The 206,242-nt window shown below is 38.3% G+C and overlaps 1 protein-coding gene across 2 annotated transcripts; it reads left to right on the forward strand.

The window, feature by feature from the left end:
* Window positions 1-58,464: 58,464 nt before the first annotated feature.
* On the forward strand, window positions 58,465-200,134 carry PAH (phenylalanine hydroxylase). 2 transcript variants are annotated; one of them, XM_053716975.1, is made up of 14 exons: window positions 58,465-58,585; window positions 82,025-82,129; window positions 88,361-88,544; window positions 115,937-116,005; window positions 117,825-117,913; window positions 130,852-130,919; window positions 145,097-145,293; window positions 146,338-146,473; window positions 148,413-148,482; window positions 148,565-148,621; window positions 148,834-148,929; window positions 158,173-158,306; window positions 169,315-169,430; window positions 198,467-200,134. In XM_053716975.1, exons 1-14 carry the CDS (start codon window positions 58,544-58,546, stop codon window positions 198,508-198,510), a joined length of 1,407 nt encoding a protein of 468 aa, XP_053572950.1. In that variant the 5' UTR covers window positions 58,465-58,543; the 3' UTR covers window positions 198,511-200,134. The 2 variants fall into 2 exon arrangements, with proteins under 2 accessions (XP_053572950.1, XP_053572951.1); XM_053716976.1 differs by lacking the exon at window positions 115,937-116,005.
* The last annotated feature ends 6,108 nt before the right edge of the window (window positions 200,135-206,242 follow it).

Consider the following 206,242-nt stretch of genomic DNA (forward strand, 5'->3'; position numbering starts at 1 on the left):
TTACACAAGATTATCAGATTGATAAAAACAAGAAAAAAAGAGGTTCTCATTTGGAGATCCAAAAGTGATCTCTTCACTAGAAATAGCCCCTTACCTATGGTTATGAGTTTATAACTGGGGTCCAAGAGTGGCCTCTCTTGTCATCTAGGGAGCACACAGAGTAAAGGGCAATATACTTGTATATTATGCATCTGAATCTTCTTATTAGAAATGCACTGTGTTGTTATATGGACTTGTACTGTATGATCCCCTAGTTACATTATCATTGTGTTCTGTTTTTTTCATATCTCATGTATGCCTTCTTCAGAACCTCAATAAAGAAAATTTAAAAAAAAATAAAAAAATAATAGCCATTAGAAGGGAAGTACATGCAAGGTCTTAGAGTGTCCCTTTTTTTCCTTTTCCCTCTGCCTCCTCTCTTGGCCTTTTCCCTTCCCCCACTATGTCCAGGCCTAATTAGGAAATTGTTTTCTCTATTTCCATCTTTTTCTCCTTTCTGTCCCCCTCCTCTAAATTCCCAGGAAAATGAATGTCAGCAGCAAGTCTCTTTTAAGAGTAGAGCTCCTTTTGTGCCAAGTTTATATTGTTTTATTAAATGCAGTCACTATGGCAAAGCGTTAGTAGCAAGGTTTGCAAGCATTTAAATTACAGAAGATCATAGCAAGCAAGCGTGTGCAAGCAGGCACAACAGCATTCAGCAGCACCCTGGAAAGAAAAAGTCACTTTTAATTAAGTACTTGCTATTAGGAGGTGTAACGTGATCCAGCCCGGTCTCTGCCTAGATCTTCCACTCGTTGAATGCGGTGCCCCAGCTCCTCTCAGAATTCCAGATAGTATGCTCAGTATACTCCTCTATAGGGAGGATTTATTGTGCCTCGGACAGGTCTTACCGGCTTACTTCTTTCCTAACCCCTTTAGCTTGCTCGATCTCTGCTTCCCTCTCACAGCACCGGTGGGAGGGAGGCCCACACAGCTGTTCGCCTAGATGCCTTGATGGTGACATGCTTCCTGCTGACCGGTAGATGCCGTCTCCGTCATCCAACGAGCCTCTTCTCCCCGGTCTGTCCACACACTGAACACGGCGTCTCAGCTCCCCTCCACTCGCCAACAAAGTGAGGTCACTATCGATCCTCAGGAGGGGGGGCTGCCTTTGTCCTCCGGCTGCTGCCTTTGTTTCTGCCAGGTAACGTGTAGCGTCTAGCCTTGTGACCTGTCTCTGTCTCCCTCACGCAGCATCAGTGGGAGGGAGAGTTTGTGCGACAGTTCACCTGAGTGTTGCCTAAGGTCGTGGCGTAGACTGAGATATTTTTATGCCTCCTCCTCGTTAACCTTCTGTTGTGAAGAAGGAGCAGCGTCTTTACCCCTCTCTTCCAGGGTCAACTTTTTCCTTAATCGCACTCTCACCCTAGTCACAGGGCTCCAGGCACAATCCCCTTGCCTTAGGAGCTGGTGCGGGAGTATCAGAGAGAAGCGCTCCGTGACTTGCGCTTAGCTCCACCTCCGGATGTCAGGGCCTGTGCCAGGAGGATGGTCTCTGATGTACAGTATGGGTAAAGTACAAGAGCTAGGCGGAGGTAAGACAAGTACCAGTTTGTAAGCTCTTGTAATGCCTATGTGTTGGAGTTCCTCCATATAGAAGGGTAGGATAACAGAGATGGGTGAATGAGCTCAGGGAGAGTAAGATATGTACCCATGTGTAAGCTCTCGTCCGTATTATATGACACTGATTCGATCAGCCGAGTGATGTTGGGATGTGTTCCTGACTATAGAGCACCAGACTAATTTATTCTTGTCTTTTCGATTGTTGTTCAGCAGAAGAAGAATGTAGGTTCCAGTCTGGAGCTGAAGCGTTGAGAGATTCAGAAGTGTCTTTAGACTTGCGGTTTGGCTCCTGAGGGGAAGAGAGACTTAAGGTATGAAGGAGTTTCATACCTTGTTCAGAAGAAGAGATTACATAGGAACGGTCCTGATGTTGTAGGAATATTTTCACAGGGAATCCCCATCTGTATTTGATGCTGTTATGGTGAAGGACTCGGGTAAATTGTTGGAAAGTTCTTCTCTTGGCAGGAGTATGTTGAGAGAGGTCCGGAAATATCTGTATATTTTGGTATGGGTCTTTAAGAGATTTATTAGCAAAGGATGCTCTGAGTACTTTCTCCCTGGTTGCATAGTAGTGCAGTCTCAGAATAACATCTCTCAGAGTTTTGAGGGCGCAGGGCTCTGTGGGCTCTATCAATCAGAAAATCTTTTGACTGAGACGTACCCAGTAGCTCTTTAAACAACCCATTGAGATGGTCCGTGAGCTCTGTTGTATTAACGGACTCCAGAATTGTTGTGGCGTGACCTATCTTCTAGGTCCACCAATTTGCCCTCCAAATGTGTAATCTGTTCTGCAAGGTTTTGGAAGTAGGAGAGGAGGTTGGAGTGATCCACAGAGAAATCTTCGTGTTTCCTCTCTAAAGTTTCGGTGCGCTCTCCTACAGATGAGATGTCTCGCTTCAATTCAGTAGCTGACTGTCAAAACTCCTGATGGAGGGAAGTATAGTGAGTGTCCATCTTATCAGATAGGACTTGGATCGTATCCAAAAACGTTGACTGAGACAGGGCAGAACGGTCCTTGCGTGGAATATCTGTCTTAGTGTTTCTACTGAAGGATGTGGTTAAATCTCTGGAGTCGTCCTCTGAAAGCTCCTGGTCTGGTGATGTATGTTTACTATGAAAGTGGTCCGTTAAGGTTCTCTTGGGGTTCTCCTGAAGTTTTTGTTTTCTCCTCATTGCATTTGCCATTGCAACATAGTTGTTGGGAGATTTCAGCATCAGGTAACACAATGTAGGATAGGTATGAAGATAGCTTAGAGTGGTTTCCTTAATTAGAATAGAACCTGGAGGCGGCACCCCTACACCTCTATTTACTGGTCTTCAGCCCTGCATTATTTCTTAATCTATGCTAGACTAGAGCGGATACTAGAGTAGTTGGTGTTGAGGAGGTGTGATGTGCTCCTAGAGATGTATGATGAATTGCTGGGAAGTAGTAGGGATGCCTCTGCGTTAAGACTTCTCAGAGAGACCACCCTCCTAGAGAAGTGCCCCCTATTGGGCGAGGTGGGAAAAAGGGAATCGTTATGACCCGCTGACCACACGGGGCAGCAGGAAAGGGAGTAGGGGGTCAGTACTTCCAAAGTATAAACAGACTATGAGCCTGGTGAGTAAAGTTGAAGTGAGGTTCCTTGGGACGTAATAGGTTGGAATGGATGCTCTATTTCCTCCAATTGGGTTTGGCCAGTTAAAATCTGGTATCTGTGTAGGTCTTATTCCCCAATTTTGGGAGGATCAAACAGTAAAGATGGACAAGTGCCCTGGTTTTAAGGGAGTCCAAGGTTTCCCCCTGAATTGTAGGCATATATATTGGGTTCAGTCGATAAGGGCAAATAGGGATGTCAGGCCCAAAAATTGGGGGGAAATTAGTTGCGTTCTTGTCCCTCTCTGAGTATGCAGATTATAGGCGATAGTAAGCCTTGTGTTGTAGCCTTTAAAATGTTAAACAGCAGTTCTGGTGAATTGCTGAGTCTGCAGCCCTTTGTGTATTTCCACTGGTAGGAGGATAAAAGCTTGAAGAGGAGTTAATTAACCTAGCTAAATGCAGGTATACGATAACAATTATATTCTCTACATAATGTTGTTATTAGTGTGCCGAGCACCCTCTAGTACCAGGAACTGTAGGCACCTATAGGGAAAGTCAGGGGTTAAATGTCAATAAAATTCTCTTTGTCGTAAAGTGCGGGATCTTTCTAGCAGGAGAAGTTCTTTGTAAATCCCAGGCAGTCTCCCAACTCCCTTATTTCAGTAAGTCCCAGGGGCCCAGAGGAGTGTGGGGCAGTTAGTGCTCAGTGCGGGTGTGTGTCAAGTATATTGCGCACTTACTTTTAGCTGGTAAAATGGCGGTTCGCGCCAAAAGTGCAGAGACCTCTTCTGTCGGTGTCCAAGGAACACAGATCCCTCAATGAGGGCCACAGAAACTCCCCATGTAGCAGGATGCTGGAGCGCAAGTGGCCGAGTCAAATCAACTGAGGTAGGGGCGATCGGCTGTTATGTCTGTGATGGCCTCCAGGATTCGTGCCGCCCTGTGCACTCCCTTCCGTGTTAGACTCTGGGATGTTCTGATAGGGTCACAGTCAGGTAAACCAGTTTAGCGGAGTTCTTAGATACCTCTGTTCCTTAGAGCAATCAGCTTTAACTCCATTGTCCCGGCGGTGCAGAGTGGCCTGTTAGTTTTGGGCTGCCACAGGAGGGTGTTTGAAGTGTTTCCTCATCTAACGACCAGTGTCTGGGTGAAGTCGCTGGGATCGTATACTTTGGTCTTCCTCCAGGCACTGTAGGTATAGGATATACCTTCTTAATTGGAGAATGGGTATTTATATTACTTTCAAACGTTATATTGGTAGTAGAGCTACAGACAAACACGTTTGCTCACTCTGCTAGTTAGCTCTGACCCCCCTCCTTTTTCTCACTTTTTATTACTATCAGGTAATAGGTATATAGCGATCCTATTCTCCTAGATAGACACTCCAGGGCAGCACATTATATTCTGTATTAGTGTTCTAGGACACCTCAGCACCACTATCACACACCTCTTGCACATATATATATATATATATATATATATATATATATATATATATATATATATATATTTAAGTAGACAACCCAAGGTATTGATTTAGGCCCATTTTGGTATATTTTATTGCACCATTTCACCGCCAAATGCGATCATGTAAAAAAAAATGTTAACTTTTTACAATGTTTGGGTTTCTCACTGAAATTATATACATACCGGATATGCAGTTATAACTCAAATCATTGTAATAGCTTCCCTGGGATCCCCTTTGTTCATAAATAGCAGTCATACATGGCTTTGCAATTGTTTTTTGGTTATTAGAATGCCGCTAATCGCAGCTGCACACCACACTTCTATCATCATCGGTAGGGAAGGAGTTAATCAGGTGGCTTGTAAGGTTAATTTAGCTGTAGTGTAGAGATTACACTCACACCTGGCACCTCCCACCACCTGATCCCTCCCAAACAGCTCTCTCCCCCCCCCCAGCCAAACTCATCTCCACCATCTTAGGTACTGGCAGAAGGCTGTCAGTGTGTAGTTAAGTTTTTATTTATTATTATTATTATTACTATTTGTTGATACCCCCATATAGCTCTCTAACCCTTCCACTAATGGTGGCCACCCTTGGTACTGGCAGCTGTCTGCCAGTGCCTAATATATACTGTTCATATTTTTTTATTTATTTAATTTTTTATCATTTTGTTTTTTAATTCTCTGTAGTGCAGTGGTCCCCACACCTCCCCTCTCCAGTGATTGTTATTTAGGGCACCCACACCCAAAATTCCACAACTTTTCTGTAGTTAGCTCCCCATACCTGCCTCTCCCATAAATATTTTTTCTGCAGTGTAGGGACCCTCCCACTCCCTCCCCACCCGCCTCCCACAAGCACCAGTAGACTGTTGTTACAGACGGTCACAATTAGTTCATTCTAAAGTGTTCTGTTTATTACAAAATCAGTTCTTAAAGGAATAGTCTAGTCAAAATGAAACTTTCATGATTCAGATAGAGCGGGCAATGTTAAGCAACTTTCTAATTTACTCTCATTATACATTTTTCTTCGTTCTCTTCGTATATTTATTTGAAAAAGCCAGAATGAAAGCAAAGGGGCTGGCCCATTTTTGGTTCAGCACCTGGGTAGAACTTTCTGACTGTCTAAATGCAGGCACCAATCAGCAAGTGCTACCCAGGTACTGAACCAAAAACGGGCCGGCTCATGAGCTTACATTCAAATAAAGATACCAAGAGAACAAAGAAATATTGATAATAGGAGTAAATTAAAAAGTTGCTTAAAATTGCATGCTCTAACCAAATCATGGAAGTTTCATTTTTACTTTACTGTCGCTTTAATACAGACATTGTTACTGTATATGGGATATTTTTCAGAAACTCTCTGATTTCATAAGACTATTATTTTTTTTGTCCTCATATTGCAGAGCAGTGTTGATAATTATAGAATTGAAAGGTTGGTTACTAATCTTTCTTCACTTTTATTTCAGATCTATATTACAGTTCTCATGTAAAATAGTAAGAACAGAAGTGGCTTACATTTTAATCAGAGATAATCAGGAAATGTAGACAAAAAATATGAACAGAAACATCTCAGAATATAAGTATAAGCATTGCAAGAAATACTGTTTCATATTAAGCTTGGTTCTTTGATGTCAGCTACAAGAACTTAGACAATAAATAATTGAAGATGTTTTATTGCACTTTTAAATATTTGAGGAAGTAAAATTAAAACAAGGGAAAACATATAATGCAGGAGCGAAACTACAGGGGGTGCAGAAGTTCGCAATTGCGACTGGGCCCCCAACGGTGGGGGCCCAGCTTAAAAAAAAAAATTGTTTTTTTTTGTTTTTAATGAAAAACGTTGACCTGCCTGCACTGATATCATGTGAGTGTGACGTGATGCTTCACTAGTGTCTCTGACTACAACGGTTAGTCTTTCTGTTTTACCCATTGTTGTTTGTGTGTGTATGTATTTATGCATGTATGTGTGTGTGTGTATGTTTGTGGAACCAGCAAATTACAGACCTTGTTACTACAGCATGGGGGGAGGGGGTAAACAGTGGCACTATACAGTACCACTATATACAGTATGGGGGGCTGGACTATGTCACAGACTACTGTGGTCACTTTATAAAGTACTGGGGCAGGTAGGGGCAGGCCAGCCATCTCACCGGCAGATTACAGACTGTGTCACTGACTCACTATATACAGTACTGGTGGGTTAAACAGTGTCACTATACACAGTAATAGGGGGTCAGACCATCTCAGAGACTGTGGGCACAGGGTACCTCCTTTTGCAGACATGTAATCTGATTCACATTTTTTTCTGTGTTAAATGTTAAAAATAAAATAAAGGATATGTATCAAATTCACTTTTTTTTTGGGGGGGGGGGGGGCGGGGGGCCATTCTTAGATTCTTGCACCTGGGCCCTGTGGTTTCTAGTTATGCCTCTGATATAATGCATGAGATGTCATTTTGGTCAAAAAAGTTAAATAAGTTTTAAAGAGCATAACACTTTATTATGCTGAAATGATCAAAATGATTAGAGTAGCTATATCTCTTTCATGTTGTAACAACCTAAAAATTGTCAAAGAATGTATAATTGTGTGATTCCTAGTATTCCAGCATTACAATTTCTCCTGTATTGTTCGAAAATAATTTCTAAATTTTAGATGAAGTTATAACTTTGAAAGCAACAGAGATTGTGCTTAGGTTTTAGACACCCAGTTCCTTAAAACCCTGAAAACTTAAAGCACAGTATAGACCAAGTTTAATCTAATTGCATGTAATAGACACTACTATAAAGAATAATATGCACAGATACTGATATAAAAATCCAGTATAAAACCGTTTAAAAACTTACTTAGAAGCTTCCAGTTTAGCTCTGTTTAAAAGGTTACTAGAACACCCACTGCAGTGGGAAATATCCGAAACTCCCCCCTCCCACTTCCTTTGCATATGAAAAGACCCTTTACACAAACAAAAGCAAGCTAAAGTAGGTATACGTCGCTATTCTCCTAAAACTGTGGGGCTTGGTTAGGAGGAAAATCAGAGCATTGTTATTTAAAAGTAAGCAAAACTATCATTTTTTTTAAAAAAATACAACAAACAACTTTATGGGCTATATAAATAGATCATATTCAAAATGTATGCAACGAAAAAAATGAGTGTATAATGTCCCTTTGAAGGAAACTTGTTAGTAGTTATTGAGGTACCAAAATACGTTACAGACAATGGCCAACTTTACCCCATTTTATGTCGCAACCTACAACATAAGACCATGGCCTCTACTTATCAAGCCGTCTACTTTCCTGCATTCGCCGGCACCAATACGCTCGCCTAAGATCGCCTAACATCACTGCCGCGGACCTGAATACGTTCTCCAAAATTATCAAGAAAGCTGTCAAAAAGCTGCGCACCAAGTACGGAGCGATGAGCAGCGAACTGTTGTTAACTAACAGTCATCGATCTCGCTGCTCTTCTGCTTATTTGCAGCTTTCTTGGTACCCTGCTGTCACTAAGCACCCACACTATTTTACCCCTATACCGCCGCTCTTGGAGCCCACTGCACCTAAATAAAGTTATTAACTCCTAAACCGCCGCTCCAGGTGCCCACCGCAACTCTAATAAAGTGTTTAACCCCTAAACCGCCGCTACCTGAGCCCACCGCCACCTACATTATACATATTAACCCCTAATCTGCCCCCCCTACACCTTCGCCACCTACATTACACTTATTAACCCCTAAACCGCCGCTCCTGGACCCCGCCACAACAAAATAAAATGTTTAACCCATAAACCGCCGCTTACTGACCCAGCCGCCACCTACATTAAATTTATTAACCCCTAATCTGCCCCCCCTACACCGCCACCACCTGCATTAAATTTATTAACCCCTAATCTCCCGCCCCCAACGTCGCCGCCACTATATTAAATTTATTAACCCCTAAACCTAATTCTAACCCTAACCCTGACACCCCCTAACTTAAATATAATTTAAATTAATCTAAATAAATATTACTATCATTAAATAAATTATTCCTATTTAAAACTAAATACTTACCTGTAAAATTAACCCTAAGATAGCTACAATATAACTAATAGTTACAGTGTAGCTAGCTTAGGATTTATTTTTATTTTACAGGCAACTTTGCATTTATTTAAACTAGGTACAATAGTTATTAAATAGTTATTTAATAACTACCTAGCTAAAATAAATACAAATTTACCTATAAAATAAAACCTAACCTAAGTTACAATTACACCTAACACTACACTATCATTAGATTAATTCTCTAAATTAAAATAAATTAATTACAATTAAATAAAATTAAATAAAATTAACTAAAGTACAAAAAACAAACAAACACTAAATTACAGAAAATAATAAAATAATTACAAGAATTTTAAACTGATTACACCTACTCTAATCCCGCTAATAAAATAAAAAAGCCCCCCAAAATAATAAAAATCCCTACCCTATACTAAATTACAAATAGCCCTTAAAAGGGCTTTTTGCGGGGCATTGCCCCAAAGTAATCAGCTCTTTTACCTGTAAAAAAAAAATACAATACCCCCTCAATAGTAAAAACCACCACCCACACACCCAACCCTATTCTAAAACCCACCCAATCCCCCCTTAATAAAACCTAACACTACCCCCTTGAAGATCCCCTACCTTGAGACGTCTTCACCCAACCGGGCAGAAGTTGTCCTCCAGACGGTCCGAAGTCTTCATCCTATCCGGGCAGAAGAGGTCCTCCAGGCGGACAGAAGTCTTCATCAAGGCGGCATCTTCTATCTTCATCCATCCGGAGCAGAGCGGGTCCATCTTCAAGCCAGCCATCGCGGAGCATCCTTCCAGGCTGATGACTACCCGACGAATGGATTTTCCTTTAAATGACGTCATCCAAGATGGCGTCCCTTGAATTCCGATTGGCTGATAGAATTCTATCAGCCAATCGGAATTAAGGTAGGAAAAATCCTATTGACTGATGCAATCAGCCAATAGGATTGAGCTCACATTCTATTGGCTGTTCCAATCAGCCAATAGAATGCAAGCTCAATCCTATTGGCTGATTGGATCAGCCAATAGGATTAAACTTGAATCCTATTGGCTGATTGCATATTAAGTTTTAAACGATTATTATTTACCAAAAGATTCTAAAAATAGAGGTGCATCTGTAACTATCTAATTCGCTACTTAGAGTGCCAGCAGTCCCAACAAATCATATTAAACATAGTAGAATAGAAAGGGCAAAAACTATAATAAGTTTATGTCAAAGAAGGACAACTGTAGATAAAAGTGTGCTTTATTACAAAAACAAATGAAGTAGGTTGAACACAAGTGGGATATCAATCCTCCATCTGTTATGACACAAGAACAAAAACACTTACACACAAATATCATATAAAAAAGTGATCATAGCAAGCTGAGTGGGTACGCTAAGATTTCATTCACAAATCCAAAAATAGATGTACCAAGTTATAGCACAACGTAATACTTTATAGTGCAGCCGGCTGGCTGATGATATCAACCCTACTAAGTATAACAAGTCCTGTGCAAAGGTATGCGTAGCTGTGGGGCCCCAAAAATGTCCAAAAATAGACAAAGGCTTCTATTTAACAAAGTCTGGTGGACCTGATCCGACAGTGCGGATCAGGTCCACCAGACCTCGCTGAATACCGAGAGCAAAACGCTCTCCGCATTTAGCATTGCACCAGCAGCTCACAAGAGGTGCTGGTGCAACGCCGCCCCCTGCAGACTCGCGGCCAATGGGCCGCCAGCAGGGAGGTGTCAATTAACCCGATCGTACTCGATCGGGTTGAATTCCGGCGATGTCTGTCCGCCTGCTCAGAGCAGGTGAACAGGGTTATGGAGCAGCAGTCTTTGTGACCGCTGCTTCATAACTGCTGTTTCTGGCGAGCCTGCAGGCTTTCCAGAAACACGGGGCATCAAGCTCCATTCGGAGCTTGATAGATAGGCCCCAAAGACTGTAGTTGTAGAGAGTCCGTGACCATAACCAAAAACCAGGCACTCTAGTGTTAAGAAACACGCACTAGTATATGTATGTATTCTGCCTTTATTTGCAGTCTGTGTGACAACTAGATTTTACAATGGAAATCACTTTAACAAACTTCTTGGGTATCCACTTTAAGCTCCATTAACATCTATGGATATGTGGAGATAATGTACAATTCCATGTTACATCCATTAATTGTGAGCGTGCTCCGGGGGTGCAATACTTGAAACTGCCGTACCTAATCTCACCTCAAACATGCTTGATCCGCCGATGTAGAAGGAAACTTTTGGTACCTTATAATTTCTGCGGTCACTCAGTGTGGGTTGGTCGGTGTCTTCACTTGCGGTTAGAAAAAAACCTTGCTTCTCGGATGCAGCGTTGATTCACACACAGCTAGTATCTGACGTAGCGGTTATGTCGTCAGCGATTATTCAAACATGACACGTTTCACTCCCCCCCACTAGGGGCTGGAATAGGGGCCTCATCAGAAGTGATGTTAATGGGCATGATTACTATTTGTAGATTTTTTTGAAACACAATTCTCTGCCCTATTCTTACTGTATCATCACCAATGTAGCCCAATTTTCTCCTATAAATTGTTGTAAAGTTAATTGCTCCTGTTTTGTTTGCAAAACGGCCGCCTGCCCCCTCCCGTCAGCAGTACGTCATCTGCAAGTGATCGCAATAAACTTTTCTATCCTACACGTTCCTGTGTTTGGCGCATGCGCAACGTGCCGATTGTAGTCAATAGTAAACAGCTAGGATATTGAGTGGTTACATGAAGTTCCGGATTCAAAAGTACCCCTTGACTAAAATCGAAATACTGTTTCATATTAAGCTTGGTTCTTTGATGTCAGCTACATGAAGTTACACAATAAATAATTGAAGATGTTTTATTGCACTTTTAAATATTTGAGGAAGTAAAATTAAAACAAGGGAAAACATATAATGCAGGAGTGAAACTACAGGGGGTGCAGAGGTTCGCAATTGCGACTGGGCCCCCGGTGGGGGCTAGTGATGTCGTGAATAGTTCGCTGGCGAATAGTTCCTGGCGAACATAGCATGTTCGCGTTCGCCTTGGCGGGCGAACATATGCGAAGTTCGATCCGCCCCCTATTCGTCATCATTGAGTAAACTTTGACCCTGTACCTCACAGTCAGAAGACACATTACAGCCAATCAGCAGCAGACCCTCCCTCCCAGACCCTCCCACCTCCTGGACAGCATCCATTTTGATTCCTTTGGAAGCTGCATTCTTAGTGAGAGGAGGGACAGTGTAGCTGCTGCTGATTTAATAGGGAAATCGATAGCTAGGCTAGTGTATTCAGTGTCCACTACAGTCCTGAAGGACTCATCTGATCTCTGCTGTAAGGACAGCACCCCAAAAAGCCCTTTTAGGGCTAGAACATCAGTCTGCTTTTTTTTTTCTTCCTGTGTAATCTAATTGCAGTTGCCTGCCTGCCAGCGTGTGTGTCAGGCTCACAGCGTATACTGTGCCCACTTGCCCAGTGATACCACTCATATCTGGTGTAACAGTAGTGTACATTTAAAAAAAACAACACTTTTTTGACTGTGAAATAATAGCAGACAGCTGCCAGTACCCAAGATGGCCGCCAATAAGGCAGATGGGGAGGGTTAGAGAGCTGTTTTGGGGGGGATCAGGGAGGTTGGGGGCTAAGGGGGGATGCTACACCACAGCATATGTAAATATGCTAAAAAAAAAATTTAAAAACCTTTTATTTTAGTACTGGCAGACTTTCTGCCAGTACTTAAGATGGCAGGGACAATTGTGGGGTGGGGGAGGGAAGGGAGCTGTTTGGGAGGGATCAGGGGGTCTGATGTGAGGCTGATCTCTACACTAAAGCTAAAATTAACCCTGCAAGCTCCCTACAAACTACCTAATTAACCCCTTCACTGCTAGCCATAATACACGTGTGATGCGCAGCAGCATTTAGCGGCCTTCTAATTACCAGAAAGCAACGCCAAAGTCATATATGTCTGCTATTTCTGAACAAAGGGGATCCCAGAGAAGCATTTACAACCATTTGTGCCATAATTGCACAAGCTGTTTGTAAATAATTTCAGTGACAAACCTAAAATTGCAAAAAAAATTTTTTTTTTTTTAAATTTGATCGCATTTGGCGGTGAAATGGTGGCATTAAATATACCAAAATGCGCCTAGATCAATATTTTGGGTTGTCTACTACATTACACGTAAGCTAAAATTAACTCTACAAGCTGCCTACATGCTCCCTAATTAACCCCTTCACTGCTGGGCATAAAACACGTGTGGTGCGCAGTGGCATTTAGCAGCCTTCTAATTACCAAAAAGCAACGCCAAAGCCATATAAGTCTGCTATTTCTTAATAAAGGGGATCCCAGAGAAGCATTTACAACCATTTATGCCATAATTGCACAAGCTGTTTGTAAATAATTTCAGTGACAAACCTAAAATTGCAAAAAAAAATTTTTTTTTTTTAAATTTGATCGCATTTGGCGGTGAAATGGTGGCATTAAATATACCAAAATGCGCCTAGATCAATATTTTGGGTTGTCTACTACATTACACGTAAGCTAAAATTAACTCTACAAGCTGCCTACATGCTCCCTAATTAACCCCTTCACTGCTGGGCATAAAACACGTGTGGTGCGCAGTGGCATTTAGCAGCCTTCTAATTACCAAAAAGCAACGCCAAAGCCATATAAGTCTGCTATTTCTTAATAAAGGGGATCCCAGAGAAGCATTTACAACCATTTATGCCATAATTGCATAAGTTATTTGTAAATAATTTCTGTGAGAAACCTAAAGTTTGTGAAAAAGTGAACAATTTTTTTTTATTTGATCGCATTTGGCGGTGAAATGGTGGCATGAAATATACCAAAATGGGCCTAGATCAATACTTTGGGTTGTCTACTACACTACACTTAAGCTAAAATTAACTCTACAAGCTGCCTACATGCTCCCTAATTAACCCCTTCACTGCTGGGCATAAAACACGTGTGGTGCGCAGTGGCATTTAGCAGCCTTCTAATTACCAAAAAGCAACGCCAAAGCCATATAAGTCTGCTATAATGGCATGTCTGGCACACAGTGTTGGGGCAAGGGTCCATCTGACCACTGATACCTGGTCTGCAAAGCATGGTCAGGGCAGGTATATCACCTACACTGCGCACTGTGAAGCGGGCGTAACCCTTACACTACCTGATCGATACAACATCATACCTGATGTTTTAAAGCACGTTATTCCAAACAATTTAGGAATGTTAGGTGATTTATGCCCTTTATGGATTAAAACCAGACTCTGCATCAACTATGTAATTTTCCATGGGAGTTTTGCCATGGATCCCCCTCCAGCATGCCACAGTCCAGGTGTTAGTCCCCTTGAAACAACTTTTCCATCACTATTGTGTCCAGAAAGAGTCCCTGTGGGTTTTAAAATTCGCCTGCCTATTTAAGTCTATGGCGGTTCGCCCGGTTCGCCTGTTCGCAAACTTTTGCGGAAATTCGCGTTCGCCGTTTGCGAACCCAAATTTTTAGGTTCGCAACATTACTAGTGGGGGCCCAGCTTCAAAAAAAAAATATATAGTTTTTTTTGTTTTTAATGAAAAACGTTGACCTGCCACTGCCTGCACTGATAACATGTGAGTGTGACATGATGCTTCACTAGTGTCTCTGACTACAACGGTTAGTCTTTCTGTTTTACCCATTTGTGTTTGTTTGTGTGTGTGTGTATTATGCATGTATGTGTGTGTATGTGTGTGTGTATGTATGTGACTGTGTGTGTATTTATGCATGTATGTGTGTGTGTGTATGTTTGTGGAACCAGCAAATTACAGACCTTGTTACTACAGCATGGGGGAGGGGGTAAACAGTGGCACTATACAGTACCACTATATACAGTATGGGGGCTGGACTATGTCACAGACTACTGTAGTCACTTTATAAAGTACTGGGGCAGGTAGGGGCAGGCCAGCCATCTCACCGGCAGATTACAGACTGTGTCACTGACTCACTATATATAGTACTGGTGGGTTAAACAGTGTCACTATATACAGTAATAGGGGGTCAGACCATCTCACAGACTGTGGGCACAGGGTACCTCCTTTTGCAGACATGTAATCTGATTCACATTTTTTTCTGTGTTAAATGTTAAAAAAATAAAATAAAGGATATGTATCAAATTCACTTTTTTTTGGGGGGGCGGGGGGCCCTTCTTAGATTCTTGCACCTAGGCCCTGTGGTTTCTAGTTATGCCTCTGATATAATGCATGAGATGTCAATTTGGTCAAAAAAGTTATATAAGTTTTACAGAGCATAAAACTTTATTATGCTGAAATGATCAAAATGATTAGAGTAGCTATATCTCTTTCATGTTGTGACAACCTAAAAATTGTCAAAGAATGTATAATTGTATGATTCCTAGTATTCCAGTATTACAATTTCTCCTGTATTGTTCGAAAATAATTTCTAAATTTTAGATGAAGTTATAACTTTGAAAGCAACAGAGATTGTGCTTGGGTTGTAGACACCCAGTTCCTTAAAACCCTGAAAACTTAAAGGGACAGTATACACCAAGTTTCATCTAATTGCATGTAATAGACACTACTATAAAGAATAATATGCACAGATACTGATATAAAAATCCAGTATAAAACCATTTAAAAACTTACTTAGAAGCTTCCAGTTTAGCTCTGTTTAAAAGGTTACTAGAACATCCACTGCAGTGGGAAATATCAAAACTCCCCCCTCCCACTTCCTTTGCATATGAAAGGACCCTTTACACAAACAAAAGCTAGCTAAAGTAGGTATACATCGGTATTCTCCTAAAACTGTGGGGCTTGGCTAGGAGTCTGAAAATCAGAGCTTTGTTATTTAAAAATAAGCAAAACTATCCATTTAAAAAAAAAAAAAACAACAAACAACTTTATGGGATATATAAATAGATCATATTCAAAATGTATGCAAAGAAAAAAATGAGTGTATAATGTCCCTTTGAAGGAAACATTTTACTAGTCATTGAGGTACCAAAATACGTTACAGACAATGGCCAGCCTTACCCCCTGTTATGTTACAACCTACAACATAAGACCATGGCCTCTACTTATCAAGCCGTCTACTTTCCTGCATTCGCCGGCACCAATACGCTCGCCTAAGATCGCCTAACATCGCTGCCGTGGACCTGAATACGTTCTCCAAAATTATCAAGAAAGCTGTCAAAAAGCCGCGCACCAAGTACGGAGCGATGAGCAGCGGACTGTTGCTAACTAACAGTCATCGATCTTGCTGCTCTTCGGCTTATTCGCAGCTTTCTTGGTACCCTGCTGTCACTAAGCACCCACACTATATTATACTGTTTTATCCCTATACCGTCGCTCTCGGAGCCCACCGCACCTAAATAAAGTAATTAACCCCTAAACCGCCGCTCCCTGAGCCCACCGCAACTCTAATAAAGTGTTTAACCCCTAAATCGCCACTACCTGAGCCCAGCGCCACCTACATTATACATATTAACCCCTAATCTGCCCCCCTACACCTCCGCCACCTACATTATACTTATTAACCCCTAAACCGCCGCTCCTGGACCCCGCCGCAACTAAATAAAATGTTTAACCCCTAAACCGCCGCTCACGGACCCCGCCGCCACCTACATTAAATTTATTAACCCCTAATCTACCCCCTACACCGCCGCCACCTACATTAAACTTATTAACCCCTAATCTACCGCCCCAAACGTCGCCGCCACTATATTAAATTTATTAACCCCTAAACCTAAGTCTAACCCTAACCCTATCACCCCCTAACTTAAATATAATTTAAATTAATCTAAATAAATATTACTATCATTAAATAAATTATTCCTATTTAAAACTAATTACCTGTAAAATAAACCCTAAGATAGCAACAATATAACTAATACTTAGATTGTAGCTAGCTTAGGATTTATTTTTATTTTACAGGCAACTTTGTATTTATTTTAACTAGGTACAATAATTATTAAATAGTTATTTAATAACTACCTAGCTAAAATAAATACAAATTTACCTGTAAAATAAAACCTAACTTAAGTTACAATTACATCTAACACTACACTATCATTAAATTAATTCCCTAAATTAAAATAAATTAATTACAATTAAATAAAATTAAATAAAATGAACTAAAGTACAAAAAAACCCCCACTAAATTACAGAAAATAATTACAAGAATTTTAAACTAATTACACCTACTCTAATCCCCCTAATAAAATAAAAAAGCCCCCCAAAATGATAAAAATCCCTACCCTATACTAAATTACAAATAGCCCCTTAAAGGGCTTTTTTTCTGGGCATTGCCCCAAAGTAATCAGCTCTTTTACCTGTAAAAATTAATACAATACCCCCCAACAGTAAAAACCACCACCCACACACCCAACCCTATTCTAAAACCCACCCAATCCTCCCTTAATAAAACCTAACACTACCCCCTTGAAGATCCCCCTACCTTGAGACGTCTTCACCCAACCGTGCAGAAGTGGTCCTCCAGATGGTCCGAAGTCTTCATCCTATCCGGGCAGAAGAGGTCCTCCAGACGGGCAGAAGTCTTCATCCAGGTGGCATCTTCTATCTTCATCCATCTGGAGCGGGTCCATCTCAAGCCAGCCGACGCGGAGCATCCTTCCAGGCCGACGACTACCCGACGAATGGGTTTTCCTTTAAATGACGTCATCCAAGATGGCGTCCCTTGAATTCCGATTGGCTGAAAGAATTCTATCAGCCAATCAGAATTAAGGTAGGAAAAATACTCATATTAAACATAGTAGGATAGAAAGGGCAAAAACTATAATAAGTTTATATCAAAGAAGGACAACTGTAGATAAAAGTGTGCTTTATAACAAAAACAAATGAAGTAGTTTGAACACAAGTGGGATATCAATCCTCCATCTGTTATGTCACAAGACGAAACACACTTACACACAAATATCACGTAAAAAAGTGATCATAGAAAGCTGAGTGGGTACGCTAAGATTTCATTCACAAATCCAAAAAATAGATGTACCAAGTTATAGCACAACGTAATACTTTATAGTGCAGCCGGCCGGCTGATGATATCAACCCTACTAAGTATAACAAGTCCTGTGCAAAGGTATGGGTAGCTGTGGGGCCCCAAAAAAGTACAAAAATAGAAAAAGGCCTCTATTTAACAGTCTGGCGGACCTGATCCGACAGTGCGGATCAGGTCCGCCAGACCTCGCTGAATACCGTGAGCAATACGCTCTCCGTATTTAGCATTGCACCAGCAGCTCACAAGAGCTGCTGGTGCAACACCGCCCCCTGCAGACTCGCGGCCAATGGGCCGCCAGCAGGGAGGTGTCAATCAACCCGATCATACTCGATCGGATTGAATTCCGGCGATGTCTGTCCGCCTGCTCAGAGCAGGCGGACAGGGTTATTGAGCAGCGGTCTTTGTGACCGCTGCTTCATAACTGCTGTTTCTGGCGAGCCTGCAGGCTCGCCAGAAACACGGGGCATCAAGCTCCGTTCGGAGCTTGATAGATAGGCCCCAAAGACTGTAATTGTAGAGAGTCCATGACCATAACCAAAAACCAGGCACTCTAGTGTTAAGAAACACGCACTAGTATATTTATGTATTCTCCCTTTATTTGCAGTCTGTGTGACAACTAGATTTTACAATGGAAATCACTTTAACAAACTTCTTGGGTATCCACTTTAAGCTCCTTTAAAGGGACAGTATACACTCATTTTCATATAACTGCATGTAATAGACACTACTATAAAGAATAAGATGCACAGATACTGATATAAAAATCCAGTATAAAACTGTTTAAAAACTTACTTAGAAGCTCTCAGTTTAGCTCTGTTGAAAAGGCAGCTGGAAAGCCCACTGCAAGTGGGAAATAAGACACTCCCCCCCTCCCCCTTCTTTTGCATATGAATAGACCCTTTACACAAACAGGAGCAAGCTGGAGAAGGTAGCTGACGGTATTCTCATAAAACTTTGGGGCTTGGCTAGGAGTCTGAAAATCAGAGCAATGTTATTTAAAAATAAGCAAAATTATAGATTTTTAAAAAAAAAAAAAAACTTTATGGGCTATATAAATAGATCATCAACAAAACATTTCTGCAAAGAAAAAATGAGTGTATAATGTCCCTTTAACATCTATGGATATGTGGAGATAATGTACAATTCCATATTACATCCATTAATTATGAGCGTGTTCCACGGGTGCAAGACTTGAAACTGCCGTTCCTAATCTCACGTCAAACATGCTTGATCTGCCGCTGTAGAAGGAAACCTTTGGTACTTTATTATTTCTGTGGTCACTCAGCGTGAGTTGGTCGGCGTCTTCACTTGCGGTTATAAAAAAACCTTGCTTCTTGGGTGCAGCGTTGATTCACACAACTAGCATCTGACGTAGCGGTTACGTCGTCAGCGATTATTCAAACATGACACGTTTCACTCCCCCCCCCACTAGGGGCTGAAATAGGGGCCTCATCAGAAGTGATGTTAATGGGCGTGATTACTATTTGTAGATTTTTTTTAAACACAATTCTCCGCCCTATTCTTGCTGTATCATCACCAATGTAGCCCAATTTTATCCTATAAATTTTTGTAAAGTTAATTGCTCCTGTGTTGTCAGCAGCACGTCATCTGCAAGTGATCGCAATAAACTTTTCTATCCTACACGTTCCTATGTTTGGCGCATGCGCAATGTGCCGATTGTAGTCAATAGTAAACAGCGAGGATATTGAGTGGTTACATGAAGTTCCGGATTCAAAAGTACCCCTTGACTACAATCGGCGCATTGCGCATGCGCCAAGAACTCAGGAAAGTGTAGGATAGAAAAGTTGCACTTGCAGATGACGTGCTGCTGATGAAATAGGGGAGGGGGCAGGCGGACATTTGCAAACAACACAGGAGCAAATCGTAAGTCATTTTATTTTACAACGATTTATAGGAGAAAATTGGGCTACATTGGTAAATAATAATCGTTTGAAACTCAATATGTATCACTCAGAAGCTTTTCAAACTCTTAGATGCTCTGCTTTTATTTAAAGTGATACTGTACATACAGAAACTGTTTAATTCATATGAAAGAACAGCATTTCAAGGGATAGGAAAGTCAAAATTAAACTTGCATGAGTCAGATAGAGCATGTCCTTGACACTTTTAAATTAACTTCTATTTTCAAATGTGCTCCATTCTCTTGGTATTCTTTGTTGAAAATGAATACGCACATATCATACACTAGTGGGAGCTAGCTGCTGATTGGTGCCTGCACACATTCTTTTCTTGTGATTGGCTAACTAGATGTTTTCAGCTAGCTTCCAGTAGTGCAATACTGTTCCTTTAGCAAAGGATAACAAGAGAATGAAGCAAATTTGATAATAGAAGTACATTAGAAAGTTGTTTAAAATGTTCTATCCAAAATCATGAAATAAAATTTTGGGGTTTCTTATACCTTTAAGCAATCTGACGATTTAATTTTATACCTTAAAATGTAAAAGCTATTTAAATTTAAACTAATGTACCAGTATCAGCTGGGCCCTTCCTACAAATGTTCCTTGGATTATAGATACTTCCTTTTATGGCTCAGGGAGCAATAGCAGGAAATACCTACTGACAAATGATCATTAAAGGGACAGCCTAGTCAAAAATAAACTTTCATGATTCAGATAGGGCATGCAATGATAAACACCTTTTCATTTTACTTTTATCATCAATTTTGCTTTGTTCTCTTGGTATTCTTAGTTGAAAGCTAAACTTAGGAGTCTCAAATGCTAATTTCTTAGCCCTTGAAGGCCGCCTCTTATATGAATGCATTTTGACATGTTTTCACAACTAGAGAGCATTAGCCCATGTGTGCAATATTGATAACATTGTTCTCACGCCCATGGAGGTACCTAGGAGTCAACACTGATTGGCTAAAATGCAAGTCTGTCAAAAGAACTGAAATGAGGGGGCATTCTGCTGAGGCTTAGATACAAGGTAATCACAGAGGTAAAAAGTGTATTAATATAACTGTGTTGGTTATGGAAAACTAGGGAATGGGTAATATAGATATTATCTATCTTTTTAAACAATAAAAAATCTGGTGTAGATTGTTCCTTAAACAAGAAGTACCTAAATCAGCCAGTGTGAAATAACAGGGAATTTCTATCAGCCAATGAGAATTTGTATGAAGTACACAACTTTTACAGCTATATTAGTTTCAGATTTCAGTACATTTACTTCAAGGGCAGCCAGTGTCCTCCACAAGAAGCTAGCATGCCCACCGTCCAATCATAGGTCGTATGCAAATCCAGAGTACGCGCACACTAGCTTCATGAACTCGCACCGTAAAAAAAAAAAAATCCTAACAGCTGAAATCTTGATTTCCTGCTACAGAGCTCAAGGAAAAGGCATGTATTTCATGTTGACTAGCGACCATCATCTCCGTAGCAGGCTGTGAGGATTTCAGCTGTTATGATTTCAGTTGTTATGTCATAACAACCTTCCAGTCCTCATGAATGATGCTTCAATGCTCATATTCACCAGGGGCCTTGCAGCTTAAAATGGCTGCTCTGTATTTAGCTGCTCCCTACACTTCAGGCCGCTAAGCCAATATATATATATATTTGAGATTAAACAGTTTAAAATCATAGCAGGCTGTATACAGGCTTCTGCTCAGTGGCTCATTATCTCTAACCCCTCTTCACTAGGGTTGCCACCTCAGCCATGTTTTCCTGAACACTTATGAGTTACACATGCTGTGTGTGCAGGGTGGAACATGTATTGTGTTTCTGGACAGCACTATTCATATTCCTGCCTGCACACCCTGCAGCATGTGTAACTTATAAGTGTTCTGTATTTTAAGGGACGGGTGGCAACCCTACTCTTCCCCCTTGCAGTCTGGGTGTCAGTGAGAGGAGCCAACGGGATATTATAAAACGACTAGGAGAAGGCATGTAATGCCATGTTGACTAGCAGCCATCTTCTCTGTAACAAGCTGTGATGATTTCAGCTGTTTGGTTAGCTGTTATAAGCCCCTAGTATATTATATGCTTTTAGAATGTAAATATGGAAAAGAGAATCTAGGAACCGCATAAGAAAGAGTTGTGTATGCTCAAAACTTGTGAACCACAACAGCGTGACTTGAAAAAGCTAATAAAGTAGGTCTCCTACATCTAGAGGAACTTCTAAGAAAATTTCAGATGGTGTTATTTTATTTACTTCTTAGCCCTTTGTTTAGAAATACCCACTAGGGGTGTACCATTTAATAACATCATGAAGAAAACAGAGCCTAACAATAATCACATTTACTGCTGTTAAATCATATTACAGTGTGACGTAGTATTCCCCCATTATGCTTTATTCATAAAATTGATTGTATTACGAATATATTATACTAGATAAATAAAAATTAGACCAAATTGGGTTCACAATGAAAGTTTTCATGTTTATTAGTGTCATTAGTTTTGTTTCCGTTCATAGCTTTTGGTGCTAAAAAAAGGGGAAGGAGCCGAGAACTTTTGTCAAATGAGCTCCTTTGTTTGCAGTGATGTAAAGGGTACCATTCATGTATACAACCTCCCCTGTCCAATCCTGACAGAGCATCACTAAATGATTGATGTGAGGGCCAGCAAGTCAGTTTGTAAATCCCAAACAGACTTGTCCAATCCAAAGTTAACCTAGCATAGGGAGGTGATAGTCTAATAAACATCAGCCATCTTCTAGTCAATTTTTTTCAGCTCTTGACCAATGCAGTGATGTGTGCCTGTGTCAGCTTGCTGTGCTATTTTTTACTGAAAAAAATGTGCAGAATCAGACTTTTTCTTGCAGTGCAGGGTAACTGCACACATACTGCATCATTTACTCTGGGGACCAGAGAATTATATTTTTTCATTATTTTAGTGTTAAAACATTGTAGCTATTTTGGAAAAAGAAAACTTAAACATTTAATTCAAGTTTTCCTCTTTCTGTGAAGAAAAACAGTTCTATTTTATTGCAGTCAGTAAAACTTTAATTTAAGAGCTGTGCGTATACTTTTGCTGTGTGGCCATAGCCTGTTACTGTACTGGGCTCCTTGATTTTTTATGGGTGCAAAAATTGTTAGAATTAAACTAAAACCCTTTTTTTGCAGAAAACCAGTTCTATTTTATTACAGCCAGTTAAACTTTAATTTAAAAGCAGCACATATACTTTTGCTGTGGGGCCATAGCCTGCAACTGTACTGGAGCCTTTTTTTTTGGGGGGGGGGTGCAAACAAATTTGAATTTAACTTTAGCCCTTTGTGTTCAGAAAATCAGTTCTATTTTATTGCAGTCAGTTTAACAATAAATGAAAAGCTGCACATATACTTTTGTTGTGGGGCCCGAGCCTGTGACTGTACTGGGCTCCTTGCTTTTTGGGGTGTGCAAACATTTTTAGAATTCAAATTTAACCATTTGTGTGCAGAAAACCAGTTCTATTTTATTATACTCAGTTAAACTTTAATTTAAAAGCTGTATATATATATATATATATATATATATATATATATATATATATATATATATATATATAGAGAGAGAGAGAGAGAGAGAGAGAGAGAGAGAGAGAGAGAGAGAGAGAGAGAGAGAGAGAGAGAAAATACCTAATTGTGTAGTTCATTAACAAATCTAGACAGGCCAGAAGGCTTGTTTTTCTCACAGAAAGAAAACCTCTGAATTACATTGTTTTCAATGCAGCAAAGGATTCTGGGTAAGATCTGCAAATTAGGTTCACAATGACACCTTTTTACTTTAAGTCTGCTTTTCAGCAGATTCCCTTTACGCCAAAGCATCACTGTTCACACAACTAGCTTAGCTAGGGTTAGTGCAGTGGTTCATAACCATCCCAGGACAGACTTTCGTGGTTTTTGCCACTCATCAGCTGGGAGGAGGCTAATTTGCATATCTTACAGAGAATCCTTTGCTGCATTGGAAACAATGTAATTCTGAGATTTTCTGTGTGGAAAAACAAGCCTTCTGGCCTGTCTAGATTTGTTAATGAACTACACAATAAGTTATTTTCTCTATATTTTGTGCGTAGTTGAGGATTTTAAACTCACCTTTTACCTCCCCCTAATTTTAAATGTTGATATATATATATATATATATATATATATATATATATATATATATATATATATAAATAGTGATGTCGCAAACTTAAAATTTTTGGTTCGCGAACGGCGGACTCGAACTTCCATTGAATTCAATAGGCAGGCGAATTTTAAAACCTACAAGGACTCTTTATGGCCACAATAGTGATGTAAAAGTTGTTTCAAGGTTACTAACACTTGGACTGTGGCATGCTGGAGGGGGATCCCTGGCAAAACTCCCATAAAGGGCCTAAATCACCTAACATTCCCAAATTGTTTGCAATAACGTGCTTTAAAACATCAGTAATGATGTCGTATCTATCAGGTAGTGTAAGGGTTACGGCCGCATCACAGTGACAGAGCAAACTCCAAGTGTAACACACCGCAATCAACCGCAAACAGTCCACTTGCAGAACCACGAGATAGGTAGATTTTATAGATAGATAGATACATAGATTACATAGCTCAATCGATGCAATATACATACGATCAATACACTGTACATAGCTCAATAGATGCAATATACATTTGATAGATACGAATTACATTGATCAATAGATGCAATATACATTTGATAGATACAAATGTTATTGAATCAAAGATGCAATATACATTTTATAGATACGAATGACATCAACCAAAATATGTAATATACATTTTATAGATACGAATTACATCGATCAAAAGATGCAATCTACATTTGATCGATACGTTTGATAGTTCGATCGATTTGATATTTAAATAAATCGATTTGAAATATATATAATTTCCCTGACAGAGTATAACAATAAGACATGTGGTCTGTGACCCATGGTGTGTAAAGTAGTACTATTCTTAACATTTTACTACAACCTGTTACTCCCCCTATCGGTTGAGGTCTATATGGCCTTCATTTTTGGAACCGGGAGATGGAAGAACATGATTGTTCTGTCCTCCTACTTCAAATTTGTCAGAAACACAAGTGGCTGTCTCAAAACAGTCCGGACAGAAGATAGATCGATCGATAGGATAGATAGATATACATAGATTGATAGTTAGATAGAATCGATAGAAGAAAAATAGATAGATTTTTAAGATATATAATTACCCTGATAAAGTCTAATAATTAAACATGCGGTCTTGGACCCAACTAGGTTGTGTTAAGTAGTACTATTCTTCGCACTTTCAGCCCTGTAACTCCTCCTATTGGTGGAGGTCCATATGGCGGTTATGATTACCCTGACAAAGTATAACAACAAGACACGCGTTCTGGGACCCATGGTAATTTTGTTGTGTTAAGTAAAACTTTTCTTATCACTTGAATCCCTCTTACCCACCCTTTTGTTGGAGTTCTATATGGCCTGCATGATTAGCCTGACAAAGTATAATAAGAAAACATCTGGTCTGGGACCCATGGTAACTAGGTTGTGTTTAAGTAGTACTATTCCTAGAACTGTAATCCCTGTTACTCCCCCTATCAAGGGCGGTCTATATGGCCTGCATGATTACCCTGACAAAGTATAACAACAAGACACACAGTGTTGGACCCATGGTAACTAGCTTGTGTTAATTAGTACTTTTCTTAGCACTTTAATCCCTGTTACCCCCCTATCTGGGGAAGGTCTATATGGCCTGCCTGATTACCCTGAAAAAATATAATAATAAGACATGTGGTCTGGGACCCATGTTAACTAGGGTGTGTTTTAAGTAGTACCATTCTTAGCACTTTAATCTCGGTAACTCCCCCTATTTGGGGAGGTCTATACGGCCTGGATGATTACCCATACAAAATATACTAATAAGACATCTGCTCTGGGTCTTGGACCCATGGTAACTATGTTGTGTTAAGTAGTAATGTCCTTAGCATTTTAATAGCTGTTACTCACCCTATCGGTGGCGGTCTATATGGCATGCATGATTACCCTTACAAAATATAATTAAAAAACATGCGGTCTGGGACTCATGGTAACTAGTTTGTGTTAAGTAGTAATTTCCTTTGCATTTTAATACCTGTTAGGGGAGGTCTATATGGCCTGCATGATTACCCTTACAAAATATAATAACAAAAGTACTGTTCTTAGCATTTTAATACCTGTTACTCACCCTATCTGGGGAGGTCTATATGGCCTGCATGATTACCCTTACAAAATAGAATAACAAGACATGCGGTCTGGCACCCATGGTAACTAGGTTGTGTAAAGTAGTACTCTTCTTAGCATTTTAATACCTGTTACTCACCCTATCGGGGGAGGTCTATATGGCCTGCATGATTACCCTAACAAAATATAATAATAAGATATATGCTCTAGGACCCATGTTAACTTTGTGTTAAGTAGTACTGTTCTTAGCATTTCAATACCTGTTACTCACCCTATTGGTGGAGTTCTATATGGCCTGCATGATTACCCTTACAAAATATAATAACAAAACATATGCTCTGGGACCCATGGTAACTAACTAGGTTGTGTTCAGTTGTACTGTTCTTAGCAGTTTAATACCTGTTACAACACCGAATGGTGGCAGGTCTATCTGGCCTTCATGATTAGCCACACCCAAACCCAAAAAAAAGCCAAGCGGTCTTAGACTAACACCCATGGCTAACTCTGTTGTTTCAATTAGTACTATTCTTAAAACTTTCATCCCTGTTACTTTCAGGCCTCTTGGGGGTGGTCTACATGGCCATCATGATTAGCCTAACAAAATACTACAATCCAACCTTTGCTCAGTCTTCATAGGCCCTTCATTGGCTGTATTTTGGTAGTACTGTTCTTATTATTTTAATACCTGATACAACACCGAATGGTGGCAGCTCTATATGGCCTGCATGATTAGCCGCACCCAAACCAAAAAAAAGCCAAGCAGTCTTGGATTAACACCCATGGCTAACTCGGTTGTTTCAAGTAGTACTATTCTTAGCACTTTCATCTCATCATCCCTGTTACTTCCAGGACTCTCGGTGGTGGCCTACATGGCCATCATGATTAGCCAAACCAAATACTACAATGCAACCTTGGCTCAGTCTTCATAAGGCCCTTCATTGGCTGTATTTTGGTAGTTCTGTTCTTATTAGTTTAATAGATGATACAACACCGAATGGTGGCAGCTCTATATGGCCTGCATGATTAGCCGCACCCAAAAGAAAAATAAAGCCAAGCGGTCTTGGTTTAACACCCATGGCTAACTCGGTTGTTTCAAGTAGTATTATTCTTCGCACTTTCATCTCATCATCCCTGTTACTTCCAGGACTCTCGGTGGTGGTCTACATGGCCATCATGATTAGCCTAACCAAATACTACAATCCAACCTTGGCTCAGTCTTCATAAGGCCCTTCATTGGCTGTATTTTGGTAGTACTATTCTTATTAGTTTAATAGCTGATACAACACCGAATGGTGGCAGCTCTATATGGCCTGCATGATTAGCCGCACCCAAAACAAAAATAAAGCCAAGAGGTCTTGGATTAACACCCATGGCTAACTCGGTTGTTTCAAGTAGTATTATTCTTCGCACTTTCATCTCATCATCCCTGTTACTTCCAGGACTCTCGGTGGTGGTCTACATGGCCATCATGATTAGCCTAACCAAATACTACAATCCAACCTTGGCTCAGTCTTCATAAGGCCCTTCATTGGCTGTATTTCGGTAGTACTGTTCTTATTAGTTTAATAGCTGATACAACACCGAATGGTGGCAGCTCTTTATGGCCTGCATGATTAGCCGCACCCAAAACAAAAATAAAGCCAAGAGGTCTTGGATTAACACCCATGGCTAACTCGGTTGTTTCAAGTAGTACTATTCTTAGCACTTTCATGTCATCCCTGTTACTTCCAGGACTCTCGGTGGTGGTCTACATGGCCATCATGATTAGCCAAACCAAATACTACAATACAACCTTGGCTCAGTCTTCATAAGGCCCTTCATTGGCTGTATTTTTGTAGTACTGTTCTTATTAGTTTAATAGCTGAAACAAAACCGAATGGTGGCAGCTCTATATGACCTGCATGATTAGCCGCACCCAAAACAAAAATAAAGCCAAGAAGTCTTGGATTAACACCCATGGATAACTCGGTTGTTTAAAGTAGTACTATTCTTAGCACTTTCATGTCATCCCTGTTACTTCCAGGACTCTCGGTGGTGGTCTACATGGCCATCATGATTAGCCAAACCAAATACTACAATACAACCTTGGCTCAGTCTTCATAAGGCCCTTCATTAGCTGTATTTTGGTAGTACTGTTCTTATTAGTTTAATAGATGATACAACACCGAATGGTGGCAGCTCTATATGGCCTGCATGATTAGCAGCACCCAAAGTCCAAAAAAAGACAAGCGGTCTTGCACAAACACCCATGACTAACTCTTTGTTTTCAAGCTGTACTATTCTTAGCACTTTCATCTCATCCCTTACTTCCATGCCTCTCGGGGGTGGTCTACATGGCCATCATGATTACCCTCACCAAAATATAACAACAATACGTGCGTGCAGGGAACCATGGTAAGGTTACTTCCTTTTGCAAAATCAAGTATAACAGTTGCAGGCAGAGGTTCTGACCCTGCATTATGGCTGCACCTCTCCCTAAAAGAGGCATGCATTACAGAGTCTGTGGGCATGTATGCAAAGAGCTGGCCTGCCTAAAAGGAGCAGCAAGGCAGTACAGGTCGTTCTCCTTCAGTCGTTTTATATGCTGTCCCACGGCCACGACCCTCAACAGCCACAACAGAATGAAACACCACATATGCCATCCTTTTGAACAATAGAGTACAGGTATGGCATTGATTTTAGTTACATGGCGATATTTATTATGAACCGTGAAATTGAAAACAAAAACAGGATTGGACACCCAGTACAGTACAGGTTTTTCTCCTTCGGCCTTTTTAGAAGAGTGTTCCTGACCCTCAACAAAAACAACAGCAGGAAAGAGGACATATGGCATCCTTTTGAACAATAGAGTACAGGTACATCATTGATTTTAGAAACCCAGAGATAATTTTTGGCAAATGGGAAATAGAAAAAAACATTCATTGGACACCCAGTACACTTCTTTATCCTTAGGCCTTTTTATAAGAGTGTCCCGGACCCTCAACAGAAACGACAGCAGTAAAGAGGACATATGGCATCCTTTTGAACAATAGATGACAGGTAAGGCATTTGATTTTATAAACCCATAGATAATTTTGGTCAAATGGGAAATAGAAAAATACATTGAGTGGACACCCAGTACACTTCTTTCTCCTTAGGCCTTTTTATAAGAGGGTCCCGGAGCCTCAACAGAAACAACAGCATGAAAGAGGACAGAGGACATATGGCATCCTTTTGAACAATTGATTACAGTTAAGGCATTGATTTTAGAATCCCTGAGATAATTTATATGAACAGGGAAATAGAAAAAAAAATGATTGGACACCCAGTACACTTCTTTATCCTTAGGCCTTTTTATAAGAGGGTCCCGGACCCTCAACAGAAACGACAGCAGGAAAGAGGACATATGGCATCCTTTTGAACAATTGATTACAGTTAAGGCATTGATTTTAGAATCCCTGAGATAATAATTTATATGAACAGGGAAATAGAAAAAAAACATTGATTGGACACCCAGTACACTTCTTTATCCTTAGGCCTTTTTATAAGAGGGTCCCAGAGCCTCAACAGAAACAACAGCATGAAAGAGGACATATGGCATCCTTTTGAACAATTAATTACAGGTAAGGCATTGATTTAAGAATCCCTGAGATAATTTATATGAACCGGGAAATAGAAAAAAACATTGATTGGACACCCAGTACACTTCTTTATCCTTGGGAATTTTTAGCAGAGGGTCCAGGACCATCAACAGAAACAACTGCAGGGAAGAGGACATATGGCATCCTTTTGAACAATAGATGACAGGTAAGGCATTGATTTTAGAAACCCAGAGATAATTTGTTGCAACTGGCAAATAAAAAAAAACATTGATTGGACACCCAGTACACTTCTTTATCCTTTTGCCTTGTTATAAGAGGGTCCCGGACCCTCAACAAAAACAAGAGCAGGGAGCTGGGCATAGGAGTACAAGGGAGTGTGACAATAATAATGTGAAGGGGAAGATTGCGGAGTTGTGGCATTTTGAATTTGTTATCGTGGGAAGTACTTGCAATGACCATGCTCTGGTGAATCCATATCGCAAATGTCTTTATTAAGGCACTGTTTGTCTATTTTTTGAATATCAGCATTTGGTAAATGAAGCGTGACTTAAGGCTGGTGAGAACCGACCTTTCTTCTGGCTGTTTGAAAATGTTGTGGCTCTGGACAAACATGTGAATAAGGGTCCATCTGCCATATTCTGCACGCAGCCCTTTGATGATTGACGCTAAAAATGTGTCACCTGCAAACAGAGATCGTTACTTCTGTCTAAATCTTCCTGGTATGGACAGGCCACTGTTTCCCACAGCAAGTCATAAGCTTGAACTACAAGATTGTCTTGAGTATGGTAGGAAATCATAGTTTATTAAAGTCTGTACTATCACCACAAAAGCTGAACTTCTTGAAGCAATGAAAATGCCAGCAATTTCTTGTGCTTATGGATGACAAGGAGGATGTCCTGTCGTGCACAGAGATGGAGAGGATTTTTTGTTTCCCTGTACACAACACAGAGATGTCTCCAACATCACCATAAACACAAGACAGCGACTCTTGGGAAGTTCCTGGAGTGTTCCGGTAGCCATCTCTTTGCGTCCCGAAAGGAATACTTTATCAGTCTTTTTGTATACATTTGACATCAGATTTGGAGACTGTGGTGACGCACATTTTATTTACTGTTGTGCAAGCTGTGGCAATTTCAATTGGCATTAAAAAGTAAGCTTTGGAGAGGTGACGCACATTTTATGCACGCTGTGGCAATTGCAATTTGCAGTGAAAAGAATCTGCTAACAACCACTACCTAGGACCACGCCTGACTCCTGAAGTCATGCTTCAGTTAGTAACTCAAGTTAAATTAAATTATTTTTTTTTTTATTTTTTTTTTAGAATCAAAGATTTTTATTGAGGCAATACGAGAAAAGGAAAGAACATATACAGAATATACTTTTTGCATTACTTTGGTAAATTTTGCATACAAGACATTGTTTATCCATTGAACAATGAAACCTTTTCATATAAAAGAATAAAGAAATCTTAATTCAGATATCATACATGTATCTCACCAAAAGAACGTAATGAAAATGAAGAGCATTGTATGCGAATACAAAATCAAATACATATAATCAAGCATTACCTCTTTTTTCTTTTTGTTTCTTATATAAACGCATAACCAAGTGATAGAATTTAAACAGCCTGAAAATCTTATACTTCTTATAGGATGGTTGATTAATTATAATATGGATGTATTAATTATCTGGAAATGGACAAATTATAGGGTGTCACAACAAGTTGCTCCTACTAACTGCACGTTATTGGAGGGCAAATTGCCTCATTTTCTTTGTAGACAAAAGCATAAGAGCAACTTATAACAGTACAATATCAATAGCGGGTAAATACCGATTGTTTGTCCACCTAAAATAAGGGTGGACGGTAGCTAAATATATGGGAGATGCGAAGGGACGGAGCTATGTGAGAGGACGACAGGGAAGATGCAATGGTATCTCTTAAGATAGTTACTGAAGAATTAGGAGTGGATCAAAGAGTTAACATAGCACAAGTGTTATTGGGCGTCCGGAAATACAAGGGCACATTAAAGAAAATATGCAGTCAGGGGGTTATTGCTATACATGCTAGCTGATGGCTGGGGAGATCATGAATTATACTACTGAGGGAGATCCATAACTTATGCTGATATAGAGAATATGGGATAAGGTGAGCATCATACTAGCTTCTAAGTGGATAGTAGTTGCAGAATGGCTGTGACATTAGTACGGCTAGATGAGTAGTGGTTTCTATTTGGGAGAGGGATTGGTCTATATGAGAAATAGAGGTCTGTTACATGAGCCCCTCTCCTGGGGAGATGCCAACTATAGGCAATGTAGGTAAAAGGAGTAGGGGTATGACCCGCCGGTAACAGATGCCGGCGGGAAAGGGAGGAGAGGGGTCTGATGTAGATGATAAATAGAAATAACATAACTCTCAAGAAACAATACGGCCTGTCTCTATACAACCATGGAGAGGATAATGTTCATTAACCCATGTGATATACACTACTTATACCCCTACCCTTGCGGATAAAATGGGCACAGTATGTATGGGCGGGAAACAAATTATAGAAATACCTTGACTCATCGTACGAAAGTTTTGTATAAACTTAAGCTCATAGTGATATTTATGTTAAAGTATTGTATTATCAACCCCCTGTGGAAGATTAAAGTTGTCTCACCTGAGTGAGATGAAGATAAAACACATAATGAAAATACGTTAACAAGGTATACATAGAATACATATTATATCCATAAGCAATCGTATCTATGCTGCTGATCTCTTTTCACAACATATATATATATATAGCGAGAGCAAGTAGTGGTAGGTAAATGGCCTGATTATAACTACATATGATGGCAAATAAACTGTCCTATGTAGAAACTGGATAGCTACCTACCTATATATATCAGCATAAACAAGTGATGAGAACACCTAGCATATAGGGTAGTGGTAGGTATAATATAGAGATATTTGTAGTAGCGATGTAGGATCACAGAAGCCTTAGCATTAGTCTAACTTGTAGGCCTATGTCCTAGTAACTGAGTAAACATAAAAGTTAATAAACAAGTGGCATGCATCCTTTTTGTGATGACATATAGAAGTTTAGAAAGAGCCTATACCAATAGTGTATAAGAATACTGGGATGTATATAATACTGACCCTTATATAAGCTACATAGTGATATGCTGCTGGCGGTGAGATATACATGAGAAACATTTATTATAGAAAAAAGAACTTGCATATCTAGGCAGGAAGCTGAACTTTTCTTCTAAACATAAAGCGGGGGTTTGGGGCAGAACCAGAGTGGTATATAAAATTATTGTGTGAGTGTCTCTCACCACACATGGAAGGGGGTCTAGAAGCATAAATAAGCTGTAGTAGGGGATATTAGTGAGGCCCTGTAGATGTTCAAACTGAGGGAAGCTCAAATAAATGTTCATGGTGTGAACACCATCTCTGATGACAAAGCATATTAAAGGTGAGAAGCAGTCTAGGCAACTCATCATAGGGGTACGTTACAAGAAGAGGATGTGCAAGAAAGCTATATAAACGTCTAGAGTGTGTTTGCAGTAGTATGGTCTCTTTACCATTTCAATACCCCTAGATACAATACTAGATCATTTATGCGCCTATAAATAAATAACCTCTATGTCTTATGAGCTGAATGAGATGATAATATACATGGTAAAACAAGTAATAGTTAAATTATAGTAAGAGTAACAAAGACCACGTCTAACATATGTAACCTAGAAAACTAATAAGCCTAACAGTGATAAAGTAAAACAGTTATGGTAGACTAATTCCAGTTTCTTAACTGAAGTAACTGTGAGATGGGGTAATATATAGGATAGAGTTATAAGACTCTCTTCAATGTACAATAGTGCAATAGAAAAGACACCCCAGTTCAAGATCTCTCTAGGCAATTATGTAGCATAGGTAGAGTAAATAATTAGCAACCTCAAAGAAATGTTCAGACATTCTAGGCAAAGTCTCAATATTAAGGGGGGGACAGTGGTCTGTAGTAAATTGCGTGTAGGTAGACAAGTCACTGCCCAGAGTTTGTAAGGCAATCATCCGACTCCAGATCTTAACCTGCAAAATAAAAGTAGCAGAACCTGTGTAAGTTTGGAGTCAAGGTTCCACAGAGAGTAGCCGGAATACAAGGCCCATAGTGTCAATCGTGATCGGGTACTAGTCCACAGAGCTCTATTCGCTTCCATATGACCTGTCAGAAGATCTACCTTCCCATCCGAGATCTCAGGCACGGAGAGCTTCACAAATCCAGCCAGATCAGACTGACACGCTGAGTTGTACTTCACTTCCACTGCGCTAACCTGGATCGCTGTACTCTGGGTAAGTGGCGCGCCACGCCGAGAATTCTCTGCTTCAATTAAGCTGGGCTGTGAGGGGTTCAGCCCCTCGCTGAGATCCGTTGCAAATAGCACAGTAGGCTTAGGTATCTGTCTAATTATAACGCGCACCTCTCCCAGATCACGGATCTTGTCTGCTCCCCATGAAGAAATGTCCGATCCACGATGCTTAGTCTGTCTCTCAGAGCCACGTGTTGTCAACATGTTCCCTTCAAGACCCATGGCATCTCTTAACTCCACAATGAGTGCATGGTGATATGTGTCTAAAGAGAGCAACAAGCCTCGCAGCGAAGACATAATTTGTCTTTCCATGCGGGAGTCCAGGGCTGAGGCAAGGTATAATAGAAGTTTCGCTAGCACCAGCTTCAATGCGTTTTCCAAGATGGCGACTGACCCCTGGCATAAAGATTACATCAGGCCAAAGAATCTTTGTGTTGCAATGGTATCAAAGACGTCGTCTTAATGGACTATAACTTTTGCTCAGTGTCCTAGGATTCAATAAAAAAAGAAATAAAAGTATAGAGAAACCTTAGTTAGCTTATAATGATGAATTATTTGAATAAGTAGCAGGAGCTCTGCACAGACACGTCCTGCTGCTTAGGCTGTTAGCTCCGCCCCCCTACCCTACAATTTTTTATCATTATTTTTTTTATTTTTTTATTATTATGCTCAGCAGATTCAAAACAAACCATTCTTCTAGTCATATCACACGACATGTCAAAATGCTGCATGGAAAATGGCAGTGTGCAAAGTCATAATCTTAGTGAACCCGGAGATAATTTGTTGCAACCGGGAAATAAAAAAAAACATTGATTAGACAATAAGAGGGTCCCGGAGCCTCAACAAAAACAGCAGCAGGAAAGAGGACATATGGCATCCTTTTGAACAATAGATTACATTTAAGGCATTGATTTTAGAAACCCAGAGATAATTTGTTGCAACCGGGAAATCTAAAAAAACATTGATTAGACACCCAGTACACTTATTTATCCTTAGGCCTTTTTAGCAGAGGCTCCAGGACTCTCAACAAAACCAGCAGCAGGAAAGAGGACATATGGCATCCTTTTGAAAATTAGATTACAGGAAAGGCATTGATTTTAGAAACCCGGAGATAATTTGTTGCAACCGGGAATTTGAATCAAACAAATGATTCAATGGACACCCAGTACACTTCTTTCTCCTTAGGCCTTTTTATAAGAGGGTCCAGGACCCTCAAACAAAACACCAGCAGGAAAGAGGACATATGGCATCCTTTTAAACAATAGAGTACAGGTACAGCATTGATTTTACAAACCCAGAGATAATTTTGGGCAAATGGGAAATAGAAAAATACATTGAGTGGACACCCAGTACACTTCTTTCTCCTTAGGCCTTTTTATAAGAGGGTCCAGGGCCCTCAAAAAAAAACACCAGCAGGAAAGAGAACATATGGCATCCTTTTGAACAATAGAGTACAGGTATAGCATTGATTTTACAAACCCAGAAATAATTTTGGGCAAATGGGAAATAGAAAAAAACATTGAGTGGACACCCAGTACACTTCTTTCTCCTTAGGCCTTTTTATAAGAGGGTCCAGGACCCTGAAACAAAACACCAGCAGGAAAGAGAACATATGGCATCCTTTTGAACAATAGAGTCCTGGTTAGGCATTGATTTTAGAAACCCACAGATAATTGTTTGGAAATGTGAAATTGCCCAAAAAACCATGCTTGGACACCCACTCCAGGTCGTTCTCCTTCAGCCTTTTTATAAGAGGGTCCAGCACCCTCAACAGAAACAACTGCAGGAAACACCACCACATATGCCATCCTTTTGCACAAGCGAGTACAGGTATGGCATCCATTTTAGAAACCCGGAGATAATTGAGAGGAACCGGGAACATTTTTCTAAAAATTTGCTGGGGCACCCATTACAGGTCGTTCTCCTTCAGCCTTTTTATACCATGGGCCACGACCCGCAACAGGCACAACAGCATGAAACACCACATATGCCACCCTTTTGCACAATAGAGTACAGTTATGGCATAGATGGAACACAGAGATAATTTAGAGCAACCAAGAGACGGATAAAAATGCTCGGTCGGTCCTCCTCCTTCAAATTTGTGGCAATGTGCGTTCAATTTAATGGTCCACCAGATATGAGTGGTGTGCTAAGTTGTACTATTCGTAACAGTTTAATCACTGTTATGTGCCTTATTTTTTTTATTTGAGTTTTGTACCCACAGAGCAGCAGCAGAGGCCAGAAAAATTAGGAATGTACAAATGACTGAAAAATGTGGGTATTGTTGTAGCAACTGCTGTAGCAGCGGCCAGGAAAATTGATGTTTGTAAAACATTTATAAAGTGCCCTAAAATCTTGTGGCTTAAACACTAGTTGTTGGCGGATAAGTCAAGCAAGTCCTCCGGCTTTATAACAAAAAAAAAAGGCCAGCCTGTGTACCAGTTGTAGCCCAAGCCAGCTCATCTCATCATCAGGCCTTTTTTAATCAAATGTATCGCCCAATGTCAGTCCCTTCGGGATCCAGCCCTCATTCATTTTTATAAAAGTGAGATAGTCAAGGCTTTTTTGACCTAGGCGACTTCTCTTCTCAGTGACAAAACTTCCTGCTGCACTGAAAGTCCTTTCGGACAGGACACTTGAAGCGGGGCAGGCCAGAAGTTCCATTGCAAATTGGGATAGCTCAGGCCACAAGTCAAACCTGCACACCCAGTAGTCAAGGGGTCCATCGCTCCTGAGAGTGTCGAGAACCGCAGTTAAAGCTAGGTAGTCTGCTACCTGTCGGTTGAGTCTTTCTCTATGGCTGGATCCCGAAAGGCTCTGATGATGCATGGGAGTTAAAAAGGTACGCATGTCCCCCATCAACAAGACGTCAGGAAAGCATCCTGTCCTTGCCGCCGTGGACGTGGGAGGAGGAGGATTAATTTCCTCTCTTCCCCTGTTACATTCCCGTGGTGCTGTGACATCACCCTTATATGCTGTGTAAAGCATAGTTTTTAATTTATTTTTAAAATGCTCAATCCTTTCCGACTTGCGGGAATTTGGTAACATTTCAGGCACTTATACCGGGGGTCGAGGAGCGTGGACACCCAGTACAGTTCGTTCTCCTTCAGCTTTTTTATACGAGGGTCCCTCAACAGGCACGACAGCATGAAAGAACCCATTTGAACAAGGTTGGATGCCGAGCTAATCATGTTCCGTTCCTTGTCCTCACTGATCTCACTGAGGGTATCTTCTTCCCCCCAGCCACATACAACACCACGGGTACCAGAGAGGTGACAACAACGAGCACCCTGGGATGCCTGTTGTGCTCTGTCTTCCTCCTCCTCCTCCTCCTCCTCCTCCTCAAAGCCACATTCCTCCTCTGACTCCTCTTCCTCACAATCCTCTTCCTGCGTTGCCACCGGTCCAACAAGCGATGCTGATAAGGCTGTTTGTGGGGGTGATGGACACCACAACTCTTCCTCTTCACGCTCATCTACGGCCTGTTCCAGCATTCTTCGCAGGGCACGCTCCAGGAAGAAAACAAATGGTATGATGTTGCTGATGGTGCCTTCGGTGCGACTGACAAGGTTTGTCACCTCCTCAAAAGGACGCATGAGCCTACAGGCATTGCGCATGAGCGTCCAGTAATTTGGCAAAAATATCCCCAGCTCCCCAGAGGCTGTCCTAGCACCCCGGTCATACAAATACTCATTAACAGCTTTTTCTTGTTGGAGCAGGCGGTCAAACATTAGGAGTGTTGAATTCCACCGTGTCGGGCTGTCGCAAATCAAGCGCCTCACTGGCAGGTTGTTTCGACGCTGGATATCGGACAAGTGGGCCATGGCCGTGTAGGAACGCCTGAAATGGCAACACACCTACCGGGCCTGCTTCAGGACGTCCTGTAAGCCTGGGTACTTACGGACAAATCGTTGTATAATTAGATTACACACATGTGCCATGCACGGCACATGTGTCAACTTGCCCAATTTCAATGCCGCCACTAAATTACTTCCATTGTCAGAAACAACCTTGCCAATCTCCAGTTGGTGCGGAGTCAGCCACTGATCCACCTGTGCGTTCAGGGCGGTCAGGAGTGCTGGTGCGGTGTGACTCTCCGCTTTCACGCAAGTTAACCCCAAGGCGGCGTGACACTGCCGTACCCAGGATGTAGCATAGTACCTGGGGAGCTGGGGGGGTGCCATAGATGTGGAGCAAGACGCAGAAGTTGAAGAGGACTCAGCCGAGGAAGAGGTTATGGAAGAGGATAGAGTAGGAGGAGTAGAGGAGGTAGCAGCAGGCCTGCCTGCAAGTCGTGGTGGTGTCACCAACTCTTCTGCAGAGCCACGCATTCCATGCTTGTCAGAAGTCAGCAGGTTTACCCAATGCGCAGTGTAGGTGATATACCTGCCCTGACCATGCTTTGCAGACCAGCTATCCGTGGTCATATGGACCCTTGCCCCAACGCTGTGTGCCAGACATGCCATAACTTCCTTTCTCACAACAGAGTACAGGTTTTGGATTGTCTTTTGTGAAAAGAAATTTCTGCCAGGTACCTTCCACTGCGGTGTCCCAATAGATACAAATTTTTTGAAAGCATCAGACTCTACCAGCTTGTATGGTAAAAGCTGGCGGGCTAAGAGTTCAGACCAGCCAGCTGTCAGACACCGGGCAAGGGGGTGACTTTGAGAAATTGGCTTCTTACGCTCAAACATGTTCTTGACAGACAGCTGACTGTGGGCAGATGACCAGGAACTGCTACGTAAGAGAGACTGGAGGATGGTTGAGAGGGGGCAAGGAGGACAGCACTGGTTGACGTGGCTGAAGATGCTGGAGCAGGAGGAGGAGGGCTTTCACTTTTTGTGCTGCTTCTACTCATGTGTTCTTCCCATCGGCCTTTGTGATGGGAGACCATGTGCCTTTGCAAAGCAGCTGTACCTAGGTGGGTGTTGGACTTCCCACGACTCAGTTTCTTTTGGCACAGGTTGCAAATGGCATCGCTGTTGTCAGAGGCAGACACACAAAAAAAATGCCACACTGCTGAGCTCTGCGATGACGGCATTCTGGTGGTGGCAACAGCATGCGTTGATGGGCATCGGCGTGCTGTCTGGCTGACCCCGGGTGCCGATGCATGCTGTCTGACTGTGCCACTAGCTCCTTGAGATGACCTCCCCATGCTTCCAAATTGTCTCCTCCTCCTCTCTGTCTCCCCATCTGAACTTTCCCCCTCTTCTTCTTCTCTTCTAGCAGGCACCCACGTGACATCCACCGACACATCATCATCAACCGCTTCACTTGTATCTGACACATCAAGAAAGGAAGCAGCAGCGGGTACAACATCATCAGCATCACACCGTACCTCCATGTCGGTAATGCTGCCTGACTGAGACTGATCACTATTATCTACATCCTCTGTCAATGATGGTTGCGCATCACTCATTTCTTCCAACTGATGTGTCAATAACTCCTGTGACAGATCAAGTGAAGCGGCTGTGGTGCTAGTGTTGGTGGTGGCGACAGGCGGGGGAGTGGCACTGGTCACTTGAGACCTGCCCAAAGCACAGCTGGACGTAGATGATGCGTCAAGGTTAGGAGGACTAGCAGCGGAAGCTGAAGAAGATTGGGTGTCCTGTGTTAGTTGGTGGCACTAATTGGCTAGTTGGGACTGGCACACAGGCAGACAGGAGGAAAATGCAATTCAAGGGCACTAGTAGACTGCAGATTGACAGTCAAAACAGTGATGATTGACAAATTCTGCAATACTGTTAAAAGAAATATGATTGCTGGCACTAATTGGATAGTTGGGCCTGGCACAGAGGCTGGCAGGCAGGATAAAAGTGCAATTCAATGGCACAAGCAAACTGAGAATTAAGAACAACAATCAAAATTTTTTTAATTTTAATTAGTAACAATACTGTGACAACAATTATGATGGGTGTAAATAGTTGGCAAGACGGCCTGGCACACAGGCTGGCAGGCAGGAGGTAAATGCAATTCAAGGACACTAGGAGACTGACTACTGACAGTCAAAACAGTGATGATTGACAATTTTTGCAATACTGTTAAAAGAAATATGATTGCTGGGAATAATTGGCTAGGTGGGCCTGGCACACAGGCTACAAGGCAGGAGGAAAGTGCAATTCAATGGCACAAGCAAACTGAGGATTCAGAACAACTATTACCAAAAATTTTAATTTTTAATTATTAAGAATACTGTGACAACAAATATGATTGGTGTAAATATTTTGAAAGTAGGCCTGGCACACAGGCTGGCAGGCAGGAGAAAAGTGCAATTTAATGGCACGAGCAAACTGAGGATTAAGAACAAGGATCAAAAAATGTTTAATTTTAATTAGTAACAATACTGTGACAACAATTATGATTGGTGTAAATAGTTGGCAAGACGGCCTGACACAAAAGGCTGGCAGGCAGGAGGTAAAGGCAATTCAAGGACACTAGGAGACTGAATACTGACAGTCAAAACAGTGATGATTGACAATTTTTTCAATACTGTTAAAAGAAATATGATTGCTGGGAATAATTGGCAAGGTGGGCCTGGCACACAGGCTGCAAGGCAGGAGGAAAGTGCAATTCAATGGCACGAGTAAACTGAGGATTCAGAACAACAATTACCAAAAATTTTAATTTTTAATTATTAAGAATACTGTGACAACAAATATGATTGGTGTAAATATTTTGAAAGTAGGCCTGGCACACAGGCTGGCAGGCAGGAGAAAAGTGCAATTCAATGGCACGAGCAAACTGAGGATTAAGATCAACAATCAAATTTTTTTTAATTTTAATTAGTAACAATACTGTGACAACAATTATGATTGGTGTAAATAGTTGGCAAGACGGCCTGGCACACAGGCTGGCAGGCAGGAGGTAAATGCAATTCAAGGACACTAGGAGACTGAATACTGACAGTCAAAAAAGTGATGATTGACAATTTTTGCAATACTGTTAAAAGAAATATGATTGCTGGGAATAATTGGCTAGGTGGGCCTGGCACACAGGCTGCAAGGCAGGAGGAAAGTGCAATTCAATGGCACGAGCAAACTGAGGATTCAGAACAACAATTACCAAAAATTTTAATTTTTAATTATTAAGAATACTGTGACAACATATATGATTGGTGTAAATATTTTGTAAGTCGGCCTGGCACACAGGCTGGCAGGCAGGAGAAAAGTGCAATTCAATGGCACGAGCAAACTGAGGATTTAGAACAAGAATCAAATTTTTTTAAATTTTAATTAGTAACAATACTGTGACAACAATTATGATTGGTGTAAATAGTTGGCAAGACGGCCTGGCACACAGGCTGGCAGGCAGGAGGTAAATGCAATTCAAGAACACTAGGAGACTGAATACTGACAGTCAAAACAGTGATGATTGACAATTTTTGCAATACTGTTAAAGGAAATATGATTGCTGGGAATAATTGGCTAGGTGGGCCTGGCACACAGGCTGCAAGGCAGGAGGAAAGTGCAATTCAATGGCACAAGCAAACTGAGGATTCAGAACAATTACCAAAAATTTTAATTTTTAATTATTAAGAATACTGTGACAACAAATATGATTGGTGTAAATATTTTGAAAGTCGGCCTGGCACACAGGCTGGCAGGTAGGAGGAAAATGCAATTCAATGGCACTAGGAGACTGAATATTTGCAGTCCAAAAAATGATGATTTTAATTTTTTTATATACTGTTACAAGAATTATGATTGGTTCCACTAATTGGCTAGTTGGGCCTGAAAAACACGCTGGCAGGCAGGAGGAAAGTGCAATTCAATGGCACGAGCAAACTGATGAATCACAAGCGATCAATTTGGAATTTTAAAGATTAACAATACTTTTACAACAACTAGGATTGGTGGCACTAATTGGCTAGTTTGTGCCTGGCACACAGGCTGCCAGGCAGGAGGAAACTGCAATTCAATGGCACTAGTAGACTGAATATTTGCAGTCCAAAAAATTATGATTTTTAATTTTAATTTTTTTGATACTGTTACAAGAATTATGATTGGTGCCACTAATTGGCTAGTTGGGCCTGGCACACAGGCTGGCAGATATGAGTTGTGGATGGTAGGTAGGGCAGCAATTTAACACAGTATGCTGTGTAAGTGACAAAAACACAGGCCTGATAGAAAATTAAGTTAGATTACACTAGCAAAATATTTTAAAATTTTAGATTTTAATATTAAAATTATGTTAAGAAGTGCAATGCACATATGAGTGGTCGCACTGGCTGGCTGCTACGTAGGGCAGCAATTAACAACAGTATGCTGTGTAAGTCAGATAGACAGTTAGACACACAGGCCTGATAGAAAATAAAATTAGATTACACTAGCATAATGATTTAAAGACTTTTTTGGGGAATTTAAAGAAAAAGGTTAAGCACATACATATGAGTCGTGGCTGATAGCCTTGGAAGGGCAGCTATTAAAAACAGTAGGCTCTGTAAGTCAGATACACACGCCTGATAGAAAATACTATTAGATTACACTAGAAAAATTATTTAAACTATTTTTTTGGGGGGGAAATTAAAAAAAGGTTAAACACATATGAGTCGTGGCTCATAGACTAGGGAGGGCAGCAAGTAAACACAGTAGGCTCTGTATGTCAGCAAAACACACAGGCCTGATAGAAAATGATATTAGATTACACTATCAAAAAAACTTTTTTTTTTTATATTTAAATTGGCACAGACCAATTAACCAAAAGACTGAAAAAAAGGAGGTATATTAATGCTGAGTGAGCCTGACAGACACAGGCCTGATAGAAAATGTAATTAGATTACACTAGAAATTTTTTTTTTTTTTTAAATTTAAAATAATGTTATAAACGGATATTAACACTGGTGGCTGGCACAGAGCAATGAACCAGAGTATATGCTGTGTGACACAGGCCTGATAGAAAATGAAAAAAAATTACACTAGCAAAATAATTAAAATTTTTGGTTAGTTAAATTTAAACTAATGTTGTTAGGGAGATATCAGTGGTGGCAGTAATCACAGCATATGCTGTGAGCCTTAAACACACAGCCTGAAAGCCAGGCAAATGCTAATAAAAATATGGAGAAAAAAAAACGGCACGAAATATAGCCCTAAAAAGGGCTTTTTGGGGTGCTGTCCTTGCAGCAGAGATGAGTGGAGTCCTTCTGCACTGTAGTGGACACTAAATACACTAGGCTAGCTATGTATTTCCCTATAATGTCAGGAGCACAAACACAACACGTCCTCTCACTAAGAAAGCAAGGTCGTTATGAGTCTAAAATGGCGGCTTCCGAGTAGCTGGGAGGGTCTGTGAGGGAGTGTCTGATGTTGATTGGCTCTAATGTGTCAGACGGCTGTGACATACAGGGTCAAAGTTTCCTCAATGATGACACATAGGGGGCGGATCGAACATTGCCATGTGTTCGCCCGCAGCAGCGAATGCGAACAAGCTATGTTCGCTGGGAACCGTTCGCGGGCGAACAGTTCGAGACATCACTATATATAAATACATAAATATGAACACACATATAAACATACATCATATATATATATTTATACAGTATATATACATATTTAGACGTATATGTATGTATCTCGAATGTTAAAGCCTTTTTTTCTAACACCTGAGGCCTCATATCTTTGAGCCCTTATAACTTTTTAATGCACTTTTTATTTTGAATATTTTGTTATCAGACAGTATTATTAAGAGTATAACTATACTTTTACATGTATTTTTGATATGTTTTCTGTAACTTTTTGACTTTCACAACAATTAACCAGAGCTCTAAAGTCACGCTATCCCGAAGCGCATTACATTCAATTGCACTCAAGCGTACACGTTTATTTTCAACTCATAAGGCCATGCTACTTCCATCTCATAAACGGCGGCGATAATCCTTTTCGCTTGCTCACAAACATTTTGTACAAAATATTGATGTTATAAAGTGGACATATATAAGGTGTATATTATATTATATTACTACTCAAGGGATAACTTGAATATTGCAGTTTAGCTAAAGACTGTAAAAATATATTGAGATGGTATTTTATTTTAATTTCCCTTTTTATTTATTTTTTCCTGAGATTTATTATATTTTTTTCAGACTATAATTCTTTAGAAACCAAACTAAGCAATTACGTATATGTATAATGCATAACTAATCTTGTGGGTTTTTTTTACATTTCCTCTCTTATTTCTCTGTCTGGGATATACAGGCGACATGGTAACAAGACTTACCATGTCTTGTTTATGCTATACATTTAACTGTTAACTATTTAGATACTGCAGATGTGTACTCACAAGTCTTTATCACAGGGCTATAGCTGTATGCAAATGTATGTGACCTGCTGGTTTAAGTTACTGAGAAGTCTTTGGTAGTTGTAGTTGAGACTTCACAGGTGAAACTCAAATATGAGGTCCTTAGTAGCCAAGAAAATATTATATAATTTTTAAGTTTAATTGGTTTATTTAGTATAACATTTTTTAATGATCGGAAATTAATTAAAATCTCAGAGCTTCTCAATTTTGATTAAATTATATGAGCTTGGTCAAACCTGAGCCAAACCTGATAATTTGTCATGGTGTGGTGTGGTTCTGCAAATATATTTAATGAAAAAATTTAAATTTGTATTAAAATTGTGCACAATAGAAATTGTGATAAAGGTACACTGTACATGCAAAACCCCCCTGTAATATTTATATTTATAATACAAAATTTAAAGCATATTGTTTTCCTTATTGGTAAATAATTTCCTCTCCTCTTCTAATGGGCTGAACAGTGGCGTTCCATGGTCTGACGTAATTCTCTAAACATTTTCCCCCTGCAAATGTTACTCTATTTTTCTCATAAACTATTGTGTCAAAATACACAAAACACTTATAACACAGGTGAGCAAATAAAAATAGTGAAAAATCCCCTGACACGGTTGTGTTTCACATAAGCTTCCTCAGAGGAAGCGTATGTGAAACACGACCGCTTCAGGGGATTTTTCGTTATTTTAATTTGCTCATCTGTTGTTAAACTAATAATGGAAGTGTAAAATAATTCTTAACTTAATAATAGCTTCTGTTATTTTCTTTAAACCGCTTGGGGCTGCTTTGCCCTGCGCTTATTTAAGTGCCGACAATACAGGCAAAATAAAACTTTGCTCTTTTTGTAAATAAGTATATTACATCCTACTCAGGAGCTTTGGTTGATCTATATAAATATCTTATTATAGAAAAATCATATAATATAAGCAACATACGCTCCCCTTTCCCTGCATCCCAGGGGCGATACATTGCAATTTATACAGTAAATAAAGATAACATGAGAACCAAGAACAACTGATAATAGAAGTAAATTAAAAAGCTGCTTAAAATTTTATGCTCTATCTGAATCATGAAAGAAAGAAATTGGGTCCCTTTAATGTTAAGCAACACAGGGCAGCTAATGTAGACCAAATGGTAGAGCATTAGAAATATCAGCTAAAGTACAGGACTCCATGGCCTCTATTTAACAAAGTCTGGCTGACCTGATCCGGCAGTGCGGATCAGGTCCGCCAGACCTCGCTGAATACGGAGAGCAATACGCTCTCCGTATTCAGCATTGCACCAGCAGCTCACAAGAGCTGCTGGTGCAACGTCGCCCCCTGCAGACTCGCGGCCAAAGGGCCACCAACAGCGTACTCGATCGGGTTGAATTGTTGCGATTCCTGTCGGAGCTTGATAGATAGGCTCCCATATGTAAGGCTGTCCTGTGTTAACAGGGCATGCACAAGGACTGAATACATTTTAATGTTTTAAAATGGAGGACATAGACAGCCATAGTGGGCTCAGTAGTTTCTTTCATACAAATCTCTCTCTCTCTCTCTCTCTCTCTCTCTCTCTCTTTCTTTCTCTCTCTCTATCTCTCTCTCTCTCTCTCGCTTTCTTTCTTTCTCTCTCTCTTTCTCTCTCTCTCTCTCTTTTTCTATTTCTCTCTCTTTCATTTTTCTATTTCTCTCTCTTTCATTTTTCTATTTCTCTCTCTCTCTCTTTCTCTGTCTTTCTCTCTTTCTCTATCTTTTTCTTTCTCTCTCTTTTATATATTTATATATATATATATATATATATATATATATATATATATATATATATATATCATACCATTAGAAGTAAATATAGGTATTGTTTGTCATAATGCAAGATACTTAAAAAATATTAAAGGAATAAAAAATAATAAAGAAATTAAGTGTCAATGGTAAAATATTAATGCACAGTTTTATGCCCAAAAACATAAAAATGCCTTCTCTCTAAATGTAATTACAATGCAATTTATTTAATTTTTGAGTACAAAATATGGCTTTAATTTTCATAGAATTGTTTACTTAACTGGATAAATAGAAACCAACATGTAAATGTAATTAAAAATGTGAATATTATGAAACAATTTTTTTTTGTTTTGTTATAATAGGAAGCAAAGAAGTCAGAAAATGTAACAGCCTTTCATCTTATTTGTAACTATTAACATACACATGACTTGAAAACAGGCAGTTATAGAATCTCAGTAAGATTCTAAAATGTTTACAACTAGAGTACATAGTACATAGAGCATATTTTGTCACAAAACCCATTCATACCGGTCAAACCAAATGTCCTGTCTTTTACCTATTCAAAAAGAAATTCATCAAATGTGATGTCAATGTGACCCATCTCAATATGTATTGTAGAAATTAGGACTATGTGTAAAAACCCCACACAAGTTGTTATGATGATAGCTGAGTATCCCCTAAGCCAGCACTCCTGTCTACCTTCCTTGCTCTGCTATTTATATCATGACTTCTCTACAGAAAGAATTAGACATGTGCAATTCGTTTTGGATCGATTCGTAAATTCGGAAAATTCTGCAAATTCAGAGATTCGGATCGATCCAAATTTCCGAATTAAAATACTTCCGAAATTACCGAATAAATCTGAATTAGTTCGGATTTATTCGGTAAATTCGGATGGCCATGGATTACACAAGTATTGTACAGTATATTAGGTTATATCACTCTGCTATGGGTTACACCTAATATACAGTACATAATACTAGTCTAATACACAGCACACATACCGAAATTCCGAATTTCCTAAACAAATCGAACCAAATCCAGCTGAATTTTTTAGAATTCGAATGAATCCGAAACAAATTAATTCAAAGTTTTTCAAATTCGAATCGATCCGAAACGAAATTCGAAAAACTCAGAATCGATCTGAACCGAACCGAAACAAATTTTTCGATCATGCACATATCTAGAAAGAATAATATAAAATATAACTCTGTGCTCCTAATGACAAAAGATGCAGCTAATTCTTTTAGCACAAGCCAACCCACCCACAAATGTAAAAGTTACAAAACCAGCTTTTACAAGACTAGAACACTTTGTCCATCTATTACCTACTAGACTAAAATACTTTGTTCCAGTAGCATATAATGACTTAAAATGTTCATACTATTAGTGACCCAATTAATATACACGTTAACTCTTTTATTCACACTGTATTCTGCTCTGCATATACGCAACCTCACCTGTTGAATAGTCCACCCTCTGCGTAGTTCATGAATCTATTACCTCTATGATTCTGGGGGAAAACTAGTTAAAATACTGTTGTCACTGCAATGATTTATGAAGTACAACTTGTCTGATAATATACACCTACTTTATTGTGATAAGAGTAAGCAGTATAAACTAAATATGAGCTATTAACAGTAGTAATGACCAAGCTATGAATTCCCAGTGATTCCCTCAGATGTAGCATTGATTGATTCCAACGCGCTTCTTGCATTATAACAGTATAACCATTTTTTAATCATAATAATAAATATTTGCTAATACTTTATATTTAATATTTCAATAACGTGCTTAAGATGACTTATTCTTCATTTGTGCCAACCTGACATCACGTTAGTACTAAAGCACAAAACACGAAGCGCGGTACACATATTTTACATTCCTATGTTCTCACATAGAATTTTTTTTCTTTTTCTTATTAAATGTGTATAAATATAAATATATATATATATATTTATATATATATATGAGAATATTAATGTAAAATATATACCTTTACCTATATACTGTATCTATAGGAATATCCTCCATGATCTGTCTGCAGCCTTTGATACTGTCAACCACCCTCTTTTGCTCCAAACCCTCCAATCCTTCGGCATTTGCGACACAGCTCTCTTGTGGTTCTCTTTCTATCTGTCTAACCGTACCTTTTGTATAGCCTTGATTCACTTATTCTCTCCCCTCTCTATACGTGTTGTAGTCATATATCGCCCCCTTGGCTCCTCAACTCTATTTCTAGATCACTTTGCCGCCTGGGTACCTTATTTCCTTTCCTCATATACTCCTGCACTCATTCTTGGCAACTTCAACCTCTCTGTTGATAATCCCACTGCCTCCTCTGCAAAACAACTTCTGCAATTTACTTAGAATCAGTCATTAGATCAGCAACAGCTCGTTAGCTCTCTCAAACCTCTCCTCTCTTTCATCCCCTCCTTTTCCTGCCCTGAGGAATCTGCTACTATAACTCCACCCTAACATCAGTCCTTGACAATCTGGCCCCACCTACCATAGCTCGGAAATCATATACTCATCCTCAGCCCTGGCATATTCCTCTGACATGGTACCTACGCAGATGTTCCCGTAGTGCTGAGCGACACTGGAGGAAATCTCGGAGTTCAGCTGACTTTCTTCACTATAAGTTCAGCTTGAACTCTTACTATTCTGCCCTTAATCTATATAAGCAACATTACTCCTCTACTCTTATCTCTACTCTTTCTTCAAACCCAAAACGTTTGTTCTCCACATTCAATACTCTTCTCCGCCCACCCCCACCTCCCACTACAATTTCTCTCTCGGGCTTCAACAACAAAATCGACTCCATCAGAAATTAAATTGACACTCAACATACTACCGGTCTCCCCCCCCCCCCCCAAAAGCTCACAATTATCCAAAACCCACATATCCAAAAATTTAGCTCTTTTACCCCGTTACAAAGGAAGAAGTTTCTACCCTTATACTATCCTCTCACCTCACTACCTGTCCCCTCGACCCCATCCCCTCACAGCTACTCCCCTCCCTCTCTTCTACCCTTATCCATTTAATCACACACATCTTCAACCTCTCCCTCAGCACTGGTATATTTCCCTCTTCTCTTAAACATGCACTGGTCACACCTATCCTCAAAAAACCTTCTCTCGATACAACCTCCCCATCCAACTACCGCCCTATTTCCCAACTCCCTCTTGCCTCAAAGCTTCTTGAAAAGCTAGTATATGCACGTCTATCTCATTTCCTTACATTAAACTCCTTCCGCTAAACTCCACAGAGACAGCAATTGTTATGGTTACCAACGACCTACTTACAGCAATATCCAAAGACCACTTCTCTCTGCTTATCCTCCTTGATCTGTCTGCAGCCTTTGATACTGTTAACCACCCTCTTTTGCTCCAAACCCTATATTTATTTATTTATTTATTTATTTATAAAATATTTTACCAGGAAGGATACATTGAGATTTCTCTCGTTTTCAAGTATGTCCTGGGATCACAAAACATTGCATTGATACAATAGGGTACAATAAAATACAAAAACAATAATAAAAATACACATTATATGCAAACATTTAACATAGAGCAGGTATGAAATATTTAATCAACCATGACAGGAGCATTCTGTTTTGAGATATGTATAGAGGGATCTCTTAAAGGATTTTAGGCTTGGGGAAGTTTTTAAAGTGTGAGGGAGGTCATTCCATAATTGTGGCGCTCTGTAGGAAAAGGAGGATCGAGCTGCTTTTTTTTTGTATTGAGGCAAGCTAAATAATGTGCTGTTATTGGATCGGAGGTTATAGGAGGTGGGAATAGCAGGGGAGAGCATTCTGCTCAGGTAGGGTGGGAGCTTCCCAGAAAGGCTCTTAAAGACAAGGCAGGAAAGATGGAGGGTGCGTCTGGATTCTAGCGACAGCCAGTTTAGTTCTTTTAGCATGTCACAATGGTGGGTCCTGTAGTTACATTGTAGCACAAAGCGGCAGAGCGAGTTATATAACGTATTTAGTTTATTAAGGTGAGTTTGCGGAGCAGGTGCATATACTATGTCCCCATAATCCAAGATAGGCATCAGCATTTGCTGTACAATCTTTTCCTTTACTGTAGGGCTGAGGCAAGATTTGTTTCTGTACAGGGCACCTAGTTTTGGATAAAGTTTAGAGGCAATTTTTTCTATGTGGAGTCCAAAAGATAGATTGGGGTCTAACAACATACCTAAGTATTTAAAAGAGTGGACTGCGGTCAGTGTGCAATTGGATTTTGTTTTGATGCGAAGATGGGAATTTTGTAATTTATGTATTTTAGGTCCCATTCCAAAGATCATTGTGACCGTTTTGTCAGTGTTTAGGAAGAGTTTGTTTTTCGAGATCCACTTTTCTACCTCTGTGAACTGGTCTTGGAGCACTGTTTCAAGCTGCAGCAGATCAGATTTGTTTGCATAGATTACCGTGTCGTCTGCGTACATGTGTACAGTTGAGGATTTGCAGACATTAGGCAAATCATTTATAAATAATGTGAATAGTAGGGGGCCGAGAATGGAACCTTGGGGAACACCACACGTGACTGGGAGAGGGAGGGAGTCAATGTTAGAGACAGAGACATATTGTGATCGATCCGATACATATGATTTAAACCAGGTTAACGGGTGATCAGCAATACCAGAGTTTTTTAGTTTGAGAAGTAGTAGGTCATGGTCCACTGTGTCAAAAGCCTTTGCAAAATCAAGGAAAATAGCTCCAGTTAGGTCTCCTTGTTCCATGGCAGTTTGGATGTCGTTGCAAACTTTTAGGAGGGCAGTTGTAGTGGAGTGATTCGGTCTGAAACCTGATTGATCAGGGGTCAGATAGTTAGAAAGTTGGTAATACTCGCATAATTGCGTATGGACGCATTTTTCTAGGATTTTTGACAATACAGGGAGCAGTGATATAGGACGATAGTTAGAAACCAAGGTTAACTCCCCACTTTTATGAATAGGCACTACTCTTGCAGTTTTCCAGAGTTTGGGTATGTATCCAGACACCAAGGATTCGTTAATTAGGGTTGCAACAGGCTTAGCAATTGCCGGCGCACTGAGCTTCAACAGCATTGCTGGGATTTGATCAAGTCCTGACTGGTTTTTCATTTTTAGATTATCGAGGTGTTTCTTAATGACATTGAAGGGTACAGGTCTAAAATTGAACTTTTCTATATTGGGTCTTTGCTGTTTTAGTGGGGCCTGATCCACATTTGTAGCTTCAGGATGCGTGCCATTTATTAGTTTGTCAATCAGGGTGGTGGAGCATCCTACAAAATAATTGTTAAAGGCATTTGCTACTTCTAAGGGGAGTTGCAGGTTTTGGTTATCCACATTGACAGTGGAGGGTTGGGAGTGGATTGGTGGATTTTGTAAGTTATTTATGAGTTTCCAAAACTTTCTAGGGTTACATATATTATTGTTCAGATTTTCACAGAAATATTGCGCCTTAGCCAATTTTGTTTGTTTAGTACATATATTTCGCCATTTTCTATATACACAGTGATCATTCATAGAGCCAGTATGCTTGAACTTTGACCACAATGAATCCCGAAATTGGTACATTTGAATGAGGTCAGCTGTGATCCAATTCAAGTGTGCTCCTTTTACTCTCACCTTACGCAGCGGTGCATGTAAATTCCAAACTTGTAGGAGTTCAGACTGAAAGAATTCAACTGCAGAGTCTAGATCTGGGATTAGGTTTAATCTGTGCCAGGGGAGGTTCTTGATGTCATTTAGAAATGATTGAAGATTAAATTTTTTGAAGGACCTGGTGATTGTAACCTTGGGAGAGGATTTAGTTGCCTTTATTTTGCGCACGCAGTACACTAAGCAGTGGTCACTGAAATTGTTAGGGAGAACACCTGCCTCCTGGATTCGGTCGGGAGAAGTGGAGAGAATCCAGTCGAGCAGGGTATGATTATGGCTTTTGATGTTTATGCGAGTTGGGGAGGAGATTAATTGCGTTAGATGCAAAGATTTAAACAGCGAGCGACAACTGTTATTTTTTGGATTCAGCCAATCGATGTTAAAATCTCCAAAAACCAAAATTTCACTTTTTGGGTTTTGAGTTATGGATTCACTAAGGAGCTGTGCTATGTCCGAAATGGAATGCACAGGGGAGCTTGGTGGGCGGTAGATTCCTGCAACAATGATTGATTTACTGCACGGGATCTCAATTTTGCCAGAAAGGAAATCAAAGGTGGCAGGAGAGCTAGATTTTTGTAAGGGGGTGAACTTTGTGGAATTGTCAACATAAATTACAATGCCACCTCCTCTCTTTGCTCTATCATTTCTATGGCATGAATATCCATGTATTGCAATGGCAGAGTCAGGTATTTTGCGGGTTAGCCACGATTCAGAGATCACAATGATTTTGGGTTTGTATTGTAAACACCAAGCTTGCAGTGCATCAATTTTCGGTAGTAAGCTGCGGATATTACAGTGCACAAAGGAGAGGCCTTTCTTAGCTGGAAGGCTAGGAATGGAATTTGTTAGGGGACCAGGGTTAGACTCTACGTCATTTGCAAGGGCAAGTAACATAAGGAATAGGAATTTGGAAATCATTTTTGATTGGCCATATAGTGAATGTGATACTTTATAATATTGTGAGGTGGGGGTAGGAGGGTTATTTTTTATAACCCTCCACCAGCACTCAGCAGATAAGTTACAGCAACAGAGCAGGCCATGATGTATGATAATTTGTTTTCCAGTTTGAGGTGTGTGCTTATGGCGGTTATTATGTGAACCAAATTGGAGTGAGAAAAGGGTTATCATGAATAACAGTAAGGATATATTTGGATTCATGTTAGTGGTATGAGGTGTGTAGATAAAAAATAAAAATGAACAGTATATACACTATTGATGTGTGATATATAGCTATATGTAGGAAGAGAGGGTATTTATTCTATAGGGTTAAGTAGAAGGAAGGATGTGCTGATCAGTGGTTGCAGCTGTCATTTAAGGAGAATGAAATAAGTGTGGGAGACTATCTATAAAGGAAGAAATGAGCCTGGGGTGGGTGGGGTGAGGGGCAGGGTGGGAGGGAAACTATCTTGCAGGATCTACCTTTTTGCAAAGCAGGGGCACAGCTGAGATAAGTTCTGTATTTTCTTGCAAGGCTTGGGTAGATATGTTTAAAAATCAGGCTAAAGGAGAGAGATAAATTAGCGTCAGATTGGGCTGCAAACATTTAGAGGAATGGGGAGGGAATATCTATGAACATTTGAGCTAAGGGTCATAAAAGCAAAAACACAGGGAAAGTTAAAATTACAGAGATAACACATTCCTTCGGCATCTGCGACACAGCTCTCTCATGGTTTTCATCCTATCTGTCTAACCCTACCTTTAGTGTAGCCTTCTCTGGGGCATCCTCTGCACTGTTACCTCTTTCTGTTGGAGTAACGCAAGGCTCTGTCATTGGTCCCCTTCTCTTCTCAATCTTCACGTCATCATTAGGTTCCCTATTAAAGTCCCACGGGTTTCATTATCATTTGTTTGCCGACGACACACAAATCTACCTCTCGTCATGAGACCTATCTTCTTCCTTGCAAACCCGTGTCGCTAACTGTCTTTCTCATATCTCATCTTGGATGCCTTCTCACTACCTTAAGCTAAATCTCTCCAAAACTGAGCTCCTTATTTCCCACCTTCTTCCAAAATCTCCATCCCCATTTCTCTATAACTGTTGATAACTCCATCATTACCCCAACTGCACAAGCCCGATGTTTTGGGGTCACACTTGACTCTCTCTTTCACTCCTCACATTCAGTCCTTGGGGCCTATTTATCATATGTCTGTCGCCGCCTATTGAGGGAACATGATTTAAACCTACAAGTAGCAATTGAGATATGTCGCACTGCAGAACTTACTGACAAACATATGAGAGCTATGGAGCAGGAGCTTGAAGAACCACCAGCAAAAGTTTCAGCACACAAATTACCTACGCAACTCACCTATGAGCAAGCCTGCATCCTGCAAGTACTGTGGCAGTGTGCATGTACGAGAGAAAGAACAGTGCCCTGCTTATGGGAAAATCTGTAGAGCATGTAGTAGACTAAATCATTTTGCTGGAGTATGTCTGTCAAGTAGAATGGAAGCAAGAAAGCTGCACACAATTGAGCAAACGTCAGATTCTGAGGATGCACATTTACATAGCACTGAGGTGGTTTACTCAAAAGAATGCATTGGTGCTGTAAAATCTAAGGGCCAAAAATGGTTTGTAAATCTCAGACTAAATAATATATGCCAACCCTGTCAGCTGGACTCAGGTGCAACATGTGATATCATGAGTTTAAAAGACAAGATGAAACTGGCACCTAGGGTACCTCTTCAGCCAAGTAGCACTAAATTTAAGTTATATTCAGGGGAACTAATGGATTCATTGGGACTTTTCTAAACAGAATGCAGCATACGTGAACGTATTCACAAACTTGAATTTGAGATAGTTGAGGCCAATCAGAAAATGCTATTGTCTGGTTCAACATGTGAGCACCTGGGTCTGATGCAGTTCACCATTCCTGCTGAACTACACAATGTCGATAATCAGCCTGCAAAATCCGTGACTAGGCCACTGACAAAACAGCAAATACTAAGTGTCTATAGTGATGTGTTTGATGGCCCAGTAGTATCTGTTCCAGGAGAGGTACATTTTAAACTTGATCCTAGCATTCCACCAGTACAATGTGCCCCAAACAATGTGCCAGTAGCCATAAAGCCGCAGGTCAAAGCACAACTGGATAAGTATGAAGCTGAAGGACATCTTACTTCAGTATCAGAGCCTACAGATTGGATAAGCAACATGGTAGTTATTAGGAAGCCTGAGATTGATCCCAAGTTTCTGAACATGGCCCTGAAACGGTCACACTACTTAATGCCAACACTTGACGATGTTTTGCACAAACTACCCAAAGCACGAGTTTTTACGCTTGTTGATGCAAGAGATGCCTTTTTACAGTGTAAACTGGATTAAAAGAGTAGCTACATGACCACCTTCTGTACTCCTTGGGGCAGAAAGAGATGGCTGACACTGCCATTTGGAGTCTCTGTAGCACCGGAGGTGTATCAGCGAAAGCAGCATGAACTATTATGTGGGCTCCACGGAATTGAGCCAATAGCCGATGACATTCTTATAGTTGGCTGTGGTAATACAGATGAAGAAGCTGAGCATGACCATGATGAGAATCTAACAGCTCTACTGGATTGTTGCAGGCAGGTGATGCTGAGACTCAGCGTAAAGAAATTGCAGTTCAAGGTGCAAGAAGTTCCTTTCCATGGACATATGCTGTCCTCACAAGGCTTAAAAGCTGACCCAGATAAGATTAGAGCAATTGTGGACATGTCACAGCCTGGTGACGCCAAAGCGGTACAGTGTTTTATTGGCTTTGTCACATACCTAGCAAAATTCATGCCACACTTGTCTGTGGTTTGTCAGCCATTGAGAAGACTTCTGGACAAAGATGCAGTTTTGCACTGGCTTCCCAAGCATGACCAGGCAGTGGATGAGATAAAACGCTTGGTCACTGCTGCCCCAGTGTTGAAATATTATGATGTCACAAAGCCTGTCACAATACAAAGTGACTCAAGCAAAAATGGCCTAGGATGATGTCTATTGCAAGAAGGTCAGCCAGTTGCATTTGCGTCCAGAGCAGAATTATGCTCAAATTGAAAAGGAATGTTTAAGCATTGTGTTTGCTTGCCAGCATTTTCATCATTATCTTTATGGCCGGGAAACAATCAGAGCTGAAACTGATCACAAATCACTAATAGCCATATTCAAAAAGCCTCTTTTAAGTGCTCCCAAGCGTTTGCAGAGCATGATGCTTACATTGCAGCATTACAACCTCAATGTTGTCTACAAGCAAGGATGTGAAATGTATATCAGTGATACCCTGAGCAGAGCTACAACGGATCATGTGGCACCCGGAGGTGAGCATGAGCATCATACAGTTTGTTTGCTGCAACAGGAACAAACTTTCTTTGCTGAAGTCAATCAAGTGGACTATCTAAATGTCATGGATCAGTGGCTACATCAGCTCATACAGCACACAGACAGAGATGCAACTTTACAAGCACTGAAGTCTATTGTTCTGAGTGGATGGCCAGATGAAAAGGATGCAGCACCTGCAATTGTGAAGGAATATTGGTATCTTATACAAAGGTCCAAGAGTCATAATACCAAAGTCACTTAGAGTAGAGATGTTATTATGCATACACTCAAGTCACATTGGGGGTGAGGCATGCTACAGACAAGCTTTTGATACTCTTTACTGGCCCAACATGCAAGGTAAAATCAAAGACTTTGTCAGCAATTGTCCCACTTGCAATGAATATGCACATTTGCAACAAAAAGAAACCATTATGTCACATGAGATACCTACACGTCCTTGGCAGATTGTCAGTATAGACTTATTCAACTACGCAGGAAAAGAATATCTGATATTAGTTGATCATTACTCAGACTTCTGGGAAATAGAACTTCTTCCTGACTTATCCACTGAAACTACAGTTAAGAGGTGCAAGGCTCAGTTTTCACGTCATGGACAACCAGATAAAGTGATCTCTGATAACGGCCCTCAGTTTGCAAGCTTACAATTCAGGAAATTTGCCACTGAATGGGAGTTTGAGCATGTGACTTCTTCACCACGTCATCCACAGGCTAACGGCAAAGCTGAATCTGCTGTGAAGATTGTTAAAAATGTATGCAAGAAAGCACAAAGTGATGGTAAAGACCCGTGGAAGGCCATCTTACATTGGAGAAACACTCCAACTGAGGGCATGGATAGTAGTCCAGCACAGAGACTGATGTCAAGGAGATTAAAGACCTCCTTACCAGTTGCCAACAAGCTACTTGAACCCTCTGTGATACATGGTATAGCAGAAAAGTTACAACTTAAGAGGCAAGTGTTCAAGGCACGATATGACACATCTGCCAGAGATTTGCCTGAATTGAATATTGAGGAACAAATCCGTATGAAACCCCTGCCTGGAGATCGAACAAGTCGTTGGAGAATGGGTACCTGTCTGCAAAAAGTTGCACCACGCTCCTATCTTGTGGACATTGAAGGAACCCTCTATCGCCGCAATCGTGTGGATCTGCGAGTGGCTGAGCAGCCTGATTCTCAATATCCAGTTGACAGGCCACGCTCAAACATTGGCAGTAAGGAATGTACAGAGGTGATGCCACAGACTAATATTAATGACAGTCCTGAGCAAGCAGGTATACCTCATGGCAGTCAAGCACAGAGCATGCCAGCAAGTATTGAGAAGAGCCCGTTAACCTCAGAGAGGGCTAAGAAACTCTTTGTACAAGGAGGGCCATTCTTCACCTGTAGTGGCAGACATTCACAACTGCCCAAGAGACTTAACCTGTAGAATGTGTTATTACAAGGACTCATCCAAATTTCACAATGTTGATTTATTAACACTAAAAGAGGGAGATGTTATGGGTGTTATGTTTAGCTTATATGCAACTCTATCATTTATTTCTATTGCACTTGTTTCCTGTTTGACATTTCCTGTTCCTGTTAATTCTCTGCTAAGATCATGGCTTCTGTACACTAATGCTTGTACTGTCATTATTTACACCACATGAAACAATTACCTCTTTTTTTTACAGTAGAGTTCCTAAAAAAACAACACATCATTGTTTACAGTATAATTTATTATATACATAATATAAATAAAGGTATTGTTTGAATCTGAGGTTCTGCTGGAAACCCCCCAATATTTAATAAGTGTGAGTTTTCATTGAAAATGGCCTACAGCAGGAGTTAAAGGGACAGTAAAGTCATAATTAGACATTAATGATTTAGATAGAGCATACAATTTCAAACAACTTTCCAATTCACTTCTATTATTTAATTAGCTTCCTTCTCTTGTTATCCTTTACTGAAAGGTTTATCTAGGTAAGCTCAGGAGCAGCAAAGAACGTAGGTTCTAGTTGCTGATTGGTGGCTGCATAAATACACCAATTGTCATTGGCTCACCCATGTGTTCAGTTAGAAACCAGTAGTGCATTGTTGCTCCTTCATCAAATGATACCAAGAGAATGAAGTAAATTTGAAGTAAACTAGAAAGTTGTTTAAAATGTTATGTTCTACCTAAGCCATGAAAGAAAAATATTGGATTTCATGTCCCTTTAAATGTGTGCAGCATATAGAAACACTAGAACAGCTCAGCACAGGGTTGAAATAGCTCAGTAGGTAAGTGGTTAATATTAGCATAAAGACTAAAATGTTACCCTTTAGAGAAAAAACTTACGTTCTTACTGTATAACAAAACCATATCTGTCCCATCTCTGAATATAACACTGAACAGGCTCAGGCTCTGCCTACATGTTCCCAAAAATTAGGATTTTTCATTAGCTACAGTAAACAATGGGATGTGTTCCATATGTTTTGCGAAATACTATTGCGGTGCAGGAAGATCAAAAGCAGCCTGTGACCCAGCCCCTCTGGAGACAGTGGTTTGTCAAGTTGATGGAAACCACGTGTATTTATCTTCCGTGACTGTGCTTGATAACAGCAAGTTAGTAGGGTGGTGCCCAGGTCACATGACGACAGCGCCCCCTGATACTGGTCAGTGATTGCTGGGAGGCAGACTGGGGGCGGTGAAATAATAGGAGCTATGAGGCTTTAAAACTGCACTGTATTCACACTAACACCTCATCCCATAAGGTGCACTGAGCTCCAGGGTATTCACTTGTAGAGCAGCTCACAGACCAAGCAGGGAGGATGAACAGTGTGACCTACAAAATGAATGGGAATCACAATCATGTAAGTTGGTTACTAGTGTCAGGATCAATTCAGGTTATTGCACAGGTAGACAAATCTTAATCCCCCTCTCTCTCTCTTCCTCTCTCTCTCTCTCTCTCTCTCTCTCTTCCTCTCTCTCTCTCTTCTCCTCTCTCTCTCTTCTCTTCTCTCTCTCTCTCTCTCTCTCTCTCTCTTCTCTCTCTTCTCTTCTCCCTCTCTTCTCTCTCTCTCTTCTCTCCCTCTCTCTCTCTCTCTTCTCCTCTCTCTCTCTCTCTTCTCTCTCTCTCTTCTCTTCTCCCTCTCTTCTCTCTCTCTTCTCTTCTCCCTCTCTTCTCTCTCTCTCTCTCTCTCTCTCTCTCTCTCTCTCTCTCTCTCTCTTTAAACAAGGAAATAAATGTGAATATAGGAAAAACCTTGTGTGTTAATTGCAGTTATTTAGTTTATAGTTTATGCATTAAAGGGACATGAAACCCAAAAATTTTCTTTCAGAATTCAGATAGAGAACATACAATTTTAAACAACTTTCCAATTTACTTCTATTATTTAATTTGCTTCCTTCTCTTGTTATCATTTGCTGAAAGTTGGATATAGGCAAGCTCAGGAACAGCAGAGAACCTAGATTCTAGCTGTTGATTGGTGGCTGCATATATATACTGATTGTCATTGGCTCACCCATGTGTTTAGTTAGAAACCATTAGTGCATTGCTGCTCCTTCAACAAAAAATACCAAGAGAATGAAACAAATTAGATAGAAGTAAATTAGAAAGTGTTTTTAAAATTGTGTTCTCTATCTGAATCATGAAATAAAATATTTGGGTTTCATGTCCCTTTAAGTTCCTACATGTATTGATATGTTTCCTGTAATGTATATACCTTTTATATATTTACTGAATGTGTAAAATACATTTTATGTATAATGAACCATGTAGGAATTAACTATAGACACATAATACTGCATAATTCATTGCATTTATTAATTCATTCTGCTAGTTGTGCATAACTGTTATGTATAGACATTTTAATAACTATACCTTGATAGAATGTGACCAGCGTTAATATTACAGATGTTGCTGGTCTTCTATACATTGGTGCAAAGATTCAGGGTTGCATTGAGTGAGCCAATACTAGCTCCTCTTTCTGTTCTGGTGTGGTGTTTGTTACAGGGTGACCTGCTTTTTTTCTATTGTTAATATTAAGGTTAAAGGGACAGTCTACACTAGAATATTTATTGTTTTAAAACATAGATAATCCCTTTATTACCCATTCCCTAGTTTTGCATAACCAACACAGTTATATTAATACACTTTTTACCTCTGTGATTATCTTGTATCTAAGCCTCTGCAAACTGCCCCTTATTTCAGTTCTTTTGACAGACTTGCATTTTAGCCAATCAGTGCTGGCTCCTATGAACGCCAAATGCATTATCCGTGTTTAAGCTATATGAAACACATGAACTAACACCCTCTACTGTTGAAAAACTGTCAAAATGCCCTGAGCTAAGAGGTGGCCTTCAAGGGCTTAGAAATTAGCATATGAACCTCCTAGATTTAACTTTCAACTAAGAATACCAAGAGAACAAAGCAAAATTGGTGATAGAAGTAAATTGGAAAATTGTTTAAAATTACATGCCCTATCTGAATAATGAAAGTTTGTTTTGGACTAGACTGTCCCTTTAACTATTTTCTATTACTTCTAATAAGGTTATGTTTTAACCAGAATTAATCCTGATAAGAGAAAGAGTGCTATAAGCCCTTATCTGTTCCATTATTCTTTATAGGGTTTTTTGTATTAGCGCTACTGAGCATGTTGCAGGGTCATGGGATGTGTACCCAGTCCATTACGAGAGTGCAGTCCCCTTCCATGTTTTATATATATATATATATATATATATATATATATATATATATATTCTAGCATTATTTGGGCTTTTACTCTACTGCAACCCATAACTTTCAACTGGTAATGTCAGTGATATTAGTGCGGTCGTGATATCCATTTAAAGTAAAGGGTGTGCTAGAGCTATGTCGGCTGCACTAAACCTTCTCTGGTAAATCTGACTTACCATGGAATTGTAATATAAAATTGCGTGCTAATGTTAGCGCCGTCCAGCGATACTGCTTATCGCATCCTATCATTGGCGCGCCACTTGTAATCTAGTCCTATGTTATCAGTGTTTGCATAATTTTGGAGCAATGTTATACATTGTTGCAAACACTGCTGCCATGGAGTTCTAAGACAAATGTGCATGCTCCTGAGCCCATGTAGGTTTACTTCTCAACATACGATAAAAAAACAAGAGAGCGAGAATGAAGCACATTTTAAAAAGTAGTAAACTGTGAAGTTTTTCAAAATTGCATACTCTATCCTAATCATAACAGTTTTCACTGCACCATTAAAAACACACTGCACTACTAAATGCTATAGCATCTATATGAAACTGCATCATCTTGAATTTTTTTATGCTGTGGAAAGATGCAGTAAAACCTTTTTTACATTAAAAAAGAAACTAATACAATGTCCATTGTCCTGCTAGTTCTTAAAGGGACAGTCTAGGCCAAAATAAACTTTCATGATTCAGATAGAGCATGTAATTTTAAACAATTTTCCAATTTACTTTTATCACCAATTTTGCTTTGTTTTCTTGGTATTCTTAGTTGAAAGCTTAACCTAGGAGTTTCATATGAATTTCTTAGACCTTGAAGCCCACCTCTTTCAGATTGCATTTTAACAGTGTGTCACCACTAGAGGGTGTTAGTTCACGTATTTCATATAGATAACACTGTGCTCGTGCATGAGAAGTTATCTTGGAGCAGGCACTGATTGGCTAGACTGCAAGTCTATCAAAAGAACTGAAAAAAGGGACAGTTTGCAGAGGCTTAGATACAAGATAATCACAGAGGATAAAAAGGATATTATTATAACTGTGTTGGTTATGCAAAACTGGGAAATGGGTAATAAAGGGATTATCTATCTTTTAAAACATAAAAATTCTGGTGTAGACTGTCCCTCTAACGGCTGATTCATGAGCCCATAAGTAGTACAAAATGCACAACTGATACTACTGTATGAATTTATCTCTATATTTAAACAGCTTTATTTCTGCTCTTTCAAATAGATGGCACAAAAAAAAAAAATACTTAAAAAGTATATAAATGTCAAAATAAAATGCTCTATTGCAAAAAGGGGTTTAACACATAGAAAAAGTCAGCGTCACTACTGTAGCCTAGCTGACCACATCTAGTCAGCTAATCAAAAGAGGAATATGTGAGCAGCCACCAGCTAGCACCTAGTAATGCATTGCTGCTCCTTCCCCCTACTTAAAGGGACAGTTTAGTCCAAAATAAACTTTCATGATTCAGATAGGGCATGTAATTTTAAACAACTTTCCAATTCACTTTTATCACCAATTTTGCTTTGTTCTCTTGGTGTTCTTAGTTGAAAGCTAAACCTAGGAAGCTCATATGCTAATTTCATACGCCTAGATTTAGAGTTCTGCGGCCAAAGGGGTGCGTTAGCTACACGTGTTTTTTTTCTCCCGCACCTTTTAAATACCGCTGGTATTTAGAGTTCACAGAATGGCTGGGTTTTCAGGGCGTTAGGCTCCAAAAAGGGAGCGTAGAGCATAATTTAACGCCACTGCAACTCTCGATACCAGCGGTGCTTACGGACGCGGCCAGCTTAAAAAATGTGCTCGTGCACGATTCCCCCATAGAAAACAATGGGGCTGTTTGAGCTGAAAAAAACCTAACACCTGCAAAAAAGCTGCGTTCAGCTCCTAACGCAACCCCATTGTTTTCTATGGGGAAACACTTCCTACGTCTGCACCTAACACCCTAACATGTACCCAGAGTCTACACACCCCTAGCCTTACACTTATTAACCTCTAATCTGCCGCCCCCGCTATCGCTGACACCTGCATATTTTTTTAACCTCTAATATACCGCTCCGTAAACCGCCGATACTTACATTATCCCTATGTACCCCTAATCTGCTGCCCCTAACACCACCGACCCCTATATTATATTAATTAACCCCTAATCTGCCCCCCACAACGTCGCCTCCACCTGCCTACACTTATTAACCCCTAATCTGCCGACCGGACCGCGCCGCTATTATAATAAAGTTATTAACCCCTAATCCGCCTCACTCCCGCCTCAATAACCCTATAATAAATAGTATTAACCCCTAATCTGCCCTCCCTAACATCGCCGACACCTAACTTCAAACATTAACCCCTAATCTGCCGACTGGAGCTCACCGCTATTCTAATAAATGTATTAACCCCTAAAGCTAATTCTAACCCTAACCCTAACACCCCCCTAAATTAAATATAATTTTTCTCTAACGAAATAAATTAACTATTATTAAATAACTTATTCCTATTTAAAGCTAAATACTTACCTGTAAAATAAACCCTAATATAGCTACAATATAAATTATAATTATATTGTAGCTATTTTAGGATTAATATTTATTTTACAGGCAACTTTGTAATTATATTAACCAGGTACAATAGCTATTAAATAGTTAATAACTATTTAATAGTTACCTAGTTAAAATAATTACAAAATTACCTGTAAAATAAATCCTAACCTAAGTTACAATTAAACCTAACACTACAGATCAATAAAATAATTAAATAAAATACCTACAATTATCTACAATTAAACCTAACACTACACTATCAATAAATTAGTTAAATACAATATCTACAAATAAATACAATGAAATAAACTAACTAAAGTACAAAAAATAAAAAAGAACTAAGTTACAAAAAATTAAACAATATTTACAAATATTAGAAAAATATTACAACAATTTTAAACTAATTACACCTACTCTAAGCCCCCTAATAAAATAACAAAGCCCCCCAAAATAAAAAAATGCCCTACCCTATTCTAAATTAAAAAAGTTCAAAGCTCTTTTACCTTACCAGCCCTGAACACGGCCCTTTGCGGGGCATGCCCCAAAGAATTCAGCTCTTTAGCCTGTAAAAAAACCACATACAATACCCCCCCCAGCATTACAACCCACCACCCACATACCCCTAATTTAACCCAAACCCCCCTTAAATAAGCCTAACACTAAGCCCCTGAAGATCTTCCTACCTTATCTTCACCATACCAGGTTCACCGATCCGTCCTCGGAAGTCTTGATCCAAACCTCGGAAGTGTTGATCCAAGCCCAAGCGGGGGGCTGAAGAGTGACGTCCATCCTCGGGCTGAAGTCTGGATCCAAGCGGCGGCTGAAGAACTCCATCATCGGGCTGAAGTCGGAAGTCCATCATCGGGATGAAGTCTTTTATCAAGCCGCATCTTCAATCTTCTTTCTTCTGGAGCGGAGCGGAGCGGAGCCATCTTCTTTCCAACCGACGCGGATCCAACCTCTTCAACCGACGCCTACTCGCCGAATGACAGTTCCTTTGAATTACGTCATCCAAGATGGCGTCCCTCGAATTCCGATTGGCTGATAGAATCCTATCAGCCAATCGGAATTCGAGGGACGCCATCTTGGATGACGTCATTTAAAGGAACCGTCATTCAGCGAGTAGGCGTCGGTTAAAGAGGTTGGATCCGCGTAGGTTGGAAAGAAGATGGCTCCGCTCCGCTCCAGAAGAAAGAAGATTGAAGATGCGGCTTGATAGAAGACTTCATCCCGATTATGGACTTCCAACTTCAGCCCGATGATGGAGTTCTTTAGCCGCCGCTTGGATCCAGACTTCAGCCCGAGGATGGACGTCACTCTTCAGCCCCCCGCTTGGGCTTGGATCAAGACTTCCAAGGACGGATCGGTGAACCTGGTATGGTGAAGATAAGGTAGGAAGATCTTCAGGGGCTTAGTGTTAGGTTTATTTAAGGGGGGTTTGGGTTAGATTAGGGGTATGTGGGTGGTGGGTTGTAATGTTGGGGGGGGTATTGTATGTGTTTTTTTTACAGGCAAAAGAGCTGAATTCTTTGGGGCATGCCCCGCAAAGGGCCCTGTTCAGGGCTGGTAAGGTAAAAGAGCTTTGAACTTTTTTAATTTAGAATAGGGTAGGGCATTTTTTTATTTTGGGGGGCTTTGTTATTTTATTAGGGGGCTTAGAGTAGGTGTAATTAGTTTAAAATTGTTGTAATATTTTTCTAATGTTTGTAAATATTTTTTTATTTTTTGTAACTTAGTTCTTTTTTATTTTTTGTACTTTAGTTAGTTTATTTCATTGTATTTATTTGTAGATATTGTATTTAATTAATTTATTGATAGTGTAGTGTTTGGTTTAATTGTAGATAATTGTAGGTATTTTATTTAATTAATTTATTGATCGTGTAGTGTTAGGTTTAATTGTAACTTAGGTTAGGATTTATTTTACAGGTAATTTTGTTATTATTTTAACTATTTTAGCTATTAAATAGTTATTAACTATTTAATAGCTATTGTACCTGTTTAAAATAAATACAAAGTTACCTGTAAAATAAATATAAATCCTAAAATAGCTATAATATAATTATAATTTATATTGTAGCTATATTAGGGTTTATTTTACAGGTAAGTATTTAGCTTTAAATAGGAATAATTTATTTAATAAGAGTTAATTTATTTCGTTAGATTTAAATTATATTTAACTTAGGGGGGTGTTAGTGTTAGGGTTAGACTTAGCTTTAGGGGTTAATCCATTTATTACAGTAGCGGCGAGATTCGGTCGGCAGATTAGGGGTTAATAATTGAAGTTAGGTGTCGGCGATGTTAGGGAGGGCAGATTAGGGGTTAATACTATTTATTATAGGGTTATTGAGGCGGGAGTGAGGCGGATTAGGGGTTAATAACTTTATTATAGTAGCGGTGCGGTCCGCTCAGCAGATTTGGGGTTAATAAGTGTAGGCAGGTGGAGGCGACGTTGAGGGGGGCAGATTAGGGGTTAATAAATATAATATAGGGGTCAGCGGTGTTAGGGGCAGCAGATTAGGGGTACATAAGGATAACGTAGGTGGCGGCGCTTTGCGGTCGGCATATTAGTGGTTAATTATTGTAGATAGCTGGCGGCGACGTTGTGGGGGGCAGGTTAGGGGTTAATAAATATAATATAGGGGTCGGCGGTGTTAGGGGCAGCAGATTAGGGGTACATAAGTATAATGTAGGTGGTGGTCGGCAGATTAGTGGTTAAAAAAAATTAATGGATTGGCGGCGATGTGGAGGGACCTCGGTTTAGGGGTACATAGGTAGTTTATGGGTGTTAGTGTACTTTAGAGCACAGTAGTTAAGAGCTCTATGAACCGGCGTTAGCCCAGAAAGCTCTTAACTACTGACTTTTTTCTGCGGCTGGAGTTTTGTCGTTAGAGTTCTAACGCTCACTTCAGCCACGACTCTAAATACCGGCGTTAGAAAGATCCCATTGAAAAGATAGGATACGCAAATGACGTAAGGGGATCTGCGGTATGGAAAAGTCGCGGCTGGAAAGTGAGCGTTAGACCCTTTAATGACTGACTCTAAATACCAGCGGTAGCCCAAAACCACCGTTAGGAGCCTCTAACGCTGGTTTTGACGGCTACCGCCCAACTCTAAATCTACGCCTAAGACTTTGAAGGCCGCCTCTTATCTAAATGCATTTTGACAGTTTTTCACCACTAGTGGGTGTTAGTTCATGTGTGTCATATAGATAACACTGTGCTCACGCACGTGGTGTTACCTAGGAGTCAGCACTGATTGGCTAAAATGCAAGTCTGTCAAAAGAACTGAAATAAGGGGGCAGTTTGCAGAGGCTTAGATAGAAGATAATCACAGAGGTAAAATATGTATTAATATAACTGTTATGATTATGCAAAACTAGGGAATGGGTAATAAAGGGATTATCTACCTTTTAAAACAATAAAAATTCTGATGTATAGACTGTCCCTTTAAATGGACAGTCTACTTTAAAACTTTAATTGTTTAAAAAGATAGATAATTCCTTAATTACCCATTCCCCAGTTTTGCATAACCAACACTGGGATATTAATACACTTTTTACCGCTGTGATTACCTTTCATCTAAACCTCTGCAGACTGCCCCTTTATCTCAGCTTTTTTGACAGACTTGCATTTTAGCCAGTGTTGACTCATAAATAACTCCACAGAATTTAGCGCAATCTGTATGACACACATAAACTAGCAGTGTCTAACTGTAAAAAACTGTCAAAATGCTCTAAGATATGAGGCGGCATTCAATAGCTTAGAAATCAGTTTGAGCCTACCTAAGTTTAGCATTCAACAAAGTATGCCAAGACAACAAAGCAAATTTGATAATAAAAGTAAATTGTAAAGTTGTTTAAAGTTGCATACCCTATCTGAATCATGAAAGTTTAATTTTGACTAGACTGTCCTTTTAAGTATGTTCTTCAGGAAATGATAGTAACACGACAAAGTAAACTTGATAACAGAAGTAAATTATTAATTTTTTTTGTATGTTCTAAATGAACCATGAACGTTTTATTGCAATTTGATAGGGACATTAAACACTAAGGGGCATATTTATCAATGTGCGAGTGGACATGTTACGAAGTAGAGTATCATATCTGCCGCACATTGATAAATGCTGACAGCATACGCTGTCGGCATTTATCATTGCATCAGCAGTTCTTGTAAACTGCTGGTGCAATGCCGATCCCTGCAGATTTGCGGCCAATCGGTGTCAATCAACCCGATGGTATTCGATTGGGTCGATTTCTGTCCGCGGCTTCAGAGCAGGCGGACAAGTTATGGAGCAGCGGTCTTCGGAGCTTGATAAATATGCCCCTAAATATGTTTCATGCACCTCCTTCCTTTTACAGGTGCCGCCATTTTGGAACCTAGGTTATACTGCACTGGTGTCTGAAGGAGAGTTACTGCACATGTGCAAATTAATTAGCACTGGGAAGCATTGAAAACCAGATTACATCATGGTGGCACACAAGATTAAAGGGAGGCGGGGAATAACCTCAATACTATTCTTATCAAATTTATTTGGTGTTTAATGTCCCTTTAAAAGGATATAAAACCCCACATTTTTATTTTATGATTCCGATAGATCATACAATTTTAACCCATCAATGATCATGATGTTCCCTGTTGGCCTTAGTCGTTTAGGGTTTTTCTGCCTATAATAGTGTGGGCCTCACCAACAGTGGCAAGACCTAGCTATTATACCCTCCCTACCTCCTGCAGGCTTCCTGAAATAGCGTGGTCTCGTTGGTCATTAAGGGGTTAAAAACTTTAAAATTTGCTTAAATTTCTTTTTATCTCTTGTTGACAAGATGAATCCACCAATCAGTAGCTTCAGAGCCTACCTAAGTATACTTTTCAGCAAAGGATACAAAGAGAATGAAACAAAAAATGTAATAAGATATAATTCCATTATAATAATTATTTCCATTTCCGGGATATGAAACCCAATGTTTTTCTTTCATGATTCAGATAGAGCATGCAATTTTAAGCGACTTTCTAATTAACTCCTATTATCAAATTCTGTTCATTCTCTTGATATTGGTGTACTTGAGGACCTTGGTTGAGAAATACTGCAGTACAGGACATTTTACTCTGGTACTAACTTTTACCGAGGAGATTTGTCTGTTTTAATCCCTCTAAAATGTATTCACAACAGTAACAAAATTGTTAACAGTCTCAGAATTTAAATTAAACTATACATCCATTTGTGCTGTACATTTGTGGTTACACCAGTGGGGCCGTGAATTACTGTACTCTAAAATGGGGCCAGATCTATGATCTAAAATAGCGCTGTGCTGCAGTGTTGATGAATGGTGTGTACCACATAAGATATGAGGTTTTTACAGTAATCTTGAGGATACACAATTTGTGCAGCTGTGGAGATTGAAGCTACCGTAAGTTTGCCTCCCAGCAAATATGTTACTGGCATGGCCTGTATATGTAAAGGGACACCAATTTGCTTGGTCACAGAATATAAGTATATGCATTTTTTAAATGGCTGATGGCTGTCACATGACACAGGGGGCAGAAACAATGGAAAAAAACTTTCAAGTTTGTAAGAAAAAAATTCTATGTTAAAATTCCGATTTAATGCCTGATTCTCTAAAACTCACTGATTTGGGGCTAGATTTTGAGTGCCGCTCTAACTGTTGCGCACAAACCATAAGGGGTATATCGCGGGTGTTTGTGTTCATAGGAAGTAGCGTGTATTACGAGTTGAAAGTAAACATGTTTGCTTGAACGCAATTTAAGTTAATGAGCGCCGGAATATCTCGTTCTGGTTAACAGTTACACACATAATAACACTGTCTAATATTTTTTTTAAATTGCATTCAAAAGTTATAAGGGCTCAAAGACAGAAGGTATTAAGTGTTAGGGAAAAAAAAGCCTGCAAAGGCTTTAATATAGAGATATATACATACATACACATGTCTAAATGTGTATGTGTGCATATATGTGTATATGTGTATAGATATACAGTATATATATATATATATATATATATATATATATATATGTATAGTTCTGGGTTCCCAGCACTCACTGTTATGGTGAAATACCTGGGTTCTCTCTATGGTAGATAGATAGAAACTTCAAAGTAAGAAGAAGCACTAATAGGTCTTAAAGGGACAGTCAAGTCCCAAAAAAATTTTCATGTTTCAAATAGGGCATGCAATTTTAAACAACGTTCCAATTTACTTTTATCACCAATTTTGCATTGTTCTCTTGGTATTCTTAGTTGAAAGCTAAACCTAGAAGGTTCATATGTTAATTTCTAAGCCCTTGAAGGCCGCCTCTTGTCACATGCTTTTTTATTTGCTTTTCACAACAGGGGAGAGCTAGTTCATGTAAACCATATAGATAACATTGTGATCACACCTGTGGATTGTGGCAGACACTGCACTAATTGGCTAAAATGAAAGTCAATAGATAATAAATAAAATGTCATGTGATCAGGGGGCTGTCAGAAGATGCTTAGATACAAGGTAATCACAGAGGTAAAAAGTATATTATTATAACTGTGTTGGTTATGCAAAACTGGTGTTTGGGTAATTAAGGGATTATCTATCTTTTAAAACAACAAAAATTCTGGTGTTGACTGTCCCTTTAATGAACATAAAAGGGACAGTCTATCTATCTTTTAAAACAACAAAAATTCTGGTGTTGACTGTCCCTTTAATGGACATAATTTATTTATTTTTTAAAAAAAAACAAGTTTTATTGTTGAAAAGAGTGACAACGTGACACATATATCAATATAACAAAGATGAGAAATTAATCATGGGCTTGAATAGATCAATATGTCCTTGAGTATGTGCAATCCTCTGTTGGCTAATTTGCTCAAGCCATGGAGTTACGTCTTCCTCTCATCATACGTAGATTGTAACTGGTCCATAAATTTTGAGCTTGCTTCAACAAGCTGAATTGCTCGTTGCCGTATATAGTCCATATCGTTAAACAATCTTATTCTTACAAACTTTACATCAGGTTTCTAGTTACAATAATAGTGTAAGTACTCAACCTACTTACTTCATACAGCTGAAGTTGTCTTATTACCTGATGTTTCCACCCAGACAGGTGTAGGATTAGGAAGACAGAGTAAATGGTAATATAGGAAGTGAAGGAAGAGGTGGAAGAGCAGAGAAGGAGGGAGGAGGAGAAGAGAGAGAAGAAAAAAAAGGGTGGGGGAGGGACAATGGTAGCATCCCTGGTGGTTGTGATAGAGTCCCTTCTGTTAGAGTTAAATCCCCCTGCCCTCCCAAGTTAGTGTCATCATTTCATGTGTAACTAGTTTGCCAATTTTTAGATAATGGTACCTTTCTAGTATAGGTGTGATATCAGATGAGTTGGTGTCTGAGGCATTGTACAAAGCACCTAAAAAAATGTTCTACATCTCGTAAGCGCCGGTTTTTCCTTATGAGTATCGAAATAGTGAGTGATCTGTGCAACTCTATACCAAGATGCAAAGATACTCAGGTCCCAATCAGCTAGCTCTGCCTGAGTTTTAATTTTATCTTGCTGTAATATGTTACAAATGGAAGTCTCAGCTAGAATGTAATACTCTCCCGGGGCATGTGGCCCATACTCCATACCCAAGTCCGGGTTCTCCTGAATGGGGGTGGTCGGTGAGGTAAAAGTAGAAACATGTTAATCCTCACAAATTAGTTTGTCGCACCTCTTAAAGACTTCTACTATCATAGGGTAAAGTGTAATAGTTTCTGGGTGATTTTTTGCAGAGATCCAGGCCAGTGTCCCAATATTACCTTGTCGCATAATTTCGTTATCAATTTGTATCCACGCTTTGTTACGTAAACCCTGGCTCCATTCCACCAGTCTCTAGAGAGATATAGCCCTCTGGTACTCCCTCAAAAGAGGGACTCCCAGTCCTCCCCTATCTCTGGGCATGTAAATGGTATGTTTTCTAATTCTGGACCTTAGCCCATTCCAAATATAAGCTTCTATAGCTGATTGGATGTGCTGTATGTACTGTGAGGCCGGTGATAGCAGAACCGTCTGGATCACATACAACACTCTCGGTAGAACATTCATCTTAATGATCCCGACTTGGCCCATCCATGAGATTTTTTTTCCAATTAGATAGATCCCTAAGGATATCGTCCCGAATACTTTTGTAGTTGAGGTCAGTGATCTCAGCTATGTTAGGTTAAATAGTTATCCCCAGGTATTTTATAGTGTGGTGAGCTATTTTTATTGGGCAGTTAGAACCAAGGGCGTTAAACAGGTCAGGTGGCTCTGTGATGTTCAGGATCTTGGACTTCAGGGGGTTGAGGAGAAAGTTCGACACCCTCCCGAAGAGCGAGAACTCTGAAAGGGCCTCACGTAATGAATTAGCTGAGTCTGAGATAGTCAGTAGGACATCATCAGCATACATTGACAGTTTGTGTTCGGTGTTACCGATGGGAAATCCCCTGATCCGTGGGTTAGCTCTGATTTTACTTGCCAGAACCTCAATAGTGAGGGCAAATAGGAGTGGCGAGAGGGGGCACCACTCGGTTTATAAAGTTGGGCCCAAAGCTGAATTTCTTCAGCGTAGACCGGATGAATGACCAGCTATCCTGGTCAAACACCTTTTCAACATCTGTTGTGACCAGGAGAGTGGCATTTTGTTTATCTGGGCATGAGTTATCATTTGCAAGATCTTAAGGGTATTATCCCTGGCCTTGCGTGCGGGTATAAAACCCACCTTGTTAGTGGAGATTAAACCAGGTAGATATCTGTTCAGGCGATTGGCCAACACCTTGGCGAGGATCTTCACATCCGAATTGAGCAAAGATATGGGCCTGAAGTTCTCAGGTTTATCCTGTGGTTTCCCAGGCTTAGGAAAAACCGTGATATAAGCCTCCAGCATAGATCCTGGAAGACTGGTTATTATTTTTTCTTCAGTAAAGTTTCAGTCAACATTTCGGTCCTCACAGGGACCTTTTTCAAGACTGTTTTCGTGTAGTAGTACAAAAGACACGCCGCTGAACATATCTTTTGTACTTCTACACGAAAACAGTCTTAAAAAAGGTCCCTGTGAGGACCGAAGCGTTGACTGAAACTTTACTGAAGAAAAAATTATAAAATGATGTTCATTAAGACCTGTGAGTGCCTCTTCTTACTTTGACGTTTATATATACAGTACTGTGTATGTATATATATATATATATATATATATATATATGTGTGTGTGTTTATAAGTGTGTACATGTGTATTTATATGTGTATATATGTATTTATATAAGTGCATCAGAGCCCTAAACAGTAGCTGAAAACATGGAAAATCATATTTATGCTATATTCATCCTATATAATAAAAGGCCAGGTATGTTTGTCAGATGCAGTCATGCGCAGTAGAGACTGCAGAGGACAAACATACCTGGCCTTGAGCAGCAGAGTAGTGCGCACTACGGAAGCTGCCTGGTGGGGGCGTGGCCGGACGTGCCATGATGGGGGCATGGCCGGCGGGGTTGACAAGGGGTGTGGCCTCACGGGAGTGCACGGGAGGGGCGTGGCCGGCGGGAGAGTTGTGGGAGAGACCAAAACATAGGAGGGAAAGAGAGAAAGTGAGCAAAAGAGGGGGGAAGAGAGAGAGAGAGAGAGAGAGAGAGCAAAATAGAGGGGAAGAGGGAGAGAGCAAAAGAGGGAGAGAGAGAGTGCAAAAGATGGGGAGAGAGAGAGCGCAAAAGAGGGGAGAGAGAGAGCACAAAAGAGGGGGAGAGAGAGCGCAAAAGAGAGGGAGAGAGCTCAAAAGAGAGGGGGGAGAGAGTTTAAAAGAGAGGGGGGAGAGAAAGATCGCAAAAGAGGGGGGAGAGAGAGCGCAAAAGAGAAGGGGGAGAGTGCAAAAGAGGGAGAGAGAGAGCGAAAAAAAGGAGAGAGAGAGCGCAAAAGAGAGGGGGAGAGAGAGCGCAAAAGAGAGGGGGAGAGAGCGCAAAAGAGAGGGGGAGAGAGAGCAAAAGAGAGGGGGAGAGAGAGAGCAAAAGAGAGGGGGAAAGAGAGCAAAAGAGAGGGGGAAAGAGAGCAAAAGAGAGGGGGAAAGAGAGCAAAAGAGAGGGGGTAGAGAGAGAGAGAGCAAAAGAGAGGGGGGAGAGAAAGATCGCAAAAGAGGGGGGAGAGAGAGCGCAAAAGAGAAGGGGGAGAGTGCAAAAGAGGGAGAGCGCAAAAGAGAGGGGGAGAGAGAGCGCAAAAGAGAGGGGGAGAGAGAGCGCAAAAGAGAGGGGGAGAGAGAGCAAAAGAGAGGGGGAGAGAGAGCAAAAGAGAGGGGGAGAGAGAGAGCAAAAGAGAGGGGGAAAGAGAGCAAAAGAGAGGGGGAAAGAGAGCAAAAGAGAGGGGGTAGAGAGAGAGAGAGCAAAAGAGAGGGGGGAGAGAGAGCGCAAAAGAGGGGAGAGAGAGAGAGCAAAAGAGGGGGAGAGAGAGCAAAAGAGGGGGGAGAGAAAAGAAGAGGGAGGCAAGAGAGAGCAAGCAAAAGAGGGGGAGAGAGCAAAAGAGGGGGAGAGAGAGAGCACAAGAGGGGAGAGAGAGAGCAAAAGAAAGTGGAGAGAGAGCGCAAAATAAGGGGGAGAGAGCTCAAAAGAGAGGGGGGAGAGAGAGTGCTCAATATAGAGGGGAGAGAGAGAGGGAGCAAGGGTTGGAACCGCAGTACCTAAAAAATTGGCCCGTGTACACAGGCTTTAGGACTAGTGTTTAATAAAGTGTTTAACTATGTATTTACTGTAAATATTTCACATTCCAATGTTCCTCACATAGGGAAATATATTCTGAGTATTTTGAAATAGATATTCCTGTATATATCTATATCAAAATATAAACAAACACCCATATATATATATATATATATATATATATATATATATATATATATATGTGTGTGTGTGTTTGTGTGTGTGTGTATATAGATATGTTACCAAAAAATCATCAGATATATAAAGAAATATTTATTTAAGATTAAATAGATAGACATATTATTACCACTTGTAATCTAGCCCTTGGTGAGATTCTATAAGATGCCTTGGAACTAATATGAGTTCCATTAGGGATATTTTGTAGGTAATTTTTACCTTGGGTACTGTATCACATTCAAGGGTGTTCGCTAATATACTTTATGATAATAGAGAGATTTCCTTTGCATAAAGCTCACTAAAATAAGCTAATGATTTCTTTCCATGGTGGTGAGTTTTTGAGAATAGAGCTCTAAGTGTTATTGCATTCTGTTTTTATTATGGCACTGTAGATTGTACAATTATACTATATTACATTGTCCCTTAAGGTGTGAGTCGATAACGCTAATAAAGAGTAAATATAAAAATAAAAGTTGTTTTATGATGAAGCTTCTAAGTGTGATGAAGTCTAATTATAAACAGATGATCATGTACTAAATCAATCAAAATCAAAATCAATACTAGCAGCTTCAGTTTCTAAGTTAAGATGTCTAATTATTTATGCAAATATATGTCACAAATGTCCTGGTCTGTATTTTTTCTAAGATAGGGGGCAAACCTACAGGTCCCCCAAATGTAATGCATTATGTACATTTTCTGGTGTTGTTCATGTAACCAGTTTGACCATATAGCACTAGCCTTTATTATGAATGTTATTGGCAAGGGATGCAACTAAAGTATACTTGTGTCCCTCTCACCCACTATCTACTGCTTCATAGACTCTCTCTCTTCTGATGTGCTTGCTTGACACTGCTCACTTTTATTCTGGTTTCTTTCTTTATTAACACAGAGAATACTTTGCTGTCTTTAAAGGGACACTCATTATAACATTTTACACAGTCTTTTTATATTCACACTTTCTGGGGAACAAGATGCTACTTAGCATGTGCACAAGCTCACAGGGTATACGTATACTAGTCTGTGATTGGTCTAAAATACAAAAGATAGAGGGCGCCACATGGTGCAAATCAGGCAGGTAACCAAATGATATAGGTACAGGTGAAATCCTACCCACGTGCTGGAAAGCACAGTTATGCAATATGGGCAAGCCGGAACCAATAAGTCGCCCGGCAGACACCTAGGCATACTTGAAATTGAAGGTATCCTCGTCCCACCCAGGGAGTTCAGAGATATTCCTTACTGCCACAGGGAATGTCAGACAACTGTATTATGTAATTCTACTGCACTGAGTGGTCCTTTAATGAGTCTCTGTGGCTGGACTCCTACAACAGCCATACTCTTCATATTGAGGATAAGTGTGATGTTATGACTGAATCACTAATAAGATATTATTTTGGAGTGTGCAACTAATTTTCTTATTACTTGAGAGGACATCAGCAGCACCTTTGCATATGGACTGTAGTTAGGGTTGCCACCTCAGCCATGTTTTCCTGGACAGTTATGAGTTACACATGCTACAGGGTGTGCAGGGATTAAAGGGACACTGAACCCAAATGTTTTCTTTAATGATTTAGATAGAGCCTGCAATTTTAAGCAACTTTCTAATTTACTCCTATTATCAATGTTTCTTCATTCTCTTGCTATCTTTATTTGAAAAAGAAGGAATATAAGCTAAAGAGCCAGCAAATATTTGGTTTAGAACCATGGACAGCACTTGTTTATTGGTGTTGTCCAATCAGCCAGGACAACCCAGTTTGTTCACCAAAAATGGGCCGGCATCTAAACTTACATTCTTGCTTTTCAAATAAACATACCAAGAGAATGAAGAAAATTTGATAATAGGAGTAAATTAGAAAGTTGCCTAAAATTGCATGCTCTATCTGATTCACGAAAGAAAAAATCTGGGTTCAGTGTCCCTTTAACATGCATTGTGCCCCTGGACAACACTATTCATGTTCTTCCCTGCACACCCTGCAGCATGTGCAACACATAACTGTCTGCAATCACATGGCTGATGTGGCAGCCCTAGATGTAGTATTTATGCCATAATGTTCTAAGGGATTTTCATCATGGTGCAGCAGTAATTATTTTAATGTAATGATAATTATACCTTCTACCCCAACATTTTACTTTATTAGTTGTTCCTTCATACTCACAGCATGAATCTAAATTTTTAATCATCCAGATACTTTACTCAAATTAATTTATAGAAAGTAAGTAGAGGGTCACAGTGTTGCAGGTCAGATTCAACATTTAGGGCAAGATTACAAGTCGCGCAGTATGTCTTTTCATTGTCCTAATATTACAAGTTTCAAAAAATCGCAATTGTGCTTGCAGAATAGCCTTTTACGCACCAATCCTTTCCGCGCTCGAAGAGCTGTAGTTTACAGTTTTTCGCAAACAAAAAATACATTACAACGTACAGTTACACTCAACACTGTCTAATAAAAATTATTTTAAAAATATATTTCACACAAAAGTTATAAGGGCTCAAAGATAGGAGATCTCAGGTGTTAGAAAAAAAAGCAGACGCAGGCATTTTACATTGACATACATACACATACATAGAGAAACATAGATTTATATGTATAAAGATATGTTTAACTAGGGAGATAAGGAAACAATTTCACATTAAACAATATCTCTGATGGATTTTCAATGCCATATTTGCATATAGATCTCAAGATATCTAGACATATATATATATATATATTCATATACATATCTCGCTATAAATAGATATACTGTATCTGTCCAAAAATCATCACATATATAGAGAAATATTTATTTACAAATAAACGGAACATATTCCGTTAACAAGACATTCTTACAATATGAAATATTCACATTTTTATGTACACTTCTCGGGAAGGAGAATACGTCATGGGCTTTGCGCTACAGATCAGGGTGCTAGTTGTTGTTTTTTCTATTTGTCTTCTCCATTGACTTCTATGGGGGTATACGTAAATGCCCACGCAATATGGCTTTTTGGACTACTCGGCTTAGCTCGCGTGCAAAATGAGTTACTTTGCAACTTGTAATACCTGCACAACCCCTAAATGCACAAAAGCCTTACCTCGCGCGGTGTTTCCGCAATTGTGAAAAACATATTTGCCGTGCGACTTGTAATCTTGCTTCTTTTAATGTATTAATAATAAAAACTCCCTACTTAGCTAGATCTGGCTGTTGGGCATGTCTGTGTAAATGATTTATGGATGGTTGGGACATAAGACAACAGGGCTCCACAGTTGGAGGGGTATGAAAATGTAGCAGAGGATATACATGCAACATGATCTGCCTTATAGCCAGATGTAGACTTCTAGAGACTACTGCCACAGTACAATATCCCCTGATCTAATCACAAGCTTTAGCTAAGGCTGCTGACACAGGACAATGTATGAGAGGACAGGTTATGCCCCAGTCATGTAGTGTGCTGCGTTATGGTCAGCATATATAACAGTGTAATTAGGTGCCAATGGTGACATTAAAAAAAAAATTATCACTTAAGTGACTTTCTTAAAAGCAATATATTTTAGTTGCCATTTTACTATAATTTCTACACAAAGGAGAGGAGAAAACCTCACCAAGCCTGAAATGAAAAAAAAAAATCAGGTTTATTCAGCCCACAAGAAACAGTTCTTCATACAATTTGGTTTCCTATTCTGGATATTTGTATTACATAATAAAGCTTGTGGAAGTAGATTTCCCTCCAAGCAACAGATCTGTGGCAGTTACTTATCATACACATAGTGGACATCAAACCAGCAGCATACAGTAATTTAAGTACTTGTTGTAATACTGACGTATTGCCAGAGGCATTCCGCTTTGAGAATGCAGTCCATTTTCATGTCTTAGGTATATGTGTGTGTTTAAAGGCATGCCTCATAGCAAATCTTTGAATAAATATCACTATTTATACTTTTGAACAGCATTAGAATATATTTCTTCACCAAAACTTTGCAGTGGGCTGTTGATTTAAAAGTGCTGCAAAAGTTTTGTTGAAGGAAAATATAGCATGTTCACAATTTGGCAACGATTGCTGCCAAAAGAAAGTGTACAAATTCAATATGTGTAAGGTTTGTGGCTAGAAAACGGAAATGATTGTTTTAATTAGAAGTAGAAACAGATTATTTCTTGGAAGCCCAATATGTTTTTAAAGGGATAGAAAAGTCAAAATTGAAATGTGCATAGGTGCATTTAAATTTTACACTTAAGCAAAAATTATTTAAGTAAACATTATTACTGTTTTTAAGCGGCATACACGCGTATGCTGTGCGTACCACATCCAACTCACCTTCCCAGAGAGTCAAGAGTATCTTGCTTGACACAAATGAAGTCTTAACTGAAGTAATACACCCATTGCTAGCTCTCTGAGCAAGCATGGGGTTTACATTCATCTAGTCACAGAAAGCATATGTGCATATGCTGTTGTACCAATAACTTTTACTAGAAGCATTTTTGCTAAATGAAGTATATTCATGGACATTTAAATTTTAACCTTTCTGTTCCTTTAACCTTAAGCTGCATATGCACACAGTTAGGTCCTATACTGCTCTCTACATGGTCCACAATTTTCCAAAGTTTTTTTTTTTTTTTTTTTAAAGGATGTCCCCTTATCTTTTATGCTTTGAGATACCCTTGGCATACGTCTGCATATTTTTACATACAAAATGTAGAACCTTACATTTACCAGTATTAAATCTCATTTGCCGTTTACCAGCCAATTCCTTTGCCTGCTGCACTGATTTAATCACCTTTGTAGTATCTGCAAAAATAGAGATCTTGCTATGTAATCCTTCCTCCAAGTAATTTATAAAAATATTAAAAAGAGCAGGGCCCTGCACCAGCACCAGAATTTGATTTAGCAAAATCACTTCAATGTGTGTTGTACAGCTTAGAAACATTAAAATTATATAATGTCATAAAAGTAATAAAAATGTATAGGCACATTGTGGCAAGATCCGCGCTATTGCACCCAGACAATCCCTTAACAGCTAGCAACATACTTGGTATGTTGTGGTTGTTAAGTGGTTAAAAAGATAGATAATGCCTTTATTAACTATTACCCAGTTTTGAATAACCAACACTGTTATATATATTACTAATATACCTTTTACCTTTATTATTACCTGTATCTAAGTCCTTGCAGACTGCCCCTTATCTCAGTACTTTTTACAATCTTGCATTTTTGCCAATTAGTGCTGGTTCTTGTTAATTTAATATCTTTCTCCACAGAAGTGAGCACAATGTTATCTATATGGTAATTATGAACTAGCACTGTCTGGCTGTAGTGCAACATTGTTAAAAGCTAATAAAAAGCACTGAGATAAAGGGTGGCCTGCAGGGGCTTAGAAACAGGCAAACCTATAGGTTTAAAATTATATCGATATAACAATGTTGTTTATGCAAAGCTGGGGTTAAGGCACTATCTATCGTTTTAAACAATATAAAATATCAAGTAGACTATTCCTTTAAAGGGACAGTCAAGTCAAAATTAAACTTTCATGATTTAGATAGCGCATGCAATTTTTAACCCCTTAGTGACCAGAGCACTTTTCCATTTTCTGTCTGTTTGGGACCAAGGCTATTTTTACATTTCTGCGGTGTTTGTGTTTAGCTGAAATTTTCCTCTTACTCATTTACTGTACCCACACATATTATATACCGTTTTTCTCGCCATTAAATGGACTTTCTAAAAATACCATTATTTTCATCATATCTTATCATTTACTATAAAAAAAATTATAAAATATGAGGAAAAATGGAAAAAAACACACTTTTTCTAACTTTGAACCCCAAAATCTGTTACATATCTACAACCACCAAAAAACACCCATGCTAAATTGTTTCTAAATTTTGTCCTGAGTTTAGAAATACCCAATGTTTACATCTTCTTTGCTTTTTTTGTAACTTATAGGGCCATAAATACAAGTAGCACTTTGCTATTTTCAAACCATTTTTTTTCAAAATTAACGCTAGTTACATTAGAACACTAATATCTTTCAGGAATCCCTGAATATCCATTGACATGTATATATTTTTTTTTAGAAGACATCCCAAATTATTGATCTAGGCCCATTTTGGTATATTTCATGCCACCATTTCACCGCCAAATGCGATCAAATACAAAAAATTGTTCACTTTTTCACAAATTTTTTCACAAACTTTCAGTTTCTCACTGAAATTATTTACAAACTGCTTGTGCAATTATGGCACAAATGGTTGTAAATTCTTCTCTGGGATCCCCTTTGTTCAGAAATAGCAGACATATATGGCTTTGGCATTGCTTTTTGGTAATTAGAAGGCCGCTAAATGCCACTGCGCACCACACGTGTATTATGCCCAGCAGTGAAGGGGTTAATTAGGGAGCATGTAAGGAGCTTTTTGGGGTAATTTTAGCTTTAGTGTAGTGTAGTAGACAACCCCAAGTATTGATCTAGGCCCATTTTGGTATATTTCATGCCACCATTTCACCGCCAAATGCGATCAAATTAAAAAAAACGTAAAATTTTTCACAATTTTAGGTTTCTCACTGAAATAATTTACAAACAGCTTGTGCAATTATGGCACAAATGGTTGTAAATGCTTCTCTGGGATCCCCTTTGTTCAGAAATAGCAGACATATATGACTTTGGAGTTGCTTTTTGGTAATTAGAATGCTGCTAAATGGCGCTGCGCATCACACGTGTATTATGGCTAGCAGTGAAGGGGTTAATTAGGTAGCTTGTAGGGAGCTTGCAGGGTTAATTTTAGCTTTAGTGTAAAGATCAGCCTCCCACCTGAAACATCAGACCCCCTGATCCCTCCCAAACATCTCTCTTCCCTCCCCTACCCCACAAATGTCCCCGCCATCTTAAGTACTGGCAGAAACTCTGCCAGTACTAAAATAAAAGGTATATTTGGGCTTTTTTGTGCATTTTTTGTTAGCATATTTACATATGCTTCTGTGTAGGGATCCCCCTTAGCCCCCAACCTCACTGATCCCCCACTAAACAGCTCTCTAACCCTCCCCCTCTGACTTAATGTGCGCCATCTTTGGTACTGGCAGCTGTCTGCCAGTACCCAGTTTAGTGAAAAAAATGCTTTTTTTAAATAAAAAATGTCCCTTTTCTGTAGTGTAGCTTTCCCCCCCCCCCCCAAGACCAACCCCCCACCCCTTCAAGATCCCTTAGATGGTTAAAAAAAAACGTTTATTTAATTTTTTTTTTACTTTTCTTTAACTTTTTTTCTGTAGTGTAGCGGTTCCCACCCGCTCCCGCCCCGTGCACGCGCCCGCCCGCCACCCCCCGTGCACGCGCGCGCGCCCGTGCGCACCCCCGTCGGCTCCGCTTCCGATCCCGCCCCCCTCCACCTTACGCAACTCACCGATGGCCGCCCACCCGCCTCCCAAGTCGGCTCCCACCCACCAACGATACCGGCCATCGATGTCCGGTGCAGAGAGGGCCACAGAGTGGCTCTCTCTGCATCGGATGGCCAGACAGTGTTATTGCAGGATGCCTCGATATCGAGGCATCGCTGCAATAACCGGAAAGCAGCTGGAAGCGAGCAGGATCACTTCCAGCTGCTTTCCACACCGAGGACGTGCAGGGTACGTCCTTGGTCGTTAACTGACATCCTTTAGAGGACGTACCCTGCACGTCCTCGGGCGTTAAGGGGTTAAAAAACTTTCCAATTTACTTTTATCATCAAAATGTTGAAAGCTGTGCTTGTCATTGGAACTTTATAACAAATAAAAAAGAATTAAAACAAAAAATTGAAAGCTAAAACTAGGTAGGCTCATATGCTAATTTCTAAGCACTCTTATCTCAGTGCATTTGCACAGTTTTTCACAGTTAGACACTGCTAGTTCATGTGTGTCAAATAGATAACATTGTGGTCACTCCTGTGGAGTCAGTACTGATTGGATGAAATGCAAGTCTGTCAAAACAACTGAGAGAAGGGGGCAGCCTGCAGAGGCTTAGATACAAGGTAATCGCAGAGGCAAAAAGTGTATTAATGTACACTGTTGGTTTTGCAAAACTGGGTAATGAGTAATAAACGGATTATCTATCTTTTTAAAAAATAAAATATTTGATTTAGACTGTCCCTTTAAGTTATATTTTGTTACTATTTCATAACTTGAACTCCAAAACAACTGATTCAGATAATTAATATAAATATACACACTTATTGTATTTAATTTGCAGGAGTCAAATTACATTGAAGAAAGCACTAAAGACAACAGAATTTCTTTGATCTTTTCACTGAAAGAAGAAGTTGGGGCTTTGGCCAGAGTATTACGCATATTTGAGGTAAGATTACATGTGTTTTATTCAAGCACTCTTTAACCTTTTTTTCTGTGTTATGTTAGGAGTGATTTGTGAGTGTTGTATTCAAAATGCATTCATTCCAGCATTTAAGTTCGCATTTAGATTTTCAAAAGGCTAGAAATTCTAAACTTAAAATCTTCAATCAGATCCTATATTCTACTAGTTCTAACATGAAACATGACATATTTTCCAAATAATGCTCAATAACATATCATATTACAACACTCATAACATCATCAATTATATAATTACTTAATTCAACGGGCAACAGTAAATATTAACACAGGTACAAATCCCCAAATCAGGAATTCCAAAATCCAAACATTCTGAAATCCAAACTTTTTAATTTTGTTTTATTTTTTTATTTTTTTAACTAAAATTATCAAAAATTACTATTGTCCCTGCCTGTAAGTCACAATCTTCTCTGCCTGTGTCTTTGTTGTTTTTTTGTTGTTGTTTGTTTTTTTGTGTTTTAAGATAATAGTCTATATATTTTTTTTAAAACAACACATATTACCTTTCTGATTTCAGTACTGTACTTTCGTCCTGATGGTACTATGTATAGAAAAGTATTATAAAATTATATATATAAAACAACCTTTAGCTTATATGTATAAGCTGTATTACAACATGTAAATATTGCCTAAATGACATAAGATTTTGTTTACATTTGGTTCTATCCCATCTCCAAACTGTCCCATTTTAAAGATGCAAATATTCCAAAATCCAAACTGTTGTGAAATCCAAACCTTTTCTGGCCCCAAGCAGTTTGGATAAAGGGTTTTCTTCCTGTAGTACCAGCTGCAAAAATTCCTTTTTTGTGTTTTTTTTTTACTGGCATCTCATGTCTGTGTTACCCACATTTCTGTTCTTGGCTAATTGTTAGGTTTCCTAAATGCTAACTGTTTTCTACTGTCCGCTCTTGCATGCTTTCTCTTTCACACTAATCATTTTCATGTGTGATGCTGCCATTCCTAGTGAAGGCCGGATCAGTGTTGCTAAGATGTCTGGGCCTGCCTTACAGTTTGTCTTGTCAAGATTTTGTCTTCTGATTTGGCCCATACACCTGTCATTGGCCTTGACATCTTTAAAATCAAGAACATTTCTTTTTCCAATAAAATGAGGGGAGAAAAATCTAGTCTTTTGTTACAGACTGATTGTTTTCATGGCCTGTTCATAAGTTCTGAACCTGAGAGTTAATTAAACACCTGCCTAATATAAAATAACTCTTCACTCATTTTCTTCTGCCTGACTGACATGTAATGCATGTAACCCCACAACACAAATGTTAACAGCTATAAACTGCACTACTATGTTTATAGCGTCATATTTTAAGTTTGTATGTGGTTGACAAAGGAGTGCATGCAAGGTTACACCTGACCCTAAATAGGGTATTTAGATGTTCCCTGTTTAATCTCACATATGTACCATCTTCAAGCAATGATGAACAAAAGGCTACACATGTCCAATCATGGCTTCTGATTGGCTGTACACAAATAATTTTGCAGAATTCATATTACAAGAAGAACAAGGTAAAATGAATGATAAAGATATATCCTTGTGTTTTCACTATGACATATCTAGCTTTAAACATTAAAGAAGATAATCATAGCATCTTTGTTCTGTGGCATAGTGAATGGAAGGTACTGTATCTAATGTAACTGCACACCTGTATGAAAGTCCTCCATCTTTGTTATCAGTATAGAACAGTATTTGCTTCTGATGGGCAATTACATAATACAATCTTTACTTTACAAATAATGTTCCACAGCACACAAATGGGTCATGACAACCTTTCTTGTTTGTTTCCAGTCCATTTTCTAAATAGATACCCATATATAGCTACATAGCTTACACTTATACATGCAGATACACACACACTTATACATACAGATACATACACACAAACACACACTACATAGCTTACACTTATACATGCAGATAAACACACACTACATAGTATACACTTATACATGCAGATACACACACACTTATACATACAGATACACACATACTACATAGCTTACACTTATACATGCAGATACACCCACTACATATACACTTATACATGCAGATACACACACACACTTATGCATACAGATACACACACTACATCATATATGGGTATCTGTAATTCATTTTATGGGGTCCTGGGGTTGGCAAGCACATTAGCTGGCAATCTCAGGCTTCCACTGTTCGTTACCCTGGTGTTAGCAGTGCTCAACTTGTAAAACTGAAGGCATGCTAGTATTATCACAATGGGTTAGACGTTATCACTACCAGAGGTTAGAGGTCACCATTATCAGAGGGTATAAAGCCTTCTTACTCCTGCTTAACCCACACACTATTCCTTTTCCACAGGGAATATAACACGTATCTAACCCTGGGAGAAAAAAGTCACCTGCTTCTGAGAATGGGCCTAAAATATGTATATTTTTTTTAAATGCTTGGGGCAATGCGGGACAGAAAACAAGCATCCCAGGACATTCAGGACAAACCCCTAAAATTGGAACTGTCCCATGAAAATCGGGACAGTTGGGGGGTATGCGAAATGTAGAAGTTAATTTCTTTTTTCCAGTCTACTAGTCTTTCCTCTCTATTTGATTTTTAGCTTGTACAAAAAACAATAGCTTTTTTTGTTTTGCTTTGAATCACTGAATTTAAAGGGACATGAAACCCAGAATTTTTCTTTCATGATTTCAGAAACTCATCCTCAATTCATATGATGAAAATGGCAATATACTTTGCAAAGGGATCTAGACTAATAGTAGCATTTTTACATACAAAGCATAATTCACTATTTGCTCACAAACAATGAGAATATTTTAACATTTATACTTTCAGATTTAGATGATCGATGAATCTAAAGTTAATTTGTAACAGCTAGTTTAAATGTTGCTGAGATCAGTTTTGCTACAACTTTTATATAATAAACTATATGGAAATAAATAGTAAATAATAGTTAAAGTTACTTTCAATTGTAACCCATTCAGTGCCAAGTCCTATGAATGACCTAGTAAAGGGCACCTTATGGGAAAAAAAGAACTGCACATGATCTGCTGAAAGAGCGGCCTCCTCTTCATCAAGAACATCTGTTGTCTAGTGGTACGTGATCACTATTACCATGGTGATCACCTGCTAGTTAGAGGGGCATGCAAACCCTCATTTAAAAAAGATAATTTTCTCCTTTTAAATAAGGGGTTCTTAAATAACCTCCTACCCCGCCATATAAGTATCAGTAAAGTCCAGTGGTGCAGATGACCACCGTTTATCAGGGTGATAACTGTGATGTGCCGGTTGTTGTATAGCCAGAATGTTTACAAACATATTGCAGGCAAACAGTTAGCAATCCAGGATGTAAAAGAACAGGCATGTAATCAGTAATACCAAATATAGTGAGATATAACCAGTAGTCCCACATTCAGAATGCCGGTATATACTCATTAATCCATCATCCATCAGAGATTTGCAGCCAAGAATCCATTGTTCAACAGGCAGATAGTATATAGCTATAACTTTAATGGTTACATATGCGTGTAACGTCTAACCATTGACAAACTATTGCTGCTCCTAAACTGCTTTTCACTATGTTTTTAACCCTCATCCAGGGGTTAAACACATAGTACTGTTCAAGAAATAGTTCAATAAAAAAGTGCTGCTGCACATTAGAACAATTAACAGTTGATCCCTTTTGTCCCTTTAAAGTTACTCGTTATGGGCTAAATATATTGCCATTATTTGCAACAGCATCACAGACAGGTGCAACATGCGCCAGATGAGAATCTTGCTGAAAAATACCGTCCTCCATTGCTACCGGTTACATGTAACTGTCCTTTCCATTACTTTCAATGTGAAATGGAAAAAGCTTTTTGCTGCATCATTTGTGACCTGTACAAAGCCCTTTATCATAACAGCTACGTGTTTCTGCTGTAGTATGATTCCAATGGTATAGGAATCAGTGTTGTAGCCTCTTAAGGGGCTTGACATTATGACCATAGCAAAGGGATTCACTATTATTTAGCAACTCTTTCACTAATATCAGTTCAGTTAGGTTTAATTGTCATTCTGACACACTTACAATAATAGGAAATTAATAATTAATATGTGTTGCAAATGTTTTTCCTGTATTGGCTCCGGCTCTGTTACAGGATTGAAATAAGCCCTGTGTATTTTTTTTTTTTTTTTTTAAATGTCACAAAAATATGTTATTCAAAATAATACCAAGTTTTACACCTTGTCTTGTGTTTTAATAACACCAAAACATTTCTTGATAATAGCTTATGTTTTATATAGGATGTTGCAACAGCATTTCTCATTTATATTTTTTAGCACTAATAATTGGCAATAAATTGTGAAATGGATTTAGCTAATAAACTGCAGATGTCATCAGTGAAAAAGTCTCCCATATCTCCCAAACATGCTTATTTACAATCTGCAACAGTAGTGCAAACTTATTCTGACCTATAGGTTTGCAGAACTGGGCATCCTCCCCTTTTGTCATGTGGTTTGATTGCATCACTTTTTTTGAAATGTAACAAAATATTGACTATAGTTTGTTGTCCTATCCCATCTAGCTCTTGCCTTACTTTGGTCAGCAATTACTTCCAAACCCTGAGCATTATACGCAATGTTTTTAGAACCAAATCAATATCCACAAACTCTAGTAAACAATAATGTTTTAGAGTCATTCACAATAAGCTTCCAAAATAAGTCTGATTAGAAAATAATAGGCTTCCAAAAATTAATTGTAGATTGGAACTTTTACATATACTTTATGAAAATTGGAAAATTAAACTACAAAATAGCATGTCTTACTTGTTCAATTTTCTGCAGCGTTATAACTTTCAGTAAAAACCAAGATGCCACTTTCCTTATTTTTATTATAAAATAGCATAAGGAATTGTTTTCATGTTCCAAGAAAGACTTCAAATTGGTTTAATTAAGACCATGTTTGCTTTCATATGGGGACTGCATGTTATTTGCTTCATTTGCTGTAGCTATGTACAGCACTGGAAGAGTGTGCTAAATAAGTTGTGCACAATAGCATCAGTATATATTATTATAGATTTGTATAGACTATAAAAACTTGTTTGGTTAAATTTAGCTTTATTTATGCTTGCAATTGTGTCTGGATAACTGTTTTAATATAGTAAATTGTGTGTGTATGTATATATATACACACAAACACACATTTCACTATGACAAAAAAGAAATATTGTCTCAAATGCTTGCTACATAATTTTTGTACATAAAGCTTTATTTCACATTTCTACACTACAGGATTTGTGTGTGTGTGTGTGAGCATATGTGCATATATCTATCTATCTATCTATCTATATATATATATATGTGTGTGTGTGTATACAGTAACGTACGGTGAGGTCTGAGGTCAGAGGCTGGTGAGACACTGGCTATGGTACACCCAAGAAACACACACACACATATATATATTGTTTTTGCAAACTTTAAACAGCCCTGTTTAAATAGTGTAGAGCAGAATCTATTATTCGGCCCCCAGCAGATGGTGGAACCTTGTCTAAAAAACAGGATTAAGACGAGAACACTTTACAGCAGAGAGGGCAACTGGCGCCTTCTAGGAAAAAGAACTTTGGGGTCATTTAGTAGGTGGGCAAAAAAGGTTGTCACAACTTAAGAGTACTCTAGAGGAGAGAATGGCAGATAGATGGTACCCTGCACCCTGCTCTAAATCTGGCCCTGTGCCACTGCACATTTTAGTAACTATTACTTGTGAATTTAGTAGCCATAAAATTATAAACTTTTTTAAGGCTTCTAAAATATTGATCTGTGGCCTTTATTTGCTAGTGAATTTATTTTTAAAGAACAAAAATACCATGATTTGTTAGCTTTCTACTGAATATATGCACAAGTCGGTTGTCAAAGAGTGTTGCTATGTAATTTTAAACATTGTGTAAAATCTATCAATAAAATAGTAAATTTTAGAATATCACTTAAACCAAATTGTTTAAATCATGAACAGACGGTAACCCTTTGAAAAATCTGTTTTGATCAGAAATTAAATGAAATTACTCATATCTTGAATGTCCACTAGAGGGAGTAAGTATTATACAAATAAGTTATTTATTTCCTTCTGTGTTGCTTTCTTATATTAGTATGTTGTAATCTCATCTAACAATTACAGTACAATTTAGAGCACCTGGAATTCATATTTTTTTTTATTTGTTTTTTTTTCAGGAAAAGGGGGTTAGTTTGACCCACATAGAGTCCAGGCCTTCCCGTCTCATTAAAGATGAGTACCAGTTCTTCATAAATTTGGATAACAAAAGTATTCCTGATTTGGATGATATTGTTCACTCTTTGAGACATGACATTGGGGCAACAGTGCATGAACTTTCTCGTGATAAAAAAAAGGATGCTGGTAAGATTTATTTTATGTCTAATCACTAATTTATATACTGTGCAAAAGCCCATAAATATGTTATTGAGAACATGAGACGCATGTATCAAAGATATAAAATCTAACGTATATGTTGCTTATCATACTTGCACAATAAACATGGCCTAAGTTCTATAAGGCTGGACCAGTGTTATAAGCAACATATACTTTAGATTTTATAACTTTATCCATCTAAACAACTCTAGATGGATGAATCTACTTATTCACTAAGTACATTAACTTGATAATACCAATGAAATGCAAAATGCTTACACATTTAAATTGATGAACTTGCTTGATATTGTATATTCCAGACTGACTATAAAAAAAAAAAAAAACTTTAACATGTATTTCTATTCTATATCAGTATTTTCAGATAGACTGACAGGTTTTACCTCACCACTCCCTATATATTCTCTTTTGTGTATTTTTAAATATTGCTAAGACAATTGAATGTTAATGTTGATGCACAAACTATATTTATAATTGAATGGACATAAAGTGGTATTTTAAATGTAAAAAGAATTGCATTTCAGAAATGATTAGAAGTATTTGTGCAATGTAAATGCATTTGAAGAGATGCTTTTGTTTAATTATGCTAGAGTGATACATTTTCATATGCATGTGAGCAGCTTCCAATAAGGCGGTAGGTTAAGTGCATACACACCTGCCGCCTGGTGACATCATCTAACAGAGACACTCAGAGCATCTGTTTACCTAAAGGGAAATAAAACTCAAAATTCAAGTGCACATGAGTGAATTTAAGTTTTGAAAAGAAGCATTTTTTTTTTATCATAAACGTATATAGAAACTCCACATGCTTAAAGAGCATATATTGGGCTACATTACTAATGGACTGATTTAATTTGCCCGCAAGCGATATCAGATTTTCACTATTGCTTGAGCGCAATTGAAGTTAACGCTTGTCGAGTTAGCTCATCCTCAGAGCTGTGGTCAACTGTTTAGCAAAACAGAAAAAGTGTCACAAAACACATAAATTATACGTTACACCATACAGTTACAATCATAATAACAATATCTAATAAAAATTATTTTAAAAAAAATAGACATACCTACATATACATGGCTAAAGATGTCTATGTATGTATATATGTGTATATATACATATGTATACATATGTATTTATATGTGTATACATGTATTTAGATATATAAACATATAAATACATATGTACACATATATAGACATATAAATATATATATTATAAAATATTATGAAATATTTAAAGGGACAGTCTACACCAGAATTTTTTATTGTTTTAAAAGATAGATAATCCCTTTATTACCCATTCCCCAGTTTTGCATAACCAACACAGTTATATTAATATACTTTTAACCTCTGTGATTATCTTGTATCTAAGCCTCTGCAAACTGCCCCTTTATTTCAGTTCTTTTGACAGACTTGCAGTTTAGCCAATCAGTGCCTGCTCCCAGATAACTTCACGTTGCATGAGCACAGTGTTATCTATATGAAATACATGAACTAACACCCTCTAGTGGTGAAAAACTGTTAAAATGCATTCTGAAAAGAGGTGGCCAATTAAGAATACCAAGAGAACAAAGCAAAATTGGTGATAAAAGTAAATTGGAAAATTGTTTAAAATTACATGCTCTATCTCAATCATGAAAGTTTATTTTGGCCTAGACTGTCCCTTTAATAAAGGGTTTATATATTTCACATTCCAATTTTCTGCACATAGCAGAATATGTTCTATGTATTTATAAATAAATATTCATATATATATATATCTGTATATATTTATACCAAGATATAATCATATATATATATATAGGTATAGATAAATATTGTACAAATTAGCACATATATATATATATATATATATATATATATATATATATATATATATATATATATATATATAAATATGTATTATGAAGAAGTAGAACATATTATTGAATGTGAAGAACATTGAAATGTGAAATATTCATATTTTCATGTCGGATTAGTGCACATGAGAATATGCGATTGAGTTAGCGCGCAAATGGGGTGTGTTTTTACACTTTTTTTTCTCTTTTGGTTTCTGTGGGTGAATAGGTTATCACATGCGCGCTATTCTAGGTTCAGCTTTAACTGCTTACTTTCAACTTGTAACACTAGCAAAGTTAGGGCAAGCTAGTGAAATTGTGTCAGAAATTACTCAGCTTGCATAACAAATGGTAAATGCATGCCCCCTCTGACTGTCTGAGGAATAATGCAAATGTACTATTTAAAGAGATATGAAACTCACATTTTTTTCTTTCATGATTCAGATAGAGAATACAATTTAAACAACTTTCCAATTTACTTCTATATTCTAATTTGTTTCATTTGTTAAATATCCATTGTTGAATAAATAGCAATGCACATGGGTGAGCATGAGGCATCTATTTGCAACCACCAATCAGCAGCTACTGAGCCTATCTAGATATGCATTTCAAAAGAGGATGCCAAGAGAATGAAGCAAATTAGATCATTAAAGTAAATTGGAAAGTTGTTTAAAATGGCATGCTCTTTGTTAATCATGAAAGAAAAAAAATGTGTTTCATGTCCCTTTAAAACTTAAAGGGACATGAAACCCAACATTTTTCTTTCATGATTCACACAGAGCTTACAATTCTAAACAAATTTCCATTTTACTTCTATTATAATATTTGCTTCACTCTCTTGGTATCTTTGGTTGAATGAGGAGCGGTGGACTACTGGGAGCTAGCTAATCATATCACAACCATCAATCAGCAGCTATCTCCCAGTAGTGCACTGCTACTCCACAGCCTACCTATGTATGCTTTTCAATAAAGGATATAAAAGAGAACAAAGCACATTAGATAATATATGTGATTGGAAACTTGTTTAAGAAAGCATGCTTGAATCATAAAAGATGAATCATGAATTACTGTGCTTTAAAGGGACATTCCGGTCAAAATTTAAATGTACTTAAATGAATTATGTCTTTGAATAGAAACATATTTGCAATCTACATGTATGGGCAAAAATGCTTCTAGTAAAAGTTATCATGGTTTTAGTGTTTAGCTCTGTTGGAGACCTGAAGTAAACCAATAACTATCAGTAGACGTACATGAAAAACTCCAGTACTTGCATACCATTAGCTTAGCGCTTGTTATACTGGGCGCCTCCATAGAAGTCTAATATATGAGCGATTTAGCACATGCTCTATCGCTCTAGAGATAAAAATAACTTGGAACCTGTAATATGAGTACAAAAATAGAAGTTTTGTTGATTGACCTTGAGCAATGTTAGCACACAATAGTGCTAATAATTTTGCACTCCATGTGTAATCTAGACCTTAAAGGGACACTGTATTATAAAAGTTGTTTCCCATTATTGTGTTCTAAATGTCTTGTTATACCTAATGCAGAGTATTAATTGTAGGGGGAAATAATTCCTTTATCTTTATTTTTAAATTTGAAATAGCTGGATTTGCTAATAAAAACCTTCACCTGTTATTCTCAAAGACATGTGCATAAAATGGGCTGAGCCTGCAGGTAAAGCAGCTCTGCTAATGTTATCTATGTGTAAAAATCCCCACCCTGATAGTTAGGCATTGAAATGATAAATATAGCTGGGGAATTCAATACGCACAGCTAGTTATTTTAGATACAAAAACTATATCACTCTCCTTTCCTCACTGGTATAATAATTAGTGCTATTGTCTCCTGATTACATAGTTTCTCTACAGAGAATATATTTGCTATTCATATTTTCAATATATGTGTCACTTTAGGCAAAACAGCAATATTAAATAACAAAGTAAAGTAAAGAACCTGGTAAGAAGCTCACTAGAGAAAGCTGGAGCCAGTCACTCCATGCCAGAGTCTCTTCTAATTTGATTTAGTAATTAACTGACATAATTTGGTTTCTGGTAACATTGACTGCTACAGCTCTTTAAAACAACATGGAAGGCAGAAATATATTCTGCTTTGATCATAGAGAGTGTTTTCAACATGAAGAAAAACACCATTTAATTTGTTTCTATAATTTAAATGTTTAAACTTTATTATAAATGTTCACCATTTGAAGCAGACAATGTAATTATGATAAGTTACGTTGCATGTGGCTCTGTGCTGTTACATCTTGATGCTGGAAAATACAGTTTCCAACATTGCCTTTATATTATAGAAAATGTGTAAGCTTTAGGTTCTTATGATCAGGGTTGGTATCACACTGCCTGTTCCCCTAGGTATAAGTTATTTATGTGCACCTTGACATTTCAAACTTTCTGTCAAGGGTCATGTGGCCTCAAACAGGTGCATTCGTCATTGTTACTAGTCCAATAAACTAATAATGGAGATGAAACAATATTGCAATATATGATAATTATGTATCTTGTATGTTTTTTTATGTTTCCTATACAGGCCAAACACCAATTGTGTAATTTAAGTATGCTCTGAAATGTTGCAAGTTGCCTGAATGAGCTTCATATCATCCCTGTTTATAGAAAAAAAAAGGGAAAAAAATAAGTAATTGGTTTATATTTCAATAATGTTTCATTTTCATTAATTAATTATATATCATGTCAATAAAAAAAAATCACATCTACATGCCCTGGTACAGTTTTCAGAGGTACAGAACAAATATTGCAATGTTATATCACTTGGCCAGTCAGAAAAGTGCCCTTTTAATATTTGGAACCACAGGAAGTTGTCTAGTGCAAAATCTGACCCTGAGTTTACTGTGGGGTTACTGTTTTTACAGCTGATATATAAAAAAAAATAAAAAAAATATCTAAATCTTTCCAAGATTATTTTCAATATAATAATAAAGCTAGGCAATAGTATAGCTTACAACTAATATGTGAATTTCTTTCTAAGAAGCTCTCAGTTAAGTAATGGATTTTATTAGATAATATTGAGATTTAACAAGACTTTAGTCTATAAATCCTCTTCCCTCCATGCAGCCCAGCCTTAGAGTTTTAAGTAAGTTTTCACTAATTCCAAATGGCCTGCATATGGGTAATCTGGTTGTGTATGCGCATTCTCTGCCTCCCTCCTATGGTGCAAACCGTAAGTCATGATTAAAGCAACTGACAAGGATGGCAGGAAGTACAGACTTATGTCTGCGCTTTAGAGATCTGTGACTAAACACCTTATAGTAGAGCACTGTTTTAATTAAGAACAAAGAACTAATACTTAGTTAAATGTATATATTACAGAACATATATCATACAATAGTGTTAGATTAGCTGAAGTTAGAAAGAAGCATTTCTACTTTATTTTTTAACTCTTTATTATAGTAAAGAAGCAAGTTGAACCTTTAAGAGGAAATTACACAACACAAATCCCTTCATAAAATGTCATAGTGCACAGAAGTTTAAAATAGCAATTTTATAATACAAATGTACTTTGTGCATTATTTTTCTATTAATATTTGCTTACTGCACATTAAACAATTAAAAGAACAGTGGCTAATTATGTAAATATCTTTATGACATAATGAGGCTTTTCTCATTTTGACAAAATGCAGGCATCTTCCTGTTTATATTTTACTCGAACAGATAGTCTATTCATTTTACGTTTCCTCAAGTAATCTTCCAAACATACAAGAGGAAAGCCATGTTAGTGCATTCTATTTACTATATAGCTTCTTGTGCATAAATACTTTAAGCATTTTAAAATGGAAGTCACGTTTTGTAATTAGATAACAGAAAAGGTGAGGTATCTATCTATCTATCTATCTATCTATATCTATCTATATCTATCTATCTATCTATCTATCTATCTATCTATCTATCTATCTATCTATCTATCTATCTATCTATTATCTGTTTATCAAAAAGGTGCAGAAAAGTAGCCACAAAGTTAGAGAATAATATAACATGCTATGACGTTCACCTTCATATGCGGAATTAGAATATACTGAAACAGTTTTCAGACTGCCTTTAACAATTATTACAGATGAATGTAATATTTTTGACTAAAGAAGTATTGAGAAATAATGAATCGTGTTTATAAGCTTTTTTCTTATCTTATTTATCAGCATGTCTTCCGTTATACTCACGTTTCAAATATCATGCACAAAAGTTAATCAATTTACTTTTACTAATTCCTTCAATCAATATATTTATAATCCCTAACGTGTGTCTATAGACAGTGACATGCTGCTGTCACATTCGTCCCTGGTATGCATTTTTTGCAATAAATAGGGATTTTTATTACTGAGCAGCAGATGTCTTGGTCAAGGCAATTTGCAAAAGACACATGTTCTCAGTATTTATTCCATGATAAAAGTACTTTTTTTTCTAAAAGAAATTAACCACATATGAATTCTTGTGCATCCCTGGTTTTGTAGTTTAAAATCCATCTTTTGTGTCTTCTCTCCAGTTTAAAACCTTATTAAGGAACAGGATCAAAGTGAACTTGACAAATCCTGTTATGTATTTAGCACCTTCACTTTGAACCAAACATATATAGCACTGATTATTCTTTTTTTTTTAAAAAAATGTCTAATTTTGATTTTAGCATAGTATGTTTTATTTATAGCACTGATTTTTAACCATTGTTTTATAGGCCATAGCTGAGAGTGCTAACAGATCTTAAAGGGTTAGACAGTTCAAAATTGAAATGTGCATTTTTGTGTGAAATAGAAGAATATTTGCAATATACTTGAATTAGCTAAATTGATTCTAGTAAAAGTTGTTACTGCTTTATTATGGCAAACGTACATATCCTGTGAGGGTCATGCACCAGTATTCAAACACCACACCTTCTTAGAGAGTCAGTGGTGGCTTGTGTGACCCAGAAACAATACATACCATCTTTAGCTCTCTGTGCTTGAATAAAGGTGCACAGGCCCTCACAGGTAGGGATGGGCGAATGTGTTTATATCCGAATTCGAATGTTAGAACGAATGTTATTGTAGAAATTCGATTTACATAATAGAATGTTGATAAGAACGAATATTCTTAAAAATTCAATTTTCGAATGTTATTTACAGTTTTCGAATGTCACATTCGAAATTCGAATGTTACATTTTTAAAACACAGTATTAGACTAGAAATACTATTTCGAATTTGAATGTCACATTCAAATTCGAATGTAGCATTCAAATTCGAATATTACATTTATTAAACACAGTTGTAGACTAGAAATACTATTTCAAATTCGAATGTCACATTCGAATATTACATTTCGAAATTGAATGAATACATAGCTAAACATTCTATTATTCGAAGAAATATTTTCGAATTTTATTGAAAAATTCGAAAATGAGAATTCGAAAATAGAATGTTAGAATGTTATATAAACATTCAAAATTCGATTCGAACGAACAAATGTATCAAAATTTGTTTTAAATTTCAAATTTTTAGAAACATTCGCCCATCCCTACTCACAGGATATGTGTCTATGACGCAGAAAAACAGTAATCATTTTACTAGAAGCATTTTTGCTAATGGAAGTATATTGCAAAAATGCTTCTATTTCAAATTGAAACGCATTTATGCACATTTTAATTTTGACCTTTCTATCCTTTAAAATTGTTTCTAATATAATGCAATCCTGGGTTTTTAATGACAAAATTTGTGTAAACAATTCCTGCATGTTTATCATAATTCAAAGTAACTTTTGAACAACCATCAAGCCTTCTTATCGCAAACATATTACCATCCCTTCCCCATCCTAAACAAAAGTCATAATACTTAAAGGGACACTTTACGCAATAAAAGAAGAGTGGTAGAGATACTTCAATGCCTTCTCTAAAAGTGAAAATAATATATATTTTTTAACCTTAAATACCTCTCCCAGGAATAGGAGGAAAAAGAAGAGAGGCCTCTTGTTCCTCTGGTAAAGGGACATTCCATCTACACGTCACTTCACACCTGAGTGCCCTCCATTTTATATAATTGTATTACATTAATCTATTTGGTTGTTCCAAAACAAACAAGTGTTTCAAAGGAAAAAATAAAGTTTAGAATTTATAATTTATATTAACCATTGTCTGCCAGAGAGTATGAGACCTTTGTGTTCTATTCCTACATGATTATAAATCATCTATACAGGTCTCCTCCATGGAACTAAGGAGTCAGAATTCAGCCACTGTAGTTGTACTAACGTGGGTGAGAGTTTGGGCTACAGGGGATGAATTGTGGGGTTCTGGGGAACAATTATGAATATTTAATTTTTACTAAGAGGGTATTTTCATGATTGCATTGGTGTATCAATTATGGAGTTCTATCATTACTTTAAATAACCTACATATTTTTTGGTAACACAACTATGAAAGGACTGGCAATCCCATTATACTTTTTCATTGATTATGCTACATACAATCCTTCAAAATAGCTTCATATAGTGATACAGGACAACCTATCGCCTAGATTTAGAGTTCTGCGTTAGCCGTCAAAACCAGAGTTAAGGGGTCCTAACGCTGCTTTTTACCGCCCGCTGGTATTTAGAGTCAGCCAGGAAAGGGTCTAACACTCACTTTCCAGCCGTGACTTTTCCATACCGCAGATCCCCTTACGCCAATTGCGTATCCTATCTTTTCAATGGGATCTTCCTAATGCCGGTATTTAGAGTCTTGGCTGAAGTGAGCGGTAGACCCTCTGCCGACAAGACTCCAGCTGCAGAAAAAAGTCAGGAGTTAAGAGCTTTATGGGCTAACGCTGGTTTATAAAGCTCTTAACTACTGTGCTCTAAAGTACACTAACACCCATAAACTACCTATGTACCCCTAAACCGAGCCCCCCCCCACATCGCCGCCACAATAATACATTTTTTTAACTCCTAATCTGCCGACCGGACACTGCCGCCACCTACATTATCCCTATGTACCCCTAATCTGCTGCCCCTAACATCGCCGACACCTACATAATATTTATTAACCCCTAATCTGCCCCCCAACGTCGCCACTACCTTACCTACACTTATTAACCCCTAATCTGCCACCACTATAATAAATGTATTAACCCCTAAACCACCGCACTCCCGCCTCGCAAACCCTATAATAAATTTTATTAACCCCTAATCTGCCCTCCCTAACATCTGCGACACCTAACTTCAAGTATTAACCCCTAATCTGCTGACCGGACCTCGCCGCTACTCTAATAAATGTATTAACCCCTAAAGCTAAGTCTAACCCTAACCCTAACACCCCCTAAATTAAATATAATTTTATTCTAACAAAATAAATTAAATCTTATTAAAAAAAAATGTATTTTATTTAAAACTAAATACTTACCTGTAAAATAATCCCTAATATAGCTACAATATAAGTAATAATTACATTGTAGCTATTTTAGGATTTATATTTATTTTACAGGCAACTTTGTATTTATTTTAAGCAGGTACAATAGCTATTAAATAGTTATTTACTATTTAATAGCTACCTAGTTAAAATAATTACAAAATTACCTGTAAAATAAATCCTAACCTAAGTTACAATTAAACCTAACACTACACTATCAATAAATTAATTAACTAAACTACCTACAATTACCTACAATTAAATCAACTAAACTAAATTACAAAAAAAACCCCCACTAAATTACAGAAAATAAAAAAAGATTACAAGAATTTTAAACTAATTACACCTACTCTAAGCCCCCTAAAAAAATAACAAAGTCCCCAAATAAAAAAATGCCCTACCCTAATCTAAAATAAAAAGTTAACAGCTCTATTACCTTACCAGCCCTTTAAAGGGCTTTTTGCGGGGCATGCCCCAAAGAAATCAGCTCTTTTGCCTGTAAATAAAAACATACAAATTTCCCCCCCAACATTACAACCCACCACCCACATACCCCTAATCTAACCCACCCAAACCCCCCTTAAAAAACCTAACACTAAGCCCCTGAAGATCTTCCTACCTTGTCTTCACGCAGCCGGGTACCATCCTATCCGGCCAGAAGAGGTCCTCCAGAGGGTCGGAAGTCTTCATCCAGGCGGCATCTTCTATCTTCTTCCATCCGGAGCAGAGCGGGTCCATCTTGAAGCAGCCAGCGCGGATCCATCCTCTTCTAATGACGTCCTAACACTGAGTGAAGGTTCCTTTAAGGGATGTCATCCAAGATGGCGTTCCTCGAATTCCGATTGGCTGATAGGATTCTATCAGCCAATCAGAATTAAGGTAGGAAAAATCTGATTGCCTGATTGAATCAGCCAATCAGATTCAAGTTCAATCGGATTGGCTGATCCAATCAGCCAATCAGATTGAGCTCGCATTCTATTGGCTGTTCCGATCAGCCAATAGAATGCGAGCTCAATCTGATTGGCTGATTGGATCAGCCAATCCGATTGAACTTTAATCTTATTGGCTGATTCAATCAGCCAATCAGATTTTTCCTACCTTAATTCCGATTGGCTGATAGAATCCTATCAGCCAATCGGAATTTGAGGGACGCCATCTTGGATGACGTCCCTTAAAGGAACCTTCATTCGGTGTTAGGACGTCGTTAGAAGAGGATGGATCCGCGCCGGCTGCTTCAAGATGGACCCGCTCCACTCCGGATGGAAGAAGATAGAAGATGCCGCCTGGATGAAGACTTCCGACCCTCTGGAGGACATCTTCTGGCCGGATAGGATGAAGATTTCGGACCCTCTTCTGGACAGATCGGATGGTACCCGGCTGGGTGAAGACAAGGTAGGAAGATCTTCAGGGGCTTAGTGTTAGTTTTTTTAAGGGGGGTTTGCGTGGGTTAGATTAGGGGTATGTGGATGGTGGGTTTTAATGTTGGGGGGGGTATTATATGTTTTTTTTATAGGCAAAAGAGCTGATTTCTTTGGGGCATGCCCCGCAAAAAGCCCTTTTAAGGGCTCGTAAGGTAATAGAGCTGTTAACTTTTTATTTTAGATTAGGGTAGGTAATTTTTTTATTTTGGAGGGCTTTGTTATTTTTTTAGGGGGCTTAGAGTAGGTGAAATTAGTTTAAAATTCTTGTAATCTTTTTTTATTTTCTGTAATTTAGTGAGTTTTTTTGTAATTTAGTTTAGTTGATTTAATTGTAGGTAATTGTAGGTAGTTTAGTTAATTAATTTATTGATAGTGTAGTGTTAGGTTTAATTGTAACTTAGGTTAGGATTTATTTTACAGGTAATTTTGTAATTATTTTAACTAGGTAGCTATTAAATAGTAAATAACTATTTAATAGCTATTGTACCTGGTTAAAATAAATACAAAGTTGCCTGTAAAATAAATATAAATCCTAAAATAGCTACAATGTAATTATTACTTATATTGTATCTATATTAGGGTTTATTTTACAGGTATTTAGCTTTAAATAGGATTAATTTTTTTAATAAGATTTAATTTATTTTGTTAGAATAAAATTATATTTAATTTAGGGGGGTGTTAGGGTTAGGGTTAGACTTAGCTTTAGGGGTTAATACATTTATTAGAGTAGCGGCGAGGTCCGGTCGGCAGATTAGGGGTTAATACTTGAAGTTAGGTGTCGCAGATGTTAGGGAGGGCATATTAGGGGTTAATAAAATTTATTATAGGGTTTGCGAGGCGGGAGTGCAGCGGTTTAGGGGTTAATACATTTATTATAGTGGCGGCGAGGTCCGGTCGGCAGATTAGGGGTTAATAAGTGTAGGTAAGGTAGTGGCGACGTGGGGGGGAGATTAGGGGTTAAGAAATATAATATAGGGGTCGGCGATGTTGTGGGCAGCAGATTAGGGGTACATAGGGATAATGTAGGTTGCGGCGGTGTACGGAGCGGCAGATTAGGGGTTAATATTAATATGCAGGGGTCAGCGATAGCGGGGGTGGCAGATTAGGGGTTAATAAGTGTAAGGTTAGGGGTGTTTAGACTTGGGGTACATGTTAGAGTTTTAGGTGCAGACTTAGAAACTGTTTCCCCATAGGAAACAATGGGGCTGCGTTAGGAGCTGAACGCTGCTTTTTGGCAGGTGTTAGGTTTTTTTTCCGCCCAAACTGCCCCATTGTTTCCTATAGGGGAATCGTGCACAAGCATGTTTTTCAAGCTAGCCGCTACCGTAAGCAACGCTGGTATTGAGAGTTGCAGTGGCGGTAAATATGCCTGTACGCTCTCTTTTTGGAGCCTAACGCAGCCCTTCAGAGAACTCTCAATACCAGTGTTATTTAAAAGGTGCGGGGGAAAAAAAATAGCTAATGCACCCCTTTGGCCGCAAAACTCTAAATCTTGGCCTAAGTTAGCAATTCTCTATGGTCCAGCATGACCCTGAATACATGGCAAAAAGAGGGTTACGTTTTCAGCTCACATGGGTTTCACTTGTCTAATATTGAGTTGCAGGACACAGGGATTTACCATTTTAAAAAATATATACTTGTATTCACACAATTATGGGTGTTGTGGTTGCTAAATAAAAAAAAACTAGAATCATAAAGTATTTTTTCTCTTGCACTTAGTCATAACTTGTTATATAGATTTTAAACAATATTTAGGAAGCTATGAATTGGCAAACTGTAGCAGCATCATGTGACCTGTAACAGATAACAGATAACTGCCAACTTCCTCTTCTTGTGGCCTATACCCTGTACCCTTTCCTCATGTATATTGCTGAAGGAACTGAAGGAAAAATAGAACATGCCAATTTGAACAACTTTCATAAACTGAAAATCTACTCAAGCAAGAGGCTGATTAGCATTCATTGTATTCAAATGGCTTGAAGGAAAACCCCTTCAGGTGGTGATGCCTTTGCTTACTTAGTGATAGATTACACTAAATAGATTTTCTTGCTTGCACGCAAACACTGCTAAAAGTAAACTTTTAAGCAGGCAGGTTATCTCTTGTGTTACAAGTTGAAAGTAAGTTGTTTGCACTTGAGTGAAACCTTATGCATGCTGGACATTAAAAACACATTATTAAATTTTTCAAGTTAAGTTATTTAAGTGGAAAGGGTTTCAAAGTGTGTGTATATGTATATGTATGTGTGTATGTGTATATATATATATATATATATATATATATATATATATATATATTTCCTAAGATATGGTGAGTCCACAATGTCATCAATTACAAGTGGGAATATCTCTCCCGTCCAGCAGGAGGTGGCAAAGAGCACCACAGCAAAACTGTTAAATACCATTCCCCTTCCCATAATCCCCAGTCATTCTCTTTGCCTCTGTCAATGGAGGAGGTGAAGTTTGGTGTCTGAAGAAATTAAATCCTTTATGGGGATAGTTTTCCCTGCAAACAAGAATTTGGATATAGCTGTAGTCCATGTCAATCTCTGCCGCAGAGTAGTGGAGGCTTTTAAGCAGTTAGTAAGTTGTAAGGTGGTGCTTACTTTGTTTCCTAACATTTTGCGGTCCTAAATATAGAAAGCCAGAGTGAGTTACTCTGTTCTTTCTTTTTTCCAGAGGTCTCTTTTAGGAGTTTGTGTCCGTTCACGCCTTGTGAGCTGTCTTCCTGCCGGACAGCTAGACTGCAGGTAAGTGCTTTTTTGGAGACTTTGCACTTTTAAAAGATTCATTATTTATGTTCTGCAGTTTTTCATGCTGTGATTTAGTAATCCTTTTAATAGGATTCAATAGGCAGTATGCAGGCACTATGTGATTTGAGATTTGCATGTTAGGACCGGGTTTTGCAATTTTTTTTATGTTTGGCAAATGTTTGTTTTTGTTGTGTAGTAACGGTTGTTGCTATGTCTATTTTGCACCTTTTTTCTTGTTTGGGCTCTTTCGGTTGTGCTGGTCATGTGATCCTTGTGTTTCAGTTATATGGAACGGATTGGTCTGTCTCAGTGTATGTGCAGTTGCCTGTCATTCCCTGCGTCCTCTTCAAGTCTCCTGGAGTTGCGGAAGGTACCTCAGTACTGCTGAAGTGTAGCGGTTGTTAAACTTTAGTTTTTTCGATAACTTTTTTTGTTTTTTACGTTTTTCTTAAAGTGACAGTTGTCGTTTATTCAAATTTATTTCCTGGGGCTGATTTTTCTTAGCTATGGACATGGATAAGGATGATATTGTTTCTAATAAATGTTTATTATGTTTAGAGGCGCAAATTGTTTCTCCTTTGCAATTTTGTAGTACTTGTTTACTAGAACGCTACAATGTAAAGAAAAATTATTGCCTTATGAGCCTAATGCCTCTCAGGATGATGCTGTTCAGGCAGTGCTGCAGCCTTCTCCTCATCCTCAAATGTCCCAAGCCTCTATGGCGTCACATGCAGTGCCTTGCAGTTCCTCTCAACCTCCTGGTGGGGTATATTTGCCTGCAGATTTTGCTGCTCAGATTTTTTCTGCGGTATCTGAAGCTTTATCTGCCTTTCCTGTTTTAGGAAAACGCAAGAGGAAAACTAAACACTTAATAGATTGTAATGTTCCTGTTTAAGCAGTTTCTATACAGGTTGATCCTCCTCTTAATTCTACGGAGGATGTTACCTCTATTCCTTCTGTGGGGGAAATTTCTGATTCTGACAGTGTTAATCTTTTGTCTGAGGTGGAAGAAGTAAGCTTTAGGTTTAAGATTGAACACCTTCATGTTTTATTAAAAGAGGTTTTGGCTACTTTGAATGATTCTGACTCTCTTGTTGTAGTTAATCCTAAGAAATCTAGCAAGCTTAATAGATTCTATAATGTCTCTTCCTCTTCGGAAGTGTTTCCTGTTCCAGATCGTGTGATGGAGATTATTGTGCAGGAATGGGAAAAAACAGGGATTCTGTTTTCCCCACCTTCAGTTTTTAAGAAAATGTTTCCTATTGCTGAATCCATTAAGGATTCTTGGCGCACGGTGCCTAAAGTAAAAGGGGCTGTCTCGTCTCTGGCTAAGAGAACTACGATCCCTATAGAGGATAGTTGCTCTTTTAAGGATCTGATGGATAAGAAGCTGGAGGTATATTTGAAGAAGATGTGCATCAGGGTCTTCAATAGCAACCTGCAGTGTGTATTGCCACAGTGACAAGTGCAGCATCTTATTGGCGCAATGCTTTATAGAAATGTGCATTTCGTTTTGTCAGAATTAATTTTTTCGCAAATTTTGGCAAATTCGGAGATTCAGATGCATCCGAATTTCTAAATTGGCACATCCCAAAAAATTCCAAAAATGAATAAATTAGTTTACAAATTTTAAGAACCATTATTCATATTCAGAATTTTTCATTGTTCCTAATGTAAACAGCACATCGCCGACACTAACTATAAGTCTAAATGATTAAATAAAGCTATAAACCCCTAAACCGCTGTTCCCCGATATCACCGACACTAATTCTATTAACCCCAAAACCGCAGTTCTGCAACATCGCTGATGTGAACTAAACCTATTAACCCCTAAACCGCACCCCTCACACCGCCAACACTAACTAAACCTACTAACCCCTAAACCGCAGTTCCCCGACATCGCCGACACTAACTAAATCACTAAATAAAGCTATTAACCTCTAAACCACCATTCCCCGACATCGCCAACACTAACAATACCTATAAACCCCTAAAACGCTGTTACAAAACATCGCAGACACTAACTAAAACTATTAACCCCAAAACCGCCGTTCCGAAACATCACCCACATGAACTAAACCTATTAACCCCTAAACCGCACACCCCCACATCGCCAACACTAACTAAACCTATTAACCCCTAAACCGCCATTCTCCGACATCGCCGACACTAACTAAACCTATTAACCCCTAAACCGCAACCCCCCACATCGCCCACACTACCTAAGCCTATTAACCCATAAATTCCGCCGACCCCCACATCACAACAACCTAAATTAATCTATATTAACCCCTAAACCTAACCCTAAACCTAACACCCCCTATCTTTAACATAATTAAAATAGACCTAAATTAAAGTTACAATTATTAACTAAATAATACCTATTTAAAACTAAAAACAAACTTACCTGTGAAATAAAAATAAAACCTAATCTAGCTACAATATAACTAATAGTTATATTGTAGCTAGGTAACGGCTAGATTTAGAGTTGGGCAGTAGCCGTCAAAACCAGCGTTAGAGGCTCCTAACGCTGGTTTTGGCCGCCCGCTGGTATTTGGAGTCAGTCAGGAAAGGGTCTAACGCTCACTTTCCAGCCGCGACTTTTCCATACCGCAGATCCCTCTACGCCATTTGCGTATCCTATCTTTTCAATGGGATCTTTCTAACGCCGGTATTTAGAGTCTTGGCTGAAGTGAGCAGTAGACCCTCTACCGACAAGACTCCAGCCGCAGAAAAAAGTCAGTAGTTAAGAGCTTTCTGGGCTAACGCCGGTTTATAAAGCTCTTAACTACTGTGATCTAAAGTACACTAACACCCATAAACTACCTATGTACCCCTAAACCGAGCCCCCCCACATCACCGCCACTCTATTAAAATTTTTAACCCCTAATCTGCCGACCGCACACCGCCGCCACCTACGTTACCCCTATGTACCCCTAATATGCTGCCCCTAACATCGCCGACACCTACATAATATTTATTAACCCCTAATCTGCCGCCCCCTACCTACACTTATTAACCCCTAATCTGCCGACTGGACCGCACCGCTACTATAATAAATGTATTAACCCCTAATCCGCCTCACTCCCGCCTCAATAACCCTATAATAAATAGTATTAACCCCTAATCTGCCCTCCCTAACATCACCGACACCTAACTTCAAGCATTAACCCCTTATCTGCCGACCGGAGCTCACCGCTACTCTAATAAATTTTTTAACCCCTAAAGCTAATTCTAGCCCTAACCCTAACACCCCCCTAAGTTAAATATAATTTTTATCTAACTAAATAAATTAACTCTTATTAAATAAATTATTCCTATTTAAAGCTAAATACTTACCTGTAAAATAAACCCTAATATAGCTACAATATAAATTATAATTATATTGTAGCTATTTTAGGATTAATATTTATTTTACAGGCAACTTTGTAATTATTTTAACCAGGTACAATAGCTATTAAATAGTTAATAACTATTTAATAGCTACCTAGTTAAAATAATTACAAAATTACCTGTAAAATAAATCCTAACCTAAGTTACAATTAAACCTAACACTACACTATCAATAAATAAATTTAATAAAATACCTACAATTACCTACAATTAAACCTAACACTACACTATCAATAAATTAATTAAATACAATACCTACAAATAAATACAATTAAATAAACTAACTAAAGTACAAAAAATAAAAAAGAACTAAGTTACAAAAAATAAAAAAATATTTACAAACATTAGAAAAATATTACAACAATTTTAAACTAATTACACCTACTCTAAGCCCCCTAATAAAATAACAAAGACCCCCAAAATAAAAAAAAATTCCCTACCCTATTCTAAAATTAAAATAGAAAAGCTCTTTTACCTTACCAGCCCTAAAAAGGGCCCTTTGCGGGGCATGCCCGAAAGAATTCAGCTCTTTTGCCTGTAAAAAAAAAAAACATACAATACCCCCCCCAACATTACAACCCACCACCCACATACCCCTAATCTAACCCAAACCCCCCTTAAATAAACTAAGCCCCTGAAGATCTCCCTACCTTGTCTTCACCACAGTGTAGTGTTAGGTTTAATTGTAACTTAGGTTAGGATTTATTTTACAGGTAATTTTGTAATTATTTTAACTAGGTAACTATTAAATAGTTATTAACTATTTAATAGCTATTGTACCTGGTTAAAATAATTACAAAGTTGCCTGTAAAATAAATATTAATCCTAAAATAGCTACAATATAATTATAATTTATATTGTAGCTATATTAGGGTTTATTTTACAGGTAAGTATTTAGATTTAAATAGGAATAATTAATTTAATAAGAGTTAATTTATTTCGTTAGAATAAAATTATATTTAACTTAGGGGAGTGTTAGTGTTAGGGTTAGACTTAGCTTTAGGGGTTAATACATTTATTAGAGTAGCGGTGAGATCCGGTCGGCAGATTAGGGGTTAATAATTGTAGGTAGCTGGCGGCGACGTTGGGGGCAGCAGATTAGGGGTTAATACTATTTATTATAGGGTTAGTGAGGCGGATTAGGGGTTAATAACTTTACTATAGTAGCGGTGAGATCCGGTCGGCAGATTAGGGGTTAATAATTGTAGGTAGGTGGAGGCGACGTTGGGGGCGGCAGATTAGGGGTTAATAAATATAATATAGGGGTCGGCGGTGTTAGGGGCAGCAGATTAGGGGTACATAGGGATAACGTAGGTTGCGGCGGTGTACGGAGCGGCAGATTAGGGGTTAATAATAATATGCAGGGGTCAGCGATAGTGGGGGCGGCAGATTAGGGGTTAATAAGTGTAAGGTTAGGGGTGTTTAGACTCGGGGTACATGTTAGGGTGTTAGGTGCAGACTTAGGAAGTGTTTCCCCATAGAAAACAATGGGGCTGCGTTAGGAGCTGAACGCTGCTTTTTTGCAGGTGTTAGGTTTTTTTTCAGCTCAAACTGCCCCATTGTTTCCTATGGGGGAATCGTTTTTGAAGCTGGCCGCGTCCGTAAGCACCGCTGGAATTTAGAGTTGCAGTGGCTGTAAATATGCTCTACGCTCCCTTTTTGGAGACTAACGCAGCCCTTCTGTGAACTCTAAATACCAGCTGTATTTAAAAGGTGCGGGCGAAAAAAAGGACGCGTAGCTAACGCACCCCTTTGGCCGCAGAACTCTAAATCACAGGTAAGTTTGTATTTAGGTAGACTAAATAGTTATTAACTATTTATTAACTACCTAGTTAAAATAAATACAAACTTACCTGTGAAATAAAAGTGAAACCTAAGCTGCCTTACACTAAAACCTAACATTACAAAAAAACTAACATTACAAGAATAAAGAAACCTACCATTACAAAAAAACCTCACTAAAATTACAAAAAATAAAAAAACTACCATTACAAAAAATAACAAACGAAATTATCCAAAACAATAAAAAATATTCCTATTCTAATACGCCGTTAAAAAAAACACCCCAAAATAAATAACTCAAATCTATAATAAACTAACAAGGGCCCTCTTTTGCTAAAAAGGAAAAACAAACACCCCTTAACAGTATACAAACCCCCACCCCCAAACCCACAAAATAAAAATAAAGTTAAACCTAATCTACCCATTGCCCTGAGAAGGGAATTTGTATGGGCATTGCCATTAAAAGGGCATTCTGCTCTTTTGCTGCCCATTAAAAAAAAAACAACACCACAAAAAGGAAAAAAAAAATTACACAAAATAACAAATTAATTATACAAAATAATAAAAATTATTCCTATTCTAATACCCTGTTTTTTTTAAAAAAAGAAAAACAAAATAAAAGAACCCTAATCAATAATAAACTACCAATAGGACTTAAAAGGGCCTTTTGTAGGGCATTGCTCTAAAGAAATCAGCTCTTTTTTTTTTACAAAATAAAAACAAACACCCCATAACATTATTCTATAATAATGCATATGAAATAAAAATGGATCTGAAAAAACGAACGGATCCAAAACTGATTTAATGTAACGTAACTAATTTGCCGAAACAATTTAAAAAAAAAAAAACTTAACTAAACTAATTTGACGAAGCAAAATATTTTTTTAACGAATTTAAAACAAAACGAAATGAACCAAAATGCTTTATCTGAATCTATTTTAGAGGAGACTTTGTTGGAGGAAACTCAGGATAGGATTAAGGCTCTTAAGCTAGCCATTTCTTTTATTTCTGATGCTAATATGCAAGTTATTAAACTGGGGGCCAAGCTGTCTGGTTTCTCTGCTTTGGCACATAGGGCTTTGAGGCTTAAGTCTTGGTCAGCTGATATTTTCTCCAAGTCTAAGCTTTTGGCGCTTCCTTACAAGGGTAAGGCTTTGTTTAGGCCTGGATTGGAAGAAATAATATCTGATGTTACAGGTGGAAAATGATCTTTTCTACCACAAGACAAGAAGATTAGATTTAAGGGACGTCAAAGTAATTTTCGTTACTTTTGTAATTTCAAAGGTCTAAACCCTTCCTCCTCTGCTTCCAAATAAGAAGAATCCATGTCATCTTGAAGACCCAGTCAGTCCTGTAGCAAGGTGAAACAATCTTAGAAACCTCAGCTGAGTCTGAATCAGCATGATGGGTTGGCCCTTGGTCTGGAGTCGGATCACGTGGGGGGCAGACTTTCCCTGTTTTTCTGGGGGTGGTTATGAGATGTCCCAAATCCTTGGGCTGTGTGCATTGTTTCTCAGGGTTACAAGATAGAATTCAATTTTCTCCCTCCCAGGGGCAGGTTTCACCTCTCAAGGTTATCTGCAGATCAGGTAAAAAGAGAGGCATTCTTTATCTGTTTTCAGGACCTTTTCTCTCTGGGAGTGATTGTTCCAGTTCCAGTAAAGGAACGGGGTCTAGGATTCTATTCAAATCTGTTTGTAGTTCCCAAGAAAGAGGGAACTTTCATTCCATTTTAGACCTATAGTGTCTCAACAGGTTTCTCAGGGTGCCGTCCTTTAATATGGAGACCATTCGATCCATTCTTCCTTTGGTTCAGGAAGGTCAGTTCATGACGACCATCAATCTAAAGGACGCTTAACTTCATGTTCCTATTTACAGGGATCCTCACAAGTTTCTGAGATTCGCTTTTCTAGACAACCATTTTCATTTTGTGGCTCTTCAGTTTGGCCTTGCCACAGCTCCCAGAATTTTCTTAAAAATTCTGGGGGCTCTCTTGGCAGTGATCAGGTCTCGGGGAATTGCAGTGGCACCTTACTTAGATGACATTCTGGTTCCATTTTTCTGATGAAGGTCAGGAAATCCAAAATTCTCTCTGCTTGCCTCTCACTTCAGTCTACTGTTTGGCCATCTGTAGCCCAATGTATGGGAGTAATTGGCTTGATAGTCGCTCCCATGGACATCATTCCCTTTGCTCGATTCCATTTGAGAGTTCTGCAATTGTGCATGCTCAAGCAATGGAACAGAAATCATTTGGATCTGTCCCAGAGGATAGATCTAGACGTTTTAACAAGAGACCTTCTTCCGTGTTGGTTTTCTCAGGAACATCTGTCTCAGGACACATGCTTCTGGAGACCTTCTTGGGTGATCATGACCATGGATGCCAGCCTGTTAGGTTGGGGAGCAGTCTGGGATTTGTTTAAGGCGCAGGGATTATGGACTTGGGAGGAGTCTGCTCTCCCCATAAACATCTTGGAGTTGAGAGTGATTTACAATTCTCTGATCACATGGCCCCAGTTGGCTTTAGCCCGATTTATCAGATTTCAGTCAGACAATATCACCTCTGTGGCTTACATCAACCACCAGGGAGGAACTCGGAAAGTCCTTAGCCATGAGGGAGGTGGCTCGTATTATTTAGTGGGCGGAAGTTCACGATTGTTGTCTATCTGCAGGTCACATTCCAGGAGTGGACAATTGGGAAGCGGATTTTCTGAGCAAACAGACTTTTCATCCCGGGGAGTGGGCTCTCCATCCGGAGGTGTTTTCCAGGTTAACCCTCAAGTGGGGGGTGCCGGAATTGGATCTGATGGCGTCTCGGCTGAACGCCAAGCTTCAAAGTTATGGTTCAAGGTCAAGAGATCCGCAGGCAGCTCTGATAGATGCTCTAGCGGTGCCTTTGAGGTGCGGTTTGGTTTATCTGTTTCCGCCGTTTGCTCTCCTTCCACGAGTCATTGCTCATATCAAACAGGAGAGAGCGTCTGTAATCCTAATAGCTCCTGCATAGCCTCACAGGATCTGGTATGCAGACCTAGTGAACATGTCATCTTGGCCTCCTTGGAGGCTGCCTCTGAGGAAGGATCTTCTAACACAGAGTCTTTTCTTCCATCCAAATCTAGTTTCTCTGAAACTGACTGCTTGGAGATTAAACACTTAATTTTGTCTAAGCGTGGTTTTTCTGAATCGGTGATTGAGACCATGATTTAAGCTCATAAGCCTGTTACTCAGAATATTTACCATAAGGTATGGCGTAAATACCTTTATGTGGATGGTGTGGAGAAGGGGTTGTCAGCCAGTACTCTGAAAGGTCAGATTTCTGCTTTATCTATTCTGTTGCATAAGCATTTGGCGGTTGTGCCAGATGTTCAATCTTTTTGTCAGTCCTTGGTCAGAATCAAGCCTGTGTTTAAGTCGATTACTCCTCCTTGGAGTCTTAACCTTGTTCTTAAGGTTTTGCAGCAGGCTCCGTTTGAGCCAATGCATTCCATAGATATTAAATTGTTATCTTGGAAGGTTTTGTTTCTTGTTGCCATTTCTTATGCAAGGAGAGTTTCAGAGCTCTCGGCTTTGCAGTATGATTCCCCTTACCTTATCTTTCATGCGGATAAGGTGGTCCTATGTACTAGGTTGGGTTTTCTTCCTAAAGTGGTTTCGGTTTGGAATATTAATTAGGAAATTGTTGTTCCTTCTCTCTCCCCAATCCTTCTTCTCATAAGGAGCATCTGTTGCACAATGTGGATGTTGTGCGTGCTTTAAAATTCTATTCACAGGCGACTAAAGTTTTTTGCCACTCTTCTGCCCTTTTTTGTTTGTTTCTCTGGAAAGCATAGGGGTCAAAAGGCTACTGCTACTTCTCTTTCCTTTTGGTTGAGAAGTATGATTTGTTTTGCTTATGAGACTGCTGGACAGCAGCCTCCTAAGAGAATTACAGCTCATTCCACTAGAGCTGTCTCGTCTTCTTGGGCTTTCAAGAATGAAGCTTCCGTGGAACAGATTTGCCAAGCTGCAACTTGGTCCTCTCTGCACACTTTATCAAAATGTTATAAAAATGATACTTTTGCCTCGACTGAGGCTTTTTTGGGAGGAAGGTTCTTCAAGCGGTGGTGCCTTCTGTTTAGGTCCACCTGTCTTTTCCCTCCCTAGTCATCTGTGTACTCTAGCTTGGGTATTGGTTCCCATTAGTAATTGATGACGTTGTGGACTCACCATATCTTAGGAAAGAAAACATAATTTAAGCTTACCTGATAAATTTCTTTCTTTCCGGATATGGTGAGTCCACGACCGCACCCTTATATTTAAGTCAGTTAATTTTTAGTAAACCTCAGGAACCTCTACACCTTTGTATTATTCCTTTTTCCATTTCCCTTTGGTTGAATGACTGGGGATTATGGGAAGGGGAATGGCATTTAACAGCTTTGCTGTGGTGCTTTTTGCCAGGAGAGATATTCCCACTAGTAATTGATGAGGTTGTGGACTCACCATATTCAGATATAAATACATTTATCAGGTAAGCATAAATTATGTTATATATGTGTATATATGTGTGTGTGTGTATATATAATATATATATATATATATATATATATAAATGTATATATATATATATATATATACATATATATATATATATATATATATATATATATATACACACACACATATATACACATATATAACATAATTTATGCTTACCTGATAAATGTATTTATTTCCGGATATGGTGAGTCCACAACCTCATCAATTACTAGTGGGAATATCTCTCTTGGCAAAGAGCACCACAGCAAAGCTGTTAATATATATATATATATATATATATATATATATATATATATATATATATAAGATATTAGCAACAGGAGAGCACTCTCACTTACAAAAAACACATGCCAGGGTGCAAGCAAAAAAATGAATAATATTAATGAACAGATGGCTGCACTCACTGGTCCTTTTCAAACATATTTATTTCTGTGACGTTTCGGGGACCGTATCCCCTTCCTCAGACAGAGGACACATACAAAATGCATCCCTTTATACCCACTAATACAAACAAATAAAGACCCCACCCCCCACAAAGTGGAAAAAACCGCCAAAGGTTGTCATAGCAACCACCCAAACACAGTGAACACAATACATCAACAGTGATATATACAGAACATAAAAATAACCATCACATCAGTAATAACAACAGCAGAAAATCATATATAACTGACAAAATGATATAGCATTCCTATTATATGTTTATAGTATCAAACCTATAATCTTAATATGTTGCGGACATATATATATATACACACACAAATTGACATATATACTGTACCATACCATAAACATATTTAGACATATATGTATACAACATAGTCCTCTCCATTCAAAAATTCCTTGTCATGTGCCCTATACCTTTTAACCCTTATTAAAAAATATTTGAATCATTTGAACAGAAACTGTATAAATGGGTGTAACTTTATTTTAATGTATTTATGTTTGCTTGTTGCACTTTTTTTTTACCCCTGCCCTTTAAACAAGGTCTTCAGTTGCGCTACAAGTGGGCATATATTACAAGTTAAAATTAAACACTGTTGTGCTTTAGCGCCTATTGGTAATCTAGCATAGTTTTCTATAGCCTGTACTACAGAACTAAAATTTTCAAAACATGTCATTATATATGTTGGTTTAATTAGGAAAAAGCAGATATTTAAAAGAGAGAGAGAGATAATTCAGTCATTTGTACACAATTTAATACATTTCAGCAGGTATAGTGGATAATTTGGAACATTAAAGGGTGAAGATGTTGCTCTACAACGTGTAAATAACCAATATGACTGTTTCGCATTGCATCCTGATTCCAATTCTACTTTTCTATCCATTGAACAGATATTTTCCAACATATATTTTTATGGCAAAACCTTTAAATACAAACCTTTTTGTACATCATAGAATTCCGTCTTTTTTATTACGATTTCAACCGCCGATGATTCAATGATATAACTTATTATTATATAATGGTGTTTGCTTAGATGTTCCTGTGTTGATAGCAGGCAATTTTTATAGAGATAATTCTAAAAAACGGTCTTCATTTCAGTGTGTATATTTCTAAATGATGTCCCCCAGATGCTTCATTTAAGGAAACCCTGAGGCTTGAAAATGTTTCTGAAATTTGTTAATGGTGACTAACCAGGCTATAAATTAATTAGAGAAACATGACCTCTATGGTAGCAATCACTATACAATATTTGTACATACTGTAAACGCTTTTGTCATGCTACTTCACATTCAAATAACTAATTAGCTAGCGTTTAAATATTTGACCTCTGTTCTTAACTCTGTGACTACTTGGGTGTTCAGGGAAAATACAAAAAATGCTTCTTTTATACTCAAAAATCAAATCAATATTTATTGGTAAAGAGACAACCGGTTGCCTTCAGTTGTCACTAAGGGTCAGTGTTAAACCAGCTAGCCTTAATGGTATATTTTTACCCAGAAAGACAGTCTGTCTATCACTCTGTATTTGCCAGGAATATCCATGACAGGGAAACAATGTTTTTTAAAAGTAATCAATTACTGAGTAACATAGTTCATTTAGATTTAAAGATAGCATTGGTCAATAAAGGAAATTGAGTTGTATATGTCTGAAACCACACAAACAAAAGAAGTCTGTTACACAGACAATTGTGAATGGTTTCATTATATGAGTATTTAAATAAAGATTGCTTTATATTATGCAAATAAAAAAAACACATTGATGGAATATGAAAATATTCACAATTTCATCTTTAGCATAATGTAAAATAATTCTGCTGATACCGTTTATATGTAATTAGAATATTCACAAGTATTAAATTTTCATGTAGTTTTAAATATTAATCAAACTGAATAAGGAGATAAGTGATAGGAAATAGGTAAATAGGTCTTAAATTTAACAGGATCATTAGAACTCCACTATATACATTGGATATGATATATATAACTTCATTTATATATATTAATTTTAAAGGGAAACTAAATACTATATGCATTTTATGCCCCTCCCTCTAATTATGGATTTTTAAGCCCCTCCCTCTAATCATGGGTACTGCCATTATAGAACATAGGCTACACACTGGGGTGTATAAAAATTTAGATTTCAACATGGCGGAACCCATGACTAAGGGCTAGATTTATCAAAGCCATTCTCCTTTAATCCTGTCCAAAATAGTGCATACGACCTGATCATCATATTCATCACAGCACTCTGCGCCTATAATTGCGCAAATCTGAAAGAAACTTCTTCGCATCTCTGCTTGCATTCGCCTAGGCGCACAGGCGCGCTCCCGAGTGCAACAATATACATTAGTAATAGGGGTAATTTAACAGCCTGACCTACAAATACGCCCAGTTTCTTATTTATCATTGCTTTGCACCGATAGGGAACTGCAATTTCGGCTTAAATCTCGTGTTGTATATTTCGCCATACAGACTGAGGCGAACACCATTATAACACATGCTTTTACTTGTGATGCAGTACTTTCTTCTTTTAACTAATTTTTCAAAGGCTCAGCGCCAAGAAGATACTGTTATTGTCAGAAATTTGCGCTTCCACTGGCGCATATGGGTACCAACAGTTTTATATATATATCGATATATATTGATGTATTTATTTTTGCAATCTTAAATTATCAACATATGGCGAAAACAGCACAGAAACATTATATAATATAAATATAAGCTAAATATTAACTTAAAAAACGTTTTTTTAATAACCAAAACATGGCAGGCGTAAATATTTATAGGGATGTACTGTGATAAATAGGGAGTAAATGCTGTTTGCGACACAGTTACTTCTATTTTTTGATAAATTCAGATCAGATGCACATGTGCACTTCTCCGGAGGCGAGCTTGGGCGCACATACAGAGTTTGCCTAGCCTTTGATGAATCTAGCCCTAAAGGGATGCGGGGAATAACCTCAATACTATGCTTATAAAATGTAATTCGTTTTTTAATGTTCCTTTAATTATAGATTCATTTGATTCATATGTTAATTAAAATACTTTGTCATTTTTTAGAGAAATTATTTTATTTTTTTCTTCACATTAATCAGATAAGCAAACCTGCACGCCTGACAGGATTCCCATACCATTTAGACAATCATGGGCCATGTGGTGGATTTAGGGAAATGCATATGCAATAAAATAAAAACATTAATGTATAGGGATATGTATATACACACCCCAAAAATCACTAGGATTGAAATGGTCTGTCTGGTTTTGCTTAATTCTATTATTCCAGAGAATCACAGTAAAGAGGACATTTTGGATATAATATAATATCTTTATTTATACCATGAATGCAAAAGCAGAAAAGCAGACTACAGCTCCTTAAATACAGTGCAGAGACACTATACAAGGAGCTGTAGTACTGTCTGATCTTTATCCACACACACAAATACTTCTACATTAACATTACTTCTAAATTTCTAGTGTGATCTTCAATTGGTCTTTGGAAAATGAACTAATACTAATGTATGCTTTTTTGTTTCTTTTTTAGTTGACTTTGATTGGTAACCATGCTAAATTGTAAAGATTGCTGTTATATAGCATATGTGGCTTCCTGCAGTAAATGTAACTATATATATATACTGTATATATACTGTATATATATATTTGACACGCTGTTATCTTGCTCTTTGTTACATGTATTAATTACGGTGTGATAATGACACCAATGCTTTTGTGCTTACTTTTTACTCTTTTGTTCTCTACCTTTCTTCCTGTCTGTAAACTCTTTCTACCTCTGCATTTACTACTCTCCTGCATTTCATTCTACATATATCTTTAGGTTCCAGCTCTGCGTTTTTGCTTCATGCATCCCCAGCATCCATGCTACATCCGAACAATGTGATCCCAAGTGAGTGAGCCTATGGTCGATGTTTTCACCATAGCAGGGGATGTATCACACTGTGGTATATTGTCATTTACTTACACTCTTTGCAGGTTGCTGAGCTTGCCACTAACACTTTAAACAATGCATGTTTATATTGAAGATTTTGCTCTTTGGTCTTATTCTGAATTCTGTGAGGTTTACTTTACAATTTTACTTAATAAATATTATTTGCAGTATATCAACAACATTAAAATGTTATAGATAGCACTGACTTGCTTAAAGGGACAGTACACTGTAAAATTGTTTTTATATGAATGTATTTTCAATGACTTGTTATACCAGCTGCAGAGTATAAAAATTATGAGAATTTGCATTTTCAGGCTTATTTGTGTATATGAAGTAGCTGGTTTTGTGCTTTTAAACCACAGCCTATTACAATGGGTTGAGCTTCAGGTAATATGAGATCTCATTATGTTATCACTTTTTGTACACACACTTGCTTATCTTATATTTGTCTAGAAAACTAAAGCTCAATACTTAGAGAGAACAATAAAAACATTATAATTTTATTACTTAACTATCATGCCCTCCACTGAGAGTGTAATCTCTTCTGCTGGCTGTGTTTACTATTCAATAGAATATACTCTAGTATAGAAACTTTCAGTATAGGTTGGGATACCACAGGCTAAATCAGCTATTTCAAATGCCAAAATAAGGGTAAAGGAGCTACTTGTAAATAATTTAAAACACTCCAGCAGGTAAAATTAATCATTGGGAACAATTTAAAGGGGAGAATTTTTTTTGGGTGAACTGTCCCTTTAAGTTTTGGCTAATAGCGCTGTCTGGCATCTCAGGGGTTAACATTATACATAACTCTATTCCTAACACCATATCTAACTCTATCCCATCCTATAAACTTAGCTATACTCACTATAGCTGCTGCCAGTCATGGCACACATTGTAAATGTACCATATTGACACATACTGGGCTAGATTACACGTGACGCACTAACTGTTGTGTGCAAGCAATATCGTTGTGCACAACAGAAAGAGTGATTGTATTACAAGTTAAAAGTAAGCTCGAGCGGAAGTGCTAAATAGTGCAACACATCTAATCTAGCCCACTGTTTTGTGACACCATTAGAGCATGCAAATAATGTAAGCCGGAAAACTGTCTTAATAATTTCTTATTTTTACACTGGTTTACATTCCAGTTTTCAACAAAAAAAAAAAAATATTTCTACATTTGAAGCCTAAGGAATGTTTGATGTTATTACTAAAATTTAACAAGTGGATTGTAAGCTAGCTTTAAATTTCTCCTATATTTGTGCACAATTTTTTGTGCAATGCCACATTGTTTTATAAATGTTTTTATTTGGTATTGAAAGATAAAGTAATAGTGTAACTCCCAATGTTCACAGGGTTGACAATCATGATGCTGTGATAAATAGAAAAGGACTTATTGGTATTATATATATTCCAAAATCTAGATTTTTTTTTTTTTACGTGGTAATTGTAAAACTTTCAGAAGTAGTATTTTGAAAATCAAATTCCAGTTTGCTTTTAATATAATTTGAAAAAGATTAATTTGACCTTATGACTACAAAGATAAGTGTCTAGAATAATACATTATCGTCCAATACCAAATATGTTTTTATAATGTGAGTGTGTATATATAATGCATATGTATGTGTGAGTGTGTTTGCGTGTATGTATGTATGTTTATATATATTGTCATCAAGAAAAGATGATGAAAAATGATTTGCTACTGTCATCTTATCAACATGTTACATACATTATGTTTTCTGATTTATTTATTGGTTGATTTAATTATATTTTGCAGTCCCATGGTTTCCAAGGACCATTCAGGATTTGGATAAGTTTGCCAATCAGATATTAAGCTATGGAGCTGAGCTAGATTCTGATCATCCTGTAAGTAACATCACATCTACCCTGTATACTATACATGGGAATCATGCGCCCAAATCTCCCTAAGGACAGAAAGCTTTAGTTGCCAAGGAAATGGAAAAATAACTACATTTTCTTGCTTAAATTTACCCAAGTGCACAAATATAGTTTACTGCAACTTTTTCAAATAATAATCTTTCAATCCTGTTTGCTATCGTTCATTGATGCATTTTAGAAGTCATTTGGGATTGAAACAGGTGTAGAATGAAAAATTTAAGCTTCTTGGACCTCTGGAAGGAAAATTATTTTTAATATCCGTAATCTGCTCCTCCTATTGTATGTTCCAGCCTCCACTGTGTCTAAGAATAGAGAGTGATTGAAAATGCCAGTTGGTTTCTAGTACAACAAAGCAACAGGCTATCCCTAAAACGTCATGGGCTTGATGTATAGATGCGTGTGAGTTTGTCAAGGGGGCTTGTTGTAAAGGTGAAATCATGCTCAATATTCATTGAGCATCAGTTCACTTATATTTTCTACAGATTTGTCAGTGGCTGTTCCTGCCAGCAACATCCATAGTTGCATAAATACCATTGCAAATGCATAAAAATGACAACTTATTGCTAAACAAAACAATTACAACCTCAACAAGCTTGAAACACGGTAAATGCTTGTAAGAGTAAAAAAATGTACATTTCTTTTTTTGTCAAAAAACTTAGTCTCACTGAATAGAACAGACAGTCTCTTGGGGACATTGCAGGCACAGACCTTTGCATTCCAGGGGCGTGGTCAGGATTTTTCACCTAAACTAATGACAAGCATGCAGAATTCATAATGACTCTATTACATGGTACCTCTCACTATCATGGTCCTGTCTCACTATCTCAAAACTGATGAGATTGTCTTGATTTTTTTTCTTTCCTTTTTTTTCAATTTTTTTTTTGTGTATATCTTAGAGTGGACTGTAATTGTTTTCCATGGTTTAAATCTATCCCCCACTTTCCTTATTTGTAGTTACCGATCTGATCTTGATTTTAATTGAATGTAATAAAACTGCTTCCAGATATAAACCTAAAAAAAATATGTTTGACAACGTTGTTTCACAACAAAATATTGTAAAACATATTTTGGAAAATACACAGAAGCTTTGCTTGTGATCTCATTCATCTGCCATCTGCGAGCACATATTAATTGTAAATTTAAATATACACAAATCATTTATTGCACAGATCTGATGAGTTGCTCAGGTGTTTTTTTTATACACAATATTGATTGCTTTGAAAAACAAAGTACTAAGTAATAATGTGTAAAGATAGAAGGATAAATTCAGATCTCAAAAATGTGCTATTAGTTTCATTTAGATGCTGTAATTATAGATAATTGGCCACTCGTACTGTGGGCTAATCCAATATGCATTAGGCATTGTATGGCATGATTCATAGTTCTTTTAGAGGGATATTTCAAAAGGAATTTAAAAGGGGTACAAAAATAAACAAATGTTGCTATTCAGTCCCATGGAGTTTATTCGCTATCATATATAGATAATTCTATTTTGCTGAATATGATGTCTAATAACTTGTGTTTCCATGTAAAACCTTTATTCTCAAGCTAAGACTTTAATTTAAAGCTTCTTTTATTTGACATTTTTTAGTGCTGTATGGCAGGGTACTTAGTGCAAAAAAAGGTTAGATTACAAGTGTGGTGCAATTGAAAGTGCAGGGTGCATTGTCTTTTTTGACCTTGCACAAAGAATAACCCACAATTTAGTATTTTTTAAGACCAATATTATTAATAGTATAGCACATAAATACACAAATAACTCTATGGGGCCCATTTATCAAGTTTCGTATGGAGCTTGAGGGCCCGTGTTTCTGGCGAGCCTGCAGGCTCACCAGAAACACCAGTTATGAAGCAGCGGTCTAAAGACCGCTGCTCCATAACCTATCCGCCTGCTCTGAGCAGGTGGACAGACATCGCCGATTGGCCGCAAATCTGCAGAGGTTGGGGTTGCACCAGCAGTTTACAAGAGCTGCTGGTGCAATGCTGAATACGGAGAGCGTATTGCTCTCCGCATTTAGCGAGGTCTGTCAGACCCGATCCACACTGTCGGATCAGGTCTGACAGACCTTTGTTAAATAGGGGCCTATGTGCGCTCAATCATCTTAGTGCTTGATTGATATCCAACAGGAATTTTCCTGTAGCCACATAGACATATGCTATGTGAGGGATTAATTTTAGACTTGTAATATCAGAGCAAATATAAAAGCACTATTAAATGAGCGATGCTAACTAAGAATGTAAACAAGAGAGCTTACATTTTTGCACTTTACTTGTAATCTATGCCTTTATTAAGAAATACATAAAACCCCCCAGATCAAATTAACGTTTATACCCATTTCAGTAGCTAGATCAATCAGTATCTATGCTCATAATATTGATTAATGCTATTTTATTCATGATCAAGCAACCTTGAAATATAACCACTTTTAAATATTATGGAGTCTAGTAACTAGTCCATTATATAGCAGCTCAGTGTTTTTTTCCCACCAGATAATGATCTAAAAGCAATATAATAAAACACATGAAAACTATAACTGGGGGCTCACTAACAAGATACATAAAGGATTATGACTCCTTGATATGTTTTAAAACATTTTTTTTTCTATTAATACTGTATCAGTCGAGTAAACTTCCAAACACATCATAAATGAATGCTTAGTAGACATGTGCACTTCTGAAAGATTTTGTTCAGATTTTTCTGCCAATTCGGATTGTCAGAATTTCGGATAAGAATTTAGTCCAAAATGAAATTAGTTCAATTGCATCAACGCCAATGGAAACCCCACAAAACAGTCCTTTTACCAACAAAATTACACTGCTAGGAAATACCAACAATTGAAAGATTCATTGCTAACTGGGTCACGAGAATATACAGGAACTAGAACAATTTTTACAAAGAGAATTCAAACAATAAATTTAAATAAATAGCATTTGATAATTACAGTAACATCAATTATTTATTGAAACTAAATTTTCCAACTAATCTATTGCCCCCCCTTTCTAATCTTTCACTTCCCATCACTAAAATTGTTCTGTACATTCTTTTTTTTCTTCAACACTCTGTCTTTTTCAAATCCCTCATGCTAAAGGACCCAAATTCCTCATTTTCTCACACACCTACTCCATAACAAGTTTGCAGTTAGTTGGAGACACAATTTAGAGAAGGGCACCAGCAGGCAGCAGAGTTACTGAACTAGGTAGGCCTCTGATTACAGTACATAAAAAATACACCTCCAAGGGAAGAGAACAAACATGTGTCTGTCTAGCGTCCTTTAGACATAGCAGTTTGCTGCAGATTTAGCATTGACAGATGATCCCCACCTAAAAGCAGGAAGGACAGGAGCAAGAGAGGCAGCAGCAGGCAGCATAGCTGCTGAACTAGGTAGGCCTCCAGTACACTAATCCCAAAAATACACAAACAGAAACCCTTGGACACAGTGGCCAGCAGTTTGCTTCGATTTTTTACTGATGATGACTACCACAGAGTAGGAAGGGCAGGAGCAGGAGAGCCAGCAGCAGAGTTACTGAACTAGGTTTGTCTCCAGTACACAAACACTAAAAATACACCTCCAAAGGAGGAGGACCAACACGTGCCTAGAGTCTTTTGTACACAGCAGTTAATAGTCCACTATGATTTTTTACTTTAACTGATGATGACCAACACAGAGCAGGGAGGGCAGGTGCAGGAGATGCAGCAGAGTTACTGAACTAGTTAGGCATCCCAGTACATAAACCTAAAAAATACAACTTTAAGGGAGGAGAAGGACAACACATGCCTAGAGTCTCTTGGACACAGTGGCCATCAGTTCCCTGAGGATTTTGCATTGAGGGATGATGACTGCTACAGAGCATGAAGGGTAGGAGTAGGAGTTGCAGTAGCAGCAGCAGGCAGTTCACTATGATTTTTTACTTTGACTGATGATGACCAACACAGAGCAGGAAGGGCAGGTGCAGGAGAGGCAGCAGAGTTACTGAACTAGGTAGGCCTCACAGTACATAAATCTCATAAATACACTTCCAATGAAAGAGGAGGAATAACATTTGTCTAGAGCCCATTGGATACAATGGACAGCAGTTCCCTAAAGATTTGGCATTGATGGATGATGACCACTATGGAGCAGGAAGGGCAGGAGCTGGAGTGGAAAACTTTTTAAAAATCAATTGGTGTCAATGCTTATAGCATAACCTAGCTTTGGAATGTTAAATTTGTGAAATCCCATTTTCTCCAAGAGCTATAGTGACATTTGCGAGTGCGGAGGGTTCAGTATATTGAAAACACTTGCTCACTTTACATGGTTTTTGTGGAACAAGAAAGGAGCTCCTGAGTCACCATCATAGATATTCGCAATAATGGTTGCTCCGTCAGTGACAACAAATCCCATTTCCACATTGGTGCCTGCTCACTCTCCTGCTAACTGTGCCACCATCCTCCTAAGGACGTGCAATATATTGTCAGTAGTATGGTGCTCATCCAATGCCTCTGCATGGAGGAAAAATGATTAGTAGCCCTGCTGATCTACCGACCCACTCCTGCCCTTCCCGGAGCTGCCTGACACTGCACCACCCCTAGCAATAGCACTACCCTCATCCTCATCACACATCCTGGGCTGCCACTAGTCTGCTGTCAGGTAGAGGAAGGCTTGATAGACCCTAAGAGCACTCCATAAGTCAGTAGTAAAGTGCACCAACTGTCCAGCAGCCTTTGGCAACTCCTCCTTCAACACTGCAACGAAGGAACGGTAGAGTGAGCGGATTAACTTCTTTGCCACACAGTTTGCACTTAGCAAGGCAGCCATCTTTGATGCTAACAAAGTGGTCCCACATCTTTGAGTGACGTGAAGCAGTTGCTGCCTCTTCTTACCTCTTCTTGCCCTTCTACCACTGCTTTGGTCTCCTTGCCGATGGTTTGAGATGTGGCACTGCTAATTCTCTTTGCCCTCCCTGAAACACTTTTTTCTCTCCTAGTGGTGGAACTGCCAGTAATTCTAGTATTGACAGAGATTGCACTACTAGTGGAACTGGATACATGTAGTGGAAGAGGATTTTCTAGGAACTGACTGCTGACCTTAAAGTGGGGAAGAAGTTGTGCTGCTGGTGCCTGTTATGCACAGACACTGTGGTGAAATCTCTTCCTCCTCCACCATCTCCTCCGGCTTGTAATCAATTTCCTCCTGGTCCAGAGTAAAGGCTATAACAGACATGCTGGAAATCACAGTAATATCCTCATCAAAACGTTTGAACAGTACCTTTCTCGGTTTATTCAACCTGCATTGTATTGCTGGCCTGGCGCTACCCTATTCTTTGTGACCACGTTGCAATAAATATAATTTACAATATCAAGAAGCTGATTCTACTGAATATCCTGCCCTTAAAATGGCACTGTGCAGAACTACAAAGTCTGAAAAGTATCCAAACCTAATAGTTCTACAGGCACAGTAAATACTTTCTTCAAAAATGTGGACAGGAAAAAATCAGCTGATATAACCACAATAAACAGCGAGGACGACAACATGTCTGACACGCCTGATACATCTCATCCCTCACTCTCACCTAGCTCTTCATTACAGCTTAAAGATGGCCCTGTGACTCTAAAGGCAATGGAAACACCATAAACAAAGTTAAATTGTGCATTAAATCTGAGTGTGCAGAACTAAAGGACATAAATGAACTTAGCTTTAGAGTGGAAATGCTAAAAGATGATCGTGAAGAGCTAGTTAAAGAAATGACCGCAATGTCTCACACAATTGATAACCAACAATCACAGATCTTGAAAACAAGATTGACGATATAGAGAATAGGACCCAGAATAGGATACCAGAATCTGTCTCAGGCGAATATATTCCAGAACACCTCCAAAGCCTATTCCAATCCCTGGCTATAGCAAACTCGGTGGTGATCCAAGAAATACAGATGGAGAGAGTTCACCGCTCTTTATGCCCAAAACCTACTGAAAACCAACCACCTATAGACATCATTGTCTGTTTCCAGAGCTTCAGGGATAGGGAAAAAATCCTGCACTTTGCTAGATCTCAACAATCATTCACATACTTAGGTGCAACAATACAGATTTTTCAAGACCTCTCTGCCAAAATGCTAAACAACAGAGAAAGGACTTTGCTAACCTCACATCACACCTCCGTGCCCTCAAGATCCCTTACAGATGGGGCTCCACAGTCTCTCTGCTCATCTTTAAAGACGGACGTCACATTGAATGCAAAGACCCGACTAAAATAGTTGAATTCTGCAAACAGCTCGATATACCCACCCCAGAATCTCCAACTATGGAACCTGCCTCAGATACAGCTCATCCACCATCTCACTAAGTAGTGTGAAAATAAAACTAAAATGAACCTCGCATTGTAAACAATATCTCTGAATCGGAAATTACATTAGCCTCAAAACGAAACTAAAACGACAGAATCGAGCAAATCGGTCAATAATATTATTTCACATGTAACACATTTGTTAACAATGACAGTGTGCCAACAGGTGCATAGTGCCAGATGGAATCAGAGCCATGAAGAATTAGGACACTCAATAAGCATCTATAAACATCATATTAAAAAATGAAAACGGAAGTGACACCAAGGTGCAAACGTCACTTCCTGTGAGATATGCGATTTCCGGTCTAATGGTTGGTCACCGCAATGATGACAAACAGGAAATGTGCAGAGCTTAAACAAGTTTGCCTCCCAAACAATACATTTACATCAATTTAGAAAATTCTTCTCTCTCTATATAAGGCTACAAGAAACAACCAGTTTTCAGGCTTGATAAAGGCCCACTTCTGGGGGCCAAAACGTGTTGACAGTTACTGGTAAGCCTACGTCTAATATCCTATTAAGGTGAGTTAGCGGTTTTGCAATATTTTTTGTACATTTTTCACAGGTACATTTAGAATACCAAAATTCACCACCCAGGAGTCTTAGGAGAATCACATTCCACACCCACAGAGGGACCATACTTTGGATTGCAACTACACATTGGCAACAACTTTCACATCATCCACCATAGTAACTTTTTACACATTTTTTTCTTCTCTTTTCTTTTTTAAGAATGGTTTATTTTGGAAGACACAGTTCAGACTATTTTTTCAAACTTTTAACTTCACCATATTTTTTACTTCACAACATTTTTTCTCTTCTTTTCTTTTGCACACTTATGGATATATCCCCACGATAATAGTACCTACTGATTTTTTTTAGTATTTTTTCACCTGAAACCAAACTAGGCGCACCTTATTGAACAGAGACCACGCTACAAGTCAGATATATCGTACTTTCTACAGATACATTTTATTGTTGTATTTTATTGTTCTTAAATAGATCCATGTTTTTAATGTATATGTATATGTATTTGTGTGTTTAAAAATTCACTATTTTTTGCTATAAAATTAAAATTAGCTAAATATGGCCACCCTAGCCTTATGCTTTAGACGCTCCTTACATTATCTATCTATTTACTCTTATTTCCTAGGTTGGCTAGGCAACCTTCTGTAAAGAGAATATTAAGGGGCCATCTTTCAGCGCTTAGTCTTACACACTTTTTTGACACAGACATAGCAAAAGGCCCAATAATACATGGTGGAGACCTCAACTTCCCAATCTGTCCAATACTTGATACATCCTCCGGGAAATCCTACATCTGATCTTACCAAATAAGATCTAACTATCAGGCATTGCAGACATTAGCCCTATTTGATACTTGGATAATAAGAAATCGAACAATAAAAGATTACACCTTCTCAAATCCGCAGCGCTCCTACACCTGACTTGATTACATTTTTTTATGACCAAAACACACTATCTACCCTAGTTGACTCCAGAATACAGCACACAGCCTGGTCTGACCACAGCATGGGGGTCACCACCCTCCTGTGGTCCTCTAAACCAAATCCTCAACAAAACTGGAGACTAAATTACCATATTTTTACAGACCCACTTATACTTGAGGATATCATGAAAAAGACTGAGGAGTTTGTTTTATTTAATAACCCCACAGACACCTCTGTGGTAAATAATTGGGAAACCTACAAATGCTACATTAGGGGAGAACTCATGAAACACACCCATAAGTTACAGAAAACAAGAGCTACCCAACACACTACCCTTTCACTCAAGTGCCTCGCCACTGAGACATCCCTTAAGCGCAACGCAAAATCCCAGCAACTCTTTGCGGAAATGCAACAGGCTAGAGAAGCACTAAACCATTATCTAATCAAAAGTGCCCACATGAGGTCCCTAACAACTAAGTCTAAATTTTTTATAGAAAGCAATAAAGCTGGTCGACTCATGGCTAGATCCCTTAAAAAACGACAATATAGAACTTTCATATCAAATATCAAAGACCCCCAAGGGACGACCCACTTTAACAGCAAAGATATAGTTAATAAATTTGCATATTATTATACCTCGTTATATAATCTCCCAACAGAGGCCCCCACCACCAAACTTAAGCTTATAGAGGACTACCTTAGACAAACTCCTTTGCCAACTACTACCAATGATGACTGCTCCATGCTAGATGCACCATCAACCCTACAGGAGGTCTGCGAGACTATTAAAGCCCTACCACATGGATAAGTCCCTGGCCCCGATAGGTTCACTCCCAAATTCTATCATCTCATAAAATCACAGATTAGCACTCACCTCCTAGATATGTATCACTCCCTGGATCATGATGGCCAATTATCCCCTTCCCTCCTGGAAGCCACAATCTCGGTGATCCCAAAGCCAGGCAAACCTACAGACCTGGTTACAAACTACTGCCCTATCTCCCTTATAAATTTTGACATCAAACTATACGACAAATTATTAGCCCCCGAATAAAGAAAATTCTTCCTACCCTTATACACACTGATCAAGTTAGTTTTGTCCCGGGTAGGGAGGCCAAAGGTAATACTATTCACGTTCTGCAGACCCTATCAATAGCCTCCTCCAAAAAATCCTCACTTATTCTTTTGTACACCGATGCAGAAAAAGCTTTTGACAGGGTGGACTGGGATTTTCTCTGGTCCATCCTGTCTAAATTCGGATTCACGGATACTTTGATTAATCACATTCAGGCGTCACATTCAGAGAAAATTACCATTAATAATGGCACAAGACAGGGTTGCCCCCTCTCACCCCTACTCTTTACAAATACTGTAGAAGCTCTAGCAGCATGGGTCAGGAACAATCATTTAATCCAAGGAGTAACTTTTGGCCCTATACATCAAAAATGTTTATTATATGCAGACGATATTATATTTACACTAAGCTCCCCAATTACCTCTATACCCCTGCTCCTCAAAGAACTCGCAGACTATAAAAGGCCCTCTAACTTTTTTATAAATATGGATAAATCTGTCCTGATGCCTTCTGTCACCTCAGACGCAGAGCAGCAATACCTATCATCAAATACTCCCTTTCAAATTCGAAACAAACTACACTACCTGGGAACTGACATAACCCCAAATCATGCCCAACTATTCAACCTAAATTACATACCCTTACAAAACAAAACACAAACCAAATTGAATAGCTGGCATAAACAGGGACATCTCTCTTGGATGGGGCGCATAAATGTGATTAAAATGGTCTTACTCCCTACGTTCTTATATGTCTTCCAGGTTCTTCCCCTCACATACCTTGTAAAACAGCAAAAAAGCATTTTAATTATTTATCTGGTCCCACAAAAGACCAAGAGTCTCCAAGCACTTGTTGTATCTCAGTAGAGATGATGGTGGCCTTGGAGTACCGAACCTCCTTGACTATTACAAATCATCTCACCTAGCAAGAATAGTAGCTTAAAAGCACTCTCATACCAACAAGCCATGGGTCCAAATAGAATTCTTCTTAGCAGGAGGTATACACTTAGGAGACACCTGCTGGATCCTGGAAAAACACAGGCCGTTAGAGTTTTCCACCAACCCCTATATTGCGGCAACCCTTAATACATGGGACAAATCGTTGTCCTCTCTCACAACACTATCAGGCATGATATCACCCCTTACACCCCTGTTAGACAACCCTATACTCCTACACCCTGGCACCCTACAGATCCCAAATACTGAGGGCAAACCATCCAACCTGCCAATCTATCTATTACTGAACAATGGTCTATTTCGACCACAAATTGAGATAGCCCAACTAGCTGCCCCCCCTTTCACAAATGGTTTCCATACCTCCAGGCAAGACATGCCATTCTACACAGCCCCCACATAACCAAATTGACTAGACCACGCACAACCTTTGAATTATTGTGTACTACTCCCGCAATGTCTAAATCCCATATATCAATTATTTACAAACTCTTACGAGGTTCCTTTCCCACTAATAGACCAGCTTATATTGTAAAATGGCAAAAAGAACTTAATATCTCACTAACAGATACCCAATTGAATCACATCTTTAGTGTAACCAAAAAATCATCCATCTCCCTAATAATAGCTGAATCTAACTACAAACTCCTTTCCAGGTGATATCTTACTCCCCATCGCCTACACAGCATATTCCCCAACTCATCCTCACTTTGCTGGAGACATTGTGGCGGGACAGGTACGCTATCACACATCTGGTGATCCTGTCCCCTTTTAAAGACTACTGGGAAAAAATTAGCAACTGTAGAAAGACAACTTTAGGATCCTCTATTAACCTCTCCCCTACTATAGTATTTTTGAATGACACTCCCCCCCATCCCCTGTCTATATTGTAAAAAACTGCTCTATTGTATGCTGAATTGTGCAAGACGACTTATACCCAGACTGTGGACAAAAATCTGATCCCCCTACTTATACCATGTGATTAAAAGAAATGGACCATATTCTAGAGTTAGAAACACTACATTACACCTTTTGTAGGTAAACAAGACTTTATTTCAGATTTACAATACGACACTATACAATAACACAAATAAAGAGGATACATCAACTGCACTAAATGGATAATGGTTACCCTACATTTCTGTAATAGAAAGTACACTATGATAATTTATTGTATTTTTTCCCCTTGTTTAAAAATTTAGTTTGAAGTAAATATACTCTGCTTATAAGGAAAAGACCGCTCCTAACTGGATTTACACCTGGGAACAATCTGGCATGTTACAAACACTGATTCAAACTTTAGGCCTATTGAGACTTATCAAGACTGATCGGATCATTTTACTTACTGTTGTTTTTTGTATTGTTATTTCCTTGCTGAAAATGTTATGCATTTGATAATGTATCTATGACATTTAAATCAATAAAACATTTAACTGAAAAAAAGACATGGAGGGAATCAGGATAGGAGAGGAACTTTCATTGGTAGAACTGATGGTGACACTGGGGCAAACACTGGTGCAGGTTATTTTGGGTGTGGACTGTCTAAAGATCTGACATGTACTTGGAGGCCGCTTGGTAACTTCGGCCCCCCTCCAAATTCTACTACTAGGCTTGGAGCCAAACAATGTCAATTCTCCTTCAGTTCCCCTCACTTTCTGTACTGTATGGAACACTAATAATATACTAGTGACAGTATAGGCAACAGTCCTGCAGTGTGTGCAATATAGCCAGCCACTGAGAAATTATTGTTGTTACATATTGTACACCCAAAGGAAAAGGTATGCTACGTAACTTCAATAGTACTGTAGAAAGCCTGTAGAAAATTGCCATGTACCCATGTTTACCTCACTGCATTAACAAATATGGATGAAATTAGATGAGGGGGTACACCATACTATAATGTATGTAATACTGATAGTACACTAGTGATAGTATAGGCAACAGATGTGCACTGTGTGCAATATAGCCAGCCACAGAGAATGATTATTATTTATTATTGTTGTTGTTATATATTTAACACCCAAAGGAAAAGTTATGCTACATAACTACTATGGTGCTGTAGAAAGCCGGTATCAAACTCCCAGGTACCCATGGTGCCCCCACTGCAATTACAAAAAATATTGTTTTTTCAATTAGATGAGGGGTACTGGTAATATTTAGAATATATATATATATATATATATATATATATATATATATATATATATATATATATATATATATATATATATATAAAAGAACTGTTTTAATTACTCTGCATTTTTAAATCTTTACAGGATGATGGTGCACAGGGATATCCAGCACTCCAAACATTATACATCAAATTGAATCTTTTTTTGAAATTATATATAAATACTGTATATATATATATATATATATATATATATATATATATATATATATATACTGTATATATATACTGTATATATATATATATATATATATAGCTTACTATAGAAAACATTTATTTTTTTTATTTTTTTTTAAAAAGTGCAATATAGAACTGTTTTAATTACTCTGCATTTTTAAATCTTTACAGGATGATGGTGCACAGGGATATCCAGCACTCCAAACATTATACATCAAATTGAATCTTTTTTTGAAATTATATATAAATACTGTGTATATATATATATATATATATATATATATATATATATATATACTGTGTATATATATATATATATATATAGCTTACTATAGAAAACATTTTTTATTTTTTATTTTTAAAAAGTGCAATATTGTAATGTGCAAGAAAAAAACTGATTCTGCACGCAAAGGGTTAAATTTAAACTCCACCCCAACAAAGGGAGGAAACCAGCAATGCCACCACTGCAATATAAATATGTAGCCAGTGTGACGCATTCACTGCAAAAAGAAAACAACTAATTGTGCAAACAAAGGGTTCAATTATATTTATTTGGCAGGAGGCTTACATCCCCAGTCCCAGCTATGCCCCCACTGCAATGTATATTAAGCGATAACTCTTTAACACTAAACTAATAAATATATATATATATATATATATATATATATATACATTTCAGCAAGTTTTTTTTTATAAAGAATGCTGTACTTGTTAAAATATTGTTTTTATTTTTAGGGATTCACTGATCCTGCATACCGTGCTCGCCGCAAAGTGTTTGCTGATATTGCATTCAATTACAAACAGTGAGTTATTTAAATATTTGCTTTATATTCTTTATATTACAAACAAAGGTAGAGTGATTCATACTATTTACTAACATTTTTAAAGGCTTTTTATGCCTAATTCATTTTCTTAACATTTATTTGTATATTATGTTACTTGGCAGCTTCTTTAGTGTAAATCAGGTAGTCTCTGTATAGGCTGAACTCGATGGACTTCTGTCTTCTTTCAACCTCATCTACTATGTTGCTATGTTATGAGTAGCAGGTACTGTAGATTGTAAGAAGGCTAAGCATGAAAGATTGCTGCAAGCTCCAAGTACATTTGGCTGTGGTCCTAATTTATATCTGAAAGTGACATGAAAAATTACTGATCCTGAATGTAAGAGAATATCCAACAGAGCAGAAGAGGATGTTGGAAGCAGAGACGACGTATCTGTGGGATAGCTTGGAAGGACAATGATAATTATGTAAGAGAATCTTTGTTGGTAACAAGTAAAGTTAGCCTGCCAAGGGGGAGCTTTACAGAGCTTTGGGTGGTATAAGATGGTAATGAATAGACTAAGGAGACTTTTTGTACAATGCATTAGCATTGGTAGAATAGGATTTAGAAAATACTTTAATGGTGAAACTTATGTAGGGAATGGAGCATGGGTATTTCTGTGAAATTGTTGGGAAGAAAGGGTTTAAGGTGGTATAGTGTGGATACATGTCCAATGGCTGCCTTCAAAAAGAGGTAGAGACTGAGTTTGGAAAGTTCTCTGTGAATTCAAGTTCAGAGAAGCGGCCATCATGTGGAAAGGCTAATGGAATTTAAAGAAGAAAATTTAGAGACAGAAGAAGAAGGGTTGTAAGTAAAAATGTTAAAATCACTCAGGATAAAGTATAAAATGATAAAACCAGTGAGGAAATAAAGCAGCAATGCAGTTAAAGGTAAAGTAAACCGTTTAACAATGCATTGTTAAAAGGTTTACTTTACCTTTAACTGCAAAGTTGCGCTGCTATCCTAAACCTGCCTGCCTATCTGTGCTCACTGCTCAGTGACATGTGGAGCAGTGGAGTCACTCACTGCTGTGCTGTCTCTCTAAACGGGAACTGGCAAATCATGAGGGGATGCCTGGCACCTGACCGCATGACTGTTTGACACTGTCTTTAAAGTGAAGGAGCCACGTATGATGCCCACCAGACCATTACGGTTACGGTACACTAAGTGCACACTGAACAGGTAGGAGGGCGGGCAGGGGTCTGGGGGTGGGCAGAGTGCAGAGGTGATTGGCCATAAGAAGCGGTAGGCACGCGGCCCGGGGCTGTGCACTGACAGACTTGGAACAGAGTCAGAGAGCAGAATTTTCATAGTTTGCACCTAAAACTTTTCTTTAGTGATTTATTTTTAGAGTGCTCGGTTTATCTTTCATTTGATGCTCTGCTGAGCCAGGGAGCAGCTCTAGGCATGAGCTTTATAATTAATGCAGTGCAGTTTACATATTTTGTATGTGTGTGTCTGAGTTTTTGTGTGTGTGTGTGTGTGTGTCTCAGTGTTTTTGTGTGTGTGTTTTTGTGTGTGTGTCTGAGTGTGTTTCCGAGTGTTTGTGTGTGCATCTGGGTATGTTTTAAGTGTGTCTGAGTGTTTGTATGTGTGTTTGCCTGTGTTTTTGTGTGTGTCTGCTTTCTGGGGGGGGGTGACACCATAACTTACCGCACCGGGTGACACCAACCCTAGTGACGCCACTGCTAGGGAGTTTCTAACCCTAACTATTTGTATGGACATTTTAAGAGACTTCAATAAACTGCTGATTGGTTGCTACACAATATGCCTATGCATTGGCTCACAAGATGTGTTCAGCTAGCGCTCAGAAGTGTATTACTATCATGGATATTACTTTTACTATGTGTTTTACCACTTTGAAAGGGTTTAAACACATAGTTATATTGTCACTCAATAAATAATAATAATGTTATACACTAAATAATATTGTCACTCACTAAAAAATTTGACACTCACTAAATAATATTGTCACTCACGAATTAATATTGTCACTCACTAATTAATTTTGTCATTTACTAAATAATAATGTCATTCACTAATTAAATTTGTCACTCACTAATTAATAATGTCACTCACTAATTAATATTGTCACTTACTAAATAATATTGTCACTTACTAAATAATAATGTTACTCACTAATTAATATTGTCACTCACTAATTAATATTGGTCACTGATAGCTGGCAAATTTAACTGGCCACTAGGGAATTTCTAACCCTAACTACTACTGTCACGTATATGTATGGACATTTTAAGAGACTTTTTAACGTGTATTCATTTTTGATTGGCTAATGGCTGTCACATGGTACAGCGGGAGTGGAAATAGACATAACTTTTAAAATTTGCAGAAAAAAATCTACTGCTCATTTGAACGTCCAGACTAAGGGGCCGATTTATTAAGGGCGGTTTGGCCCTGAATGCCCCTGTTCAGGCTAGCTGGAAACAGGAGTTAAGAAGCAGCGGTCTTAAGAGCACTGCTCCTTAACACGTACGCCTCCTCTGAGGCTGCGGACATCAATCAGCCCAATCTCATACTGCCGGGTTGATTGACACCCCCTGCAAACGGCGATTCTGCAGGGGGCGGCATTGCACAAGCAGTTCACCAGAACTGCTTGTGCAATATTAAATGATGACAGCGTATGCTAATAACTAATAACCAGCGCAATAAATAACCAGCTCTAGTTAATTTTATAAATGCTCCCCAAATACAGTGTAGTGTATTTTGTTAAAAAATAAAAATTGTAGCATTTTTATTTTTTAATAAAATAACTGCACTAGGCAGTATTTTGGGGGTAAAATTGGCGAGAGTGGGGTGTTAGAAAAAAAAGCATCACTGAAAAGTGCCTTTACATTGTGGTCTATGGGAACTGTGTGTTTCCTGTAAATATATATGTGTTCGAGTTGCTGTGCGCTGGTATTATTCAGTGGAGCATAAATATCACTTTCACGAAAGTGATATTTTGGGCTCTACTTGTAATCTGGCCCTTAGAGTTTCTGTTTACGTTTTTACTGTGTTTGATTTAACCTAAACCTGTGAGTTTGGAGTTTTATACGACAATTTAAGCCTGTGCTATCTGCTTTAGGTGTGCACTCTGCCATTTTCATTTATTTGCCCTTGACAACTTACTGTTCACTGTAATCTTGTATGCAGAGACCTATTTAGAATTGGAGCATGTGATGAGAGCAGGATGTGATGTCACTAGTATGTGGGCGGGGCTTAGGTCAGGTGTCTGTGTGGCAGTTAGTTTAGTACAATCAACCTGTCTAGATGTGTATTGCTATGCTCTGTAATAAAATAGAGTTGTACCATCATTGCTGTGTCCTGCATATGTCCTGCATCTCATGACATGGTGTCAGAAGTTCTGGACTGCGCTTCTGTTCCTGATCGATTGCAATGTCAAAGTTTACCCCACCTGAGCCTTTTGACTTTTCTCAGCCTGCAGCTTGGCCCACATGGCGTCAGCGGTTTCAGCGCTTCAGGATTGCATCCAAACTGAACAAGGAGAGTGGTGAAGTACAAGTTAATTCTCTTTTATACTCTATGGGGAAAGATGTGGAGCCAGTGTTCAATGCTTTTACTTTCCAAGAAGGGGAGGAAGTTAACTTTGATATAGTTATGGATAAACTCAGTGCCCACTTTGTGCCCAAAAGAAATGCGATTCACGAGAGAGCTTGTTTTCACAAACGTAATCAGCGTGTGGGAGAATCTGTGGAGTCATTTGTGCGCAGCCTGTATGAATTAGCTGAATTCTGTGAGTTTGGTGTTGCTAAAGAAGAGCAAATCAGAGACAGATAGTTATTGGAATTGCAGATGCTGAAGTCTCCCTGAAGCTGCAGCGAGAGCCTGATTTAACGTTAGAAGGGGCTATTAGGATGGCCCGCCAGAGTGAACTGGTGAAAAAGCAAAGTGCTGATCTGAGGTCTGAGAGTATTGTGGATGAAGTGCAACAGTCTAGGAAAACTACTAGTGAAAGGCACAGTGTGAGCGGTAGATCTAAAGTACTGGAAAGGCCTAGAAGTGGATGGGCGCAACATGGCCGATGCCCACGGTGCTACCGGGCTCATGATCAGAGTGCTATATGCCCGGCCAGAGATAAAAGATGCAGAAAATGTAACAGAATAGGCCATTTTGAAGTGGTGTGTAAAACTGAATACATTAAGGAGATGCAGGTGGACAGTGACCAGGAGGGTCAGGAAGTGTCTTTTGTGGGGTCTGTTGTGGAACGGACAAGCTCAGAGGAAGATTGGAAAGTTACTTTTACTGTAATGGGAGCCAAAGTTGATTTTAAGATTGACACAGGAGCAGATATCACTGTAATGTCTTTTGCCGAATTTATGAAACTGCCTCGACAGCCCCAGCTGGCGAAGGTTACTACAAATGTCCATAGTCTTGGTGGCTGCATTGATTGTGTGGGGAAATTTCTTGCCAGTTGTGAATACAAGCAGAGGAAGTTCACTATGTGGGTGCATGTGATCCGAGGCCGGTGTGTCAACAGTTTATTGAGCAGAAAAGCAGCCTGTGACTTGGGCCTCGTGGCCAGAGTGAATGAGATTTCCGAAGATATGTTTGGCGAGTTGGGCCTACTGAACTGCAAACCTGTCCGTATAGCACTTAAATGTGACGCAGTTCCATACAGTATTTCTACCCCTCGTAGAATTCCGTTCCCGCTCATGCCTCAAGTGGAGAAAGAGCTTATGCGCATGAAGTCTATGGGGGTTATTGAAGAGGTTGTTGAAGCAACTGATTGGTGTGCCCCCATTGTTCCAGTTGCAAAGAAAAACGGAAAGGTGCGCATCTGTGTGGACCTGAAAAGGTTGAATGAAGCAGTGAAGAGAGAGAGATTTGTGCTGCCGACATTGGAAGATATAGCTCCAAAGTTGGCTGGGGCGAAGTTCTTTTCCACATTAGGCGCTTCTAGCGGCTTTTGGCAGACCCCCCTGGATCCAAAGTACCGCAAACTGACTACCTTTATCACACCGGTAGGTCGGTTCTGCTTCTGCAGACTCCCCTTTGGGATATCCTCCGCTCCTGAAATTTTTCAAAGGGAAATGAGTTCTCTCCTGAGTGACCACGTGGGCACAGTGGTCGTCATGGACGACATTCTAGTGTATGGGTCTACAGCGGAGGAGCATGATCAGCGTTTAAGTTGTGTGCTACAGGCTATCAAAGAGTCTGGGCTGAAGCTGAATAAAGAAAAGTGTCATTTTAGGAAATCTGAATTATGCTACTTTGGGCATATCATCAACGGGGATGGCATCAAGCCAGACCCCGAGAAAATTTGTGCTATTGAACAGATGAAGAGCCCTTCTGATGTACATGAGCTGAGACAGATATTGGGCCTTGTAAATTATGTGGGCAAGTTTCTTCCAGATTTATCAACAGTTTTACACCCTGTCACAGAGTTGCTTAAGAAAGACGTTGCCTGGGTCTGGGGACCTTCACAAGAAAAAGCTTTTCTGCATGCCAAGTCCCTGCTGGGGTCTGCCCCAGTGCTGGGGTTCTACGACCCTTCGAAAAAGACTGTGGTTAGTGCTGATGCAAGCAGTTATGGGTTGGGGGCTGCACTCCTGCAGCTGAATGACAACAAACTACAGCCCATTGCTTACTGTTCCCGCACACTGACGGCTGCGGAGTCAAAATACGCTCAAATTGAGAAAGAGTGCCTGACTGCAGTTTGGGCCTGTGAGCGCTTTCAGAGCTACCTAGTGGGTTTGGAGAAATTTAGTCTGGAAACTGACCACAAACCGCTAGTCCCTCTGATCAACTCTTATGACATTGACAAAACTCCCTTGAGATGCCAGAGACTATTAATGAGACTGCTCAGGTTCAATGTTCAGGCAGTGCATGTGCCGGGGAAACAACTGGTTGTGGCAGATACACTATCCAGGCTCCCGCTGGCTGCTGCGGAAGAATCCTCCACGGAATCGGATGTGAAAGTGTATGTTGATTCAGTTCTGGCCTCTAAGTCCATTTCTTCAAGGAAACTGGAAGAGATAAAGAAAGAGACATATTTGGACACAGATCTGCAAGAAGTTATAAGGTACATAAGAGAAGGCTGGCCCGAGAGCCGGGCAGCCTGGATGTCTTTAAATGCTTACCAGCCAGATAGGTCGCAGCTCACGGAGCTGGAGGGGTTGGTGCTGTTCCAAGACCGCATTGTAATTCCTGTCAGTATGAGGAAGGAGATGTTAAATAGGATTCACGATGGCCACTTAAGCATTACAAAGTGCAGAGAAAGGGCAGCTACAGCTGTGTGGTGGCCTGGGATCAGCTCCGACATTGCAAATCACGTGTCTAAATGTGCCTTTTGCCGGGAACGCCGGCCTACTCAGAGAAGGGAGCCCTTGATGTCTACTCCGCTGCCTGCGGGGCCGTGGCAGAAAATAGCTGCTGATTTGTGTGAACTGCACGGGAAAAAGTTTCTTGTTGTGATCGACTACTATTCCAGGTATTTGGAAATTGCACCCCTGAATGATATCACAAGTCAGGCTGTTATCATTCGCCTGAAGAGCTTGTTCGCACACTGGGGCATCCCAATGGAGCTGGTGAGTGATAATGGTATGCAGTTCGCTTCTACAGAGTTCAGTGCTTTCAGCAGGGAATATAATTTTGTACATTCCACGTCAAGTCCACATTATCCGCAGGCCAACGGAATGGCTGAAAGGGCAGTTCAAACAACAAAATTCATTCTAAAGCAATCTGAGCCGTACCTAGCCCTCTTGTCATACAGGGCGACGCCCATTCAAGCCACTGGGTTTAGCCCGGCACAGCTGATGCTAGGACGCCAGATTCGCACCACTTTACCCTCAGTGGGTGTCTTCAAGCCGCCTGGCCCTGTTCCTCAGGACGAAGTCCTTAGGAGGGATGAAGAGGCCAAAAAGGGTTATCGTTTCTTCTACGACAGGAGACATTCTGTCAGGCCGTTACAGGAACTGAAAGTGGGCCAAAGTGTCAGAATTAAACTGGATGATGAGAAGAAATGGAAGACGCCTGCTACGGTAGTGGGCCGCTCTCCAGAACCAAGGTCTTACACAGTCCTTACAAAGGGAGGGACGGTTACATGCCGTAACCGAAGACATCTTCAGCCTGTACCTGAGAGTCTGGAGCCGGATACCTCAGTATCACCGCCGGTGGGATCCCCTGTTCTAAGAGAGGTGCCTTCCCCTCAGCAAGATCACAGCGGGGATATACCTTTGCCTCCAGCAGACTCTTGTTCACCATCTTCTGTATCAGAGGACAGTTCATGCAAAGTTACATCAAGCAGAAGAGTGGTGAAACTTCCGGCCCTATACAGGGACTGACTTTAGCTAGAACAGTGACCGGAAGTAATAATCCCATGGTCATTGTGGACTAGGGTCCAAGTCAGGATGTAATTTATTTGTTCATGTTTTCTAATCTATCTGTTTTTATAATGTTCAAAAACAAAATGTTGTTGTATACCCTGTTGGTGTACCCTGTTATTTATTATATGCAAATGTATGCTTTTGCCTTTGAAAAAGGGGAAGATGTGATGAGAGCAGGATGTGATGTCACTAGTATGTGGGCGGGGCTTAGATCCGGTGTCTGTGTGGCAGTTAGTTTAGTACAATCAACCTGTCTAGATGTTTATTGCTATGCTCTGTAATAAAATAGAGTTGTACCATCATTGCTGTGTCCTGCATATGCCCTGCATCTCATGACAGAGCATTTAGATCATAGTCAAAACAGCTATGTATCACATTCAAATGAGTTCATTTGTCTTTGTTGTCTAATTGTACTAAATTATCAGATATTGACTAAGCTTTTAAATCCTGAATAAATCAGCTCCTGGTACACTGAATAGAACAATAAGCATACATGACATTCAAGTTAATGCTATAGACATGTCTGCCTAATATAACCCTTTTATCATTTCATATTCAGCAGGATGTAATCATTTATTTTAGTATAGTTTAACCACTGTTGTTGTATTAATGTAATAGCAAGCCTACTTCTTACACGTTATAATAAAAACATATTTACTAATGTTGTAGGGATTTTTGTCATACCGACTGCAATGCTGAAAAGTCATTTTAACCCTTTAAATGCCAGAAAGAGTAAGATGCTGCAGCACCCTGTTGCATCAATGGAATTAACTCTATGAGGCCAATTTATCAAAGTTCTTGCTGAATGCGGAGACGCCGGAGAGTAATATGCGCTCCGCATTCAGCATTGCACCAGCAACTCACAAGAGCTGCTGGTGCAACGCCGCCCCCTGCAGACTCGCGGCCAATGAGCTGCCAGCAGGGGGTGTCAATCAACCCAATCGTACTCAATCGAGTTGAATTGCGATGATTCCTGTCCGCCTCATCAGAGCAGGCGGACAGGGTTATGGAGAAGTGGTTTTTAGACTGCTGCTTTATAACTGCTGTTTCTGGCGAGCCTAAAAGACTCGCCAGAAACACGGCCCTTCAAGCTGCATTCGGAATTTGATAAATGGGCCTCTGTAGCTGTTTCTTATTGTAACCCCTCCTTGGCTGAAGGATAGTGACAGCCAACTCACAGCATTGCTCTGAAATTGAGGGCTCTGGTGCCTCTAAAGCATGGCTGGACTGTTATCCGATGGACATTTGTCCAACTGACATTTGTGTGATGGATAATATTTTCCGACAGACAAATAGCCATTGGATAACAGTCCAGACACGCAATAGATGCATTAGATAGATAGAATAGATAGATTAGACAGATAGATTATATAGATGCACAGACAGAGAACCACAAGACGTGAGGGGTGGGATCCATGGTTAGGTTCCCAGAAGCGGTTGCGGTGCCCAAGACTCTAAATAGAACAAAGCACTCTGGACCATATCTACCCTCGGCTGAACTGGGAACATAGTCTCTCGGACATATGTCTGATGGATAAATGTCCTTCGGCATTCTGTCATCAGCATTATGTCCGAGAACCCCACTAAAGAAAGCCTTAAAATCCTTCTAATCATATATAAGACTCCATATAGGGCTAGATTTCTGCTAGAAGTAAACTTTTTGTGTGCTTTAGGTAAAATGCGTATTACGAGTTCAAAGTAGAAGATTTGGCACAAGTAATAACCCAACACTCGCAAAAAGACAAACTGTGCTAACGTATCCCACATAGACTTCGATGAAGCGTGAAAAGATGAAAAAACCTAACATCCTTACTCGTGCGCAAACCCGATTGTGCTTAACCAAGTGCGCTAACCTGACATGAAATATGAATATTTTACTTTCCAATGTTCTTCACATAGCAGAATATATTTATTCTTAAATACATAATTTTATATATATATATATATATATATATATATATATATATATATAGAAAGGCCGTTATGTATGGTTTATTTATTTCACTATTAACTTTACATAAGTATGAAGCATTTGTTGGCTGGATTTTACATGCCAATTACCTATGTTAATCCCATACAGGCTAGTAGCAATTATTTGTATATGCAACAGTTGTGTTAGATAGGTTCTCCACAGTGTTTAAACAAATTAACACATGTTACTTGTTTGTAATTAATGACAACCAATAGATACTCATTACTGCTTTTAAATATTGGCGGTTTTCATCAGAAAATTATGTCTATGAGTAACGCCATGGGCCGAAACATGTCAGACTTTTCTCTTTGAGTACTGTCAATACTTTTAAATTGACCAATAAATTGGACTTTTTGTTTTTAAGACCACATTTGGCTTTTTCATTCTTATATTCTTATATATATATATATATATATATATGCATTTTTGGTAATATATACTGTATAATATATATATATATATATATATATATATATATATATATATATATATATAGATAAAAATAATTATGACTAACAGTGCTTTGAAGATATTATAAGGACTCTAAGTGTATTATTACTAAGTCCTATTAAGTCCCCACCGCCAAAACTACAGAGTCTGTAAGCTAAAATGAATTAAAAGATTGATTATGAGCGCAAGAACAGGGCTTAAAACTGAAAGTTATTCAGTTTGTATCAACAATACAATACAATAATAATGATAAAACACAATTAAATATTGTATAATAAACTCTTAAAATATGTGAATATATATGCATAAAAGTTGATACAACAACAACAAGTGAAAAATTCCTTCATGCAGAAAAAAACTTAAAGAATGGTTATTAAGAAGACCACATTTTAATTATCTCAAGTTGTTCTGGAAAAATTAAATTGACAGTTAGTGGAGAATTCTAAAAATCAAAATAAGTCCATATATATCAATTCTGAATGGGATTGCGACTACTCTGAGAGAATAAATAAAGAGGAAATCTTTCTACAAGGGGCATTGAAGAAAGCAGATCTACCCGTGGGGAGGAGCCAATGACTAGAGAGCCAACTACTTGTCAATCTGTGCGGCACTTACCTCATTTTGATTGAGGTATTTTTTTGTAAGTAGGAAGTTCATCTATCCTTATTGGTTATTTTGGGCACACCAACTTACCTGGAGCTTGTTTTTAGAAGAATTTCTTTCACGTGGGAACTTTTCTAGATTGTTTCTGAGACTATTATCACTGGACTTGTTATTGTATCAACTTTTAAGCATATATATATACACATATTTTAAGAGATTATTATATAATATTTTATTGAATTTTATCATTTTTATTGTATTTCAGTTTTAGGCCCTGTTCTTGCGCACATAACCAATCTTTTAATTTATATATATATATATATATATATATATACATATTCCCCTATGTGAAGAACATTGGAATGTGAAATATTTACAGTAAATACATAGTTAAACACTTTATTAAAATGAATATTGCATTAATATGATTGTACATGTTTTCAACTACTTGACTGCAAAGTGCTTTAATAATAATGTCTATATATGTATACATATGTTTTTATGTGTTTGTGTATATACAGTGGGAAAAAAAAGTATTTAGTCAGCCACCAATTGTGCAAGTTCTCCCGCTTATGAAGAGGAGAGAGGCCTGTAATTTTCATCATAGGTATACCTCAACTATGAGAGACAAAATGTGGAAACAAATCCAGACATTGTCTGATTTGGAAATAATTTATTTGCAAATTATGGTGGAAAATATGTATTTGGTCACCTTCAAACAAGCAATATTTCTGGCTCTCACAGACCTGTATCTTCTTCTTTAAGAGGCTCCTCTGTCCTCCACTCATTACCTGTATTAATGGCACCTGTTTGAACTTGTTATCAGTATAAAAGACACCTGTCCACAACCTCAAACAGTCACACTCCAAACTCCACTATGGTGAAGACCAAAGAGCTGTCGAAGGACACCAGAAACAAAATTGTAGACCTGCACCAGGCTGGGAAGACTGAATCTGCAATAGGCAAGCAGCTTGGTGTAAAGAAATCAACTGTGGGAGCAATAATTAGAAAATGGAAGACATACAAGACCACTGATAATCTCCCTCGATCGGGGCTCCACGCAAGATCTCACCCCGTGGGGTCAAAATGATCACAAGAACGGTGAGCAAACATCCCAGAACCACACGGGGGGACCTAGTGAATGACCTGCAGAGAGCTGGAGCAACGTAACAAAGGCTACCATCAGTAACACACTACGCTGCCAGGGACTCAGATCCTGCAGTGCCAGACGTGTCCCCCTGCTTAAGCCAGTACATGTCTGGGCCCGTTTGAAGTATGCTAGAGAGCATTTGGATGATCCAGAAGTGGATTGGGAGAATATCATATGGTCAGATGAAACCAAAGTAGAACTGTTTGGTAGAAACACAACTTGTCGTGTTTGGAGGAGAGAGAACACCATACCTACTGTGAAGCATGGGGGTGGCAACATCATGCTTTGGGGCTGTTTCTCTGCAAAGGGAACAGGATGACTGATCCGTGTACATGAAAGAATGAATGGGGCCATGTATCATGAGATTTTGAGTGCAAACCTCCTTCCATCAGCAAGGGCATTGAAGATGAAATGCGGCTGGTCTTTCAGCATGACAATGATCCCAAACACACCGCCCGGGCAACGAAGGAGTGGCTTCGTAAGAAGCATTTCAAGGGCCTGGAGTGGCCTAGCCAGTCTCCAGATCTCAACCCCATAGAAAACCTTTGGAGGGAGTTGAAAGTCTGTGTTGCCCAGCGACAGCCCCAAAACATCACTGCTCTAGAGGAGATCTGCATGCAGGAATGGGCCAACATACCAGCAACAGTGTGTGACAACCTTGTGAAGACTTACAGAAAACGTTTGACCTCTGTCATTGCCAACAAAGGATATATAACAAAGTATTGAGATGAACGTTTGATATTTACCAAATACTTATTTTCCACTATAATTTGCAAATAAATTCTTTCCAAATGAGACAGTGTGATTGTATGAATTTGTTTCCACATTTTGTCTCTCATAGTTGAGGTATACCTATGATGAAAATGACAGGCCTCTCTCATCTTCTTAAGTGGGAGAACTTGCACAATTGATGGCTGACTAAATACTTTTTTTCCCCACTGTATGTCTGTAAATACATATATACGGTTGTAATCAAAATTATTCAACCCCCATTGCAAATCAGGTTTATTGTCAAAATTTACAGACTTCCATCCGTTTGCAATGAACAAATCAAACAAAATCAATGAATGTTTCAAGTGTTTTCCCCAAATTAACTGAAAATACAACTTTTAATGAATTCTACAGTTTCAAAATTATTCAACCCCTTCATGGCAAGCATCTTTAGTACTAAGTAGAGCACCCTTTTTCTTTTATGACCTGCTTGCAAACAAGATTCATAGCCAGACACCAGCTTCTGACAGTGTTCCTGAGGAATCTTAGGCTATTCCTCATGAGCAATGACCTTCAGTTCAGTAATATTCTTGGGCTTGCGTGCTGAAACCGCCTTCTTCAAATCCCACCAGAAATGTTCTATGGGGTTCAAGTCAGGTGACTGTGATGGCCACTGTAGGATCTTCAAGGACTTCTTCTGCAACCAAGCCTTTATGGAATTTGAGTTATGCTTGGGATCATTGTTCTGTTGGAAGGTCCAATGACGCCCAAGCTTCAGCCTCCTCACAGATGGCATCTCCTAGGATTTCCTGATACTTTAATGTATCTATCTTGCCTTTCACATGCTGCAGGTTTCCTGCAGAGGATGCAAAGCAGCCCCAGAGCATCACTGAGCCACCATCATGCTTAACTGTAGGCAGAATGTTCTTTTCAGTGTATGCTTCATTCTTCTTCCTCCAGACATACCGGGCGATCCATCGGACCGAAAAGTTCCACTTTTGTTTCATCGCTCCATAGAACAAAATCCCAAAACTTCTGTGGCTTATTTATATTATTTGAGTATATTGCTGTAGGTCTTTTACAGTCACTCAAGGGTTTTTCTCAACGTGCTGTCTCAGAAATCTGATTGCAGCCATTCATAGTTTCCCTTTTCTGCCCCATCCAGGTAGTGTAACCACTGTTCCTTTAACTTTTAACTTGCTAAATATGCCTCCAACGGTGTCACTAGGAACATTCAGTGCCTTCGCTAGCTTTTTACATCCTGCTCCTCGTTTGTGCGGGGCGATGATCTCTTCTTTTTGGACTATTCTTTTGACTTAGCCATATTTCTAACATGCAGTCAAACGTGACACTCAACAAACCCGTAGCCAGTTCAAGTATTTCATGTGTTCTAGCTTAAGCACACCTGCTGCATCTAATAAAGCCCTTGATTAGTTGCATCAGGTGTGCTTGAGACAATATTGCATATTTGTGCTGTTGTGAGGCATTCTATTCAGGGGGCTGAATAATTTTGAGACTGCAGAATTCATTAAAAGTTGCACTTTCAGTTGAATTTGGGGAAACCACATGAAGCAGTCTGTAAATATTAACAATAAACTTGATTTGCAAAGTGGGTTGAATAATTTTGATTACAACTTTACACATAGAAATACATATGTACTGATATATATATATATATATATATATATATATATATACATGTATATACATATTTAGACATGTAGCTTTTGCAGCCTTTTTTTAATCTTTTTCTTTATAGTAGTCTATTACATGCAGTTATAACAATTGGTGTATATTGTCCCTTTAAGTATATTTCTACAAACTTTTGGCTTGGATAATTATATTGCAGACTGCCTGTACAATAAAAAAGGGATGTTTGGCGATATGCATCTTTAAAATTAACTGAACCATACTTTTTTCTTTCAGTGGACAACCAATCCCTCAAGTGACTTACACAGAAGAGGAAAGGAAAACATGGGGTACAGTTTTTAAAGAGCTGAAGACTCTGTATCCAACCCATGCATGCTATGAACATAACCACGTGTTTCCTCTATTGGAAGAGTATTGTGGATATAATGAAAACAATATTCCACAGCTTGAAGATGTTTCCAATTTTCTGCAAAGTAAGCAGTATATATCTATATTACTATTCAGTGTATGAATATTAACATTTTGTCATTTCTGTGTGTCACGTAATGGCCCGTACCAAGTGGGGTAAAAGATTGTAAAAATATATAACATGTATGAGAACTGCATACTTACTGTATACACATTCTGAATATTTTATTTGTAGTTTGCATAGCAATAATGTCTTGCTGTTTCTACTTCTAATATGTCTCATCTGCCTCCGTTTACAAGTGTTTGTGTGTGTATGTATATATATTGATAGATATGCAAAGTGTGTGTATATGTGTGTGTGTATATGTATGTATGTATGTATGTATGTATGTGTGTGTGTACGTCTGTGTGTGTATATGTCTGTGTGTATATGTATGTATGTATGTGTGTGAATATGTGTGTGTGTATATGTATGTATGTATGTATGTGTGTGTATATGTGTGTGTGTATATGTATGTATGTATGTGTGTGTATATGTGTGTGTGTATATGTATGTATGTATGTATGTGTGTGTATATGTGTGTGTGTATATGTATGTATGTATGTGTGTGTATATGTGTGTGTGTATATGTATGTATGTATGTATGTATGTATGTGTGTGTATATGTATGTATGTATGTATGTGTGTGTATATGTGTGTGTATATGTATGTATGTATGTATGTATGTGTGTGTTTATTTGCACTTTAACAAGGCCAGCAAGTACAGATTGTTTTCATTAAATTTTATTGTAAGCTTGTAGCCTGACACCCTGGCAATTGTTACAAAGCTGATGAAAGTACAAATCCTATGGACTTTATTATATACACAGTCTTATTTATGTAAGTTGCTTCACTGGCCTCTATTTATAAACTGCAATAATTACTCCACTGTATATGCATGATTTTATAATATAGACAGCAGATTCCCATGTAAATAAATTTTCATAATTAAACATACAAAAACTAGAGTGAATTTTTGTGTGGTTACATTTTAAATGCCTGTTTATATGTGTGTCTGTTTTACAAATGTCACACCACTTAATGAAGATCTTTTTTGCTTTTTATACAGAATGCACTGGCTTCAGATTGCGGCCTGTTGCTGGCTTGCTGTCTTCAAGAGACTTTTTGGCAGGATTGGCATTCCGCGTTTTCCATTCTACTCAGTATATTCGTCATGGCTCCAAGCCAATGTACACACCTGAACCGTAAGTACATGTTTTTGTAACTGGTCTTTTAGCTGAAAATGAAATGTATAGGAAATAATAATCAATACATAACTTGCAAAATTTAAACTTCACATACTTTTAAAACATATAAAAGGTTATCTATTTAAAGGGACACTGCCCCCTGTTTTTCTTCAATACCTTACATACCTCCTGAATACTTAGGGCTCCATGTACTAAGCAGTCAGCGAGCTACCCGCAACAAATCTCGCGTCAAAACTCGCAAACTGATATGTACAAAGTCGTCAACTATGTTCAAACTCGCATCTTTAAAATTGCGAGCGTACTTATCCGCCAAACCTCGCTACCTCTCCATTTTTCACTGTAATTAGACACATTTGACCACCAACTCGCCAAAAACGAATGTACTAAAAAATCTATTTGTCCGCTCGCTACAATTTCCGCTCCCACCTCGTTATTTTTGCCTCGCCACCTTTTAGGTGGCGGGCAAGGTACAAAACAATAGGAAAGTCAATCTAGACGCCAGTCTAGACATATATAAAAGGCAGTAATATCAGCATTGTACAGCATAACTGGCGTCTAATTTGTCTCTCATTTCCATGTACATAAATTGAGCCAAATTTGTCGACTGTAATTAAAGAGTAATCTATATTTTAAATTTGTATTGTATAGTTGTCAATCTTTATAATTATTTTTATATTAATATTTATATATTATCAGATCCAGATGAAGCCATATCCAAATTGTAAATAAATATTACAAAAATAACGCTCTGTTATCACTCTTCAAAAAATTTTGAACAATAATAAAGTTGTTTAGATAAGTTGAACTTTTATAGGAGCAAAATTCTATTCCCGCGACTACTATGATGTTCGTGACACCTTGCATGTCACGTGTTAATAATTGGCCAGACAATTCAACTGAAAGTTAAGTACATCAGCTTAGTCGCGGCGAGCGAGGCGTCAAATTTATCAATAATCCGCCACTGCTCGCGGCGGGCTAGACTTGTCTATTTATTGGGGGATTATTAGTACATAGTGACAGCGGACACCATTTCGCCCGCGGCGAGTAACGGCGAGTTTATCCGCGTCTAAAATGACGGATGAATTGACGGCTTAGTACATGGAGCCCTTACTTCCAGCAGTGTTGAGCTGGCTCCTAAAGGCTACCTTTGCAGCCTGATGGGTGCTTGGTGCTAGCCAACGCTGCAAGACCACCATCATTTAATTTCATTTTTTTTTTTTTTAAGTGACGTGATACAGCTAATCTTCTGCAATGCAACCTGCATTATATAGGCCACACAGTGTGCACACTCACAGCCTTGCAGAGCTAGACTGCTTGCACAGAGCACCCAACAGGGTGCAAAAGTAGCCTTAACCCACATTCAAGTCACTTTTTTGCATTTTTTTTTAAAGGGACACTGAACCCAAATTTTTTCTTTTGTGATTCAGATAGAACATGCCATTTTTAAGCAACTTTCTAATTTACTCCTATTATCAATTTTTCTTTGTTCTCTTGCTATCTTTATTTGAAAAAGAAGGCATCTAAGCTTCAGTACTCTAGACAGCACTTTTTTATTGGTGGATGAATTTATCCACCAATCAGCAAGGACAACCCAGGTTGTTTACCAAAAATGGGCCGGCATCTAAACTTACATTCTTGCATTTCAAATAAAGATACCATGAGAATGAAGAAAATTTGATAATAGGAGTAAATTAGAAAGTTGCTGAAAATTCCATGCACTATCTGAATCACAAAAGAAATAATTTGGGTTCAGTGTCCCTTTAAGCATTGAAGAAAAACAGTGTGTAGTGTCCCTTTAAATAGATAACCTTTTAGTGTCCCTTTAAGTATAATTTGTGATAATATTACTGGGGTGAGACTCTTGAACACTTTTATTTTTATTTCTAATAAGCCAACATGTGTTTTGTTTATGTAATGAAAATACTTATTTTACCAGTGATGTTTGCCATGAACTGCTAGGACATGCCCCTCTCTTTGCTGATCCAAGATTTGCTCAGTTTTCACAAGTAAGATATTTTTTAGAACTCTAATAAACTTTTTTTTGTGAAATAACTCTTCTCAAATTGATCAAATATTATATATTTTTAGGAAATTGGATTGGCATCTCTCGGCGCCCCTGATCAGTACATTGAAATGCTTGCTACGGTAAATTTAGCTTGTATTATGCTAATAATTTAATCTTTAAATAGACAATCTATTGCACAAATATGTAAGCTGCTCCTATCATCTATCAATCTGTCTGTCTATCTTTCTATATTTTTAATATCATTGTATCCAATTGCCACTTCATGCAAGTTTAGTCTTCTTGCTTATTGTCTAATATCTCTTTACTACCCCTTTATTGTTTTGACTACTAGGTATACTGGTTCACTGCAGAATTTGGAATTTGCAGACAGAAGGATAAATTAAAGGCATATGGAGCAGGTCTTCTGTCATCATTTGGGGAACTAAAGGTTTGCATCACTTGTTTCATAAATATGTGATTTGTTTAAATAAATACCTTGATATTCATAGTATTACAGAATTTTTAAAAAATCACATGAACCATCTAATGGTAGTGATATATGTCAAATAAGTATTTTTGGTATTGAAAATCGATGCATAAACAAGGCAAAAATGAAAAAGTCCCTTTAATAATAGGTATAATAAAACAAGATACAACAGAATGCTTACATATTGTACATGAATAGCACTCTCTCTGAAACTGCCAGCCTCTTTTACAAAGAAACAATACAAAGTAGCATTCATTTTGCAAAATTTTCAGTGAAATATAAAAAAAACAACCATCAATTTGTACAAATCACCACCTAAATACATTGCAAAATAAAAAATAGAAAAAGTCAAGAATTTAAATATAACAAAACTTTGAGAACAAAGGGCCTGATAATTGCTGGGCCAGATATGAAAAACCTTGTAGAGATTAACAAGGGCCTCAGGGAATTAGCTAAACAAGGGGTCGATCCGATAAAAATCGTCGCCCGCAAAAGCCGGCGACGCCAATAATTGCGCGGATTTGGTATCCTATATACGGCGTAAGCTAGAAGTTACGCGCGTATATTTCTGCCGTCGCCCGCAGTTTTTTGGGCCATAGGCAGGTATACCAAACCCGCGCAGTTTGGTATCCAATATGCAGCGTAAGGACTTACGTGGCGAAAATGGAGAAAACTTACTCCATTTTCACCTCGCCACAAAAAGCAGCCGTAAGAAGCCTTACGCTGACTATTGGAGCCCCGTAACTCCCTAAACTATCTAGAAAATAAACCTAACACCTAACGCATGCGAAATGTCTATCTCCCTGTCAACCGCAATCTGCTAAAATAAACCTAACACCTAACGCATGCGCAATGTCTATCTCCCTGTCAACCGCGATCCCCCCCCCCCCCCGAAATCCCTAATAAAGTTATTACCCCCTAAACCGCCGCTCCCGGACCCCGCCGCCATCTACATAAACTAACCCCCTACTGTGAGCCTCTAAAACCGCCGCCATCTACCTTATCTATCCCCTAATCTGACCCCTTACACCGCCGCCACCTATATAAAAATTATTAACCCCTAATCTAATCCCCCTATACCGCCGCCAGCTATATTAATATTATTAACCCCTAATGTAAGCCCCTTACACCGCCGCCATCTCTATTAAAATGATTAACCCCTAATTTAATCTACCTACCCCGCCGCCAGCTATATTATCTATATTAACCCTAAGTATATTATAGTTAATATAGGTATTACATTATATATATTAACTATATTAACCCTAATTATATTAGGGTTAATATAGTTAATATAGTTACTATAGTATTTATATTAACTATATTAACTCTATCTAACCCTAACACCCCTAACTAAATTTATATTAAATTAATCTAATTAATTTATAAACTAAAATATTCCTATTTAAATCTAAATACTTACCTATAAAATAAACCCTAAGATAGCTACAATATAATTAATAATTACATTATAGCTATGTTAGGGTTAATATTTATTTTACAGGTAAATTGTTAATTATTTTAACTAGGTATAATAGATATTAAATAGTTATTAACTATTTAATATCTACCTAGTTAAAATAATTACCCAATTACCTGTAAAATAAATCCTAACCTAAGTTACAAATACACCTACACTATCAATAAATTTAATAAACTACAAACATCTATCTAAAAATACAATTAAATTAACTAAACTAAATTACAAAAACAAACAAACACTAAATTACAAAAAATAAAAAAAAGATTACAAGATTTTTAAGCTAATTACACCTATTCTAAGCCCCCTAATAAAATAATAAACCCCCAAAATAACAAAAATTCCCTGCCCTATTCTAAATTAAACAAATTTCAAAGCTCTTTACCTTACCAGCCCTTAAAAGGGCCTTTTGTGGGGCATGCCCCAAATAATTCAGCTCTTTTGCATTCAACAAATACAATCCCCCCCCCCATTACAACCCACCACCCACATACCCCTATTCTAAACCCACCCAAACCCCCCTTAAAAAATCCTAACACTACCCCCCTGAAGATCTCCCTACCTTGTCTTCACCACACCGGGCCGAACTCCTGATCCGATCCGGGCGATGTCGTCCTCCAAGCGGCAAAGAAGAAATCTTCCTCCGGCGATGTCATCCTCCAAGCGGCAAAGAAGAATTCTTCCTCCGGCGACGTCTTCCTCCAAGCGGCAGCAAAGTCTTCATTCTTCCGGCGGCATCTTCAATCTTCTTTCTTCGCTCCGCCGCCGCGGAGCATCCATCCCGGCCGACTGCTAAACTTGGAATGAGGTACCTTTAAATGACGTCATCCAAGATGGCGTCCGCCGAATTCCGATTGGCTGATAGGATTCTATCAGCCAATCGGAATTAAGTTAAAAAAATCTGATTGGCTGATTGAATCAGCCAATCAGATTCAAGTTCAATCCGATTGGCTGATCCAATCAGCCAATCAGATTGAGCTCGCATTCTATTGGCTGATCGGAACAGCCAATAGAATGCGAGCTCAATCTGATTGGCTGATTGGATCAGCCAATCGGATTGAACTTGAATCTGATTGGCTGATTCAATCAGCCAATCAGATTTTTTTAACTTAATTCCGATTGGCTGATAGAATCCTATCAGCCAATCGGAATTCGGCGGACGCCATCTTGGATGACGTCATTTAAAGGTACCTCATTCCAAGTTTAGCAGTCGGCCGGGATGGATGCTCCGCGGCGGCGGAGCGAAGAAAGAAGATTGAAGATGCCGCCGGAAGAATGAAGACTTTGCTGCCGCTTGGAGGAAGACGTCGCCGGAGGAAGAATTCTTCTTTGCCGCTTGGAGGATGACATCGCCGGAGGAAGATTTCTTCTTTGCCGCTTGGAGGACGACATCGCCCGGATCGGATCAGGAGTTCGGCCCGGTGTGGTGAAGACAAGGTAGGGAGATCTTCAGGGGGGTAGTGTTAGGATTTTTTAAGGGGGGTTTGGGTGGGTTTAGAATAGGGGTATGTGGGTGGTGGGTTGTAATGGGGGGGGGGGGATTGTATTTGTTGAATGCAAAAGAGCTGAATTATTTGGGGCATGCCCCACAAAAGGCCCTTTTAAGGGCTGGTAAGGTAAAGAGCTTTGAAATTTGTTTAATTTAGAATAGGGCAGGGAATTTTTGTTATTTTGGGGGTTTATTATTTTATTAGGGGGCTTAGAATAGGTGTAATTAGCTTAAAAATCTTGTAATCTTTTTTTTATTTTTTGTAATTTAGTGTTTGTTTGTTTTTTGTAATTTAGTTTAGTTAATTTAATTGTATTTTTAGATAGATGTTTGTAGTTTATTAAATTTATTGATAGTGTAGGTGTATTTGTAACTTAGGTTAGGATTTATTTTACAGGTAATTGGGTAATTATTTTAACTAGGTAGATATTAAATAGTTAATAACTATTTAATATCTATTATACCTAGTTAAAATAATTAACAATTTACCTGTAAAATAAATATTAACCCTAACATAGCTATAATGTAATTATTAATTATATTGTAGCTATCTTAGGGTTTATTTTATAGGTAAGTATTTAGATTTAAATAGGAATATTTTAGTTTATAAATTAATTAGATTAATTTAATATAAATTTAGTTAGGGGTGTTAGGGTTAGATAGAGTTAATATAGTTACTATAGTAACTATATTAACTATATTAACCCTAATATAATTAGGGTTAATATAGTTAATATATATAATGTAATACCTATATTAACTATAATATACTTAGGGTTAATATAGATAATATAGCTGGCGGCGGGGTAGGTAGATTAAATTAGGGGTTAATCATTTTAATAGAGATGGCGGCGGTGTTAGGGGCTTACATTAGGGGTTAATAATTTTAATATAGATGGCGGCGGTGTTAGGGGCTCACTTTAGGGGGTTATAGATATAATATAGCTGGCGGCGGGGTACGGGAGCGGCGGTTTAGGGGTTAATAATTTTATTAGGTTGCGGCGGGGTAAAGGAGCGGCGGTTTAGGGGTTAATAGCATTTTTATTGTTAGGCTAGTGAGGGGGGATAGCGGATAGAGGGTTAGACAGTGCGGGCTATGTTAGGGAGGCGTGTTAGACAGTGCGGGCTATGTTAGGGAGGCGTGTTAGACAGTGCGGGTGTTTTAGACTTTAGTCAGGTTTTATAGGCGCCGGCAGATTCTAACGTGGCGCAAGTCACTGGCGACGCCAGAAATTTGTACTTACGCAGATTTCTGGACATCGCTGGTTTGTGAGACTTACGGCACGTTAGCATCTGACGGCGACCTATATGGGATGGCTCGAGTTGCGAGCTGAAACTGCGGGCGACGCCGGTTCCCTCGCTTGCGCCGCAAACTGCGATCGATATCGGATCGCGCCCCAAGTGTCTGTCCCTGCGAATTGTGAGATGTCTCTTATACATGATGCTTGAAAAATATTTAAGACGCACATGCAAAAAATGTTATATACAGTATATATATATATAGGGGCAGATTTATAATCGGTCTGTCTGACATTATCCGCTCAGCAGATTTGCGGCCAATCGGCGCTAGCAGGGGGTGTCAATCAGCCCAATCGTATGAGATTGGGCGGATTGATGTCTGCAGCCTCAGAGCAGGCGGGCCACTTAAAGAGCAGAGGTCTTAAGACCGCTGCTTCATAACTGCTGTTTCCGGAGAGCCTGAAGGCTCGCACGGAAACAGGGGCATCAGGGGCCCTTGATAAATTGGCCCCTTAGAATACGAAAATCCAAGCACATTGTTTTCTTATTGTAAAATGAGTTTCACCATCTCTGCTAGTGGGAGGAACAGGGGTATTCCTGAAATTTTTCTGCAAAGTCTGGTGTATTCACAAAATATTTACCTCCTGCGGAATTTGCAGTTTATCTTAAAAAACTGAAAGATATGGAGCTTGTGTCAAAATTCACCTATTTCTAATATAATAAGCCAACGCTAAAATAAAAACACACATGTACAAAATGACAGTCAATTTTAACATGTTATATGCTGAAAGCGAGATTATCTGATTTCTATTTGCTGCATTATTTAATTTAATTTTTAAAGTGCCCCCCTGCTCCCTGTAAAACTTCACCTCAGCAAAGTTTCCATTTCCAGCTCCATTACTTTGTATGGGAGACATCTCGCAACGGGTAGGGACAGCCCCTTTTATTTATTTAGATAATTCTATAAGGGCAGCCAATGTGAGTGTCAACAAGTCTTTTTCACATCTGATAATCTAGATGTTGTACTACTGATGTATCCTTTTAGAGAATCTTACTTGAGCATTGAGCATTAGATAATCATGCAAGTAATGTGCCAAGAGTTTTTAAATCCTTCTACTTACAGTTCTACTATTTATTTTTCACTATGATCTAAAATATTATCGCCTAGATTTAGAGTTTTGTCGGTAAAGACCCGCATAGCTAACGCAGCTTTTTCTCCTACTGCTGCTCCCAAACAACGCTGATATTTAGAGTTGTCTGAATGGCTGCGTTAGGCTCCAAAAAGGGTGCGTTGAGCCGAATTTACCACCACTTCAACCCTCAATACCAGCGTTGCTTACGGTAGCGGTAAGCTGCCAAAACGTGCTCATCCACGATTCCCCCATAGGAAACAATGGGGCAGTTTGCGATGAAAAAACCTAACACCTGCAAAAAAGCAGCGTTAAGCTCCCAATGCAGCCCCATTGTTTCCTATGGGGAAACACTTTCTAAGTCTGCACCTAACACCCTAACATGAACCCCGAGTCTAAACATCCCTAACCTTACACTTATTAAGCCCTAATCTGCCGCCCCTGCTATCGCTGACCCCTGCATTATATTATTAACCCCTAATCTGCCGCTCCGTACACCGCCGCAACCTACATTATACCTATGAACCCCTAATCTGCTGCCCCTAACACCGCCGACCCCTATATTATATTTATTACCCCCTAATCTGCTCCCCCTAACATCGCCGCTACCTTACCTACACTTATTAACCCCCAATCTGCCGAATGGACCTCACCGCCACCATAATAAATGTATTAACCCCTAAACCGCTGCACTCCCGCCTCGCAAACCCTATAATAAATTGCATTAACCCCTAACCTGCCGTCACTAATATCGCCGCCAACTAACTTCAAGTATTAACCCCTAATCTGCCGACCGGACCTCGCCGCTACTATATAAATAAATGTATTAACCCCTAAATCTAAGTCTAACCCTAACCCTAACACCCCCCCTAAATTAAATATAGTTTTAATCTAACGAAATAAAATAAATCTTATTAAATAAAGTATTCCTATTTAAAGCTAAATACTTACCTGTAAAATAAACCCTAATATAGCTACAATATAACAAATAATTATATTGTAGCTATTTTAGGATTTATATTTATTTTACAGGCAACTTTGTATTTATTTTAACTAGGTACAATAGCTATTAAATAGTTATTTACTATTTAATAGCTATCTAGTTAAAATAATTACAAAATTACCTGTAAAATAAATCCTAACCTAAGTTACAATTAAACACTACACTATCAATAAATTAATTAAATAAATTACCTACAATTACATACAATTAAATAAACTAAACTAAATTGCAAAAACAAACAAACACTAAATTACAAAAAAAAAAATTACAAGAATATTAGGCTAATTACACCTACTCTAAGCCCCCTAATAAAATAAAAAAGCCCCCCAAAATAATAAAGGTCCCTACCCTATTCTAAATTAAAAAGTAACCAGCTCTTTTACCAGCCCTTAAAAAGGCTTTTTGCGGGGCATGCCCCAAAGTCATCAGCTCTTTTGCCTGTAAAAAAAAATACAACCCCCCCCCACAACATTAAAACCCACCACCCACATACCCCTACTCTAACCCAAACCCCCCTTAAATAAACCTAACACTACCCCCCTGAAGATCTCCCTACCTTGAGTCATGTTCACCCAGCCGGGCCGAAGTCTTCATCCGATGGGGCAGAAGAGGACATCCAGACCGGCAGAAGTCTTCATCCTATCCGGGCAGAAGAGGACATCCGGACCGGCAGACATCTTCATCCAAGCGGCATCTTCTATCTTCATCCATCCAACGAGTAGCGGCTCCATCTTCTAGACCTCCGGCGAGGAACATCCTCCTTCCCCGACGACTACCCGACGAATGAAGGTTCCTTTAAGTGACGTCATCCAAGATGGCGTCCCTCGAATTCCGATTGGCTGATAGGATTCTATCAGCCAATCGGAATTAAGGTAGGAAAAATCTGATTGGCTGATTCAATCAGCCAATCAGATTCAAGTTCAATCCGATTGGCTGATCCAATCAGCCAATCAGTCTGAGCTTGTATTCTATTAGCTGTTCTATCAACCAATCGGAATTCGAGGGACACCATCTTGGATGATGTCACTTAAAGGAACCTTCATTCGTCGGGTAGTCGTCGGGGAAGGAGGATGTTCCGTGCCGGAGGTCTTGAAGATGGAGCCGCTCCTCGTCGGATGGATGAAGATAGAAGATGCCGCTTGGATGAAGATGTTTGCCGGTCCAGATGTCCTCTTCTGCCCGGATAGCATGAAGACTTCTGCCGGTCTGGATGTCCTCTTCTGCCCCATCAGATGAAGACTTTGGCCCGGCTGGGTGAACACGACTCAAGGTAGGGAGATCTTCAGGGGGTAGTGTTAGGTTTATTTAAGGGGGGTTTGGGTTAGAGTAGGGGTATGTGGGTGGTGGGTTTTAATGTTGGGGGGGTTGTATTTTATTTTACAGGCAAAAGAGTTGATTACTTTGGGGCATGCCCCGCAAAAAGCCCTTTTAAGGGCTGGTATAAGAGCTGGTTACTTTTTAATTTAGAATAGGGTAGGGACCTTTATTATTTTGGGGGGCTTTTTTATTTTATTAGGGGGCTTAGAGTAGGTGTAATTAGCCTAATATTCTTGTAATCTTTTTTTATTTTTTGTAATTTAGTGTTTTTTGTTTTTTTTTGTAATTTAGTTTAGTTTATTTAATTGTATGTAATTGTAGGTAATTTATTTAATTAATTTATTGATAGTGTAGTGTTAGGTTTAATTGTAACTTAGGTTAGGATTTATTTTACAGGTAATTTTGTAATTATTTTAACTAGGTAGCTATTAAATAGTAAATAACTATTTAATAGCTATTGTACCTAGTTAAAATAAATACAAAGTTGCCTTTAAAATAAATATAAATGCTAAAATAGCTACAATATAATTATTTGTTATATTGTAGCTATATTAGGGTTTATTTTACAGGTAAGTATGTAGTTTTAAATAGGAATACTTTAGTTAATAAGATTTAATTTATTTTGTTAGATTAAAATTATATTTAATTTTGGGGGGTGTTAGGGTTAGGGTTAGACTTAGCTTTAGGGGTTAATACATTTATTAGAGTAGCGGCGAGGTCCGGTCGGCAGATTAGGGGTTAATACTTGAAGTTAGGTGGCGGCGACGTTGGGGGGGGGGCAGATTAGGGGTTAATACAATTTATTATAGGGTTTGAGAGGCGGGAGTGTGGCGGTTTAGGGGTTAATACATTTATTATAGTGGCAGCGATTAGGGGTTAATAAGTGTAGTTAGGTAGCGGCGCCGTTGGGGGGGGGGCGATTAGGGATTAATAAATATTATGTAGGTGTCGGCGATGTTAGGGGCAGCAGATTAGGGGTTCATAGGGATAATGTAGGTGGCGGCGGTGTCCGGTCGGCAGATTAGGGGTTAAAAATATTTATTATAGTGGCGGCGATGTGGGGGGACCTCGGTTTAGGGGTACATAGGTAGTTTATGGGTGTTAGTGTACTTAGAGCACAGTAGTTAAGAGCTTTATAAACCGGCATTAGCCCATAAACCTCTTAACTACTGACTTTTTTCTGGCGTTAGGAGTCTTGTCGGTAGAGGGTCTACTGCTCACTTCAGCCAAGACTCTAAATACCAGCGTTAGGAAGATCCCATTGAAAGATAGGATACGCAATTGGCGTAAAGGGATCTGCGGTATGGAAAAGTCGCGGCTTGAAAGTGAGCGGTACACCTTTACCTGTCCGACTCTAAATACCAGCGGGCGGCCAAAAGCAGTGTTAGGAGCCCTTAACGCTGCTTTTGACGGCTAACGCAGAACTCTAAATCTAGGTGTATGTATTGTTTCTGTATATAGGTGAATAATTAAAATGTATTGTTAAATTGTTTACTTCTATTTAAAATAACACACATAATTGTTTTGTTTTTACATTTGCTTGCAGTATTGTTTGACGGATAAACCTGAGTTTAAACCATTTGAGCCTGAAAAGACAGCATTGCAAAAATATCCTATTACAGAATTCCAGCCTGTATATTTTATTGCTGACAGTTTTGAAGATGCAAAGGAGAAAGTAAGGTGAGGTCCTCATTAACCAGTAAGTTTCAGTTAAAGATTGGAGCTTCTACATAGTGAAAGAGAGAAATATTTTATTTTGAAAGACAAACAAACTATAAAACAGCTTTATCTACACTTAGTTTGATAATCCGGCAGCACATGCAGAGAACACATTTTAAAAAAAAAATCCATTCTTCAACTTGGAGAGAAGTTATAGTTCAGACTTCAAAAAGGCTGAACTCACAGAATTTTCAAAAGAAGGAACTCTCTAGCACAGCAAGATCTCTCTCATTTATGTATGTGAAGCAGAGACAAGCGCAGTGCAATATAGCACTGCATGATATGAGAGTTTTGTTACACTTTCCAGTTTCTCATTTATATTTTAATACATTTAAATTTTGATCTAGCAGTAATTTTACACATTCTGATTGTGCTTTGAAAGTTTCTCTGTTACTTTAATAACTTAGGATCATACTTTGCATATTTCTGTGTATTGTTTACAAACTAAATTGCACTTTGTATTTTCTCCATTGTAAACTGAGAGTTTTAGAAAGTGGGAGGGACAGGGCAGTTCCCTTGTTATATCTCACTGGTTTTCAAACCTGTCCTCAGACCTCCCTAACAGGCGACATTTTGAGGATATCTGAACTGGAGCACAGGTGAAACAATCAGCTGATTAGTAAACATGGTTATTTTACCTGCTCTCATCCAAGGTAATCCAAAAAACTTGGCCTTTTGGGGAGGCCTGGGAACAGGTTTGAAAACCAGGGGTATATCTGAAGCTCTGACACAAGTCTTGTGAAATTTTGTAAGCAACAGAAAAGTATTATATACTAAAATAAACAAAACAAGTTAAATTGTAGTAAAAACATTTCAGTTTATTTTGGAATTGAGGCAAACAGAGCCTTTATATCATCCCAGGGGTTCTACAGTTACATTCTCTCTCCAATGTCTTGTATCCAAGACAGCTTCATTACTTTCTATGGACGGCATCTCTCATCTCTCTGGGATTTCCAGGTTCCTCCCCTTTTTGTAGAAGATTCAGTTACTTCTTCCCCATTGAAGTCTTCACTATAATTTCTCTATAAACTAGAGAATGTTTCACTAAAAGGCTCCCTGGGAAACTGACGCTGACAGTTTTTCAGTTTTAACTTAATTAAAAAACATGCAAAGTGCAATTTAATTTGTAAAAAATATACATAAATATACAAAGTATGAGCCTAATTTGTTACATTGTACTATAATTCTATTATTTTGATGTTTTTTTTTAACATTTAAATAAATATAGTTACTATTTTCAAATTGCTGACTGTTTCAATATTCCTTATAGTTAATCTTTTGTGCTCCAGACACAGCATATCATCGTAAAAATGTTTCTAATTTACATCTATTATCAAATTTGCTTTGTTCCCATTATATTTTGTGTTGAAGAGATACCTCGGTTGGGATCTGGAGCACTACATAACAGGAACTAGTGCTGCTATCTAGTGGTCTTGTAAATGGATAACATTCTTGCAAAACTGCTGCTATATAGTGTTCCAGAAAAAGTAAATTAGAAAGTTCTGGAGGAATGGAAGAAACAAGAGAGGTGTCTGTGTGCACCATTAATGAAACAAGATAATCACTGTAAAAAAAAACATAATCAGGGTACTCACATATGTAAAGAACACTCAGACAGTGCTATTAGACACAAGCTGGATATTTGTCAGCAACCCAGCTTACTGATCAGCCCGAGTACAGGAACACAGGAGCACTGGAATCCCAGTAACTCAAAAGTTCTACAATTTCTGCAGCTTGGTGCTTCCAGTGGAAGTGATTGGTATGCAATAGGCAGGTAAAGCAAGGTTCCAATAAAAATTTAAAAACAAATTTATTTAAAAAGTCAACAAATAAAAACAGAAACCATAAGGTAGGGTAAGCTAGCAACCCTCCTTAACAACTTGCAACGCGCTTTTCAACGCTTTAACATGCTGTTTCATCAGGCATACAATCCAGGCTGTATATGGCCTTTAAATATACAAGCCTTACCAATCATAGTACAAACACCTGGGAACCTCCCCCACTGGAAAGAGTTCCCAGCAACTTATCCCTTTGTTGGAAATGTATATTTCAATGATTTGTAAACCTCAGTAGTTGGTAAAATAGTAAGAATCGTATAAAATATACAATATCAAAATAAATATAAATACACACAAAAAAGGAATAAAAAAATAAAAAAATAAACTATATATACGTACAAACAACACTGTTTGTCAAGAATTGTACAAATACTCATTGGCCCCTGTAATACAGAAAGGGAAGCGATGCCATCTCCCTCAAATAGCTCTGTTTAGCATTAGAAGTAGTTTAGGGACAGATCTTTTTTACTCTTTCTTACCTCTTTACCTTGATCGCATCTGGTGTGTTTTTAACATAACAGACTTTCTGCCCGTGGATACATGTTGTTAGTTTACTTTAATGTGGGTGTGTTTAAGGGAAGTATCACTGACGATTTAGAACCAATAGCGATGTGTGTATAATTGTTATAGAGAAGCCCCATAGGCTGCTGACAGAGATGCTGTCATGTTTATGCTGAACAAAACTGTGGCGCAAAAGGGGACGGGATAGGTGGCGTGGCTAAAGTACAAAACCAATACAATCAATGGGAGAGAGATTAAGTAAAACCCAAATACAATTAAGCCGTGTATAAGTGTTATATGTGAAAGACAATTAGATTATGTTAACAACCAAAAAGGATAACTATACTAATATGATATATTACTGTGACCAATAACTAAATGAACTAGACATAACAGAACAGGTACCAGTGTAAACCTCTTTTATTCTGGTGACTATAAATAAGTGAGTGTGACTGTGGGCATGCTTAAAAAAGGTGTTTATTTAACATAGCGGGCATCTGGTGTTTGACTAACATAGCGTGCTTAGCGCCCATGGATACATGTTGTTAGTTTACGTTGCCAAGGATATGTTTTCTGGAGGTGATTGGTATCACTGACAATTTGAAACCATATCACATATCATATATTATTTATGTTATTCATCGCCTCCCTTTAGCACGCCCATAGTCACTCCCTTTTAAATATAGTCACCTCTATATAAGATTTTATATAAGAGGTTTACACTGCTACCTGTTATTACCTGTTATATAGTTTATATAGTTATTGGTGACAATCCTATATCACATTAGTATAGTTTTCCCTTCCGATTACCAACATAATCCATTGTCTTTCATAGATGGAGCGGTTAACATCACTGTATTTGGTTGTTACTGAATCTTTCCCCCATTGATTGTATTGGCCCCCGCACGGTAGCCATGCCACCTAGCCTGCCCACTTTTGCATCACAGTTACGTTTATCATATACTTGATAGTATCTCTGTCAGGAGCCTATGGGGCTTCTCTATAAAAACTACACATATATTGCTATTGGTTTCAAATTGTCAGTGATACCAATCATCTCCAAAAAACATACCCTTGGCAATGTAAACTAACAACATGTATCCACCGGCGCTAAGAACCCTATGTTAGTCAACATATGCCCGCTATGTTAAATAAACACCTCTTTTCAGCACGCCCACAGTCACACTCACTTATTTATAGTCACCAGAATAAAAGAGGTTTACACTGGTACCTGTTCTGTTATGTCTAGTTCATTTAGTTATTGGTCACACTAATATATCATATTAGTATTGTTATCCTTTTTGGTTGTTAACATAATCTAATTGTCTTTCACATATACACTTATACACGGCTTAATTGTATTTGGGTTTTACTTAATCTCTCTCCCATTGATTGTATGGGTTTTGTACTTTAGCCATGCCCCCTATCCCGCCCCCTTTTGCTCCACAGTTTTGTTCAGTATAAACATGACAGCATCTCTGTCAGCAGCCTATGGGGCTTCTCTATAACAATTATACACACATCGCTATTGTCAGTGATACTAATCACTTCCCTTAAACACTCACATTAAAGTAAACTAACAACATGTATCCACTTGCGGAAAGTCCGTTATGTTAAAAACACACCAGATGCGATTACGGTAAAGAGGTAAGAAAGAGTAAAAAAGTAAAAAAGATCTGTCCCTAAACTACTTCTAATGCTAAACAGAGCTATTTGAGGGAGATGGCATTGCTTCCCTTTCAGTATTACAGGGGCCAACGAGTATTTGTACAATTCTTGACAAACAGTGTTGTTTGTATATATAGTTTATTTATTTTTTAATTCCTATTTTGTGTGTATATATATTTATTTTTAAAATTATATATTTTATATGATTCTTACTATTTTACCAACTATTGGGGTTTACAAATCAATGAAATATACATTTCCAACAAAGGGTTAAGTTGCTGGGAACTCTTTCCAGCGGGGGAGGTTCCCAGGTGTTTGTACTATGATTGGTAAGGCTTGTATTTTCAAAGGCCATATACAGCCTGGATTGTATGCCTGATGAAACAGCGTTTTGAAGCACTGAGAAATGCGTTACAAGTTGTTAATTAGGGTTGCTAGCTTACCCTACCTTATGGTTCCTGTTTTTATTTGTTGACTTTTTAAATAAATTTGTTTTTAATTTGTAATTGGAACCTTGCTTTACCTGCCTATTGTATAACAATCACTCCCACTGGGAGCATCAAGCTGCAGAAATTGTAGCACTTTTGAGTTCCTGGGATTCCAGTGTTCCTATGTTCCTGTACTCGGGCTGATCAGTGAGCTGGGTTGCTGCCAAATATCCAGCCTGTGTCTAATAGCACTGTCTAAGTGCTCTTTACAAATGTGAGCACCCTGATTAGGTTTTTTCTTTCATGTAATTAGCAAGAGTCCATGAGCTAGAGTCCTGTGGAGGTGGTGAAGTAAGTTTGTGCTAGATTCTACGTTGATATGCGCTCTGCAGCAGGTTGGAGCCCGGTTTTCCTCTCAGTGTGCAGTGAATGTCAGAGGGATGTGAAGAGAGTATTGCCTATTTGAATTCAATGATCTCCTTCTACGGGGTCTATTTCATAGGTTCTCTGTTATCGGTCGTAGAGATTCATCTCTTACCTCCCTTTTCAGATCGACGATATACTCTTATATATACCATTACCTCTACTGATTCTCGTTTCAGTACTGGTTTGGCTTTCTACTACATGTAGATGAGTGTCCTGGGGTAAGTAAGTCTTATTTTCTGTGACACTCTAAGCTATGGTTGGGCACTTTTATATAAAGTTCTAAATATATGTGTTTAAACATTTATTTGCCTTGATTCAGGATGTTCAACGTTCCTTATTTTCAGACAGCCAGTTTCATATTTGGGATAATGCATATGAATATTTCAATTTTTTCTTACCTTAAAATTTGACTTTTTTTCCTGTGGGCTGTTAGGCTCGCGGGGGCTGAAAATGCTTCATTTTATTGCGTCATTCTTGGCGCGGACTTTCTTGGCGCAAAAATTTTCTTGTCATTTCCGGCGTCATACGTGTCGCCGGAAGTTGCGTCATTTTTTTGACGTTTTGCGTCAAAAAATGTCGGTGTTACCGGATGTGGCACCATTTTTGGCGCCAAAAGCATTTAGGCGCCAAATAATGTGGGCGGCTTTTTTGGCGCTAAAAAATTTGAGCGTCATTGTTGTCTCCACAATATTTAAGTCTCATTATTTATTGCTTCTGGTTGCTAGAAGCTTGTTCATTGGCATTTTTTTCCCATTCCTGAAACTGTCATTTAAGGAATTTGATCAATTTTGCTTTATATGTTGTTTTTTCTATTACATATTGCAAGATGTCTCAGATTGACTCTGAATCAGAAGCCACTTCTGGAAAAACGCTTAACTGAGTTTCAGTTCTACCAAAGCTAAGTTCATTTATTTTAAATGTTATAAATGTTTATCTTTAGCTATGGTTTGTAATAAGTTATTATGTTATACTTTTACATGCGGAATCCATTAGTATTTATGCTTTATATATTTCCTTTCTTACAAGAAATATTTAGAAGATTTATAAGAAATATTTTTCTGATTCTATTTTAAAGGCTTTGTCTGACTTCGTGCCTTCTAATAAAATTTTTAGGTCTTTTTTCACTTCTTTTTTAATTATTGAAGTTTCAAATGACCAACAACATACTGATTTATCCTTCTCTGATGATGTTTTTTTCTCTTTCAGAAATTTTTCTTCATCAGATATTGACACCAACAAATCTACTTTTTTATTATTTTTCTATTATTAAAGTACATTTGTTCTTTGTTGAAAAGGTGTTGATTATTTTGGATATTAAGGTAACTAGTTCTTTAAGACTAGCTGACATTATTTCTGCCTATTTATTTCTTCTGTGTTTTCAGAGGTTTTCTTTCCAATTCCCCATACTAGGGAATGGAATAGGCTGAGAATTTTCTTTTATTTCCTCTTCAAAGGTTTTAAACTATATTCTTTGCCAGCAGTTAAACTCAATTTGGAGGGTTCTCCAATTTATTGGGGCTATCTCTAATTCTACTAATTATGCTATTGTTTCTATAGCAAAATAGTCTTTATTTTCCTTTAGATAGTTGTATCTTATTTATGGAAAATTATTTAGTTTCAGGTACTTTTCTTGGTCCTGTGATTTATTTGGATATTGCAATTGCTTTATTTTCTCTGTTTACTTTAAGATCAAGTATCAGATTATGATTTATTTTAGCATTGTTAAAGGGACAACATTTACTAGACTAGGTGCTGTTGCATTTGTCTTGTTGTTTTGCATTTATTGATTATGCAAGTCCACTGTATTGGCTGGTCCTTTAAACTGGACTATCATGCTAATAATTTCATTTGTGTCTTCATTTTATTGAATATTTTCGCAAATGAGGGTTAATCTATGTCTTTAGCTTTTTTAGCTTGAAGAATTTTGTGATTTAAAAAAAAAATAAAAAAAATCCATATTTCTTTTGTTCTAAGATAATCAATTATTTGTTTTATAATTGGATTCAATTGTTAACTGTTACTCGGGTCTTCAAGATTGAGTTCTAAGATTAAAACTTTAAGCTTATACTGGTTTGGTTGTTCTTATTAAGGAACGAATTCCTGAGTTCTTTCCCAAGTAACATGTCTATAATTGGAGTTCGAAATCAGCTCCCTAATATTGCGATGAGCGTGCCGTATTCCAGCTTGGCTGGTAAGGGGCAGGTTAAGGCTTCTTTGAAATTTATTTTGTCCAAATTTCTTTGATTTTATTCCAGTAAGGTTAACACTTTCTTTAACTGTGTTTCTGTCCTATATATTTTGGGTACTGTTGAAGCATGGCTGGGCACCCATGGGGTTCAAGCGCTGCTCAGACCTGGAATCTTCTGGGGTATTTCTTCCAGTTCCTTTTGAGGAACCGGGTTTTGGAGTTTTATTCAAACTATTTTGCCTTTTTATGGTCATTGATAGCATTATTTGTTTTCATTAGATACAATAAATGCATATTTTCATTTTTCTGTTTTCATTCAGATTATTTTCTGAGGATGCGGAATCTCATATGATTTACTTGCTCTTCAGGACATAGTTAGAGGATCTTTTTTTCAAAAGCTCTTGATTCCTCACACAAGTGTCACCTTTTTTAGGTTTCCAGATAGTTTGTGTCACTGTCCTTGTCTCTATCAGACAAGGGATAATTTTATTGGGTTCCGTCTATCGGTTCCTTTAGTCTCTATTATTTCCTTCAGTTGCTATATATGCATAGAAGTTTTAGGTCTTATGGCCACAGCATTGGATTCAATTCCCTTTGCTCATTTTCACTAGAAAGAACCTTTCTAGTCTTTTATAAGTGTTGTTTCTACAAGAACATGGTTGGAGGATCAATTTACCAAAAAGTTTGTTTGATTCCTCAGACAAGGGTAACCTTTTTAGGTTTCCTGATAGATTCAGTGTCCTTGATTCTGTCTCTGATGGACAAGAGGCGTCTGAAATTGGTTTCAGCTTGTCGAAACCTTCAGTCTCAATCTTTCCCTTCGGTAGCCTTATGCATGGAAATTCTAGGTCTTATGACTGCTGCATTGGACGCGATCCCCTTTGCTCGTTTTCACATGCGACCTCTTCAGCTCTGTATGCTGAACCAGTGGTGCAGGGATTATACAAAGATATCTCAATTAATATCTTTAAAACCGATTGTTCGACAATCTCTGACGTGGTGGACAGACCACCATTGTTTAGTTCAGGGGGCTTCTTTTGTTCTTCCAACCTAGACTGTGATCTCAACAGATGCAAGTCTGACAGGTTGGGGAGCTGTATGGGGGTTTCTGACAGCACAAGGGGTTTGGGAATCTCAGGAAGCGAGATTACCAATCAACATTTTGGAACTCCGTGCAATTTTCAGAGCTCTTCAGTCGTGGCCTCTTCTAAAGAGAGAGTCGTTCATTTGTTTCCAGACGGACATTGTCACATCCGTGGCATATGTCAATCATCAAGGAGGAACTCACAGTCCTCTGACTATGAAAGAAGTCTCTCGAATACTTGTATGGGCGGAATCCAGCTCCTGTCTAATTTCTGCGGTTCATATCCCAGGTATAGATAATTGGGAAGCGCTACATCCGGGCAAATGGATTCTTCACCCAGAGGTATTTCTTCAGATTGTTCAAATATGGGGACTTCCAAAAATAGATCTGATGGCTTCTCATCTAAACAAGAAGCTTCCCAGGTATCTGTCCAGATCCAGGGATCCTCAGGCAGAAGCAGTGGATGCATTGTCACTTCCTTGGAAGTATCATCCTGCTTATATCTTTCCGCCTCTAGTTCTTTTTCCAAGATTCTAAAGGAGCGTTTGTTTATTCTGCTGGTGGCTCCAGCATGGCCTCTCAGGTTTTGGTATGCGGATCTTGTCCGGATGGCCACTTGCCAACCGTGGACTCTTCCGTTAAGACCAGACCTTCTATCGCAAGGTCCTTTTTTCCATCAGGTTTCTCAAATCCTTAAATTTGAAGGTATGGAGATTGAACGCTTGATTCTCAGTCATAGAGGTTTCTCTGACTCTGTGATTAATACTATGTTACAGGCTCGTAAAACTGTATCTAGGAAGATATATTATTGAGTCTGGAAGATTTACATTTCTTGGTGTTTTTCTCATCATTTTTTCTTGGCATTCTTTTAGAATACCTAGAATTTTACAGTTTCTTCAGGATGGTTTGGATAAGGTTTGTCTGTAAGTTCCTTGAAAGGTCAAATCTCTGCTCTTTCTGTTCTTTTTCACAGAAAGATTGCTAGTCTTCCTGATATTCATTGTTTTGTACAAGCTTTGGCTCGTATAAAACCTGTTATTAAGTCAATTTCTCCTCCTTGGAGTTTGAATTTGGTTCTGGGGGCTCTTCAAGCTCCTCCGTTTGAACCTATGCATTCGTTGGACATTAAATTACTTTCTTGGAAAGTTTTGTTTCTTTTGGCCATCTCTTATGCTAGAAGAGTTTCTGAATTATCTGCTCTTTCTTGTGAGTCTCCTTTTCTGATTTTTCATCAGGATAAGGCGGTGTTACGAACTTCTTTTACATTTTTACCTAAGGTTGTGAATTCTAACAACATTAGTAGAGAAATTGTGGTTCCTTCATTGTGTCCTAATCCTAAGAATTCTAAGGAAAAGTCGTTGCATTCTTTGGATGTAGTTAGAGCTTTGAAATATTATGTTGAAGCTACTAAGGATTTCCGAAAGACTTCTAGTCTATTTGCTATCTTTTCCGGTTCTAGGAAAGGTCAGAAGGCTTCTGCCATTTCTTTGGCATCTTGGTTAAAATCTTTGTTTCATCATGCCTATGTCGAGTCGGGTAAAACTCCGCCTCAAAGGATTACAGCTCATTCTACTAGGTCAGTTTCTACTTCCTGGGCGTATAGGAATGAAGCTTCAGTTGATCAGATTTGCAAAGCAGCCACTTGGTCTTCTTTGCATACTTTTAGTAAATTCTACCATTTTGATGTGTTTTCTTCTTCTGAAGCAGTTTTTGGTAGAAAAGTACTTCAGGCAGCTGTTTCAGTTTGATTCTTCTGCTTATAATTTCAGTTTTTTTCATTATAAGATTTAAACTTTATTTTGGGTGTGGATTATTTTCAGCGGATTTGGCTGTCTTTATTTTATCCCTCCCTCTCTAGTGACTCTTGCGTGGAAGATCCACATCTTGGGTAGTCATTAACCCATACGTCACTAGCTCATGGACTCTTGCTAATTACATGAAAGAAAACATAATTTATGTAAGAACTTACCTGATAAATTCATTTCTTTCATATTAGCAAGAGTCCATGAGGCCCACCCTTTTTTGTGGTGGTTATGATTTTTTTGTATAAAGCACAATTATTCCAATTCCTTATTTTTTATGCTTTCGCACTTTTTTCTTATCACCCCACTTCTTGGCTATACGTTAAACTGATTTGTGGGTGTGGTGAGGGGTGTATTTATAGGCATTTTGAGGTTTGGGAAACTTTGCCCCTCCTGGTAGGAATGTATATCCCATACGTCACTAGCTCATGGACTCTTGCTAATATGAAAGAAATGAATTTATCAGGTAAGTTCTTACATAAATTATGTTTTTTCCTTGATTATCTCGTTCCATTACTGGTACACACAGGCACCTCTCTTGTTTCTTCCATTCCTCTAGATATTGTGACATCTCGATGTGAGAAGAGTGCAGCCTTTTTTCCAACTTCTGCCACCTACACCTCTGAGCCACAGATTTATTCTTCTACTACCAACTGGGTTATTTGATATGAGTGGATACTTATACTCAGAGACATATTAATGTACTTTGGTAATATTTTCAAAGTTTTGTAACCACAGGTTATTTCTATTACATGTTTGTATTTTGTTTATACTAACTGACCTATTACCTTCATAATTGACTGCTATCTCTGTTTAGCAAGTCAGGTCATATTGTTTAGATCACCTATAGCGCCCCCTAGTAGGAGCCAGTTCTCACTGACTCTTTATTTTCTAAATTAGAAAGTTGTTTAAAATTGCATGATCTATCTGAATCATGAAAGAAAAACATTGTTTTATACCCCTTTAAAGTATAATGCTATGTTTATAGATATTTTCACTTGAAAATAACAGTGTAATATAAAATATTTACATAGGAAATTTGCAGCTACAATTCCTCGGCCTTTCTCAGTTCGCTACAACCCATACACGCAAAGTATTGAGGTTCTGGACAATGTGCAACAGCTTAAGAACCTTGCTGACAACATTAGTGGTAAGTTACCAAACTTTACCATGCATCATACCACCACTTTGTATATATTTTTTTTAAAAACTCTGAGATATACTCCCAAATTATGTTTGTCCTACTTCATATTTTCCTTCTTAATATGAGGAGAGTCCATGGCTTCATTCCTTACTTGTGGGAAATACTGAACCTGGCCACCAGGAGGATGCAAAGACACCCCAGCCAAAGGCTTAAATACCTCCCCACTTCCCTCATCCCCCAGTCATTCTTTGCCTTTCATCACAGGAGGTTGGCAGAGAAGTGTCAGAAGATACGGAGTAGTTTCTTATGGCGGGTAGTACTCTTCGGAATGGGACTGGAGTTTTAAAGGGACACTGAACCCAAATGTTTTCACTTGTGATGCAATTTTAAGCAACTTTCTAATTTGCTCCTATTATCACATTTTCTTCATTCTCTTGGTATCTTTATTTGAAAAGCAAGAGTGTAAGTTTAGATGCCAGCCCATGTTTGCATGGGTTGTTCTTGCTGATTGGTGGATAAATTCACCCACCGATAAACAAGTGCTGTCCAGGGTTCTGAACAAACAAATAGCTTAGATGCCTTCTTTTTCAAATAAAGATAGCAAGAGAACGAAGACAAATTGATAATAGGAGTAAATTAGAAAGTTGCTTAAAATTGCTCTATCTGAATCACTAAAGAAAAATTTTGGTTCAGTGTCCCTTTAAGTAATCTTGTCAGCAGTGAGAGCATTGACAAATGTTAGAGTCTGGAGATGCAGGGAGAGTCTTTCTGCGAACCCATCCAGACTCGTATTAACAGCTCCTAAGCAATCAGTGTTGACGAGTTCCACTGCCTGCTTCTATCACTCAATTCCATGCCAGGAGCGATGCTACAAGACTGTCAAACTTGAGAGGCTGTGTTTCTGTTCCACGGCATAGATTCCGGTAAGATCGTTTAATTTTTTATACACATTTGATAACGCAAGAAGACAGGGTCACAGTGTGACTTCTTTTATCTGAATGGAATCAAGGGTTAATGTCTCAGGAAGGGGATTATGGGACAGGGGGGATTAATCACATATTTTAAATGTTGTGTTTATGCTGTGACATGTGTGAGATGAGGCTCAGGCAGATGTGGGAACGTACAGGTTTTACTTTCATTTTGGAGAGCTATGAAGCCTGTTAGGCTGATGTGACGAGACCAATCTCGCCACTGTGCATTGGAGGGCCTGTTATGGAACATTCTTTGGGCTGGAGGTACATGGGCTTAAGGATACCCAGAGACTGCATGGAAATGTGGAATTTTATATGCTGAACACCCCATGTACTTTCATAACTCTGTCTTATGTCCATGTCACTCTGTATCCATAAATACAGGATGGGTACAGGGTGTGAATGCCCTTTGTGGGAGCAATTGTGACTCTATAAACCAAGGGGGCATAAAGGACTTCATAGTTAATAATAAGAGCTGTTCTTGTGTTCTGTAATAAGATGTCTTTTTTATGTTTCTGATCTGATTGTGTCTCAGGAGTCTGTCTGGGTAAACTGATTGTGTCCCTGTGTGATTATGTTAACTAGACTGCCCAACATCAGATTGTCTGAGTAAATTTTCTTCCACAGTTAATTAACTTGATATGTTAATCTGTTTTACCTGTGAATAGACAATTTTTTTCTTGTGTTTGATTGTTTAATTGTTTATGCAATGTATCTTTATTGTATCCTGTAAAAGGGTGTTTTCCTCTAGCCATGGAGATAGTTGGATTTCTTCCCAATTATCTCCAGGATAGGGAGAAGTGGTTCACTGGTACCAAGGGGAGCATTTATGCCTGAGCCACTGCGATTGGCTAATGTACTATACTTGTCAACCAGGTGGGAGACCTGCATAAATACTGGGCATATAGCCCTCAATAAAACACTTTCTGTTTTACCCTCAAGATGGAGCTTGGTCTCATGTATGGGGGGAATTAACTGGGTTCGTGTGTTGCTGATCCCGTATTCAGGGCATCTTTCATCTGGTATTAACCCTTGGTATCCGGGTTATATCATAACAGCTTGGCATGCTTTTTAGTGGTGGAGGGGCGGTCCTGCATGGCTCACCACGTGACCGGGTGTAGTCACATTGATTCTCTTCTTCCTGACTGCGCGGTTGTCTGGAAACAAAGCAGTTTCTCTCTTGGGCCTGGGTCATAGGAGGTGGTGAGTGTCCCAGCCATTGGGGGTATAAAGGTGCCATTTATTTATTTTTTTTATTTTTTTTTTTTTTTTTTAGTTTTATAAATCTTTATTAACACAAAAAATATGAATATGACAGACTTGGCTCTGGTTACAATGTGAGCCCGCTACTGTTCGTACAGCAGCAAAAATTAACATATTATTGTATGTTTGCCAAGATAAATTCCAAGTCTATTACAAAACAGTGTCAATAAGAACAAAAATTAGTTTTCTTCAAGTTGTTGGTGTAATAGTGCACACCTAAAGATGTGAAAAAATAGATGTATAAGTCAGTTTAAAAGAGAGATGGAGGGAAGGGGAATTGGAAGAAGAAGAGAGAGAAAGAGAAAAGAGAGAAAAAAAAAAAAAAAAAAAAAAAAAGGGGGGATAGTAGGGGAAGGAAGGGGAGCAGTAGGAGGGTAGGTGGTAAGTGGTAGATTTCACTAATAGACCACATATTCTATGCCTGTATGTTTAGGTGTTCATGGACTTCCAAAGTTCCAGCATGTATTCATGTATTTCTATTCTATCCTCTCTCCAGTACCTGTAACGTTCCAGCTGTAGATTCCTGCTAACCCAAGTCGACCAATCTGAAATAGAGGGGACGTTTGTGGTTTTCCAATTTTTTGGAATTAGGGCCTTGGCGCTATTGAGCAGTATATATAAGAGTTGCCTCTTGGGTTTTTCAGCAATTTTGGGGAGGTTATGGAATAATAAAGTGTTGGGGCTCCTGTTTAGTTTGATCTGTAAAGTATTATCTATCATATCTAGAATATTCCTCCAAAAAGCCTCTACTAATGGGCAGCTCCACCATATGTGCGAAAGAGTCCCCTGTTCCCCACAACCTCTCCAGCACTTCCCATCAGTTTGTCTGTAGATCTTTTGTAGCCTAGCGGGGGTGAGGTACCACCGCGACAGGTACTTGTAGTTGGACTCGATTGTTTTAGCAGACACTGAGGCCTTTGTGTGAGTGATAAAGATTTTTTTCCATTCATTGTCCGTGGGGCACGAGCACAGCTCTTTGCCCCAATGACCTGCAAAAGTTGGTAGGGGGGACCTTTCAGGTGACATTAATGTTCGGTACATTATGGTGATCAAGTGTCCCGGGTTATCAGGGAGTAAGCTAAGTTTTTCTAGCATCGTCAATTGCCTAGTTAAGAGTTTTGCCTGTTTGTATGTCCCCAGGAAATGGCGGAGTTGCATATAAAAATACCAGGATATATCTAGGCCCGAGTCATTTAGTTCCTCCCAACTCTTAAGTTTGTGGTTTGTGAGAAGTCTGTGAAACATTGTCATGTCCAGTCGCGTCCCATTCAGTTGGGGTCTCTGTGTGATCGTGAAGGGAAAGTCTGGGTTTTGTGTGTATGTGGTCAGTGGTGAGGGATTCGTGGAAACGTGGGGGAATTCCAGCAGGGTCTTATCCCATTGTGTAAAGAACTCTTTTGTGATAGTGTAGGATAGAATCGCCTCAGGTCTAGCTTTGGGAGAAATCCACCCCAAGGAGCCCACGTTATCGACACCCAGTATCACCCTTCCAATCTGTACCCATGTTTTCTGCTCTTGATTAATGCTCCATTCTATTTGGTGTTGTAGGGCTATTGCTCTTCTATATTGTAGTAAATTGGGAATTCCCAACCCACCCCTTTCTTTTTCTTGATATAGTGTGTTTCTTGCTACCCTTGGTCTGCCTCCCCCCCATATATAGACCTCTAGAGTGTTCTGCAACTTCTGTAAGTAATTCTTTTGAAGAGGGATTGGGAGCGTCTGCAGATAATACAGGATTCGCGGGAGCACGTTCATTTTGATTACGCCAATACGGCCTAACCAAGAAATTTTTTTGCTTTTCCAAGAGGATAAGTCGCAAGTGATTGAGTGTAGTAGGTGAGTGTAATTGGCCTCGAATAGAGATTCTGGAGATGCTGTAATATTGATTCCCAGATATTTAAGTGTTCTGGTTTGTAACCTTAATGGGCATGTGTCTGTAAGTTGGCGCAAATCTTTCTGTGTTAAATTTATGTTTAAGATTTCTGATTTGTTTTGGTTTAGCTGGAAGTTGGACACTTTACCGTATTCCTCAAATTCCCGTAGGGCTTCTGGAAGGGACACAACTGGGTTAGACAATGATAGTAAAACATCGTCTGCATATAACGATAGTACATGGTCCTTTTGACCTATCTTTATCCCTGATATTTTCTGATTTTCCCTAATTTTCTGCGCCAATACCTCAATTGTTAAGGCAAAAAGTAGAGGAGACAACGGGCATCCCTGTCGGGTGCCGTTGTTGATATGGAAGGATTCAGATAGAATATTATTTACCTTAATTTGTGCCGTGGGCACAGTGTATAGTGATAGAACTTTGCTCATGAAATGGGGTCCGAAATTCATCTTCGACAGGGTGGCCTTAATGAAAGGCCAACTCACCCTGTCGAAGGCCTTCTCGGCGTCGGTTGACACCAAAATTGATGGGATATTTTTGTTTTGGGCATAATTCACTAGGAGGCAGGCTTTTATGGTATTGTCCCTAGCCTCACGGCCCGGGACAAAACCGACTTGATCCGGTGATACCAGTTTTGGTAGGAATCTGTTCAACCTGTTGGACAGGACTTTGGCAAATATTTTTAAGTCCACATTTAGCAGCGAGATAGGTCTAAAGTTCTCAGGACGGTTTGCTGGTTTCCCTGGTTTTGGGATTGTGGTGATGTGGGCTAATAACATGGTTGGTGGGAATTCTTGTGTCGATCCTATCTCATTGAACAGAGTTGTCAGTTGTGGAACAAGGATGTGTTTATACAGTTTATAGTACTTGGCACTAAACCCATCGGGGCCCGGGCTCTTGCCTGATGGTAAGTCATCTATGGTTCTGGCCACTTCCTCAGTGGTAATAGGTGCTTCTAGGTCTCCTGCTTCTTCATTTGTGAGGGAGGGTAACTTGACCGAGTTAAGATAAGTGTCTATTTCTAATGAATTGGTTTTATTGTTCCCACCCCCCTGGGATTCTCCCTTATTTTGAATATTATATAATTGGTTGTAATAGGTTTTTAGGACCTCTGCTATTGCAGGACTGTTTGTGCATGGTTTCCCTTTTCTGTCTAGTATGGTGTGTACGTGTGCTTTTAGCTGCCCTCTTTTTAACGCTCTTGCCAAAAGTTTTCCGGGTTTATCCCCGTATTCATAGAACCTCTGTTGAAGCTTTAAAGCAGCCTTTTGGTGTTCTATGGAGTGTAAGTTTTGCAATTCTTCTCTAGCTTGAAAAAGTTCTGTTTTAAGAAAGCTATTAGCTGGGGATTTTTTATGGTGTTTTTCCAGATCTTGTATTTTAGACAGAAGGAGGCTATATTTTATTCTGGCTTGTTTAGCCAGTTGGGATTTTTGTTTCATGAGTTCGCCTCTAAGAACGCATTTATGCGCTTCCCAGATAGTGCTAGTTTGCAGATCTGGTGTCAAGTTGTGTTGGAAGTACTCTTTCAGTATGTTATCTATATGTGTTTTAAGAACCTGGTTACTGAGCATAAAATCATCAAATCTCCATATGTATGGCTGTGTGGGTATCGTGGGCCAATTTAATTTGCATATTACCGGTGCGTGGTCAGACCATGTCATTGGGAGTATCTGTGCATCAGTCACTAGGGCCAGCGTGTTTTGGTCTGTAAGTATGTAATCTATTCTTGTAAAGAGGTTATGGGGGTGTGAAAAAAAGGTGAAGTCTTGTTTCATGGGATGTAAAACTCGCCACACATCATGTACCGCTAACCCCTCTAACCGATTATTGCACTGTCTGATCACTCTCTTGGTGACAGAGATAGTAGACCTTGATGTGTCTAATTGGGGGTCTAGTGGTATATTGAGGTCTCCTGCTATAATTAGAGCTCCTTTACTTATCTCTAAAATTTTATTGGTAAGGGTCTTCAGAAATTTGTTTTGATGAAGATTTGGTGAGTATACATTGACCAAGGTTACTGTTCTATTGTGTAACTTGCCTATGAGAATCAAAAATCTGCCCTCTGGATCTTTCTCCACATGGATAGTAACCCATGGGGAAGTGTGTTTAATCATTATCCCTACTCCATTCTTTTTCTGGTTCCCTGAGGCAAAAAAGGTGGTGGGAAATTTAGGGCAATGCCATCTCGGCTCTCTATTTCGCTTAAAGTGGGTTTCCTGCAAAAATAGTATGTCACATTTCAGTCTTTGAGCATCTTTCATTAGGTGTGATCTTTTTCTGGAATGTTCAGTCCTTTTGTGTTAAGCGTCAGAATTGACAGGTTATGTGTCACGTGGGGAGGCATGATAGAGGGAAGAGTTAGGAAGGATGAGTTGGGATGAGGGAGAAGGGGAAAAAAAAAAAAAAAAAAAAAAAAAAAAAAGGCAAAAGAGGGGGGAAAGTTAAAAAAGAAAGAAAGAAAGAGTGGAGAAGTTTAGATTAAGAGGAGTACAAGGACCTGAGATCTATAATAAAATTAGTTGCGCCTTGTGGAGCACTTATCAGTAGTCTGGATCAGGAAATTGTGTATCCTCCGGTGTGTAATAAGTAAAGGGAGAAATAAGGCTAGAAATACCCTAGAGCGGGTAAATTTACCTGACAAGTCAGTTAAGGGTAAAGTAAAGTGTCAGGTAACAGAAAGTGGGGTCAGTATCCCCACATCCAAACTACTTAGTGGAAAAAGAAAAAGTGTAAGATAATTAGGGTCATAGATGCCCAGTTTCATCTGGGCTCAGATAGATAATTTAGGATTGCTATTCTATTTTAGTCCCATAAACATATACATACAAGATTGAATTAAGGTACAACATAATATAGTAATATAATGGTATACAAACAATAATAACTTTATGTCTCAACATCAACATTAACTCTTATTTAAAAGTAGATATAAGTCCCAACATTTCTTAAGTCTTTGAGGTATAGGTTCCAAGGAATGAGATTAAACAATATACAATACTTTCCCTCTAGAATTCTTGTTACATCTATCTACCATATTGGCTAAATGTTCATTTTTTATAATTCTATAATGTTACAGATCCAAGCAGAGGGCTGTCTCTGTGTATTCAGATTGGGGTCACAACTATCTCACTATGCTGATTCTAGTGTGAGTTTGCTTGGGACTGTTAGGGTCACGTAACTATGTGCAAGGGATGGGCAGTTCGTAGCTTACTACTATGTAGATTGTTATATTAATAATCTGTTTCTAAGTGTTATGATCTATTAGTTGTACACATGCTAATAAAGAGTCAGTATATGCCGCTATATCTAAGCCTTAGGTATCCTTATACATTCTAATATACAGCAACTCTAACCCAGAAATGCAGACATTCAAAGTTTCAACACAATCTACACCATATTATATGCATAGTTACTTTCTCCTGTGTTTTATTCATCATGTGGTGCGGGTCCCAGGTCTGGAGGTGGAATGTCCAGATTCAAGACCTCACAAAAGGTCGGTAGGTCAGAAGATATTCTGTATGTGGCTTGTTTTCCATTCCTGGTGGCAATAATGCTCACCGGGAAACCCCATTTATATGGGACACCCTGTCTTTGGAGGACGCTAGTGATGAACTTTAAGTCCCTCCGTTTCTGGAGCGTTATTTGGCTCAGGTCCGAGAAGATTTGGAGTGGAATACCTGCGTGGGTGACAGTTCTCAAGGCCCTTGCCCTTTGTGAAATCAGTTCCTTGTCTTTGTAGTTCATAAATTTGACAATAATGTCCCGTGGTGGCGCCTTAGAAGAAGGTTTTGGGCGAAGCGCCCTGTGTGCTCTTTCCATAACCACATCTGGGGAGCTAGGTGTTCCTTTTATAGTCCTAAATAAGTCCTGGAGGTAGCCTTCTATGGCATTATTGCTAACTGATTCAGGCACTCCTCTGATCCTCATGTTGTTACGCCTTCCCCTGTTGTCCAGATCCTCTATCTTGGACAACAGGAATTGTAAATCCCCTTCATGGCTCTGTATATGTTGTGAATTTGCATCCACCTGTTTCTGCAGTGTCTCATGTTTGGTCTGGAGAGTATGCACTCTTTGGCTAACGCTGTTCAGATCTTTTTTCAAGTCCCCAAACAATGATCTCATTTCTGTTAGTACTATGTTAATGTCTGCTTTTGATGAAATTGTGTTCAAGTCTTCCCTTGTAAGGGGTTCTTGTGGCAGCAGATCTGTCGTGAGCTTTTCACTAGTTGCTGAGGATGTTGAACTTGATGTTTCAGTGTCTTCCTTATCAGCAGGAATAGGTGCCATTTTTAAGTAGCTTGTTAGACTGTTGGTTTTATTTCCCTTGTCGGGTCTGCTACCTTTTTTAGTAGACATACTGCCTAGTGTCCTGTGTTTAAGGTTGTGGACACCTTTGAAGTGTATGACGTGGGGCTGCTGCAGATACTGTGATATATATAGATTAAGTCAGATGTACATAGGTGACTGAGTTAGAGAGTACTTTAGCACCATCCAGGTCACAAAGTTCGTTATGGTCCCTTTTATTTCAGGGATTGCTAAATTGTGTTAATGCCCAGTGTTATGTTGTTTGTGCCCCCAGACACCCTTTTCCCGCTGCGGTCCCTGAGGACCAGATGTTTTCTGCGTGTCAGCGTTTATGGCGGTGTTGTTTATTTGGTGGGCCTCAGATTAATAGCACAGTGCTCCAGTAAATGTTTAACGTAGGATGGCAGGTCCCAAACCCCCCAGGCAATAAACTGTTTGTGCGCCCCACAACTTATTCAGTGTCTCACCCAAGTTCGCGGTGCAGTAGTCGAGGCCTGTTTATCTTTCCTCCAGCGTCAGCTAGCCGGATCTGAAACGCGGTCACTTTCACGCCAAGAAAGTGCCGCGGTTGTTATCTCCCAGGTCTGTAAGCGGTGGTGTCTGCTTGTTATATATTTATGAGTCTTTGTGGGGCCGGGGCACGTCTCTTATCTCCCGGTATGAGTTGATCGTCACCTGGGGTTGTTAGTTCAGGACCGGCGGGTGCCGCGATGTTAAAAATGCCGAAGCTCCTCCGGGTCTAGAATCTCCTATGTGCTATACACCTCCAAGCCACTTAGAAAAGCTGTTTTAAAGTTAAATATTAGGCATCCATTATCCCTGTTTTTGCTTAGTTTGGATGTGGGGCTTAAGAGCCAGGATTTAGGCAGCCATTTCCCTGCACGGCCAGGCTCCGCCCCCAGGTGCCATTTATTTTTATCTATAGTCCTATTTATAAGCGCAAGCTATGGAGGACTCTGATACGTTAGCGGGTACTCCCTCTTTACCTAAATCTAATGCCTGTCTATATTGTGAAGAGGCCACGGTATACCTGCCTGCTCAATTATGTTCCACATGCCTTGATAAAGTAATTATATCAAAGAAAGCTAATAGGTTTAGTACTACTGAGCCTTCTACCTCTGAGGAGTCTTTGTCTCGTGAGGTGCGCACCCTACAGTCATCTCCTAATACACATGAAGCTTCCCGTAGCACTCCTATTCCTCCATCTGGAAGGGCACTTTTACCGCCAGACTTTACTAAACAGTTGCAGACGGCAGTGTCTGCAGCCTTTAGTGCTTTAACTCGCCCTGCTAAACACAAATGAAAGATTAAATATTGCTATCCTTCCCAGGGGTCATCTACTAGCTTATTGGATTTATCTGATACAAGATTATCTGATGATGAAGACACATCTCATACTTCAGAGGATGCTCTTTCTGGGTCAGAATCTGCTGCCTCTAAGCCTCCAGCTGCGGAGAAACCAGACTTTAGATTTAGGATTGAACCCCTACCTTCACTTCCCTATACACAAGGAACACTTCAAGATCCTAAGATTTGCGTTCCTGGACCAGCACTTCCAGTTTATTGCACTTCTGTTTGGTCTAGCTACTGCTCCAAGAGTTTTTAGAAAGGTTCTAGGGGCTCTGCTCGCATGTGGCCGGAACCAGAGGGATAGCAATGGCGCCATACTTAGACAATATTCTGGTCCAGGCACCATCCTGTTGTCTGGCAGAAGATCTTTCGAAAGCCCTTCTTACTCTTCTTCGATCTCATGGATGGAAGATAAACTTAGAAAAGTTCTCTTATTTCCAGTACCAGGGTAGAATTCCTGGGTACAATAAAAGACTCCATATCCATGAGGATATTTCTTACAGACCAGAGATGTTGCAAACTATTTTCCAATTGTCTTGCCCTCCAGACCTCCTTAAGGCTCGGTGTATGGAGGTAGTTGGTCTCATGGTGTCCTGCATGGACATCATTCCTTTTGCCAGATTCCATCCCATGCCTTTTCAGCTATGCATGCTGAGACAGTGGAACGGCGATCATTCAGAACTGTCTCAACAGATTTATCTAGACAACTGGTCAAGAGAATCGCTCTCCTGGTGGCTCTGTCCAGATCATCTGTCCCAAGGGACATCCTTCTTGAGACCATCCTGGGAGATGGTGACTACAGACTCAAGTCTCACAGGATAAAGAGCTGTTTGGGGTGCCAGGAAGGTACACGGCCTGTGGACTCGAGAGAAATCCCTCCTCTTGATCAACATCTTGGAACTTCGAGCGATCTTCAATGCTCTGAAGGCTTGGCCTCTTCTGGGTTCGGCCTGGTTTATCAGATTCCAATCGGACGACATAACCTTGGTGGCTTACAGCAACCATCAGGGGGGAATGAGGAGCTCCCTAGCAATGAGGGAAGTATCTCGGATTGTGGAATGGGTGGAGGCCCACAACTGCTCACTGTCAGCGATCCACATTCCGGGTGTGGACAACTGGGAAGCAGATTTCCTCAGCAGACAATCCTGTCACCCGGGGGAATGGTCTCTCCATCCTGAGGTGTTTGCGGAGATTTGTAACAGATGGAGGACATTGGAGATAGATCTTATGGTGTCCTTGCTCAATTCCAAGCTACCCAGATATGTGTCGCAGTCCAGGGATCTTCAGGTGGAGCTAATAGATGCATTAGCAGTGCCTTGGAAGTTGAGCCTGATCTACATTTTTCTACCATTACCACTTCTCCCTTGTGTAGTGGCCCGCATCAAGCAGGAGCAAGCATCAGTGATTCTAATAGCTCCATCGTGGCCACGGAGGATGTAGTTCGCGGACCTGGTGGGTATGTCCTCATCTCCTCCATGGATGTTACCTTGTCGCAGGGAAAAGGGGTCCTTTTGTTCATCAAAATCTAGATTCTCTGAGGCTGACTGCATGGAGATTGAATGCTTAGTCCTAGCCAAGAGAGGTTTCTCTTAAAGAGGTATTGATACTCTCATTCAAGCGCGTAAGCCGGTTACTTGTCACATCTATCATAAGGTGTGGAGGACCTACTTATTTTGGTGTGAAAAGTGGGGATTCCCCTGGCATAAGGTCAGGGTTGCCAGTATTCTTCCTTTCTCCAGGATGGTCTGGAGAAGGGCCTTTCTGCTAGCTCCCTTAAGGGACAGATTTTGGACCTATCTGTTTTACTACACAAGAGGCTCACTGAGCTTCCAGATGTCCAGTCTTTTGTTCAGGCTCTGACTAGAATCAGGCATGTGTTTAGATCTAGTGCTCCTCCTTGGAGTTTAAATCTTGTTCTTAAAGTTTTGCAAAAGAGTCCGTTTGAGCCTATGCATGGAGTTGACATTAAATTACTGTCTTGGAAGGTTCTTTTTCTAATGGCTATTGCCTCGGCATGCAGAGTATCTGAGATAGCTGCCTTGCTATGTGAGCCCCCTTACCTAGTATTCCATGCTGATAAGGCTGTTCTTCATACTGGGTTAGGTTTTCTTTCTAAGGTTGTTTTAGATAGCAATATCAATCAGGAGATTGTAGTTCCTTCCCTGTGTCCTAATCCTTCTTCTTCAAAGGAGTGGTCACTTCATAATTTGGATGTGGTTCGGGCCTTGAAGTTCTATCTTCAGGCTACAAAGAAGTTTAGACAAACTTCTTCCTTGTTTGTTGTCTATTCTGGAAAGCATAGGGGGCAGAAAGCCTTGTCTACTTCCTTGTCCTTTTGGTTGAGGAGCATTATTCGCTTAGCTTATGAGACAGTGGAACACAAGTCTCCTCAGATGATTAAGGATCATTAAACTAGAGCTGTGGCTTCCTCTTGGGCCTTCAAGAATGAGGCCTCTATGGATCAGATTTGTAGAGCGGCTACCTGGTCTTTCTTACATACCTTTTCAAAATTTTACAAGTTTGACATTTTTGCTTCGGCTGAAGCAGCTTTTAGAAGAAAGGTTTTGCAGGCTGTGGTGCCCTCAGAATAGGGTCTGCCTTTCTTTTTACTCTCCTGTTTCATTCAGTGTCCTCTAAAACTTGGGTATATGTTTCCCACAAGTAAGGAATGAAGCCGTGGACTCTCCTCATATTAAGAAGGAAAACATAAATTATGCTTACCAGATAATTTCCTTTCCTTCTGTATGAGGAGAGTCCACGGCTCCCGCCCGTATTCTCCGTTGGGCGGACCTTAATTTTTGTTTTGTTTTGTATACCATTTATACCCTGATATTTCTCCTACTTTTCCTTGTTCCTCGGTAGAATGACTGGGGGATGAGGGAAGTTAGGGAGGTATTTAAGCCTTTGGCTAGGGTGTCTTTGTCTCCTCCTGGTGGCCAGGTTCAGTATTTCCCACAAGTAAGGAATGAAGCCGTGGACTCTCCTCATACAGAAGGAAAGGAAATTATCTGGTAAGCATAATTTATGATTTTATGTTATTTGTTCAACTACCTGAATGCAGCGAAAACACTGTCACCTAGATTACGAGTTTTGCATTAGAGGCTATGCGGTGCTAACGAGCAGTTTTGTCTCACCGCTCACTTACATGCAGCACTGGTATTACGAGTTTTTACAAACCCGTCGTTAAAAGACAAGAAGTGAGCATTGAGCAAAATTTTGCTCATTACCGCACACCAATACCAGCGCTGCTTAAGTCAGCGGTGAGCTGGTGTAACGTGCTTGTGCACGATTTCCCCATAAGAATCAACGGGGAGAGCCGGCTGAAAAAAGTCTAACACCTGCAAAAAAGCAGCGTAAAACTCCTTAACGCAGCCCCATTGATTCCTATGGGGAAATAAAATGTATGTTTACACCTAACACCCTAACATGAACCCCGAGTCTAAACACCCCTAATATTACACTTATTAACCCCTAATCTGCCACCCCCAACATCGCCGACACCTACATTATATAATTAACCCCTAATCTGCCGCCCCCAATGTCGCCGCCACCTACCTACACTTATTAACCCCTAATCTGCCGGCCCTAACATCGCCGACACCTAACTACATTTATTAACCCCTAATCTGCCGCCCCAACGTCGCCGCCACTATATTAAAGTTATTAACCCCTAAACCTAAGTCTAACCCTAAACCTAACACCCCCTAACTTAAATATAATTTAAATAAATCTATATAAATATTACTATCATTAACTAAATTATTCCTATTTAAAACTAAATACTTACCTGTAAAATAAACCCTAAAATAGCTACAATATAACTAATAATTACATTGTAGCCAGCTTAGGATTTATTTTTATTTTACAGGCAAGTTTGTATTTATTTTAACTAGGTAGAATAGTTATTAACTATTTAATAACTACCTAGTTAAAATAAAGACATATTTACCTGTAAAATAAAACCTAACCTAAGTTACACTAACACCTAACACTACACTATAATTAAATACATTTACTAAATTAAATACAATTACCTACAATAAATTAAATTAGCTAAAGTACAAAAAAACAAACACTAAATTACAGAAAATAATAAACAAATTACAGAAATTTAAACTAATTACACCTAATCTAATAGCCCTATTAAAATAAAAAAGCCCCCCCAAAATATAAAAAAAACCCTAGCCTAAACTAAACTACCAATAGCCCTTAAAAGGGCCTTTTGCGGGGCATTGCCCCAAAGTAATCAGCTCTTTTACCTGTAAAAAAATACAAACAACCGCCCCCAACAGTAAAACCCACCACCCACACAACCAACCCCCCAAATAAAATACTAGCTAAAAAACCTAAGCTCCCCATTGCCATGAAAAGGGCTTTTGTATGGGCATTGCCCTTAAAAGGGCAGTTAGCTCTATTGCAAGCCCAAACCCTAACCTAAAAATAAAACCCACCCAATGCACCCTTAAAAAAACCTAACACTATCCCCCTTAATATCGAATTACCAGGAGACGTCTTCATCCAAGCCGGGCGAAGTGGTCCTCCAGACGGGCATAAGTTTTCATCCAAGCCGGGCAGAAGTGATCCTCCAGACAGGCAGAAGTCTTCATCTATTCGGCATCTTCTAGCTTCATCCATCCGGCGCGGAGCAGATCCATCTTCAAGACATCCGACGCGGAGCATTCTCTTCATCCGACGACTAAAACAGAATGGCGTCCCTTAGATTCTGATTGGCTGATAGAATTCTATCAGACACTCGGAATTAAGGTAGAAAAAATCCTATTGGCTGATGCAATCAGCCAATAGAATTGAAGTTCAATCCTTTTGGCTGATCCAATCAGCCAATAGGATTGAGCTTGCATTCTATTGGCTGTTCCAATCAGCCAATAGAATGTGAGCTCAATCCTATTGGCTGATTGGATCAGCCAATAGGATTGAACTTCAATCCTATTGGTTGATTGCATCAGCCAATAGTTTTTTTTCTATCTTTATTCCGATTGGTTGATAGAATTCTATCAGCCAATCAGAATCTAAGGACGCCATCTTGAATGACGTCACTTAAAGGTACCTTCATTCTGTTTTAGTCGTCGGATGAAGATGATGCTCCACTTCGGATGTCTTGAAGATGGACCCGCTCTGCGCCGGATGGATGAAGATAGAAGATGCCGTCTGGATGAAGACTTCTGCCGGTCTGGAGGACCACTTCTGCCCGGCTTGGATGAAGACTTCTGCCCGTCTGGAGGACCACTTAGCCCGGCTTGGATGAAGACGTTTCCCCGTAAGTGGATCTTCAGGGGGTTAGTGTTAGGTGTTTTCAAATGTGTATTGGGTGGGTTTTATTTTTTAGATTAAGGTTTGGGAGGCAAAAGAGCTAACTGCCCTTTTAAGGGCAATGCCCATCCAAATGCCATTTTCATGGCAATGGGGAGCTTAGGTTTTTTTTAGCTAGTATTTTATTTGGGGGGTTGGTTGTGTGGGTGGTGGGTTTTACTGTTGTGGGGTTGTTTGTATTTTTTTTTTTTTACAGGTAAAAGAGCTTATTACTTTGGGGCAATTCCCCGCAAAAGGCCCTTTTAAGGGCTATTGGTAGTTTAGTTTAGGCTAGGGTTTTTTTTTATTTGGGGGGGGCTTTTTTATTTTAATAGGGCTATTAGATTAGGTGTAATTAGTTTAAATTTCTGTAATTTGTTTATTATTGTCTATAATTTAGTGTTTGGTTTTTTTTTGTACTTTAGCTAATTTAATTTAATGTAGGTAATTGTATTTAATTTAGTTAATTTATTTAATTATAGTGTAGTGTTAGGTGTTAGTGTAACTTAGGTTAGGTTTTATTTTACAGGTACATTTGTCTTTATTTTAACTATGTAGTTATTAAATAGTTAACTATTTAATAACTATTCAACCTAGTTAAAATAAATACAAACTTGCCTGTAAAATAAAAATAAATCCTAAGCTAGCTACAATGCAACTATTAGTTATATTGTAGCTATCTTAGGGTTTATTTTACAGGTAAGTATTTTGTTTTAAATAGGAATAATTTAGTTAATGATAGTAATTTTATTTAGATTTATTTAAATTATATTTAAGTTAGGGGGTGTAAGGTTTAGGGTTAGACTTAGGTTTAGGGGTTAATAACTTATTATAGTGGCGGCGACGTTGGGGCGGCAGATTAGGGGTTAATAAACGTAGGTAGGTGGCGGCGATGTTAGGGCTGGCAGATTAGGGGTTAATAATATTTAACTAATGTTTGCAAGGCGGGAGTGTGGCGGTTTAGGGGTTAATATGTTTATTATAGTGGCGGCGATGTTGGGGGTGGTAGATTAGGGTTTAATAAGTGTAGGTAGGTGGCGGCGACATTGGGGGCGGCAGATTAGGGGTTAATAAATTTAATGTAGGTGTCGGCGATGTTGGGGTGAGCAGATTAGGGGTTCATACATATAATGTAGGTGGCGGTGGTGTCTGGAGCAACAGATTAGGGGTTAAAATTTTTATTTTAGTGTTTGCGATGCGGGAGGGCCTCGGTTTAGGGGTTAATAGGTAATTTATGGGTGTTAGTGTACTTTTTGGCACTTTAGTTATGAGTTTTATGCTACGGCGTTGTACCATAAAACTCATAACTACTGACTTTTAAATGCGTTAGGACTCTTGACAGGGTAGAGTGTACCGCTCACTTTTTGGCCTCCCAGGACAGACTCGTAATATCAGCGCTATGGAAGTCCCATAGAAAAAAGACTTTACGAAGTTTACGTAAGTTGTTTTGCGGTAAGGTCAAAGAAGTGTGCGGTGACCCTAAACCTTCAAGACTCGTAATACCAGCGGGCGTAAAAAAGCAGCATTAGGACCTCTTAACGCTGCTTTTTTACCCTAACGCACAACTCGTAATCTAGCCTTGTGTAATTAAAAATACATGGCAACTATTTCCAGTTGACAATTATTATGCTCTTTAAGACATACATAATTTTCTTCATAAGTTAATTTACTCATTGAGACATATACTATATGACCAAAAGTATGTGGAAGCCCCTACTGATTTTTGAGTTCAGCTGTTTTAGCCCCACCCAGTGATAACAGGTTGATAAAATCCAATACAAAGCTATGCAATATCCTTAGACAATCATTGGAAATAGAATGGGTCACACTCACAAGCTTAGTGACTTTAAGAGTGGCATTGTCATAGGACGCCACCTTTTGCCATAAGACAGTTTGGGGAAATACTGCTATATTAGCTCTGCCCTGGCCCTCTGTTAGTTTTATTATTGTGAATCGGAAGCATATAGGAGCAGCCACAAACTTGTGGGTCCTGCAAACTCACAGAGCAGGGCTGCTGTACAAATTGCCTTGCATCTGTTACATTACTTATTACAAAGTTTCAAACTGCCTCAAGAAGCAACATCAGCACATGAACCATGTGTTGAAACCTTTATTAAATGGGTTTCCAGGCCAAGCATCTGTAGTAGTGTAAAGCGTGCTGTCCCTGGGCTCTGGAATGCATAGTTTAGGAGGTAGGAAAGAATCAGCGCTAATTTTAACCTAATGCCAAATACATGTAGGGACCCTCTCAAAATATCCCTTGGGTATAGAACAAAAATGGTGGAGGAGTATTGGTGCTAACAGCTAGGTTCGTGATCTATAGATAAATAAGAGATATTCTCAAAATGTATGTTTAAGGCGTGTATTTATAACAGTAAGTATGTACTGAAAGAGTCAATTAGGTGTATATTGTATATTTAGTATATGAAAAGTAGAGTCTTCTCATATGTTTCTTTAAAACAAGTTTAATAAAAGTTTAATAGTAAAATACAGTCGACAATATGATAATAACCTTCTAAAAACGTCTAGAGTGCTTTAAATCAACAAAAGAAACTGTATTGAAATACAGATGCGATAAGTGTAGGGAAAGGGTATGCAGGGCAAATAGACCTAACTCTAAGGATGAGCTCAATAAAGCAAATTGCAATAGAGAGGTACAGTGGCTTGCAGATCAGATCCCTAATAATTATAATCTAAATATATAAAGCATAGCACGATATAACCTAGAGATATGTTGGCTGTCAGTGTGACTAATATCAGAATAGGGACAATATGTAGACACTCTTAATGTATGTAGCGGTCAGTGACAACATAAACTAATCAAAATAAAAAATATATAAAAAAACACATAAAATCTGGACGTCCAGTAAATATATATATAAATGCATATAGTAAAAAAGACGGTTGTCGGAAATAACAAGTGGTTAAAAAAATGTATATATATCTCTCTTCCCCGTAGCAAAGTTAATGATCTGGGTGTCACAAATTCATAAAGTAGTAGTCAATTATGACTATTTTCATCAGAGTCGATAAGTATAGTAATCAGTTGCGCTCTCAGATGTAGTTGATCTTGCTCAAATGAGTATTGGATCAAAACTTAACACATATGAAAAAGCCCCAAGGAAGGGGAGAAACGCGCTGAAGTTGTTAACCTGCAGTTATATTGTCAGAACTATCCAGCACCCTCTATTGAATGTGACTGAGGAGATATGAACTTGCCCACTAAAGCCACAGAACGACACAGCACTCCCTATCAGATGTGAGTGAAGAGAAAAAATCTACATTAACAGACACTGAACTAAAGCATCAGGCGAGCTTTCACTGAAAGCGGAGCACTTGGATAGTGTCCAACTATGAGAAACAGCTGACACATCTCTACGTAATCTGAGACACATGGATAGGAGGAGTCCTCAGACACACAGACGCCAGCGGAGGCTCGCTCTTCTGTAAGCATCAACCTCTTTTTGAAACTTGGAGTAAGCTGCAAACGAACACTGATACAGCACTGGCTGGATACCGCTGAGACCGCCCAGCCTGGAAAAAAGCAGATAGCTTCTCATAACCACTCGCTTGAAAATAATTTGGCCGCTACGAATAAAGGTACCCCTCTCATATGTGTTAAGTTTTGATCCAATACTCATTTGAGCAAGATCAACTACATCTGAGAGCGCAACTGATTACTATACTTATTGACTCTGATAAAAATAGCCATAATTGACTACTACTTTATGAATTTGTTTCACCCAGATCATTAACTTTGCTACGGGGAAGAGAGATATATATACATTTTTTTAACCACTTTCCGACAGCCGTCTTTTTTACTATATGCATTTATATATATTTACTGGACGTCCAAATTTTATGTGTTTTTTTTATATATTTTTTATTTTGATTAGTTTATGCTGTCACTGACCGCTACATACATTAAGAGTGTCTACATATTGTCCCTATTCCGATATTAGTCACACTGACAGCCAACATATCTCTAGGTTATATTGTGCTATGCTTTATATATTTAGATTATAATTATAAGGGATCTGATCTGCAAGCCACTGTACCTCTCTATTGCAATTTGCTTTATTGAGCTCATCCTTAGAGTTAGGTCTATTTGCCCTGCATACCCTTTCCCTACACTTATCGCATCTGTATTTCAATACAGTTTTTTTTGTTGATTTAAAGGACCGCACTCTAGACGTTTTTAGAAGGTTATTATCATATTGTCGACTGTATTTTACTATTAAACTTTTATTAAACTTGTTTTAAAGAAACATATGAGAAGAGTCTACTTTTCATATACTAAATATACAATATACACCTAATTGACTCTTTCAGTACATACTTACTGTTATAAATACACGCCTTAAACATACATTTTGAGAATATCTCTTATTTATCTATAGATCACGAACCTAGCTGTTAGCGCCAATACTCCTCCACCTTTTTTGTTCTGGAATGCATAGTGCCTACTATAAAGTTTAGTTTAGAAGGAAGGAAGGATAATGGTCTGGGGCTGTTTTTCATGGTGTTTACTAGCTCCAGTGAAGGGAATTTTAGGCAATTAGCAACAGTTTGGGGAAAGCCTATTCTGGTTCCATTATGAATGTTCGCCAGTATGAAAAGCGGTGTTAGCACTTATCTTAAAAGGGGGAGGGGGTGTCAGTTATCACTTAGCAGTATTCTACACCTTCACCTGGAACTGAATGGGTTACCTGATGAGATATCTCGGGAACAGAAATCAGACATTCAGCCAAGAAAAGTCTAATCACTGTTCTGTTTATTAAAAGACGTACAATACTTTATAGACAATGGTTACAGCATATAGGGTTAAACAATGATGTACTCATAGTTACATCTTCTTCCACAGAATAGCTTAACACAAAAGAACCTTATTAAAATATAAGTGGGTAAAAAGGAGTATTAAGGAGTCTTTTGAATAAGCCTCCTTAGATAAAAAGTATATTTGGGCACATCGCCCAGCACAAAGCAAGGCCATTGGACAAATTATTGAGAAAGCGTGTTCAGCTTAGAACATCAACATATTATTTTCTCACAGCATAATAAGCTGCTATAATAAGCTATAATAAACCATTCTTAACCAAAATGGATGACTAAAGACAAAATGGTGTCAGTATTGCTCTATATATTCTACCATTCCACCCTTTTATTCTAACAGAATAACATACTATAAAAATTGAACAACTATATAAAAGGCACAGAAAATTAGTAGATCTATAACAACAATATAAACCTAATACTACGGTATAACATGAATCTATGTGAGAATACTGTAGAGAAATGTATTCCCATTTCCTGCTACATATATATATGTATATAGGCCAATAGGGCACAATTTGTCACTGCACATAGGTACAGTCTCTCCAATACTCTCCGTCTACCTCCCAGCATCCCCAAACTACTGGTCTATCTGCACAAAGACCCAACCAGCCCCGTATCTACCCCCAAACAAAGCTGCGTCTTTTTTTCTCAACCTGCATAGCTAGCATTCCCAAACAGCATCAACAGTTTCCTACTCTGTAGACTCTCCACAGTGAAGCATGACATGGGAACAGCACAAATATCTCTGGGTGGCCTCTGATCACTTTAACAACAGTCTTTAACCTCTTAGAGCTCCACCTCCCTCAGACACTCTGCTTCAATACCATAGTCCATTTGCAGTAGGGGTGCTTTGCAAGTGTCCATCTGCAGGTATATGCTGGAAGTACGATGGTTTGTTCATGGGGTAGACAAGCAAAGCAGGTGGATCCTCATAGCAAGCAGACACTTGAGTCAGAAGGAGTCTAAGAAGGAAACAAAACATCACAAGATGAGCACAAATCCTGATACAATCACAGATATATCCAACCAAACTTCTTTCACCTTTTTTTGTAAGCATCACCATTGTCCTTTAATAGCTTAACTTATCCTATGTCATTTAAAACCAGGAAAACATTGTAGATATATAATACAAACTAAATACATTGATTATAGTTTTACAGAGAATAACTCACAGTTTTTCTCTACAATGTAAATGATATCTTAAACATGAATACTAAGCAAGTAAAAACTGCTAGACTTCATCAAGAGGCTGCAAAAATGAAAAATGAAACAGTCAATAAAAACATTTTCTTTAAAATTAATTTCTTCAAACTTTCTCTTGAACTACTAAAAAAAAACCTAGTGTTGCTTTATTCTACAAAGCTACTATATGTAATGTTTATAATTATCCCAATGTGAGCTTAACAGAGTCAGCCGTCTCATCAGATATAGACACTACTAATTTAATAATTATTTTATGCAATCTAAATTCTCTCGCACTCCTGTATAAGGAAAGAATACAATAATAAAATTATTAAAACTACAAAATCTTTTAAAGGTAAACACATCTTTATGGTAAGATAATTCCTTGAGCTGACAAACACCTGGAATTACAAAACTCAAATAGTTAATAAAGGGAAAAATACATTTGCTTTCATAACACAAATCCAATAAGAGCCATTTTAGGTAGAAAATATACCATCAATACCATTATAATTATACTTCTCCCAAAACTCATATTTCTCTGTATAATTTATATAAATTTCTACCTGAGACGTGTCCTCAGTCTCTTTATTTCGAGTAGTTTGATAATATACTAAGGAATGATTACAATGGGAAATTCCTACAAAAACTTTCTATTCTCATACCTTTCTCCACTGAAAGACACATATATCCCTTCTTCACTTAAATATTAAGGGCGGTATAGAAACATGGGTAAACCTTTTGTGTTCTACAATGGTGAAGGGTCTAGAATATTCTGAGATATTGCAGCATTTTCTTTAAACTATAAAGGTGCAAACATATTCTCTATGCACAGTGGGCCATTCAATAGGTTACAATACTGCAAGGTTTAGAGTTAAACTTATCTGGATGGTTACTTTGTTTAAGTACATAAACTATAATGTGTACTAATACAAATAAAGCATACTTTTCTGCAGACAAAGCTATATGACTTCTTAAAACTAATATGGTCAATAAAAATAACACAATTACAAGAGAATACAAAACAAGCAATATAAGTAAACAAGTTAAAACAATACTCCCCTAATTTAGCTGTGCATGACTCTGTAACAGCGTAATAGGTCCTCAATTTCAACAGGCAAGGCACAGTCAAGAGAAGGATAGTCACGCAAAGCAAAGAATGGATCCAAAAGATAGTTCAGCAACTTTTACTGCAGTATGGTGGTTAAAACAAACTTGACAAAAGGTATTTTATCTTATTTTTCTTTCCTTCACATAGGCACCAGGCATCTCTTTATTTAAAAGGTTTACTTGCATTCAATCTTCAATCTTTTGGAGTGTGCACTATGGAATTTTATCTGTACAGATTTACATAAATATGAAAAACTCAAAAATAATTTATTTAGTGTTTTTACTTTCTGGATACAGCTTCATGATCTCATCCTGTAATTAAAAAAAAACTAAGCTCCCCATTGCCCTGAAAAGGGCATTTGGATGGGCATTTAGCTCTATTGCTGCCCAAATACACCCTTAAAAAATCCTAACAATAACATTTTAGGTTAATTTTCTTACTTAAAAACAATCACCCAAATCACATAAAGATACTCATCAATACTCCCCCCTTTGTTTGCGTGAAACACCCTATGTGTCACGCAAACACAATATGACAGCAAACTAAAAGACAATCAATGCACTCCTAAAAGAAGTAGTATACTATTCTTAAAATCAGGCAAAATCAACCGACCTCAATATTCAATATTCCATTCATACAGCACCCTTCCACACACATTCACTAAAAATAAAAACATAACATTCTCTTAGAAAACACTTAAAACCAACTGTCCATTACACAAAACAAAACATTAATAGCTGGCACAAACTTTTAAGAACCACAATAAACTTGAAATTCAACACATATACTTACATTCACTGAAACACAGAACTGAAAAATACTACATTCTAGCAAAACACTACAAATAATTAAAATCCTATAACAACCTTCTGGGCCCTGGTTTTGCAAATTCTACCATGCACAATACTATGAGATCACGCTAATAATGCAATCACTTCAGAAGATCAATAAACTTTAGTTGCACGTTTACAAATAAAATCCCTAACTGTAAATTTACAAAGTAACACACAATATTATACTATGTAAAAGGTCAGATAATAATGGCTCAGCCACTGTTCTATATGGCCCCTGCTTGCATGCACAGTGCAAACGCACTGTTAAATAAATCATGTTTGGCACAAATAATTTGTGAAAAGCCTATGCTATACTTTTACATAACCATGATTTTAATAAATACACAATTATTTGATTTATTTTTTGTATATAATTTGATATTCAACATTTTGCAGCTCTCTGACTAAATATAACACTTGTATATAACAAAATGAGATTTCTAAAAAGAATAATAATAATAATAATTTACACTAATAGATTAAAAGGACAGTTTACCCCAAAAATGTCCCCTTTAAATTGTTCCCAATGATCCATCTCACCTGATGGAGTGCATTTAATTGTTTACAAATAGCTGCTTCACCCCTATTTTGGCATTTGAAATAACTGATTCATCCTGTGGTATACCCACTTATAGTAAACTTTTTATATACTGGAGTCTCATCTGTTGAATAGCCTAACACGGTGAGAGGAAGAAATCACACTCTCCGTAGGGCACAGGATAGTAAAGTAATAAAATGACATTTTCCATTGCGCTCTCTAAGCACTGAGCTCCGGTTTTCCAGACAAATATCAGATAAGGACAATGAGATATGCTATTTCCTGAAACCTAACCCATTGTAATAGGCTGTGATGTAAAAACACACAAGTAACTACTTCATATATACAAATAAACCTGAAAATACAATTTCTCCTACTTTTTTTATACTACACAACTGGAATAACAAATCATTAAAACACATTAACATAAACACAATTTTACAGTGTACTGTCCCTTTAAGGACTGACCATTTATAACATATTACATATATAACCTAGCCATGATTAGGAAATTTGTATTATTTACCATTAAAATTCTGCTTCTTTACTGTATCATAACCTGAATTTATTTAAACGAGAGCCATCACAGCATAAATAATATTACATATTAATATGTTACCAATTTATATTAAAACTCTACTGAATTACTCTACTTGCAACAGAAACAGACCCAAATACTTTAGATACATTTAATAACATACAGCGTATAGTCTTTTCTCTTTTTTTTAACTCCTTGCATGAATCTTACATTACGCACATAACATACTTAAATCAACCTATTAATCACTTGCCAGAAAAACTCTTTGATTTACCAGAACATGACCGAAAGTCACACACATCATCGCACTTACCAATTCCTTAATTAGTTCACTTGAAAAAACTATATATTTATATGCCTCAACAGGTTAAATCTTTATTCAGTCTTTATTTGCATAAAACAAATATCACTTAAAACTAAAAATGCTGTTAATAACACACATAAGTAAGAACATACATATGACTTTAAAATCAAGTTACAACTATAACACTTTAAAATACTTCATTACAGCGACAGATTTCTTAGCTAAGAAACACTTTTATATGCACACACAGCTCTAGCCTGAATAATTACCATTCAGAAAAAAAAAATGCATCAAGGTCAGCTTTTGCAGCGATACACACACAAGCTTATATCAACTTGCATACTGTAAATTCACTCACAACATTGAGCAATTTTAACATACAGCAAACTTTTTTTTATAAAGACACTGTAAACATATTGTATTAATGTTCTCTCTCTTTGAGGAAAACATATATTTCAAACATACCAAAGACATTTAGAAATACAATAAGACGAACTCCACCAAATTTAATATGTATCTGAAAGTGTCCGAATTTGCAAAGAATGGCCATTTTCCAAGCAGATTGAGACATAAACAAATTATTTTTAGACAGGATAATAAATCCTCAGATATTTAGTGGGGAGTAAACCTTTTACATGTAACACAGGACACAGTGAAACATCAGACTGACAAACACTTCTTACACAGCATTTGGCCCCCCTTCTGTGCCCGTAACATTCCTGAAGCAGGAGAAAACTATCTAGCAGATTTTACAGGGCTGTGTTTACTTGCAGTTTGGAATCCCTCATCTCCCTCCCTTTTTGGAGTGCACAGCTCCTTCCTTGAAATGAAACTGTTAGCCCCTTTGTAAACATTAAAGATGCAATAACATTCTCCTCTTCTCTGTGCATTATTTAAAGCAGCTAGTGAGGGATACATTGCAGGCGGAGGAGCTGATGGGCATTTTGATATGGAGGGGGCAGGGTGTTATAATCACACACAGAGACTGTGCAAAGAAACGGATTTGTTTCTTGAGGATATAGCGCTTCTTTCCAGTATAACAGATTATCATTAAAAGGGACAATATAATAAACACCTGCAACTCTAATTGCAAAATCTCTTGGAGTTTCCCCTTTAACTGGCTTAGGATTTGTGGTACAAAAAGTATTCTAACCAGCGCTGGATGGTACATCTCTGACAGTTTTATACTAAGTATTACCTCCATGTATTTCAGCATTATTATCAATATTTTTGCTGTGAGCAGACCCTTATTTTAACAACACAATAATAGCAGCAATAAAATAAAATCAGCAATTACTTTAATATTCTTAAGCACAGCACAGCACAAATGAAAAAGCAGTGAAGCACAAGCAATTAAGCAATAAGTGTCAACAAGCAACCATTCAGCTCCAGTGACATTAAAACTAAACTATACTATATGCTTATATAAGGAAATTTAACCCTTTAAGGCGAGACTGTAACTTACACTAAAATTGTGCTACAACTTGCGCTAGGACTCAAACCTCCGCAAATGTACGCTTACTTTTGCGCTACTACTTGCGCTAGGACTCAAAACTCCACAAATGTACGCTTCACTAGCAGGACTCAAACCTGTCTAGAGGAGTTTTAACCCCTTATAAAAGGACTTTAAGCATTTATATATCACTAACGCTGGCCAGACTTTGGGCTCAGATTCACAGAGGGAAAAGCAGAGTAAAAAAACACGTATCTACTTACCCAGTGCGAATCCGACGCTCTGACACCAGAATTGTTAGCACTTATCTTAAAAGGGGGGGGGGGTCAGTTAGCCCCACCAGTGATAACAGGTTGATAAAATCCAATACATAGCTATGCAATAGCCTTAGACAATCATTGGAAATAGAATGGGTCACACTCACAAGCTTAGTGACTTTAAGAGTGGCATTCTCATAGGACATCACCTTTTGCCATAAGACAGTTTGGGGAAATACTGCTATACTATAGGAGCAGCCACAAACTTGTGGATCCTGCAAACTCACAGAACTGCTGTACAAATTGCCTAGCATCTGTTGCATTACTTATTACAGAGTTCCAAACTGCCTCAAGAAGCAACATCAGCACAAGAACTATGTGTTGAAACCTTCATTAAATGGGTTTCCAGGCCAAGCAGCTGTAGTGGTGTAAAGCGTGCTGTCCCTGGGCTCTGGAATGCATAGTGCCTACTATAAGGTTTAGTGGAGAAGGAGGGAGAATGGTCTGCGACTGTTTTTCATGGTTTTTACTAGCTCCAGTGAAGGGAATTTTAGACAATTAGCAACAGTTTTGGGAAAGCCTATTCCGGTTCCATTGTTCGCCAGTATGAAAGGCGGTGTTAGAACTTATTTTAAAAGGGGGGGGGTGTCAGTTAGCACTTAGCAGTATTCTACACCTTCACCTGGAACTGAATGGGTTACTTGACGAGATATCTCGGGAACAGAAATCAGACATGCAGCCAGGAAAAGTCTAATCACTGTTCTGTTTATTATAAGGTGTACAATACTTTTAAAGACAATGGTTACAACATATAGGGTTAAACAATGACGTACTCATAGTTACATCATCTTACACAGTATAGCTTAGAACAAAATAACCTTATTAAAATATAATTGAGTAAAAAGGAGTATTAAAGAGTCTTTTTAATAAGCAAAGAATGTTAGATAAAAAGTATATCTGGGCGCATCGCCCAGCACAAAACAAGGCCATTGGACAAATTATTTAGATAGCGTGTTCAGCTTAGAACATCAACATATTATTTTTTCACAGCATAATAAGCTGTTATAATAAGCTATAATAAACCATTCTTAACCAAAATGGATGACTAAAGACAAAATGGCATCAGTATTGCTCTATATATTCTAACAAGCGGGTCCATAAAGACATTGTTTGACTAGATTGATGTAGATTGCATAGAGTCATATCCTCATCCAATGAACAGCTTTGGGATGCATTGAGAAACTAATTGCGAGCCAGAGCTTTTTTATCGAACATCAGTGCCTAACCTCACAAATGCTCTTTTAGCTAAATGGCCACAACTTCCCACAGACACACTCCAAAATATTTTGGAAAGCCTTCCCAGAAGAGTGGTAACTGTTATAGCCACAAAAGAGAGGGCAACGCCATATTAATGCTGTGGTTCTTGAATGGGCTGTCCAACAAACAAGGTGATGGTCAGGTGTCCACATACTTTTGGCCATGTAGTGTATATATTAATGATGGTGCTGGTTCTTTTAAAAACATGGTACAACAATAGAAAAGAGAAACAATACCAAACTTAGCTGTATATATTGAGTACTGCATTCTGTTCTGTTTATAAGGAGGGATTTGCTGAACAATATCTGTATGACCCAAATCAAAAGGACAGTCCAGCTTTTTTCAAGTCCAGTAAAGCTGTCCATATTCATTTTTAAAATAATTTGTGCTGTTGAGTTTTAAACTCATATCGACTTTCTGATAAATCACAGCATTATTTGTCTTCTCATAATGCTACTGCTCAATCCCATTGTCTTTATGCCTTTCTTTCTCCCACATATTGTTACACAGTGTATGTACACTTCCTGTCTACACATTGTTACTATAGACTACTCCTGTCACATTGCATTTTCTCTCTGAAAGTATTGCAAGCTCACACTGTGGTTATACCTTCATAGGTTTCATGTTGTAGTGTTACCCTTCACCTCTCACACAATACTTCTGGCCTCACACTTTTCCTTTCAACTTACACATACATTTACCCATTGTATTCACATCATATCCTCTAATACTCTATTCGGTTTTCATCCTAAAATTCAGCAGCTGTAGTCTTTGCACATTTATTACCCTATGCAACCAGTGTATCTCAATATAATGCTAATATGTAAATACAATTCTTTACCATTCCTTATTCCTATTCCCACTAAGCATTGTGCTGTCACTGACATATCACCACACATAAATCACTAACGCAGTAAATAAGAAATACTTTTAATTTAGTCCTTAACATTCAATTACCATTGACACATAGTAAAATTTTAAAAACTATTTATTTTAACCCAAAAGACAAATATTCAACAATGTGAGTATGGTGGCTCATTGAGACCATAGACCACATGCATCCTTTAATGCATAGTTAGAAATTATTTCAGATAATAATGTATTTTTTTAAGAAAACTGTGATATGGGATCTATCAGTTGGGTATCATCATGCTTGAGTGACATCAATTTTTGTAAATGCTGACTATGGCTGTGTTTAAATTGGGAGTGAGGGAGGTGTGTTATTTCATTATTGGGTCCAGCTAGTACATGTCTTACACTGGTCCTGATTATGACCTTGGTATAACTTAAGGACCACAAGTAAACACCCGCTGTTAATCATTAATGACTATCATCTTTGTAGGCATTTATAATATGTTTAAAAGAAATACTTTAAAAAAATATATACACATATTTACAAGTATATAGCTGTGCTGTCCATGTACACAGCACTAACAGTATGAGTATAAGTAACTAAGTAAGGAGTGTGAGTAAGAAGAGGTAGATACAGTTTAACATGGAAAGTCTATCTTAAAAAGTTCTAAAAATAAGTTGCTTTATTCGCTATTCATGAGGTTAAGTAACCTGTTACCTCTTTATTGCAGGTGAAATTGGCATTCTCTGCTGTGCTCTTAGGAAGCTGGAATGAGTGAAGCCTACTTGATATTACAATATTGTTGATGAAGATAAACAACTATATAAAATCTGTTTTACAGAAATAATTTGTTTTAATATATACTTTTGTATAATTAATGCTATTCCACTGTATAGAACTAAATGATACTATAATTAAAACTAAGATATGATTATTATTTTAAAATATGTTTGTAAAACTAAATTTCTTTGGGTAAAAAGGAGAATGAGCAATGCCGTATTCACTTTTTCTGATTATATTAATTCAGGGGATTATAATGGCCAGTGGACCATATAAGAACACTCTTATATTAAAAAAAATGGTCATAATACAGTTTATGCAAAATTGTCAATTAATCTGCATGACATATTAGTAGTTAATCCAATACATGCAGACAAGTTATAACGTTACATGTGATACCCGCTGTTCAATGCACAGTAGATCCGATGCACAATAATTATGCACCAGGTATACTTTCATTAATCAGTTTGATAGAACAGATGATTGTGAAGCTCGGTGTGAGTTTAGACATAACAGACAAATATATTATAGTGCAGCCAATTCTCATGGCTAATAGAATGTAACACAATGGAGGATTGGCTGAAAAGTTTCATCACATGACGTGTCAGACTAGTACTCCATCTGATTGCAGTGCTCCTTAGACTAGCACTTCCCTCTGTTTGCAGGTGCTCTTCAGACTAGTACTTCCCTCTGACTGGAGGTGGTCCTCAGACTAGTACTTCCCTCTGAATGCAGTGATCCTCAGACTAGTACTTCCCTCTGATTGCAGTGCTCCTCAGGCTAGTAGTTCCCTCTAAATGCAGTGCTCCTCAGACTAGTACTTCCCTCTGATTGCAGTGCTCCTCAGACTAGTAGTTCCCTCTAAATGCAGTGCTCCTCAGACTAGTACTTCCCTCTGAATACAGTGCTCCTCAGACTAGTACTTCCCTCTGAATGCAGTGATCCTCAGACTAGTACTTCCCTCTGAATGCAGTGCTCCTCAGACTAGTACTTCCCTCTGATTGCAGGTGCTCCTAGACCATTGCATATATTTTTCTGAAAGACAGATCTGTGGTTTGTGCATTGCAATTACATATACTTTTTTTATTTTACAAATTTAAAAACTAGTTCATATAATATTGCCGCATTTTTAATTACAGCAAACATAAGTCCTAAGTTAATATCTAAAGGGTTACACCCACACATAGTTTTTTTGTACAATACAAATACTGTGCAATAATTAACAATTTATAAACATTTATATTATAGTGAATGGCTCAGTAAATACATTACATTTAAATATGTGAGAAGTTTTAAAGTTGTATTGTTTAAGTTAATTGATAAGATCTGTTGTTTTCTCTTTCTCTGCACTATGTATAACCATATCTATGTTTATATAACTGTGCTTAAGTGAATAGCTTGCCTTTTATCAGCTATATCTGGAAAACAAAAACATTGCAATATGTAACTTATGTAAACAATTATATGCATATTCTAATAATACTTTCATTTTTATATCAACCACACACTCTTAAATACACTTGTATTTACATATAATTAACCATTTAATGAATTATACTTAATTTCTTTCAATGTATATATACTGAAATATTGTTATATAATAAAATGTATACATATATACCATTTGTGTTATTTGTCTAAATTGCCTGTGATATATAGCTTTGTTGATAACTTTTTTCTTTTATTATTATTAATAATATTGTATAAATATATCCCTTATATGTCTCTCAGTTAAAGGGACAATCAACACCAGAATTGTTGTTGTTTTAAAAGATAGATAATCCCTTAATTACATATTCCCCAGTTTTGTATAACCAACACAGTTATAATTATACACATTTTACCTCTGTAATTACCTTGTATCTAAGCCTCAGCAGACTGCCCCCTTATTTCAGTTCTTTTGACAGACTTGCAGTTTAGCCAATCAGCTGTCTCCATGGTAAATTCACGTGCATGAGCTCAATGTTATCTATATGAAACACGTGAACTAATGCCCTCTAGTTGTGAAAAACTATCAAAATGCATTTAGATTAGAGGCGGCCTTCAAGGTCTAAGAAATTAGCATATGAACCTCCTAGGTTTAGCTTTCAACTAAGAATAGCAAGAGAACAAAGCAAAATTGGTGATAAAAGTAAATTGGAAAGTTGTTATTGAATTGGTATGTAATTACATGCTTTATTTGAAACATGAAAGTTTTTATTGAACTTGACTGTCCCTTTAATCTACTGTAAATGCAAAGAGTGAGGTTGATGTCGGCCTCTGTAATATTATCTAACTGGGCCTTTCATATGTATTTTAAACATTTAATGGCCAGTTTTGTCAGAAGAAAGAAATTAAATTGACAGAACATCTCAAAGAAAGAAAAAACAGCTGAATCAAGAGTTTCTCTCTTAACATATTGGATGACAGACTTAAAAAAAACATTGGTAAATTATTCCCTACTGAATGACAGACAGAAAATAAATGCATTAAAGAATAGGTTGCTGGAAAAATAAAGAAACTAATTCCTACCTGCTCTGCATAGTGCATTCCTGGGCACATGAAAGGGTTGGAGAGTTTATTAAAAAAAACAAAGGGGGATCACACTGGAATATTTAAAATGCTTTATCAAAATGTTTTTAAAAGTTTGTCAACAAGTTCCAGGCCTCATAAGTTTTTCTAAGACTTTAGCATAAACCCAAGTGTCAAATAATACATGATGTCAAAATAATATCAATTTTGTAATTAGTATTACATAACATCCTCTTATTTGTGTATATATACATATAGTAATGATTCTGAATAACAGATTATTTCGATAACAGGTGATGTAGCATATTTATTTTTTCCCACAAACTCTGACCAGATAATATCTCTAGTTGAAAAATGAAAAACAATACTAAAGGAATTATAGGTTGCCATGTAGGAAAAGCTTCTAATATTCTTCTGTAAAGTACATCTTAGAACAATCGTCATTTGTCACACAATGAATCAGTGCATCTTTTCCTTCAAATGGGTGAAAATATTATAACAAAAAGATAATAAATGTATGGAAATTATCTAAGAGACAAATCAGAACATGCTCCATAAAGTATTTTCTCCATGAGTTATAATGCCAGGCAGAATGGCTACTCTTATAAAGAATGTCAACATTACTGGTCACTGATATTCTCTCATAGCTCTAAGTAAAAAAACATATAAAGGTTGCGCTCCCGATAAAGTGAAAAAACTCTTTATTTAGTTTAAAGCAGCAGCTACATTATCTTTCGCTCTGCCACCATTTCTGAGTTTGTTTGTTGTTTAACTGATTTCTAGGGATGGGCGAATGTTTCTAAAAATTCAAAATTTAAAACGAATTTTGATACATTCGTTTGTTCGAATCAAATTTCGAATGTTTATATAACATTCTAACATTCTATTTTCGAATTTTCGTTTTCAAATTTTTCAATAAAATTCGAAAATATTTGTTCGAATAATAGAATGTTTAGCTATGTATTCATTCAATTTCAAAAAGTATTATTCGAATTCGAATGTGACATTCGAATTCGAATGTGATATTAAAATTTGAAATAGTATTTCTAGTCTACAACTGTGTTTAATAAATGTAATATTCGAATTTGAATGCTACATTCGAATTCGAATGTCATTCGAATTTGAAATAGTATTTCTAGTCTAATACTGTGTTTTAAATGTGATATTCGATTCAAATGTGATATTCGATTTGAATGTGACATTCGAATTCGAAATAGTATTTCTAGTCTAATACTGTGTTTTTGTTTTTAATGTAATATTCGAATTCGAATGTGACATTCGATTCGAATGTGATATTCAATTCGAATGTGACATTCAAAATAGTGTTTCTAGTCTACAATTGTGTTTTATAAATGTAATATTCGAATTCGAATGTGATATTCGAAAACTGTAAATAACATTCGAAAATCGAATTTTTTAGAATATTCATTCTTATCAAAATTCTATTATGTAAATCGAATTTCTACAATAACATTCGTTCTAATATTCAAATTCGGATATAAACACATTCGCCCATCCCTACTGATTTCCTTTCAGATTGGGTCATACAATGGGCCCATGTACTAAGTTCTGAGGACATGGTTTATGACGTAGGAACCTGTCTTCCTGCCTTTGCAGTGAATTATCAGCTAAAGTTGTATGTCCACTACCTGGATGTACCATTACACAAGCACTTGTTTGTGCAATATTGCCGTCTGCACGTGTGACCAGTAACTGCAAATTTAGAGGTCGCAGAGATGGTAAGAAGCAACGCGATTGCAACATTTACAAGTAGCATAATTTCAGTGAACTAGTCCCTTTGTCAAACTAATATACAATGATTACTAACACCACATAGCCTCCAGGAAAAACACTAGAACACAATCACTTATGCTTGCTGAGTAGTTAAATTATGGTTATTATGGTTGACCTTAAAAACCTTTTCATATCAAATATCAATTGCTACAATAGGTATAGTATTGGACATACTAACACAGACAGACATTTAAGGCCAGATTAGGAGTGGAGTGCAAAATTGTGCTTTCACAAGCACAATATTTGTGCTCCACTCCTAATACCAGCACACACAATTGTGCGCTGGTATTTTAAGTGCAGCGCAATGTGAACTCAAACCTCCATTTGCATTGCATGGATTCTTTGCTCTCAATAGAGCGTGCTTCCATAGGCTCCAACGGGAGCCTTGTTCTCATGCCATCAAAATGGCATAAGAGCTAGCGTAGCAAAGGGGGTAAGTCAGGTAGGGATGGGCAGCAAATGTAAATATATATATATATATATATATATATATATATATATATGATTATATACATATATATTTATGTGTTAATATATGTATATACACATATTAACACATAAATATATATGTATATACAGGTGGCCCTCGGTTTTCGACGGTTCAATTTGTGCCGTTTCAGAATAACGTCCTTTTTTTTAATGTCATGTGACTGCTATTGAAAAGCATTGACTGCTATTGAAAAGCATTGAGAAGCAGTGCATTCATTGAAATAGCTAGTAGGTGGAGCTGTCCGCTTGTGTTGCAGCAAAGAGATGCAAAGCCAAGCAAGCCAGAAGGAAAAAGATCTAGCAGCTACTTCCCTTCAGCTGCAGACTCAATGCAGAGAACTGTTTGCAGAAAAAGGCAAATTAAAAAACTTTTTTGTTCATTAAACTTAGTTTGATGATGATACAGCCTGTTGTGTAATTATGTTATTAGGTGCTGTTTAGCAAATATTTTTGTTTATTAAACTTAGATTGATGATGATGATACAGTCTGTGTTTGTGTGATAATTTTATTAGGTGCTGTTAGCAAATGTTTTTGTTCATTAAACTTAGTTTTATGATGATACAATCTATTTTATTAGGTTTATAATGCTGTTTAGCATTTAAAGTCTTCATTTCAAAGCTTTAAAAATAATGTTTTAGGGGTTACTTATGACAATTTTGAGAGGGGCCTGGAACTTAACTCCCTCACTTCCCATTGACTTACATTATAAACTTGGTTTCAATTTACAACGGTTTTGATTTACAACCATTCCTTCTGGAACCTAACCCCAGCGTAAACTGAAGGCTACCTGTATTCATATACATTTACATGGAACATACAGTTCCCCATAGACTGCAATGTAAAGGCACAGCTGCCACTTTTAACACAAAAAGATGCTACATTGGAGGGACATTTTTAAAATTAACTAGAGGTTTGACCAAATTATGATTCCAAACACTAGGCTCATGTTGTCTTCTCTCAGTATAGAAAAGTCTATAAGAACATTTAATACGTGGAATGACAAATAAAATACCCCTTTATCCTAACATTTTGTTTCATATAAGGATGTGAAATTTCCCTTATATTTACATTATAACATACCCCGTTTAGAGATTGAAAAGTCCCATTCATGTTGTTTGTATGTCACATATTAGGTCACATATGTCTAGTATATCTAGAGTATGTCTCATGCAGTATACAAATAGAAGTGGATATACAGACCCTTTAGTTTCCTGGCAAGCATCATGTAATACAGACCAACTCGTTTTCAATTTGCGTAGCCTGTCCTCTGTTGCTGGAGGACTTTTTTCTTAAGTTATTCAAAATGTTCAACCATTTTTTGGAATGTAAATAACATTTAATTTCCCCTCTAGAGTCCCAGAATCAGAATTAATTACCTTTTACCCTTGGATCTTTTTTTGGATTTCTGTAACAATATATAATTTTTGGGACTGCAAGCATTTTTATTACAAAACCAGCATGTGGATTTTATAAACTAATCCTGTACATCTATAAGTGAAAGCTCCTTAATTATATTATTACTAAACATCTCATTACCACATTGCATTATGAAGGGAAGTTCCCTCAATAACACTGTTTTACCTTTATTGGTTATTAGTGAGTGACGTATCTTCACTTATGTTCATTTTTGGAAGAATTTTTGGCAGCAAACTTTTTTTTATATAATTATTTTTTTTAAATTTATTATTTTATGAAAATATTTTACTAAAACAATTAATTGATGTGTATTTTGAGTTCATTACTGATTGAGTTTAATGATCAAAACTTTGTGAGAAGTATGTTTGTAAATATGTGTAATCCCTTTTTTAATGGTACAATAAAGGGACTTTCAAGTTAAACTTCTTTTCCTGTATTTAATGGTAGGTTTTTTAATCTTTACTAAATTTTTATTGAGTTTTCTTTTTTTAAATGCTAGGAATTACCAGTGGAACAAAAAAAGGGGACTTTCAGTCATGAAGTATAAAATACTTCATGCTGAAAGTTCCTTTGTCTAAAGCATTTGTCGCACTGAGATCCTCAGGCTGCCCACGGCAGAATGCTATTTTGCTGTGAGGTGACGTTTCCACCTCTTAGCTAATAGCTGTATGGGCCAGCTGGCGCCAAGCCGCATACCTAGCATGTTATTGGCTAAGGGGTGGAAACATCACCTCACAGCAAAATAGTGTTCATCCATGGCCTGCCTCAGGCGCTAAGCGTGCAAACTCTTTAGACAAATAAAGGAACTTTCAGCATGAAGTATTTTATACTTCATGACTGAAAGTCCCCTTTCTTTGTTCCACTGGTAAATCCTAGCATTTCACATACGCTACAATTTACCATCACTTTAATCTCACAAATATTCCACAAATATTTTTGAAATAAAAAGCATTTAGATGAGAGACATTTGTTTTAGATGCACATGGAATACGTATGAGGTCTCTGCAGTGACATACGTGTTGCCTCATATTCTTTGTTTAATATACATTATATGAATTTGGAGAGCTCACATTTTACCTCATACATTAATATAATAAACAGTGAAAGACCATCAATTAATTCCCATACTCTCTAGCGGTCAAGGGATTACAGAATACAGATTAAGAGCCAGATTACAAGGGGAGCACAAAATTGAGCTTTTGTGAGCATGATATTTGCACTCCACTTGTAATACCAGAGTACGCAATTGTGCGCTGGTATTTTAAGTGCAGCACAATGCTAACGTGCTTCCATAGGCTCCAATGGGACCCAACACCCATCACTTTTAACCCCTAAAAATTGCCTACTGCAGTTATTAATAAAAACAAAATGCTACATTTTTTTTTTTTTTTAAAGGCCCACCACACTACATTTTAGGGCCAATTGGGCGGCATTTTTAAAATTAACCCGAGGTTTTACATTTGGTTAATTTCTAGAGCGCTAATTGCTACTGCGAGTTCACGGTAGCAATAACCA

This window comes from Bombina bombina, chromosome 6, assembly GCF_027579735.1.
Source record: "Bombina bombina isolate aBomBom1 chromosome 6, aBomBom1.pri, whole genome shotgun sequence".
NCBI lineage: Eukaryota > Metazoa > Chordata > Amphibia > Anura > Bombinatoridae > Bombina > Bombina bombina.

Coding starts and splice junctions, on each gene's coding strand:
- PAH (XM_053716975.1), top strand. CDS start 58,544: ATGAACAGTGTGACCTACAAAATGAATGGGAATCACAATCAT. Junction 117,914..130,851: donor AGCTAGATTCTGATCATCCT/GTAAGTAACATC, acceptor TTTTATTTTTAG/GGATTCACTGATCCTGCATA. Junction 158,307..169,314: donor GATGCAAAGGAGAAAGTAAG/GTGAGGTCCTCA, acceptor ATATTTACATAG/GAAATTTGCAGCTACAATTC.